General features: G+C 40.6%; 4 protein-coding genes across 4 annotated transcripts; 3 read left to right on the top strand and 1 right to left on the bottom strand.

Annotated features, from left to right (window-relative positions):
- Positions 1-3,567: 3,567 nt before the first annotated feature.
- Positions 3,568-25,620, top strand: LOC127575499 (protein disulfide-isomerase A6-like). Its single transcript, XM_052025434.1, has 9 exons — positions 3,568-3,624; positions 5,098-5,200; positions 10,889-11,027; positions 11,110-11,167; positions 11,268-11,394; positions 11,485-11,591; positions 20,322-20,409; positions 20,500-20,572; positions 25,388-25,620. The coding sequence occupies exons 1-9, from the start codon at positions 3,568-3,570 to the stop codon at positions 25,548-25,550; spliced, it is 915 nt and encodes a 304-aa protein (XP_051881394.1). The 3' UTR covers positions 25,551-25,620.
- Positions 25,621-33,800: 8,180 nt separating this feature from the next.
- On the bottom strand, positions 33,801-95,644 carry LOC127575437 (V-type proton ATPase subunit C 1-B-like). Its single transcript, XM_052025310.1, is given in 15 exon segments — positions 33,801-34,146; positions 53,626-53,755; positions 56,614-56,711; positions 67,577-67,621; positions 67,623-67,671; positions 69,039-69,131; positions 74,920-74,988; positions 75,086-75,144; positions 75,146-75,185; positions 76,779-76,870; positions 82,355-82,449; positions 92,022-92,107; positions 94,462-94,529; positions 94,862-95,031; positions 95,521-95,644. Coding segments are annotated over 14 exon segments (1,149 nt in total). The 5' UTR covers positions 94,991-95,031; positions 95,521-95,644; the 3' UTR covers positions 33,801-34,050.
- Positions 95,645-96,273: 629 nt separating this feature from the next.
- On the top strand, positions 96,274-191,032 carry nol10 (nucleolar protein 10). Its single transcript, XM_052025308.1, has 21 exons — positions 96,274-96,466; positions 120,674-120,719; positions 123,396-123,494; positions 130,124-130,201; positions 133,869-133,906; positions 134,294-134,430; positions 135,959-136,024; positions 137,291-137,351; positions 143,937-144,022; positions 148,034-148,112; positions 150,589-150,738; positions 155,614-155,680; positions 167,687-167,739; positions 168,419-168,545; positions 170,966-171,045; positions 171,303-171,401; positions 175,716-175,802; positions 183,003-183,176; positions 184,857-185,092; positions 187,102-187,204; positions 190,358-191,032. The coding sequence occupies exons 1-21, from the start codon at positions 96,401-96,403 to the stop codon at positions 190,475-190,477; spliced, it is 2,052 nt and encodes a 683-aa protein (XP_051881268.1). The 5' UTR covers positions 96,274-96,400; the 3' UTR covers positions 190,478-191,032.
- Positions 191,033-231,918: 40,886 nt separating this feature from the next.
- odc1 (ornithine decarboxylase 1) lies at positions 231,919-241,352 on the top strand. The gene is made up of 12 exons (XM_052025309.1): positions 231,919-232,071; positions 232,773-232,919; positions 233,007-233,154; positions 233,333-233,506; positions 233,597-233,769; positions 234,591-234,725; positions 235,113-235,194; positions 235,355-235,438; positions 235,516-235,678; positions 237,917-238,032; positions 240,387-240,601; positions 240,939-241,352. Exons 3-12 carry the CDS (start codon positions 233,053-233,055, stop codon positions 241,081-241,083), a joined length of 1,389 nt encoding a protein of 462 aa, XP_051881269.1. The 5' UTR covers positions 231,919-232,071; positions 232,773-232,919; positions 233,007-233,052; the 3' UTR covers positions 241,084-241,352.
- The last annotated feature ends 12,097 nt before the right edge of the window (positions 241,353-253,449 follow it).

A 253,449-nucleotide genomic window follows, 5' to 3' on the forward strand; every position in this document is an offset into this window, starting at 1 on the left:
TATAGATAGATCAGAACAAATGAGCAAAGGGTTGGTCAGGGTTAGTTTTAAAGGACCACCTTAAAGAAGAGAGAGATCAGGAAGTAGACTTTTTTCTTGCCCATTCACTAAAGTCATATATCAATTCTCACAAGTTAGCATTGACAAGATTTGTCTCTGTGCAGGTACCATCCTTGATCAGTAGGCAGACCAGAAAGTATTTATGAGGTCTGCCTTTTGCTATGGTTGCTATTTTCAAGTTTATGGCTCTGGACTTATGGGGGCAGTTTAGGGACATTCAGGTAGTCTTTTCTGTCCCTAAATGAAATGGTTCAATTGCTCTGATGCCCATCTGGATCCCAACACTAAGATTTCCAAGTCACTTTGGCATATATCCTCACAGTTGATCACAATTGTGGTGTTGACTGAATTGTCTGAAATGAGGAAGCTTCTGACTGAAATTTAGTATTCAGCTGCCTTATAAAGAACTTTGGCTGGCCACAATTCTCTGGTTGCCCATTGATTATTTGCTTGATATAACCAGGGCATTCCTAGACTGAACAAGCCTATTAAATGCTGGAGTAATATGGGATGACCACAGAGGTCCTAATTTTGGCTATGGCATTCCCCATTTTGAGTTTGCAAGCTTACTAGTTATGTTTAGGTCATTGATGTTCCTACCTATTTTCTGTGTGTGTTTTTATGTGAATGTACAGTCCGAAACTCTGGGGTAACCAGGGTGCATAGACCAAGTCAAGTGGACTCCCTGGGTTCCAAATGTCATAAGTAACCTCATCCCACATAGGTCAGGAGGTTGCCTGAAGCCAGACAGACCCACATTCTTTCACCTCCACTAGGTCTGTGGATGTTGGGCCCCTCAATCCCTTTCCTGTGGATAAGGCTACTTAGGCTCCATGACTGTTCTCCCCCATGATGCCCATGGCTGCCAAGACCCCTTGCCCCACTTAGATTGAAATGAGGCATGGGAGCAAAGGCAGAGAACATACCCGAGGCTGACCTACTAACAGCTAAAACTGGGATCCAATACCTGCAAGACAGGGTGAGGGGAGAGGGATGGTGATGGGAAGATGAATGCAGAAAATGCTGGAATCTGTTATTAAGGAAGCAGTTTCTGGGAGCTTAGAAAATAACAATAGGACAGGGAAAAGTCAACATGGATTTATGAAAGGGGAATTATGTTTCATAAATCTATTGGTATTTATTTGAGGCTATAACTAGCAGGGTAAGGGCCATACAAAAGGTTATTAAACAAAATTAAACATTGGGAATAATATACTGGCATGGATTGAGGACAGAAAACAGAGTAGGGAGTAGAAATAAAAGGGTTATTTTTGATTTGGGAGGCTATGACCAACAGGGTCAGGGCTGATTCCCGGCTGTTCACAATCTATATCAGATGAGGGGATTGAGTGTAATATATCCAAACAGTACGTCGTTGGGTGGCAGTATGGGCTGTGAGGAGGATGCAGAAAATTCAGGAGTGTATGGGCAGGATGTGATTGGCAAGGACGTGACAGATGGAATAGGGTCATAGAGTAATACAGCACGGATACAGGCCCTTCGGCCCAACAAGTCCATGCCAACCACGGTGCCCACCCAGCTAGTCCCAGTTCCCTGCGTTTGGCCCATATCCCTCTAAGACCCACCCCTCCATGTACCTATCCAAGTGCTTCTTAAATGATACTATTGTACCTGCCTCAATCACTTCCTCTGGCAGCTCATTCCATATATTCACCACCCTCTGCATGAAAAAGTTGCCCCTCAGAGTCCTTTTAAATCTTTCCCCTCTTACACTAAATCTATGCTCTCTAGTTTTGGACTCCCCTACCCTGGGACAGAGACTGTTACCGTTCACCTTATCTATACCTCTCATAATTTTAAACATTTCTATAAGGTCACCCCTCATTCTCCTACATTCCTAGGAATGAAGACCCATCCTGGCCAACCTTTCCCTATATCTCAGGCCCTCTAGTCCTGGCAACAACTTCATAAATCTTTTCTGCACTCTTTCCAGTTTAATCTTGTCTTTCCTATAACAGGGTGACCAAAACTGTACACCATGCTCAAATACGGCTTCACTAACGACTTATACAACTGCAACATAATGTCCCAAATCCTATACTCAATGCTGACTGATGAAGGCCAGCATGTTAAAAACCTTTTTCACCAGCCTGTGTACCTGTGATGCCACTTTCAACGAACTATGCACTTGTACTCCTAGGTCCCTCTGTTCCATTACACTCCCTAGTGCCCAACCATTCATAGTACAAGTCCCATGCTGGTTTGACCTCCCAAAATGCATCACCTCACACTTATCTGTATTGAAATCCATTTGCCACTCCTTGGCCCACTTCCCTAACTGATGAAGATCCCCCTGTAGCCTACAATAACCTTCTTCACTACCAACAACACCTCCTAATTTCGTGTCATTCGCAAACTTATTGATCAAACTTTGTGCATTCGCATCCACATCATTTAAGTAAATAACAAATAACAAGGATCCCAACACTGTGGCACACCACTAGTCACCAGCTTCCATTCCAAAAAAAAACCTTCAACCACCATCCTCTACTTCCTACCTCTGAGCCAATTTTGAATCCACCTAACTAGCTCTCCCCAGATACCATGGGATCTAACCTTCCACAGCAGCCTACCGTGTGTGATGGATATTCACTTTCCAGGCCCCAGGAAGGCTAATTGCTAAACTCAGCTTTTAGCACAGCAGCATGACCCGTCCAAAGGTCAAGAATTGGTTGCTCATTAAGCTAAAATCCCTTTTGCAAAAACAGCAGAAACTGTCCCAGGCTCAAGATGTTTGTTGTTTGCTAAGTTAAACTTCTAACCAATATTCCCCGCTCAGCCTCCTAACATAAACAAGAGAACAATGGGAGCCATGTTTACTTAATTAAACACTCCAGTCACTGGCCTGAAAATGTGGTTGAAAAAACATCACATTCCAATGATGTCAACTAGTGAAAAAAAGGTAAAAACGTTAGCAAGCAGAGGGAAGGGGTTACAGAAATAAGACCAAGAATTCATTCCTCAGCCTTTGGTTTTTGCGATGGCTGGCTTGTTCATCTGCAACTTGTTGGTATGACTTTGTAGCTTGCAAGAATTGTACTTGTGTTTGGAAATCATTTGTAAGTTACAAGTCGTTTTTAAGAATTACTTATTGGAATTAAACATGTCTTGCTTGAAATAGAATAAACTGTGTTTAAACTACATTGTTAGCTGGAAGTATGTTCTCCTTGGTTGGGAGGAGGGACCCACTGCTCGAAATACTGATTATTGACAGTTAGACCTTTCTGTAGGGACTAAAGTAGTGAAGTAAACTGGTCCTTAAAGTGTAGGTTGATACAGTACAATCTTTCTACAGTGAGGGTACTTATAGATGCTTGTGCCAGATAGAACTTAAAGTCTTGACTTAGTTTAGAGCTTTTGGACGGTACACTCAATATCATCACACATGTGGGACCTTGTCGAAGGCCTTGCTAAAGGCCAAATACACATCTATTGTTGTCTTGAATATTGTGGAAAAACATGAGGTAGGAAAAAGAATATTTGTAAATGGCGCCGAGAGACCTGGGTGTGTTCATACGAAAGTCATTGAAAGTGAACATGCAGGTACAACAAGCAATTAGAAAAGCCAACAGTACGTTGGCCTTTACTGGAAGAGGATTTGATTCAAGGGTAGAGAAGAGGCAGTCCAATTATATAGAGCTTTGGTGAGACAACATCTGAGATTGTGTATAGGTCTGATAACACTGCCGAAGGAAAGATATACTCACAAAAGCTTCCCGGATTGATTGCTGGGATGGTAATTTGTCATATGAGGAGTGATTAAAGAGGCCGGTCTGTACTATCTTGGGTTTAGAAGAGAGGTGATCTCATGGAAATATTGCACGATCCTAGGGAACACGTGGAGCTGACGGCCCGACAGCGGTGATGAGAACCAGGAAGTCAGTCTCAAAGGGGTTGATAATTCAGGACAGAGATGAAAAGAAATGTCTTCAGCAGAGAGAAATAAACATTTGGAATTCTCTACCCAAGGGAGCCACGGGGGGGGGGGGGGGGAGCGTGAGGAAGAGGGAGAGAGGTGGGGAGACCAGGAGAGAGTATGGATACAGGGGTGGTGTTATAATAAAGGGTTAATTATTAATCTTGTGCACGCTCACACCCATGAAATTTACAAAAATAATGGTGTGTGCATTAACGAGATTTACTAGAATAGTGGTGTGATCTCTTCTAATTATGACTGAGCTGTGCAAGTATATTGTAAACAGCATCTGCCGACCTTGCGACGTCCAATTATCAGGACTGTGGTATGCAGTTAGAAATAAGAATGGACTTTTCTGCTCGTGTATAAAACGAAGGGCTCCGGGGTTTTTCTTCGGACTTCACCGACGACCGGGGTCGTGACCGGTGCTTGAAACGTTGAGAACCCAAGCCTGTCGTCGACCTGCAGGAGTCCCCGACGAGCGAAGTAGGTGTAGGATCGGTTGCAAGGCAATTGGTTGTATAAGTATACTTATTGTCTGTATTGTCTGTTGCTATAATAAAGCCCTCATTCTATTAATGACATCTTGTCCTTTCTTTCGATTGCACATTAGTCCAGATTCCGAAACAACACTTTTCCAAGAGCACAGCGCTCACGCAACATGTGGTGAAGACAGGACCGGGGAAGGCGATTGCACGGCTCCTTTGCTTGAAATCATGCTTTTGGTCGGTTCCTCCCTCCCTCTACTCTTCCCAATGCACTTCCCCACTAATCTTCCCTTCGCTCCTTCCCCACACCGCTTGTACTTTCCACACCCCACTTCCCCTGCCTCTTTCCTTCTCTGCCTCCTCTCCACCTCCTTTCCCGACTCCCTTACCATTCTCGTACCTACCCGGCGGTTAACGCGTCTCCGCACGACCAGCCAACACGCGGCTCGCCATTCGCGCCTTTTCGCTGCTCGCTGCCAGGGAGCGCGAGGGGATCCCCAACCGTTTTGTGCTAATGAGTTTCGCTTATGCAAATAGAGTTCGTTTATGCTAATGAGTTTCGTTTATGCTAATATTGAGTTTATGCTAATGAGTTGCGTTTATGTTAATCAGCCTTCTCCAACGGACCCTGCTGAGGCTGGGCTGGGGCTGGTGGCCCTGATGACCTGGGAGCGGGGTGTTTGCGATCGGCGAGGCATGACCGCTTGGGCTGTGGGTGAGTGGTTATCGGGGTTCTGCGTCGATTCGTCCCCAGGGCTACCCTCCTTGTGTTAATGGTGCAGGACAGGGTGTCAGTGGTCAATAATGTAGGACCGCTTGAGAATGGGCATCTCTCCCCTTGATGAAGCCAGGGCTTTAGCCAGGGCCCGGGCTGTGCCATATCCCGGTGATGGGGCCAGGGCTTTAATAGGAGCCCGGCCAATCTCTCCCTTGTTGAGTGGAGGGGCGATTTCCAGCACTAAACTCATCTTTTCTCCCTTGAGCATTACAAAGAGACAGTTGCCTCTACAACTCCCTGATTTGCTCCTCAGTGTCAAAGCTCAGCCTAAAACCTCAACTGTACTTTCCTGGACTAGCTCCACATGCCTTGAATCACATGATATTTAAAAATCTATCAGTCTCTGACTTGAATGTACCCAGCAACTATGTTTCTGCAGTTCTCTGGGTGATGAAATTTTGGGTTGGAAGAGCATGCCAGAGAATTGCAAAGAGAGTTCTGATAGTTTTGGACCTGATACATTAACTCTGTTTCTCTCTCTACAAATGCTGCATGGCCTACTGAGTGTTTCCAGCATTTCTGTTGTTATTTCGTTTTGCAGCATCTGATTTTTTTTTTCATTTTCCTCTACCATTCTTTCAGACCAGACATTTCTCCATCTCTCCTTGCAGCCCACACTGCCAACTAGCTGTGTATCATCAGCAAACTTGTACATATTACACATGATCCAAATCATTGATACAGATTGTGAACAACGGGGGTGCCAGCTTTGTCTCCGCAGCATCCAGCTTGTCCAAGCCTCCCGCTTGTCCAAGCCTCCTAACCCAAAAATGACACGGTTCTTTTCTTTGTCCATTAACAATCTTCATGTTGGTGTATTACCCTCAATATCTTGTGCTCTAATTTTATGTAATAATGTTTTGTGTGGCACCTTATCAAAAGCCATCTGAGTGAAATGATTTGCTCTCATCTATCCCACTGTTTACAACCTGAAAAAAAAATTCCACCCAACTTATGAAACATGTTTTCCCATTCATAAACCCACGTTGACTCTGCTTAATCCTGTTGGTATTTCCTAAGTACCCTGTTACTGCATTCGTAGTAATGGGTTCCAGCATTTTCCCTTCTACTAATAACCAGCTACCTGGTTTATTGTTCTGTTTTCCCCTTCAGTTTTTAAAACAGTGACAGGTAGGTCAGAGGTTAAAAATTCATATAGATACTTTTTTTAGTTGAGTCATAGACCTTAAGAGCAGGGAGGTTGTGCTAGAAATGTAGTCAATGTTTGTTCTGACAGCTTGAATACGATATACATTTCTGATCACTGCATTGGAACAGAGATGTGGTTGCACTAGAGAGGCTGCAAAGGAAATTTCTGAGGATGTTGTCAGGACTGCAAAATTTTAATTATGAGGTTGGATTATTTTCTTTGGAAGCTGAGGGGAGATTTAATTGGTGTAAAATTCTGAGGGGTCTAGCTAGTAAATAGGAAGAACTTATTTCTCTTAGTTGAGGGATCAAAAGCCAGATTGTATGTGTTCAAAGCAATTATTCAAATGATTAGTGGGGAGATTCAAAGGATTACAAGGGTATATTATTACCCAAAGTGTGGTAGGGGTCTGCAATTCACTGCCTGAAAGGGTTAAGGATATAGAACACATTTAAAAATTGCCTGGAGATCTTAAGTAACTGTGACCTGCAAAGCCACAAGCCAACAGGACTGGAGGGCTTAAGTTACAAGGAGAGACTGAATAGGCTGGGGCTGTTTTCTCTGGAGCAAAGGAGGCTGAGGCAATGACTTTATAGAGGTTTATAAAATCATGAAGAGCATATTTCCCAGGTGTAAGTTGGGAGGGGAAAGATCTAAGGGGGACCTGAGGGGCAAGTTTTTCCACATAGAGGGTGGTGGATATATATGGAACGAGCTGCCAGAGGAACTGGTAGAGGCGGATACAGTAACAACATTTAAAAGGCATTTGGACAGGTTCATGGGCAGGAAAGGTTTAGAGACATAGGGGCCAAATGCAGGCAAATGGGACTAGCTCAAAAAGGCACCTTGGTTGGCATGGACGAGTTGGGCCGAAGAGCCTGTTCCTGTGCTGTATAACTCTATGACTCTATAAATGCAAGAAGGTAGGATAACTGTTTTTCTGCTGAGATAAACCCAATGCTTCCACCTGTACTGTAAATTTTCTTTGGTTATCTCTTTTCCAGGCAACTGGTGCCATAAGGTGGTACCTGCTAACTCATGAAGTTAACATTTCAAGGTACCTAGACAAGGGTGAATTTGAATCACAAGGCCCTCCACCCCCAAACACCAAAAAAAGTGCAGGATTTGCAATTAACCTGCACCGTGATTGGAATGCAGGCAATATTGAATTTTAATGTTGCTTTCTCATTATAATGACTTCTGCCTGCAGCTGGTGCTTACCTTGTCACTTGTTTGCTGCATGCATCATGCTGCCCAAAAGTTATTACTTTTTGACTTCAAACATAGCCTGCACCTTTTAAAGAGTGGGTGCTTGTGACTGCAAGGAATGATTGTCTTCTGGGAAATGGTGAACATTGCCACATTTGGAGAGCATGCTCTTCAAAACTTTGTACCCTACACTGTGGTCTTGGAGGAGGTGGAAAGGAGATGGTAATGACTGTACACAAAGCAAATATAACAGTGAAGATCAATGCTAGAAGTGCAACTTCCAAAGTCTTGGGATCAGTGTTGCTGGTCATTCAATGACCTTGCCTGAGTGATGAAGGTTGGTAAATGCATCTTCAAATATCACATTCTACCAACTACATCTCTTCAGCTGTTACTCAGTTACTAATCAGCATGAGGTAGGGCAGCCATGATCCTAACCAATTGGTCCACAACAGATCCCATCTCAGTGCAGACTGGAGTCAAGCAAGGCCATGTCATTGCCTTAGTACTTTTTCCCATGTTACTTGTCACAATGCTGCACCTCAGTCTGAACAAGCTTTACAGTAGAATGGAGCTAATCTACTGGATTAATGGGAAACTGTTCCTCGTACCATCCCTTCCACTTCAGAACCAAGATAACCCAGTGTCAGTATTCAAGATGCTTTATGCACATGCATGTTTGGAGGCCAAACTTCAAGGCATTGTTAGCCCATTTACTGAAGCAGAGGAGAAAATGAGCCTTGCATTTGGTGCTCACAAAACAAAGGTCCTCTACCAACCTGGTCCTGCTGTAAAACATCGTGATCTGACACAAGAGGTCCAAGACAAGACACTGGAAAACATAAACCACTTACTTTATCTTGGGAGCCACACCTCATTGAAGACAGACCTTGATAATGAAATACCTTCAGTGCATTGCCTTTGGCCATGTGAGGAAAAGTGTTTGAAAATCAAGACCTCAAATCTGGTACAAAGCTCATGGTCTATGGGGCATTGTTGATTTCTGCCCTCCTGTATGCTTCTGAGCTGTGGACTACTTACAGCAGACACCTCAAAGTATTGGAGAGTTATCAGTTGTGATATCTCTGCAAAATTCTTCAGATTCACTAGCAGGACAAGGATATTAATGTCGGCTTTCTTTCCCAGGCTAACAGTCCCAGCGTTAAGACCCTAATTACACTCAACTGGCTCTGTTGGATTAGAGAATTAGAGGGCATAGGTTTGAGGTGAGAGGAGTGACATTTAAAGGGGATCTGAGGAGTAAGTTTTTCACAAAGGGGGTGGTGGTTATCTGGACTGATCTGCTAGAGGAGGGGCTAGAGGTAGATACAATTACAACATTTAAAAGGCATTTGAACAGGTAATTAGGAAAGGCGTAAAGGGATACGGGTCTAATTCAGGCAAATGGGATTAGCGTAGATAGGCATCATGGTCAACATGGACAAAATGGGCCAAAAGGGCCTGTTTCTGTTCTGTACGATTCTTTGATATGCCATATCATTCACAACCAGATTCCCTATAATTCCCAGGCTCTGAAGAAGAGATTGATGTCCTCAGATCCCCAGTGACTCCTGGGAATCTCTGCTCTGTGACCACTCACAGAGATGGAGAAGGAGCATCTTAGATGACACTGACAACCTCGAGTCATTCTGGGAGCTTGAGCCCAATGGAGTGGAAGAGTACCACACCTCACATACTACCCACCTATCCTCCCTGAAAGCACACCCTGCATCATCTGTGGCAGAGCCTTCAGGTCCACAGAATTGTGGTGGAAACAAGTCTTCCTCAACCCCCAAAGGAATGCCTAATAAGAAGATTCAGAAATATATTACTGTGCTATTGCACAGTAATCCAGAGTGTGAGGATTTAAATCTCACCATGATTGATTTCAATTTTTCAAACTATTAATAAAAAAATCTAAGAAAATAACAGTAAGATGTTTCTGAAGTATTTGAACCTGCAATTTAATGCCTATATTTTCCTCACTAATTTAGAAAGTGAGCAGGTTCAAGAAACTGCTCCCAGTTTTCTTAAATGTTTACCATAAACTCAGGTTCATATGGGTAAAGGGAGCACTCTAGTGGTGGAACTTGAAAATCTGATATACATAAAATTTAACTAAAATGGAAATAATTCAAGCAGATTATTGAAGGCTTTAAGAGAACCTCAAAATAGATTTAAACCCACCAAAAACCTTGGCCAAAATTCCAGGGGTGAACAATCAAGAAATTACATGCAGAAAAAGTAAACCCAAAGTGCAAGAATGAAGTGTGGGAACACTGCAGTATCCAAACACATATATGGAGCAACTCCCTAAAACAATGTCACTTTCTTTTTGTTTATTTGTAAAGTAGGCCAGCTATGCCTAAATTTTCACTTGGATAAAAACTTAAGGATGATGGAGTACAACTTAAGCCTGCCTTTATTAGTGTGTATACCTTACTATAGTTTTTGGAAAATGTTTAGTAATAATGGTGAGATCCTTGATTGGAACTTTCTAATTTTGTACAGAAACCTGAATGACACTACACAACTTAAACTTCTAAAAGAGGTTGATGTAGGAGAAAATCAGAAGGTAGTTAGTTTGGGGGGCGGGGAGGGGAAACAAATCAAAATTGGTTCTGAAATGAGTAGCTGAAAGCTTTTCTGAAATGATTTCAGCAGCAGAGGTGCTTACGGCTGGAGTAATGTTTACTACTATTACCTTGCAATGACACCAATTTTTCTTAGTTGGTAGGTCATTAAAAATAAAGGTGGGTATCTCATTGGAATTTCACTTGTTAGGAAGAACCTGCTGATAGAAAAATGGGATGAATAGCTATATGTCAGAGAGTTTGGTTCTGTGCATGAATTGAATTGTATGATATCATCACATCAGTGTTAGTTAAATAAACCACATTTTTTAGATTGGGTTCTTGTCATTTATGGGAAATAACAAAAGACAAATTGGGCAGATCTTATCAACATTTGAACAAGTAAGCATAGGAAAATCCACATGTTATTAGTGTTATCACAACACTTCCTGTGGGTGGTCATTACCCCTGCAGTCAGTCATAATATCTTTTTTATAATTCCATTTTCACCATTGGCCATACGTTTATCAAACAATCTTCCTGTGCATTCAGGTTGATTTGAATACAGCCTTCATGTCTGTCTCTGGCTCAATATTGGAACTGTAGTTTTCAGCTACAAGATGACTATGAAGATAGAAGTACAGGTTGTAATCATTGAAAAACTTATTAACTATTAATTGTTTTTTATTTCAGGTATTTTAGTATTCACATGCATTTTGACTGTGAGAGCATTCTACTCATCAACTAATGTGATAAAGTTAACTTCAATAAATTTTAACTCTCAAGTTATTCAGAGTGATAAACTGTGGCTAGTAGAATTTTATGTCCATTGGTAAGTGAAATGATTTTTCTTAGTTGGTTGTGCGCTTTACTATTTGTGACGTAGTGCCTGGTGACTTTGATGTATATTGCAGGTGTGAACATTGTGAACGGTTTGTTCCAGAGTGGATTAAAGTAGCTCTTGCTCTGAAGGTAATTTGAATATGTAATTTAAAGTATATAACTTCGTCATTTTTGTTCCATACTACTTTGATTTATAATGGAGGCTGTCTTTGCTTTTGATTGTGAACAGGGTATTGTTAAAGTTGGTGCAATAGATGTGACTAAATATGCATCTATAGGACATCAATATGAAATTGAAGAATTTCCCACCATCAAGTTCTTTGGAGTTAATAAGAACAAGCCAGAAAAGTATTATGGTATACAGTTAATCTCTTCATAATGTTCACTATGAAATTTTAAAAAAGGAATTCAGTTTAAAATGCCTAAAATATAATTTGATTCATCAGGTGGAAGGTCAAGTGCAGCCATTACCAATGGAGTCCTTAATTCTATTCGGTTCATTGTAAGGGAGAGACTAATCGAAAAAAGCAGCATATGTGGATCTGAAGGACAGGTGAATAACATAATATTTTCTGTTTGTACGGCATCAATAGAATCAGTTTCTACACCACAAGGAATAGAGGCACAAACTTCCCACAGGAAACAAAAACTATGGATATCATTAATGGCCCTTTCCTATGTACCATTACATCACCAAGTAAGCATAAATATGCCCTATAATATTCTAAAAGCATTAGCAAACATCAATAAACACATTAAAAAATTTTTAAATCCAAAATGAAAATGATACCAGATAGCAAACTACGATTGAAACTTGCAAGCGGTGATTAGTTTTGAAATCACAAGGTGTAATTTTGTAAACAACAGCCACTCTTCAGTAGAAAAGCACACAGCAGGGAGCCACTTGACAAAACTGGTCTGAATACTGATCACCACATTTATACAGACAATGATTGCATGTCTACATGTATGTAGATATATTAGAAAAAATTGAAATGGGTCATAGCATGAACCTTGCAAGTATGGGGATCCACTGATAGCAAATCAGCAGATAACAAGGACATCATGTACTTCATCCAAAGAGTCCAAGAAAAAATATATACATATTCTATATTTATGCTACAAGTTCTGACTACTATATTGCTAAATATACACTAAGCAAATTTTGAGTTTCTGAAAATGATTGAGTATTTAGTGTTGTCCAAAAATGTTCTTGTGTCAGCAGAGTTATTTTCCTGGAGAGCTATCAAAAGTTGTCAAGGATTGGTTTATTGTCATTGGTAGTTGGACATTGGGTGATGAGCACTGGTTGACCATGCTCACAATGACACAGAGATAGGTGGAGTACAATGGAGGAAGAAGTGAAATTGTCTATTTTGGCAAGAAAAAAATAAGAAAACACATCATCCACATGATAACAGATTACATAGCTCTAAGATCAAGGTATCTGGGTGTTCTAAAGAATGATTCACAAAAGAATAGCATGCATCATATCCCTTAGAGTGATTGTAAACAAATGTAGGGAGATTATGCTTTAGTTATATAGATCATTGGTGAGGCTGTGTACAGTATTGACCTCCTCATTTAAGGAACATTAATGCAATGGGAACAGTTAAGCAAAGCTTTACTAGACTAATACCTGGAATGAGCAGGTTATTTTACAAGGAAAGGGTTGACAGGCTAAGCTTGTCTCTGCGGGAAATTAGAAGAGTGAGAGATGATTTGATTGAAGTGTTTGAGATCCTGAGGGGTCTTGAAAAAGTGAATGTGGAAAGGATGTTTCCTTTTCTGGGAAAATCCAAAGCAAGGGATCACTGTTTAAAAATAACAGTTTGTCTCTTTAATATAGGGATGAAGTGATTTTTTTTCTCTCCGATGGTCATTATTCTTTGCAATTCGCTTCCTCAAAGGTTGATGGAAGTAGACTCTCTGAATATTTTTAAAGCAGAGCTGGAAGATTCTTAATGAACAGGCAGCTGAAAGGTTATTGCAGGTAGGTGAGAATGCAGAGTTGATTACAGTCAGATCAGCCATGATCTTATATGTGACAGAGAAGGTTCAAGGGGTGAATGGAAAAATAAAATAGAAGATCTGAAGGCCTTCTAAGTGTTAGCTATTTTCAATATATCAGCAGCAATTTTCTTTGAAATAGTGTCGCCGAATAATGAATAAAGATGCGTTTGAACTGAACGATAGCAACTTTGATAACCAGGTGGCTGGAGGTGATGAAATATGGATTGTAGAGTTTTATGCACCTTGGTGTGAGCACTGTTTAAGGTGAGTAATAAAATTCCTTGCAATTTTTAGAATTACCACTTGTTTTTCTTGAAAATTATTTTAAACCAGCATTAATGTAGAACCAAGAAGTATTAAATTATTGCTGTTCACTTCATAAAGGTGTGGAACATCACTGCTTTTCTCCTTTCAGTACAAGCAATCAATTGTAATTTAGTGGAGTAACTGCCAACAAGTAATTGACATCAACATTGGGATTCTCCACATTTTAATTTTTCAAGATTGCACTTCTTATGGAGTGCAGCCCCAACTCATGCTGTTAATGTGAAGGATATTTGGGTGGATTGCCCAGCATTGAATTAATTTGTTAAACTCTGAAAACATGGTTAATAAAGACATCTTTTAGTTCATATTCTTCCAGCAATGTTGTATCTGGCTACATGGTGAGAAATTGTTTTGCCTATAAAAGCGCGAGCGGATGTGTGATTTGGTGCCAATATTGATGCTTACGCCACTAGCACGCAAAATTTTGTAAAATGAATCAGCACTGGCTGATGTGATAACTTCACCTCTTAAGAGGGGGAGCACTGAATCCACCCACCACTTGAAGTCAATGTAAGCTTAGGAACCTTTTCACAGCATCACGAGCATTGGAGTGCATGCCACCTTTCCCCGAAATAAACCATGAAACCTTGCGGAAAAAGGTGGTCAGTCTTAAGGAAATACTGCACATCAGGAGCACATCAAGGCCCTTTCTCTTTGAGCTAAGTTGAAACAGCCAGAGAGGTCATGACCTGTAGTGATGGCCCAGGAACCCGGTTGGTGCTGTATAAAGTGATTATCTGCTCTAGGTCATTGGAAACAAAAAAAAATCCTATCTGCTCACAGATACTTGACTATACTATGGGACTCAATAAAACACATTTACTGATGTTTACCATTTTATAGACAGACGTGGAAATATATCCATTATCACTCTTCCCTATTTCTCACAGGCCAAGGTAGATCAACAACTTCGAGCTGCAGCAGCAAACTGGACATTAGTTTTTCCATGCCAAGAGGTTCATAGGGTTGGAGGAGAGTGTAGGTGATCACGGTCTTGGCTGTTAGAGTCGTTAGCTAGTGGTTGAATGGCAATCATTGAAGTCCATGTTTTTTTCATATCAAATCTACTTTCTCACATCACACCTCTTTTTATTACACAATCTCATCTCCCTGAGAACATCTAGTTGTTTCAGAACTCCCCTTTGTATATATGCTCCCCCCACCAACTTATTCCAGTCACACCTCATCTCAGCTACACGAAACATACAGCTGGCCAGGTCCCAGTTAATGAACTGCAAGGAAAAGGTGCATTTTCACGCCACCTGTCACTCCCACCACTGGACTCACAGAGGTAAGTTGGGGCAGCATTTAGGCACGTGCAGAGCATCATTCAATATCTCTTCCACAACCTAGACAAGTCTTAGGATACCATGGTGTATTGAGGTAAGATGGTTAGCTCTGCATTTAGAACCTCTGAGTTTTGTTGCAGTATTAATAATTAAGTGACTGGTGAGGTTATTTTCTGATCAACTGTGGCTCTCAGAATGCTTCTTACAGGAAATGGACAATTGTAATGCCGTTAAGTATAAAGGAAATGTTGGGTCTTCCACAATGAAAATGGAAATGCCAGACACCAGTGTGTTACATTGTAAATTTAATAGCTGACAGCATATGGACTTGGATACAGGGTACAGGCTCAGGACTCTGAGGGGGCGTTGTGACAACATGTTTAGGGAGAAGTCTCTCTTTGCCATCTCCTAGCATTCTCTTCCTTCTGTTGTTATACAGCAGGGAAGGGCTGTGTCCTCATGGTGGCCCAATAATGCAGCATCAAAGAGTTGATGATGAAGCATGAGATACACTGGAGAACATTGCAGCGTGGTGCGTGAGCGAATCAAAAAAAAGTAGAATGCCAGTAGCACTTTGTTTTCCATTAAACTCCTGCATCCTCTTGGGGTCAATTCCCCAGGCTACAGTTGTCACTCTGTTCTCCAACATGAACAGGAGACTGGTCAGCATTTAGCCTTTGTTGCCTCAAAAGCAGTCAGTTTCTCTGATACAGGTTCTGAAATGTGATGGGTTCTGTGAACTACCCAAAGATGAAAATATGCCCTCATGAGGAAGCTGACGAAGTTTCCACTAAATGCGATTAGTTCCCAACTGCATTTTTGCAGTCAGTTTTGTGTCAAAATCAATCACGTAACACTTTAATAACGGGCTGCATGATTGAATTTCTAGGCTGAGTTTCTTAGAAATGCCAGCTATCCCTGTGCATGAACTATGTAGTTTGTTCCCCATTAAGTAAGCTTTAACACTGTTGTAAGATAAATCCAAAAATGTTTAAGAACCTGTAACACGATATTAGAAGTTTGCAAACAGTACTTGCTTATTTCATAATAATGGATGTCAGCATCATATAAAGAAAAAAAATCATGCAAAGGAAAATCACCCAACAACTTTTTAAATGCCCTTCAAAATTTCAGCCACCTTCAATGAGATTCCAGCACCAAATACCATCTTCCCTTCCCCTTTCAGCATCCTAAGGGACAGTCTACTTTTCTGTCTCTGCCAGCTGCTCCCCTTCTCATGGCACTTTCCCAGTGCAACCGCAGAAGGTACAACATTTGCTCTTTTACCTATTCATCCTTTCCCACCATTAAGGGACCCAAACAGTTCTTTCAGGTGAGTAAGTTGCATTTCTTCCAATCTATGGTTACATTATCTTTTCTATATTGGAGATACTTAAAGCAGATTGAGCGACTGCTTTGTTGAGCACCTCATTCAGACTGCATGGCAGTCCTGAGCTTTCAATTGCTTGTCACTTTTAATTCTCTATTCTACTCCCACTCTGACCTACCTGTTGTTTGTGTCCTGCACTGTCTTAATGATGCCCAATGTAATCTTGAGGAACAACTGTCATCTGTAAACATGGCGACTTTGGGACTTCAAATTCAACTATTTCAAATACTTCTTTTCCTCTCTATCAGTACTGGCCAGTTCTGCTGGTGGTTTTCCACCTGTAATATTCACTCTGTTTGTCTTTCTCCACTGACACTGCCTGATCTGTTGGGCATTTCCTAAAGCTCTGAACTGCATTTTATAGCTTTTATGTGTCCCTTTGCTTGTTTCCTTTCTTTCCAATGGTTTCATTAATAGCCAACCACAGGAATTATAGCCCAACGCTATTGGAAATATTCCCTTTCTCCTGACAGTCCCTCCTCCACCCTCCCTGCAACTTAAAACTATCTTCTTTTCTCCCCCCAGTTCTGATGAAGGGTATTTGACCTGAAAAATTAACTGTTTCAGTTCCACAAATGCTGCTTGACCTGTTGAATGTTTCCAGAATTTTCTGCTTTTATTTCAGATTTCCAGCATCTGCAGTTTTTTTTTAATTTTGTCAACCTTTTAAACATATTTGGGCAGTTAATATTACAGTATAATAAAAGGATAAGTAACTTCTGAAATAAAATGTTGAAAATGCATGTTAAATGAGGAACAATGCACTTAAAGGAAAACAAAAAGAAAAATAAAATGTTTATAATATAATAATTACTGTTTTAGCTTTTGGAAGTTATTTTTGTATCAGCATTCTACTGAAGCACTACTTTTATCCCTATAATTCTATAATTTAGCATTTAAGAGAACTATTATGTTTTGTCAGTCAAGAACCCACATGGACTAATGCAGTTGTAGAACTAGCAAGACGGACCAAGGGAAAGATCCATCTTGCAGCTGTGGATTCTTCAATAAATGTGATGTTAGCCACTCGATTTGGGGTGAGCATTTAGATATAATTTTAAGTGTTTATAGCACAAAATAGGCAACTTCGCATGTATCTAAAACTATGCAACCATAGAGTCATTAGAAGTCTAACAAATCAGGAAGTAAGCTTTCCACTGTCAAAATTTTCCTGCACTTCTATCTCCTTGACACCATTTTTATTTACGTGTGTCATTTTTCTCAATTTCCCTTCTCTGAGCTGTTATCATTGCATCATAACAATCAGCAGATGCCTTTCAGACCATTTCAGCTGTCAAGTGGTTTACTGCATCATCTTTATTTTACCTACTTTTATCATTGTTCTTCTCTAGATTCCTTCCTGTAATGTGTGCTGTTGGTAATTTATTTTTCCTGTATAGTGAAGTCTCTACAGCTCTTTCTCAACTTTATTAATCATCTGGGTATGTTTCTTGTCCCTCACTTCATTCAATTGTCTTTGCACTCCCCGGCCTGTGCAGCTTGATTTGCCTTTCATCAATGTAATTAAATCCTCTCAATGTAACATACAGCCATTTCAAGCATAAACAATATATTTGTAAAAGTCAAGTTATGCAAAATTGCTACAGAGGAAATTCCAGCAAGTAGCTGATATTACAATTTTTAATTACATTCATTCCATTTAAGGCCATAGTCTATTTATTCCATCATCTTTCCTTTTTCTCAGTTGGCCTCTTCTAACGACTTACTCAGAACATTCAGTGTAAATCTAAGAAATTTTCTGTAACAATTTCCATGTTTCAGGTTCATTAATTTGATGAACAATAAGATGTCAGCGTTTTGACCTTGGTCTATACCATATTTTCACTGTTTATCCTTACTGATTTTGGTGAGGAAGAACAGATTATTTAATTATTCATTATAATTCTAAAGGAATTGTTGTTACTTCCTAGATACAACAAGTTCCAACGATTAAGATATTTCAAACAAACAAAAAAATTGTTGACTATAATGGTGAGAAATCTGCACCCAGCATTATTGCTGCAGGACTTGAGCTGTATTCTAAGATGCCACTATATAAGCCATTTCAGGTAAGAATTGGGCTTGGAAAGAAACATCTCTGAATGATGAAATATAGGGGTAAATTTGCAAATAATAGAACAGCAAGGTAGACACAGATGACTTATAATTGGAAAATTTAAGTTATACTCTGAAGCATTGTACAGTATAGTCATGTATCAGGATTCCTTCCATTATAAGTTTTGCCTAGTATACCTATTAGAGACCAGCTTTTCTATGTCAAAGAGATCAACTATAGCGACAGACATTCTTTCACTACAGCATTTTTCGTAGCACTTTTTGATTTTTTTTCCTATACCTATTGATGGTAATATAATTACATTGCAAAAACTACTACAGGAAGATAGGATATGGCTTTCTGGGTTCTATACAGGCAGAACCCGGGTTATGACAGGGTTCCGATCCTGAGAACTGTTCGTAACCCAAAATGTTCATAAGTTGGAAATGAACAAAAGCAGTGTGTGGGAGAGAATCACAGAAATGGCTGTGACAGAAGAGCGAGCAGGTGTGGGAAGAGTGGCTGCTAGCCAGCCTCACTGACTCAGTGAGTGAGTGAGTTTGCTCAGCAATCCCAGGTCTGCTCAGCTCTACCCAGGCCCCAATTGTTGTGGCTTGTTGTGGGTGGAGAGAGAAGGCATGCGGAATTGCCCCTTTCCCATCTGGCAGAAGATGTCTGTTGCCCCACAGCAGCTGGCAAATCCCTCCCCATCCATCCTGCTGGTCTCCCAAATCCTCGTTTGTAACAATAAATTTCATGACATATAAGTCAGTGATAATAAACCTGATTCTGATTCTGTCCGTAAGTTGGGCATTCATAACTCACGGAGGACCTGTACGTTTAGTGAATCAGTATATTTGGCAGGTACATTATGATGGTGTAACGAATTTTTTTATTTGATAAATTAAATCAACTACCACTTTCTTTCCCATACAGTATTTTTGCCAACAAAAATATATCTTCAATTAGAGCAATTTATATAAGTCCATAAAAGGAACATTTGGAATATGGTTGTAAATTTTTTATGTTGTGTGTGATACACCAAGCAATAGTTACAAGTTCTGTTTAATATATCACAGGTGAATAGACACAAAAATAATTCACATTAGACTTCCAAACACTTGAAGCCAGCAGACTAAAACAAAGCTGTATGTTTTTGTTTATTTTGATACAGATTAATTTTTTGAAAAAGTGAGTTAAAATATTTTGTTGGTGATCTTGTTCATCCCAAGGAATTTTTGTAAAATTTTCAGCGCTGAAAGTAATCTCCTTTAAGGATGTTAATGCATTTAAAAGTAGTTCAGAGAAGGTTCACTAATACCTGAAGTGGGCGGGTTCTCTTATGAAGAATAGTTGGACAGGCTAAGGCTTGTATCCTGGAGTTTAGAAGAGTGACAAGGGACTTGGTTGAAATATATAATATTCAGAAGCATCTCGACAGGGTGGATGTTGAGAGGATATTTCCTCTTGCGGGAAAATTAGACCTATGGGCTATTTAAAAATAAGGGGTTGCCTATTTCAAACAGAGAAGAAGCAGAATTATTTCTCTGAGGACCATGAGTCTTTGGAACTCTCTTCCTTGAAGGATGGTGGAAGCAGAGTCTTGAATATTCTTAGGGTGGAAGAAAATAGATTCTTGATAGGTAGGGTGGTGAAGGATTACTTCAGGTAGATGAGAGGCAGAATTGAGGTTACTATCAGATCAGCCATGATCTTGTCAAAGAGCAGAGCAGAGCCAAGTGGCCTATTCCTGCTCCTAGTTCATATATTTGAATGTAGGATGCTCTTGAGCTACCTACTAGTTAAAGCAATTCTTATTGTACATAAGCCAAATAAATAGATGTTTGGGTTAGATGTCTCTCAAAACTAAAGGCTTGAAATCATTCCTGAAAATCATTTATATGTATAGTACATGTACTAATATTTATTTGAAATAGCTAGAAAAATAAAGTTCCATACTATTGATATTTGCCTGGCTTTGAAATATTTTGAGACAACAGCATGACATTGGGATCACCTGGTTAGGTGATCCCAATCACTAAGAATTGATGAATCTGTCACATTATTTCAGATTTAGCTTGATGTCCAATCATTATCACTTCCCGATAATTTAATCGCACGACAATCCTTTCTGTTGTCAGATTTATGAAATGATGCCATAATGTCAAAATCTAAAATTGCTTTACATTTTATTTTAATTTGTTTTAGCAAATGGTCAGTGAAGAAATATTAAAGACTGTCTGTGGTCTCCGGGTATTATGTATTATTGCCGTACTGCCTCACATTTCTGACACAGGTATCTTATTCAGTTGAATGATACAAAATTGTATTTTGTAGATTTCCTGTATGTGTTTAATTGTTTTTAATGAGACCTCTCTGTTACCAGGGAATAGTGGCAGAAGTGATTATCTGGGTCTACTGATGAAAATAGCACACAAGTACAAGAAGAAAAAATGGGGGTAAGTGACTGCCAATGGGTGTTTTTGTTTGTTGAATTGACAATTAATATGAGTGTTCACTAAGAAGAAGCATACTGATTTCCTTCAAGTTGAAAAGACTCATTACCAAGATGACAGCGTTCACCTTTCGGTAAGTAGCTCCTTGAATGGTTCCAAGAAGTTCGCTTTTTTTTGTTATTTGGGCAGTATGGATGCAAATTTGCTTTAAGTTTGGGATGTGCCATTGTAAGTACAATGTTCCATGTATGGAAAGTATGAAGAGTAGCTAGAACATAACATCAGTATTTTCTATATGATTTGATTCCAGTGCTAACAGGTAAGACTAAAACAATATAGCCAGTAAGTTCAACTTGCATTGTGGCTCACTTTTATCAGCCAGGAGAGCCCTCTCCTTTCCCCATCCCTTTCCACCACTTGGACTATTTGAGTACACTCCTGAGATTTGACCCATTGAATAAGTGCCTGTTCCGAGTTACAATGTGTTCATCTAAAGGGACAATTATCCAGCAACTAATGTCTTGAGGAGTTGTATGTTTGGAGCAGATACACGTGTAAGATACCCAGATGGGTTTGAGCCTGTCAAGTTGGTAAAGACACTAAGTTGGTTGATTAATATGTTAGCTTGTTCCAGTCTCACCAATCATGGCATCATGATTATCATAGAAGCACATAATGGAGTAACTGAGCTAATAGTTATAATACCCTTGAATTCATCATCTGATGGTGCAATTTGCATTAACAAATAACTACATTTACAACCACAGGCAAATTGTACTCCTGCGCTAACATGCAAGGTTACCAAGGTCATCAAAGTGACCAAAGGATTTTCTTTTCTATTGTAGTAACCCGTCCTGTGATTGATGTGGCAGCTTTTTTATCGCCAGTTAATTCTGCCGGTACTGAAGAACTGATTCCATTGCCTGGTGCAATAACTGGGAGGCACGACTCACTAAGGTTCAGAACAAGCAAGATAACTGTAGCTACCATTAAGGGGATCATCAATTCCTTGAAGATCTGCTAACATTTGATTTGTGTAGTAGTGTAGTTATCAAGCAGTGTAGGTTCCTCACACAGTAGGTGGTGATGGGAAAAAAAAATTCTAATCTGACTTCTAGGCTTCATCGAAAATCATGTTGTTCCTAAGCACCAGGGCTTTATCTTAATGCTCAATGTGATAGAATGAGGAGAAGGACAACTGAGGAGGTCAACCTTTTAGTAAAGGCAGGTAGAAAGTGGTGAGAGGTAATCAAGCAGGATGCCCTGCACTTTGAATCAGTTCCCTTTTAGGTATCTCTGTAAGAAGTAATGCTCGAAGTAAAATTGCTTTTCTGAAGAGGTCCTCAAAGTAATATACCATATCTGGAGGCAGTATTCTAAACATTGTCACCTGGGACAGTGGCTTTCATGGTGATCATCAATTTCTATGCAGTTTGAGATGGAATCTCTCAGAACTTAGTGCAGCTTGAAATACTTTGCTGTACATCCATTGTAGTAGAGTGGCAGTCTTTAAAGGCGCATTCCCCATCGCAGCCAGACATGAGCAACACACATTACGGATGGAGGAGGGAGAGGGAGGGAGTCCCACAATTTTCAGATGGACATCAGAGGCCAAGAGAGCAGAGATAAAAACAAGGTGGGAAGCCCTGTGTGGCAGGAGACCCACTATGGCCGCCAATCCCAGAGTGTGGTAGGAAGTGGTCACGGTGGTGTCCTCCAGGAATGAATCTCCCTATATAAAGGAGCACATGTGGAAGAATTTTAATAATCTCACAAGATATGACAAGATGAGCTCTAGACCAATAATAAAAATACTATTTATATTGGAGACATTCTCACTCTCGCACCTAGTCATATCTGTGACTCCAGCCACACAACTTACCCTCTCTATCACCATATCCCTCATCCTCTCCAACACCATACTCCCCATCTTCTCTTACACCATACCCCCAACCTTGTCCTACACCACTGACACTCCAAAGGTGGGTTAATGAGAAGGTTACTCAGTGTTCTTCATTTTCCTTTCTCTTGCTATCCAACATCTCAGGACAGGCTATCTCCAGAAGAGAAGGAGATGGAGAATGAGAGGAAACTAAAGAGAGAAGGACAATGAAGGAAGGGGTGATGTGTCATTGTGTATGACACCTCAGAGTACAACCTCAGATTGATATCATTTGGGATGCACAAATATGTTTAGAGGAATGCATGTCACAGAGAGATACACCAGGCGCTAGCAGGCTACAGTCTGACACAAGTTGTAGAGTAACTGGAGCTTGCTAGATGGTGGTCCACGTACCCAGAGGACCCATATTGACAAGGCTGATGCGGATGCATTGTGAGCTGGTTGGTGAGCTGTCAGGCCTGTATCACCAAGTGCAGGAGAAGACTTGGAGATGGAAGAGTTCATCTGTAAGCTACCTCAGGGGGTCGTGTAGAGCCAAATGACTCTGGAGACTGTACATGTTTCTTTTCTGGGTATCAGCCACAACCATTTCACAGGGTGCCCACTAGTTCAGTTAACAGCTGTTGTGGAGGCAGGTGTGGAAGTCACACAAAATCTTGCTGATCCCAGGCAGTCTTGTCCTGATCCAACCAGAAGTCAGGCCCCTGCCAAATGGAAGCAACTTGAGGCTCTGAAGGAGCAGGGACCTGTCTGCAGGGAGCAGCTTCATGTCCTCATTGAGCAGAGGGTGCCACAAATGAGCAGGTTAGTGTTCTCATTGAGCAGTGAGATACCAGTCATGAGCAAATTGTTGTGGCCACAAGGTTACTATCCACGAGCAGATTACAGTTCTACATGAGAAAAAGAATGCTGCATGTGAGGAGTTAATTGTTCACCATGATGATGCCCATGAGATCTGAGGCTGTCCAGCCAGGTCTTCCAATGCCTAAAGCGTGGCCCTTTAAAGAGGATGTTTGCAACTTGTAACCTAGAGAATTTGTGGAACCATGAGGAAATTAAATGTGAGAATGAGGACTAGATATGAAAATCTGTGATCTACACACATCACTGTCCATGGGTTGTATGAAGACCAATCCATCTTTTGGCAAGCATGCTGTCTCGCAGTGAGGTGTTTGTGGGTGGTGTGACAGGGAGCAGAGGGAGGTGAGTAATTGGAATTATGCATGCTCCCATTTGGTTTGATGATCCTGGAATTGTTAAGGTACTACTTTCTGCCACAGGAAAGTGTAAGTGAATGTCTTGTAGTATTGGGTGGTCTGTCTTGCATGGCTGAATATAGCAGTGTATTGATATTGTGTGATTGTGGGAGGGAGGCTTGCAATCATGGTAAGTATAAGGATGTGGTGGCGGACTTGAATGCTAGATACTGTATCATTGATACTGGAGTGATGGGGATGTGGTGCATTGAGCACTTTGTGAAACTAGTGGTTCAGTTTATGGGAGGTAGAATTTGAAAATGTAATCACTGACTGTGACTGTGCATGTGAGGTTGATGAACTTTTTGACTCACTGTGTCTATTTTCTTGCATTGACCTCAATTGCTGACAACTGTCACTGCCACTTTAACATTTGCCAAGAGAGATTTCTGGCTTTCTGTGAGTGGATAACCTATTCCAGTTTATGGTGCTTTAATACTGCTGAAAAATCTGGCAGTTTTCTCTCGCCTGTGTTCAACTGTGGCTTCCAGCAAACGTCAAAGATCTGTGTACTGATATCCACTACTGGTTTCAGCAATAAATTATGTCCCCTTTCGGAGGTGCAGGTTGAGTTAAATAAGCACTGCCTAAGTTTATTCGGTACTAACTACTGAGAGATTCCCCCCTTGATGAAACATTGAAGCCAGCATGGTTTTTGCACATTGATTGGTAATGAAGTTGTAGGATGAGGTCTGCGTGCAACCTGCTCGTTGCAGCCTGGGTTGTTTGTGCGTCACAGTCCCAGCATCCATTGTCACCAACTATTAATTTAGCTTCAGAAAGCTCTGCTTAAAGCCTTCAATTCAGAATCCAGCATGCATAGCACCACAATTAACTCAGTTAACAACATCTGCCAGACGTGGATCAGATCCCCTATTACTTCTTACTAGTATATTTTATCGCTAATACAATCTGACATCATCTGTGTACTTGCAGACAATTTCCTGCAAATATCCCTATGATTCTTTCTAACCAATCTCCTCCAACTTGTATCAAGTTACTGGTGGTCTTGTAGCTTCAAAGTTCTAATCTATTATATTTTTTGAATACCAGTATAACATGCTTTAGGATCATTTAGAGATACGCAAAAACTGTTAAATGTGAAAATAATATTGCATGGTTTTGGACAATTCACAGTTCTTTGAACAAGCAAATGTCATCTGGACCAACATGATCAGAATTGTGATCAATCTTTTATTATTAAAGTGCTCCAGAGAGCTGTGGATGTTCACTCATTGAGTATGTTCAAGGATGAGGCTGATAGGTACCTGGGCATCACGGAGTAGGGTTATGCAGATCATGATAGTGGATATTAAGGAATCAAGAAATATGGGGACAGTGCAGGAAAATAGCAGTGAGGTAATGGAGCAGCCATGATCATGATCAATGGAGGAGCAGGCATGAAGGGCCAAATAGCCTACTCCGCCTATTTATTATGTTCTTAAAATTAGCTATGCTTTAATTGAATTGCAGATCAGGCTTGAGGGCAAAATGATCTACTGTTGCTTCTGTTTATATTCTTTATGTCCATATGTTTTAAAACTTTTTCAATTTTCAATTAACTTTGAAGCTATGTCCATGTGACTATTTATGAATTAAAAAACAATAATTAATTTTGTTTGTGATGTTAATGTGGCAATGTTATTGTTCTCATTTTAGCTGGCTGTGGACAGAATCTGGGGCTCAGCCAAAGTTGGAAAGTGCATTGGGTATCGGCGGCCTTGCATATCCTAACATAATAGCTATTGATCCAAGAAGGAAAAAATATATGTTCTTGAAAGGGTCATTCAGTGAACGTGGAATAGCTGAATTCTTTAGGTAATAATTTAAACCTAAGCCTAAAACTATCAAGTAAGTTTTTGGGTTTTAATCACAGTTATGTGCAGTTTTGAGTGTCCTTTGAAAACAATCTCAAAACAATAGCATGCAGAAGGGGTTTGTTAAGATGATACTACAGCCCTCCATTCAGGCAATATCCTGGTGAATCTCTTCTGCACTCTCTCTCTATTGCTACCTCATCCTTCCTGTAGTTGACCAGAACCATACACAATACTCCAAGTGTGGTCTAATCAGTGTATTGTACAGCTGCAAAATGGCACCCCAACTCTTTTATTCAGCACCTCAACCTATGAAGGGAAGCATACCAAATGCCTTCTTCATTACCTTGTCCACCTGTGTTGGCACTTTCAGTGACCTATGGACTTGTACCCCAAAGTCCCTCTGTACATCAATGCTCCTAAGATCCCTGCCATTTATTCTATATGTCCTACCAGAACTTCCCAGAGTGCATTCACACTTGTCTGGATTAAATCCCACCTGTTACTATTCTGACTAATTTTCCAGCTAATCTGTGTCGCACTGTATCCTTAGACAATCAACTTCACAATCTATGACTCCACCAATTTTGGTGTCATCTGCAAACTTATTAATCAGACCACCCACATTCTCATCCAAGTCATATTACAAACAACAAAGGTCCCAGCACCAATCCCTGCAGTACACCACTTGTGACAGACTTCCACCACTACCCTCTGCCCCCTATCATCAAGCTAATTTTGGATCCAGTTTGCCAACATGCCTTGGAAACCTTGTGCCTTAACCTTCTGGATCACCTTACCTTGCGGGACCTTGTCAAAACCCTTGTACTGTTAATTTCACGAATTCTCAGCCTGATTAAAGACTTACTTGATTGCTTTCATTCATTCAGATTCTTGGGTCTCTGGATATCCTTGCTGGGATGTTTTTCGTTCTACTTTACACACAGATTTTAAAAGGCTAACATTTAAAAACAAACCAATTAATAACAGACACCATTTGATGCCCTGCCACCACAAATTTCCACTGAATATGATTTTTTTTTAACAGCAGTTTTTTTTATTCTGGTTTAGATATATTGTTTTTCCTATGAGTTGCAGTACTTTTCAGGATTAACATTTACATGCTGCCTCTGGTGCCTACATCACTACTTAGTCTATGGTCTTCTTAAATCACATTTGCATTGCCTACTGCTTCTTTAGAGTGAATTATGACTTATTTGCTCTTTAAAGGCCTTTCTAACACAATAGTGTTTGCATGATCAACTTAGCATAGTTAGGGGAAGGTGTTTTTATTTAGAACATTTTAGAAACAAAATCTTAAATATATTGTAAAATGTTGTCACAATTAAATCATAATTGATTCATATAAGATAATTGATTCAAATAGGTTGCATAACATGCAAAATAGTATGAATATTTTGGAAGGATTTAACAGTAAAATTGGTGTGATGTATTCCCATTAATGATGAAATAGAGTTAAATCTAATTGTGAAGAAGGTTTCCCTTCAATTTACTGAAGTAACCTTAGTGTTTTAATTATTCCTAAACAATAGAAAACTATCTATGGGACATGTATCCAGAATACCAATGAGTGATGATTTCCCAAAAGTCAAAACAGTGAAATGCTGGGATAGCAAAGAGGGAGAAGTAAGTTTCTCTTATTTACTTACACTTAGATATGCAGATAAATTACTTCAAAAATAACTTAATGTATTATCTGTCATTTTTGTCTAAATAATTAAAAATTACATAATTTGGTTAAAACACAAGGCATTAAAGTTCTTATTTGAAAGAAAGCATTCTGGTGCTGTGCATGGGATGTGGGCCGGATTACTCTGGTGTCGCAAATGAATAATTTCATCAGTACATATTGCGCAAGACTTAGTGTGCAGAAGCATAATGACTTATAATGTTTAGTGCATCGTGCACATTAAATGTGCATAAGTTTGCGACTGAATCTGCACCATATGATGTTTTGGCTGGAGTTCTTAAAGCACCCATGTTCAACTGCAACTGCTTTGGAAGTTGCGGGATGGTTTAGAAAGAATGCTGAGATGGACATTGCAGTAGACATCCTTCTTGCTCTGATAATGATATGGGCATCATTGTGGCAGATGTGGGCACCAGAAAGGGAAATTGAAGCAGTCAGGCACCCCAAAAAATACACAAGGCCTCACCTGTATAATAAGCTGAAATGCAATTCATTGTTGCAATTAAGTTGAGCCTTTGATGTCTACTGTAAAGGATTGTCAGAAAATATGTGGATACCAGTGTGCTCCTCTAAGTAGCACACAAGCAGGCCTAGTGCCTTCTGCTAGTACCTGCTTTCCTGCACATTTGCCAGATAGTTTCTTTGGAGTAAGTATGGAGTCCAATGTGGCAAAAGTGCCATTAAATCTGCAATGTTTGATAACGGATACTATCACTGCATGCCCAACATCATTTATGCATTAGTGCATTATGCAACTGAAAATCTGCAATCCAAAGTTTCAGATCCTGATTGGATTTAACATTTGATTTCACACCACTATTCAATCCAATACCACATCATAAAAATCAGGCAGGATGCAGTTGAAGTTCTAGGCCAGAGACTTTGTTCACTGTGGTGTCTATATTGGACTTAAAAGATTAAACCAGCTGTTTGGTAAACATACCAAACAGCCTGTTCCATCAACAGTGTACTGTATGTAGTTCTGAAACATCACATAAGATTTAAGCCATTGCATTCTTAAAAAAAGATGTAAATGGAATCCCTGTGGTTGTATTGATAGGGTTAGGTAGGGATTTGGTTAAGTGCTATTACTTGGGACTGGCTAGTGGTAGTGGACCAAAGAGATGATTAAACAAAAGGTCCTTATACTCTTGATGCAGGAATGCACCAATCAGGTTATGTTAATAGCAGAAGGTGTCAGAATTCTGAGATAATGGAAATGAATACCTATAGTAATTGAATATCACAGAAAAGAGGAGGATCTCCAATTATGTAGCAGGTTTCATATCCTTGGATCATCCCAAAGTTCTTTACATACTATGAAGTACTTTCTGTCAAATGTGATTATTCTAATGTATGTAACATGGCTGTCAGTTTATGCTTCCATAAACAGCAATGTAATGATGATCAGATATTCTGTTTTTGTGATGTTAATCTAAGTATAAATACTGGCCAGGACATGGTGTTCACCTATTACCCTTCTTAAAAATAGTGCAATAGGATCTTTTACATGGTTCAGTAGTGGCAGCTGCCTGAGTATGTGATTAGGTTGAGGAATATGAAAAGGTACTGGTAATAACCATCATTAATGTTACCTACTGTGCAATTCCTGTTTATGTCTATGGATTCTTTCTTTATGTGATGAGGACTTTGGAGCTGATTCCTCCCTCAGGTTCTCAACTCTTGACTCCCCTATAATACAGTTTTTTATATCTCAGCCATGAATATATTCAGTGATTGAATCTGTGCAGCTCCCTGGGGTAGAGAATTCCAAAGAATCATAACCATCTGAGAGAAAAAAAATTCTCATCTTTTAAATGGGTAACATCTCATTCTGAATCTATGCCCCTTCAGAATCTTGAGTTTCAGTAAGACTACCTCTCATTCTTCTAAACAACAGAGTGTAGGTCTAATCACTCCCCAACACCAGACCCCCAAAGGCTAATTGTTATTCTGCTCCATTTGAAATGCCTTTATTCAACCATCTTTTCTCCCACCACTCAAATGCAGTTCTGATCAATGCTACCTGGAGAGAAGCCTTTGCTCACATTGTGTGTAAGGGCATTTGACCACAAACAATCCCTTAGGCTTAGTTCACAATAAAATATTGCTGTGGAGGAGGGGGCAGTGTGCATAACTATCATAATATGCCTTTTGAGTGCAGAATAATTTCTAGCCCATTAACTAGTCACTCCTTCATTTCCACGAGCATGTAAACTGGCTAGAAAGTTTGCCTAATTTATGCCAATGACTACACATCTAAAAGTAATTCTTTATTTGTGAAATCCTTTGGGACATCCTAAAAATGTTTAAAGACGTTGTTGTAGGAAAGAATACAGATCTTGCATTTCTACAATGGTCATAAGTTTGGAGATTTTCAATACATTTACTTTGTTACTAATAGGCACAATAAGATGCATCTTACCATCAATGAATAGAAAAAGTGTTGAAATAGGAATTGGATGTCAGGCAGAGACTCCATGACACTTGATTGTTTTTCCTTGTTAAAATTAACAGTTTCTTGCTTTGGGTACTTATGATTTGAGAAAAATGTGTTAAAAATAGTTGCAAAGAGTGTTATGGTAAGGAATAGAATTATCTCTTTGCTACGAACAACAAGTCATAAGCTAGACATAATGCAGTTAGATATTGAATACAGTTCTTTCTGTTTGATCCATGTTCAGAAAAACCTCCAAACTGTCCGTGACATTTTCCATTCCCCATATTGGCTTTCCTGAGGCCCCTCTTAAATGGGTGAGCCCTTATTTTTAAACAGTGACCCCTAGTACTAGATTCTTCCACAACAGGAAACATCCAATCCGGCATGTCAAGATGCTTCAGGATCGTGTACATTTCAATCAAGTCTCCTCTTGTTCTTCTAAATTCACTTCTATTAGTTAAACTAGGTTAATTGTTCTATATTATGAGTTGTTCCAGGATTTGTATATCATCAATTAAGTTCAGGTTTATTGTCGTGGGCATACATACACAGGGTATAAATGGCATGAAAATTAGCCTTTTGCAGCAGCAGCACAGTACGTTACAAACATGGCAAACATAAGTTAACATAAATTTAAAGCAACAGTTATTTAGAGTTCTGCTAAAGTTAACATCTTCCACAGTAATTTTGGTGAGAGACTGCAAAACATACTCATCAAATTCCTTTCCCACATTACTGCAGAAGACGGGTGATACCATGAGTATATAGATTGCCATTTTCTATTTTAATACAGTATGTTCAAACATTTGGAGTTAATGTATGCATATTTTTGCTTTAAAGTTGCCCAAAGAAGATCCTATTCTCCTGAGCGGTCCAACTTTTCAAGAGTTAGAAAATGATGAGTTGTGAGTCAACACTTATACTCTTTCAAGGCTTTCAGCTTCCAGAGGAAATTAACACTGTATTGTTTAGGCTCTTTCATAGCCTTATCAGTCAAAAGGGTGTGTTTAGAACTTAGAATATAACTATTTGATGGTTTTGCCGACCATCATATTTACATACAACTTAGTATCATCTGTCAGTTCAAATTCTTCAGCTTCTGCTTATTTTTAGTGGAACCTTATAGTGTGTTAGCACATCTCAGTAGAGTAGAAATTCCAAAGAGATTCTGTTCTGTAGTGTCTTTGCGAGCTTGGTCAAGACTTTTATTCAACATGTACAGAAGGAAAGTTATTCCTTTTCTGTATTCTTTGGAAATGCTTGTACTTCAAAATAAAAATTACTTTTGATAAAAATACTTTTAAAGCTCCACTCATTGAAATAAACCTAAATTACAATTATGGATGCTGAAAACCCAAAATACTGAGTGGTGGAGTACAACTTCTGAGCTACACATGACCTGTTTTTCCAGTCAGTGATGGAATTTCGCAGTTCCAGAGATTTGTATGATGTTATTGGGCATCCATACTTAAACTGATAAATTGGATGTCTATAAGAGCTTGGGGTGGGGGACAGAGGCCTAAAAATAGAAAACTGATGAGTGCTGCAGCCACAGCTAGATCAAAAATCTGCCAGTTTGTAAAATGGCTGCTTATTACCCAACAGATTCTCCTGAAATAACTGTAGCTGACTTTCAAACTGACCTCCATCACCTCTCTAATCACTACTTCTATCCTGTCAAGAACTGTTGTCTGCTTTCTAGAAGGTGTTCAGTACTGTAGGAGCACTGAAGGCAAGACAAGTGAAAGTTTTAGCAGGTGATGCCATCCCACCAGTTCAGCTTCTATTTTGGCACGAGGTTTTATGAGAGATTCCAAAGGAGACCAAATAATGTATGGAAATATTTCACACTCAGGCCAGCAAGCCTCAAGATCCATCCATGCACCAGAACAAGAGGGCAACAGGAGTCTGTACAATGAGCCTGAAATACCGGGGTCTTTCCTGGAGTCAGATAATAGTACCCAGGTCAATTAGTAATGTTTTATTTTCCCAGGTCACCTACATACCTTGTTTGAGCATCAAGATAAAGGCATGCGGACCAGTTGCCATGGCAGAGCAGGAATTGGATAAAGCTGTGAGACTGGGATTCGCTGGTTCTAGCCTATGAAGGTTTCTTGAAGGAGACACTGGTTGATAATGCTTGCAACCCTCTGACCAACCATTAGAAAAGTGTGTGGATACTGAACCATTGAAAATGTGCCTGCCAGTCCATTTAAATGCCCAAGGGCTGTACTGCCAAGGATATAGTCAGACACCAGATTGATCATAATTTTCATTAGCACATGCCCAACATGGTGGGGAGAAGGAGAGTACATTGGAACTGGCTGATATAGAGTCTGACTACCTTCCTGGCTGAACTACACCAGACTATCCCACATCTGGTTCAAGCTCAGAGCTAAAGAAGGTTCAACAAGAAACATCAGAAGAGGGCAGCAAACAGATGGTCCACACTTATGCACCCTGCCTATAGCAGCACCTAACAAGCTCGCCAGCTGGCTTTTCTTGGCATGCCACATTATCTTCACATTGATGAATATACTTCAGATGAAAAGGAAAGGGTCACCAAGAGTTTTCCATACCTGTGGCGTGAGTGAAAGCCTTAGCTGCAAGTAAGCACCCTATCCCTTTGAAGTAACCATTGCTGTGTTTACTGAGTGCATGACCTCTAACCTAACAGAGAGATTGCTGCCCCTATGTGGATAATGAAATTGCAGCCTGTTACGAACACTTCTGATTCAAATATGTGTCATTCATGAGTAAATAGTGCTACTGTGCATTAGGAACAACTGAATTGCATGTAAACAGGGGCACATCAGGAGAACAGGCATGTCTGCATGATCAGAACTTCATACAGCTGGACAACAGACCAAATCTCAATACCAGTGTCAAGCAAGACCATGCCATTGCCAAACACATTCCTCCATCTTTCTCATTGTAGTCCTGCACCTCACCTCTTACAAGCTTCCTGCTGGAGTGGAGCTAATTTATAGAACAAATGGGAAACTCTTCAGCCTATTTCACTACCACTCCAGAACCAAGATCACCCAGCTTCAGTCATCGAGCTGCAGTTCACAAGCAATGGTTGCATGTGTACATGTTTGGAAAATGACCTCCAAATCATTGTCAACTTGTTTGCTTTAGTGTAACAGAGAGTGGGCCTTTCACGCAGCATCCATAAAATAAAGATCCTCTCCCAACCAGCTCCATCATACGACACCAGTTCCAGCAATAGAGGTCCACTAGGAAACCTTGGAAAATGCGAACCATCTCCCATATCTCGGGAGCCAGCTCTCAATAAATGCTAATGTTGATGATGAAGTACACCACCATCTTTAATGTGCCTTTGTTTTTTTTTTAGAGGAAAAGTGTTTGAATACCAAGACCTCAGACCAGGCTGGCTGAAAGCTCATGGTCTACCTGACAGCAATGATTCATGGCCTCCACTATACTACTCAGACATGGATTATTTACAGCAGGCTACACAAAGCACTGGAGAATTACCACCAATGCTTCCTCCACAATCCTTTAATGCCACTAGCAAGATAAGCAAGCCAATATCAGCATCCTCTTTCAGGCCAACAATTGGCTCTGATGACCACATATTTTGAATGTCTGACATCAGATTCCCAAAACAGACACACTCTTCTGAGCTACATTACTTGAACAGAGGAAAAAATTCAAATATGTTCTGGAAGCTCTCCAGATGAAATAGTTAATAATTAAGGTCATAACAGTGTACATCTATAATATTGAAGTTTACAAATAACTGTAGTAAATATCTGGAAATTAACTCCTTTTAAAGAATTAGCTGAACTTTGTACAGGTTTTGATCATGATGTGCTTATTTGAAAGATTCAAAGAAAAACAACAAAGGTGGCTTCTGGGATCATTGATCAACTATAAGGAGCTCAGTTTATTCTAAATGAAATAAGATTAGAACATGATTTAAATTTCTTAATCAAAGAAGACAAAGAAAATCAATGTTCTGAACACAGTCAAATATTAAAATCTGCAAAACTATAATGATAAATGCTCCCAAATGATTGACATTTTGAATAAATTGAAATAAAACCTTAAGTATTATGGAATGAATATATTCTGCTCACTAAGATTTTATTGGTTATCAGCTAAAATTTTCTAATAAGAGAGCATTGTACAGATTTTATCATGAAATATTTTCCACAAAATCTTACCAGAATTATATTTTATAATATTAGTTGTTCAAACAAACATTCTTAAAAAATTACCATGACCCATTTCGATATGTATGTTCATGTAAAATATATATAGATATAAAATTCATTCTATACACAAAATCAAGCAACTTCTATCTTTTCACATTGAAGCCAACAGTTTACTTAAAGTTAAATAAGTCGATGTCAATCTTGAAGTAGACATAGGCGTAGTAATCTTGTTGGCTGACATTCAGTCCAGGGATATCCATGTTGGCCTATTGTAAAAATGAAATGCTACTAGGTTAGGAACAGTATTATGGTAATCACTAAATTTATCAGTGTTAAGTATCACTTGATAGATACAGATCAAGGTTGTTCTTTTATGACTATTTAGGACATCCTTTCAGAAAGGCACCATCCCATCCCCAATTCACGGAAGCCTTTAAATGATGCCTGAGTTTATGCCTGAACATCCTTCATAATTTATTTCCAGATATTGATGATACTTTTTGTAAAGGAGAGCTTCTTGACATTAGTCCTCTATTTGGCATTATCATTTATGGATCAAAGTTTTAATGCAACTGTTTGATCTGAAATAATATTCCAATCTTACAATTATCAAATAATGTATTGTTTTATATCCATCTTCAAAGCCACTCATCAGTCACTCTAATGCTCATTTATTAATCATTTCATAATAGAATCCCAATTTTAACCTCTTACAGCATTCAGCAATGTGGTTTATGAGTTGATTAAAATATCAGCAACTTGGTACTCAATAATAAATGTGTGCTCATATCATGTTAACAAGCATACTTAAGGCAGCATGTGAAGCAGATAAAGACCTTGTTGAGATTTAAAAGCTGTGATGATGTTAATCAGACTCTGATAGTGTTTTAACTTGAGTCAGTGCCTGGTGCCAACGTCTCCAGGTAAATCCACAAAAAATCTAGCAAGGTAAATAATTTGAAGTATTTCAAGCTTAGATGCCCAATGGTCTTAAGTGTCACTGATAGTCTTGTGGGATAGGTGACCAGCTTGGTGTTTTTAAATGAGGGCTAAAATTTAAAATGGTTAGGCATTGCATGGATTAAATTTAGGGATTAGGATGTGATGTCCAGGTTCTTTTCCGGATTGACTCCAGAGCCTGAATGTTTCTCTGTGAGTCAATGATCAGACTGCAGTGCAATTTAAAACAATTTCTTTGGAATATGCACTTCACTACTTTGGCAAAAGAATTCAGCATACTTATGTTTATTGTCTGCTGTCATGAATTGATTGGCCTATTTGGACTGATTTCCCTGATTCTTTAAGGATGCAGTGTCAAGTAATAAGAGGATTAGGTGGATCATTTTAATTACTTTAAATTTGGGACCTTTTGGCTGCAGGTGGGATCAATAGATTCCAATCTCCAAAGCCATATATCTGTGTTTTTTTTCCTTTCTTTTCACTAGCACCAGCTACTGCCTGGGAATAAACCAGCATTAAAATTCCTGGTATTTGTATTCACAGGGATTCTGCAACCATCCAGGGAGTAGGCATGGGATTAGGGCCAGGTTAATTTGTATTTAAAAGGATCTAGTTTACTGCAACCGTCTATAATATTTAATTTGATACTTTGACACCATTTGGAGATGTTCTTAGAGAATTATCATGAACAACATCCTCCAAAAAATCTGATATAGACTCTCAGATGGCAAGGATTGCCACTGGCAACTGAATCATAGGATATAAATTACTCTTTCTGCAGGTCTCCATATTCAGCAGGAAGAATGTTACTTGTCAGAATCTGATAATTTAATTAAAAAGTTATCAAATTATTTGCAAGACTCTAAGCAGATACTGTAATATGCTTTTAAAAGCTGATATCCTTTTAAGAAAGAGTTGAAAGAATTTGATTCAGATTTGGTGGTTGTAAGCTTTCATCCTCCTGAATTACACTAAGCTAGTTGAAGTCATTGTCAAGGAAGTTACCACAAATGAATAGAGTATATTTGTTGTCAGACAGGATGTAATAATAATAATGAATAGCTTCAAATAAAGATAAGCTATTATCACAAATAAAGCAAGCAAATAGTATCAAAAGTTCACTATAAGACCACTCATAAAATAAAAATTGACTTAAGTTCTTCAGATAGTGATTTATTGATATTCATTTACTATGTTTGTTGAAACTCTGAGGATTTTTGGAAGATCGCACAAACCCAGTGGATGAAAGTAATGCAATCTATCTCTGATAAAGTGGGGAATAGAACCCTTGTTGTTCATGCCATAGTTTCTAACTTTAGATGCCTGTATGATTTGCAAGTATTCTTAACATTTGTCAGAAATGCAGAACTACAGAAAATTTTTTAACTGTCAATAGAACCAAAAATGGTCACAGATGTATTAAGATACTTGTATTCCAATTTACTTGTCCAATATTTAGAGTATGTTAATGTAAGTAATTAAGTAAAGATAGTTATTGAACAAGTTAGTGTTAAAATATCCCACTGTTATAAGACTATTGAATGGATCTGCTGTACACTGATGGACACTTGACCTCACAATCTACCTCGCCATGGCCTTGCACCTTATTGTCACCTGCATTGCACTTTCCTCTGTAACTGTAACACTATATTCTGCATTCTGTTATTGTTTTACCTTGTACTACCTTGATGAACTGGTTCTAATAAAATGATCTGTCTGGATGGCATGTAAAACAAAGTTTTTCACTGTACTGTAGTACATATGACAATAATAAACCAATTTATCAAGGTACAGCAAAAAACTTCGTTTGCATGCGATTCATACAGATCATTTCATTACAACAGTGGATTGAGGTAGTACAAGGGAAAACAATAACAATGCAGAATAGTGTCACAGTTAACAATTAAAAATAAGAATTTTTCACAATGTTTCCGACCTATTTACCATGTTTTGTACACATTGCATTAATAATTTTTTATATATTTCTCAAGTCATGGACATTAAATTTATACTTGGATATCTGTCAAATAAACAGTGTCTTAAAGGCAGCAGACCACTGAAATAGCTTGTTGAATGTTGAATTCCACAGAGGTCTTGTTTGATTACATTCTTAATTTATTGGTGTTAAAGACTGGATTTTTCTTCTGCGTATCAATACCATCAGGATCCAGGTCAATTTCTGTCTTTACTGCCTCTGACAACTACAAGGCCCACCTGGGGAAGACTGGCAATTGTGAGCTCAGCTATGTCCCTGAAGTTGAGCAATAATCTTGTAATGTCTTTTCCCTTCCTAATGGCCTCAGCACTAACTTTATCAGCCTCTGAAAGGTTTTGTTCCCTCCAAGATTCATCCTGTTGAAATGGACAGCTGCCTCCTGTTCCACAGCACCTCCTTCAGAACCAGCAGAACTTTTTTCTACTATGTGGTGGAACATTGCATGAAGCCCAAAGAAACCCTTCATCTCTCCCTAACAATTTGTCACCCCAGCAAAAAGATAATGCCAGCCATACAAATTCTGAAAAACTATGCATTTAAAAAGGTAATAGCCCTAAAACTTCCATAGAGTCAGTGACATAAGTCAACTAGGAGTGTAGAATGGAAGCACAGAAATTAGCTAGTGCCCAAGTAAACCCAGCCTGAGCTGCTCTCTGCTCCACTGATGGCTCAAGGAATCAAGGAAACTGGGATTTCCTTGGTCCCAAAGCCAGTATTTGTCCTGCCTTGTACTCCACTCTTAGCTACTGATTCCATTCCTTTCCCTGGCAATTGTCTGAGATAAAACAATTCCACCTTGGTGTTAATGTTTGAGCCCAAGAGTGGCCATTGTGATAGTGGACCAGTGTAGGAGTGGGAGTCTGAGGCTTTGGCTCAAGAGGCTTCAGTGAGGAGGCACAGGTGAGTAGTAGGCTCAAAGCTGATGACCTGGAATCTGAGCTTCAAACACTGCGACGCATCAGGGAGGGGGAGAGTTACCTGGATGCTGTGTTTCAGGAGGCAGTCACACTCATGACTCATGAGATTAACTACTTCAAGTTCAGTCTGTGGTCAGGAACAAGAGGGTGTGACTGTGAGTGAAGCAGGTAGGGGAATCCAAGAGGTAGTGCTGGAGGAGCCTCAGCCCTTGACTTGTCCAACAGGTCTGCGATTCTTGCTCCCTCTGCAGATGGGAGCGGTAGGAAGGATGAGCAACTGAACCATGGTTCAGGGAGCCATTCAAGAGGGGGGAGGGAAGAGAAATGTAGTTGTAATTGGGAATAGTATAGTCAGGGGAATAGACACGATTCTCTGAACAAGGATCGAAAGTCCCGAAGGCTGTGTTGCCTGCCTGGTGCCTGGGTTTGGGACGTCTCTTCTGACCTGCAGAGGAATTTGGAGCGGGAGGGGAAAGATCCAATTGTCGTGGGCCATGTTGGTACCAACCGCATAGGTAGAATAAGGAAAGAGGTTCTGCTGAGGGAATTTGAGCAGCTAGGGACTGAAATCAAAAAGGTAATAATCTCTGGATTGCTACGTGAGCCATGTGCAAATTGGCACAGGGTCAATAAGATCAGAGAGTTAAATGCATGGTTCAAAGATTGGTGTGGGAGAAGTGGGTTTGAATTCATGGGACATTGGCACCAGTATTGGGGAAGGATGGAGCTGTTCCAATGGGACAGGCTCCACCCAAACCATGCTGGGACCAGGATCCTGGCCAATTGTATAACTAGGGCTGTAGATAGGGCTTTAAACTATTGAAAAAGTATGGATAAAGTAAAAGGGAAGGAGAGTACAGGAGAGATTACTGAAGTCTCCAGAATAAAGAATAAGACAGAAAGTTTAGAAAGGGATAAGAATTTAACTTGGAGACAAATTTGAGAAGAAGGGTGGTGTATACAGGACTGAAAGTGTTATATTTAAATGCATGTAGTAAACAAAATAAGGTAGATGAGCTCAGCGCAGTTAAAAATTGGCGGGTATGACATTATGGACATCACAGAATCATGGTTGAAAGAAGATCACAGCTGGGAGCTAAACACCCAAGGATACACATCCTATTGAAAAGACAGGTGGGCAGACGGGGTGGGGTGGCTCTGTTGGTAAGAAATGAAATCAAATCCTCAGCAAGAAGTGACATGGGATCAGCAGATGTAGAATCCTTCTGGGGAGAGTTAAGAAACTGCATGGGTAAAAAGACCCTGTTGGGAGTTATATACAGGCCTCCGAATAATAGCCAGGTTGTGGGGTACAAATTACAACAGGAGATAGAAATGGCATGCAAGAAGGGCAATGTTACAGTGGTCATGAGGGATTTCAATATGCAGGTAGATTGGGAAAATCAGGTTGGTACGAGATCCCAGGAGAAGGAATTTGTAGAATGCCTACAAGATGGCTTTTTAGAGCAGCTTGTGGTCGAGCCCACTTGGGAAAAGGCAATTCTGGATTTGGTGTTGTGCAATGAACCAGATTTGATTAGGGAGCTTAAGGTAAAGGAACCCTTAGGAGGCAGTGATCATAATATGACAGAATTCACCCTGTAATTTGAAAGAGAGAAGCTAAAGTCGGATGTATCGGTATTACAGTTGAGTAAAGGTAACTACAGAGGCATGAGGGAGGAGCTGGCCAAAGTTGATTGGAAGGGGACCCTGGCAGGGATGATGGTAAAGCAGCAATGGCAGGAGTTTCTGGGAGTACTTCGGAAGACGCAGGATCAGTTCATCCCAAAGAAGCAGCAGCCTTCCGAAGGGAGGATGAGGCAACCATGGCTGACAAGGGAAGTCAAGGGCAGCATAAAAGCAAAAGAGAGGGCATATAATATTGCAAAAATTAGTGGGAAGATTTAAAAAACCAACAGAAGGCAACTAAAAAAGCAATAAGGGGAGAAAAGATGAAATATGAATGTAAGCTAGCCAATAATATAAGAGAGGATACAAAAATCTTTTTCAGATTATATAGAGTAAATGAGAGGCAAGGCTGAAGATTGGATCGCTGGAAAATGACTCTGGAGAGGGAAAAATGGGGAGCAAAGAAATGGCAGACAAACTGAATAGGTACTTTGCGTCAGTCTTCACTGTGGAAGACTCCAGCAATGTGTCAGAAATTCAAGAGAGTCAGGGGGCAGAAGTGAGTGTAGTCACTATTATAAGATAAGATCAGATAAGATCTCTTTATTAGTCACATGTACACCGAAACACACAGTGAAATACATCTTTTGTGTAGAGTTTTCTGGGGGCAGCCCACAAGTGTCACAACGTTTCCGGCGCCAACATGGCACACCCACAACTTCCTAACCCGTACGTCTTTGGAATGTAGGAGGAAACTGGAGCACCCAGAGGAAACCCACGCAGACACAGGGAAAACATACAAATTCAACACAGACAGCGGCGGGAATTGAACCGGGGTCGCTGGCGCTGTAATAGTGTTACGCTAACCGCTACACCACTATGCCTGCCCCAATTACTAAGGAGAAGGTGCTTGGGAAGCTGAAAGTTTTGAAGGTGGATAAGCCACTACACGCCAGTGTTCTGAAAGAGGTGGCTGAAGAGATTGTGGAGGCATTGGAAGTGATCTTTCAAGAAGCACTAGAGTCAGGACGTTCCAGAGGACTGGAAAATCGCAAATGTCACTCCACTCTTTAAGAAGGGAGGGAGGCAAAAGACAGGAAATTATAGGCCTGTTAGCCTAACTTCAGTGATCGTAAGATGTTAGAGCCCATTATTAAGGATGAGGTTTTGGGTTACTTGGAAGCCCATGATAAAATAGGCCAAAGTCAGCATGGTTTCCTCAAGGGGAAATCTTGCCTGACAAATCTGTTGGAATTCTTTGAGGAAGTAATGGGCAGGATAGACAAAGGATAGTCAATGGATGTTGTTTATTTGGATATTCAGAAGGCCTTTGACAAGGTACCGGACACAAGGCTGCTGAGGAAGATGGGAGCCCATGGGATTACAGGAAAGGTACTAGCATGGATAAAAGATTGGCTGACTGGCAGAAGGCAAAGAGTGGGAACAAAGGAGACCTTTTCTGGTTGGCTGCTGGTGACTGGTGGTGTTCCGCAGGGGTCGGTGTCGGGTTCGCTACTTTTCACGTTATATGTTAATGATCTGCATGACAGAATTGATGGCTTTGTGGCCAAATTTGCGAATGATACAAAAATAGGTGGAGGGGTAGGTAGTGTTGAGGAAGCAGGGAGTATGCAGAAGGACTTGGACAGGTTGTGAGAATGGGCAAAGAGATGGCAGACAGAATACAGTGTAGGGAAGTGTATGGTCATGCACTTTGGTAGAAGGAATAAAGGTGTAGACTATTTTCTAAACAGGGGGCATATTCAGAAATTGGAGCTGCAAAGGGACTTGGGAGTCCTAGTGCAGGATTCCCTAAAGGTTAACTTGCAGGTTGAGTCAGTAGTAAGGAAGGCGAATGCAATGTTAGCATTCATTTCGAGAGGACTAGAATATAAAAGCAAGGATATAATGCTGAAGCTTTATAAGCCATTGGTCAGACCACATCTAGAGTATTGTGAGCAGTTTTGGGCCCCTTTTCTAAGGAAGGATGTGCTGGCATTGGAGAGGGTCCAGAGGAGGTTTACAAGATTGACCTTGGGAATGAAAGGGTTAATGAGTGAAGAGCGTTTGATGGTTCTGGGCCTGTACTCGCTGGAGTTTAGAAGGATGGGGGTGGGGGGGAGGATCTCATTGAAACCTACTGAACATTGAAAGGCCTGATAGACTGGACGTGGAGAGGATGTTTCCAGTAGTGGGAGAGTCTAGGACCAGAGGGCACAGCCTCAGAATAGAAGGATGTCCCTTTAGAAGTGAGATGAGGAGGAATTTCTTTAGCCAGATGGTGGTGAATCTGTGGAATTCATTGCCACAGACAGCTGTGAAGGCCAAGTCATTGGGTATATTTAAAGCGGAGGTTGATAGGTTCTTGATTAGTAAGGGCATCAAAGGTTACAGGGAGAAAGCAGGAGAATGGGGTTGAAAAGGAAAAATGAATCAGCCATGATCGAATGGCCTAATTCTGCTCCTATGTCTTATGCTCTTAAGATGAACTTCACACAAAACATCTGGGCTTTCACTATACTGCCTATTTTACCTCAAAAACACTGCCTGACTCTCCTCATGATTGGGCTCATCTGCTGCTGAAACCCTCATTCATGAATTTGTTACTTCCAGACTTGATAATTCTGACACACTTTAAGCTGGCCTTTCTTATTCTACTCTTTCTTATGCTTAGCTCATTAAAACTATTGTTGGCAATGCCCCATTGCACACCATATCCCATTCATCCATCACCCTATGCTTGCTGACCTCCAACAGCTCCTAGTTAAGCAACAGCTCAATTTTAAAATCCTCCTCCTTGTTTTCAAATCCCTTCATAGCTTCCTTATTTATCTATTTTTTTCCAAGCCTATAATCTTCCAGTATTACTGTACTCCTGCCATCGAGTCTCTTGATCATCTCTGAATGTACGCATTCCAAAACTAGTGGCTGTGTCTTCAGCTGCCAAGGCTGTAAATTCTGCAATTCCCTCTCTAAACAGAATATGCCAGAAATACTCAACAGGTCAGACAGCAATCACAGAGAAAGAAACAAAGGTAATGTTTCAGACCATGACCCATCAGGTTCAGAAATGCTCAATGAGCTGCTGAGTTTTTCTAGCATTTGGGTTTGTATTTAAGCTTGCACATTTCCTGTTCATTCATTTTGCTATTATTCAAATAGAGGATTACATAAATTATAATTGGTATGTATCAGGAATTTCTTTGTTAACTAGTTAGTTTAAGGTTTGTCGTTATACAACGTGATGTTTCTTCTGAACCTACTTCTCCTTATCAGTTCTCTAAGGTGTCTAAATTTTCACTTCAATTCATAAATGCTAGTCAAGGACTATTAACCATTACCAAAAGTCAAAGAGTTGAGTTTATTGTCATATGCACAAGTACATGTATGCACAAGTGCAATGAAAAACTTGCCACGGCTCGGGATGACATAATACTAAGCAAAGAGAATAACAGTTGTTACCACACACCTTGTACCTCCAGGAGATACCGATGATCATGTTAATTACATGGAAGCAATATTTATTAAAGATAACAGTAAAGGAAATTTCAAAAAAAGTCTATAATAATTACAGAAAATGACGGAAACACTTAGTAGGTCAGGCATCTGTGGAAAGAGAAAGAGTCAATATTTCAACTCTGGTTTTTCCTCAGAACTGGGAAAAAGAGAAAACAAGTTAGCTTTAAGTTGCAGAGAGGATGGGGGAGGGATGGATAAAACAACAGGAATACCTTTGATAGGATGGGGCTGGGATTGCCTTGGTGATCTATTGATGAAGCCATGTGGTTGATATATTAATGACGACCATTAGAGAAAGAGGAAATAATTAATATTGTATATTTTAGGGCGGCACGGTAGCATAGCGGTTAGCGCGACGCTATTACAGTGCCAGCAATCAGGATTCGATTCCCATCGCTATCTGTAAGGAGTTTGTACGTTCTCCCGTGTCTGCATGGGTTTCCTCCGGGTGCTCCGGTTTCCTCCCACATTCCAAAGACGTACGGGTAGGTTAATTTGGGTTTAAAATGGGCGGTGCGGACTCATTGGGCCGGAAGGGCCTGTTACCACGCTGTAAATAAAATCTAAAAAACAATAAAATTTTAGAAAAAGAAACAATCAGAAGTTGTGAAAAGTGGGTCAAGGGTGTAGGAAATGCCAGGGGAACAGGCATGGCCCAACTTATGTGCCCAAGCTTTGCCTGCCTTTCTGTGGAATACATGGAACAGTCCTTGTCCTTGATAGCTGAACGTACAGTCAGTTGCTACACCACTGTACCATGCCAATGAGCATGAAACTTTACTCCATAATAAGCATAATTAATATTGTATATTTTGTTTTGTAGAAAATTAAACTTCAGAATTGTCTCTGGAACAGACAGATGCTGAAGTAGGAACAATTTTCTTCCTAACAGAAAAATAGAAGGCCAAATACAGCTGTGGACTGCACTAGTATAAATCTTCATTGCAAAGCCCTACAATCTCTGTGGACAGACCATGGCCAGGAACAAGGCAAGGAGCACGAGTGAGAGCCAAAGGCAGGAGCGTGGCCAAAAACATGAAACTGGGGGCTGACACGTAGTCAGGACCTTGGGCATATATGCAGATGGAGCATAACCAGAATGGGGCAAGTGTGTGGATGGGGCACAATGGGGAAGGAGACCAGGTGTATGGATGGAGTACTGTGGGGAATGGGGCTAAATGTACAGTCAGAATGTGACCAGGATTGTGAGTTGGAGGCCAGACCATGGCCAGGAATGTGGGCAAGCACGTGGATGGAGTATGGCAGGGAACGGGGACAAGTGAGCGGATAGAGTGTGGCCAGGAGTGTGTGAAGCTGTGCAGACACCGTGGCTGGGAACAGCAGTATGTGCAGGTGGCGGGTGGGGGAAGGGGACTAAGTGCGTGGACTGAGCACCAAGTGGAACAAGATTAGGTGTGCAGCTGAGGGCTGGAATTGTGAGCCGGGGCTGGAATGAAGTCAACATCTGCAGTTGAAGACTGCACAAATTGTCAGCACGTGTGCCCAGAGAAAGAGTGGGAGCAAGGGCTGAATGCAGGGTGTCTGTGGAAAGTCAGGGGGAGATCAGTGAATAGATGGGGGATGGGGGAGAGGAACTTCAAAGTGAAGGTGTTCAGGGACAGGGAGGATTGCAAGAGTGAAGGGTCAAGGAGGGATAGACGAGAAGAAAGGAGAGAGCTAGTGGGTAAGATCTCCAAGCCTACGCATGTGTTTGCATTATTCTGCTCTTAAATAATTTACTTGCATACATGCCTTTTTAATTACGTATATTCTGCTATTTAATGAAAGGAATATCATTTTATTATACAAGCAGATGAGTTACACAAGACACTCTGTAAAATTACATCATTAGGGAGTAGTAAGTAATGTGTTAATTTAGTAGTTAATGTGGCTCTCACAATGAAGGCTCTTTGAATAGCAATGAAGTTCACTGGTAGAGATGCTGGACAGACTGACTTTGTGAGCTGTAGATTTCAACAATTACACAATTCTAATGAAGAAAACAAATCTTGGTCCTTTCATTGCTGCATACTGCACAGAATCATAGTCAATTACTTGAGGAATTTCAAAATTGAATATGCTTTTAAATGTGCTCTTAGGATTATGCAAAACCAGCAAGGCTGTCCATATTGTGTTTGCTAACCTGAGAAGATGGTGTCTTGAACCATTGCAGTAGCCTCATAGTGGTATTTATTATCATCAATGTAACTATGATAATGTAATCTTAAGCTTTCCTATAAGAGGACAGGTACATGGAGAAAAGTTTAGAGTGATATGGGCCAAACACAGGCAAATGGGACTAGCTTGGATAAGACATCTTGCTCAGCATGGATGAGTTGGGCCAAAGGGCCTGTTTCTGTGCTGTATGACTCTTTGACTAACCCTTGCTGTCTATTTGCTTAGCTAAAAATCTGGATTAATTTTGCATTCTATTACTAAATCCTTCTGTCATTTGCAAAGTTCCTAATTTCTGCAGGTACAGGACATAGTTAGGGAGCATTTCATTAGTACTGGAAAATGGACAAAGATACCACTCTGGACACATCTGGCAACTCCCTACCTCATACCCACAGAAATGCAACTCATTGTCTGCCTTCAGTTGGGGGAAGGGGAACCAGACACAGAAAAAGAATATTACCAAGATTACCAAGACTTTTTAAAATATAAAACTGACAGATTTCCAGATGTCCAGGCCCCTTGTTGTCAGAGGGAAAGGTTTAGGGTCTCCCACCAGTTGGTCATCAGAGGGAACAAAGACCTTGTCAACCTGCAAGAAGTTATAAGATGTTGCCACTGGGTGTCTCTGCAGAGCCACCTACATAAAGATCTCTTCTATGTTGGAATTTCTCAGTGCATAAAGCACTAAGTTTGAGGTCTTGCATTTTTTTTAAACAAACGTGGTTACTTTTAGATTATCACTATTAAAACCATTACTTTTCTGCCTCTGAATCTAACTTATCCTCTCTGACCAGTCACTTTCTTTTTGAACACTGAGGGTGAAATTGCCCTTTGAGAGCTCAAATGGACAACCATGAATTGTCTGCCTTGCTCCTTGCTCCAATTCTCTTTATGAAGGTAAAAAAAAAGTATGTCCTTGTTAACTCTCTGCAAACTCTGCAATGCTTTGCAGGCTTTATCATTCCCTGCTCCCTCATAATTTCCTACAGACACATCACAACCTTATGCAGAGTGGTCACAAATAAAGGACAGAAATTGTGGCAAATGTTGGGAACAATATCTAACAGAGGCCAGAAAATGAGGCATGGAGTAAGGTTCATCAATACAACCAGCTACAGTGTTGTGCATGTTGGCCAAATCAAGGTCCTGCCACACATTCTACATTCCACATAAACTGATACGTGATAATTTTTCATTCTAGATGACTGCTTCTGCACACGTTATGTTCATGCTTTCGTATTCAGACATTTAGAACTGTAATCTGGGTGAACACAAAAACTGTCCTAGCCATGTAAATGTGGAAGACTCAGCTCAGTATTCACTGTTTTCCTTTTGGAGGACATGTCTAGTTTAAATAAAAATTATTCCTTTCCCGTGCTAAAGTCCAGACCTGTCCCACAGACAACTGAACCACATGTGGTGTTTATTGAAAATTGAGCAAATGATGCCATTAGCTGTAACAGTGATAAATACTGTCAGATTTAGAGCTAGGGTTACCGCAGTTGTCACAACTATTCCTAGGCCTAATTAATCTCCAGAAAAAACAGCCAATCAAGTTGCCTCAACCATTGGCTAAATTACTGAACTAATAATTCAGAGACCTGGGTTTAAATCCAAGGAATTTAAAAATTAACAGCTACTCTTAGTAATGTTTGACCTGTTGCATATTTCCAGCCTTTTCTGTTTTTATTTCTAGCCGCGTAAGGATTGTGAAAGGAATGTCATAGACTTTCAATGTCTAAATAATGCAGCAAAGTGATTAAAATATTGGTAGAATACTGGGATGTCTAATCAGAACATCAAGAACAAATCTATAGAACTTTATGACAAAGCTTTGTAAACACTCTCAAATTATAGCCAAGGTATTTTTAATTTTGCCAGAATGCACCCTCCCCCTGAAACCCTGTGTGTGTGACGTTAGAGTCAATTTAGATCAAAGGAAACAAGGGATTCATGTGGGGAATTGATGACAACAGGCAGGAGGATCATAGCACATGATTAAATGCTGCTATTCATTGCAGCATGGACAACATATTAGATACTGCATATAGTTTTAAATAATTGCTGTGTTTGGCAGTGCACTGGTTATAGGCAATAATATTATAATTTATATAATTAATTTGGAATGTCTTATCCAATGTCTTTGCCTTTTTTTTGTTTTGTGTTGTCAAACAGAAACCACTTCCTGGATAACATGTGTAGGACTGTTATTGAATGGAGGAGTTGTGACTGAGGTTACTGGTATTGCTCATAACTCATGTGATCACTTGGAGCTCAGATTGAAAGGAGCTGCTAATGTTGTAGCCTTCCTTCCCCTCCCTGTTTTCCTGCTTCCTGCTGCATTTTCTTCTCTTGTCCATTAGCTTCTTGTCTGGAAAGAAAATGTCCAGTTGTGCCCGCACAGAATATAAAAATAAAAAGGCTTGAAATCCACTCAGGTGTGGAACTGTAGAATTCCTCTACAGCAGCCCAAATCCAGAAGCCATTGTTTGAGGATGCTGTATATACGAGTTCCACATAAGGGAAAATACTTGTCATCTGGTAAGCTAACCATTGATTTGCTGTGGAAATTAAGATGCAGTTAAGTTGGGGAAATGCTGCAGCACGAAGGGATTATGACTGCTGCTAGGACAATAGTCAATCATCTTCATGCTGTATGACCTGTGGTTATCAGTGCATTATCGTTTGCTTCATGAAAATGGCCAAATTCATACATTGTGCACACAAGTCAATGTCACCATGCATGATGGGAAAATCTGTAATCTATCCAAATGTTTGTGCTGGCCTCTTTATATATAAAAAAAATGTAATGACAGATGTTCAGCAATGATTGAATTGAAAGGCAGAGCTGACATAAAGGACCAAAGAGCCTAATTCTGCTCTTATTTTCTATGTTTGTCTGCACATGGAGAGTCTCTGTGCACGGAGAGTCTTTACATCCTTCCTCGTATATCAGTGCACCATGAATTGTAAGATGTTGCATATATTATTTTGTAGTCTGAAAGGAGACAGATGCATAAAACTTAAGTGAGAGCACCACAGTTATTCTGTTGTTGACTCTTTTGGCTGCAGAAGTTGACAGATTTCTGTCATAAACACTTTTCTGAAGAGAGAATGTCTTGTGTTTCTGGAAGAAGCTAATATTGTATCAGGTTGTGGACTCAGAAAAAATCAAAATAATTGTAATGAAGAAAATAATAGCTCCAAGGATTCAGAAAAAATACTCAAAACCAAGAACACAAGAGCTAGGAGCAGGAGTAGGCCATCAGGCCCGTCGAGCCTGCTCTGCCATTCAATAAGATCATGGCTGATCTGGCCATGGACTCAGATCCACCTACCTGTCTTTTCCCCATAACCCTTAGTTCCCCTATTGTGCAAAAATCTTTCACCATTTAAATAATAATCTGATCTATTTTTCCTTCCAAAGTGGATGACCTCGCATTTACCAACATCGTACTCCATCTGCCAGACCCTTGCCCACTCACTTAACCTATCTATATCTCTCTGCAGACTCTCCACATCCACTGCACAATGTGCTTTTCCATTCCATTTAGTGTCATCAGCAAACTTGGATACACTACACTCGGTCCCGTCTTCCAAATCGTTAATGTATATCGTGAACAGTTGTGGGCCCAGCACTGACCCCTGCGGCACCCCGCTCACCACTGATTGCCAATCAGAGAAACACCCATTTATCCCAACTCTCTGCCTTCTATTGGTTAACCAATCCTCTATCCATGCTAATACATTACCCTCAACTCCATGCATCCTTATCTTGTGGCTAAGTCTTTTATGCAGCACCTTATTGAACGCCTTCTGGAAATCTAAGTATACAACATCCACCTGTTTCCCTCTATCCACTGCACTCATTATATCCTCAAAGAACTCCAGTAAGTTTGTCAAACAGGACCTGCCCTCCCTGAATCCATGCTGTGTGTGCCTGATGGAACCACATCTATCCAGATGTCTCGCTATTTCTTCCTTAATGATAGCTTCAAGCATTTTACCAACTACAGACGTTAAGCTAACTGGCCTATAGTTACCCGCCTTTTGCCTACATCCTTCTTTAAACAGTGGCATGATATTCGCTGTCTTCCAATCTGCCAGGACCTGCCCAGAGTCCAGAGAATTTTGGTAAATTATGACAAACGCCTCTAACTATAACATTCACCATTTCTTTCAGTACCCTGGGATGCATCCTATCAGGACCTGAGGACTTGTCTACCTTTAGGCCCACTAGTTTGCTCATCACTACCTCTTTAGTGACAGCGATTGTATCTAGGTCTTCACCTCCCATGGCATTCATAACGTCTCTCTCTGGCATGTTAGACATGTTCTCCACCGTGAAGACTGACACAAAATAGTCGTTCAAGGCCTCGGCCATTTCCACTTTACCCAGTATTAATTCCTCCTTCTCATCTTCCAAGGGACCTATGTGCACTTTAGCCACCCTCTTCCGCTTTATATAATTATAAAATCTTTTACTATCTGTTTTTATATTTTGTGCTAGCTTACTTTCATAATCTATCTTCCCTTTCCTTATTGCTTGCTTAGTGGTTCTTTGTTGCTTTTTAAAGTTTTCCCAATCTTCCAGTTTCCCACTACTCTTGGCGACTTTGTATGCATGAGCTTTCAGTTTGATGCCTTCTTTTATTTCCTCGGTTATCCAAGGCTGGATCTCCCCACCCTTACTGTCCTTGCTTTTAACTGAAATATGCTTTTGTTGAACATCATGAAAAATCTCTTTGAAAGTCTTCCACTGTTCCTCAACTGTCCCACTATATAGCCTGTGTTTCCAGTCTATGTGAGCCAACTCCTCCCTCATCCAGTTGTAGTCTCCCTTGTTTAGGCATAATATGCTGCTTTTAGATCAAACTATTGCACCCTCCATTTGTATGAGACATTCAATCATACTAATGATTATTCTTTCCAAGAGGATCCCTAACTACAAGATTTTTAATTTTACCTGTCTCATTGCACAAGACCAGATTTAAGATAGTATTTTCCCTTGTAGGTTCACTAACATGCTGTTCAGGAAAGCTATCACGGATGCATTCTATGAAGTCCTCCTCAAGACTGCCTCGACCAACCTGATTCATCCAATCTATGTGGAAGTTAAAGTCCCCCATGGCAACTGCCGTTCCATTCTTACATGCATCAAATATTTCTTGGTTTATTGCTTGTGCCACTGTACTGTTATTATTCGGCAGCCTATAGACAACTCCCACCAGTGATTTTTTTCCCTTTACTATTCCTAGTCAGTACCCAGAGGTGGACTCAACATTCTGCTCCCTAGATATTATATCATCTCTCACTATCACCCTGATCTCATTCTTAATTAAGAGCGCTACCCCACCTCCCTTACCTTCCTGCCTATCCTTCTGTGTTACCTGATACCCTTTGGATATTTAATTCCCACTCATCTCATCCCTGCAACCACATTTCTGTAATGGCCACTAAATCATACCCCTTTGTACTGATTTGTGCCACAAGTTCACTGACCTTGTTTCAAATACTACGGGCATTCAGATAAAGTGCCCTGACGTTCATTGTCCTTTTAGAATCTAGTAACCTTTGTGTCCTTTGCATTTGACTTTTCTGTACTCCACTCTTACCTTTCTCTTTTCTAACTTTTGCCCTGGTCTCTGCTTCCTTATGTAATTCTGCATGGATTCCCATCCCCCTGCCATATTAGTTTAAACCCTCCCCAACAGCACTAGCAAACAATCAGCCCAAGTGGATTTCATCCCAGGCTTCTGAAGGAAATTGGTGGAAACACTGGCGAAGAGATAACTATAACCTTCCAAAGTTTCATCTATTTCTTTAGATGGGAAAATACTCGATGTCACTTTGCTATTTATGTAAAATGAGGTAGGAAGACCAGGGAAATTACAAGCTAGTTATTCTGAAATCTGTGACCTGGAATTAGCTGGTCTATAGTTAAATGCTGCTTGAAATTTTTACATGACCATTGAGAGATTGCATGGATTTATAAATGGATTGTTTTGAAGAGATGAGTAAATTCGTGGACAAAGAAATGACTCTGGATGTTATGAACATGAACTTCCAGAAGGCACTCTTTAGAATTACAGGAAAGAATCTGTTAAATAAAACTAATGTCTATGGGGTTAAAGGCAAATTACTGACATTGTTGAGCAGGAGGAGATAAAGGGCAGGATGTGATAAATGGTTTCCAGCAACACCTACATGATTTACAAATGATTAAGATGATGGAATAGAAAGCCATGCACCTCAAGTTAGCCAATAACACAAAGCTGGGTACCATCTTAGCTGTGCAGATGGAAACATTAAATTACAAAGAGATATTAATTGGTTAAGAAAGTGAGTAAAATTGTGGCAAATGAATTTCAATGCAAGCAAACATTATCATCTGGTTTAGAACTAAAAAGGAATAGACAATATTTTTGAAATGCTTGAGTGCTAGAAACACAGGTCTGAAGAGACTTGGGCTGGGAGGGTTCCATGTGTATAGATGATCAGAATGTTACGGACCACAGAAAATAATCTTAAAAGGGTCATGGAATGATGGCCTTTTCATCTAGAGGACTGGAGCACAAGTTATTCTACACCTACATATAACTCTGGTTAACACAGAACAGTACAGCACAGGAACAGATCCTTCAGCCCACGATGTCTATGTTGACCATGATGCCATTTTAAACTAATCCCATCTGCCTGCACATGGTCTGTATACCTCCATTCCCTGCCTGTTCATGTGCCTGTCTAAATGCCTCTTAAACGCCACTATCGTATCTGCTTCCACCACCTCCCTGGGCAGTGTGTTCCAAGCACCTACCACACTTTTTTTTTAAGAAAACACGCCTTACAAACCTCCTTTGAGCTTTCCCCCTCTCACCTTAAATCTGTGCCCACTAGTATTTGACATTTCCACCCTTGGAAAAAGACTGTCTATCTACTCCATTGATGCCTCTCATAATTTTATATACTATCAGGTTGCTACTCAGTCTCCGATGGTCCAGAGAAAACCAAGTTTGTTCAACCTCTACTTATAGCTAATGCTCTCTAATACAGGCAACATCCTGGTGAACCTCTTTTGCATGCTCTCCAAAGCCTCCATATCCTTCCAGTAATGCAGTGACCAGAACTACACACAGTACTCCAAATGTGGCCGAATCAAAGTTTTATACAGCTGCAAAATGACTTCCCGACTTTTATATTCATTACCCTACCAATAAAAGCAAGTATGCCAAACACCATCTTTACCACCCTTTCTAATTGTGTTGCCACTTTCAGGGAGCTATGGACTTGCACCCCAAGATCCCTCAATTCTCCTAAGGGTCTGTCACTTACACCACACCTGGAATAATGTGAACAGTACTGGGCATCACACTTTGGCATTCAAGGGAGTGCCGCATAGATCTACCAGAATACTATCTAGATTCCAAGGATGAAATTATGATGAGAAATTACACAAACTAGAATTGTATTCCCTGGAATTTAGAAGGTTAAGTGATGATGATTGAAGTTATTGAGCTATTAAGAGGAATGGAGGTGGTAGAAGATTCAACAGATGGAGAGAAATTATTTCTGCTGGACCAAAATTTAGTCTGAACCTTAAAGCTGGGCCTTTGAGGAGTGAAGGTAGACATGAAGAGGATGTTATGAACTTGGAACTCTTCTACAAAAGGCAATTAATTTGAAACCAATTGTTGTTTTAAATCTGATAATCTTTTGTTAACAATAGCAGGAAGCTGACCAGTGCTCTTTTGATTACTAGGTATAATAGTACCACCCCCTCACACCAAGCCTTAAGTCGTTGCTTCACAGCATTATTTAGAATTATTGGTAACAGACTGCGCTTCATTACAGGCAAATAGAAATTCAACCTGTGTGTATTTCTCAGCAGGGAAGCTTGATGACTCTTAGTCATGGTTAACAACTTGTACATGTCACTTAGCTGACCAGAAACTAAAAGGTTACAGAACATGTTCTTGTGGTTTAACAGTCATTGCATGGAGAAGATTTCAGAAGTGCTGTCATCACACTGTAGCGCAGAACTGTTGGAGTCAATTTTTTTACTGCATTGCATTCAGAGCATGTTAAAATCTTAAGGCCAAAAGAAGGAGATAAAAATGTGAAATAATGCACAGTTTTGGGGAATTCAATTTTAAAACAATGGCAATGCTAATAGTTTATTTGAACCCTAATCATAACTCCAGAATAAATGTATGATGCCAAATCTGTATGCAATTTACACCTTCCTGGGATTTCTCTCAAGGATGGGTTTTGCCCTGAAGCTAGTGCAAGCATTCAAGCAAGGGGAATGATGTCATGAAGCCTTGAAGCCTGCTATTCTGCTTCTCATGGAAGAGAGCTGAAGAGAAATGCTGGATCTCTCTCTGGTTTCCCTCAGATCAATGGACCTGAGGGGTTCTGAGCAGGGAAATGAGGAAAACAGAATAGCAGTTGAGCTCAGCCTGCAAGCAAGGCTCAAGTTCACTCACACAATCAAGCAAACAAAAGCAAGATGGCTTATCATCTATTACGAGCGCATCATCACTTACATCAACAGTGCTTGCTGCAGCAACTTCATCTAGGTGTTTAAAGAGTGCATTGAGCACGTCTCTTAGTCTTTTCATGGTCTTTTTATTTGGCTGAAGAAGCATGGCCTGGAAGTTGACAGGAAGCCCATACCTGAAAAAATTCCAATTGTGTACAGAGTAATTTATTAATCACTGGAAGGAGTCAACAGGAGTTGAATTCTTCACATAATTTCATGAAGAAAACCTGAATAATATCAATATCAAATCAAATTGGACTCTTAGATGTGGTACCAGCTCCAAAGTAATCCCATGCATTCATATTTTTAAAAAAAGGAAAGGTACAAAATTGAGTCCATTTTTCACCTTTAACCAACTATGTTCATTCAGTTCATTAGTCTCCTCCCTTGCCCTGTCCTCTATATTACTTTAAACCTGATACACTTCTAATTTTTGTTAATTCTGACAACAGTCATCAACCTGAAGCATTGGCCTGGCTTAATAAGTGTAGGTGCTGGCAGTACTGCACGCAAATTCCCTTTGGGAGAGCTCTGCAAGATAAGGACAAACATTTTTTTATGCAGGTGAATCACTGCTGATCACAGATTCTGGACAATTAGCTCTGTTTCTGTCTCCACAGATGGTACCCAGCCTGCTGAGCATTTCCAGTGTTTTCTGTTTTTATTTCATATTTCCCAACATCTACAGCATTTTGCTTTTGTTCATCAACGGCTGGGAGCACATGGGATGGAGGACTAAGTTATAAGAAAAAATGGTAACGATACACATGCTCATCAATATCTGGGAAGTGTGAGGGATTTAACACCACCTCATGGTAAGAGAACAATTTCAAGCATCAAGCCTTACCTTGTCAGAGGTGTTGCCAAGAAAGAAAATGACTGGATTTCAGCCTTAAGTAATTCAGAAATAATCCAATAACATGTTTCTCAAGAATGCACAGAACTGTGCCATCATCCAACCAGGTCCACCTGCCAAGTTGCAGTCTGTTGGTGAGTCTACCCGAACTCCGGATTGAGTTTAACAGCTGACCCTGTGGCAGACTCCATGCTACTTGGCATTTATCAAAGGATGGATCAGACCCACGAAGGACTTTCTGGTCAGATCACAGCAGATAATATTCTTATCACTGAAGTCCAGATGATCATTTTGATGTAGAGATGGACCTTGTGGATCACAGTACTGGCCAGCAATGAATGCAAAAGTGAAAGGCTTCACAGGAAAGTGTGCTGCGTGCAGATCAATGGAGGCAAAGCAACAGAGGGAAACGTGCTGGAAACATGGGTTAGTATAGGATTAGTATAAATGGGTGCTTGCTGGTCAGCATGGACCTAGTGGCCAAGAGGCCTATTTCTGAGCTGCATCGCTCCATGACTCTGAGGTGCTGGACAGACCTAGGGTGAAGGTGACAGCAAATCTCATTGTGGCCAAGGCCAAAAACTATCTGATGGCAGTTGGTTACTATTCCATCTTCCTGGAAATTGACTGCCTCTATTCAACCAAATCTTTAGCCATCATTCACATGCTATAGGTTCAGTTTGCTAGTTACAGTATTCCAGGCAAGACTATTTTTCAAAGCTATGGGTAAGTGGGAACTCACTGTAACATTGTCATCACACTATCCACAAACTGATGGAAAGGCATGAATGCATATCTCTGCAAAGGTTCAATGCTTTCCCAGCTCAGAGATTGGTGAGCCTCTGAACCAGAACAACAGTCAACAGCGGCAAAGCTGCTGAGGCTTGAAGTTCCAACTGCAATAAACAGAGAGAAAGAAAAGCAAGCTACAACAGGACAGCTAAGGTTAAGGTACCAGTTAAACCAGGCTGTCATAAGAATTCAACCATCTCACCAACGAGGTGAGAGACGGAGCTCTCTTTTCTACTGTCCTTTACTTACAATTCTCCAGCCAGATCAGCTATGATTAACAAGATTATCCCTCTTTTAGGTGGCACCAAAAACAATTGTGCCAACTGGAAAACCTTGGTCCCATCTTATTATATTCTTTAGTTCTCTCCACCCCTCCTCAGTTCTGCAACTTTGGACATGCACATTTTCTCACTTTTCAGTTCTAATAAAGAGTCATGGCCTGAAATTATAACTCTGTTTCTTTCTTCCTGATGCTACCTAACCCGCTGAGTATCTCGGAGATGCAAGAGATTCTGCAGATACTGGAACCTGGAGTCCTGATGAAGGGTCTCAACTCGAAACGTCGACTGTTTATTTCTCTCCATAGATGCTGCCTGACCTACTGAGTTCCTCCAGCATTTTGTGTGTGTTGCTGCTGAGTATCTCCGTTATTTTCCATTTTAATTTCAAATTTCTAGCATCTGCAATTTTTGGCACTTCAAACTAATAAATATTCCTGATCCCCTGGCACTAACCTATAGAAAACTCTTATTATAAAAGTTTGACTTTTACAGCCACTAAGATGGTGGAAGCATCTCCAAACAACGACAAAATTTATTGCAAGTTCTATGATACTCTGAGCCTCATGAGATGTATTCTCAGAGAGCTGTTCGTAACAGTAGATATGCTGTGATAAAGATGGCATCTAAAGATGCATCATACAGGTGACCAGATTACAGCCAGCCCGTTCTTCCTCTGGCTGTCTTCCTATCCCCCTAAAAGTTTAAACTAAAATTTAGCAGCAGCTTACCATTCATTAAAGAATCTGTGAGCCATATAATCTGCAGCAGAACTTGTTCATTTTCTGAGGTTATCTACTTATACTTTAGATGTGATTTTTGAAATACAATAATTTATACTTTCTGCAAGCCACTGTGCTAGAAAAAGGATCCAGGTTTTCATGCACGCCTTCAGTGCAAATGCTCCCAGACACAACTTTTACCCCTCAGCAATTCTGTCTCATATTGAGACATTACCCTAAGTTGGAACTAACATTGAATGAATGATGATTCAATTATAGGTAAATAGTGTATGCATTTCTAGCGTTTTCAATGATTTGTAGTGAGAAAACAAAACATTGCTTACCGAAGAACGGATTCAACAAAAACTCTTAAAGCCTTTATGTGAATCCAGGCAATGTATGCTTCACTAAAATTAACCTTTAACCAACGCAGCAAAGGACCCTGAAAATGAAAGTGAAATCAATTAATTCAAGTAGACATGCTTTATTGAAACCAGAAGCATTTTTGTCACAATTCTGATTTTCATTCTGTGCTACTTTGTCCAAAAAAATTCATTTTTTCATATTTGATATCTGTAACCATCGTATCCTTATGGTACATGTGGACCAGTTCATCAAGCACAATGGATCAGATAAAGGGTAGAGAATAATAATGCTGTGTGCCTGCCCTGTTTGTGTACCATCTGTCTTTCTGCTGAGTTTGGGGAAAACTCCTGAACTAAAGGAACTATGTCATAAAAAATGACTAAGTTCTTCACCATTTTATTCTGATGCAGCTTCAAACCTTCACGACAATTGCACTATTGAGTTTACCAATGGAAATCCTCCTAATTGATACTTAAGGAAGAAAATGAGGACTTATAAAGCAATAATAAGCAGGTCAAGCTGTATGAGAGGTACTCTATGGCCATTTACTGATGCAAACGCACTCGCATCAGCAGAGGTAAATACCTCCCACTGCTGTAAAATTTTTGCATAGATTGGATCCATTTCTTAGGCTGGATGGAATGGATATGATGTGTAATCTTAATTTACCATTACCCTGGTTAATCAGGCCTTCACAACAAAACACCCTGCTTCATGCAGTGCTGCATATTTTAAAATTGCCAATGTGATCCACAGCCAGACTCCTTTGCATCTGCAAAAGATATATTTGCCACACTTGCTGTAACCGCCACAGCTATCCAACAAATTTTGTAAAGAATTGTCTTCAAATGGTGCAGATCAGCAGACACTATGATATAAAATTATGCTGTCTACTGTAGGGATCCCTGCCACTAACATGCAATGTAGGAAGAACAAGATCAGTCAATCCAAGCCTTGGGTTTGTATCTCCCTTCTCCCAGACATGCTGTACTGATGCCTTAGAACAGCACAGAGGACAAGCTTCCTTCCAACCATCACATGGGTTTAGTTTTTTTTAATTTTAAAATTAAACTATATTCATAAAAAATATGTATAAGAAATACAAAAATTGGTTTTCTTTACATTCATAGTGTCCTCCAGTCTACACATTCAGAGTATTATCATTTGTAATGTTTGCACATTCTGTGGTCGAGGCCCCACTGCCACTAATGTGGCTTCTTTGGACAATGCACACATCAAGTGTTGAAGAGGTTTTTAGATAGGACCCAGTCCCTCAATGTCCAGTGGCAGCAGAACCTTAGACTGACGTCCTTCCCCCCAAACCCTTTCTGTAGTCTGCACCAAGCTTCAGTGCATCCTTTAGCACATACACCTATAGGCTGGAGTGTGCCAGGTGTCAGCATTCCCTTACAGACATTTCATTGTACTGGAAAACCAACAAGTTTCGGGCAGACCAAAGAGCATCTTTCAGTGAGATGATGATCTACCAGCAGCAATTGGTTTGTCTCGGTATGTGTCCCTGGAAACAAAGTCAAAGTCGAGTTTATTGTCATATGCACAAGTACATGTAGGCACAGGTGCAACAAAGAACTTACTTGCAGCAGCATCACAGGTACATAACATCATATAAGCAGCATTCACAAGAAAAACATAAATTAAACATAAATTATACACAATTTTTACAAGAAGAAAACACAATTAGAACCAAAAAAACGAAGTCCACTTTAGTGCAAAGTGATCAGAATGATCATAGTGTTGCTAAACTGTTGTGGTGATTAGAGTTTTGCCTGTTGGTTCAAGAACCAAATGGTTAAAGGGTAATAGCTGTTCTTGAACCTGGTGGTGTGGGACTTCAGGCTTCTGTACTTCCTGCCCAATGACGGCTGCGAAAAGATGGCATAGCCCAGATGGTGGGGATCTTTGATGATAGATGTTACCTTCTTGAGGCAGCACCTCCTGTGGATACTACTGATGGTGGGGAGGATTGCCTGTGATATATTGGGCAGAGTCCACTACTCTGCAGTTTCTTACATTCCTGCACATTCGAATTGGCGTACCAGACCATGATGCAACCAATCAGGATACTTTCAACAGTACATCTGTAGAAGTTTGTTAGAGTGTTCAGTGACAAGCCGAACCTCCTTAACCTCCTAAGAAAATAATGTTGCTGGCACACTTTCCTTATGATTACATCTATGGCTGAGCCCAGGACAGGTCATCCGATATGCTAACACCCAGGAATTTAAAGCTGCTGACTCTCTCCAGCACCAATCCCCCAGTGTAGACTGGTGCATGTTCGCCCTCCTTCCCCTTCCTGAAGTCAACAATCAGCTCTTTAGTTTTACTGACGTTGAGCAAGAGGTTGTTGTTGCAGCACCACTCAACCAGGTATCCTATCTCACTCCAGTTAGCTGACTCATTGCCACCTGCGATTTGTCCAACAACAATGGTGTTGTTGGCGAATTTGAAGATGGCATTGGAGTTGTGCTTAGCCACACAGTTATGTGTGTGTAGAGGGTAGAGCAGGGGGCTAAACAAGAAGCCTTGAGGTACACCTGTGTTGATGATCAGCGACATCAAAGAAGCCTCTCTTTGAAGACATAAAGAAGACATAAAGAAGCCTCTCTGTATTGCATTGTCACAGTAAGGAGATATATCGGAATAAAAATGGGATAGTTTATCTTTAGGACAAGTGAGCTCTATGGACCACTTAAATTGAAGGAGAGAATGATGGGCGCATAATGATGAAGTATTAACCAATTTAAAAATTTTATTCCAGTTTCCTCAGAAATTGACATCCGCAATCTTGTTCCTAAGGCGTTTTTTAATTTTATTAGTGGCACCCTTACTCATTCCTAGTAACCTGTCATAAATATTAGATATTGAGCCATCTTGAAAACGGTTTCCAAATTAAAGATTACATCTAATAAATTTTTATCAGGAACTCATAGGAAAAGAATGTAATTGAGATCGAAGTAAGTCTCTAATTTGTAAATATTGGAAAAATGAGTTTTTTGGTAAATTATACTTGGTAGACAATTGTTCAAATGAAGAAAGATTTCCTCCAACAAACAGATCCTGAAAACTAGTAATACCTAATTTGTCCCACTCTTTAAAAACTACATCAGTCATAGAAGGTTTAAAAAAATAATTAGAGAAAATAGGACTGGACAAAGAAAAACTCAATAAACCAAAACATTTTCTAAATTGTAACCAAATCCTCAAAGCGTGTTTAACTACTAAATTATCTGCTAGTTTATTTAATGATAAAGGAGGTGAAGAACCAAGCAGAGAAACAAATAGAAAAATTTTTAACAGAGTTAGCTTCCAAAGAAACCCATACTGGACAAGCCTCTTGATTAATGTAATGTAACCAAAACGTAAGATTTCGTATATTGACTCAACTCCTACTTCAGAGATGATCTGGATCTGCTCCAATTTGCCTACCACCAAACAGGTCAACAGTAGGTACGATTTCTCTGGCTCTTCACTCTGTTCTGGACCATTCTGGACATTAGGAACTTGTACATCAGGCTGCTGTTCATCGACTACAGATCGGCGTTTAACACAATCATCCCATCCAAACATCATCAAGGTTCAAGATCCAGGCCTCCGTACTTCCTTTTGCAACTGGATACTCGACTTCCTCATCGGCAGACCTCAAGCAGTGAGGATGGGTAACAACATCTCCTCCTCGCTGACCACCTTATGGACTTGTGGCGCAATGTGTTTTCATGAAAGAACTTTTCCATGAAGGACAGGTAATGTAGCAATGTCCAACTGAATGGAACATTGCACAACCAGATCCATCCTTCACAACACCCGGAACAGGTAGAACCTCAGCATGTAGTGAAATTTGGTGCTTGTTTATTTCTTTACTATGCACACAAAGGTGGCCATCAGGATGAGGGTGATGATGGGGATGCTTTTCCCCAATTATCTGGGGAATTGTGCATCGTGGCCTGTTGGGCACATTCCAGCCTAGGTCTGCAGATGAAACAGAAACGGGGAAGGAGTGGCATAACCAGATCTCCAGCACCTTCAAGTAGTCAGGCTTGATGGTGAAGGGGAAGAGGATTGCTTGGGCCAGTTGCTGTAGAGCATGGCCTTGTTCTTTCCGCAGTTGACTCTGGCCCGAGGCCCGATGAAACTGGTCACAGATACTGATCAATCTGGGTCTGAGCAGAGGACAGTAACATTATCCACGTACAGAGAGGTTTTGATCTGAGTGCCCTCACTGTCTGGCATCATCACCCCTCGTATGCCAGCATCCTTCCTGATGGATTCAGGAAAGGATTCTATGCAGCACACAAACCAAGTGGGAGCGTGGGCAACCTTGGTTGACTCCAGACTTGATGGGGAAACTATCTGTTTCTCATCCATTGCCGGGTTGCTCTGTGTGTGCCTGCTGATTCAAGGCTGCGCTCTCTTGTTTCACTTTGGTTTATTAATTAAATCTCCTGCTTCAGCTTTGAGGAGACAGTTTTTGAACCTTTCTAAAGGCTTTCATAAATTTGAATATTCTATTGACACCATCCTTAAAACTTTGCTTACAAGAATTTTCTATTCTACCCACTAGACCCAACAATATGCTCTGAGGCATGTAATTATGAAAATTAATTGATCCACAAATCAGGAGAGCTAAGATCCCCAGTTTATAAACATTTAGAACTGACTTACAGCAGTAGGCAAAGATTACTCCCGAGGACTCTAATTCAGTTGCTTATTTGCATTCCCATTTTTTTCCAAGCACCAGCTGTTGGCAATTTTTCACAATAACATTGGTTATATTTGCATAGTGTTTAACAAAAGTTTTCAAGGCACGTCAAGGAAAGTAATTGAACAAAACATGATGCAGATCCATAAAGAGACATTAAGGTTGATTGGTCAATTAAAATAACTTTAAAGATTGTTTCAAAGGAGGGAAGAAAAACAGAGGTTGAGGGAAATAATTCCAGATTTTAGGATCTATCAGGTAAAAGCAAGGCCACTAAATCTGGGAGGTCAGGAGGCTAAAATACAGATTTATGGGAGGTTGAAGGGATGGAGGAGATTACAGAGAGAGGGATAGGTGAAATAATGATGTTTCTTAATCATGACCCCAATTTGAAGTAAGAATAGATGGGTTAATGGGGACTATGCAAGTTGGGATAAGGGGAGCAAAGATTTTGGATGAGTTAAGGTTTACAGAGAGACAGTCGGACAGCACTGGAATAATCAAGTCTTGAAGTAACAAAGTATGGATGAGAGTTTCAATGCACGAGCTCAGGCAGAAATGGAATTGGGCACGACACACAAGTGATGGTTTTAAGAATGGTGTAAATATGTGTTTGGAAGCTTACCTTGTACCCTTATACCCTCTAACAATCCTCAATAGGAATTAGATACCACCAGTAGTGTGAAACAAGTTGGGTGAACTGGCAGCACTTTTTATACTGTACCAGATCTTCTTTTCCATCTAGCTGTGGTATAGACGGCCAGTTTATTCTGTGCTACTGCTGGCGACCAATTTCACTGCTCCCACTGCCCCTACCCCCCAATATACAAAATATATCTCATTCATCTTAAATGTATTGTGGAATTTTGAAACATATATTGTTACCATAAATCAGTTAGAAGTATCATATTTTATAATAATTTATAGGATTTCCTTAATTGTGACACAAGCAAGTTAATAATGGGAGCTGCAGTTTCTCTGGAGAGGTTTTTGGAAGTGGATCTGGAGCAATATAGAATTGATGGACATGACCTTGAGCATTTTCCAGACTGTTAGGGCTAGTGATATCAGTAAATTTTAGCTAGATGCCCGTGTCATTTTTATCCTAACTACTGTAATAACATTTGAGTACATAACTGAAGTTTACTCAATGGTTTACTGGTCAATCTAATAAGGTTTGTATTCAGTTTGAGATTGAAATTTTTCAAAATATTGTAAAGAACTCTAGTATTTTGCAACTTATGAAACATGATTATGATGTGCACTTAATACTTCTGAAGTTATAGCCTTTGTGCATAATAAGGGGTAACAATCTAATATCCTGTTAGATGTGCTTTCTCTTAGACAGTCTGTCAGGATTGATTCCACTCCAGTTCTTATCAGTGTGCATTATACTCTTTGCATGAATTATTTTAATAGGGAAGAAGCCATTGCAGACTAGTTGCCAGAGGATCTTCACAGAGCAAGATCTGGATCCAGTGTGACTAATTCTCTTTAGTCATATCCTGAAGTTAATAATAATGATAACAAATCCATTGGCGTTAACCACCATTCTACCAGGATACCAATTATTAATTTTTGTGCATTTAAAATTTAGTATCAGAAGCAGTGATGTGCAGACCTTTCTACCATATTCGAGGGAAAGCAATGAATTGATGAGCTATTCCCTCTAAGATGCCCTAATATTCAAATATTTTATTTCACGGAGTGCGAGTTTTTAATGCCATAATAAACTACATTTGTTGAGAGAAAATTCCTGGGCCCTAAAAAGCTAATTTTATGAGTGCTTTCCATAATTCTGTGGAACTGACATCTGGCAGCAAGAAGTGTTAGAAAAAGGAAAGTCTACACCATGAAGCTTGCTAGATCTTTGTGACGAGTTTTCTTCAAGGTCTGCAGAGAGTGCCATAGCTTCAGTGCTAACTGAAAAATCCAAGCCATAATATGATTGAAAACTTTCATTCACACAACTAGATTTCCTGAGGTATTCCTAAAAATAAGTCAAAGAATATGTTGATCAGAAAAGTGTTATGTTTTATGACAATATCTGTGTCATTAATTTATAAATATAAAAACATTAGAAGTGGAAGCAGTAGGTTGTTTAGCCCTTCACACCTGCTCTGCCATTCAACAGGATTGGTTGATTTTTTTTTACCTCAGTGCCATTTTCCCACACTAACACCTTATCCCTTGCTTCCTTTAATATCTAAAAATCTATTGCATCCGTCTTGAATATACTTCAGCCTCCACAGTTGCATTGGTTGGAGGATTCCAAAGGTTCACTAAATCCAGAAATTTCTTCTCATCTCTGTCCTGAATGACTAACCCCTTATTTTGATATTGTGACTTTGGTTCTTGACAATCTAGCTGGGGGAAAAAATCATACCTCACTTCTACCATGTCAAACACACTTAAGAATGTTGTATTGAAGAATGAGATTACCTCTCATTCTTCTTCAAGAGATGCAGGTGCATTCTCCTTAATCTCACATCATATAACAATCACACCATTGTAGGAATTAATCTGACAAATGTTCACTGTAATTCCGCTATTGTAAGTATATCCTTAAAGGATATACATGTACACAGTATTCAGATGCCCTATATAATTGGAGAATAGGGGTTAATTCTTCTTGTAATTAGATCCTGTGTACCTTTTGCCTTCCTATTTGCTTGCCAAATCTACATGTTAACTTTTGGTGATGTATTCATGGACTCTCTTAATCCTTTAAGCAAATTTGGATATTTTATACTTGATCCCCTCATCTAAATCTTTAGCATTTGATTGTGAAACAGTTGGGAGTCCCTGAGACCTCCCAATCTGAAAATGACCCACTTGTTCCTATTCTCTATTAACCCGTCTTTAATCCATGCTGGTAAATTACTATCCCACCCCCATATTATGTGCTCCAATCTTATTTAATAATTTCTTATCAAAGGCCTTACAAAAATCCAAATACACTCCTTTTACTGGTTTGCCCTTTCCTATTCTGCTAGTTCAAAACTCACAAACGTTTTAACAGATTTGCCAAGCATGTTTTTCCCTTTTATAAATCCGTGTTGACTCTGCCTACTACTGTTATTATTTTATAAATGCCCTATTACCACTTCCATATTAATAGATTCCAGTGATTTCCTTATTTCTAACCCCCCATTCACCATTTACCCTCCATTCAAACATGATGACACATTGATTAGGTTGGAGTTTAGGGATGCAGCCATGAAGCAGGCAGACAATCCACTCCACCTAAAATCACACCTCTGGGTCTTCCAGCTGAACACTAAATGCAAAAGTTTTCAGTCCATTTCTAACATTCACAGCACTGAGTAAATTTAAGAATGAGCATGTATTAAGATTGTGGAGTGTTGAAAATCCCAATTGCAATAAATGTGACCCTTTTTGTTTTATCATCAAGTACTTAAATTGTCTAATTTGCATTTGACTATGCCTTTTCCATAAAAGAAAGTACATTCATATGCTTGGATGCATAAAATGACATCTCTAACTGGGTCTTCAAAGTCAAAGTCAAGTTTATTGTCATATGCACAAGTAAATGTATGCACATGTACAATGAAAAACTTACTTGCAGCAGCACCACAGGCACAAAGCATCAGATAAGGAGCATTCACAAGAAAAAAACATAAATTAAACATAAATTATACACAGTCTTTATAAGAAGAACATCATTAGAACAAAAAAAACTTTGGTTGGTGGTGAGACACAGCAGGAGAAGAATAATGTTTGGAATCAAATGATTTTACTTCTGTGACTAGAGGATTGTTGGGGAATTTGTGTACAGCTGTTTATTCTTTGATGAATATATTTATTTTGAAGGGGCAGATTGGCTCTGAAATTTTAAAAAAGATTCTTTGAATAACCTACCAACTTGGGTTGGGAATCACTGGAACTTCCAGGAAAACTAGCTGTTTATGGTGGGAGGTTGAAAGTATTCCTGTAAAATTTTCTGGCAATGATTCTGGTATCATATTATTCAGTAGGAATATGTTTAATCAATGGGATTGAGATTCATTGGCCGTAATATAAACTTGGTGATCCACAAGAGAAAGACGAACAAGTAATCATCTGTTCATCCGATCTCTGCTTTTCTAACAAATCCATTTCCTTTCACTTTAGATCGAAAATACCCAATTTTTAGACCTTAAAAGCATTTTCTAAAATGAATATAGGGAATTTTTTGGGGGGCGATCAAATCTTATTGGCTTAACATATTGATTAGATTCTTTTCTGCCATAGTTGACTGCTAAAGAAAAAGAAGTATTTATCTTTTTATCACTTTCAATCTCCATCCCACTTCAACTCTGTACCTGTCTGTTGCCAGGACTAGAGGGCCTGAGTTATAGGGAGAGGTTGGCCAGATTAGGTCTTTATTTCTTGGAAAATAGGAGAATGAGGGACGACCTTATAGAAATATTTAAAATTATGAGAGGCTAGATAAGATGGATGGTAAACAGTCTTTTTCCAGGTAGGGGAGTCTAAAACTAAGGGCATAGGTTTAGGGTGAGAAGGGAAAAGATTTAAAAGTGACCCATGGGGCAACTTTTTCACGCAGAGGATGCGGCGTATATGGAACAAGCTGCCAGAGGAAGTAGTTGAGGCAGGTACAATAGTAATCATTTAAGAAGCACTTGGATAGGTACATGGAGGGGCGGGGCTTAGAGGGATATGGGCTGAATGCAAGAAATTGGGACTAGCTTGATGGGCACCATGGTCAGCATGGACCCATTGGGCTGAAGGGCCTGTATCCATTGTTGTATGCTCTACGACTCTATCTATCTCTGCCCTACTGCACTGTTCTAATGAGTTTTTAACATGGGTTTGAAGAACATCACCTCATCTATGTTCTGTGCACATTACACCTTTTAGAATTCAGCAGTCTCAGGTAACTTGCTTTCTCTATTTGTCTGAGAACTGGCCAGTTCTGCTGTAGATTATTCATCTATGATAATAACTTAATTTTTCTCCCTCCATTAACACTGATTGCTGTGCACTTTCTACAATTCTGACATGACTGATTGACGGTGGCACATTGACCCAGCTAGTAGAATTACTGCCTCACAACTCTAACAATCTAGGTTCATTCCTGACCTCCAATGCTGTCTGTGTGGAGTTTGCATGTCCCCCCAGTGGACTGTGTATGTGTCTCTGGGTGCTTGGTTTCCCTCCCACATCCAAAGATTGTGCAGGTTGTTTGGTTAATCAGCCACGATAAATTGCCCATGGTGTCTACATGAGCGGAAGAATCTAGGGATGCTATTAAGGATGGATAATTAGTTAAGGAAAATGCATCTCTGTCAGCCAGTGATGGGTTGAAATGGCCTTCTCCATTCTGTAAGAAAATTAAATAATATTCTGCATTTCACAGCTTTTACGTGTTCCTTTGTCTTGTTCTCTCTAACTGGCTTCATTTACCTATAATCACATGGCTTCATCAGTAGTTTATCACCACAGCAATCCTAATCCCGTCCTATACGAGATATTGCCTTTGTTTTATGCATTCCCCTTTTCCCTGCCCACTTCCCCCCTTTTTGTTTTCCCTCATTCCTGTGGCCCCCTCACCCTTTCTCTTTTCCCTCCCCCCACTCTCATGACCTGCCACTATCTCCCTCCTATTCCCCACCTCCTTCCCTTTATTCTATGGTCTACTGTCCACTCCTACCAGATTCCTCCTTCATCAGCCCTTTGCCTCTTCCTCCTATCACCTCTCAGCTTCTTGAATCATTCCCTTTCATCCCCCCCTCCACCACCCCTCTCACCTGGATCACCTATCACCTGCCAGTTTGTGCTCCTCCCCTTCCCCCTTCCTTTTTATTCTGGCTTCTGCCCTCTCCTTTGCAGTCCTGATGAAGGGCTCAACCCAAAATGTCAACTGTTTATTTCCCTCCATAGATACTGCCTGACCTGCTGAGTTCCTCCAGCATTTTGTATGTGTTGCTCCACATTCCAATACAGATCTGTTTAAGATTGACATCATTCCATTTATTCTATGCTAATATCTCTGTAGGGTACACCAGTACACCACATGCAGTTTAGAAATGAGAGGAGTGGAGATCTTATTTCTCTTGCATGTAATTTGATGAAGTTAGTTTTTAAATTAGCACATCGTATTTCACGAACTGTGGCACTTCATTGTCACCTGCTACAGAAAGTGGTTACTACAATGTGTAACACTTAAAAGTATTTGATGTCAGGATTAAAATACTCACATACTGTTGTTTCTTGTCCGCACTTAGTCGTGTCATTTCCTCCTTTCTCAGCATGTAGTTCCTCTTCACTGTAGTTAAATTCTCGCACCATAAACCTAGCACAGAACAGTTTTTATTTAATCTCTGCTGCTATCTGTGGTTGAGTTCACAAGAACTTAATTGTCAATTCATCTACCCACCCGGGTAGTAACTTGTCCACCTACTACAGAACCCAACTGATTGATGTTCCACTGATACCGCTGGAATGAAAATCAGACACAGTATATAAAGGACAGGAGAACATTGTTGTCAGATTATCACCCATGTCATAAAAATAAAAATCTACTTCAATCGATTTTTAAAGAAGATAATCGTACTGTATCCCAGTGATACAACAATCACAGAGTCTTACAGTGAGTTGTTACTGGAATTCCTGACTTCCAAGCCATCCAATGGGAATTTTCCATCTCAAGCATTCTTTGTTAGAGCAGATATACTGAGGTGAGCTCAACAATAGAAATCCCTTGAGTGAATCTGCTCTGCCAGAGTTGGAATGTCCTTATGGAGTTGTCATAGATAAATCTGGATGAATTATTCCTACTTTCTTTAAGTCTATGGGCAAACATCACCACCATTTTTATCAGACATAAATAGTCCTGAGAGAAAAGTTTAAATGGTTTTCATGTGGCACAGAGTGATTGAAGTTTTCTAAAGATGACTGAAATGGAGGAGAAACATTATTTTCTGCCACAGAAAAATTGCATGAACATGACTGTATATGTGCATAAGGTTATATTCTTTAAAACAAAATGTATGTATAAAGAAAGGTATTTTATAAACTAAACATTTAGCTCAAGTTAATTATGAGATTGTAACAGATGCTGTACAATTGTTGGCAGGAGAGATTAGAACCACAGAAAATATGATTTTTGTCTTGTGTCATAATAGTGTCATTTAATTTTGCAAGTAGGAATTAGATTTTTAGGTTGACCCATGCCTACTCTAACTCCCACCTCCCAATATCTAATACAGGGTAATTATTATTGCTGCTGGACTTATTAATGCTGCTAAATATTAATTTCAATAGCACTGATTCTTCTAGATGAATTTTGCTCTAACAAATAATTCATTACCTTACGGTCCAACTGCAATCTCCTCATCTGCTATTTTCTGACATATGGCACAGGACATACTGTATGTGACTTGCAAGGTGTATCAAATGCCAATTATGAGGTTTCTGAACATGCTTGTTATGATTTGGGCAAAAGTAATTGTTGCATCATTTTTATAATCTAGAACCTAAAAGTGCATTAACCCACAGAGGCATCAAAGGAGCCAAAAAATGCTAGAAGGACAAATGGTGACTTTTTGGAAGTGAAAGTGAATTTTCTAGACATAAGATAATTCAGTCAATTGAAATTTTAAAGGCAAAAGAATCAAACTATGAATGATAAAACTATTTTGAAACACTTGCAAAGCTTACTTGTTTTCTCTGGCTCTGATTTTGAATTCATCCACAGTTTTCTTGAAAAGAGTTACAGTAAAGAGGGCACCCTCCATATCTTCAATGATCATTCTGCAAATCAGAGATGTTTTGTTTTAATTCAAATAAATTTAATAGGTTTGGAAACGATTTTGTCGTAAAAAGAACACATGGAAGAAATGAGAGGGAATTTTGCCAGGAATAGCTTTGAAAAAAATCCCCACCAGCATTTACAATCTGCACTTCACTGTGGTAAATGAAATGACAATATTGGAATTTTAAATGCTTCTAGGATAGGTTTGACAAGCACAGCATCCATTGTCAGCAATACATGATGTCGATCTATTTATGCAAAGGGTTCATTTTTGGAAGTGGCGTGTGATATTTATTTTCAAAAATTTATTACCATGTCTGAGTGTAGTTAAGCTCCAGTTAAAAAGACAAATCATGGGCCAAAAATGTGTTTGCACAACTCTTTCTTTAAAAAAAGCTGTGCTGAACAGTTGTAAATGTGCTTAATCCAGGGTGTTGCACTTTTTGCGTACATGTCTGACTGTCTTGGCGCCTGTTGGGAATACATCCCCTGAACCTTTTGTCAGGACTTCTTGTTTATCCCCAGCATTTTAAAAGCCATTAAAGGATAGCAATTTCCAGCTCTGTCTGATTCACAGATGGATGACTGGGAGAGCAAATCACTTTAAATGCTCAGGAGTGTAGTCTTCCTTATTGTTATCAGTGTTACCAACAACCACCACTCCAAGTTGATGGTATGCAATTTTCTAAATTGGTCATTCATTGTATCCATTTGAAGTAGCGAAAGTTCAAACCGTTGACGCTCAAGGAGATAGCAAAATCATATTTACCAGTTTTTACCAATTGTATACTTCTAGCTACCACTCTGCTGCTTGGAAATTCAACTGTATAATGATGCTCTTTGTAGCATTAAGCAAATGAAAAATATATTTTTGTCAGACAGAAAAATGATAAAGACAATTCCTGAGCCATTTTGCATTATTTTGGAAATTTGACTGGAACTTTGAGGTGTAAGTGCACGTGTGCCCTTTTGCAATTTCTCGTGTACGGCAATAACCCCCATCTTAGTCTGACCTTGCTCCCAACCCACCATCCTCATCACTGAAACTACGTCCCCATTTTCCCTACCTGTCTCCATTCACCCTTGGCCATTGGTCTGCTGCACAAGAAAACTGCAGATGCTGGAAATCTGGAGCAACACGCACAAGGTGCTGGAGGAACTCAGCAGGTCAGGCAGCATCTATGGAGGGAAATGAACAGTCAACGTTTCAGGCCAAGAACCTTCATCAGGGACTGGAATGAAAGAGGGCAGAAGCCAGAATAAAATGGTGGGGGAGAGAGGGGAACATGAGCTGGTGGGTGATAGGTGAATCCAGGTGAGAGGGGGAAGGTAGGTAGGTGGGGAAGGGGGGAAAAGCGGGAATGATATGAGAAGCTGGAGGAGGTGGTGGAAGAGGCAACAGCCTGAACAAGGGCTGACAGTCTACTGTCCTCTCCTATCTGATTCCATCTTGTTCAGCCTTTGCCTCTTCCACCTATCACCTCCCAGCTTCTCACATCATTCCCACCCCTCCCCCGCACTTACCTACCTTCCGCCTCTCACCTGGATTCACCTAGCACCTACCAGCTCGTGTTCCTCCCCCTCCCCCTCCACCCTTTTATTTTTGCTTCTGCCCTCTTTCGTTCCAGTCCTGATGAAGGGTCCGGACCCGAAGCGTCGACTGTTCATTTCCCTCCATAGATGCTGCCTGACCTGCTGAGTTCCTCCAGCACCTTGTGCGTGTTGCATTGGATCTGTTAGTTGTCAAATTTTACAATACCCCCTCCACTTTGAATCTGCCAGTCCTAATCCACCCTCCCTTTTACCCATCCTCCTCCTCATCCACTGCCCCAGCATCACCATCATCCAAACTACAGGTCCCGATACGTCCTCTACCTATCATTATCCATACTGCTGGTCCTGATCCTCTTCTTCCGCCTCCTTACTCCCTCCCATCATCCAAACTGATGGTTGAAATCCATCATCCCTTCTCACGTCAACGAAGCTGCACAGCTCCAATCGTGCCCCTAGCCACTGACCATCCTCAGCCTGGCCTCCAGAAAGAAGACCAGGAGGCACATTTTTGATGCTAAGAAATTTCAAAGCTCTGATCAGGTGCACCTGAAACAGTCCTTGGTGGTCTGTTACTGGGCTCATCCTGTGAACCCATTGGGGTGCACTAGAATGTGTGCTTTGTGTAGTCTTCATTTTTAAATCTTTCTTTTCCTTCCCTATTTTACATCGCCACACATGCTATGCCATTGCCCAAAATTCATAAAGATAGAACTGAATATTTACCAAACGTAATGATAAATACTAGAACCAATTAACTAACAACATCTACAAAGTTGGAATAAAAACAGGCAGCATCTGTGGAAAGAAAAATGGTTAATATTTCACATCAAAGACCCTTCAGACTTTTAGCATTTCAGTCATTTCAGATTTTCAGCTTTTGAGACTTTTTGATTTCCATCTGCTAAGTTGGACATGCTTACACAAACTGAAGTTTTAAAAGTTATTGTGTGGTTAGTTGCTAAAAGTGCAAGTTTTTGGTGACGTAGGTGGGAAAACAGCACTACCAGGAACCGGGCAGGTAACTGCTTATTGCATAATTAAGAGGATGTTTATGCCAGGAATGCTTATGCCAGGCATTCTGTTGCGTGTTTAATGAAAATAAGGGCAACTTTATGCCTTTTGGTGCATTTCAATGATGAGGCAGACAGCAAAACGCCATTTTAATGAGTTTAATAGTGGAACTTATGGGTAATATCATTTATCTGCTCTTTACCTAAACTTGCTGAACCATTCACACATGAACAACAGTGAGCATCATTGGCTTCAGAGTTATTTAGCAAATACGATCTAGTGCATTATTATAAAGAAACAACTTATTTTTGGAGTTATAATTAAAATAATTACAACAGTAGATTCAATGAAAGTAAAAATCAAACACTTGCACTCCTAATGATACTCATTAGAAGGTATATGTACATACAAAATACTGCACATACTGTATATCCAACTTTACTGGAATTTTCCATCCACTTATAGTGCACTAAGGTAAAATTCCATTCCTATGCCTCAAGCCTGGTTCTGAAGTGCACGTGATAATACAACAGTCAAAGTTAATTATTCCTATGTGTAGTCCCTTCAGCATGCATAAATAAGTCCTAGTTTAGGAAAAGAGTCCTTTTGATTATATTTGCAAATTGTATATTCAATAAAAATAAAACAGTTATCAAAGATAACAAAGATATCTATAAGTAAATAAATAGAACACAGCAATAGTTAATCTGCCTACCAATCACGCTGATGATTCTTTACCCCCAGCAATGATTAGCAGAGTGAAATATAAATAGTCTGCTTTGCAGAGTGCACCTTGTATTCATTTAGCTTAGAAGTGAAGTAATAATTAAAAAAAGACAAATTACTGGTAGTCAATGGTTAACAGTACCTGGGTTTCAATTAAATAAATTTTTCTGCCTTTGATTTGCCCTTTTCTGAGCAATATATATAGGAACACCAGTACAGGAAGCTGATCCCAGTTATGTTGAAGAGAACAACAGGGACTATTATAACAAATGTACCTGCAGATAGCCAAGGTTTATTTTTACAATGGATAATAGTGGCCCTGGATTTTAACTCCCTCATTACCTTCATGACTCCTCTCAACTCACAAAGTATGAGGAAGGGTTGAATAAGGCTTAAAATATCAGATATGGCACTCAATGCAATGGCAGACCTTTAATTTTTTTTATCATTCAAGGGACATGAGCTCACCGACTGAGCCAGCATTTAGTTACCAATCCCTAGTTGGTGGGGCTGAGATGCCTTCTTGAACCAAGCAGCCCTGGTGAGGTGTGGTATACCCACGTGCTGTTAGCGGAAGGAGTTCAAGGATTATGCTTATAAGGGAGGTGGGGACTACATTACAGGTGACCCCCATGTTACCCGGGGGGGGGGGGGGGGGGGGGGGTGGCTGTGCTTCCTAGAGAATGGTCCACATCGCAATTTTCCATAACATGAAGCTGCGTCATATGCACATGCATCAACAAATAAAAGTTGAAAAGAAAATTGTTTATTTACCTTTTTTCCCATATAAATTCCATGAGAGTGAATTTTATTCCATATCTCAAACTTTGTGTAGTGGTACGTGATTTTTGGTAAGGGTGAATATCTGTTACCCGAATGGCTATAACGTGGGTTCACCTGTACTGCTTACACCAAAGTTGTAGCACAACGACATCAGGAGTGCTATGACTTGTAATTAACAGTGAGGTCTGAGCTCCATCAAGACACAAGCATCTTCTTAGAATAAGCAACTCTCTTTAACACACCTACTGGTTTAAGCCCCTGAAGGAAACCTTCTGGTCTCTCTCAAAGTACCACACCAGCCAGTATGGCCGAATACTGACTACAAGAAACCCCAACTCCTCCCTAACCAGAGCTCTCACACAAGAGGCCAATCTTGCCCTCTCTTCTGATTACCAACTCCACCCCTTGACCTCTTCTCTCCCAGTATCAAGGAAGCCAGCTGTAGCTCCTTGCTGTAAGAATATCCTCTCACCACTATTTGGCCAGCTTGTGGGTGGTATGTGGGATACCTGATGTTAATGCAACCCTGGCATCACCTAGGACTGGATCTTCACATCCCTAATTTTACTGTTTCTTTTGCCATTTTTCAGCCTCCTCACAAAGTTTAAGACATGGAAATACAAAGCCAGGTAAGTAATTCCCATGCTCAATTAATCAAATACAACTCCAATTACAGCTCAAGAATGGTAAATAATAGTATACCAGGCCATTTGCTTTTCTGCTGCTCAATAAAACTCATTCAAAATCTAATTACGCAATTCCTGACAAGATAGTTTGGACCTGGGTTTAATTTTTCTTTGTAAATACAAAGTATGCACCATTTCTTTCCTTATTGTTCTCCATCATAAACTTCCCATCCTCCACCCACTTCACACCCTTGCCACCAAACAAGCCTATCTGCTTCCCATCCTGCAATTAACACTCCTTCACCAAGACTGTGACCTTCCATCGACCACCTCAGCCTCCACTTGATTGGATCACCTACCCCTCCACAATCATCATCCCATATCTCTTCCAGACCTATAAAGAGCTCGCAAGAAGCCTACTCTCCCACAGGCCAACAGACTGCCCTAAATCTCCATTCATTTCAGGTGCCCCCACCTGCACACCTTCCAACTTCTCAATTATCCTCCAAGCTCCTTGGTCTCCTCTCTTGGCCCCAATCTCTACTATGCCTCTCCCTCATGATTCCCACTCCCAACTCTGTCAATTCCTTCTCAATCCAGCCTCACTCTCCTCCCCAATCCCAAATTCCTTTCCTCCCCTTGATCTCCACTCCTTCTCCACCATCAATTTCCCCTTTAGCTTCTTCTCCCTGCTCACCGTCTCTCCCGTTTTCCTCTGCATCTCCTAGCTACAACCTGGTTTCATAGGTCTTAATTCTTGCCTCCCTGCCAACTATACCCTCAATTTTGAGTCAATAAACTTTGAATGAACTCCCACATTAACTTTCACAGGATGTCTAAAGAAAAACAGTAGTTGCAGGATTCATGGTCACAACACCGCACTCCCATTCCCTCTCCACATGTATAAATGCCATGGCCTCCCACAAGAAACCGATGGGCCATTGAATCTCATCTAGGCCTACGTTTTTACATATAATTACAAATTATCATTCAGTTGAAACAATTAAATTATATGTAGTTTGATTAATGAACTTCCTTATGTGATAAATACACAAAACATCTTTCAGCTTTCAGAAATTATCCTTACTTGGTTGATCGAGGAACCCACCATTCAGACAGGGACTCGTACGTCTTTTGCCAGGAAACGTAATTGGACCTAATGCATAATGACAATGATACACATAGTAACTCGTTATAAAAGCATTGAATAACACCATCAAAACTTTAACTTCACTAACGATGTGGACACTTACTTTGGGACAAAAGCCAGAAGAGTTGTGAGATATTCTGAATCTAACACAAAGTCTTCCTTATTTTACGATGTCTGCTAAGGTACGGGTCAAAAGACTACCCCTGGAGAAACACAATGGAGAAAATCAGAGAATTTATTGGTGAATGTAAGATCCAGAGAGCTGATTGTTCTCTTTGCACAGTAACAACAACAATTGTCTCCTTTCATTTAACCACTTTGACTTTTAACTGTAAGCATAGCTCACTTTGTGTAACAGAATAACCAGATTCCAGTGAAATTAACTTCAACATCCCTCTCATCTTCAGCACAATGTTTAATTGTGAGACAGCTTTGTTCATAAACAGTTAATGGAAGTGTACACCAATCTAAACTAACACACATTTAGGGAGTTCCAGATCTCTGCCATCAACAAATTTCAGCCCATATGTGTACTTGTGATTCATGTCACTGATGTAAGACAGGCCAATAGAATGTCAACAGCCCATTTTATACATCACAGAATTCTCTTTACCATTAGCTTTCCTTCATTCAGAAACTCTGTATCATCCCACCTAATTCTCTACTGTACATTGACCACTTGTGCCTATCGGTTTTGGAAACTCTGCCCTGCTCCACCACCATCTAGTGAACTCTAGATTTTTGCATAACATTTTAGCAGGTGATAGAAATAAAACGGGAGAAAAAAAGGAAAGCTAAAGGCCACCAATACATGAAAAATCAGTAAGTTTTTGTTCTGAAATACTTGTTGAGTACATTAAGGATGTTGTTAACTCCCACCTAGTGTCTAGCCCCTCCAAAATATACTAGGCTGAATTAATACATTAAAACATATAACAAATTATCAAAGACAAAATCTACAAAATAATTAATAATATTCTGTTTAACAACATAACTAATAATATTCTGCTTAGAAAATCATGATAAACCACTTCTGAACACCTGACTAAATATATGGTGCAGTATTGATGTCCCAATCTTAGTATAATTCTTAACAGATATCAATATGAAATACAGTGACAGATGTACCTTGTCTCCGAGTCTTCTTTCTAAAATTTTATATTTCAGATCAGGATCAAATAGAGTTCCACATTAAAACAGTCATTTGCTTGTATACATTTCTGAGTTTAGCTCAGAAAATATATACAAATGGAAACTGGACCTATTATTGCCCATTTTTTTAAATGAAAATATGTCAAACTAAGATATGTAGAATATTCAATGCAATAACTAAAACTGGGTAATATAAAAAATCTGACACTTTCAAAGCTGACAACTGGGAATTGCAATTCTGATTAAATAGTACCCTGCAGCTTCATGTGTAAACTAGCAATAATTTTTTTTTGGAAGAAACATTAGTAAAGCTTCTCGAAATATATTTTGACTACAGTAAGAACTTTTTAAACACATGCAAGATTAATTTTCTTCCTTAGTGGGAAGAAGGAGATCACTGACAGCTTTGATTTGCTCATATGCTATACTTTATGCAGAATTTTCTTTCCAGTTTTAGGCAGAAAAGTAATTTGGCGAACTCCCTGCATCCATACTCGAGAATAAAACTTTTGTAGTGCATTGATATTTCCCAATCTCAAGAGTTTGTAATAACAAAAATTGCATTCACACTTCTGTTTTATTTTCCAGACATCTGGGATTTTCACTGCACAAAGATTTATTATGAAATTACACCATTTACATACACTGCTTTTCTTTCCAGATTTTGTAGATTTCCCTTTGTGTTGTTATATGTCATTGCACGAGACTTTAAGTCAGTATCAATCTGTGAAATTTGCTGAAAATAAGAAACATAATGGTTATATTTTTCAATTAAGCAATTATTTTTAAATTAAGTATATACAAGAATCAGATGGTAAACCTTTCTGTTGTATGCAAACTGATACAATTTTAGCCAGAAAAGTAAAAAGACCAGTATCCATCAAATTATATGAAAAATGCGTCATGTATCATGACACTGTAATGTAGCTGCTGGAGACAAAATGTTTTGTGACTTTTTTTTAATTTTACATGACTTGGGCACTATCCATGTCCATTGAAATGAAGAAAAATTGGGCATAAGATTGACAGAAATTTAACAACTGTGACTGGTGCTTGAATCCAGTTGACTAAATGATTGGAATGGGTGATAGCAATGGAGCAGTTTAGCTGTTTCCAGACAAGGTAGCCTCTCATCATCTATTTTGGTCCTAGTTGGCAAATAATTACAATGATTTCTATTGGCCAATTTGATAGTATTCAAATAGATTATAATGAAAATTAAAGATAGAGTGGTAGCCATTTTTAATTCTTGTATATGCATCACATAAGTTTATGTTATAAGAACCATTCTTTGACTAAAAATCTTCTGCCTTCTACTATCCTTCTATAATCACTTTAACTAACCAATTATTTAGTTATATTTTAGGTACATCTACAGCACATTAAAATTAGAAGGGGAAATCCATAGGTAAGAATGGTTAAATTATTAATAGAGACATAAACATCAAAAATATTGTCAATATTAAAGTACAAATACTCGAGATATAAAAATGTTACTGTAATATATTATCTTAATTAATATGCATCTTAAATGGAATACTGCTTCTGTTTAGATAATGGAGGGGGAATATCCATAGGCTAATATTGCTAATGGAAATTTCTAAATTGTAATTTCTCATTCATATAGATACACTTCATGGAAAAACTAATTGTGTCTGTGTAATGATCAGCATGTTATGTATGTTGCTATACTGGAAGCTGCTTGGTGGTTTGGTAGATGAGATGATGGTGTGAATTGGGTTTGCACACACACCCACAGGCAGAGTAAGGTTCTGAGGAGGTACCACAGTAAATTAGATCTGCATTTCCTAATAGGCAGTTTCGGAATGATATCAACTGGATAGGCCACCAAAATGCCCTCTTCAGCAGGAGTAAGAAGCGACAGCTCACCGGCGGAGTTGTACTCGGCTCTGTGGGACTGGATGGGCCCCGACCTGCTGGAAGTGTACAACGCTATGCGTCGAGCTGGCAGCATGTCAGAGTCCATGAGGAAGGGTACCATTACCCTCATCTACAAGCAGAAGGGGGAGAGGGAGGACATCAGGAATTGGAGACCCATCTCACTGTTGAATGTGGATTATAAGATCCTGTCCAAGGCGATCGCCAACAGGGTCAAGTCTGCTCTGGGACAGGTGATCCACCCGGACCAAACCTGTGCTGTACCTGGCAAGAAGATCTTTGACAGCCTGGTGCTGCTCAGAGACACGATCACCTACGTGCAGGACAGAGGGGTGGACATCTGCCTGGTCAGCTTGGACCAGGAGAAGGCCTCCGACAGGATATCACACACGTACATGTTGGACGTGCTCTCCAAACTGGGCTTTGGGGAGGGACTCAGGAATTGGATCCAACTGCTCTACACAGACATCCGTAGCACAGTCCAAATAAATGGGTGGGAAACAGACAGTTTCCCCATCAAGTCTGGAGTCAGGCAATGCTGCCCTCTCTCCCCTGTCTTGTTCGTATGCTGTATAGAACCCTTTGCCGAATCCATCAGGAAGGTGAGAGCATCAGACGGGTGACGTTGCCAGGCAGCGGGGGCACCCAGGTGAAAACCTCCCTGTACATGGATGACGTCGCCGTCTTCTGCTCAGACCCGAGGTCAGTCGGCATATTGTTCAGCATCTGTGACCGGTTTGAGTCGGCATCAGGGGCCAGAGTCAACCGTGTGAAGAGCGAGGCCATGCTCTTCAGCAACTGGCCCGACCGAGCCAACGTCCCCTTCACCGTCAGGCCTCACTATCTGAAGATGCTGGGGATCTGGTTCGGAGGGGCCGGGGCGTGCAACAAAAATTGGCGGGAGTGGATTGGGAAGGTGAAGCAGAAACTGGGACTGTGGGAACGGCGCTCCCTATCGATAACTGGGAAGAACCTGGTCATCAGGTGTGAGGTGCTCTCAGGGCTGCTGTACTTGGCCTGTTCCTCGCTCCTCCGGCTTGGAAATCACCCGTGCCGTTTTCCCGTTCATCTGGGGATCCAAGATGGAGCGGGTCCGACGGGTCACCATGCACACGTCCCTGGACAATGGGGGTAAAGGTGTCCCCAGTGTCACCCTCATGCTGATGACCACCTTCGTCTGTGGCTGCATCAGGCTCTGCGTGGAACCCAAGTACGTGGGCACCAAGTGTCACTACGTACCGAGGTCCTACCTGTCCCGGCTGTTGCGAAGGATGGGCCTGGCCCCGTGGCCACACGGCGTCCCAGTCAGCTGGACGTTGCCGCACTACCTGTCCTTCGTGGAAAAGTTCTTCTGGAGCAACCCCTTGGACCATAAGTCCATCAGGAAGTGGTCAGCACAGAACATCCTGCAGACACTGCAGGAGAAGGAGTCGATGGATACTGTGGGGTGGTTCCCTGAGCAGACTGTCCAGACTATCTGGCAGAATGCCTCATCGCCAGAACTCACCAACAAGCACCAAGACCTCGCTTGGCTGGCGGTGAGAGGGGCCCTCCCAGTAAGATCCGTCCTGCACGGTTGGGGCATCACCCCCAGTGCGCGCTGCCCCCGGGAGGACTGCGCTGGGGACGAGACGGTCGCCCACCTCTTTGCGGGCTGTGGGTTTGCGAGGAGGGTGTGGCGAAAGATGCAAGGGTCCTTGTCACGTTTCATCCCAAGCAGCAGCATAACAGAGGATTCTCTGATCTACAGGCTGTTCCTGGGGACACACACAGAGACGGACATCAGCTGCTGCTGGAAGGTCATCAACTCGGTGAAAGACGCCCTTTGGTCTGCCCGAAAATTGTTGGTCTCCCAGCACTGCGAGATGTCCGTAGGGGAATGCTGCCGACTGGCATATTCCAGGCTGCAGGAGTACGTGCTGAGGGACGCACTGAAGCTGGGTGCAGCCAGCGCGAGGGCTCGGTGGGGAAGGACGACAGTTTAGGGTTCTTCTGCCACTGGAGAGGGAGGGGCAGGGTCAGGCGAGGAAGCCGCTCAAATGTTGTAAAGATGGGATTGGGGTATCACCTCAGGGAGCCACACGTGTGGCATCGGTGCTGTGTTTTTTATATATAAAAGGTAACACTAAGAATTGAACTATACACGAATGTAAAGGATTGAACTGTTTTTATTATTGTATATAGTTTCCTTTATTATGAATAAAGTTTATTTTGTTTAAAAAAAAATTTTGGTTGGCTAAAAGAGAAGGGTCTGAAGAGCATACCTAACCTTCAGAAAAACAAGTTTAAGCAAACATCTGACACTTTTTAAGAGATAACTAGATAATTTTCTGTGACATTGTGCATGTGGAGTTAAGATCTGTACAATTATCTAAGTGTTCCTAAAGATAGCCATCAGTACAAAACCTAAAGAATTAGAGAAAAGCTGCCATAATAATAACATGCAAATTAAAGATTAACACACATAAAGTTCTGAATTTAAATTGCAACGGAGTAACTGCATACTATACTATCGTAACATGCATGACCACTCAATCACAACAATGGGTTACAAATAAACAGTGCAGCACAGGCATCAGCAGGAGAGGCTGCACTTGGAGGACTGTGTACAGTTTTGGTCGCCCTTTTAAAGAGAAGACGTGGTTAAACTGGAAAGAGTGCAGAGAAGATCTATAAGGCTGTTGCCAGGACTAGAAGGCCTGAGTTATAGGGAGAGGTTGTCCAGGCTAGGTCTTTACTCCTTGGAATATAGGAGAATGAGGGGTGACCTTCTAGAAATGTGTAAAATTATGAGAGGCATAGATAAAGTGGATGGTAACAGTCTTTTCCCCAGGGTAGGGGAGTCCAAAACTAGGGAGCATAGATTTAGGGTGAGAAAGGTTTGAAAGGGACCTGAGGGGAAACTTTTTCACGAAGAGGGTGGTGAGTATATGGAATGTGCTGCCAGAGGAAGTGGTTGAGGCAGATACAATAGTATCATTTAAGAAGTGCTTGGAATAGGTACATGGAGGAGCAGGACTTGGAGGGGCAGTTCTTGGAGGGATATGGGTTGAATGCGGGAAATTGGGACTAGCTGGGTGGACACCATGGTCGGCATGGACTTGTTGGGCCAAAGGGCCTGTATCTGTGCTGAATTGCTCTAGGACTCTATGACTTTAAAAATAAAAGTAGTCATAAAACACTACCACCAAATCAGCAGGCACTTTCAAATTAATATATTATAAGAGAACTCTGAATGGAAAATCATGTACTATTCAATAAATGAATTATCGGAAACAAAGGACTTTTTAAAAAAGAAAGATGCATTCAGTACCAGTAAATTAATGAATAAAGTACTTGCCATCAGAAAACCAGTAAGTCAGTACAGCAAGCAGGCACAACCCACACAACTGAATCAACAAATGAATGGAGAAACATGAATCCACTTGCGTTGCCACGTTTCTGAAGCTTTCCTTACTGACCAGTAGGATCTTGCTGACAGCCAAATATAAAGTTAAAACTTACAGCTGACAACAGGAGTGATGACTGAATGGACTCCGAGCTGCAAATTGATATCTAGATTACGTTTTGGAGCAGAGATTGATTGAGGGAAGACTGGTTAAGATGAGCAGAAGTAGTGAAGAACACCAGATAAGTCTGAGGGAGCACATAAATGACACAAATAACAGGGCTAATGGCTGAAACAGGATATAAGGCTGAATGAACAAACAAGTGGAACAAGATATACAGAAGTCAGAAATGTTCACAGAGGAATGGAAGAACACAAAAAGAATCGCATTAAAGGTTTCAAAAATGTGATGAAATAGCACATATGCAGCAGTACAAGGAATGGGCAAATGGCTAAGAATTGTAACAATGGAAAAGGGGCAGGGGGGCAAGAAAAGATATAATGATGCCACCCAGTGGCCAGAGTATTTAACTACATCATAACAGTAAATGTTGCAAAAGCATTTATGATTATATTTAATTATGGCGATATAATTCAATTTTGACTGACGCACAAATGGGTAGCAGAAGATTGGCACTAGATATACACCCTAATTGATTTTCTTTTTCCAAGTCAAGATATGTGTTTTTTGAATTGCTGTCATGCACTCCTACCAGAGTTGAATTTTATTCGCATTTGCTTGACATTGCACATGGTGAGATCAATACTTTAGCAAAAGTATCACAAAATCAGCAAACAAGAACTAAGATCCTGAATTACATGGCTTACACACGATTGTTGATGTAAATGTAGTAAACAAATTTGATTTATGTGGACATTTCACTAAATTTGACTAATAAATGTTTCTAAATTTCAATCAATACTGAATCTCACCTTGTTAATGACTTCTGTTATGTTTTGAAGTGACTGTTTTATAGGATATTTAGCCATGTCCCACTGAAAATGTGTCACGTATCTATGAAGGTCAACTAAAGGTAAAAAGCAACAATGAAATTATTGATGTAATAGATGTTCCTTCATTTATACATAACAATTCACACATCATTATAGTGCCACAAACAAAAGCAACTCAATAAGTCTATATATATTCTCCAAATAAAAATTTAAAATATTTTATGTTCGTACATCATGGATATTATAAAGCTGAAGCCTGCTTAAATGCTTGACTGTACTTCTCCTTTCTTAATTCACTTATCAGAGCATACAGGAGGTAAATTAATGCAGTTTCTCTTTACCTTTATTAATCTTATAAGTACAAAAGAAGATATTTGGTGGGTTTCTGAAAACTTCTAATAGTGAGCACAACTTTTGGCTTGGTCTCCTACCACAATCAATTATGACCATGCCAGATCTGAAGAAGGAAAACAATACTAACACCTGCACAAAATCCTGCTGCTTCCCCCCCCCCTCCGCCCCCCCCCCGTATTCCAAATGATTACAAGTGCATCTTTACATCAGAACAATCCACTTAAAACCCAAATGGAACTAATATGGATCTTCATTTCTAATTAAAATATCAAAGGGTAAGGGAAATGGTTCCAAAATATCTCTTGATCATTTTTACTGTCATAACGTCTGAACAAAATTATTTTTGTCATAGATTATGGTTAAGACTCTCCAAAGGGCTCTCACCTACTACTGAATTGTTTGATTGGCTACCTCAAAAACACTAACAGCAAAGAAGCAAACATCAAGGAAAAAAAATCAAAACAATTGCTTATTAGATGTTAAATATCCTTGCCTGTACCACAATATTAACTAGAAAACCTACACGTTTGTAACAATTATTTATACATTCATGTTTGGTGCTTTTGTTAAAATTTGTACTTCTGGAATAAGGTGAGTGTGCACAATTTGAAAAACCTATTGGATAAAATATGCATCCTCACAATTCTATGAGTTCTCTCATGAGTCTGCCTTAATGGAATTGATTTACAATATTAATACTCGCCTCGTTGCCTGACCTATTTGTTTCTATTACCTCCTCAGCCCTTTCTGGCTCTCAGTTCTGAAGAAAAGACATTAACCTGCGATATTAACTCCTGGTTTTCTCTCCATTAAAGTCACCTGAACATTTCCAGCATTTTTTATTTTGTTTCTGACTTCTGGCATTAGTGGCACTTTGCTTTTGGAGATAGACAACTTATTTGATAAAGATCATGGGGCTACTTCAATAGAAATTCTGAGGTCATTTAGTGACAATGAACAAGAGGTTTACTTAAAAAGCTTTTGTTATAATACTAGAAAGGAAGACTTGAATAACTGGTGCAGAACAGGTTTGTGAGAAATTTGCAATTAAATTTAGACACATAGTCAAAGTTTGAAGAGGCACGATTGATAAGGATAACATAATCTCGTTGCTGTCCTATGTACCAACAAAGTCTGGGATGAATTATGTACACTTAGTAAAGAAAGGAATGCATTGTATTCCATGCCAGCTAAGTCATGCAGGTGGAGGATCTGCACCAATGATAAGAATGCTGAAACAATGCAGAGTTCATTCAAAGTAACTGGAGGAGATGTCTGATTTCGACTAACAACAGAACATTCAGTAGAGGTCACTAATTGTTATCAAACCATTAAAAGGGATCTTTTGAAGCACAGTAAATACCAGCAGGAAGGCTCTGTGAATACTGCAACAATTTTTGTCTCCAGTGCAATAGGAAACAAGTAAATAATTGTGAACTTAGATTCACCCACTCCACGAAAAGTACTTAATTAATAAGCATAATATTCTGGAAAATAGTCCAGGTCTCCACTCAAAGAATCTGAGGCAACTTCCCGGATATTTTCATCCTGGGAAATACAATGGGAAATGAATAATAAACCTATAAAGCAACTTCCTCATGCTATTAAAATAAGTGATATATACTTGTTAGGGAACGCTGTTAGAAAATTGAAATGTCCTGGAAACTGACTCTCAAGTGAGCAAATTGTTCATCAAATGGGTAGCATAAACAGTCTGCAAGAACCTCACAGGAATACTACTTGGAGGGCACAGCCACAATACCATTGGGTTTGTCTTCTTAGCCTGTTGTTGTTAGCCTTCATTTAGCTACTTTCTCCACTCCACAAGTGATTCTGACTTTGGCTGTTGCTGCACTGTTTTCCTGTCTTGGAAAAATTCATGGGAAGTCTGATTGGTCTACCTTTTGGTGGAGGAGGAGGGAGCGCCAAAGAAAGCAGGAGAGCCCAGGATGTGTGAGAAGAGGAAGGTGGGAGATAGTGTGGATGAGACTGTACTTACACCAGTTCTAAACTGATATTTCCTACCCCTTATTTCACTGAGGTGCAATACATGAAGTGCTTTTGCTTCACTAGGAAGCCTGTCAGCTAATTATGTTATTTGCTGCAATGGTAACCGGTGTTTTAGACCAGGGCTTGGAAAGCCACAGTCTTCATTAACCTCGATTTTTATAGCAAAAGTTACTACTTGGTGCAGCAATTGGCATCAGCACTCTGGCTAAATCAGTGAGGTCACTGTGGCATTTGTTACGGACTCAGTGAAAGTCCCTTTAAGATAGAGAGTGTGTGTGTATGTGTGTGTGGGGCGTGCTTACGTCAATAGAAGATAAAGGACGTAATGACGTTGTTGAAGAAGGCAGAAGAAGAAGGAGAGAGAGAGAGAAGGGAGAGAGACACCAGCCTGCTTGTTTTCTCTATCGATGGATGAGAAACAATAACTGTGTTTGCCACTGAAACCCATGTATGGAAGTTGGAAGTAATCCGGTAGAGTTCACTTTGTTGCTGACCTGTAGAAGGAAAACAGGTATTGTGTGTGGACGACCACGGTTCGGATACTTTTCGGGGTGAGGAAGTCACTACCGAGTAAACACTGAAGTGTCGTTTGGGTTCCATCATGGAACATTTGGATTTCGTATTTACTCTCTCTATGTTTTTCTACATCTACATCTTATCTTCAGACAACGGTGGTTGTTGAAGAAACCCTTGCTCATGTTTCACCTTATGGCTTGCGGAACTGAACTTTAAGAACCATTCAGGAACTGGGAGTTTTGGACTTTGTCACACACACACACGACGAGTTTAGTTTTGGGGTTAACGTTCGAGGTTTAACATTTTTGAATTCTAACATACTAACATTTTTACTTTTATTTTACGTATTATCATAAGTAGTGATTAATAAAATAATTTTTAACACTGAATCATGCTCAGTGTGTTTCTTTTGTTGCTGGTTTGTGACACATTCTAGACCAAGAGCAGCACATACATCCTGTTCCTCAAGGCCAAGGTAAACCAAGGCAGGATGAGAGTGCAGTAGATTTTGCTCACATTGCAGGCTTACTAGAAAAGGGCTGTCATAGACTGCACATATTTCCCTGTGTGCACCCCAGTAACATCAAAAGAAAGGGGTGCCACTTCCCCTATCTGCAGCCTGTTTTTGGCTGCAGGTCTGTGCCTTGTTTTCTGGTGAGAATTGTGTTTCATTCATCTTCTAAGTGTCATGCCTATGGATCACCTTTATTTCAACAAAGCTGCCAATTCATAGTTTGGTCATTCAGCAAGACATATTCTATCGACATGGTTCATGTCCCCTGTCAGGAATCCAAGCACAAACACACAACATGCCATGCACAACCATCCTGTCATCAAAATATTTTTGAGGAGACCATCCAGGAGAATCTCTGTAATATATTCTAGACTTTGTTTCTGCTTTTTGGGTGGTCCGCTTCTTCACTACATAGAGACATCAACCCTTGACACCACGTGGCCAAAGGAAATGAAGAACTGTATGAATTGCATTGACTATCAGTAACTGCTAGAGCTCTTGGAGAATAACCAATACAGATTTCACCTGAACATTTCACTTGAACTGTCTTTCTCCTCTCCTCCCAAGTTCACCAATAATCCAGACAACATTTTAATTACCATGCCTTACAACCATGCCTGCAGAGGAGCATTAGAGGGATCTTGTCCTCAATTATTACAGGCCTCCCAACTGCTTAAAAAAATTGTTCTTTTATAGCACCTTTCCTGATCTCTTGTCCCAAAATGCCTTGCAGCCAATAAAGTACTACTAAAATGATCACAATTATAACATGGTAGGAGTTTCCACCCACAGAAACGGGCAGACTTCAAATAAACTGCATGGGTGTTACTCACTACATCTTTGATACAGGGATAGGGGATCCCAGTGTGAAACTCACACAGCTTCTGTGGCAATATGAGCAGGCATGGCAAACTCATGTGCCAGTTTTAGGTTATAGAAACATAGAAACGTAGAAAAACTACAGCACAATTCAGGTCCTTCGGCCCACAAAGCTGTGCCAAACATATCCCTACCCTAGAATTTACTAGGCTTACCCATAGCCCTGTATTTTATTCAGCTCCATGTACCTATCTAACAGTCTCTTGAAAGACCCTATCATATCCGCCTCCACCACTGCTTCCGGCAGCCCATTCCACGCACTCACCACTCTCTGAGTAAAAAACTTACCCCTGACATCTCCTCTATATCTACTCCCCAGCACCTTAAACCTATGTCCTCATTTCAGCCCTGGGGAAAAGCCTCTGACTATCCACCCGATCAATACTTCTCATCATCTCATACACCTCTATCAGGTCCCCCCCTCATCCTCCATCTCTCCAAGGAGAAAAGGGCGAGTTCCCTCAGCCTGCTTTCATAAGGCATGCTCCGCATTCCAGGCAGCATCCTTGTAAATCTCCTCTGCACCCTCTCTATGGCTTCCACATCTTTCCTGTAGTGAGGCGACCAGAACTGAGCACAATACTCCAAGTGGGGTCTGACCAGGGACCTATATAGCGGCAACAATACCTCTCAGCTCCTAAATTCAATTTCCTGATTGATGAAGGACAATACACCATATGCCTTCTTAACCACAGAGTCAACCTGCGCAGCTGCTTTGAGTGTCATATGGACTCGGACCCCAAGATCCCTCTGATCCTCCACACTGCTAAGAGTCCTACCATTAACACTATAGTTTGCCAACATATTTGACCTACCAAAATAAACCACTTTATATGTATCTGGGTTGAACTGCATCTGCCACTTCTCAGCCCAACTTTGCATCCTATCTATGTCCCTCTGTAACCTCTGACAGTCCTCCAAACTATCCACAACACCCCCAACCTTCGTGTCATCCGCAAACTTACTAACCCACCCCTCCACTTCCTCATCCAGGTCGTTTATAAAAATCACAAAGAGTAAGGGTCCCAGTACAGACCCCTGAGGTACACCACTGGTCACCAATCTGCACTCAGAATACGACCCTTCAACAACCACTCTTTGCTTTCTGTGGGTCAGTCAGTTCTGGATCCACACTGCAATGTCCCCTTGGATCCCATGTCTCCTCACCTTCTCCATAAGCCTTGCATGGGGTACCTTATCAAACGCCTTGCTGAAATCCATATACACTACATCTACTGCTTTCCCTTCATCGATGTGCTTAGTCACATCCTCAAAAAATTCAATCAGGCTCGTAAGGCAGGACCTGCCCTTGACAAAGCCATGCTGGCTATTCCTAATCATATTATACCTCTCCAAATGTTCATAAATCCTGCCTCTCAGGATCTTCTCCATCAGCTTACCAACCACTGAGGTAAGAATCACCGGTCTATAATTCCCTGGGCTATCCCTACTCCCCTTCTTGAATAAGGGAACAACAGCCGCAACCCTCCAATCTTCCGGAACCTCTCCCATCTCCATCGACGATGCAAAGATCATCGTCAGAGGCTCCGCCATCTCCTCCCTCGCCTCCCACAGCAACCTGGGGTACATCTCATATGGTCCCAGTGACTTATCTAACTTGATGCTTTCCAAAAGTTTCAGCACTACCTCTTTCCTAATATCTACATGCTCAAGCTTTTCAGGCCGCTGCAAGTCCCCACTACAATCCCCTAGATCCTTTTCCATAGTGAATACTGATGTAAAGTATTCATTAAGTACCTCTGCTATTTCTTCCGGATCCATACACACTTTCCTACTGCTGCACTTGACAGGCCCTATCCTTTCGCATCTCATCTTCTTACTCTTCATATACTTGTTGAATGCCTTGGGATTTTCCTTAATCCTGCTCGCCAAGGCCTTCTCATGTCCCCTTCTGGCTGTCCTAATCTCTTTCTTAAGTTCCTTCCTTTTAGCCTTGTACTCTAACATTACCTAGCTCTCTGTACCTTCTGTATGCTTTTCTTTTCCTTTTGACTAGATTTATTATAGCCTTCATACACCACGGTTCCTGTATCCTCTCGTGACTCCCGTCTCATCGGAACATGTCTATGCAGAACTCCACACAAATACCCCCTGAATATTTGCCACATATCTTCCGTACTTTTCCCAGAGAACATTTGTTCCCAATTTAATCTTCCAAGTTTCTGCCTGAGAGCCTCATAATTCCCTTTACTCCAAGTAAACGCCTTTCTAGGCTGTCTGTTCCTATTTCTCTCCAGTGCTAATGTAAAGGAGAGAGAATTATGATCACTATCACCAAAATGTTCACCCACTGAGAGATCTGACACCTGACCAGGTTCATTTCCCAATATCAAATCAAGCACAGCCTCTCCTCTTGTAGGTCTATCTACATACTGTGTCAAGAACCCTTCCTGAACACACCTAACAAACTCCATCCTATCTAAACCCCTCACTGTCTGGAGATGCCAGTCGATGTTTGGGAAATTAAAATCCCCCATCACAACAGCTCTGTTATTCTCACACCTTTCTATGATCTGCTTCCCTATCTGCTCCTCAGTAACACTGTCACTATTGGGCGGCCTATAAAAAACACCCAGTAAAGTTATCGACCCCTTCCTGTTCCTAACCTCCACCCACAGAGACTCTGTCGACAATCCCTCCACAACGTCCACCTTTTCTGCAGCCGTGACACTCTCTGATCAACAGTGCCACTCCCCCACCTCTTTTGCCTCCCTCCCTGTCCTTCCTGAAACATCTAAAACCCGGCACTTGAATCAACCATTCCAGCCCCGGAGCCATCCAAGTCTCCGTAATGGCCACCACATCATAGCTCTAAGTATCGATCCAAGCTCTAAGCTCATCCGCCTTGTTCACAATACTCCTTGCGTTAAAATAGACACATCTAAAGCCTGTCTGAACACTTCCCTTCTCTATCACCTGCTTATGGTACTTACTCCTAGCTTCCTCTACTTGTGAGCCAAACACCTCATCCCCAGTCTCTCCAGTATGGATCCGCCCCCCAACAATGAACGCAGCAGCCAACATGCAGCTAACTAAATCACATTGGTTACATTAAAAGTAGAGTAAAACTCAAAGCATCACTAAATATTTTCAGGCACAATTACAAAAGGTCACATTGAGCATAAATGATTGCTCATCCATAGCAATGATCCAAATGTTTAAGGAATGTGAAACACCGAAGAATATAGCCATAGAATTGAGGCAAAATTATTACCAATGTTCAACTGGCAAGTTAGGTAAAGCATTATCTATCAATATTAAGTTTGTGAAATTTTCCCTCTTGCCTAAATTCCTGGTCTGCCTATATCTCATATTTAAGCAGCACGTCACTAAGCAAAACAAGATTGGGGGCTCAGCAACTTCAGGCAAATAATATCCTAATTCGTTTGTGTATACATTCCCTTTTTAATAATTATCAATGATAAGGAGACGAAGTATTTTCACATGTTTATATTTCTTCATGATAAAGAAGGAGATTATTCAGTCCAATAGGTCTGAGCTCATCAATCCCATTCCCTCATTTATTTCCCTGTAATCTATTCTTTCACACATGCCCATTAACTCTGATCCTCCTGTCACCTACCTATACTAGGGGTAATTTACAGTATCCTATTAACCCACCAAACAACATATCTTTGGGATAGAGGGAGGAACATCACCAATAGCCTGTCCTGGTCAAATCACGTAGATGCCACAGCCAAGAAAGCTCAGCAGTGCCTCTACTTCCTCAGGGGGCTAAAGAAATTCGGTATGTCCCCTTTAACACTCACCAACTTTTATCGATGCACCATAGAAAGCATCCTATCCAGATGCATTACAGCTTGGTACTGCAACTGCTCTGCCCAGGACCGCAAGAAACTGCAGAGAATTGTGGACACAGCCCAGCTCGTCAAGGAAACCAGCCTCCCCTCCTTGGACTCTGTTTTTACCTCTTGCTGCCTTGGCGAAGCAGCCAGCACAATCAAAGACCCCACCCACTCGTGTCATTCTCTCTTCTCCCCGCTCCCATCGGGCAGAAGATACAGGAGTCTGAGGGCACATACCACCAGGCTCAAGGACAGCTTCTATCCCACTGTGATAAGACTATTGAATGGTTCCCTTATATGATGAGACGGACTCTGACCTCACAATCTACCTTGTTGTGACCTTGCACCTTATTGTCTACCTGCACTGCACTTCCTCTGTAGCTGTGACATTTTACTCTGTACTGTTATTGTTTTTACCTGTACTACCTCAATGCACTCTGTACTAACTCAATGTAACTGCACTGTGTAATGAATTGACCTGTACAATCGGTATGCAAGACAAGTTTTTCACTGTACCTTGGTACAAGTGACAATAATAAACCAATACCAAACTGGAGCAGCTGGTCACAGGGAGAACATACAAACTCCACACAGAGAGCACTGCAGTCAGGATTTAACATGGGTTGCTGCAGCTGTGAGGGACCAGCACTACCTGCTGTACCTCTTTGCTGCATTGGGGTCTATTCTTTGTTCTGGTGTCCTCAAGTTCACAATGATAAAAACATCATCAATTTGCTGCAGTTCATCTATTAAAATAGCATTCTAGTACTTTGCAATTTTTTTAAGTTCCATCGTCAGTGTGCAATTTAAAGAATGTTTGTCACCAATCACTTACATGGGTGGCATAGTGATGCAGCAGTTAGAGCTGCTGCCTCATAGCTCCAGTAGCCTATGTTAGAACCTGACCATTGGTCCTAGCTGTGTGGAATTTGCATCTTCTCCCTGTGAACATGTGTGTGTTACCATGTGCTCCTTTCATCTGGGTCAATAGGTTAAATGGTGACTGTAAATTACTCCTACTGTAGGTGGGTAGGAGGAGAAATGGATGGAATTGATGGGCATGTGAGAGAGAATAGTTTGTTGGGAAGTAAGTGGGGATTGGACTGAGATTGCTCTGAGAACCTCGACTGAATGGTCTCCTATGTCATACGAAAATATAGAAAATAGAAGATCATACCATTTTCAATTGTTTGAAAAATTATACTCAAGTTCATCTAATCAAGTTTCTTCACCAATCAAACATTAATTGTAGACCACACCCAAAGATTAAGATTATGTACTTCAACATCGATGTTAGATCCATAGAAGCTTCATTATAAAAATGGGTACTGATTGAAAAAAATAAAGAGCATTAACTTTGAAGATACACATTAGAAATAAGAGTTAGGGCTTAAAGACATGATTATAAAATACTGCAAATATACTCACCATCTTTACAGCAGGAAACACAAAAATAATTTAAAAGTGTTATTTTTGAAACTACGCCTAACACATTTTTCAAAATTGCACGATCTTGTTGAGTAAATGTCACTTTTATGGAACTCACCTCCATTGGCCAGTAAGTTTTCTTGAGCTTTATCCTTCGAATCCTCCATGATATCTGCTGTATACTGTGCCAGTTTCTTCACAATGCTTAAATTAAACATAAATGAGCAGAAACAACTCTAAGTAACCAATTGCAAATAAGATAACAACTTTTAAATTTCTGAAAAAAAATGTATCTCTGAGGAAATTTAGGTGCCATTAAAAACAGCTGTAATTCATATGATACGCCATTTACTAAACAGAGTTTATCCGGCACTTTTTCTTTGTTTTCCTTTCCCTGCCACCCCTCCCCCCAACCCTTCCTCACCCATTCCTGTACACCAGCCCAAAGGAGAAGAGAGATAAGGTACACAGGGCACTCAGCCAATCACTGGAGAACAAAGACTAAAATAGTATTTGGGGAATTTACATATCATTAATGAAGCATCAGAAAAGTACCCAAACTCACAACTGTACTAAAACAGAAGAAATTTACGGTCTATTGCAAAGTGTCTACTTGTGTTCTCATATTCTTTAGTGTCTCATTTCACAAATTACATTTTATAATAAAAATTAAATGTTCAATTCCCACACCCATTATCCTAGTGGCCTTTCTGAATTAATCAAGTTAATAACAGGAGTTCATGACCATCAGCGATTGGATGGGGCTGTGCAAGCTCAAGTACAACTCTTACAGCTAAAGAAAAGACTGAATCCACTTGGATTGATGGAACCTGCAGCAAACCAGCAGAAGAGAGAGGAGAGTGTTTGAGAAAGTGGTGATGACAGGTTGCATTTTTTCCACACAATAGTTAATAGAAATCTGGGATTCTCTGCTCTCCCCCAAAAACAATTGAGGAATGGTCAATTGAAGATTTCGTAACTGAAACTGATGGATTTTATAAAGCAAGGTTACACTTTTGGAACCAAAGCGAGGAGATAGAGTTACAGTATAAACCATTCTTGATCTAATTGAACAGAGAAAAAGACATGAGGGACTGAATAGTCTACTCCTGCTCCTATGTGCATTAATTCTCCACACCACCCAGTCTCCTAGTATTATTTTAAATGTCTTACTTTTGAAATGAATGTAAACTGATGCAGTATGAGATACATTTGAGTATTACAGTCATATCTTGTTTTTAATACTATGTCTATAGTTAATCTTAAAAGAATTGATTTAATTTACATAAAAATATTTCATATTAAATCCTGCTGCTGAAAGACTACTGGTAGACTTCATCCTGCAGTGATCATAGTACATTTCTGCTGCGTGTTTTACTGTATTTTTTTCTCCAGCTTGCAATATAATCATTAATAGAAAAGAAAATGCTTCATGTTAATTGATAATGAGTGAAAAATAATTAAATCTCTATTGTCAATATTTTATGATTATTACACTTTAATAAAAGACATGGGAAATTATAATGGGAGTGTTACATTTTATTTTAATCAAACATAAGAAAAAAGGCAATACTCCCATTCTATCATTTGCTCATGGTTGCTGTAGATACTTCTATTTAAGGAATACTAAATGGAGCTACACCATTCAGTGGTCTAGAATGCTGAAGGTAGCAAATATCTCTCTAGAGTGCTACAAATGGACGGTGGCCTGTGGCGATGACACAAGATAATATATTTAGTTCTTGTTGGAGAGCACTAAATGAACAAAAAAGAGGACAATGATTTTTTTTTTAACAATCTCCTGTAATTTGTGTCCCTCTGATGCAAATAGGGAATGGTGACATACCATGGTAATGTGATTAGATCTTTGTGTTTCCTAAGTTGATCTAAACATTTACAGGAATAATTAGAGTGTTTAATTAGTAACTAACTGATTCAAAGGCAAAATGCAAAACTAAATTGGCATTGATCGGAGATCAAGTCTGGGACATTCAATAATATCATTTAGCCATTAAGTTATTGAATAAAATCTATACTTCAACTTAAAATTATTTTGTTTGGCATAAAAAAATCAAATTTGTAATCCTTTTCCTTTGTGAAACTGTTAACAGGATAGATAAATAAATAAATAAATATAGAATTATACTTCAACACAGAAGAGAGCTTATTTATTTATGTTATATTTGAGACATTTCAATGCATTTAACAATGGAAGCTATGGTCAAAATGCTCTGAAGGCAGTTTTTCCCCATGTTTGTGGTAAACTTTGACTTAAGAAAGGAACCAGATTGCAAAATTGCTTGTCCCTCTAAATGTCATTATTATCCCTTTATATTTTTCTTCTTTATGTCACCTTGACTGCTGGACTGTGATCTCAGATGAAACCAGAGCCTTGCAGATCTCTGTTGCTATGTGGTGGCACCAGATTGGATAAATCTGCTTCTGCCGAGTTAAATCTGCATCAGTTTAGGACTAAAGAATAGTTTCAGGTAAGATAGCCAAGGATGGTTCAAATTCACTTTAATTCATTTGTATACAGTAAATAGTGTGTGCTTTACCCTTCAACAAACGTATCAAGTTTTCCTAGTTCATCCGATAGGCCAACCAATGAATCCAATGTCCCCACCTGGGAGAAAAAGAACATCAGGGCGTTGGTTGCTATTTCAAGCAGTGAAAACACATGATCTGAAATTGTTTGAAAATTGGAATTATTTGAAAAAATACAAATCTAGTATTTTATCATAATTGAAATTGAAAATACAGTTATGAAAAAGCAAAAGTAATAGTGTCTAAATGGCTCTTCCCTTAAGATACTGAACTGTTTGATAAACTGTATCCCTATCACAGTATCATTATATTTTCTACGCTATAGAAAAATCAGTGCCTAAACTTTCAGCTGAAATGTTTCCGCTCGAGAGGTTGTTTCCAAATTGGCTTCTGAGCAGGAACTGAAGCTACCTTGAGTTCTGGGATCGGGAATTTAAAATTATTCGATAAGCTGGCTTTTTCAGTTACAGTGTTCATCCTTTCCCATATTTGTTGGTTCGATTTGTCCACGGGAGCCGAAATTAACCAGTACTCGCTCATGTTGTCCCGTGACGCTTTGGAGCGCAAATTCTTCACTGCACCTGAATATAAAATAAATCAGAAGTCTTGACGGGGAGAATGAACCTCAAAGTCACCAAACATCTGCTACTCAACGTCAACAATAAATTAATTTTTTGGACTTTATCTCGAACTGGGAGGACGGACTATGGATTTCAGTGGAACGTATCTAACAATCAGCGCCGGGCAAGGAAAAGAGAGTTTTTAGCCCAAGCTCGTCTCGTGAAACTGCCCACCTCGGGGTTGTCAGGTCAATAATATTTCATCAGACCAAGAGTCCTTTTTCGCTGATTTCACTGCAGTAAAATCCGGTTAATGTTGCACACACTGGATCTATATTACTTTCCCTTTAACGGTGATAAATCACAGTTATAGTACAAAATGTGAACAATTAAAGTATCACGGAAATGATAGCATTTCAGCTTTTAAAAGTCACAGTAAAATGACAGTATTAACAGGTGCATTTAAATATATTCGCTAGTATAAACTATTCCTCTCGTAGTACATCGTACCTATTAGCAGAGTTACACTGTATATAGTAAATTAGAGAACTCCAAAAAACTTATCTTCTGTTCGACATCAAAGGAACACTCATATCTTTATGAACGCGAAATAAATAATGTACTGTACTTTCGCGGCTGTAGCCAGCCAGATCTGATCCACCTTTCGCAATTCTTGTTCTTTATATGTAGTTTATGTATTTTTTCTTTTAATAATTTGCTCGTGTTTAAGAACTTGGTTGTTTGCTAACGACGCATGAAGAAAAGTTAAAGTCAGGCTGATGATGCACCCTCCTCCTACAAAATCATCTGCGGTATTACATACAAATAAAAATTACTGAATTGTGAAATAAAAAGAAACGTCATTCACATTACCTCAGAATTACTGGATTTGACAGTGCCGTAGGATATTTTAAAAAATACCTTTGCCTCTCAAACTTGCAATTCTTCCATTTCAAGGAACTAAATTCACTGATTGGTGATGAACGAGTAGCCTTTGGTTTATTATTGAGGGAGAGGATACTGACACCGAGAGCCCCTCGCCTCTGCACTCGCTTGCTGCCTCCCCCCGCTGTAATCCGAGCACTTCGATACACTGAGATACAGGTGAGCCCCACCGTTCCACTCCTTGTGCGCAGAATCGGCTGCGCAGGACGCTTGGCTGGTGAGCGGATAAACCCCGCCCCCTTCTCTCCTTGTGCGCAGAATCGGCTGCGCAGGACGCTTGGCTGGTGAGCGGATAAACCCCGCCCCCTTATCTCCATTGGCAGGCGCAATTTAATTTGCATAAAGCCTTTTCCTGTCGGCCGTGGAGCGTCGCGTCTCTGGAGCTGGTGGCGGGCACGAGGTACCGGCGGGGCGGTTGCCGGTCTGAGCGGCTGCGGGTGACGGCATGCAGGTGTCCAGCGTCAACGACGTGAAGATCTACAACCTGAGTTACGGCAGGTCGCTGCCGGAGGTGCGTGCGCTGCAGGCGGTTGGGCTCGCGTGTGGCCTGGCCTGGTCCGGCCCGGGCTGGCGGTTGGGCTCGCGGGTGGCCTGGCCCGGCCTGGTCCGGTCCGGCCCGGGCTGGCGGTTGGGCTCGCGGGTGGCCTGGCCCGGCCTGGTCCGGTCCGGCCCGGGCTGGCGGTTGGGCTCGCGGGTGGCCTGGCCCGGCCTGGTCCGGTCCGGCCCGGGCTGGCGGTTGGGCTCGCGGGTGGCCTGGTCCGGGCTGGCGGTTGGGCTCGCGGGTGGCCTGGCCCGGCCTGGTCCGGCCCGGCCCGGGCTGGCGGTTGGGCTCGCGGGTGGCCTGGTCCGGCCCGGCCCGGGCTGGCGGTTGGGCTCGCGGGTGGCCTGGCCCGGTCCGGCCCGGCCCGGACTGGCGGTTGGGCTCGCGGGTGGCCTGGCCCGGCCCGGTCCGGCCCGGGCTGGCGGTTGGGCTCGCGCCTCTCCCCATTCATGCCGCGCCGGGCTGGAGCGGCCCCGGGAGCGAGTCTGCAGGGGCGAACTCGGCGTCTTGCTCCTGCCCCGGGCATGGCTGCCGCCGGTGTAGTGCGTGGCCTCCACGGGGTGTTTATTTGGGTATGAAAACAGGCTGGGAGTAGCCAGCAGCAACGATCCAGGTAATGCAGGCCTCTGAGTCTGAGATCAGTAGTAAGGAAGTCACTGGGGAGAAAAAAACAAGGATAGATCAATCTACACTTGGGCAGGCAGGAATTAATCAAAGATAGTTAACGTGTCTGACCAAATTGATTTTTTGGAAAGAGGTAAAGCGTATGATGATGATTGCGTTTCGTTTGGTCTACATGGATGTCAGTGAGGCCTTTGACAAGGTTTAACATGGGGAAATTCTTCTCGAAAGTTAGAAGCCATGGGATCCAGAGCAAGTTTACAGATTGGATCCAAAGTTGACTTGGTAATGGGAGGTGGAAGGTTATAATTGAAAGCCTGTGATCAGTAGTGTACAATGTTGCTTGGACCCTTAATGTTTGTTATATGTGTAATTGATTTGGATATGAGTGGGGCATGCTAACGTGCTAGGGTATTTTAATAATATCAAGAAGGAGGTGGTGCTGGGTCTTTAAGAACATAGAACACTACGCACAGTACAGGCCCACAATGTTGTGCTGACTATATATCCTGCTGTAAGGTCTATCTAACCCTTCTCTCCCACATAACCCCCTATTTTTTCTATCATTCATGTGTCTATCTAAGAGTCTCTTAAATGTCTCCAATGTATCTGCCCCCACAATCTCTGACTGCAGTGCGTTCCATGCACCCATCACTCTGTTTAAAAGAAAAGGTACCCCTGACATCCCCTTTATAGCTTCAATCACCCTAAAATTATGTCCCCTCATGTTAGCCATTATTGCCGTGGGGAAAAGTCTCTGACTGTCCACTCAATCTATGCCTCTTATCATATTGTACACCTCTATCAAGTCACCTCTCATCCTCCTCCTCTCCAAAGAGAAAAGCCCTAGCTCACTCAACCTATCCTCATGAGACATCCAGGCAACATCCTGGTAAATCTGCTCTGCACCCTCTCTAAAGCTTCCACATCCTTTCTATAATGAGGTGACCAGAACTGAACACAATACTCCAAGTGTGGTCTGACCAGAGTTCTACAGAGCTGCAACATCACCTCGTGGCTCTTGAACTCAATACCCCAATATTGAAGGCCAACACTCCATACACCTTCTTAACAACCCTGTTGACCTGTGTGGCGACCTTGAGGGATCTATGGATGTGGACCCCAAGATACGTCTGTTCCTCCACACTGTTAAGAGTCCAGCCATTAAGCTTGTATTCTGCCTTCGAATTCGATCTCTCGAAGTGTATCACTTCACACTCATCTGGGTTGAACTCTATCTGCCTCTTCTCAGCCCAGGTCTGCGTCAATATCCTGTTGTAATCTACAGCAACCTTCTACACTATCCACTACACCATCAACCTTTGTATCATCAGCAAACTTACTAACCCACCCTTCCGCATCCTCATCCAAGTCATTTATAAAAATCACAAAGAGCAGGGGTCCCAGAACAGATCCCTGCGGAACACCACTGGTCACTGACCTCCAGGCAGAGTATGCTTCACCTACCACCACCCTTTTTCTTCTATGGGTGAGCCAATTCTGAATCCACACAGCCAAGCTTCCCTGGATCCCATGCCTCCTGACTTTCTGAATAAGCCTTCCACGAGGAACGTTATCAAACGCCTTACTAAAATCCACGTACACCACATCCACTGCTCTGTCCTTTGTCGCATCCTCAAAGAATTCAATCAGGCTCGTGAGGCACAATCTGCCCCTCTCATAGCCATGCTGACTGTCCCTAATCAGCCTATGCTTCTCTAAATGCCCATAAATTCTGTCTCTAAGAATCTTCTCCAGTAATTTGCCCACCACTGAAGGTAAGACTCACTGGTCTGTAATTCCCAGGGTTATCCCTACTTCCTTTCTTAAACAAAGGAACAACATTTGCCGCCCTCCAATCATCCGGCACTACTCTTGTGGCCAGTGTCTCTAAGAATCTCTTCCCTAGCTTCCGTGGTCACCTTGAATATATCCCATCCGTCCCCGGTAACTTTATCCTAATGTTTTTCAGTAGTTCCAGCACATCCTGTTTCCTCACATCGACATGCCCTAGCATATCAGTCTGTCGTACGCCATCCTCACAAATGTCAAGGTCTCTCTCTTGGGTGAATACAGAAACAAAGTATTCATTAAGGACCTCCCTTACCTCTTTTGACTCTAGGCACATGTTTCCTCTTTTATTCCTGATTGGTCCTACCCTCACTCTAGTCATCTTCTTATTCTTCACATACATGTAGCATGCCTTGGGGTTTTCCTTGATCCTACCCGCCAAGAACTTCTTATGTCTGCTTTTTAGCTCTCCTGAGTCCATTCTTAAGCTACCTTGTAACTATCCAGAGCCCTGTCTGATCCATGCTTTCTAAACCTTAGGTAAGCTTTCTTCCTCTTGACAAGATATTCTACATCTCGTGTCAACCATAGTTCCTTCACTCTACCACCCTTACCCTGCCTCAATGGGACAAACTTATCCAGAGCCCCATGCAAGTATTCCTTAAACAACCTCCACACTTCCACTGTACACTTCCCCAAGAACATATGTTCCCAATTTACACTCCCAAGTTCCTGTCTAATAGCATCATAATTCCCCCTCCCCCAGTTAAATATTTGCGCATATAGTCTGCTCCTATCCCTCTCCAAGGCTATGGTAAAGGTCAAGGAGTCATGGTCACTATCTCCAAAATGCTCTCCCAACGAGAGATCCGAAACCTGATCAGGCTCATTGCCTAGTACCAGGTCCAGTATGGCCTCTCTAGTCGGCCTGTCCATATACTGTGTCAAGAATCCTTCTTGTACACACCGAACAAACTCTGTCCCATCTATCCCCTTTACGCTAAGGAGGTGCCAATCAATATTAGGGAAGTTGAAATCACCCATGACAGCAACCCTATTATTTTTTTTTGCACCTCTCCAAAATCTGCCTCCTGATCTGCTCCTCAGCGTCTCTGCTACTGTAGAATACTCCCAATAGAGCACACTGACTCAGTGGACATCCAGGACATCCTCCCTTTCTCCAGCTGTGACACTGTCCCTGATCAGCAAAACCACTCCCCCACCTCTGCTCCTGTCCCTTTTGAAATGCGTAAACCCTGGAATATCCAGCAGCCGTTCCTGCCCCTGCGACAGCCAAGTCTCTAATGGTTACCACGTCCTAGTTCCATGTACTTACCCACGCTCTAAGTTCATCAGCCTTGTTCCTGATACTTCTCTCATTAGAGTAGACACACTTCAGCCCATCCAACTGACTGTTATTTTGCCCTTTCAACTGCCTATCCTTCCTCAGTCTTTTTACACTCTGCATCTACTTGTACAGTAAATGAACCAGGCTCTGACCTAGCACTCTGGTTCCCATCCCCCTGCCAAACTAGTTTGAAGAGCATCAAGATGGGTAAGTCCTCAGGGCCTGATGGGATAAATCCCAGGTATTGAAAGAGGCAAGAGGAGATTACTAGAGTGAAGATCTTTGTATTCTCAAGTGAGGTCCTGGAGGACTGGAGAATAGCCAATGTTGTTGCTTTGTTCAAGAAGGGAATGGGGATAGTTTGGATTCTGAGTTAACTTGCCCATTAGAAGACAGGGTAGTGGTGGAAGGGTGTTATTCTGGCTGGAGGCCCATGATTAGTGCTGTTCTGCAGGGATCTGCTGGGGCCTCTGTGATGACTTGGATGAACATATAGATGGATGGGTTAGTAAGCTTGCAGATGACAAAGATTGGTGGTGATATGGACAGTGTAGAGGGCTATCAAAGGATAGAGTGTGAAACGTAGTTACAGATATGGACAAATGGCAGATGGAGTTTAATCTGAGCCAAGTGTGAGATGTTGCACTTTGGGAGGTCAAATGCAAGGGGAAAGTATACAGTTAATGGCAGGACCCTTAACAGCATTGATGTACAGAAGGATCTTGTGGTCCAAGCTCTCAACAGTTAAGCAGCACTTAACTGTCAAGGCAAGCACTTGAATACATTGCTGGTAAATGGGATGAGTATAGATGGGTACTTGATTGTATTGGTTTATTATTGTCACTTGTATTGAGGTACAGTGAAAAACTTGTCTTGCATACTGTTCATACAGATCAATTCATTACACAGTGTAGATATGTTGAGTTAGTATAGAGTACATTGTTTTTACCTGTACTAACTCAATAACAGGATACAGAGTCACAGCTACAGGGAAGTGCATTGCAGGTAGACAATAAGTTGCAAGGTCATTACAAGGTAGATTGAAAGGTCAAGAGTCCATCTCATCGTATAAGGGAACAGTTCAATAGTCTTATCACAGTGGGATAGAAGCTGTCCTTGAGCCTGGTGGCATGTGTCCTCAGGCTCTTGTATCATCTTGATGGGAGAGAAGAGAATGAACCAGGAGGTGGGGTCTTTAGAACATAGAACAGTACTGCACAATACAGGCCCTTCAGCCCACAATGTTGTGCTGACCTTTAAACCTTGCCTAAGACTATCTAATCCCTTCCTCCCACATATCCCTCTATTTTAAATTCCTCCATATGCTTATCTAGCAATGTCTTGAATTTGACCAATGTACCTGCCTCCTCCTCCACCCCAGGCAGTGCATCCAATGGCCCAACCACTCTGGGTAAAAAGCCTTCCTCTGATATCTCCCTTGAACTTCCCACCCATTACTTTAAAGCCATGCCCTCTTGTATTGAGCATTGGTGCCCTGGGCAAGAGGTGCTGGCTGTCCACTCTATCTATTCCTCTCAAGACCAAGGGACTGATTGTGGGTGTCAGGGAGGGGAGGTTGGGAGAACACACACCAGTCCTCACTGAGGGGTCAGCGGTGGAAAGGGTGAGCAGCTTCAAGTTCCTGGGTGCCAACATCTCCGAGGATGGGTCCTGGGCCCGATCACAAAGGCAGGTCAGTGTCTTGGCTTCATGAGGAGATTGGGCATGTCCTTGACATTGCTGGCAAACTGCTACAGATGTTGGGAGGTCACAGGGAGCGGTGGGACTCAGCCAGTTCCCTTGCGGGGACAGCTCTCCCCACCACTGAGGATGCCTACAGGAGACGATGTCTCAGGAGGGTGATGTCCACCATCAGGGACCCCACCACCCAGGTCCTGTCCCCTTGATGCTGCTGTCAGGCAGGAGGTCCAGGAGCCTGAAGACCCCACCTCACGGTTCAACAACAGCTTTCTCCCCACTGCTGCCAGGGTCTTGGACCCATCTGAGGAACCCCAGCACTGCCTCAGACCGTCACAGGTAGACAGGGTGGGGAAGAAGGCATTTGGCACGCTGGCCATCATCGGTCAGGACACTGAGTATAGGAGTCAGGAGGTGATGTTGCAGTTGTACAGGATGTTGGTGAGGCCGCACTCCAAGCACTGTACACGGTTTTGGTCTCCCTGACATAGGAAGGACGTGGTTAAACTGGAAAGAGGGCAGAGAAGATTTACAAGGATGTTACCCGGACTCGAGGGCCTGAATTACAGGGAGAGGTTGGCCAGGCTAGGTCTTTGGTATTGGTTTATTATTGTCAGTTGTACCAAGGTACAGTGAAAAACATGTCTTGCATACTAATTGTACAAGTCAATTCATTATACAGTGCAGTTACATTGGGTTAGTACAGAGTGCATTGAGGTAGTATAGGTAAAAACAATAACAGTAAGGTGTCACAGCTACAGAGAGATTGCAGTGCAATAAAGTGCAAGGTCACAACAAGGTAGATCCCTTGTTCCTTGGAACGGAGGAGAATGAGGGACGACCTTATAGAAATGTTTAAAGTTATGAGAGACTTAGATAATGTGAACGTTAACAGTCCTTTCCCCAGGGTAGGGGAGTCCAAAACGGGGGGGGGTTGTAGGTTTAGGGTGAGAAGGAAAGATTTAAAAGGAACCTGAGGGGCAATTTTTTCACCCAGAGGGTGGTGAGTGTGTGGAATGAGCTGCCAGAGGAAGTGGGTGAGGTAGGTACAACAGGGTCATTGAAGAAGCACTTGGATAGGTACATGGGGAGGTGAGGCTTGGGGGATATGGGCCAAATGCAGGAAATTGGGACCAGCTGGGTAGGCACTGTGGTTGGCATGGACTGGTTGGGCCGAAGGGCCTGTGTCCGTAGGAGGTATCCAGAGGAGAATGCTGTCCCCCAGGGAACCAGAATTCCATCCCCACACTCACCAGCATGTGTTCGGCCAGCCAGCCCTCGTCCCTGGCGATCCTCAGAGCGAAACACTTCTTCCCCAGGAGTGAGTTGCCCCCGTAGCCGCTGCCGAAGCTCAGGATCTCCTGCCGGTCTGGCACATGGCCAGTCGGTGTCTTCTCAGGGTTACAGGGCCATATGTTGGAGTATGCTGGCTGCTTTACCAAGGCAGTGTGAGGTGTAGACAAAGTCCATGGAGGAGAGACTAGTTTCTGTGATGTGCTAGGCTGTGTTCACAACTCTCCAGTTTCTTGTGGTCCTGGGCAGAGCAGTTGTCATACCAAGCTGTGATGCATCCAGATAGGATGCTTTCTATGGTGCATCGATTTAAAAATTGGTGAGTGTCAAAGGGGATGTGCCAAATTTCTTTAGCCTCCTGAGGAAGTAGAGGTGCTGGTGAGCTTTCTTGGCCATGGAGTCTGTGGTTGGACCAGGGCAGGCTATTAGTGATGTTCACTTGAAGCTCTCAACCCTCTCGACCTCAGCACTGTTGATGTAGACAGGTGTATGTATACTGCCCCCTTTACTGAAGTCAATGACCAGCTCTCTTTTTGCTGACATTGAAGGAAAGGTTGTTGTTATGACACCATGTCCCTAAGCTCTCTATCTCCTTCCTGCACTCCAACTCCTTATTATTTGAGATATGGACAACTATAGTGGTATTGTAATAGTTGACCCGCACTCTGTAAATCAATCAGACAACTGCAGAACCAAAGAACTTGCGATTAATGCTTTATTCTTTTTAACGCTAGTGGGAGAGAGGGATACAGAGAGAGTAAACAATGTAACCCGAGCTCTACTGATCCTCAGATTCAAATGCTAGGGTCCCTCTTTTATACTTAAAACAAAGAAGCCTACGTGCTAAGTTCCACATACCATGCTAGTTACTTAATTATTCCTTCTTAATGAAGGAAGAAGTAAATCATTATAATTATCTGCTATTTTTTCTTATCTTTAAGCACTCAGCAGTCCATCATGTTACAATCTGAAGTCACAGACAGCTCCAGGCTCTAAGGATAACCGCTTATTACTACTTTGATTTACACAAGACACCTGGACATAATGCATCTCAACTATAGTTAGCTGTGGTTAAGCCATAGCAAGCTGAACAACATTAACCCTTACATTCTCAATTACTTTTACATTCCCTCCTTTATCATTTCATGATAATAGACAATTTTACAAAGCAAGAGACAGAGTACAAAATTGTGCTATTAGTGGAAAAAGACAGCGTGCTATAATGATTATAACAATAATAAGTATTACTGTTAGACCATAATGCAATATTACACCCCATATGCCACCAAACAGGCCTATGAATGGTCGCCATCCAGACCCTCTGGTGAACCCATGTAATTCCTGCCCTACTCTTCTAATGTTGTTAACTTCCTTGGCAATGTGCTCGGAGAGGGATGTTATATTGGCAGACTCGTCTGGAATATAGGTACAGCATTCGCTCCCTATAACAGCACGTTCCTCCTTTTTCTGCTAGAATAAAGTCAAGGGCCATATGATTCTGTAGGACCGTTTGCCAGATTGCCATCGTTTCGGTGGATATCTCTGTTACTTGGGTCTGTTAGAGTGACACTTCCATGCCTTGTGTTCAGTGTTGTTAAAAGGTATTGCTACCATAGGGATCCCCTGACCTCTATAAGTTGGTATATGCATACATTAAGGTCACATGTAGGTAAGTATTATCATGCCATTCCTGCCTAGCTACAAGGTTTGAACACTTTCCCCCTTGCATCAAGGTATTCATTATAAGGATGCCCAAAACAAATTGTCCATTCTTGCCACTTAGAAGTCTCATCAGGGGTCTTGCTTGTCCTCTGTCACGTCATGCTGTCCTTTCCCAGGGCCAATCCTCTTACAGTTGGAATGATCTATCCACTGTGGTTATACTTTAACTTTTTGCTGAATGTTATGTACCTGTGAATGTAGAGTCTCAAGAACTTCGGTTAGTTTTTGTACATAACTAATCATTATTTCACTAAGGGCATGTAGGTCAAGCCACACTTCTATATTTTTATCTGCAGCCCAAGATGTGCGCAGCAGTCTTCCAAATAACTGTACTAGTGTGCGGGGTAATCCTCATCTACTTTGGCAGTAAGATGTGGCCCATTGTCTGAACTATTAATGGTTGGGAGCCCAAATCAAGGTATTATTTCCTGCTGTATAATTCCTACTGTCGCTTCTGCTGTGGCATTTGCTGTTGGTATTGCCTCTATCCATCTACTAAAGAGATCAATGATAACAAGACAGTACTTGTCGCCATGCACTTTGGGCAATTCCATAAAATCAATCTGTATGCACTCAAATGGGCTCGTAGGCATTCTTGTCTTACCTGGAGGACACTTAACTACTTTACAGGATTATTTTTCTGGCTAATATTACATTCCTGTGCCTTTCTTTGTGCCTCCTTTCTCAGATTAGGGTGCCACCATGTTTGTAGTGCCACTCCTACCATTTCCTCCTTACCCAAATGTGTCATTTCATGAATATAACTTGGGTAAAAATACATCTGGTACACAAACTTATCCAGCAGGGGTGGTCCATAACCATGTGTCAGGATCTCTGGTGCACCCCTGCTGTTCCCATAATTCAATTTGATTTGCAGGGGTGTACCCCTGAAGTTTCGCTACACTTCCCATGTCAGGCAGGGCCGTTGTATTCAAAAGTTGTCTATCACTATCCGAATAGACAGTGAGGGGTTCGTGGATAGCGGCCTTTGCAGTAGCATCGACATAGGCATTTCCCAGGGAAATGGAGTCTTGGGCTTTAGTATGTGTATCACACTAGGTGGGAAGGTTGGGACAATGAAGCCAAAAGGTTAGATACAAACAAAGCACTTTTAATCGGGGCACCTGAGGAGGTCAGAAATCCATGATGTTACCACAACGCACCAAAATCATGTGCAACCCCAAACGCATATGATAGGACAGTCCTTTAAATTCTCATGAGCCGAATTATAACATAAAGTTGGAATGGGCAGTGCTAGAGAGGTCGTCTAAGTGCAGGAGCAGAGTGCAAGGCTCCTTTTAACTCTTCAAACACTGTAAGCTGTTGAGTAGAAAGAGTAAAGCACTGGTGCATTAATGGAGGCCGGGTGAAAGTTCCCTAGTCAATGTTGCTACATTAGGAATTCGTTGTCGACAGAATTTTACCAATCCCAAAAAGGCCCGCATTTGTTTCGGTGTTTAAGGGGCAGGGTAATTAGTGATGGGAGTAGTATGAGCTGGGGTGAGTTTTCTTCCTGTGGCACTTAACATGATTCCCAAGACTTCTACCTGTTCTTCATCCTGCGTTACCTTCCATCGAGGAATGATATATCCCCATCCACGCAGTGCCTTCATAAGTGACTCAGTATCTTTATCATTTGTCTCTCTGTCCGGGCTGGCCAACAGCAAGTCATCTACATATTGGATGACGGTGGAGCCACCGGGAAGGGTTAATAATGTCAGCTGTTCACAAAGTCTGCGAGAATACTGTTGGTGAATGAACAAAGCCTTGTGGCAGTCGCGTCCATGTATACTGCTGTCCCTCATAAGTGAAAGCAAAAAGATACTGGCTGTCTGGGTGCAGAGGAACTGCAAAGAAAGCATGCTGTAAATCAATTACCGTAAACACCGTAGATGTCACAAGAATGAGACTCAATATCAGTGTGTTGCAGGGGGAGCAATAGGGTACGAGAATGCCTTGACATACCAATGAGTTCACCAGCTCCCTTATGTCTTCACGTGCTTCTGGTTTCAAAAGGTATTGTGGTATGGACAGTAGCTGGACGTTGGGTTTCACCAATATATGTACCAGCGCACAGGTGGTTTTTCTTCTACCTTCTACGGAGATGCAGATCAGATCCCATCGGGAATCTCCATCCTGTCCTGTGACCGGTGATGTTTCAGTATGCCAAAGACCTCGAGTGGTTGTCCAATACGTCAACACACCTTGAGGGAACTTCTGTATAGTCAAATTAGGATCAGCAAGATTCACCAAGCATTGTGTCAAAACACCAAGTTCCTTAGCTGTATGTCCCTTATTAACAGTGAGTGGAACATGTGGGTGAATCAATCCTGTTTGCCTCCACAACTTGTCTGGTACTTCTGCAATCAAGGCCGTTCCTTGTGGTCCCTCAACTTTCCCTGTCAGGCGTACATTAATCGTGTGTTCTTCATACGGTTCATAGAATACTCCTCCCAGTCGTGACCAGTGGGATCATAATACAGGGTGACGTGAGGGTTAGGCAGGTCAGAAAAACGTGGCACCAGGGGAAGGTCTACTGACCACCGCTGGGGAGGGCTGACTGCCACTGGGCTCGTGGCTGCACAGAGGGTGAAATCATGTAGAACACCCTATCGGTACACAATATTTCCACCTCAAGTCTCTAACAGGCAAATTGCAACCCAAATTTGATGCAAGGGTGAAGGGTAATGTATGAGTAGCATGATCATAAGTCACTCGTAAGGGTGCTGTGATCGAATAATCTGAAATTACCTTCCAGTCCAGACATTCGAACAGTACAAGTAGCTACGGGGAATTCGTACACCTCCATGAGTTCTGGATCCAGGGTGGATAAGGTTGCCCCTGTATCAATCAAAAATGGAAGAGAGACTCCCTGCACCTTCATCATCACAATGGGCTCTTCCCCCTTTTGCTATAAGCGGCAGAGCCCTTCCTGTGACCTCGGGTCACTGTTTGAAGGGGTTGTTGGTGGTAAAGGGTGCCCTCCTTCTCTCATACTTGCCATCTGTATTGACCTGGTGATCAATAGGACAATCCTGCTGCCAGTGTCCCTTTCGCCCACACTTAAAGCAGACCTCCCTGCGTGATGGTGGCAGTTCATTTAAAAATATTCGAGGACCCTTTTGTATGCCTGATCTCCAGCATATGTCTGATATGCTGTAGCAAAACGCTCCCAAAATTCCTGGGCTGTCTCGTTAAAAGTAGGTTTACATTCCAGAACCTTGCTCATGTTGATTAGTCTTTTCAAACTCTCAAGAGAGCTGTCAGCATATTATTAACTTGATTTGGATCATTATTTTTTTGATTTAAATCTTCATATGTATCAATAGGATTTCCCCCTTCTGAAGGAAGCAGCATTGCAATTAATAACATCTCCTGGGGTTTCCGTGGTGTATAAATCTGCATAGTGTCTGCCTGGCTGTGAGCACCTGCTTGGGGATTGGGGAGTACTCAAACAGGGTGCATTGTTGCCTCGGGGACTTGTTAACTCGTTGCTTTGCAGTCTGTTTTCACACGATCAGCTTTCGTTTTTATTGCTTGCTCATCCCTGACTGGAGCCTGGGCTTGAGGCAATTGCTCTGCTTGTGCCAGCAGTGCTGGAGCTTGGTGATCTGGGGGTCCCTGAGGGGCGTATGGAGGTGATCTCGCCCACAAGGAATCTTCCAATTCCTCATCCTCATCATTCTGCAAGAATAGGGTCGCCATGCCTGACAGTGGGTCCCCGGGGTCATTATCAGTCTTATAACATTTGGCAATTTTATTAATCAATTGAAGCTGTGCTTTGTTATTCTTTGCATTCCTTTTCTTGCTTGTCATACCATTCACACTCAGCCTTTAAAACCTCCCAGTCTTTGGGTGCACCCACCTTAGTACATAATGCTGCTCATTAACTATTCAAAACTTATTGGCACTCAATTTTCAAAAAATCTTACATAATATGAAAGACAAAAATAACCCAAAAACAACACTTGTACACTAAAGTATCAATTTAAAAAAACACATTTCTACCACAAACTGAAAAGTACTCTTGAAATTAAGGAGCGAACTTAACATGAAATTAGAGCCTTAAAAAAAAAAGAAAGTAAATTAAATATCTCCCTTGACATCTTTTAAACAGATGACTTAATGTGCATCTTGTACCACCGATCGGCTCCTCTTCGTTATCTAATCTTAGCTGCGGACAATTGTCGATACTGCTTTTGATGTTCTGGGTGCAAGTAACACATATATTGCACTGGGGTACCCTCATCACGTTTATCTCTAAAGCCTGTCTCTTTCTGATTTATGTCTGATGTCCAAATCACAATTTATCCTCACCTCACTGCCTCAGATTGAATTACAATATATCCCAGACTGGTTCCAAATGAACTCTGTAGTACTACTTTATTTCCAAACTAACTTATCCCAAACAAACTTATTACTTATTCCATACGACCTTATTTATCCCAAACAAACTTATCTTTACCCACTAACTTACTTATTCCATACGAAGACTAATTTTTACCAGACGAATACCAAACAAACTTTTTCTTTATTCCATATGAACTCTAATTCCAAATGAACTTATACCATATGAACTTTAAGTACTTGGATCTCTGCCCCTGTATCACTGTGCCCCAGTGTTACCATAGAACCATACAGCACAAAACAGGCCCTTTGGCCCACCATGTTGTGCTGTCCGTCAAACCACCCTCACACTATCTAACCCTTTCCTCCCGTATATCCCTCTCCCGTATATCCCTCTATCTCACATTCCTCCATATACCTATCCAACAAACTCTTGAACCTGTCCAATGTATCTGCCTCCACCACCACCCCAGGCAGTGCATTCCATGCACCAACCACTCTCTGGGTGAAAAACCTCCCCCCTAACGTCTCCCTTGAACTTCCCACCCATAACCTTGAAGCCATGCCCTCTTGTGTTGAGCATTGGCACCCTGGGAAGGAGGCGCTGACTGTCTACTCTATCTATTCCTCTCAATATTTTATATACCTCTATCGTGTCTCCTCTCGTCCTCCTCCTTTCCAGTGAATAAAGCCCTAGCACCTTAAGCCTCTCCTCATATTCCATACACTCTAATCCAGGCAGCATCCTGGTAAATCTCCTCTGCACCCTCTCCAACGCCTCCACATCCTTCCTATAATGTAGCAACCAGAACAGAACACAGTACTCTAAGTGTGGTCTAACTAGTTTTGTAAAGCTGCATCATCACTTTGCGGCTCTTAAACTCAATCCCACGACTTATGAAAGCTAACGTCCCATAGGCCGCCTTAACTGCTCTATCCACCTGTGAGGCAACTTTCAGTGAACTGTGAATATGAACCCCCAGATCCCTCTGCTCCTCTACACTGCCAAGTACCTTGCCATTTACCTTGTACTCTGCCCTGGAGTTTGTCCTTCCAAAGTGTACCACCTCACACTTCTCCAGATTGAACTCCATCTGCCACTTGTCAGCCCAGCTCTGCATCCTATCAATATCCCTCTGTAAGCTCCGACAACCCTCCACACTATCCACAACACTGCCGATCTTAGTGTCGTGTGCAAACTTACTAACCCAGCCTTCCACCCCCTCATCTAAGTCATCTATAAATATCACAAAAAGTAGAGGTCCCAGAACCGATCCCTGCGGGATCAAACAAACTTTTTTTTTCACCGTACAACTCTCTCTCCCCACCAACACTGTGCCCCAGTGTTACACAAAACAAACTCTTTTTCTTCACCATACAACTATTTCTTAAAAATAACACTCCTACCTGTGAATTTCTTTCTCTTTCCTGGTTCTTTTGGGATTTCAGCAGGGAACCAGTCTACCTCAGATGAGAGACCACAGTGTTCCCGGAGGTCAATGTAGGAGTCGGACACAAGGGGTCTGAAGGTGTCTTGTTTCTCCTGTTGACCTTCCGAATGCCGTCGGCCACTTACTCAGTCTGGAGGTGTTCAGGTGTCCTTGTGAAATCCTGCCGACTACGCCAATGTAATAGTCGACCCGCGCTCTAAATCAATCAGACAACTACAGAACCAAAGAACTTTCGATTAATGCTTTATTTTTAACGCTAGCGTTAGAGAGGGATACAGAGAGAGTAAACAATGTAACTCGAGCTCTGTACTGATCCTTGCTCAAAGATTCGAATGCTAGGCTCCCTCTTTTATACTTAAAACAAAGAAGCCTAAGTGCCAAGTTCCACATACCAGCCTATGTTACTTAATTATTTTTTCTTAATGAAGGAGGAAGTAAATCATTATAATTATCTGCTATTTTTTCCTTAAGCACTCAGAAGTCCATGATACAATCTGGTGTCACAGACAGCTCCGGGCTCAAGGATAACCGCCTATTACTTTGATTTACACAAGACACCTGGACATAATGCATCTCAACTATAGTTAGCTGTGGTTAAGCCAGAGCAAGCTGAACAACATTAACCCTTACATTCTCAGTTACTCTTACAGTATCATCTGAAAACTTGTAGATGGAGTTAGAGCAGAATCTGGCCATGTGGTCATGAGTATATAAGGAGTAGACTAGAGGGTTGAGGATAGTCTTGTGAGGCACCAGTGTTGAGAATAATCGTGCTGGAGTTGATGTGTGCTATGACCAACCTTTCAAAGCACTTCATGATGGTGGATGTCAGAGCCACTGGCTGGTAGTCATTAAGGCATATTACCTTGTTTTTCTTCGGTACCAAGATGATAGTGGTCTTCTTAAAACAGCTGGGAATCTGAGATTGACTTAGTTAGCCAAGGTGGTGATTTCTGTGCTCTATGGCTGGCTACTTCTATAGAGGTTCTGCCTCCACGGACACTATCTGACTTGAGTATTTCCAGTGTTTACAATTCTAAGTTCAATTCCAGCATCTGTGGCTTTTTGTTTCTCACATTGGCAACTGTGTGTGGGGAAGGGTTGGTGGTGGAAGAGGGGCATGTCCAGCCCATCCTTGGACTAGAAAGTGTAAGGCTTGAGAGGTGACTTGTAACTAATCACTGACATTCATCTATGTGATGTGTGTGATCTCAGCTGCTTGGAGCATTTCCTCGATTAACCAGATTGAAATGGTTTACCAAGATGACTTTGTATGAAATCGGATTGAATGCCTAATTTCATGCTTGTGGCACTTTCTCCTCACTTCACCACCTCTGATCACCACTACACCACCTTGTCACTGCTGTTTTCCTTGGGAAGTATTTCCTTTTCCTGACCAAACCACACATGCTCAGAAGAATGTTGTAGACCAGATCAAGAGTTGCCAAATGTCATGGTCTGAATGTGTTTTAAAATGTGCTTTGTTACATAGAATATAACTCTGTAACTTATCTTGTAACTAAATACTTTGTAATCTAATATTTTAGAAAAACTGGTAGAAGAGAGGGAATTTCCACCAACACAGAACTTTGTATTGCTACTTGCACCATTAATTTCAAGTGAAACCTACGCTGATCAATATGAATTTGTAATCCATTTAAGAAAACCAGTCTTCTACACTTGGTGCGCTAAAGAGTGGAGTGGTAATACTTCTGGGATTGCTTAAGGTACAGTCAAATTTGGATAGATCTGCTGGGTGTCAGTATCATTGTTGGAGGCACAAGAGAATGCAGATGCTGGAATCTGGAACAACACAAAATACTGGAGGAACTCCGGGTCAGGCAGCATCAATGGAGAGAAATGAACAGTTGATGTTTTGGGTCAAGGCCCTTCTTCTGGACTGAAAGAGAGGGGAGATAGCCAGTATGAAAAGGTGGAGGGAGGGGGTGGAGCAAGAGCTAGCAGGCAATAGGTGGGTCCCGTTGAGGAGGGGTGATAGCATACGGGGGAGGAGAGAGTGGAATTAGTGCCAGAAGCTGGGTGGTGATGGGTAGAAGTGATAAAGGGTAGAAGTGAAAAGGCTGAAGGTGATGGAATCTGATAGGAGAGGAAGGTGGCGAATGGAATCATAGGACATGAGCAAATTGGGCCATTTGTCCCTTTGACTCTGCTCTGCCATTCAATCATGGCTGATTTATTCCCCCTCAACCCCATTCTCCTGCATTCTCCCTGTAACCTTAGATGCCCTTACTAATCAAGAACCTATACAGTTGCCTCACAGGTGGATAGGGTAGTTAAGAAAGCATATAGGGTGTTAGCTTTCATAAGTTGAGGGATCGAGTTTAAGAGCTGTGAAGTAATGATGCAGCTCTATAAAACTCTGGTTAGACCACACTTGGAGTACTGTATCCAGTTCTGGTCACCTCATAGGAAGGATGTGGAAGTGTTGGAAAGGGTGCAGAGGAGATTCACCAGGATGCTGCCTGGTTTAGAGAGTATGGATTCTGAGGAGAGACTAAGGGAGCTTGGGCTTTACTCTTTGGAGAGAAGGAAGATGAGAGGAGACATAATAGATGTGTACAAAATATTAAGAGGAATAGATAGTGGATAGCCAGTATCTCTTTCCCAGGGCACCAATGTTCAGTACAAGAGGGCATGGCTTTAAAGTAATGGGTGGGAAGTTCAAGGGAGATATAAGAGGAAGGTTTTTTACCCAGAGAGTGGTTGGGGCATGGAATGCACTGCCTGGGGTGGTGGTGGAGGCAGGTACATTGGTCAAATTCAAGAGATTACTAGATAGGCATATGGAGGAATTTAAGATATAGAGGGATATGTGGGATGAAGGGGTTAGATAGTCTTAGGTGAGGTTTAAAGGTCGGCACAACATTGTGGGCTGAAGGGCCTGTATTGTGCTGTACTGTTCTATGTTAACCTCCACTTTCTTTAAATATACCCAATGATTTGGCCTCCACAGCTGTCTGTGGCAATGAATTCCACAGATTCACCATCCTCTGGCTAAAAATTTCTTCATCTCTGTTCTAAAGGGACGTCCTTCTATTCAAAGGCCATGCTCTCTGGTTCTAGACTCTTCCACTACTGGAAACGTCCTTTTCACATCCACTCTGTCCGGGCTTTTCAACATTCTGTAGGTTTCAATGAGATTCTGCATCCCCCCCTCCCCATCCCCCGTCCTTCTAAACTCCAGTGAGTACAGGCCCAGAGTCGTCAAACGCACCGGTATGTTAGCCCTTTCATTCCTGGGGTCATTCTTGTAAACCTCTGGACCCTCTCCAATGCCTTCCTTAGATATGGGGCCCAAAACTGCTCTCAATACTCCAAGTATAGTCTGATCAATGCCTTGTAAAGTGTCAGTGTTACATCCTTGTTTTATATTCTAGTCTGCTTGAAATGAACGCCAATGTTATATTTGCCTTACTACCACCTCAACCTGCAAGTTAACCTTTAGGGAATCTTGGACTAGGGACTCCCAAGTCTCTTTGCACCTCTGATTTCTGAATTTGCTCCCCATTTAGAAAATAGTCTATGCCTTCATTCCTTCTACCAAAGTGTACGACTGTACGCTTCACTATGCTGCATTTCACCTGCTGATACTTTGCCCATTCTCCCAACCCGTCCATCCTTCTGCAGACCCCCTCTTTCTTCAACACTACCTGCCCCTCCACCTATCTTTATCATCCGCACACTTCGCCACAAAGCCCTCAATTCTGTCATCCAGTGAGGTGGGGAGGCCAGATGGAATAGTAGGGGAGGAGAACCACTGGAAGGAGTATGTAGTTGATGGGCAGATGGAGTGGGTGAAGGAGGGGAAAGAAATAGGGTGATGAGGGCTGGGGTGAATTTAGGAAGAACTGGGTAGATCAGGATGGGGGGAGGGAGAAAAGGACAAGGACAGGGATCTGGAGGATTTGCACGTGAATGACTGCCTCACCTGGAAGAGCTGTTTAAGGTCTTGGTGAGGGAGGGTATGTAGAGATGTGTGTTACACCTCTTAGAGTCACAGGGGAAAGTGTCTGGGGAGGGAAAGGAATGGGTGAGGAGGGATGAGCAAATAGGGAGTCACAGAGTAACTTCCTGCAGAAGCTGGTGAGGAGGGGAAGATGTGGCTGATGGTGAAATCGTATTGTAGCTGGTGGAAATTGCGACAATTGATGTGCTGTATGCATAGGCTGTTGGGGTGATGCTGGGGGATCTCTGTCCCTGTTCTATCTTGGGCAGGTGGGTGAGGAATCCCATTTTCTGAAAGAGTTCATTTCTGATGTCCTGGAGTTAAAGACCTCATCATGAACATATGCAACAGAGATGGAAAAACTAAGAAAAAGGAATGGTGTCCTTGCAAGTGACAGGCTGAGAGGAGATGTAGTCACTATAGCTCTGGAGTCAGTGGGTTTGTAGTAGATGTTGATGGATAATCTTGTCTCCTGAGATGGACACAGATCAAGAAAGGGAGAGAGGTGTCAAAGATGAACCAAGTGAATTTGAGGGTAGGGTGGATGTTGGTAGTGGAGCTCTTTTATTTCATTAACTTTGTGTGGGTGGAGGAAACAGACCTAATGCAGTCATAAATGTAGCTGAGAAAGAATTGGGGAGTGTGCCCAGGTAGATTTGGGACATGGACTGCTCCACATAGCCAACGAAAAGGAAGGTGTAGCAGAAGTGATAGTGAGCATGTGAGTTTCCATGTAACCAAATATTGGGAAGACCAAGCATATTGTTTTTGATCCCCATTACAACTGCTCTTTTTTAGCCACAGTCTCAACAATGTTGGTAGTTGCACAAACATCATGAAGGCTGCCTATTTATTTCTCCTCAACTGTGCCTGTACCTCAGCTGAATTGTTGCTGAGCCCCTCTTCTGTGCCTTTTTCATCTAGGTGACTAATGTGTGTCTGGCTGGCCTTCCTAATTCTACTTTTTCTTCAGCTTCCAGAATTACCCCCTGTACATCTCTGCAGCTCACATTGATAAGCTCCTTAAGATTTGTTTCCTTGACCAAGCTTTTGGTTCTGTGCCCTAGTATTTCCTTGGTGTTTGGAGTCATTTTTGTTTTTACATGTAGCTCCAGTGAAGACCTTTGGTCATTTTGTATTCATCTAGTGCCTTTAATGTAATGAGTTCAGAGTTGCTATAAGGTAACATGCCAATTGCTAATATAGCAGCAGTTGACTGAGGCAGTCCCACAGGATGCTTCTGACCTGGGAGGTCAGCAAAATGTGCACTGGGACCATGCCAATCTGCAGTCTTCGGGCAGCATGGCTTCTGGAATGCTGTGGGTGGTTGATCAGTAGATGGGGAGTGGCCTGGAGAGCATCAGTGGTGGTTCTTAGTGACTTCAGTGCCAGAGTCTGTAATGGTGGGATTGGCAAGAAAGGAATTGGGGAAAACTAACTCCAGGGAGGTTCTGCTGGTAAAATATGTGGAATGTGGTCTTGTCAGTGCTGTAACTCTTTCATCAGAAACAAGTACAAGATTTCATGGCACAACCTTTACCTAAGGAAAATGTCAAATGTCCATGATTACTGGAACAGCCACTTAGTTCATCACACAGCCTTTGGCAATCTAAGGAAAAGTTGTTTGAAGATCAAAAGGATGCTGAGTAACAGTGATCTCCCCCATCTCCCCCCCCGTATGATGTGGGGAACCTACGATAGACTTCTTGAAGCACCAGAGAAATACTGTAAATTCCATCTGTGCAAAATCATCCCAATCCATTGATAGGATGGGTGATTCAACTTTGGTGCTCTTTCTCAGGCCAATGTCTCCAGTGTTGAGCCTCTGATCATGTTCAATCACTTTGTGTGGTGAGCCACATCTGCATATCTGACCCCTGATTCTTGAAGCAAGTGCTTTTACTCTCTGCTTCAGCACAGCATGAGGTTTTTCAAGGAGATGGCGAACATGTTTCCAGGAAATATTTCAGTCTTGTGGCAGGGCTGGGGAGAGGCAATAGAAAGGGTTGCTGTGGCAGTCTGTGGAATCTCCATAGGACTCAACAGCAAACTTAGAATGCAGAGAACTAGAGTGGAAACAATTTGTCCCTGACCTTAAGGCACCACCTAAAAAGATAAATACAAGCAGCATGTGTTTACGGTGCTACATTTGCTTATAGGAGGAAATCATTTTATAGTGCATTAAATTCCTATGCTATTCAAATCCCAGATTAATTGGCATTACCCATTGGTAGTGATGGTATATGTGCTAAATAATTTGTATTACAATTTGTCACTGCCAACACATTAAAATGGTGAAGGATGTATTTTCTGGATCAGCACTATTCAGGTTTTATAAAACAAAATTGCATTTAAAGAGCACTCTTCAATACCTTAGCTACACATTGCTTTGGGCCATTTCTGTAAGATAGGAAACATGACAGCCAGTTTGTGTACAAGAATCTAATACTCAAAATCTTATTTTTCTGGAGGTGGATAACTAACTTTTATTAACATGTCAACCAAGTATCCATATTTAAAGTAATGATTAATAGTACAAAAACTAACAATTTAATCAAGACATTGTAATCTTGAAAGATGTTCCCAGTCTCCTTAACTATTTTGATGGATAGCTTTTGCTAATCTGTTTCTCTCTAAATTTGGAATGTATGCCCTATTCCACTTTGACATCCATTTTAATCCCTTTGTTCCACTACTGGGATTTGACAGTCAGAATAGTTGGTTGCTCGATGAGGTTGTTAGCTCTGTTGATTGACTTTAACCACTTAACGTTGTGCTGTGCTGCACTCCACATCCACTTTTCAATGCAAATTCACCATGTATTTCCATGTATTGGTTACACTTGAAGCAACAAATCATATTTGTGCACGTTCTCCTATAACCATTAATTTCTGTCCAGTAATCCAATAGGATACCTTGGGAACAAATTAGAATGAACTATTTTCTTGGACTTCCAGGTAACCTTTTTAAAAAAAAAGGGTTGACTGTGGTGTTTAGTTATGTTTTTATCTTGTTCTCAGTTAATTCACCTCATTCAGTATCAGTACTTATCAATTCATCTTGTTCTTGGAGTTTTGAGGCACTTTAATGTCAATACAATATTCAAGATAAAAAGCATCTAGCTGCTTATTTCATGATTCACTTATTGTGTAGACTCCTGAAACAAAATTTAAAATGTCATTTCTTTGTTCATACTATTGCATGTTGCTAAAAGTACAACTTGGTCATGTATGTTTTCCTTGGAACAATGATGACTGTATGTCATTTTTATTGGCTGTAAAAGTGCTTTTTGGGATCTAAAAAGGACATGAAAGTTACTACATAACAACAGGTCTTCTATCTGCTTTCATTGACACTTGATGCCTCGGCAGGATATGAATATTCTGATTTTTGCCTTGTTTATTTCATGATTCATGCATTGCAGTTTACTCCAAGTTTGGATGGCCAGTGCAAATAAATCACATGCTAGAATCACATTAATAATACCCACCAATTACCACACAGCCAAGACTTGCATTAAAGAAAAAGGAATAAGCTTACTGATAATGTTAAAAGCCTAGTTTTATGGTTGCCTAGTTTTGTTTTATCTGATTTATATTTGCTTCAGCTGTACTGTGACTAGCATGGAGGAACCACAATACAGATGCTATGTTGTGCGTGGTGGGAAAGAGAAACTAGTGTATCAGAATGAGAATCCATGGAAGATACTATATTTAGGGTAAAGGGGCTGTGGAGAAAAGACTTTAATTAGTCATTCTTGTGGAGAATAATAATTTCTTGGGGAGGGGGTGTGTGTGGAAGGCAAAGATCTTGCTGGGAAGGGTAGAGAGAAAGGCAATAAACATTGTGCAGAAGGGACCAAATTCTGGCTCAGCCAGGAACTTTATTATTTACATATTTTAGAGAAAGTTAGTAAAAAGATCCAATTATCTTACTGTTCTGTCTCTATACAGAGCCTGGATTTGAAAGACTTGTTGTTATCCTTATTTCCAGGCTTTTTATTTCCTCTGATATTGCATAACTTATTTGCTCCACCCTTCTCGTAATGAATTTGTGTTGAGTGCCAATGCATTGTAATATTTTATTCATGACTATTGCAGGAACATTTGTAATTGTTCATCATTGGTACTGTCTGTGATTGAATTCCTTGGTTGAATATGTGGGGCAGAGAGAACAGTTTGAGTTTTGGAAGATCATTGATCTGAAACATTAAATCTTCCTCTTTCCACAGATGTTACTTATTGAGTATTTCCAGTATTTTGTATTTATTTATCAGACTGGGGATTTCCTGTTGTCTTCATTTATAGTGGAATTGAGTTGTTAATTTATGCTGTACTAGATGAGATGTCAGCTGGCTCTCCAGGAAGCAGACATACAGAACTGTATATTAATTGCTTTTGCTTATGTGTAACTAGTAAGAATTTTCTCCATTTTGTCAGTACAAATTAAATAGTTATGTTTCTTTTAAAGCTCTTCTTAATTTCACTTGCAAATTGTGCAGTAAATAACTTCATATAGTTACTTAGTTTACAGTGAAAATTCACTGAAATGAGAAACATTTAGATCAAAATACCCATCAATAGTATGGAGAAAAGGCTCCTAAGTACTTTCTTAAAAACTTCAATAAATCCTTGGACTATGAAGTTCTGAGTGGTTAACCATTTGATCATGGGTTATTGTTAAGTAAATCTCCTAATAGTATACTAAGAATATAATAGCAGGAGGAAGCCATTTGGACTCCTTGTGCCAGCTTTACCTCATTGCTACTTGCAGCACTAAACATCCACAATACAAAATATGGTGGTGCAGTAGGTCGAGCTGTTGCTTCACAGCCTTGATGCCCTGCATTCGTCCATGACCTTGGCTGTTGCCTGTGTGGAGTCTGCACATCCTCGACTGTGTGGGTTTCCTCTGGTGCTCTTGTTTCCACTCACATAGCAAAAACATGTATGTCGGTGGGTTAAGTGGACACTAAAATTGTCCATTACCCTAGTGTGTGGGTAAGTGGTAGAAAGTGGGGAGAATTGATGGAATGTGAAGAGAATAGAATGGGATTGGTGTAAATGGTGCTTGATATTTGGCATTGACTTGGTGGGACAAAGGGCCTGTTCCTGTGTTGTATGACTTTGACTGTATGCCGAGATATTTGGGGAGACAACATTTTGAATTAGCTGGTGTGTTTAACCTAGCAGAATGACTTGAGGTCATGCATAGAAATGTTGTCAAACAAAATGATTCTGAGCTTCTGTGGGCAGCCAGTGCAGCTTCAAAATATGATGCTTGAGCCATCTGCCCCAATATCAATGGCTCAAAGCATGTCAGATAGAAGAAAAAAGGAAGTTTGGGATGGAAGTTCCAAAGCTTGCAATCTTGGCAACTGAAATTGTAGTTATCAGTGATGGAATGAATAAATTTGGCATGATTAAGAGCCCACAACCGAAGGAACAGATTGTTTTGGGTGGGGGGGGGGGGGGTGGTGTGGCGGTGGCTAAGGAAAGTTATGAGAAAGGAGGGGGTGGGTTTAAGACTGGAATGATTTGAGAATGTAGTTAAGCATTTTGAAATAAAATTGTTGCTTAATTTAGGTTGACTAACACATGGGCATGGATGATAGGTCTTGTGTACGTGGGGCTATAGAGTTACAGATGTTCTTTTGGAACAAAGCTGGTGTACTCTTGATGTTCCTGCAATATTGAGAGCTTTAGGAGAACATGGTTCTAATCATGTTTCTCAAGGATATTTATGTGGTTGCCAATGTTTAAGTATTGGATACAGTCTCAAGTTCTGTGCTTGAAAGTTAGTTTCTCTTTTCTAAAAGTGATTACTTCACTCACTTCTGTGGTCAGATGATTTTCATCTATCCCCTCCAAAAACTCAAAATCTATTGTCTGAACTATAACTGCAGTGGGATTTATTTGAATGTTTCTTTTTCCTTTCAGTGGCTTTCAGATAGAAAAAAGAGATCATTACAGAAGAATGATGTTGGTGAGTACAAAGTGCCAACCAAACTTTTAATCATCATCCATTAAATTATTTTTTAAAATTGCTTTCTCACTTTACAAATAGCTGTGTTTAGATCTACTTCTATGGAATAACATTGGAGAGTCAGATCACAGACAGCTGGAGCATGATTGTGATAACAATTTAGGACTGTACTGAGCCTCATCTGGCCTGCTGTAAGGCCACTGCTCAGAACTTTGTGGAAGAACTCAATATTCTGATTGGGTTGGTGATGCTTGATTTTTGAAGTTGGGATATGCAAGTGGAAAGTCTTGGGAACAGAGGTAAATAACTTTTAATTATGACAGGAATAGTGGTTGTTACTTAATGGGAAAGCTTTTCACATGCAAAATTTGACATGTTAGGTGACCATTTGCAAAATTGAATATTGTAAGTCCAGAACAAGTTTAGTCTGCACACAGCATGGTGGAAGGAGTGCATTTGTATCAAGGTGCACAAATGTAAGATTTTCATTATCCCATACACAGCTTATCCTTGAGTTTTGACTTGATTTTTTTTTATTAAATAGAAAAGCTAGGGAAAGAAAGTAGTAGGAGCATGACATTGTTTTCACTGCAGCATATTGGCAAGGAGCTGGGAGAAACAATGTAACACTGGAGGTTGCAATTATAGGATGCAGGCAGCCTCCATGTTAAGGCAGTTCAGGTAACAGAAATTCACCCTTATGGAATTCATAAATTGCTACCAAAAAAAAATTTGGGAGATGGAATAAGAACTCCCTCTTCCAAAATTACTCTGGGGAGATCAAAGCAAATACAATTCTTTTTCAATTTGCTTTTGCATTTCTTGACATGTGCATAGATAGAAAATAGTGTATGGACAATTTTTTTTAAGGAATGCAATTTCTGCGCCCCCCCCCCCCCCCCCCCCCCCCCCCAAATATGTACAAATCATTGTACTTTGGGAGTAGAATCAAAAACTTTCTTTTTGTAAAGCACTCTGGAGCATCTTGAATATTAAAGGTAACACATTGTCACTTGTGTAAAAGCAAGACAGTATTTGCATGTATTCGTGGGTCATCTGTAGTATTGAATATGGATAGTATGGGATTTGTGAATAAACAGATCGCTGATAATACTCCCCAGATCAGAGTATCTGGGGAGAGAGAGACATTACTCTGTGGACCAGGTCTTACTCCTATGGCATGCCATCCATGCTTGCTGCTAACATACAAAAACATTTGTGCTTGCCTGTTGCTAACATCCAAATATTGACTTGCTGATGAGCAAGGTCCAGGTCCAAAATAGTGAATCCTGTGCCACAGTAGGATGGTTCATGAAGTAAAGCCGATACAGACTTTGCGCAGGAGTCCCAAACTTGCTGATGTTTGTGGAGAATAAAATGGGGTCAGCTCACCTTGGAGCTACCAGTGTTCTTTTGCAAATTCCAGCCAACTATTTTAGATTGGACACTGCTGTATAAACCAGACATCACAAATGCACTGTAACTGACATGTTAATGAATCAAGATTTAAGAAAAACTTACATGCTTGTTTTCTTTCCTCACACTTATGACACAGAAGGAGGGTATTCAGCCCATTGGTTCCATGCTAGCTCTCAATGGAGTAGTCCATTAGTCCCATTTTTTTCCCCCCTGTTTCTCTCTCAAATGGCCATCAACTTCCTTTTGATTATTTTTGCCATTCTCCTACAGGGAAAATTGAGCCAGTTAACCTATTGGCATAGTTTTGGGATATTGCAGGAAATCCATGCAGCCACAGAGAATGTGAAAACTCCATGCAAATAATACCCAAGTTCAGGACTGAATCAGGATCACTGGAAATACGAGACAGTGGCTTTAAATCCTGCACCAATGTCCATCCTTGATATTGGAAGGTGCGGGGCTCATTGATTTTTTTTTCTTCTGTAGTGCAGACTGACTACTGCAGAATGTTCTTAATGCATTTGTCTTTTTACAAATCGTGGCAATAACTTTTACTTCTGGTACAAATCCTTCAGCCATACCTTGAACAGCTCAGTATGAGCATGCAGTATTATATCCTTTATTGACCTTGTCTAAAGTTATGGCAGGCAATTTAACTTCTAGGCCACAAATTGATTGCATGATAATGCTTCTCTGCTAAGAGGATGCTAACAGACCAATTGTATATGTTAATCCACTGCATGTGGAAGGTATCAATTATAGTCAAAATATATTCCCATTGATTCTTTTTGCCCTATTTTGGCCCTGGTTAGTGGAGTTGTATGTTATGTGACTTCAAGCTCTTTCTAGATGGGCCTGTATATATTGAACTGAGATTTTATCCATTGATACCTGATTCATTTTATTTAATTTTAACATTAAAGAAATTCCTTTCTTCTTAATTTCATCTGGCTTTAATGAGGAGTTGAAGGTGTATAAGTGCATACAAATCTTCAGAGGCACTTCCCTAAAAGTATTGTCTTCAAAGTGTCTTTGTTAACATGATTTGAACATTCTGATATTAGAGAGACAGCAAGGAAATGAGGCCCTCTGGCCCACTAGGTCCATGGCAACTGTTAACAACCCAAAAGAAATGACTCAAAGCTTCACTTTTAGCAGTATGACATAACTTTTCACATAAAGCACTGCTGGGAGGGGTGGGGTTGGCTTCTTGACACTAGGGGGGGGGCTATAAGCAAATTACTTTTGTTCTTTTAGATGTACGTCGAAGAATTGAACTCATCCAGGACTTTGAGATGCCTGCAGTTAGTACCACTGTTAAAGTTTCACGAGATGGCCAGTATATTATTGCAACTGGTAAGTTAAAGGACATTTTTGTATGAATTTATTATATCTTGTCTTATTTTTTCCATTCTCAATGTCTTTTTTTCAACCTGGTTTACAAAAAACACAACAGCCATTTAAATTGATTTCCTACTTTGTCTTCTAGTGAGATTAAACAAACAGGATTTTTCTTTAAACATACATAATTTTGTATAATATTAAATGACTATTTCTAGGAGCAGGTGTATTTATCCATGAATTCTAAACTAAAACCAGGGCTAAAATTTGTGGCAGTAGCAAAGAAGAATAATTAGACAATGAACAATACTGACAGATTAAAAATAGTATGTCACAGTGCTCATTCAAAAAGTATAATTTTTAGAGGCAACGACAGACTTATGAATTCTCCTTCCATTCCATCTAAAATAATGGAACTAATTATTAGAAGTAAGCAATTAGCAAATGAACAGTAACGGAATGTTTAATAAAACAGTGATCATAACACAAGTGATAACTAGGGCAGGCCATATAGCCTCTCAAGTTTGCTCTGAAGTTCAATAAGGTTGTGGTTGATTTTGGTCTCAGCCTAAACTCAACTCTACAGCCTGTCCCCATAACACTTTGTTCCTTGGAGCCAATCTAGTGAACCTTCTCTGCGTTCTCCAAGTCAAGTATACCCTTTCTTAAATAAGACTGAAACTGTACATTTTGCTATAGTCTTCTGCAGTTGCAGAGAAATTTCCCTACTTTTGTACTCCATCCCTCTAGTGGTAAACTCACAACCCATTTGCTTTACTAATAGCTTGCTGTTCCAGTGTGCTTGCATTTTGTGCTTGTTTGAAGATACTGGCATTCACTGTTCTCATGGCATTTAAATCTGCTTTTCTGTTTCTGCTGTTATTGACCAGATGATCTTGCATGGCTCCACATTATGCTCTGTCTGCTATGGTCTTGTCCACTCCCTTGTTCTGATCCTTTTGCAGATTCTTGTGTTCTCCCAAGTTTGTTTCCACCCATCTTTGTCAAACCAACTTTAACACAATATGGTCTCTATCTAAATCGTTAATGTAGATTATAAATTCTCTATCCATGCTGCTGTTGCCCTCAATACCACAAATTCTACCTTTTGCAGCCAGGCAAATTATACTTCCTACATCAATCTGAAGGCCCTATAAGAATTTTATAAATATCAATTAGATAATCTCTTCTAAACAGTAGATTACACCTGTTTTCTACAATCTTTCCTTGTATGGAGATCTGCCATCCCTTAAACCAATCTGCTCAATCTTCGCTGCTCTCAACATAGAACATTATAGCACAATACAGGCCCTTAGACCTACAATGTTGTGCTGACCTTTAAACCTCACCCAAGACTGACTAACCCCTTCCTCCCACATATCCCTCTATTTTAAATTCCTCCATATGCTTATCTAGTAATTTCTTGAATTTGACCAATGTGCTTGCCTCCACCACCGCCCCAGGCAGTGCATTCCGTGCTCCAACCACTCTCTGGGTTTTTAAAAAAAAAACCTTCCTCTGATATCTCCCTTGAACTTCCCACCCATTACTTTAAAGCCATGCCCTCTTGTATTAAGCATTGGTGCCCTGGGAAAGAGATGCTGGCTGTCCACTCTATCTATTCCTCTTAATATTTTGTACACCTCTACCATGTCTCCCCTCATCCTCCTCCTCTCCAAAGAGTAAAGTCCTAGCTCCCTTGGTCTCTCCTCATAATGCATACTCTCTAAACCAGGCAGCATCCTGGTAAATCTCCTCTGCCCCCTTTCCAACGCTTCCACATCGTCCTATAATGAGGCAACCAGAACTGGACACAGTACTCCAAGTGTGGTCTAACCAGAGTTTTATAGAGCTGCATCATTACCTTGCGGCTCTTAAACTCGATCCCTTGACCTATGAAAGCTAACACCCCATAAGCTTTAAGTACCCTATCCACCTGTGAGGCAACTGTCAGTGATCTGTGGATATGAACCCCCAGATCCCTCTGCTCCTCCACACTACCCAGAATCCTGCCATTAACTTTGTACTCTGCCTTGGAGCTTGTCCTTCCAAAGTGTACCACCTCTCACTTCTCTGGATTGAACTCCATCTGCCACTTCTCACCCCAACTCTGCATCCTATCAATGTCCCTCTGCAAGCTTCGACAGCCCTCCACAATCCTCCACACTATTCACAACACCACCAACCTTTGTGTCATCTGCAAACTTGCCAACCCACCCTTCTACCCCCTCATCCAAGTCATTAATAAAAATCACAAAGCAGAGGTCCCAAAACCTATCCTTGTGGGACACCACTAGTCACAGCCCTCCAATCTGAATGCACTCCCTCCACCACAACCCTCTGCCTTCTACAGGCAAGCCAATTCTGAATCCACATGGCCAAGCTTCCTTGGATCCCATGTCCTCTGACCTTCTGAAGAAGCCTACCATGTGGAACCTTGTCAAATGCCTTATTAAAATTCATGTAGACCACATCTACTGCACTACCCTCATCAATCTGTCTGGTCACCTCTTCAAAGAACACTATCAGGCTTGAGACATGATCTTCCCTTCACAAAGCCATGTTGGCTGTCCCTGATCAGACCATGATTCTCTAAATGCCCATAGATCCTATCTCTAAGAATCCTTTCCAACAGCTTGCCCACCACAGGCTCACTGGTCTATAATTCCCTGGACTATCCCTACAACCTTTTTTGAATAAGGGGACAACACTTGCCACCCTCCAATCCTCCAGTACCATTCCCATGGACAACGAGGACTCAAAGATCCTAGCCAAAGGCTCAGCAATCTCCTCCCTCGCCCCATGGAGCAGCCTGGGGAATATTCCGTCAGGCCCCGGGGACTTATCTGTCCTAATTTTCTAATGTCCTCTCTTAATATCAACATGCTCTAGAACATTAACCATTCCAACACTGTCCTTGGTGTCATCAAGGCCACTCTCCTTGGTGAATACTGAAGAGAAGTATTCATTGAGAACCTCACCCACTTCCACAGCTTCCAGGCACATCTTCCCACCTTTATCCCTAATCGGACCTACCTTTACTCTAGCCATCCTTCTGCTCTTCACACAAGTGAAAAATGCCTGTTTTCCTTAACCCTACTCACCAAGGCCTTTTCATGTCCTGTTCTTGCTCTCCTCAGCCCCTTCTTAAGTTCCTTCCTTGCTACCCTATATTCCTCAAGAGACCTATCTGATCCTTGCTTCCTAAACCTTATGTATGCTGCCTTCTTCCTCCTAACTAGATGTTTCACCTCTCTTGTCAACCATGGTTCCTTCAACCTGCCATTCTTTCTCTGCTTCACTGGGACAAATTTTATCCCTAACATCCTGCAAAAGATCCCTGAACAATGATCACATCTCCATAGTACATTTCCCTTCAAAAAGTCATCCCAATTCACACTTGCAAGTTCTAGCCTTAGCATCATAATTTGCCATTCCCCAATTAAATATTTTCCTGTCCTCTTTGCTCCTATCCTTGTCCATGACAATGCTAAATGTTAGGGAGCGGTGGTCACTGTCCCCCCCCAAATGCTCACACACCGATAGATCTGCCACCTGACCTGGTTCATTACCCAACACTAGATCTAATATGGCATTCCCTCTAGTTGGCCTGTCAACATACTGTGACAGGAATCTGTCCTGGGCACTTAACAAACTCTGCCTCATCTAAACCTTTGGTACTAAGCAGGTGCCAATCAATATTTGGGAAGTTGAAGTCTCCCATGATGATAACCCTGTTATTTTTGCACCTTTCTAAAATCTGCCTCCCAATCTGCTCCTCAGTATCCCTGCTGCTACCGGGGGGGGCCTATAGAATACTCAGTAGAGTAATTGCTTTCTTGTTCCTAACTTCTACCCATACTGACTCTAGAGAGGATCCTGCTACATTATCCACCCTTTCTGCAGCTTTAATAGTATCCCTGACCAGTAATGCCACCCCTCCTCTTCTTTCTTTCTCCCTCCCTTCCCCCATCCCTTTTAAAACACTGAAATCTGGGAATATTCTGTATCCATTTCCTTCCCTGGTGACAGCCACGTCTCTGCAAGGGCCACAATGTCATAGTTCCATGTATTTATCCAAGCTCTCAGTTCATCACCCTTATTCCTGATGCTTCTATGCACTTAAGTAAAGGCACTTTAGCCCATCCACCTTACTATTTTTATACCCTATACTCTGCTTCTCCTTCCTCAAACCCTCTCTATATGTTAGATCTGGCTTTACTCCATGCACTTCTTCCACGGACCTATCCCTCCAGTTCCCATCCCCCTTGTAAACTAGTTTAAACCCTTCTGAACCACCCTAGCAAACCTGCTTGCAAGGATATTGGTCCCCCTCGAGTTCAGGTGTAACCCATCCAATCTGTACAGGACCCACCTTCCCCAGAAGAGATCCCAATGATCCAAAAATCTAAAACCTTGCCCCCTGCACCAACTCCTCAGCCACACATTCACCTGCCATCTCCTATTCTTACCTTCACTATCACATGGCACTGGGCAGCAATCCTGAGATTGCTACTCTTGAGGTCCTATTCTTCAGCCTTCTGCCTAGCTCCCTAAACTCACTTTTCAGGACCTTATCCCTCTTTCTACCTATGTCGTTGGTACCAACATGTACCACGACTTCTGGCTGCTTTCCCTCTGCACAAGAATGCTGTGGACCTGATCAGAGACATCCTGGACCCTGGCACCTGGGAGGCAACATACCATCTGGGATTCTCACTCATGTCCACAGAACCGCCTGTCTGTTCCTCTCACTATCGAGTCCCCTATCACTATTGCCCTCCTCTTCTCCTCCCTTCCCTTCTGAGCAGCAGGACCAGTGCCAGAGGCCTGTCTACTGCTGCTTGGTCCCTGTAGCGACTATATCTGTTTTTAGGTAAGGCAACCAAAACTGCATGTAATATTCTGGATGCAGTCCTATTAATGCCCTATGTTGCAGTAGGACTCCATTACTCCTTGTTCACATATTCACGTAATAAAGGGCAATATATTGCTTGCCTTCCTAATTGTTGCACCTGCATATTGACTTTTGGTGACTTTTGTGACTTCTAACACTGACATTCCAGATATCTCACCACTTTAAGAATGCTTTTTTTTTGTTTTGTGCACCAAGGTGGGCAACGTCACATTTTTCCGTTGTGTGCATCTGTCATGTTTTTGCCTGCTTGGTCAGTTTATCTATCTCCTTGAAGCCTTTTTTCCATCCTCTTAATGTATTTGCAGTCCTGCCAAGGGGGTTCCCATCAGCCAAATCATTGATATAAATTGTGAATACCTGGATCACAAGCATCAATCCCTGCATCATTCCATTTACCACTACCTACACTTTCCATTAACCAGTTCTTAATATGTCAATCTGTTACCCCAACTCTGCGTGCTCTATTCTTGTTAAGTAATCTGTGTGGGACCTTCTCAAGACCCTTCTGAAAATCCAACTACACTATGTCCACTGGTTTCCCATTTCTCTATTCTACTAATTACCTCCTTGGTGAACCCTAGAAATTTGTAAAATGTGATTATTTTTTTCCTTTCATAACAAAATGCTGAGAAAACTCAGCTGGTTAGGCTGCATCTGTCGAGAGAGACGGTTGTTTTAGGTTGACCTTTCATTAGAACATCAAAATCCAGAACGCAAGTGAATTTTAATCTGTTGAAAGGGTTAGGAATAAAGGGAATGTCTGCGATAGGCCGGGTGACATAAAAATGCTGTTCAAAGATGATTATTAAGGCTACTAAAATGGACATTTTCACTTTTTCCCCCACACTGTTCCATTTTCTAGATCTTTGCCCACTCAGTTAACCTATCTGTTTCCCTTTGTAGCTTATCAACTTGCTTCCTGTCTTGGTGGTATTGACAAACCTAGCAACCATACATTGAGCCTTCATCCAAATCTTTATATAAATGGTAAAAAGCTGAGATCCCAGTTGTAATCCCTGTGATACACTATTTGTTATAACTTGCCAACCAGAAGGCCCTTTCATGCCTGCTCTTTCTAGTTCACTGGCCTGTCTTCTAACTATGTTAATGTATCATCTCCCACACCATGAGATCAAATTTTGTAGAGCATTGATCACATCACAACTTTGCTCTTACCTCCAGGTCTGGTCAAACACTTGGGTTTTCAGTTTTCTGGCACATTCCAAAGATGTACTGGTTGGTAGATTAATCCACTACTGTCAATTATCCCAAGTTTATGTGGGTAGTAGGACAATCAAGAGGGAGTTAATGGCATGTGAGTGAGAATGGATTGCAGGGAAATAATTGAGGGAATGGTATTGTAGTGAGAGCTTGATGTGCTGAATAGCCATCTTTTATGTTGTAAGTAAATACGATGCAAGTACTTGTAACGGTACAGATAAAACTCCATGAGGCCAGTTTCCATATATCATACTTAAGCTGTGAGAAATAAGAGAATGGTGTTGGAAATCTCTTGTATATCGGTGAAGTTGAAGCTATATACATACCTTGTACTTTAAATTTCAGATGATATAAATTTTCAGGTCTGAAAGTGAAAGTTGCAAATGATCAAAGTACTGTTGAATTGATTCTCAGGAAATTCTTTTTGGGTGATATTACAGAAATAATTTTTTTAGAATGAATGTAATGCTTATTTTCTAATATGAATTATTTTTGTCTCTTTAAGGCACTTACAAACCACGGATTCGATGTTATGATACCTACCAGTTATCAATGAAGTTTGAACGCTGCTTAGATTCAGAAGGTTGGGGGGAAAATGTTACTCTATTCTTTGCATTGTTAAATGATCATTTAAAATAAAGATTAAACTTCCAGAGATTCTGGAGGTTTATTGGAGACATCTTAACCCAGTGAGCACGGAGCTGATGATGAGTGGCATTTGGTATAGGGAAAAGAATGAAAGCAGAATTATCAAGGAACTAAAGGCTATGAATGCTTATCTTAAGAGCATTTGAATAGTGGAGTCCAGAAGTGAATAACTCGCAGGTGAGAGCTTCAGCTGCAAATTGGCTGAGGTAGAGATGAGAATATACTAAGCTACTGAGACCCAAATAAAATGGTTTTTATTTTTGATGAGCATTTCGAGCTTTGACTCCATGATTTTGTGATATCATCACGGAGCAAGATGCAAATTGGAAATGAGGACTAAGAATAAACACAAGGACATTCCACAGGTCACAAAGTGGGCAGAGAAACATTAATTGAATGGCTTAAACCTGAGAAGCAAGTTTTTCCCCACAGGGTGGTTGGTATATGGAATGAGCTGCCAGAGGAAGTGGTAGAGGCAGGTACAATTAGTGTTTTAAAGACATTTGGACAAGTTCATGGATAGGAAAGGTTTAGAGGGATATGGGCCAAATGCAGGGAAACAAGACTAGCTCAGGAAGGCACCTTAGTAGGCATGGGCAAGTTGGGTGGAAGGGTCTGTTTGTGCTGAATAACTCTGATTCTATAAAAGCAGTCTCAGATCTGGACAACTGTAGAGTGTAATTGAAAGGAGGTGATCTGGGTAGGTAGTTGGAGGAAGTCATTGGTTAAGGCTGTCACTGCTTTACCAAGGACAGAAACATGACTGAAAAGATCAGGCATCCATTTGCTAGACAGGTGGGCAAGAGTGTAGAAAGGAATAACATTCAGGACATTTTGGGGAGTAGGTAAAGTTGTAAGTAGTTTAAAGACTGAGTTGGACAGTAAGAAGTGATGGATTATATCTGGTTGGAACTCTTAGAGAATGGCACAAATGTGAGAGAGAGATTTACAAAGCTGACATGCAGGCCAGGAAGAAAAGTTTATTGTGAATAAGGCTGAGGAATATGGCCTAGTTAACTTTTTTTGGTCAATGATCTTTTATCAGCACTGGGGAAATTGAGATGCAGGCATATTTAAATTGCAGAGAAGGGGAATAGTGGACCGAAGAAGGGAAAAATGGGAGTGAAGACAAAGCAAATCCAGATAACTCTGGACAGTGTTTGTGTTGTTTCGGAGGATGGTTGAGGCTTGTTGCAAGCTGATCTGTCTGGAGGAAGCCTAAGTAGAGCAAGTGGAGATAGGAAGAGAGAAAGGGGGGCAAATAAAACAACAATGCTGGAACTTGGATGCAAAACAGCAGCAGCTGGAAATCTGAAACTGAGAACACTGTAAATAGTCTATGGATCATGAAACAGCTGTGGAGAGAGAAAATGCAAGTCAAAATTACTGGTTGATGACTCTATATCAGAACCAGTTCCGACTCAGGCTGGAAAGGCTGATTATCTGAAATTGTTGAATTTGTTTTCAATTCCCAAGGGCTACAACGTGCCTAGAAATGCTGTTTTTTATGTGTACATCAGGCTTCATTGGACTTGAGTAAGAGGCCAAAGGCTGAGAAGTCAGAGTTGGGAATAAGATGGAGAATTAAAGTGAAAGTCAGCTAGAAACTGAGTTGCTCTTGTTTCTGCCTTTGAACATAAGATAGATAGATGGACTCTCTTGTTGGACATTGCTATGGAAGTGCCAGGCAATGATATAGATGTTGCTTGCCACTTATCAACCCATGTCTGAATGTTGTTTAGTCTTGCTTCGTGCAGCATGGACTGTTTCATTTGCTGAGGAGTTGCAAATGGAATTGAATATTGTGCATAAGTAATTGGTAATGGATTTATTATTGTCCCATGTACTGAGATGCAGTGAAAAGCTGTTGCCTTTGCGTACCATTGAGATAGTACAAAGGTAGCTGGGGGGGGGAAGAACAATGCAGATTATGGTGGGCCGAAGGGCCTGTTTTGTGCTGTATGGTTCTATATAGTGTTACGGAGTGCAATATAGGTATACAAAGTGCAAGGGCTCTAACAAGGTAGCTTGAGACATCATGGGTTCATCTTTATTATACAAGAGGTCTGTTATAGCAGGATAGAAGCTGTCCTTGAGCCTGGTACCTGATGGGAGGGGGAAGAAGAGGTAATGACTGGGATGGGAGGGGTCCTTAGTTATATTGGCTGCTTTCCCGAGGCAGCAAGAAGTGTAGACAGTCAGTGAATGGAAGACTGGTTTGATAGACTGGGCTGCATTCACAACTTGTTGCAATTTCTTGCAGGCTTGGGCAGAGCAGTTGTTATACCAAGCTGTGATGTATCAGGATAGGATGCTTCCAATGAGGCATCTGCAAAAATTGGTGAGGGTCATCAGGGACATGCCAAATTTTCTTGGCCTACTGAGGAAGTAGAGGTGCTGGTGTGCTTTTTTTTGGTCATCTAGTGTCCAATGGCTGGACCAGGACAAATTGGTAATATTTACACTAAGGAACTTGAAGCTCTCAACCATCTCCAACTTAGCACCATTGATATGGGCAGGCATGTACTCCACCAGTTTTCTGAAGTCAATGATCAGCTCTTTTGTTTTGCTGCCATTGAAGGAGAGGTTATTGTCTTGACACCATGCCACGAGGCTATCTCCATCCACTACTCCGTCTTGTCATTGTTTGAGATTTGCAACTTGGAAATGGAGTTGGAGCAGAATCTAGCCACACAGTCATGAATGCATACAGAGTAAAGTAAGGGGCTGAGGATGTAGTCTTGTGCGGCACCATTGTTGAGCATAATCAAGGAGAAATGTGGTGTTGACTCTCCTTGCTGATCGCGGTCTGTTGGTCAGGAAGTCAAGGATCCATTTGCAGTAGGGAGTGCTCGATCCTTTGTGTAGGAGTTTAAAGATGTGTTTGTTTGGAATTATAGTATTGAAGGTAGAACTATAGTCAATAAATAGGAATCTGACTAATGTAAAGTAGGTTATTGGTGGAGAAGCTGAGGAAGGTGTAGACCACACTGCCACACCCTCTTGGGTAGGGAAGATAGTGGAAGAAATGGCAAAGTAAAGAATAAGATGTTTTCAACTTTTTTCTTTTTCAAGGCTATGTTACTGAATTCATTATGGAATGTTGAAAAAGGAGTGATTTGGATCCATGAGCCAAGACATGGTGGTTGGTGAAGTAATTTAGATAAGGACCAAGTTGTCAAGTTTAGCTCCCAAGTACCTTTTTTAAAAATATACAAGTGATTTATATATTCTGCTTTTCACATTTTGGTTACTTTACATAACTGCATGTCTGTTAGAACACTGGTACCTCATGCCATGGCTATCAGAGATTGAATTATGTTTGTACCCTTCCAGCATTAGTCATGCAGCATGGAAGCAACCCTTGGATTTCCTTTTTAGTGGCTGCTCAGCAATCTGCTGACTTGATTCAGGAGACATATTTGGCAGTTTCTGTGACTTCTCTATTTAGTTTTGAAGATGGTGAAAGGCCCTACATTTTTTTTGTTTCAATATCAAAATTTGAGGGTTGATTGAATTACTTCAATGTTTTTTATGATGAAACTTGATTTTATTTACTACTGTTTTCAGTTTTTTAGAATTTTGTTAATTTTCTTTTACAGTTGTTACATTTGAGATTTTATCGGATGATTATTCAAAGGTATGTACCTCCTGTCATTGAAATCTTTAAAAATTTAAGGATTGTAAAAGGTTGCATTTTACTAATGTTGTAATACTTTTGAGAAACTACTCCAAGCACTTTGAAAATGCATGTCCTCCCCAGTTTATGGCAGGGTACAGTTCCTGTGAACCATTCATAACCTAGACAGTTCGCAAGTCAGAAATGTGGCTGTGAACAAGATGCCTACAGCAACCAGCAAGTCCATCCTGCTGCTCTCCCAATCACTCGTGTGTGTGTGTGTGTGTGTGTGTGTGTGTGTGTGTGTGTATAAGCTGTATATAAAATCAGATTTGTAACCTGGGGAAGACCTATAGCCAAATCCTGCTCCTGTTCTCATTTTAATAGTTGCTCTTCTGTTTTTCACAGCTGGTTTTTTTGCAGTGTGACCGTTATGTAGAGTTTCATTCACAGCATGGCCACTATTATAGGACCCGCATCCCCAAGTTTGGTAGAGACTTCTCTTACCATTATCCATCATGTGATCTCTACTTTGTTGGAACAAGGTGTGCAAATGTTTTTTATATATAAATTTCATGAGTGGAAAAAATCTGTTAACACTAGATAATATGAATGTTCATGTACAATGGACACAATTTGGGATGTTTTAATAACTTCATTTTTGAAATACAGCCAAAATACTGGATGTACTGTCAGACTGGATTTACGGATAGACAAGTGATCAGGGTTTTGGGTCAGTAACCTTTTGATAGTTTTTGGCTTTTCAGTTACTTTTGAAGTCTTGTTTTAACAGTAAATTTTCTTAATGTTGCCTATCAGAAATGAGGTTGACCCAGATTTCAGAATTTTGACTTTTCATTGTAATGGCTTGTATTGAATTGCTAAATATTTGGCATCGTGGTGGAATCAATGGTCAAACCAAATGATTTGTGTATAATTCTCAAATACAGTTTTCTATCTCTATTGTATTTGTGTAGGCATCACATTTTATTCTATTGTAAAAGAAATAATTTGAGTATTTTTCATTGATGATTGCTGTTTGGCTTGTAATGCTGCTTTAATCTTGGAGGTGCTCACCTGTCCATTATTATACGAAAGTTGTAGTGAGATGTGTTTTGCCGTAAACTTCAGGTGGAGCCTAACTGAGACATGTTAAGGAAGGCAAACACAATGTTAGCCTTCATTCAAGAGAACTAGAATATAAAAGCAAGGATGTAATTCTGAGGCTTTGTAAGGTGTTGGTCAGACTACATTTGGAGTATTGTGAGCAGCTTTGGGCCCCATATCTAAGGAAGGATGTGCTGGCGTTGGAGAGAGTCCAGAGGAGGTTTACCAAGAATGGTCCTGGGGATGAAAGAGTTAACATATGAGGAGCATTTGATGGGTCTGGGCTTGTACTGGCTGGAGTTTAGAAGGATGAGGGGGGAATCTCATTGAAACCTATTACATATTGAAAGGCCTGGATAGAGTGGACGTGGAGAGGATATTTCCAGTAGTGGGAGAGTCTAGGACCAGAGGGCACAGCCTCTGAATAAAAAGATGTCCCTTTAGAACAGATGAGGAATTTCTTTAGCCAGAGAGTGGTGAATCTGGAAATTACCACTAATGGCTGTGAAGGCCAAGTCATTGGGTATATTTAAAGCGGAGGTTGATAGGTTCTTGATTAGTAAGGGTGGGTGTCAAAGGTTACAGGGAGAAGGCAGGAGAGTGGGGTTGAGAGGGAATAATAAATCAGCTGTGATTGAATGGCAGGGCAGACTTGATGGGCTGAATAGCCTAATTCTGCTCATGCCTTCTGGTCTTGTCTGGATTTTCTATGTGACATTACAGCTGTATGATTGCAGACAGTGGCATTTATATGATTAGCATTCACCATAGATTTGACAGATTTCAGGACATTGAATTAACTACTTGATGGAATTATGATGTCTTGAGTGTAAGAATTGACTAAACTGTATCTGGATGGAAAATAGAACACCTGTGCAGGGGAATTGTTGCTGATGGTGACAAGCTAAAGGGTTTAGTGATTTTACTTTTTCATTTAAATTCTGTTGTGCGTTTACTTCTCTATAGTTCTGAAGTCTACAGATTAAACTTGGAGCAAGGACGGTTCTTAAATTCCCTACAGACAGATGCTTCGTAAGTATTTTAATTAGGACATATTGTGTTAAAGAATGTGAACTGTCTGTTTGACTTGGGCTATGGTTTGGCTTGTAATGCTGCTTTAATCTTGGAGATGTTCATCTGTCTATTATACAAAAATTGTAGTGAGATGTGTTTTGCCATAAACTTCAGGTAGAGCCTAACTGAGACATGTTAGGGAAGGCAAATACAATGTTAGCATTCATTCAAGAGAACTAGAATATAAAAGCAAGGACGTGAACTGGGCTGTAAGAAAAGGCAAAGATAGTGGCTAGTGGACCATAAGTAGACTTTCAAGAAAGGAGGAAGTAGCTGATTTAAGGAGCTTAATGCAGAATATAAGGTGATAATTTTGCAGTCACTGCTGTTTAGAAATGGGGTTGATGTGAGGTTCAAAATACAGATTATAGGGCTGGATGAGCAAGAATGCACCTGTTGTGAAGGCTGCACAGGATGAAACTATCAAGAGATTCGTAGAGCACTCTGAAATCCATGAATTATAGATTAAGAAAGTTGCACTCTGGAGAGTACCAAAGTTGACACTGGAGTAATTGGCTGGAGAGTTTAAATATGTGGGTATGTGTAAGAAGGGCCATGGTACAGACATAGCAGTATGTAGTGATGGGTCACATATTTGGTTTAAAATTCAGCTTTGTTTTGAGACCATGGAGGTTTCAATGTAGATGTGTTTATTTTATGTCTACCACTGGGAGGAGCTATTGGCCCATTAAAATGGGGATATCTTAACTGCAAAATTCCATGACAAGTGAAACCTATAACTAATATTGAGACGAAGCCAAGAGGTGAACATTGACTATAGAATTAAATGATTTGCATTGTTTTAATTTCTTTGCTTCACTAAGATATTGGGACTTCATAGGCAAAAATGCCTTTTCAAAACTCTTGCATTCTTAAGATTGGTTTGCAATTATAGAAGGGACAGGTTAGCATTTTAGAAGGAAAACCAGAACAGTCATTAGAAGGTGAAAGGACAGCCGTGTGTTTTCTAATGCATTTATAAAGTGAAGATGCTAGTAAGCTTTGAGTGAGAAGATGGGCACAGCTTGAAGTTGGAGTTGAAAAGAAAATGAGTGATAAAAATCAAACTGGATATGTGCCCTGTGTAATTTTGATAACTTTCTTGTATCTGAGATTTTGATAACTGTTTTTGTCTATTTTGCCTATTTTGATGTGATTATATTATGTATGTTTTTTTAGCAAGATGTCATTTAAAAATTAATGTCAACTATCTTATATTCTCAGCCAGAACAATGTTTGTGATATTAACCCTGCACACTACCTGTTTGCTGCTGGGTCAACTGAGGTAATACAAACCACTGATTTTTCTTGTTGGTATGTAGTTGGATGCCTAATACTATATGTGATGGCTATACTTAAATTATTGAGTAGCCACTGTATAAGATCATTTGACCTTCAGAATAAAGAAATATTATCTGCCTAAAGTGGCCAGTTCTTTCTCTCCCACCACATTACTCCCTACCTACCAAAGTTGCATTTATCTTTTTCTAGCTAAAGGAGCAGACTCTTGGCATTTGCCCAGTCAGTCCCTCAATTTATCAATGAAATTATCTTTCATTCCTCTAAACTCTTGAGTGTAGATCAAACTTGATCTTTTTCTTAAATCAAGTCCAGCACCCCAGGAATTAGTCTTATGAATTTTGCGCACCCTGGGGCTGACTCCAATGCAAATATATCTGTATATCTCTCTGCAGGTACAGAAATCTAAACTGCACATCATATTCCAAGTAAGATCTTGCTAAACTCTGTAAAGTTGCAGCAAGACTTATTTCTGTACTTCAATCTTACTGTGAATGATGAGGCATGATTTGCTGCCTAGTTGATTGCTACAACAGCATATTTTTAATATCATATGAACCAGGACACCAGAGTTTCTCTCCATATCGGCAGTTAATCATTTTCCTCTTTTTCTTCTTACCATTGGGTATAACCACACATACTTGCATAGTATACTAAATCTGCCAACATTTTACCCACTTGCTTAATCTACCCAGGCATTTTAAAGACTTTTAACAACATCACAGCTTGCGCTTCCATATCATTTGTTTAATAAATAGCTGGTATTTTATCTGTTGTTAATACAAATGTGAAGAATGGGGTGTAGTGCTGATCTCCACAGCACCTCTCTGATTTCAGTGTGAAAATGGCCTGTGAATTTGTGATTCCTACTATTTTCTGTCCTTTTGACCAATCCTCATTCCATGTTAATGTTACTTCCAGCCCAGGAATCTTTATGTAGCAACTTTTTGTGTGGAATCTTACCTTCTGCGGATCCAAACGTGCAATATACACTATTTCTTCTTGCCTGCACTAATTTTTATCCTCAGGAAAAAAAATTACAATAAGATTAAGGAGATTCAACAAAGGAAAAACTTTTTTTTAAGCATCCTGTTACTATGTCCTCCGTGATTGATTTCATGACTGTTGTTTACTGGTCCAATAGTTCACTGTTTTCTCTTTCACTCTTTCCTTAAATACTAATTTTGGAAGGTCATTGCAAGTGCATCCACTATCTCTACATTCACCTTTTTAGAATCCTGAATAGTAGGCTATTGAGTTCAGTGTATTGGTTTATTATTGTCATTTGTACTGAGGTATAGTGGAAAAACTTGTCTTGCATACCATTCATACAGATTAATTCATTACACAGTGCATTAAAGTAGTACAGGGTAAAAACAACAGAATACAGAGTAAAGTATCACCACTACAGAGGAAGTGTGGTGCAGGCAGACAATAAGGTGCAAGGTCATAAGGTAGATTGAGGTCAAGAGTCCATCTTATCATACAAAGGAACTGTTCAATAGTCTTATAACAGCAGGATAGAAGCTGTCCTTGAGACTGGTGGTATGTGCCCTTGGGATCCTATATCATCTGCCTCATGGGAGAGGAGAAGAGAGAATGTCCTGGGTGGGTGGGGTCTTTGATTATACTGGCTGCTTCACCAAAGCAGTGAGAAATATAGACAGAGTCCATGGAGGAGAGGCTGGTTGGTGATGTGCTGGGCTGTGTCCACAACTCTCTGCAGTTTTTTTTGCAGTCCTGGGCAGAGCAGTTGCCATAACAAGGCATGATGCATCCAGATAGGATGCTTTCTGTAGTGCATCAACAAAAGTTGGTGAGTATCAAAAGGGGCATGCTAAATTTCTTTAGCCTCTACTGAGGAAGTAAAGGTGCTGGTGAGCTTTCTTGGTTGTGGCATCTACGTGGTTGAACCAGCACAGGCTATTGGTGATGTTCTCGACCTCGGGACCATTGATGTAGATGGGTGCATGTGCACTGCCCCATTTTCCTGAAGTCAATAAGCAACTCTTGCTGACATTGAGGGAAAAGTTAGTCCAACTCATCGTTGTTTGAGATAGGGACCCACTACAGTGTATCATCTGCAAACTTGTAGATGCAGTTAAAGCAGAATCTAGCCATGCAGTCATGAGTGTATAGGGATTAGAGTAGGGGGCTGAGGATGCAGCCTTGCATGGCACCAGTGTTGTGAATAATCATGCTGGAGGTGTTGCTGTCTGTCCTTGCTGGTTGTGGTCTGTTGGTCAGAAAGTCAAGGATCCAGTTGTGGAGGGAGGTGTTGAGTCCCAGCTCTAAGTTTGCAGATGAGTTTGCTTGGAATTGTAGTATTGAAGGCAGAGCTGTAGTCAATAAACAATAGTCTAACGCAGATGTCTTTGCTGTCCAGATTTTCCAGAACTGAGGCTAGGCCCAGGGAGATGGCATCCACCGTAGACCTGTTTCAGCAGTAGGTGAATTGCAGTGGGTTGAGGTTTTCCGGGAGACTGGAACTGATGTGTAGCATGACCAGCCTCGAAGCACTTCATGATGGTGGATGTCAGAGCCACTGGTTGGTAGTCATTAAGGCATGTTACCTTGTTTTTCTTGGGTACTGGGATGATAGTGGTCGTCTTAAAACAGGTGGGAACCTCAGATTGAAGCAGGCAGAGGTTAAATATGTCTGCAAATACCCCTGCCAGCTGATGATCACAATATCTGAGGACACGGTCAGGGACACCATCCAGGCCAGATGCTTTCTGCAGGTTCAGTCTCAAGAAGACTGATCTTGCGTCCTCAGTGGTGACTATGGGTTCAGGTGCATTGGAGGCTGTCAGGGTAGGTGGTGATAAATCGATCCCCTTCTGTTCAAAACACGCATAGAATGCGTTAAGCTCATCGGGAAGGGATGTGCTGTTAGTGACATTTCCTGACTTTGTTTTTTAGCCCATTTATAGCATGTAAGCCCTACCACACTGGCTGGTCTAGGACTCAATTTTGGATTGGTATTCTCCCTTGGCATCTCTGATAACTTTACGGAGGTCATATCTTGATTTCTTGTAAAAGTCAGGGAAACCTGATTTGAATGCTGCAGTCCTTTACTTCAGCAGGCAGTGGATTTCCTGGTTCATCCATGGTTTCTGGTTTGGGAATACCTGTATTGTCCTCTTTGGTACACAGTCCTCAACACATTTGCTGATAAAGTCTGTGATGGTGGTGACGTATTCATCTAGGCTGGCAGCCGAGTCTTTGAACATAGACCAGTCCACTGACTCAAAGCAGTTGTGTAGAAGCTCGTCTATTTCCTCAGACCAGCACTGACTGTCTGTACTGGATCCTCCTGTTTCAGCTTCTGTTTGTATGCAGGGAGAAGGAGCACAGCCTGATGGTCTGATTTACCAAAGTGAAGGCAGAGGGTGGCTCAGAAGGCATGGTTGTATAGCAAAGATCAAGGGTGTTTGGGGCCCCTGGTGAGACAGGAGACGTGCTGGTAGTATTTTAGTAACTCATTCTTGAGGTTGACCTGGTTGAAGTCACTTGCAATGATGAAGAGGGCCTCAGGGTATCCTGCTTCAAGGCTGTTGACCAGAGTATAGTTCATTGAGTGCAAGCTTCATGTCTGTCTGGGGTGGGATGTAGACTGCCATTAGGATAGCTGATGAGAACTCCCGTGGCAGGTAGTATGGGCAACACTTCACCATTAGATATTCCAGGGTGGGTGAGCAGGAGCTTACCAGGACTGTTATGTCTGAGCACTGCAAGTTATTGATTAAGAAGCAGACCCCTCTGTCTCTCATTGCCTGAGGGCGCTGTATAGTCCATTTGGTGGATTGAGAAGCCCTCAAGTTTTATAGCACAGTCAGGTGAAGCAGGTGAAAGCCACGTTTTGCTGAGACACAGCAGTCCTTCTGTTCTCTTTGGTAGATCAGTCTTGCCCTTAGTTCATCAACTGTCCTCAGTGGCCTGGGCATTAACTCATAGTATACTGGGGAGGGGTGTCTTGTACCCATGCTGTTTCAGATTCTCTGCAGCCCAGCCCTCTTACCATGCTTCTGAGGTAAGTGGCTGCGACTCATTGGTTCTGAAAGTCCTAGAGTGAAGCCACGTGGTAAGTGATTGCTTAAGGACAGACCTGGAGTGGATTTACCTGGACTGGAAGGTAAGTAACTGTTTGAGAACAGACTTGGAAGACCTGGAATGGATTCAACTGAAGGTCCTGAAGAGGAGTGGTCTGCCCCAGCAGGTAAGTGGGGGTGTTGGCACTCGGCCCTAGGTGCTCTGTATCTGAAGGGGCCTTGGTCTTGGGGCCCTGCATTGTGTCGGAACTCGGGCTCCACGTCAGGTTGGGTCTTGGGACTCAGCCCTCATTGGTTGGGCCTCTGGATAAGTCGGGACACCAGGGTCGGTGTCAGGCACTCCCACTGGCTGGGTCTTCACTCTAAATCCCCAGGTCTCTGTGTCAGGTGCTCCAGTGAGGTCCAGGAGTCTGGTCTCGGTGGTGGGGGCTCTGTGGGGTCTGCTCTTCACCCTGCACAGGTTTCCACATGGACTGGCCTGTCCCAGGCCTCACTGGTCATTTCCATCTGGGTCTGGGAGTCTGGTTAGTTGATCAGTCATCCCTGGAGGTCGGAAGATCACCAGTCCTGTAAGAAGATTTAAAAAGACATCATTAGTAATTCTTAAAGACACAAAATTTAAATGAGTAGAATGATTATAGGAGAAGTAATGAGTAGATCTGCAGAGAGCAGCTTGCAACAAGTCGCTACACTCTGGCGCCATCTTGCCATTGTTCTGGTTTTATTCCCCTAGCAGTTTCTGTAGTGGCATTAAATATTCACTTTCATCAGTTCCATTTACTTTTGGATTAAGTCCATCATCCCAGGAATTAATTTTAGGAATCTAGACTGCTTTTGGGTTGATTCCAAAGCAAAGTTATCCTCCCAGTAGGTACAGAAAATTAGACAACATGCTAGTCATTTATTGTATCATATATAATAAGCCATTTATTTCTAATTTTGTTAATAAAAGCCTTTGCTGAAGTTGGAATTGGCTCAAAAGACTTGTTGGAGCCAAGTATTTCAACCCTAGGATTTTGCTGCAATTGTTCCTTTAGGCAGTCTGTTGGTCTAACTATATTGAGAAGCTTCATCAGTGACCTTCTCATGTACAAACCCCTCCTCTCACCAAATCAAAGACTCTGTAAATGGGGATGCTTGCTGATGATTGCACAGTGAGTTGGATTCCTTGGGTAATGAAACAGTAAGTGGTCACGGCATTCAGACCTGGGATATAACTGGCAAGTAAAATTTGTGCCATTTGTGAGATGAATATTGCTGTGTGTAATTAAAAAGGAATCAAAATAGCACATGAAGACCACTGTGATCCATAGCAGCCGTATGAGCAGCAAATGGATACAGCTCATAGCTTCAGTTCAAAATCATTAAGCTAGAGTCTAATCTTCATGTGTTCCAAGGCATCAGGAAGGGAGAAAGTTTACTGAACACTTTGTTTAATCCTAGTCACAGTTTCTGACACCAGATTGCAAACCAATTCTAAGGTACTTGACCCAAGATGTGTGACTGCCCCCATAAACAGATGTAGGGAATCCAGAAGATGACATTAAAGGAGCCTCTACTTGCATGTCCAAAGTGTCTGGTTCTTGTAGCCAGCGTGGATGAGAGGAAGGTGTCTAGGAAGAATGAGCAAACTGACCATGACATTTAAGACAGTAGAGCTTTATTAAATAGTAGTGTAATGGGAGATTATAGTTGAGGAATGATTACTGTTCTTTGTAGCCGTGAACACGAATCCCAAAATTTGTTGCTTTCTTAGGACTAGAATTTTTGGGTCTGATGTGTAACTTTAAGTGGAAGCCTATCTTGTTCTGACTATTTGTCTGTACCAATCACTTAAATTGGTGTTGATGAAATTTCAATGAGCATGACTTAAAGCACTTGTCTCAATATAATCAAATTTGCTGATCTGGATTGCTGATTTTAAAAATAGCAACTCCTGGTAAACCCTAATGCTTTTCAAAAATATTTGGAGTTATACTTGTGAACGTGCATATAAATTAGGACCAGGAGTAGGCAACCTAACCCCTTGAGCAATGTCCTCCATTCAGTAAAATATGGCTGACCTGATTTATAACCTCTGCTTTGCTTTCTGACCACGCACAGTAACCTCTCACTCTCATCATGAATTTATCTACCACTGACTTAATTTCATTGAGTCTGCTTCTATTGATCATTGAGGAAGAGCATTCCAAATACTCATTTTCTATCAGAAGGTCATATTTTGTTTGATCTCTGTATTAAATGGGCAGCTCCTTATTCACTGAGATCCCTGAGTGTTGAAGTTGATCAGATGGCTGATGGATTTTGATTCATGGATGCCTTTAGCAGTTTAAAACTGCTCAATCTTTGTCAAGTACACAAATTGAAAATATTCTGTTCAGAGCAATATTACAATCTAAAAATTTTCATAGTTAATGAACTTTGAAGTTGGGTGAAAAGAATGCTGTGAATTAATTAGACTTGTAAAATGTTGCTATTGAATAAATATTTAACTTTTTGCATGTTATTGTCAACTTTAGGGTAAGGTAGAATGCTGGGATCCACGAACAAGAAATCGAGTGGGAATGCTTGACTGTGCCCTAAGCAGTGTGACAGCTGATACAGAGTAAGAAATATAACATAATGCATCTATTGTATATAAAAAAAAATGAATTCTCTTAAGGTATGAAGACAATATGAAGGTGCTATTGTGTAAAATGCAAAGCACCTAAGTTTTATAAGGGTGACGGCTACCTCCTTTACAGTAAAAAAAAAAGTTTGCTTTTCAGCTGATTTAGCTTATTGTGCAACAATGAACCAGTCAGCCAAAAAACAAGAACAGGAGGGTTCATGCAATCGAAGGGGGAAAACAGGTAGCAGAATACTATCACTTGGAAAAAGTCCTAGGTGAACTCATAACTGGAATGTCTTCCTCATCCTCTTAACCTCTCCTTCAACTATTTTCTCCCATTTTTTTTTTTGTTTCCCCACTGGATCCAGTTATCCCATTTGCTAATTTTGTTGACCTGAACCCATTGCTTGGTCCTGACTTTATATTGCAAAAAATGGAGGTTAACCAATATTAACTTTATTATTGCATTCTGAAATCTTAACTGATTTTAAGATGCAGACCCAAGGTAGAGGATGCAAAAAAAAATAAACTGCAGGAAGAACTCGGCAAGTCAACAGTGTCTGTGGAGGCAAATGGATGGTTGACATTTTGGGACAGATCATAAAGGGAAGATGGTGAATATATAAAAGTGAGGGGTGGGTGGAACCAGATAAGGGAGGGATGATGGGCAGATGGATGCTGTTCTTCTAGTCTGTGTTTGTCCTTGCTGTGGCAGTGGAGAAGGCTGAGGACAGATGGGTTGTTATGAGCAGGGAAAGTGAAATTGCATGCAAGTGGAAGCTTAGGTTGACTGCTGCAGATGGATTGCAGGTGCTCTTTTATTCCCTTAAAGGACAAAATGGAACAGTACAGCACAGGAATAGACCCCTTGATTCATGATGCCAATTTAAGCTAATTCCATCTGCCTGCACATGGTCTATATCCCTCCATCTGCTGTCCATTCATGTGGTCTGTACCTCTCATAATTTTATAATTCCATAGGTTCTCTCTCACCCTCTGCTCCAGAGAAAATAGTCCAAGTTTGTTCAGCCTTGGAAATAAATGCAACTTAATCCAACAGCCTTTCTTTGCTCCCTGTTATGCTGCTGCTTATGTTGTCCCTGCTGCCTGTTTTGTCTACTGAATTGTTTGTGTTACCACTCTTGGGGAGTAATGGAATTGCACCCCAAGATCAATGCTCCCAAGGGTCCTACCATTTACTGTATACTTTCCTCTTGCATTTGACCTCCAAAAGTGCAACACCTCATTTTTACCAGATTAAACTGTCTGGCATTTTTCTGCTCATATTTCCAACTAATTTGTATCCTTTGACATCTTCCTCATTATCCATACCTCCTGCCAATTTTCATGTCATCTGAAAACTTGCTTATCAGCCCACCTGATTTTTTTTTTGTTTTGTCCAGATCATTCATATATATATATATCTCAAAAAAGGGTCCCAGCATTGATCCCTGTGGAACACCACTGGTTACAGACCTCCAGTCAGAATAACATTCCTCCACTACTACCTTCTATGGTTAAGCTGAGGGACCTTGTCGAAAGCTTTAAAGTCCATGTAGACAACATCTGTTGCCCCACTGCCCTTCTCAATCATCTTAATCACCTTCAAAAAAAAACATTTGTTTGTGAGACATGACTCCCACACACAAAGCCATGCTGACTGTCCCTAATAAATCTATGCTTTTCCAGATGTGAATAAACTTTATCTCTAAGAAGCTTCAATAATTTCTCTGCCACTGATGCAAGTCTCGCCAGCTTATTTCCTAGTTTGTCCCTATTGCCCTTTTTTTTGAAACAAAAGAACAATGTTGGCTATTCTCTAGTCCTTTGGAAACTCCTGTGGCTAAAGAGGGTATAAAAATCTCTGTCGAGGCCTCAGCAATCTACTCTCTTGCCTCTCTCAATAACCTGGGATAGATCCCATCAAGCTCTGGGGATGTATCCATCTTGATGTTCTTCAAAAGACCCAACACTACCACTACCTTTATCAATGTGCTCTAGAATATGAGCATGCTCCTCCCTGATCTGACTGTCATCCATGTCCTTCTCCTTAATGCATACTGATGTGAAGTATTCATTCAGAATCTTGCCCACTTCCTCTGGCTCCAGGAATAAATTCTCTCCTTTTGTCTTTGAGGTCCCATCCATTCCTAAGCTACCATCTTGGTTTGTAATGCATGTCTAAAATGCCTTGGGATTCTCCTTAATCCTACTTACCAGGGTCAGTTCATGGTCCCTTTTAGCCTTCCTGATTCTTTCCTGTTTGCATTGTATTCCTCAGGCCATGTCTGATTTTCTGCTTGCTAAATCTTGTATATGTTTTCTTTTTCTTTCTGACTAAATTTGCAACATCTCACATCTTCCAAGGTTCCCAAACTTTTATGCTATCTTTGTCTGTCCTTCTCATAAGAACATGTTGGACCTGAATTCTGATCATCTGGCCTTTAAACAACTCCCACATGTCAGATTTGGACCTGCCAAATAACAGCCACTCACAATCTGCTCTCTCCCCAGTTCTTTCCTAATAATGTTGTAATTAGCCTTCCTTCTCTTCACCACCACCTTTTCCCCCACCCCCAATTCAGCACTTTCCCAGCATTCAGTTTTATCCTTATCCATAACTGAAAACTTGGAATTATGATCACTATTCCATAAGTTCTCCCACCGAAGCTCTGATCACCTGGAAAGGCTCATTTCCCAATGCTAGGTCTAGTATGGCTCCTTCCTTGGTTGTCAAGAAACCCTCCTGCAAGCACCCAACAAATTCTGCCCCATCTAAGCCACTGGCACTAAGGAAGTCCCAGTCAATATTGGGGAAATTAAAGTTGCCCAATGCAATAACCCTGTTGCTTTGACATCTTTCCATAATCTGCCTACATATGTTTCTCTGTCTGCTGCTGGCTATTGGAAGGCCTATTGTATAAACTCTTCTTAATGATTGCACCTTCCTTATTCCTGAGCTCTATGCCTATTTCCTCACTAGATGAGTCCTCCAGGATGTCCTCTAAGTGCAGCTGTTACATAGTCTCTGATCAATAGTGCAACTCCCCCTGCCTTTTTTTAAAATATTCTTCTCTGTCAGAAATATCTGAACTTCAGAATGTTGAGTTGTCAGTCCTGCAGTTTGCTCAACAGTCTCTCTAATATCCACAGAATTGTAGTTCCATGCAAAAATCCAGGCTCCAAGTTCATTGGCTTTATCCATAAGACCCCTTGTATTTGGAAATAAATACACTTAAGCCCATCAGTCCTTCCATGTCTATTAATCTGGCTCTGCCTGCCTATTCAGGCTTGGCCTAACCTCCACCTTCTCTTCAATCCCTTCATTTGCTGACCACCTGCTCTGGTTCCCAAACCCTGCCATGCTAGTTTAAACCTTCCCAGGTAGCAAGCACTAGCAAACCTTCTGTGAGGATATTGGTGCCCCTAAGTAATGCTAAATGGAGTCTTAACTGTAATGGGGTGGTTGGTGTCCTGACTTTTGACTAGTTAGTTTTAGTTTCTCTTCCCCCACTGCCCACACCCTCCCCCAAGCAGATGCTGCTCAACCTGCTGAATTCCTCCAGCAGATTGTTTGTTGCTCCATCAGCTGTCTCTTGTCTCTATAATAAGGCTCTTGTTCTTTGTGTATTTTGGGCTATTATCTAGTCCATATAAAATAGTTCATCCTTCAGTATGAGAACCTAAATGACATGGTCACTTTTTTCAATAATAATTCCAGAATTGTAAATTTAGGATGGGTCAGTTAGCTCCAAACTTGGGAATAAGCCTACTGAGTCTAGTTGTTAATGAAAATGACAGAGTAGGAATTGAGACTGGAGCACTCAATCACCTATTATACCATGGTTTGATTTAGTCCTTCAAATGGTTGAACATTCTTAGAATGTTTGAGGCAGAAAATGTAGATTAACTTTCCACATAGGAGAAACTTGGCAAATAAAAGTTGACTTTTTAATCCAAATAATGCATATACTGTTCTGTTTCTTACTGTGCTTTTAATTATAGGATTGATGGCTTGCCCTCTATTTCTGCTTTGAAGTTCAAAGGAGCATTACAAATGGTGGTTGGTACCACCACGGGTCAGGTGTGTATCAGTGTTTTCAGAATAAGTCTTTCCTGCCGAGTTTACTCATTAGATGCTTTTTTTAAATAATAAGTTATGGACTTATCATGGTGCAGCATGTACAATTTCATTCTGAGAGATTGGTTCCTATATTTTTTTTGTAAATTATTTACTTATAGCCACAGAAAGAGGCCATTCAGCTGATTTGGTTCCATGCCATTCTGGCAGAGCAACACCATTAGTCCCATTCCCTTCTCCTATTTCTCCTTTTGCCCTACAACTTATTCCTTCTCTCATGCCTATGAACTCCCCCCTAGTTCTTTTTGCCACTAAGAAGCAATTTACAATAGCCAATTAACCCACCGCATCTTTAGGACAAGGAAGGAAACTCAAGCACCTGGCAGAAACCTCCGTGGTCATGTGAAAACTCCACACAGATGGCACCTGATGTCAGGAACATGCCTAGATCCCTGGAGCTGTGAGGTGGCAACAGCACTAACTGCTGCACCTGTCGCATCCAATTGTTTTCAATTGAATTCATTGTCATTTTTTCTCTTGAATGAATTTCATGATAAAAATTCCAAGATTATCTGACTTTATCTTGGTGTGAATCTTCTAATAGATGAGAAGGCATGTGCTCCATTGCAATGTACAAACTAAACTGGGCCTGTGATATTTGGAAATCTACTTGGGCTGGGCCAGAAGTTTAACTCAGTCCATTGCCCCTAACAGTTTTCAGTGAAAACAACCCCACCCCAAGATGATCAGAGAGGGGCTTGATTGTCAGATCACTTTAACAGATACCTGCCATTGATCAAGCTCATTTCTTAGACATTTGCCATTGAGCTGTGTTATAAATATTGAGAGATTATCCTCACTATAACCTTGGCATAATGGTTGAGAGTAGTGCATTTAAAATTCTATACGTGGATTTTTGAAAGACATTTGGAAAAAATTCAGTGTGATGGACACTGGAGAAATAGTCTTTAGGTTTCAAAAGAAAGTGGAAAGTTAAATTCAAATGGCAGAAAGCAAATTAATGATGTTTTAATGTTCGAGAGTTTGTTTTGGGTGGGTTATGTAGGCCTTGGTGGAGAAACCTAAAATTGTACATGCTGATGTTTTTATGACTCAAATCTGAGAGCCATGATTAGGAAGATTGCAGATGTAGTGTTTGGCTGGTGTAGTGTTGAAGAAAGCCAAGAGCTAGAAGAGGATAAATGTGGAGAATAAAATGAGAGTGCGTTTGGATGCTTGAAGGTTGGCATGGGACTCTGGGCCAAAGGGCCTGTTTTTGTGCTGTATGCCTCTATGAATCTGACTGAGAATTTGATTTAGCTATTGACCAGAAACAGTCTGGATATAATATTGTGACCACAAGAGCAGATCAAAGACTAGGAATCTTGCACTGAGTTGTGCATTTTCTGACATCACTGTTTGAAACAAGATGGAGTACTTGCCAATTGTCAGGATGAGTGCAATTGCAGCAGAACTTAAGAAATGCAGTACCGACCAGGACAAGGCAGACCATCCAGCAGCTAAGCAACAACTCTGTCCATCACTGGCCCACTATTGTAGTGTTCATCATCTACGTAATGCACAGTAGTTACTCACTTTAGGTTGCTCCAATGGTACCTGCCAAATCTGTGACCTCTACCACAAAAAAGGTCTGGAGAGCAGGTACATGGGAACACCACCATTGCAAGTTCCCCTCGGGTTGCACACTGTCCTAACCATAACATTTATCACCTTCCTTTGTTGGTTCTAAGTCCTAGACCTCCCTACCCAACAGTATTTTGGGAGTAGTTTTACCAGATAGTAAAACTAATTGTAATTCAAGATGGTAAGTCATCATTGTCGTCTGGAGGGCATATAGGTAAAGGCCTTTCCAACAATTTCGGCATCTTGAAAAATCAATCAAAAGAGAATTGGCTGATCAGAAAAGTGACAAAAAGGATGAGGGTATCCAAAAAGCAATCTTTAAGTTTATGAAAGATTTTCACTCTGTGGATACACAGAATGTTTGCAAGCAACAATCTAAGATGGTTACCAAGGGAAAGTGGAAGAAACTTTTTCTGACCAAAGGAGAGTTCCACGGCACCATTATTGCCCAGATTTGTTGAGATGCATGGTATAAGTAGATTTAAGAGGAGACTGGACAAGCAAACAAGGGATTAGAGAGTAATGCTGGTTTGAAAGAGCCTCAAGTGGAGCATAAATGCCTTCATGGATTGGTTGAACTAAATGGCCTGTTCCTGTACTATATATCCTATACAGATCTATGCAATTATAACAAAAATGAATCCAATGTTCTTGACTCTTCATGGCACCAGCATCATGAGGTCCCATTCTATGTAGCTTGTGGTTGCTTACCCACTTGCCTGTAATTAGAATGTCTTAAATGTGAACTTGATTTGCATTTTAGAGTAATGTAATGCAGTTGATTATTCAACTATTAATCAAAGTCCACATGTCCCTTTTTAATATTCATTAAAAGGTTTTGTTATATGATCTTCGTTCAAGTCGTCCACTGATCGTCAAGGACCATCACTATGGGCTACCAATTAAATCGGTTGAGTTCCAGGATCAGTTGGATTTGGTCATTTCAGCTGATTCCAGAATTGTAAAAATGTGGAACCAGAATACAGTAAGTAACTAATTTTCTGAATATAAAAGATGTGGTGTTGCCTCCACTAACACAGATACCCATTTTAGGTAGTATCTCAATCTACTTTTACTGGCCAGAAATATCTTGGTTACAGCTTTTTATGTTGCAAGTGTATGACCTGTTCAGTATCTGAGGAACCTTAAGCCAGAAATTTAAGTTGCAGTTGTGATTTTTAACAGCTAATGCCACTTACATTGTTATTAGTGCTTTGACAAATATCTACGTGGGCTTAAAAACCTCAATTGCAAAACATGATGTCTTCAAATTCGTAAAGGTTTTGGTTTATAGTAGATAGAAACATCTTTTAATGGAATTGTTGAAACTTAAGATCATTCTGCTCAACCCATTACCTTGTACTAATACCATATCTGAATTGAGTAATCTAACCTTGGGCTTTTGGGCAATTTTGAAAACCTGTCTAAATTTTAAATTGAAGTGTCCATCACATTGTGAGTTTCAGTGTGTAGATATTCAAATCACTGGAGGAGGCTATTCAGCTGCTCATCTTGCCTTTCCGGCTCCTTTTAATCCCTTTTTCACCCTGCTCTAAAACTTGGAAATTATTTTTGTTCAAGTACCCATCCAATTCATTTTTTTTGTTTGAAAGCCCTGACCTTTTTCCACCATCTTTTTTGCAAGCATTGTATTGCAGGTCATGACCTTTCACTCCCTGTTTTAAGGTTTTTTCCTCTCATTCCACCTGTACCTGTAGCCCACCACTTCAAATTTCTCACCATGGTCCTTAAACCATTTGTTACTCTGCTTAAGCCCATGACCCTGTATAACCCTGTTGAATTTCTTGTTGGCATCATTTCCAAAAAGAATAACCACATCCTCTTTAGTCTTTCCTGTAGTTGATGTCTTCATATCTGAACTTGTTGCATCCTTCCTGAGGTGCACTGACCAGAATTATAACAGTAATTTGGTTGCAGTCTAACCAATGTCTAAGATTTGCGTAACTTCCTGTGCTTTTGAACTCTCGTGCATGAATCTCGTACTTTACTAATCCTTCTTTCCACGTATCCAGCCACTTTTAAAGATTTGTACATGTATGCACCCAGATCCTTCTGTTCCTGCATAAGCTATAAAACTGTAATTTAGCCTACATTATCTCTACAGGTTGTTTTTACCAGATATTTCACTTCACACTTCACTGTATTAGGCATCATCTGCCCATTATGCTATTATTATTCTCACTGAACAGTACTAAAACTAGAGTTGTGGCATCAGAAATCTCAATTTTGCACAATGCTGGTACTTTGCTTAGTGCTCAACATGTTGCCTGGAACATGAGTACTAATGGAATCAGTGTTCAAAGGGTCATTAAAGCATTGTTTATAGCAATCTATACCATTGCACAAATCCAGCAATTAACCCACAACTCGGTGCAGGGAGCTGCCTGTGAGAATGGTGTTGGATGGAATGGGGCAAGTGGGATAGGGCTTAAGGGAAAACTGGCACAGTGAATGTGGGCCATTGTTGGGAACTGGCAACACCTACTTGTGTGTTTTTTGGACTGCTGTGCACTATTTCTATTAAATTTAATGTCTTGCTGTCATTCTGCTTATTGCCCAAATTACTGTATCATGCCCTGCATTTCTCAAATATTCATCCCTTCACCTCAACCTTGAACTTTACATTTATAGCCTGTCCATCACTCTGTAAGAACAGTAGAAAATAGCAGACTGCCTGAACCACCATTCAATATGATCTCTTGGGGGGGGAGGAAGCTAGTTAGCAAGTTCACAGGGAGGCTGGTTCTAACCCAGTTTAAGCAAAGCCTATCCTATGCAACAGCTCCCTCTTTCTCCAATGCTGGTACCAATGCCTCAGAATTTGAAACCCCTGTCTTCCATGCCTTTGGTCCTTTGCCAATTTATATGTGGCTTGGGTAATATTCCAATGTTATTACCTGCATGAGTCTCAGGAAAACTTTACTCCAGCTGCTTTTAACACTTTACAGAAGGCAGAGAAAGATGGTTATTAATTTCATTAATTGTTCTTTATTTCTCCCTTGCATCTCAAATATCCTTCATTGATAAATTGTGAACTGTGGATGCCAGGGGCAAATCAGCCATGATCATCTTGAATGACTGGGCTGGCTTGAGGGGCCAGGTGGCCTACTCCTCCAATTTTCGTATGTTCTTGGAAGTAATAGGCTATAAACCCAAGGTAAAAGCAAGTTTCAGATGAAGAGATGCTTACATATTTAAAGAGAAAATTGCAAGGCATGATGTAGTGATTTGGGTAATAAGCAGAATGGCAGCAAGGGACAGTAAGCTGAAGTGCAAGATGAAATAAAATCGAGAGAAACTATATTTAAAGATTAAAATGGTTTTATCTGAGTGCACAAATCATTTGTATCATGATAGAATTAAAGGCAGAAATGGAGGTAACTGGGTTTAATAAAGTAACCATTACAAAAAACATGGTTGTGAGTTGACAAAGCTGGGAACTTAATGTTCCAAGATACTTTCTTTTGAAAGACCCCAATAATAAAGGTTGATTAAAAACAAACTATTATGCTGGCACTCAAAGCATTCCCATCAGTCTCATTCTGACACTTTTTTCCCTGTAATCTATTCTTTCCACCTATCCATCAGTTCCATCCCACTCCCCACTGGTTCTCCTGCTACCTACTTGCATTAGTGGCAAGTTTCAGTAGCCAATTAACCTACCAGTGCATCTTTGGAATGTGGGAGGAAACCAGAGCATGTAGTCATTGGGAGAACATGCAGACTTGGCATGATAGCATAGAGGTCAGGATCAGGTCACTGGAGCTGCATGGCAGCAGCACCAACTACTATGCCACCCCAGGAAGTAGTGGATAAACAATCTTGGCTTGGAAGATCAGGAAGTAGAATTAGTATGAATGATAAGGATGACAAGTGGAAAAACAAGGTAAGCAGCTTTTAGATTAGATTATCTATACTGTAGATACTCAAGAAACGAGGAGTTCATAAATAAGAGAATTCAATAATCATGGGAGATTGTAATCTTTATTGCGCAAATCAAACTGACATGAGTAGTTTGGAGGACGGGTGTGTAGAATACATCAGGACTGCTTTCTGGAGCAAATATTATGGAGCCAACAAGAGGTCCAGATGTTTTGGATCTGGTATCCTATAAAGAAGCAACGTTAATTACTGATCTCATTTGGGATATTTCAGGAAAGGTGATTTAGATAAAAAATTTAGGTTGGAATTCAAAACCAAAGTTTGTTACATAGGTTTGAAGTATTAAAAGTATTGAAGGTAGATGAGCATTTGCAAACATGTAAAAATTCAAAATTTGCAATGATTGGAGGGGAACTCACATGTGATGCTGTTGCGATTCACCTGCAGCCCCTGTACTTTATGGCAGAGATGCTTTTGAAGTAACCTAGATGAGTAATTTCTGCAGCTGTTCAACCACTTCCTGTCAGTGGCGAAGAGAATGAATTAAGTACTTAATGCCAATCAAACAAGGTATTTTCTAAATGGTGTCAAGCTGCTTGTGTTGTGGAGCTGCACTCATCAGAAAGTAGAGTTTTCCATCAGACTCCTGACTTGCACCTTCTAGAAGTGGATAGGCTTTGGCATGATGTGAAGTGAGTTGCTTGCTGCAACATGCCTGTCTTCTGAACCTGTTCTGATAACCACATTGTGTGTAAGACTGGCACAGCTGACCCACAGGATGTTAATGGTGGGTACTAATGTCAAAGGTAGCTAGTTAGGCACATGTTGGAGATGGTCATTTCTGGCATATTTGTGGCATGGATGCAACTTAACACTTGTCAGCTCATTCCTGAATATTGTCTAAGTCTTGTTGCTCACAGATGTGGACTGCTTCATGTGCTAAGGGGTAACAAATGGAATTGAATATTTCAGAGTCATCAACAAATATTTCCACTTTTGAGTTTGTAAAGGAAGAAAAGTCATGTTGAAGCAGCTGTAGATTATTGAGCCTAGGACACTGCCCTGAAGAACTACTCCATTGATTTTTAAAAAAATACTACAACCATCTTTGATGTATGACACCAATTGTAAGTCTGTTCACTTAATTCCTGATGATTTGTTTTTATCAAGGGCCTCATGCAAACTCAGTGAATGCATCCTCCATGTACGATCAGTCACTCTCACCTTTCCTCTGGATTTCAGCTTTTTGGTGCATGAGTGGCCCATGGCTTTGAGGTTTAAAGTTAAGTGGTCCTGATGAAACCAAAACTGGGCATTGAGCAGATCAAGTGTCACTTGAGGCTGAGTCAGGGGATTTTTGGGCTCTGAAGTAAAGCAAGGAATTGAGATAATCAGGTTATTTCATGGTCTTATTGAATGATATGATCAAGCATGTAACCAACTTCCATTTATAAAGATGTGAGAAGAAATGAACATTGGCAGAATTGTAATGTTCATATGTAATGGATATGGCTTAGGAGCTTTTTGGAAACATTATCTGATGTAAACTCCTTTTACTGTACTTGCATACAGATTCAAGAGAATAAAAAGAGAAGTTAGAGCCACCATAATTATAAAGTGAGAAGATGTGGCATAACTGCAAAGTTTCCTAAACACTAATTTTTTTGAGAACTGTTGGCAGATTATTCAACAAATATCATTATGATGGCAATTACCCAGAAGCTCCTATCCAACAATTGCACAGTCCTGCTTTAGAACTGATGGATCAAGTCACATGTAGCCATCTTTATTTCCTGGCAGCAATATAGAAATAAGCTGAGGAAAACAGGGTCCAGGAAATTGTTTAGGGGTGGGGAGGTTGGCATGCAAAGTGGCGGTATAGAAAGAGCATGGTGACTGGAAAGATGTCAAGGTTTAATAATTTTTAGTAACCAGAAATATGTGGGTTTTCTTTCAGGGAAAAATACTCACTTCAATAGAGTTACAGCATGAAATCAATGATCTTTGCCTTTATCCTAACTCGGGTAAGTGCAAAATTACTTGCATTGGAAACACTGCTACATGTAAATTTTACAAGAACTATTGTATTAATTCAGTGTCTCCTAGAGAGGCACTTATTATTCAATAAGTCTTGAAATGGACCCTGAAGCTTTAGACTGTTAATGAATCTAACTGGGAATACATTGTCATGTTAACTGACCATATTTTTATATTTTGTATTTCACACTTCCCAAGAAGCAAATGTATGTTTTTTGTGAAATAATATTCATCTGTTCTTATCTTTGTTATAAATGTTTATCATTTTTACCCATCTTGGAAGTCTTGTGGGACAAAAAGAACATTTCACTTGTGTAATCATATAATTAGCTTCTCTGCATGGCATGCAAATATTTAACTATTAGTGAATCCCAAGCCAACTTAATGTGTCTTACTTTCAGGCATAGACATTCTCCAATTCTATAGTTGGTAGGATATAATACAGTTCTGGTACAATGGAAATGGCAACAGTTAGTCTTAAAAATAACTTGCTCCAAACTGCTGAGCACTTGTAGGCTGTGTTCACTTATGTGCTAATGATTTATTTATAGATCTATTTCTATCAGCTAATCACATTTGCTTCAGTGTAAAGAAATCTTATTTATATTGTAATTGTTGCTTGAACTGTGTGAAAATGATGTTTAATTATGTCAATAAGAAGTGTTAATGGCCACTTTCTACTATTTTGAATTTCCACATCTAACTCCAGGAATAGTATAGCCTAGGTAGAAGTCTTGCAAGTCCCCATTTAACCTGTCTTAATCTAATCTATATTGTAGAGTGAGGTAAATTTATTTAATAAATTGTCTATTTAAAGAACAAAGGAAATGAGCTGTTACAGCTTTTACCCCAGAAGGAGGGTAACTGGAGAAAAGTGCACTTGGTGAAATTAGTGCTTAAAATCAGTAATTGTACATCGTGGATCAAGCTGGTTGACAGGGAAATGACCCAATTATCTCAACTGTTGCTGGCTAAAGTATTGTCACCAAATACAACCTTGACAAAACATTCAGAGTTAACATTGATTTTTGTTTTCACTTGATCTTGAGTGTGTAGCATAATCAGTAGTACAGTAAGTGAACCAATGGTCTCTTTGCACTGATTAGTCTCCTGTTTCCTCCCACATTCCAAGGACGTACGGGTTGTGGGCATGCTATGCTATGTTGCTGCCAGAAGCATGGCGATACTTGCGGGCTGTCCCAGAACACTCTACACAAAAGATGAATTTCACTGTGTTTGATGTACACGTGACTAATAAAAAAAACTTGTCTTATGTGTATCCAGTAGTTGTAATAGAATTTTGGCTGCGGTAAATAGATTCTTCATTAGCATCAGGATGCCTGGTTATGAGCTGAGGCCACAGTCATATCAGCAATGATCTTATTGGAGCAGGCTAGAGTGGCTGAATGGCCTACTGCACCTAATTTTTAGGTTGATCTTGGATGATGAAACATAGTTTAGAAAAGCAATTGATCTGTATGTGTCATACCACACCAAGTCCTAGTATTAAAATATTTTGGTCATGCTATTTTTTTTCTGGGGGAGAAATCTTGGAGTATAATTTAATGTAATAAATGCTGTTTTGTTTTTCCTTGCATTTAGAAGTACCATTTTAAAATAGCACAATAATTCCATTTTCATATTTGCTAAAATATTTTAAATTTGATAACCCAGAAGTGAAAGAGTCCAATTAAAGTTCCATTATCTCTTAAGTCTTCCATTCTTTGGACCCTGTACTATTCAAACAATTACAATGCAAGACAATCTTCCTGTGAAAGTCAACCCGCCTTCTGTAATAAATCAGACAACAGCAGAACTAAGGAGCGTACGAAATTCTTTATTGTTTAACGCTAGCAGGAGTAGGGGGTACATGGAAGAGCAAACAGCAGTGCTGCTCTTCCCTGCACGTGGCCCGACTCAAGGAATACAGGGGTCTAACACACTTAAATACATTGTTCACAGGTGGGTCCACCTACTGCACTAGCATACCCACATTTGGGTATGCTTGACCAGCTCACACTACCATTGGTCCCAGACAGGTTAACACATCTTCAGTTAGTCTCAAAAGCAACCCTGTTATTGTGGCCTTGAGTCAGCTTGGCTGATAAATTGTTGCTAAGCTTCACGAGCAGGTGGCTCAGGCTGCTTACCAGTAGAGAGAGAGAGAGAGAAACCCTTTGTTCACCAGAGCTCCCTTCCATTGTCTTCTACATTCCTTCCTTTTATCATTTCATGATAACCACTTGGAGCAAATTTAACTTAAGAGTGTAGCATACAAAGCACTGTAAAGCAATATTATCAACAGAATAACAGCAAAGATGCATATACCCTGGATAAATGTTGTCCACCATCCCTTAAAAGGCCACCAAGATGGTCCCGGGGTATTGTAATTGTGAAGCTGTTCTCTTATTTCCTGTACCTTGGTTATCTGTACTTGATGTGGTTAGCTAAATGGGTGATATTCTGCACATGTTCCTCCCTTGGTAAACTTGGTCAGTGTAAAATGTGGGGGCTCTCTGGACTGATTTATATTTGGGCTTATACCACTTAGTAAATGTGTGCGCCGTAGTGCTCTTCTGGGGTCCTGTTAGAGTGACACTTCCATGCCTTATGTTCAGTGTCGTTAAAAGGTATTGCTACCATAGGGATCCCCTGACCACTATAAGTTGGTATATGCATACATTAAGGACATGTGTAGATATGTATTGTCATGCCATTCCTATCTAGTTACATGGTTTGAACACTTCCCCCTTGCATCAAGGTATTCATTATAAGGATGCCCAAAACAAATTGTCCATTCTCACCACTTAGAAGTCTCATCAGGGGTCTTGCTTGTCCTCTGTGATGTCATGCTGTCCTTTCCCAGGGCCAATCCTCTTACAATCAGAATGATCTATCCACTGTGGTTATACTTTAACTTTTCTGAGTGTTATGTACCTGTGAATGTAGAGTCTCAAGAACTTTGGTTAGTTTTTGTACATAACTAATCATACTTTCACTAAAGGCATGTAGGTCAAGACACACTTCTATATTTTATCTGCAGCCCAAGATGTGCTCAGTGGTCTTCCAAATAAATGTGCTAGTGTGCAGGGTAATCCTCATTTACTTTGGCAGTAAAATGTGGCCCGTTGTCTGAACTAATAATACCTCTGGGCACCCAACCATTATTTCCTGTAGTATAATTCCTACTGTCACTTCTTCTGTGGCGTTTGCTGTTGGTATTGCCTCTATCCATCTACTAAAAAGGTCAATAATAACAAGACAGTACTTGTAGCCATGCATTCTAGGCAGTTCTATAAAATCAATCTGTATGTATTCAAACGGGCCCATAGGCATTCTTGTCTTACCCGGAGGACACATAACTGCTTTACCAGGATTACTTTTCTGGCAAACACTACATTCTTTGTGCCTCCTTCCTCAGATTAGGGTGCCACCACATTTGTAGTGCCACTCCCACCATTCCCTCCTTAGCCAAATGTGTCATTTCATGAATATAACTTTGTAACATAGGTAAAAATACATCTGGTACACAAACTTGTCCAACAGGGGTGGTCCATAAGTGTGTCAGGATCTCTGGTGCACCCCTGCTGTTTCCATAATTCAATTTAATTTTCAGGGGCATCCCCCTGAAGTTTTTCTACACTCCCCATGTCAGGCAGGGCCAGTCTATTCAAGGGATGTCTATCTTCAACTGAATAGACGGTAAGGGGTCCCTGGATAACAGCAGCCTTCGCGATTGCATCCGTGTAGGTATGTCCCAGGGAAGTGGGGTCTTGGGCTTTAGTGTGTGCATCACACTTAGTTATTGCTAGGTGGGAAGGTTGGGACAGAGATGTTAGCAAGTTAGACACAAACGTAGCATTTTTAATCAGGCACCTGAGGAGGTCAGAAATCCACGATGCTGCCACAACGCACCAAAATCATGGGCAACCCCAAATGCGGATCGTGAGTCCGTGTAAATGTTAAGGGAAATATTCTTCCTTTAATACAGGCATGCATCAAAACAAAAATTTCAGCTTGTGCAGAGAGAGCATGATGGAAGGCTGCAGCCTCTATCACTGTATCAGTACCCTGTACAATTGAATAAACCAGATCGTTGCTGGCCTTGGTCATCTACAAAGGCTGAGCCATCCGCAAACCAGGTTGTGGCTCCATTAATCGGACGGTCCTTTAAATCCTCACGAGCCGAAGTTAGGAAATGATTTCTCTGCAGGCAGTCATGACCAGGCTCCGAAATCTCTGAAAGTGGCTGTGTCAGAAAAGAGGCTGGATTAACAGTTGTAAATGCCTTCACATGCATTTGGCTTCAAAGGGTAATGTGGTATGGATGGTAGCTGGATGTTGGGTCTTACCAATATGTGTACCAGTGTACAGTTGGGTTTTCCTACCTCATGCGGAGACGCAGATCAGACCTCATCGGGAAATTTCCATCCTGTCGTGTTACCGGTGATGTTTCAATATGCCAGAAACTTCTTGAGTGGTCATCCAGTAGGTCAACACACCTTGAGGGAACTCCTGCTTAGTAGTCAATTAGGATTAGCAAGATTCATCAAACATTGGGTCAAGGCACCAAGCTCCTTAGCTGTATGTCCCTTATTAACAGTGAGTGGAACATGTGGGTAGATTAATCCTGTTTGCTTCCACATCATATCTGACACTTCTGCAATTGGGGCTGTTCCCTGCTGTCCCTCACTTTCCCTGTCAAGCGTACATTAACCATGTGTCCTTCATATAGCTCATAAAAGCGCTCTTTCTCCCAATTGTGACCAGTGGGATCATAGCACAGGGTGACATGAGGGTTAGGCAGGTCAGAAAAGAGCGGCGCTGGGGTAAGATCTACTGACCACCATTGGGGAGGACTGACTGCCACTAGGACTCGTGGCTGCAACAGATGGTGAACTCGCATAGAAACCCCTACCGGTGCACAATATTTCCATTCCAAGTCTTTTGAGCAAGTCCCTTCCAGCCAAATTGAAACCCAGATTTGATGTAATAGTGAAAGGTAGTGTATAGATAGCATAATCATAAGTCACGTGTAAACGTGCTGTGGTTGGATAGTCTCTGAGATTACCTTCCAGTCCGGACATTTGAAACAATATGAGTAGCTACAGGAAATCCATAATCCTCTACAAGTTCCTGATCCAGGGTAGATAAGGTTGCCCCTGTATCAATCAAAAATGGAAGAGAGACTCCCTGCACGTTCATTATCACAATGGGCTCTTTCTTCACTTCCCCCTTTCACTATTAACGGCAGAGCCCTTCCTGCGACCTTGGGTCACTGTCTGAAGGGATTGTTGGTGGTAAAGGGTCCTCCTCCTCTCATACCTGCTGTCTGTATTCTCCTGGCAATTAGTAGGACAGTCCTGTTGCCAGTGTCCCACACTTAAGGCAGACACCCTCTACCCTCCTCCTCTCTCTCCCCTCTCTCCCACTTCCCCAACCCCCCTCCCCACCCCGGGCATGGTGGTGGCAGTTGATTAAAAATATTCGAGTGACCCTTTTGTAGTAAAACGTTCCCAAAATTCTGGGGCTGTCTCTTTAGAAGTAGGTTTAGATTCCAAAACCTCACTCATACCAATGGGTCTTTTCAAACTCTCTGAGAGGGCTGTCAACAGATCTGAATCTGTTGATTCAGATCATTATTTTGCTGATTTTTAAATCTTCATATGAAACAATAGGACCTCCTCCTCCAAGAGCCAGCATTGCTGCCTTCCACTTTGTGCTCTCTTCAGGATTCAATATAGCATGACAGAGATAAAAGATCTTGGTTGTGCCCTGTACATGGTCTGATTAGATCATATATAATTTACAAATCCAACTGGATCTTTGTTTCTATCTGGGGAGAAAGGTTTTTCTCCCTCTTTGCTTGGGGGTCTGTTTTAACACATTCAGATACCCCTCCTACTCCTTGCTCATCTCTGACAGGAGGCTGGGCTTTGGTTTATTGCTTCGCACCACAAAGTGCTTGTACCAGTTCCTGCAGTGGTAAAGCCTGGAATCCCTGGGGGGGGGGGGGGGGGGCATACAGGGCTAGTCTCACCCACAAGGAATCTTCCAATTCCTTAGCTACTTTATTAATCAATTGACGCTGTGCTTTATCTTTGCCTTCCTTTTCTTGTTTGTCATACCATTCACACTCAGCCTTAAAACTTCCCAGTCTTTCCTTTGTACATAACTCAATCCCTCTTTGACATACATTATCCCTCCAACTACTATCTTTTGTCTTCTACCACTCTTTTAAACCTTGTTCTTTCCATTCCTTAATTTGTCTTTTCCACTTTTTTCCTACATTCCTTTCCCCTCCCTAGTACACAATGTTGCTCATTAACTATTCAAAGCTTAACGTATTAGAACTCAATTCTCAAAAAATCTTATATAATACAAAAGACAAAAATAACCCAAAAACACTTTAAAGTATCACTTTAAAAAAACATAAATTTCTACCACAAACAAAAAAGCAGTCTTGAAATTAAAGAGCACACTTTACATGAAATTAGAACTTTAAAAAAGAAACTGAATTAAATATCTCCCTTGACATCTTTTAAATGGATGACTTAATGCGTGCCTTGTGCCAATGATCGGTCACTCTTCATTATCTAATCTTTTAGTTAACAATTGTCGATACTGTTTTTGATGTTCTGGGTGCAAATAACACGTGTTGCACTGGCATACCCCCATTACTTTTATCTAAAGTCTGTCCCATTCTGATTTACGTCTGATGTCCAAATCACAATTTATCCCGGCCTCACTGCCTCAGATCGAATTACAATTTATCCCAGACTATGTTTCCAAACGAACACTATCTCCAAATGAACTGTTTCCCAAATGAACTCTGTAGTACTACTTTATTTCCAAACTAACTTATCTCAGATGAACTTATACCATACAAACTCTTAATTATTTATCCATATGAACCACTGTTTTCTTTTACCATACAACTATTTCTTAAAAATAACACTCCTACCTGTGAATCTTTGTTCTCTGCTGGTTCTTTTCAGATTTGGGCAGGGAACCAGATCTACCTCAGATGAGGGAGCACAGTGTTCCCGGAGGTCAATGTAGGAGACAGACACAAGGGGTCTGAAGGTGCCTTATTTCTCCGGTTGACCTTCCAAACGCTGTCGGCCACTTACTCAGTCCGGAGGTATCCAGGTATCCTTGTGAAATCCTGCCGACTACGCCAAATGTGAAAGTCAACCCGCGCTCTGTAATAAATCAGACAACAGTAGAACTAAGGAGCGTACAAAAAGTTCTTTATTGTTTGACACTAGCAGGAGTAGGGGGTACACGGAAGAGCAAACAGCAGTGCTGCTCTTCCCTGCACGTGGCCCATCTCAAGGAACACAGGGTGCTAACAAATACATTGTTCACAGGTGGGTCCACCTACTGCACTGGCGTACCCATATTTGGGTATGCTTGACCAGCTCACGCTACCATTGGTCCCAGGCAGGTTAGCACATCTTTCAGTCTCAGAAACAACCCTGTTCTGTTCTTGTGGCCTTGAAGTCAGTTTGACTGATAAATTGTTGCTAAGCTTCATGAGCAGGTGGCTCAAGCTGCTTACCAGTGTAGAGAGAGAGTAACCCTTTGTTCACCAGAGCTCCCTTCCATTGTCTTCTACATTCCACCAGCTTCATTAAAGGGTTCACTCACTGAATTTTAAAGATTTTTTTGTCTCCCAACATTTGCTTTGTCAATCCTTATTTTTTGTTCACTTTCATTGTGTAGCTTATCCTACTTTTATTCAACAACTACTCTATCTTCATACCCTCATAAAAGATTTTTGCTAAACAAAATATCAGCTTGGTCATAGTCTTAGTTATACGGCACAGAAACCAGCCCTTCAGCCCACCATATCTATGCTGACCTTTTTTTTACCATCTACACTAATCCTATTTGCCTTCACTATGCCTGTATCTATCTGTACTTTGTGTATTTAAGTACCTGTCTAAGTGTCTATTAAATCTAATGATTGTATCAGAGTCCACCACCTCTGGTAAGGAGTACAAGACATCATCACTCTGTGTCTGTTTAAAAATAAAACCTTGTCCCTCAAATCCCCTTTAAAACTCTTTCCCCTTTATACCCTGTTGTTTTTGATGCCCCTACCATGGAGAAAAGATTCTACCCTATCCATGCCTTATATTTTATATACCTCCCAAGATCAACCTTTGGCCTCCTTCAGGGTAAAAACAAACCCAGCCTGTCCAAACTCTTCCCATAACTAGAGTCCTCCAATCCAGGTGACTTCCTGGTGAATCTCCGTGTGCACAGTCTAGCACAACCACTAGACTGTGCACACGGAGTGAGGTCCAATGTTTCAGTAGCCAGAGTGCTTTGACATTCCTTTAATTTCTTTGTTTTCCAAGTTGAGGACAAAATATCCCATTCTCATCCATGAGAGATACTAAAGATATGATGTACTTGAATATTCATTAAGATCAGCGCAAGAAGCATTCCTAAAGATGAGTATTCTCATTTTCTTTCATAAAGGATGGAAACCTAACCTGTTTATTTTTGCTCAAACAAAACCATGGCAGTGTTGTTCAAATTGGGTGGCTTCAGAAATATTTATAAAATATATCCTATGGAAATGCAGCTTTTGTAAGTCAGTCATTCCTGCAGCCTTCATTGAACAAATGATTTCCTTGAGCATAAAAGAAATGAATGTTTGAGGTACAAAGGGCCATGCTATCTTCCACTAACTGCTCTGTGGAGAAAGATACGTTAAAAGTTTGATCATGTTTGACGAAAGCAAGCTTACTATCATGGCTGATTACCTTTTGACCTGTATTACCCATTCTCCTAAAGTGAACTCCCAGACTCTCTCATGCTCTGTTTCTGTTATCTTAGCCATTTTTTTTAAAATAAAGGCTTGCAAAGTATTTCATACTCTTCAAAATGTGGCAATGACTGTTGTACCTTCTGCAGAGAGAAAGTAATGGAATAGAAAATATTTTGGAATTTTGCCCTTAAGAACACCATCCTTCAATCATATTAAGTAAATTATCTGCATGAACTGCCTACTTATAAATTAAATAATTGCTACTTGTATCAATTTCAATCCCTGTCCATTTTCTTTTGTTTTATCTAGAACACGTTTGTCCTACTCGTATAACATGAAGGAAAACAAAAATCATAGATGGATCAGTAAAATGCAGAATGAAAATTCTCTTAGTTCTTTAACCCCACTTGAATATAGAACACTGGCAGTCAGACACTGGAGAATTCTATATTACTTGAGGATTTTATTCTCAATAACTTTTAAAAGCCTCATGCTATGAATCAGGCTCTTTGAACTCTGAGGATAGGCAAATTATCAAATTAAGAGTATTTTTTCTCTCTTATCCTTGGCACATGATGCCATAAATAATTCCCTAACATGCTGACCCTAAATATTAGGTTTCAATAAGGGAATTCAACAAGTCTAGTATGAATAAACTGCAGATCGACTGATTTTTAAAAAAACTACTTTCTTATAGGCCATGTAAAAGTATCACTTTTTGCCTTCATAGATTTACCAGTTGCTTTGACATCTTGAAGCAAACTCTTTGCATATATATTACATAGAACATCGCCCTTCGGCCCACGATGTTGTGCCAACCTATGTAAACGTTATCCCCATTCAATCTATTCCCCTGTTTTTACTTCACCTCCCATAACCCTCTATTTTGCTTTCGTCCATGTGCCTATCTAATAGTGTCTTAAATGACCCTATTGTATTGGCCCCTACCACCACCCCCAGCAGTGCATTCCAGGCACCCACCACTCATTTTTTAAAAAGAAACCCTGCCTCTGACATCTGCCCTGAAATTTCCTCTACGCACCTTAAGCAGATGTGACCTCTAGTATTGCCCATTGCCACCCTGGGGAAAAGATGCTGGCTGTCCACTTTGTTTATGCCTCTCATAATCTTACATACCTCTATCAAGTCTCCTCTCATCCTCTGTCACTCCAAAGAGAAAAGCCCTAATTCACTCAACTTCACCTCTTAAGGGGTGCTCTCCAACCCAGGTAGCATCCTCCTCTGCACCCTCTCCAAAGCTGCCACATCCTTCCTATAATGTGGTGACCAGAACTGAACACAATATTCCAAGTGTGGAAGTAGAGCTGTAACATTACCTCTCAGCTCTTGAACTCAATCCTCTGGCTAATGAAAGCCAGCACACCATACACCGCCTTAACCACCCTATCTACCGGTGTGGCAACTTTGAGGGATCTATGTGCTTGGACCCCAAGATCTCTCTCTTCCTCCACACTGCTAAGAATCCTGCCATTAACCACGTACTCTGCCTTCAAGTTTGTTCTTTCTATTATAATATAATCAACATTTTGCATGGGATTACAGTGCAAATAACCTCAATGATTGTCACTACCAAATCTAAAATGAATGAAAGCCTTCCACATTATGTCAGTCAATACTACTTAATGAAACAAGACACCAATGACATACATTTTAAAGTACATAAACTAAATCAACACAATTAACACAATCTGTGACTAATGCATTCATCACAGGATTAAAACTCCTTGTGACCAATTATAATGTGTGCAAAGTCAACATTGTTTGCATCCTCTTCCTGTGATCTAATGCATTTGCATGTTTTCAAAGGTCCTGTGTATCTTGATCCAGGCAATTTGTCTTGATCTTTAAAGTTTCATCCAAAGTAGCTCTTTTTTTTCCTCATTCCTGAAATTCATTCACACATTAGTGCCTCAATTGTCTTCTCTTCATTGAGCCAGATTCACTACTGTGCTTTAACCACTGCTCAGTCGAACTCTGTATAATATTAATGCATGTGCTTGTCATTTGAATATTCTGAATGCTGGTAACCATTGAATTTTGTATTTATTCACATTTGTTCCTTTGAGCCTGAAGGAATGACTGATTTGCCCCAGTATTTTTAAGACGACAAATATTTGCTCCTTTTGAGAACATAGTTTAGACCATAAAGACAACTTGGCAAAATCTAGTAATTTTATATACTGGTACCAAATCAGGAATTCCCAAATTGAACCATGTATTTTTTTAAAGTATCATGCACTTTTTCCCATTCACTAACCCAACATTTTCCACAAAGCAATCAGATGCTGACCTAACCTCATGAGCACATAACAGGTCATCTTTCTTTTAGATTTTATTCAGGAATTCTATTAGAAAGTCAACAGCTATATCATTATCCAAAAACTGTGCATTCATTTAGAGCCATGCCGTCTTTTTGTTTTTTTTAAAAAAAATTGACCCACATCCAGACACCACATATCTCCTTGAACTGATCATCAGCCCAAACTCCAAAAACGTATGAGAAAAATCCTACCTTGACAACTTAAGCTTTCCTCAGCAGCAGCTAGGCTTTCAAATTTTATGTCTAATAAAAATCATTTATGGCTTCCAATCTCTGGTTTAGGCAGTCATCCAGTTTACCATGTTATATTCAGATGAACCATTGGAACCAATTTGCCAGTTACTTGTATACTTTATTTCAGTTCATTCTGTGTATCTCAAGACATGTTCTTATCTGAATCTATTCACATATAACATGAATTTTACTATATCCTTGGATACAAGAACACCTATTTATTACATCATCTGATTTGTACTATGAACAATAATTAGTGTAAATCATATGGGTCAGTTTGCATCATTTACAATGGATGGGAAAACAATGTCAGAATTTAGGAAGATATTTTAATACTTAACAAGGGAATGCCTTGCCAAGGAAAAAGATGTAGGGGATTGGTTAAGTTAGATTCTTAGAGTTCATTAGAGTCTGCCAGTTCCTTTATTAATGTTGCAAGTATATTGCACGTGGCTATATGTTCATCATACTTCATTATGCTGCAATGTCATCTGATTTGATGACGGTTTAGGAGAATACAATGTTAATATGGAAGAAAGAGATCCAACAAACTTTTATGGAAGCTGTTTATGTTTTCTTGAGCAATTATAAAATGTGAATTTTAATAAAATTGAATATTTTACTTTTTTTCAGGAATGTTTTTTCTGGCTAATGAATCACCTAAGATAAATACATTTTATATTCCAGTAAGTACAATTTTTCCATTTTTGTTTTCTTTTCATGCCCAATAGGTAGAGGTGGAAGCAAGAACAATTTGGATCATTGGCTGTTATTGTTTTTGGATTTGCTCTTGCCCCCCTCACCCTCCCCATCACACCTGTCATTGCTACTAATTTCTGCCACTAATTTATCTTTTTAATTGCTTTATTCGTCAAACTTACTGGAGGACTTTGTTTCAAAACAAAGGTTTTGAAGAATATTATGATGTAAAACAAAAGGTGGATAATACACATGGGAAGAGTACTTCCATCAAATAAAAAGTAACAAGCTGATACCAAAATAACATTTAATTTGAAGTACGCTTTGCACAAATACAAGTTGACGTTGGTAACAAGGGAGGAGAGAATTGTGTAGTTTTATTTGGCAGTGGTCGTTATTTTAAGATGTGTTTGTAACTTTGGGTATAATTTTAAATGTTTACAGTTTTAAAATGAAACATATCTTTTAAGATAGTTCTTTTTTTATTCTCCTTTACCTCATTCCACTCCTGAATTATGAAGCAGCTTGTCATAAATGAAATCTTTTAAGCTTCTCTAAATCTATTTATTGTTTTTACACTAATTTTGATGAAGATAAAAACTGAGTATTTTTTAATTTGGCTATTTATGATTCAACAATTAACATTATTTTTCAATTGGAACACAGACATTGGGGCCTGCACCCCGTTGGTGTTCATTCCTAGATAACTTGACGGAGGAGTTAGAAGAAAACCCAGAATCTACAGTGTATGATGATTATAAATTTGTCACCAAGAAGGATCTAGAAAACCTAGGTAAGTTGTGTTAGTAATTCATTTTTACGTTTGACCAGAGTAACTCATTTATGAAATTAATTGCATCAAAGAGCGCAAAACTTCTTAAAGCTTGTCCTTTGTAATATCTGTGCAGTTATTTTGATAGCCCAGACAGCATTTCTCAAGTAATCTGGACTTTAGCCTTCAGTCTTAGAACTTAAAACTTGATGTTTATTCCAGTAAAATATGTTTAAATCATATCCAATCCGAAATCTAGCTATTTCTTGGTGTACATTCACAAGTTGTCAGATGGAAAATATAAAATCTTTCAAATAAACTAAATACAGAATATCTGTTTAGCAATATTAACATAAGCATTTTAGGACATACTATTGATAGAGATTAAGTCAATTTTGTACTCCCTTATTTCCCAATGCAATAGCATGTAAATAGCTTTTGAACAGTACATACCTATCAAAGTGAAAATTATTTTAATACCATAAAACCTGTTTTGTTTTCCTTTTGCTTGGAATATGGCACTGCTGTAGTATTAGTCATTCAGTTTTTAATTGTATATGACAGGAAGTTCATGATTGCTGCCTTTTTTGTGCTGATTCAAGGCCATCCTCTGGAAGATATTTTGAATATAATAATTCTTGGAAATAGTTACAGGAAAGACTTCTCACATATTCAGCAGTGGTTGAGGGTTAAAAAGTGTAGTGTGTCACTTGTATCTTATTAGCATGTACTTATTTGATTGCTTTTGGCATAGAAAGTATACCATTGGTTGGACGTCAGGGATTCTGAGGGGAGGGGAAAATTTGAAATGTCCTGAGTCACAGGATGGTTGAACAAAAACTTGATGAAAGGATGGTTGACGTCTTTTCCTGAAATAGGAGGAAGCAGGAATCCACAAAGCCTATAGAGATGCAAGAACTGTGGTGCTAAAGTTGGATGTTATAAAATGTTATTTGAAGCAAAGCAGTGGGGGAACTTAAAAGGACAGTGGTGAGGATGTAAACAATGTGCTGGGAGACCAATGACTGATGTTGATTAATATGAGTAGGGCACACAGGTGTTCCCTGGTTATGAATGGTCTGACTTGTAGAAATCTGACTTTACACAGATTCTGCCAAGCATGTTTCAAGCCAATAATAAATGCTTCGTGTTACTCATTAATGACTGGATACAATATATATTCCATTAGTTTAATTACAGGTAGTGTTAGGCTGATTATTCAGTGAAATGAAAGAATTATAATGTGTATGTAGAGCAATATGACGGGCATTTTTATAGAAAACAGACATTTCTGACTTGCAGAGAAATTGACTTGCGGATAGTTCTCAGGAACAGAACCCTAGTGTAACCTGGAGATTGCCGGTTTATCCAATATCCAATATCCACCTATTGCTGGGCAGAATATATAATTCAGATGCTTTGTGGTTGATGGGAGGAGGGTAGGTGGTGCAGAATGTGAGGCCCGTTGGGAAAGTGAAGATCTTAAAAGCAATATAATTATTTTGTTGAGGTGACATTAATACTGCAGGGATAATAGTAAAGCAGCATGGTGATAAATGGCATTTGAGCAAACTTGTTTTTGATCTAAATGGACTAGGTTTTACCTTGCCTGATTCTGTAGTGTAGTGGTTAGCGTAATGCTTTACAGCGCCAGCGACCTGGGTTCAAATCTAGCCACTGTCTGTAAGGAGTTAGTACGTTCTCCCCGTGTCTGTGTGGGTTTCCTCCGGGTGCTCCTGTTTCTTCCCACATTCCAAAGACATATGGGTTAGGAAGTTGTGGGCATGCTATGTTGGTGCTGGAAGCGTGGCGACACTTGTGGGCTGCCCCCAGAACACTTTGCAAAAAGATGTATTTCACTGGGTGTGTCCATGTACATGTGACTAATAAAGAGATCTTAATCTTAAGTGGCCTGAAGATGAGATGGAGGAGAGAATCCTTATCAAGGCAATAGATTTACCTCTACTAGAAAACATTTCCCCTCTACTTTTTCAGTACAGATAAAGGGTCTTAGCCTCAAAAACATCAGCCTGACCCGCTGAGTTCCTCCAGTAGCTCAGTTTCTCCACCAGGTTCCTGCAACTGCAGTCTTATTGTGTCACCAGAAAACATTACTTCCCTATTTCACATACCAAATCTGTCACCTTGTGCTGCAGAGTACAATTTCTGTTGTGAAGGAAGTAAATTGGGTGGGGACTTTAAAACCCCTAGTTTATCTTGGAGGTTTGAAAGTGGATTAAGAGAATCTATTGATTGTGCAAGAGCATTTTGAAGATGCATGCTGGATCTCCCATCACTTCATTAAAAAGACAGTCAGTAATAGTTTTGGGAGAGTAATCATAATTATCAAAAAATTGTGTGAAAGTAGTACATAATCTTTCTGAAGCAATGCTTTTAGAAAAAATTACAAGTGTTCTGTGCTGTATACCTTTCTTCTGTAGGTCTTGCTCACCTTATTGGCACTCCACTGCTACGGGCATACATGCACGGATTCTTTATGGACATTCGACTATATCACAAGGTATTCAAATGTGCCAGTATAGTTGCTTTCAGCATTGGGTCCCTAAATTACTGTTTGACAATGCGCCATCCCTGCTTTTATTTTCTTCTAACGCTAAATATATCCCTCTAGTACATAAAGACAACTAGGTTGTAAATTTGTTTATTTTTAATTTATTTATTTCAACTAAATCCAGTTTGAAATAGCCTATTGGAATATAATCTTTGATACAATTTTCCATAGAGGGTTGGTAATTCCTGAATTGTGTAATTTTAAAGGTGAAAGCTATGACAAATCCATTTGCTTATGAGGAATACCGAAAAGATAAAATCAGACAGAAAATAGAGGAAACTCGTGCTCAAAGAGTCCAAGTAAAGGTAAGAGGCTACTGCTTGGTGTAAATGGTACAGTATTGATTTTTGTTATGAAGCAAAGTAGCAAGATAGTTTATTGTTTATATGCTCATCATTATAAATCAAGGGTGAATAATGTTTGCACCTGCTTTTTTTAAAAATTCTGGTGCTAGCAAAAAAAAGTGACTAGATTTAAACATTAATTACTTAATATAGATGTATCTATTGTAAACTATGTACATAGAATGCACGTAGCATTAGGAATAAAGTAGATGACCTAGTGGCACAACTACAGATTAATAAATATGACATTGTGGCAATCACCGAGTCATGGCTTTATGACGGATGTGATTTGGGAACTAAATGTCCAGGGGTACACAGTGTATAGGAAGGATAGACAGGTAGGCAGAGGAGGTGGTGTGGCCATGATGGTTAGTAATGATATAAAATCAATAGAAAGGAAGGACATTGGGTCAGAAGAGGTGGAATCCTTATGGGTGGAGCTAAGAAATAGCAAGGGTAAAAGGAATAGTAGCAGTTATATATAGGCCCTCTAATAGCAGTCAGGAAGTGGACTATAAGTTGCAGTTAGAAATAGAAAAAGTGTGTCAGAGTGACAACGTTAAGATAATTATGGGGGATTTTAACATGAAGGTGGATTGGGAAATCCAGCAAGGCAGTAGATCTCAGGAGACTGAGTTTGTGGAATGTCTACGGGACGGCTTTTTGGAGCAACTTGTTGATGAGCCCACCAGGGGATCGGCTGTTTTGGATTGGGTGCTGTGTAATGAACCGGAGGTGATTAGGGAACTTAAGGTAAAGGAACCATTAGGAACTAGTGATCACAATATGAGTTCAGTTTCAAATTTGAGAAGGAGAAGCTGATAACTGGTGTATGGATATTTCAGTGGAACAAAGGAAATTACAGTGGCATGAGAGAGGAGCTGGCCCAAATTGATTGGAAGAGTAAGCTAGCTGGAGGGACAGCGGAGCAGAAATGGATGGAATTTCTACAAGAAATAAGGAAAGTGCAGGATAGATATATTTCAAGAAAAAAGGTTTTGAATGGAAAAAAGGCACAAATGTGGATAATGAGAGAGGTGAAGGCTAAAATAAAAGCAAAAGGGAGGGCATACAAGAAAACAAAAATTAGTGGGAAAACAGAAGACTGGGAAACTTTTAAAAACCTGCAGAAAGAAACTAAGAAGGTCATTAGGAAAGAAAAGATGAATTATGAAAGGAAGTTGGCAGATAACATTCGAAAGGATATTAAGAGTTTTTCAAATATGAGTAAAAGAGACACGGGTTGATATAGGACCAATCGATAATGGTGCGGGAGAGATTATAATGGATGATAAAGAGATAGCAGAGGAACTAAATGAGTATTTTGCATCAGTCTTCACTGTGGAGGACATCAGCAATATACCAGATAGTCAGGGGTCTCAAGGAATGGAACTGAGTTCAGTTAAGATTACAAGAAAGAAGGTGCTAGGAAAGCTAAATGGACTAAAGACTGATAAGTCTCCCGGACCGGGTGAGGTGCATCCCCGAGTTCTGAAGGAGGTGGCTTTAGAGGTAGCGGAGGCATTGGTGATAATTTTCCAGGAATCGATAGACTCCGGCATGGTTCCGGAGGACTGGAGGGTCGCAAATGTAGTTCCGCTGTATAAGAAAGGTGGGAGGCAGCATAAAGGAAATTACAGACCTATTGGTCTGACATCGGTGGTGGGAAAGTTATTAGAATCGATCCTCAGGGATGAGATTATGGAATACCTAGAGGTGCATGGCAAGGTAGGTCCAAACCAACGTGAAGAGAAGATCCTGCCTGACCAACCTATTGGAGTTTTTTTCCTGAAGAAATCTCAGGTAGGGTGGATAAGGGAGAGGCGGTAGATGTTGTGTATTTAGACTGTCAAAAGGCCTTCGACAAGGTGCCGCACAAGATACTGATTAATAAGATGAGAGGTCATGGAATTACAGGTAGGATAACAGAATGGGTGGGGCATTGGCTGGTTGGCAGAAAGCAAAGGGTGGGAATAAAAGGATCCTGTTCTGGTTGGCTACCGGTTACTAGCGGTGTTCCGCAGGGGTCAGTGTTGGGGCCGCTTCTTTTTACGTTAACGATTTGGATAATGGAGTAAATGGTTTTGTGGCTAAGTTTGCAGACGACACCAAGATAGGTGGAGGAGTAGAGAGTATTGAGGAGACAGGAAGGTTGCAGAGAGACCTAGATAGTTTAGGAGAATGGGCAAGGAAATGGCAGATGAAATTCAATGTTGAGAAATGTGCAGTTGTACACTTTGGAAACAACAAATAAATGGGCAGATTATTATCTAGAAGGGGAGAAAATTCAAAGTACAGAAGTACAAGGGGACTTGGGGGTACTTGTGTAGGATATCCTAAAGGTTAACCGCCAGGTCGGGTCGGTGGTAAGGAAAGCGAATGCTATGTTGGCATTCATTTCGAGAGGTATAGTGTATAAAAGTTAGGAAGTGTTGATGATGCTCTACGGGGCACTAGTGAGGCCCCATTTGGAATACTGTGTACAGTTTTGGGCCCCATATCTTGGGAAGGATATGCTGATGTTAGAGAGGATTCAGAGATTTACGAGGATGATTCCTGGAATGAAAGGGCTTACATATGATGAGCGTTTGTCGGCTCTTGGACTGTACTCACTGGAGTACAGAAGAATGAGAAGAATGTTTCCCTTGGTGGGTGAGTCCAGGACCAGAGGGCACAATCTTAGAATTGGAGGGTACAGGTTTAAAACAGATGAGGAGAAATTTCTTTAGCCAGAGGGTAGTGAATTTATGGAATTCTTTGCCACGTACAGCAGTGGAGGCCAGATCATTGGAGGCATTTAAGGAGGAGATAGATAGATATCTAATGAGTCAAGGTATCAAGGGATATGGGGATAAGGCCGGAAATTGGGGTTAGAATTTTTTTTTTGCTCATGGAGCAGAATCTTCCCCCCCACCCCCCCATTTCTCATTTCTTTTTCCACTTTGGAGCAGACTCGATGGGCCGAATGGCCTACTTGTCTTGTGATAGAAAGCAAGTTTACTGAGTGGCGAAATGGTGTTAGGCTAATATCACTGGGGGGAAGGTGCTGGAATCTGTATTGAAGGATGTAATAACAGAACACCTTAAATAAGAGGATTGAGCGGAGTTAAAATGGATTTTTGAAAAGAGTCCTGTTTAACTAATTTAAAGTTCTTTGAGGATCTAGCTGTTAGAATAGATGAAGGGGAAACCACTGGATGTAGTGTCTTTAGATTTTGGAAGGCTTCTGATGATTCCATCCAAGAAGCTGGTTAACAAGGTTGGAGTACGTGGAATTGGGGTTAATATACTAACATGGATTGAGAATTGATTAATTAGACACACAGCAAAGATTGAGAATAAATGGATCTTTCTCAGGTTCCTGGGCTGTGGCTAATGGAGCATTGCAGGGATCAATGCTTGGAGCCCCAGTTCATGATCTATATCAATGTTTTGGCTGGGAGGTCATATTTCTAGTTTGAGAATAAAGGTAAGCCCTTTAGGACTGAAATAAGGAGAAATTTCTTCACATAGGCTAGATGACTGTGGAAGCTTGGTTGTTTTGTTCATTCAAAATTGAGATTGGTGGATTTCTGGCATTAAGGGAATCCAGAGATATGGAGTGAGGGCTCAAAAATGGCACTGAGGTAGAAGATCAGCCATGATTGTGTTGAATGGCAGAGCAGGTTCAAAGGGCGGTATAGCCTCCTCCTAGTTCTTATGATCTTGTGAACAAAATATGGTCCTGAAGATATTGAAGCAAAGATACTTGATCTTTTTAATTCCAATACAATCTTAATGTACTCTGCTCCATCTCAGGGCAGTAGATTCTAGTGATACCTCATAATAGTGATGGTGGGTCTTGGTCTTCTATCTCCATATATTAGATATTTTTATTATTGCTCTAGAAAGCGGTTTTGGATAAATTGTAAATTTTTGATAATAAAAATTCAAATGGGTCACAACTGAAAAATGTTTTCCAGTTCCAATTTGTTTTGAACAATTTAGTAATGCAGTGTTATTTTATAGTACTTAGTAGAAGTGGCATTTAAAAAAAAAATCACTGAATCTAAGGGATGCTGTTGAAGAATGTAATTTTTGTAATACTGCACTACATTTCAAAATAACTAAATCTGTGGGCATATTTAATCATGATGCTTTTCTGAGTTTTCCCAAACAGTTATACACAGTTATAGCAAGTGTTCAATAACAAACTACACAGATCCTTTTTAACTTTTAGTCAATGTACACATTTTGTATTAATGCTAATTTTACATTTAATATTCCTATGTACAGCAATTGCCAAAAGTAAACAAAGAGCTAGCAATGAAGTTTATTGAAGAAGAAAAAGAAGAACAAGTACAAAGGAAAAAGAAGGGAAAGGTAATGATCTGGCTGATGTTAAATACTGGTAGAACGAGATGGCTTTATAACGTCTGTAGTAATGTGGAGTAAATGAGTTTAATTTTCCTTGGATTTTGAGTGTTCAAGTATTAAGTTTATTTAAATGCATTATTTGTAGACTTTTGTACTGTATTAGTTAAAAATCATTTGAATAGATATTGTTGCAAACTGCCCTAATAGTTTTCCCTTTGTTGCATGAGGGCTTGGTGAGTTTTGAATGGCTATCATTACTGCTTGGCAAAATGCATGACCCTGAGAAAATAAGTTTTTTATGTATGTGTATCATGGTTCCCTTGCACAAGCATTTCAGAAGGTGGGACGTTTATTTTCAATATTTCAGCCTGTCATTTTAATCATATTTGTTAAGTTGTGTTGGTAAATTGAGCAGAATATAGATTGTACTAGATAAGGAAGAGAGGTTTCAAAAAAAAATCAGGTGCAAAAATAAGACCTTCATGCAAATCAGAGACAAGTCCAAGGTAATGCAAAAGGTGGTCCGTAGTGTTCCATTGCTAAGGTGGGGTTAGGACTATGCAGGTCAGTTTAAGAACCTGATAATTGTAGAAAAGTACAAAGATCGTGTTACAATTTCTACTTGACAATCTGTTTAATATTTTTGAAAAGTTGTGAATTTTGCATCTAATATTACAGCTGCTAGATGCCAGAGGGTTTCCTTGAACTGATACCTGATGGGTATTGAAAACATTGTGTTCTTTTTCAGAGTTTGCTTAAACTTTGTGTTCTCTTTTGAGGTCAGTTGTCAGGAATCCAGTTTATTATCACTGACATATGTCATGAAATTTGTTGTTTTGCAGCAGCAGTACAGTACCATACATAAAGACACAAAAATTATTGTAAGTTACAAAAATATAGTGCAAAAGAGGAATAATGAGGTCGTGTTCATGGACCATTCTGAAATTTGATGGCGGAGGGGAAGAAGCTGTCCTTGAATCGTTGAATGTGGGTCTTCAGGCTCTTGTACCTCCTCCCCGATGGTAGTAATGTTAAGAGGGCATGTCCCGGGTGGTGAGGGTCCTTATTGATGCACCACCTCTTGAAGATGTCCCTGATGGCTGGGAGGGTTGTGCCCGTGATGGAGCTGGCTGAGTCTACAACCCTCTGCAACCTCTTTCAATCCTGCACATTGGAGTCTCTATACCAGGCGGTGATGCAACCAGTCAGAATGCTCTCCACCGTACATATGTGGAAATTTACAAGAGTCTTTGGTGACATTCCAAATTTCCTCAAACTCCTAATGAAGTAGAACCGCTGGCATGCCTTCGTCGTGAATGCATCAATGTGTTGGGCCCAAGGTAGACCCTCTCTGATATTGACGCCCCGGAATCTTGAAGCTGCTCACCCTTTCTACTGCTGACCCCTCAATGAAGACTGGTGTGTGTTCTCCCGACTTCCCCTTCCTGAAGTCCACAATCAATTCCTTGGTCTTGCTGACGTTGAGTGCAGGGTTGTTGATACGACACCGCTCAACCAACCAATCTATCTCATTCCTGTACACCGCCTCATTGCCATCTGAGATTCTGCCAACAACAGTGGTGTCATTGGCGAATTTATAGATGGTGTTTGAGCTGTGCCTAGCCACACAGTCATGAGTGTAAAGAAAGTAAAGCAGTGGGCTAAACGTGCATCCTTGAGCTGCGCCTGTGTTGATTGCTAGTGAGGAGGAAATGTTACTATCGATACACACTGACTGTGGTCTTCTGATAAGGAAGTCAAGGATTCAGTTGTAGAGGGAAGTGCAGAGGCCCAGGTTTTGAAGCTTGTTGATTAGTACTGAGGGGATGATGGTGTTGAACACAGAGCTGTAATCGATAAACAGCAGTCTGAGGTATGTTTTGCTGTTGTCTAGGTGCTCCAAAGCAGAGTGGAGAGCTAGTGAGATTGCGTTTGCTGTAGACCTGTTGTGGCAGTGGGCAAATTGCAGCAGGTCCAGGTCTTTGCTCAGGCAGGAGTTAATTCTAGCCATGACCAACCTCTCCAAGCACTTCATCACAGTAGATGTGAGTGCTATTGGGTGATGGTCATTGAGGCAGCTCACTCTGCTCTTCTTGGGCACCAGTATGATTGATGCCCTTATGAAGCAGGTGAGAACCTCCGACTGCAGCAGTGAGAGGTTGAAGATGGCCTTGAACACCAGTCAGTTGGTTGGTACAGGTTTTCAGTACCCTGCCAGCACCATTGCTTTCCACTGACTGTTAATTTCTGGCATTATTTGCAGCTATATTAATCATCAAATTTTTTTTATAAGGAAAGGGGCTTGAGATGGGATTTAATTTTGTTTTTTGCATACTGTTCTTATTTCCATGATTTGTGTGTTTTGAGTTTCCCGCACTGCCATCCATAAGATTAACAGTCCAGTGAATGTTGGGAAGTGAATACATTGTTGGAAATCTAGTCCTCTGGAGGAGAAGTGAAATCAACAGTGTGGGAGGCTTTAAAGGTCTTGCATTGCCCCATTTCAAAAAAAGTTATTACCCCACACAACCGTACTAAACTTTCACTTTTAATCAATGCCACAACAAAAGTTAACCAGTTATCAGTTTCTTTTCCTTGGATGAAATGTTGATGTGTACATTTGCAATGGTCTTTCATCTTCAGAGTCATTCATTATGCATATGGCCCTTTGGAAATAGGATAATCTGCCATGTAAATAGAATTTTATTTTCCCACAATGTTAAAATGTTTCACAAGGTGTAAATCAAGCAGCTGTGAGGTTGAGATCAAAAATACTTTGAAATAATAGTTTTCCTCTGATTTTTGGTTCTTAAACAAGAAATTTTAACGTAATTGTGTAGCTTTAATTCTGTACACCTAACAATTGTGCTAACCCTGACCATAACTTAAAAATTGCATTATGTGTTCAGTTTTGATCCTTTGTTATGTTACTCATTTTATGATCCTTTCAGTTCCTTTTTCTAGTTCTTGTACTACTTAAAATTTTCTCAATTCCCAAGTTAAAATAGTCATTCAGAATTTAACAGCTACAGAGAATGTTGCAGCTAATGTCCTTGGAAGATCTAACTGGGTGGAAAAGCCTCTCAGTTTAGGCACTGTTCCACTTGGTCTCTGGCTATGTCTGTTTGAGCTTCTCCCAGTTTGAATGGTGCTACACGAGGCAAGTTTCTGGTTTCTTTTGAACCATGTCCAAACATTGTGAGCAAATGCTTAATTTTAATATAATTAGCTAGATCACGTTGGGAGTCTGAAACCACAGTCTTAAACTTTAAAGGCAATTGCTGTGGTATAAGGAAGGAGTTGGTAAACATGGATTGGGAAAATAGAATAAAGGGTAAGATCAGCTATGGCAGACATTTTAAGGAGATGTAGTAAATGCCATGATTCAACAGGCTTGGGACTTTGGTGATGCACTGTCAATTTTTCTGGAATATTGGATGTTGTTCTAACTAATACTCCAACACACTGACTTTATATAAGTATTACACAGTACAGTATTATAATAAATTTTCTCTAAGTTTGAGCATAGGATGCAGAACCAAGAGAGATTGAAAGGAGTATGGGAACTGACATCCTGGTGAGTTTGAAGGGAGTGCAGAAATCAGCACCTGGTTAACCAGATGCCAAACTATCAGGGTTTCTGAACAATTGGATAATGAATTATCAGACTTTTTACTATATTTCATAAATCTCAGCAACACTATATTCTGGTGAGGAAGAAGCTCTTCTAGGAGGGTGCACCTTCTCTGACAAACTAAGATAAAATTAAAAGGTTATACAATGTGAATAGAGTCATAGAGTAGGTCAGAAGATTGGGAATTCTTTAGAAACCAGCAAAGGGTGGCTAAATTATAGAGGTACAAGACTGAGGTAGCTAATAATATCAAAACTTGCATTAAGAGCTACTACAGGTCATGTATAGGAAGAGAGGAGCTAAAGTACACTTCCATCTGTTGGAGATGAGACTTGGGAATTAATAATGGGGTATAGAGAAATAGCAGAATCATTTTAAGCTGGTCTTCACAGTAAAAAAAAACTTCTTAAACTTCCCAATAATAATAATAATGAATCAAGGCCTTACCGAGAAGGAAGAACTTTCAATCACTGGAAGAAATGTTCTAGCAAACTAATGGGGCTAAAGGCTGAGCACTCCTCTGGATCTAATTACTTGCATTGTAAGGTCTAGAAATAAGTGTCTGCAGAGATGCTGGATACATTTATTGTCATCTGTCAAAATTTCCTGGATTCTGGAAGTCCTAGAAGATTAAAAAATGGCAATGGAGCACCATTATTCAAGAAAGGAAGATGACAAAGCAAGAAACTTTGGGCCAGTTAACATAACATTGTCTCGGAAAAAATGCTAGTATCCACTTCTGAGGAGATACCGGCAGCACATTTAGAAAATCATAAGACAATCTGGCAGTGTCAGCATTGTTTTATGAAAGGGAAAACGTCCTTGCCAAATTTGCTAGAGTTCTTTGAGGATGCAACAAACAAGGGGGATAAAGGGGAGCCAGCGATAAAGGTTTTCTACGTGGCTGGGTAATACATTGGAATGGATAGGAGAGGAGTAGCCAGCTAACAGAGAATGGTTGAAATAAATGTGTTATTTTGGGATCAGTAACTACAAACTAGTGGGGTGCCACAGAGATTAGTGCTGGGGCCTCAACTATTTACTCTCCGTTAAGGACTTGAATGAAGTGTACTGTAGCCAGATTTGCTATTGATACAAGGATAAGTGGGTTACCAAATTGAGGAGCTTGCAAAGGGGTGTAGATTAAGCCAATGGGCAAGAGGTTAACAGATGGAGTATAATGTGGCGAAATGAGATTATTGACTTTGGAAGGTGAAATTATAATTTGTTTTATCATTTAAGTAGAGTGAGACAACAAATGTTGCGCTCCAATGGGATCTGGGGACCCTAGTGTATTGGGAGGGGGGAGTGCAGGGAGTAAACTTGTGTGTATGATAAGTAATTGGGTTAAGGGACTGTTGTGGTTTTACAGGGTGCTGATGAGACTGCACTTAGAGTCATATTCGTACAGCACGAAAAGGGCTGTTTGGCCCACCACATCCATGCTGAACTTTTTGCCTATCTACACTGATCCCACTTGCCCACATCAGAACCTTATCCCTCTATGCCTTGCCTATTTAAGTGTCTGTCTGAATGCTTCTTAAATTTAGTAATTGTAACTGGTTTCATCGCGTCCTGGCAGTGATGGAAGTACTGTGTTTGGGGGAAAAAAACTTTACAACTCGGATCCCCCTTAAAACTCCTTCCACTCACCTTAAACCTGTGCTCTTGTTTTTGATAGCCCTACCATGGGAAAAAGATTCTGACTATCCACCCTACCTATGCTGTTCATAATCTTGTTTGCTTTTATCAGGCCACCCTTGACCACCTCTGCTCCAGAGAAAACACACTCAGCCTCTCTGATCTCTCCCCATAATTAGTCCTCCAATCTAGGCAACGTTCTGCTAAATCCCTTCTGCACTCTCTCCAACACAATCACATTTTTCCCATAGTGTGGTGATTAGAACTGTGCACAATACTCCAAGTGCAATCTAACCAGCATTTTGTAAAGTTGCAACATAATGTCCCAACTCTTATTCTATGCCCCAACCTATGAAGGCAACCGTGCTATGTGCTGCCTTCACCATCCTGTTGACCTATATTGCCACTTTCACTGAATTATGGACTTGAATTTTTGGGTCTCTCTGTTTATCCACATTCCTTTGTGCCCTATCATTTATTGTATATGTCCTATCCCTATTTGACTTCCCAAAATGCATCCCTCACACTTCTCAAGATTAAATTCCTTAGATGGCCTTCCTCACTATCCACACCACCACCAATTTTGTGTCATTTGCAAACTTGCTAATCGCATCTCTTGCATTCACATCCAACTCATTTATATCACAAAGTGCAAAGATCCCAGCTCCAATCCTGTGGTACACCACTAGTTACAGAATTCCAATCAGAAAAGCATTCTTTGCTTTCTATAACTAAGCCAATTATGGATTTACTTAGCCAACTCATCTTGGATCCTATGTGTCTTAACCTTCTGGGCCAGCATACCATGCAGGACTTTGTCAAATGCCTAACTACCATCCTGCCTTCATCAATCTCCTTTGTGACCTCCTCCCAAAAAAAAACACATCAAATTAGTGGGACAGGATTTCCCCCTCCCAAAGCCAAAAGATGTTAACTATCCCTTATCAATCCCTGCCTTTCCAAATGTACATATACCTAAGAATTTTCTCCAATAATTTCATGAGGCTCACTGGTCTATAGTTACCCATTTATCCCTGCTGCTAGCCCAGGTTGTATGCTTCAATCCCAGGTAGACTTCTGATTCACGCAAATATGGGCCACAGAGCGACTTTCTAGTGAATTAAAATCAACTGGTAGGTCATCCTTTTTAAATGTAGAAGTTTAATTGTGTTTCCAGTTATCAGGTTACATGCATTATTACTTGTATGAAAGAATCATGTCTTACCTATTCATTTATTTGATTAGCAATTAACCTAAATAAATACAGCATTCTTCCAAGAGCTTCCTACATTTCAAAGTTCTCCCTACAGAAATAAGCTGAACAAGTAATCTCCAGTGATTCCTAAAATATGTAATCGTCTCTTCCACTTGAAAGAGTGAGGTCAATTTTACAAACTGGACTGCAGTCCTGTTGAACACTGAATTTCAGTGATAACGTCCTTAATTCATATTTGGGTTTATAAATCAAATACTTTGAGTATATGAATCTTATGTTAAATTTATGAATTTGTGGAACCCATAGAACATATTTTGTGTGCATCCTATTCTTCAAACAAAAAGTTGAAAGTTTGGTAACTGCAGTAACATCATGGAAGTTGATTCATTTCTGATTTTTGCAATCTGAGTTCCTGATTTCAGCTAAATTGTAAGGAACAGGGCTATCTGATGAGCAAAACTGAGGCACCTCAGTAATTTGAAGGGAAATTAGTGAATTAAATTTAAACCACCTTCATTGTTTTTATTTAGTAATTTTTCAGACCACTGCATCAAACTACTATTTTGATACATGGTTTTAAAGAGCCTGGGAAATGGTGATTTATTTTCCAGCAATATAGTTATGTACAGATTTGGCCTTTACTTTCAAAAATGATTTGTTCTGTCATGATTTGCAAGTAAAAAAAATCTGGATTTTTTTTCCCTGTTTATGTCAGAATCTACCCAACATTCTGCGAGATGAGCGATTCAAGGTCATGTTTGAAAATCCAGACTTTCAAGTGGATGAAACCAGTGAAGAATTCAGGCTCATAAATCCAATTGTGTCTAAAGCCTCAGAAAAAAGAAAGAAGAAACTGAAGCAGCTACAGGACCTGATGGAGACTGTGCAGGTAATACATTGATTAAAACAAGTGCAATATCTTGGACTGCAAAGCTCTAAAAGTGATGAAAAATATGCATTTTAATGATTGCAGTGACAGAAAATGCATTATAGGAAATGACTGGGATAGAGGTTTTGTTCTAAGGTAAAAGTTTCACCCTTTTTTGAAATGAAAACAAATTGCATAGTATCCTAAGTATCATGACAGTTGGGGAAAAAAGAATGTGATGAGTCCATAATTGGGTGATATCAGCAATGGGTTTCTAAAAGCCCAAAGAGGGTGCAATGAATTGCTTTAGTCTCTATCGTATGCATAAAATAATACAAATATATATGTTAAAATGACAACTTGGCAGTCACTTCAAATTTTGACACAGCTTTAATTCAGCTGAAATTGAGTTGCTGCACATACATTACATAGCTTTCATATTTGAAACTATATTCTTGCCATACAAATATATTTTGTTAAGCATCGTTACTTGTTCAATCACTGGCTTTGTTCTGTAACTCGTTCATAAGTTCATCTGTTCAGGCAGCAGATGATTTCAAATCTTGTACTACTTTGATTTTCAAAGATGCATTCTTTATATTGGATCAAACTTCAAAGTACTGAAGGCCCATCTTGGATGGGGAGTGTGCTTTCAGTTTGCTGGTTCTCAAACTATCAAGAGGGAGAAAAAAATTGGGGCTATTTGGGCAAAAGCCAAAGAAATCTTTGACTCAGGAATATAATCCTGGGTCTTTGGATGTTTGAATTGTAATAGCACTGGAGGAGGCCATTTAGTCGTTGAAGTCTATGCCATGCCTTCGCAAGAGTAATAGAAGTGGTACCACTATCCTATCCTTTCTCTATGGTCCTATGGTTTTTTTTCTTTCAGTGATAATCCAGTTCCCTTTCAAAGCCACTGAATTTGTCTCCGCTATCCTGTTATTCAGTATGTTCCAGATGCCAATTACTCACTGAATAAGGGACACATCCCTCAAACTGCCTTTGGTTTTTTCTTCCAGTCACCTTAAGTTTGTGTCCTCTGGTTCTGAGCCTTTCCAATAGGAACAATTTCTTCCTCTCTGCTTCTGTCCAGACATCTTATTATTTTGAATACCTCTCTTTTCTCCTTTCAACTTTTCCTGCTCTAAGGAGAACAATGCTATCTGTTCGGATCTTTCCCTGTAATATAACTCCCTTATTCATGGAATCATTCAACAACATCTTTGGTGCACCTTCTCCAAAGTGTATAGCCTCTCCGACATCACTCCTGAAGTGCGGAGGACTGAATTGGATGGGATACTCCATTTGTGGTGAAACCAGTGTTGTTCATGCCTACCTCACTTTGTATCCTTTACCTATAATGTATGAGCTTGGGATTTTGTATGTATTTTTTAATAACCACTTTCTCAATCTGACTTGCCACCTTCAATTCATTCATGTAATTGTCCAGTTTTCTGTCTTTTGGATTATGCCCTTTGTATCATATTGCTTCTCCGTTTTCTTCTGAACAAAATGTTACTTCAGACTTCTCATTATTAAATTTCATTTCCCAGAGTTCACCCATTCCATCCGTCTTTTATGACCCATCAGTATCCTCTAAATTACTATAAAATTTTGTCAAATTTCAAAGAAAAGAATAATTGTCTTTGACATTTTGGAAAGTTGCATTTGTATTGACAAATGTGCTATTATGATCTATAGGAAGAGGAAGAGTTGGAAGGAAAACCTAGTGATGCAGAGAGCTCTGAAAGTTCTGATGATGACCGTGGCTGGGTTGAAGAGGTCCAAAAACAGCACAAACTGTTGCGCAAAGAGCAAAAGTTGAAACTAATGGAAAGTAATCAACAAGTTCATTCAAAACCTAAATTCTTCGAGATCAAAGCTGGAGAAGAGTTCAAAAGTTTTCAAGACACTGCCCATAAACAAAAGCTGCTCAAGTAAGTGTTGCATCTATTTCACTAAACAGTTTTTTACCTTTCTGATGTGCATAACACCAATTTCCCTGGTATTGGATTTGAGATTTGGTAGAATATTACCGGGGTTACATTGAGGGGAGGTTACATAAGCTTCCTTGGTATTCCCTGGAATATAGAAGCTTATGAAAATTTGATTTTAGAACTTTGAAAGAAATTGATAGGGTAGATTGAAATCTTACTTTTAATTGTTGAGGGTGTCCAGGACAAAGATTTGAGCAAAGATGTGGAAGACTCCAACACTTTCTCAAAGAAAATTGGATATGAAAATCAAAAAGCTGCAGATATTGAAAATCTCAAATTAAAATGCTGGAAACGCTCAGTAGGTCAGACAGAATATGTGGAAAAATAAATGGAAGACAATTCATCAAAGCGCACACAAAATTAGATGTATTCATTTAATAACTGAATCTGGTAGACTTTTGTGAGTCAATACTAATAAAAGTTATTGAGTTATGACGTGTGGCAGAATTGAAGTATAGGTTAACAAGGATGTCATTGAATGCTAGAATAGGCCCAAGTGTTTAAAGCCTAACCAGTTTCTTATGAGGCATGTTGTTACTCCATGCTAATCTCCCCTTTGCCAAGTATGGGACAAATGGAAAAAAATTCTCAATTTAAAATTTACATTTGAGAACTTTTTATCAGTTGCTGAATATCATCTTTATTAAGTTTTTAGAATTGTTTCTGAATTAAAGTTATAGGTGTTCATTCTTCTTGGTCTTGAACACGTGGTTATGCTGATTAGTTAGGACTGAGATAACTTGCTTTGTCAGATGCTGTCTTTTGATGAGTACTAAAGTCTGGCCTTTTATCTGTTCAAGCAATGTTACCAGACCTTGTTGAAAAACAAATTTACTTGCTCTTCATCTCTCTTTCTCGTTGTTAGCCCTTGCCATGTGAAATCTAGTAGCTAATTTGCCTATAAGAATTCAAGTTAATTTGTTGGCTTGAGAATGTTGAGCACATGAAAGATAATTGCTCTAAGAAAATTTGTTCATGTAATTTAAAGTTTGTAAAATAATTAAAATTATAGTAGACCATTTATATCATCATCTCAGCCACCTCCCTTGTCTCTTTTTTCACTACTTTATCAGAAAACCCAAGTAATACAATCTTGTTTCAATGATGGTATGTCAATCGCTACCCTATGTCTTTGTGATTGTGATTTTTAAGCCATATGCAGCAAAGAATTCATGGCTATTAGTTGACTTCAGACCAGTCTTCTATAAGAGCACATGTTTGCTGTGTCAAAAGGCTTTTTCTGGGTTGTTTCTCAGAGATTCCATTGCACTCAGAGGAAGTATATGCCTGTGAATTTTTGGTCAGTGAAAAAGTCATTTGGATTATTTTCTTGGTCGACTATCCTGCTGATAAGTGACTTTATGTAGCCACCGCAGTGATGGTTTGTCTTGGCATGAACCACTGTTTACAGAAAGGATGGCTAGTGACAGAGACACAGGCATTCTTTGGAATCTGACAACATGCAATGATGGTCATTTAACGTAACACGGCTGATTAACCTTATCTTAGCTATACTACATAAGGTGGTGGTAACCATTGCAGTTATACTGCACTAAGATCCTGGAGGCCTGGACTAATGTTACTGCAGTATTTTGGGGGGGGGGGGGGGTGGGATTTAATTTCAATTCATTTATTATATGAATCTTGTGTAGGAACTGGATATCAGTAACTGGATGAAATTACCAGACTCTTGTTTTGGGGCAGGAAAAAAAGGTCATTACCCTTTCTGGCCTGATTATGATGGTTCAACATACCAGTCAATTGTGCCAAACTGCATTGCACTGTTAGAGTACCTTCAACGAGGACTGCAGCAGTTTAAGAAAGTAGTACCTTCCCAGAGAAAATTAAATTTGAGCGACAATTGCTGACCTTGTCAGCAGCACAAGGTTTTGTAATTCAGTAACACATCTGGTAATTAGAATGTCATCATTATTTTTTTTACTGTACAGAACAACACTTGAGGATCGTTTGAAGCAGGAAGAAAAGTCTGGAACACTCCATTTGTCTGATACCACTGTAGGCAGTAAACAGTTAACGTTTGCCCTTAAAAAGGTGAGCTAATTCTACCATCTTTATAATGAAATTGGAATATTTATAGAAGGATAAAGCAATAGTGAATTAGTACGAATAAACTTTGAGATTATTGGAAATTTGTATCCAGTTGCATGGCACTGAAATTACAATCTTCACCTGGAAGTTCTATTATACTTGAATGGATGAGGTAATGTTTAATTATAAAGAAATACTATGATTCAAAATATAAATTTGGGCAGTAATACAGTTGTAATTTTCACAATGCATGCATCTGATTTCATTGGTCCATATTGAACATTTCTGTGGCTGTAGTTTGTACTGTGTTCAATCCCTGTTGATACAGAATCACAATGTTATAGTCTGCAAGTTTATCAAGTCTAGGTACTTGTTCTTCAGATAAACCACCTAGTTCAATTCCATGCTCCTCACAATTTTTAATCTTTTTCCAACTAATAATCTAATTCCTTTGAGATTTATGCATACTGCTTCCACGGATTATGACCTAGAGTCCCAGTTGTTTAAAAATCTGTTTAGACCTTTTGATCATCCTAAATTTGTAATCCTTTGTTAATGTCTTACTGGTCAGTAACAAGATCCTTGTTTGCTTTTGCTAAACATGCAACTAAGTAACAACTGTCCATGGTACTCTGTTTCTGTTAGTTTGCCACAAGAAATTGAGGATTAATTTCTACATCTCAGCCCCTTATTACTGATTGGTGAAACACTAACAATAAACTGCCATGTCTTTTAAGCTTCTATAATTTTTTAGACCTCTCTCCCATCATCCAGTAAACACCTTCATTCATTAGAGCCATAATTTCTCAGAAATCTTTAAAATATTCCACGAGCATTGGTGCATTGTGCCTGCATCTACAAAATACATTGCAATTAGTCTCCTAGGCCACTACAAGAGCACCTACCAAACCCACAACCTCAGATATACGAGTGCTTCTTTGGAAATTGGAACAGTCTTTGTGCTTTATGGTAACATGGGGCCCTGGTTGTTTTGACATCTTCTAGCAAAGCATGAAGCACGTGTTCTTTCTTTTGCAGAGTTTTGATTCAGTACACTAATTAATGAAACTCCTGTATAATGTAGGTAGCCAGTCACAATGCCTGGTACAGCAGACGGAGCATTCAGTGTCTTGCATAACTTGGAGAATATCTAAAATCTCCAATAGGAGATTAAGGTATGGAAACAGGCAGTCTGCAAGATTACTACCTAGGCATTGAAGACAAACCTCCTGAAGGCTTCAACATATCCTTAAAACCACCCAGATAGCATTGAGTTCCCTGGACCTTATCCAGGTTACATTAATTCTCTGATTTGAGAAAATCATTTGAAGAGTTACGATGCTTATCAGATCAGCATAAAATTTATAGTTGGTGTAGAAATGGAAAGTAAAATTAGACTGTCCGGTGGGGCATATTTTAAGCATTTGCCATATTGAACAGAGTTGAAGATTTACTGTGTGTTTGACATTTGGTGCTGATGCTATAGAACAAGGAAGAAAATATTCTATTAGGCAGAATTTTTTTCAGCTTTGAGCTCCAATGATTTTTGCTGTTAAAGCAATAGACTATTTCAAAAATATTGGGGATGAGCAGACATCTTGAGATTGAGAATAATTGTATTTATAACTAGTGATTGAAAGCTTACTATAAACAACAAATGTCAAATTTGTGTTTCCATTTCTAATGGTTTTTCAAAGGTTTGAAAATGTGAAAATAAATTACCACATGATTTGAGATCAAGTTTCAAAGCTAAAACTTTGAATTTGGTTTGATTAGTTCAGGCATCAATGAAAGTGCAATATTGACTACGTTTTAAATATTTTAAAGAGAAAAATCGAGTTCTTCTGGTTGTACACACATATAGAGACCTGGTTTAATTTCATTTTGGCTTTCTTCTTGAATATAGATAACTTGCAGCTTTGTACTGTGATTTTTCTTTAAAGAAAGGGATTTAAATTGCTCCGGAGACACCTTCTTTAAAGTATCAGATTACAATTTAGCTGGCACTGTTTCATCATTAATTAAAACTTCAGAATGTATGATGGGAGGAACAGGAGAAAGGAAGGACTCTCACAGGCAGAGATATGGAGGACATCAGAAAGGTGCAGGGTGGTGGGGAAGGTAATTAGTGTGCTGGAGTGAAAACCAAGTGAGGACCTACTTGAAAGACAGCACACTCCCATGACAGCAATGTTGGTTCACATTAATTATAACTGAAATAGATCCAGATCTCCACTTTCCAGTTGACGCCCACCTTGTATCTAGGACCCATGCTTTGAATGTGCAAAAGAATGTTGCACAAGTAACAAGTTCGGTTTTATGGAAGTCACAAGACATGAATGTTATGTTTTAGATTAAATTTGGCCATGTAGTACACAAAGTATATTGTGTGAAAGAATTTCTGATTCCTGTTTTGAATGAGGAATTTATTTTCAGAGGCCTTGTTGATAGAAAACAACTTAACAGATTGGCAATGAAAATGTGTCCAATTTTTTATTGCAATCCCACATGAAAAAAGATAACGTTTTCTTTAACAAGTTATAAAGAGAGAGCCAGGTTGAAAAAGTTAAATTTTCAACAGCAGAAATTGTGGAAATGTAGTTCATTTCCTTGGTCTTCAGCTGAGAAGTAATATGTATATGTATCTGGCCATGGTTAAATGCAATAGACAGAAATTTTTTGTTTGGTGTCAATTGAAATGCTAAACTATAATTGAATGTTGCGTGCTTCTAAATTTATCTACCAAATTTGCTGAACCATTATCTTTCTTTTGCCATAGATGCTAATTAGTGGAAGCAGTGTGCATAATCTCAAGGGAATTACATTGTTAGTTGGAAAAAGATTACAAGTTTTGAGGAGCATAGACTATAGTAGAATTAGCTGTTCTTATTTCAAACTTCTAGCATCCATAATAGTTTGCATTGTACACTGTTCATCTTTGGAAGTCACTTGATCACTGTATTTCTATCCCCAAGATAGCTTTCCTGCTATTTTCAAGAACCTCACCAATATGCTAGTTGTCCCAGTTTAATCCTCTTTATTTTCCCTTCCCACTGCATTCAGTGTTCTATCCTCAGCATGAAATTATTTAGAAGGCCTTTCTGCGTGGGCTGTAGACATGCAAGTTATTTAAATTTTTCAACCTTTCCTTCATAGTCCGAACAACAAAAGAAGCGACAGGAGGCTGAGAAGCAGCATCATGAGGAGAGAAGACGGCTGAGACGTTCAGCAGAACACCTTCGAGGCAAAGCTTTGAAAAGGAAGAGATTCTTCTAAAACAAAGAACGTTAAGTTTCCATTTTATTTCCCCCAGAGTAAGTGGGTGCCAGGCATCATCAGTAAAATAGAAAACAACAATTAAAGATGTTTGCAGTGACTTTGGACAAGAACTCGTGCCATCTGCTACTTCAGATTAGACAGCTTGAAAGAACTTGTATGTGGGACCTTGGACATTTGTATTTTTGCATAACATTCTCTGGTGTACAGATTAAATACCATGTATATTTATCAGAACAGTATTTTCTAACAAAAATACAGAATATTATTTGTCTAAGTTTGATTATTCAGCAGCACCTGTTTTTTTCCCTCTAAATCAGCATTTTCTACAAGAAAATGGTAAATGGTCTTTTATTGTTTAGCATTATTCTAAATTAAGTGATTTTGTGGTAGGGAAAGGAATTTCTTTCGTATATAAATTTATGAGCAATAAACAATCTTCGGGATGAACTCAGTGGGTCCAGCAGTATCTGAGAGGAAAGGAATTGTTGGCATTTCAGGTTGAAATCCTGCATCAGGACTGAGTGAAGAGACAAGATTACCAGGAAAAGAGGAGAAGGGGAGTGGTGAGAAAGGACTTTGAGGTGATTGGTGGGCTGAGGAGGGGTGTAAGGTGACTGATGGGTGTGCCGTGCTGGGGAGGGGAGTGGGGGTGGAGTTGGGAGACAGACAGTTGGCGGGTGGAGGCAAACAGAGAGGAAAACAAAATCAGTGTGTGAAGGTTGGAGACAGCTGCAGGAGGGAGATAAGCAGGAACATAAAGGGCAACCATTGCTGGACTGGGATAAGTGAAGGAGGTGAGAATGGGAATCATTAGTGGAGGTGAATGGCAGTTCAAACCAGAACCAGATGGTGGGGGTGGGAACTGTAGGTGAACTGTGAGTGGGTGGGTGGAACCATGAGGATGAGAATGAGTTGGGGGGGGGTGGGGGGGTGCTGGGTTCCATTTAAATGCCTTTTTGCCCCATTTTTTGTTTCTACTTTAATTTCTACCTTTTGTCTTTTCCACAATTTCTATGACTCCTTTTATAAGCAATTGAAGTACTGAACTCTGGCAGCAGTTTTGTATACAAATGCTAATCTGGGACCCATTATGTCCTTGAGATCTGAGTTGACAGCCATGCTGCATTTCTTGCTTAGACACAAGTGCCCCTTTTGGGGCAGTAAGGGGCAGCCTGGTCTGGGCCACCCCTTATCTGCCTGGGTGACCTTTCATAACTTGTGCATTGGTGTTACTTAGTCTAAGTTTGCAGGCTTCCTCAATGCCTAAACTTTTTCCCTGGCTAAATCTTTTGCTGGTTGTCAGCTGAATCTTTGGCATATCCATAATCTGTTTCTGAATTTAAAAAAAAATCCCTTTTGTTTCTTTTTGGAGATGTAGTGTTTTAAATATGCTTTAGGGTTAGCGTGTGACTCCTCATTAGTGACTTACAGAAAAAGAATGGGGCTTCTAATTTTGCTGACAAAATAGTGAAATTTGCCTTTTGCGTGAGCAAGATTGTAACCTTGTAATCTAGCACAAAATTACTTATTTAGGAGGTGGAAACCACAGACAAAGTGGATGCATTACTAGCATGCTGTTGAAAGCAAAGTGTTTCTTTTTTCTGCATTGGAATAAGATGCATGATAAGAATGAATTCTCATCTGCTTGGGTTGGTTGTTGGTTTGCAAATATAGTTTTTGTTCCGGTGGTCTCCAGAATCAGTTGAGAATGGCCCCGGTAAGAGTTTCACAAAAAGTTATCAAGTGTCCTGATGCCTCTGACAATCTAATAATTGAGCAAACAGTTGATGTCTTAGGGAAAGCTTTCACTTTGTTGTACCTGTGGAGATGTGGGAGCAAGGGCACTATGGATTTGGATGGTGTTGGCAAGATCAGTTTTATTCCCTATGATGTTTTACAATGACTACTAATATTTGTTACATCTGAGAGGCTTGCTAGGCCATTTTATAGGACAATTAAGAGTCCGAGTTTAGCGTCTAGGTTTGGTATATGGAGAAAGAACAGCAGGTTTCCTTCCAGTTAGGATATTAGTGAACTAGCTGGATTTAAATTGTAGTGCACTAGTTTCATGGTTACCAATACTGAGGGTTTTTTATTAATGGAGTTTAAACTTCCCAACTGCCATGGTGAGTTTTGAATTTAACTTCAGATCATTAACACAGGTCTTTGAAATTGCCAGTAATGTCTAATGAAGTTGTCCAATAATGTATCTACACAATTTCTGTTTACTGCACCCCTATGGAGGCTCATGTGACCTTCACAAAATTTTCATCCAAAACCAAAGCAGTGGTGTGTATTTGCTTGGAAGGTGAGTGTGTGAATGAGTGCATAAGGAAGTTGGCTACACAACAGATTCCTTGAGGTATGTTGGAGCATAGTTGATCACCAGAATCATTCATTCTCACTGCAGCCTTAAGTCCTTTCTCCTCCTTCACTTTCAAAGGTATGTGCATTCCCTAAAATGCATCTTTTACAATAAGCAACTTTGGAAAAAGTGAGCATGAAAGAAGAGTAGCCTTGAATAAACTGCTTTTCAATGTTTTGTATGAAAGCCCTTCATGTTCATTTGCTTCTCAGCCTCCAATGCTCCAGAGAAAACAGTCCAAGTTTGTCCAACCTCTCCACTCTAATCCAGGCAACATCCTGGTGAAAATTTTCTGCACCCTCTCCAAAGATATAGCTGCAGTATGACTTCCTGACTTTTATGAACCAACCAATAAAGTAAGCATGCTGTACGCTTTCTTTAACACCCTATTTGCTTGTCTTGCCACTTTCAGGGAGCTATGGACCTCAAGATCCCTCCATACATCAATGCCTCTAAGGGTCATGTCGTTTACTGTGTTATTCCCCCTTGCATTTGACCTCCCAAAGTACAACACCTCACACTTGTCTGGATTAAACTCCGTCTACCATATCCCTACCCATATTTTCATATGGTCTGTATCCTGCTGTATCCTTTGAAATATATCACAAGCAACAGAGGTCCCGTCACTGTTAACTGTGGAACACCACTGGTTGCAAACCTCCAGTCAGAATAACACCCTTCCATCACTACCCTCTTGATTTCTGTGGTCAAGCCAATTTTGAATCCAGTCTATGAAGATACCATGGATCTCGTGTGCCTTAATCTTCTGGATCAGTGTACCATGAAGGACCTTGTTGAATGCTTTACTAAAGTCCATACATACAAAATCCACTGCCCTACTCTCATCAATCATCTTTGTCACCACCTCAAATCAAGTCTGTAGGACGTGACCTCCCTGCATAAAGCCATGTTGACCATCCAGACTAAGTCCTTGCTTATCCAGATGTGAGTAGATCCTATCCCTAAGAATCTTCACCAGTATTTTTTCTATTGCTGATGTAAGGCTGACCAGCCTATAATTTCCTGCTTTGTCCCTATTGCCCTTCTTAAACAAAGGAACAAATTGGTTATTTTCCAGTTCTCTGGGACCTCACCTGTGGCTAAAGAGGATATAAAGATCTCTATTAAAGCCCTAACATCTCTCAGTAACCTAGATGGATCCCATCAGGCCCTAGGGGGACATATCCACCTTAATGTTCTTCAAGAGACCCAACACCACCACCACCTTGATATCAACATGCCCTAGAGTATGAGCATACCTCTGCCTGATTTCACTATCCTCCATGTCCTTCTCTTTGGTGAATAATAATGCAAATATTTGTTTAGTACCTCGCCCACTTCCTTTGTTTCCAGGCATAAGTTCTCTCCTTTGTCCTTGAGTTGCCCTTTCCTCTCTCTAGCTAGAATCTTGTTCTTAATGTATGTATAAAATGTATAGATTCTCCTTAATCCTACTCTCAAAGGACATTTGGTGGCCTCTTTTAGACCTCCTGATTCATGTTTAAGTTATTTCCTACTCCTCAAGTGCCCTGTCTAATTTCAGCTTCTGAAACCTTCCATATGCATACTTTGTCTTTTTGACTATATTTTTAGCATCTCTTGTCATGCAAGGTTCCCAAACCTTGCCATCCTCATCTTTCTTCCTCACAGGAACGTTTTGGTCCTGCATTCTGACCAGCTGGCTGTTAAACGACTCCGACACATCAGATGTGGGCCTACCCAATAACAACCATCCCAATCTACTCTCCCCAGTTCCTGCCTACTACTGTTGTGATTTAGCCTTTCCCAAGGTCCAGTCTTAACCTTATCCATAGCTAACTGAAAACTAGTGAGTTATGATCACTGTTCCCAAAATTCTGTCCCAATGAAACTCTGTTCACTTGGCCAGGCTCATTTCCCAGCACAATGTCTAGTATTGTCCCTTCCCTGGTTGGATTATTTATATACTGTGTAACGAAACCCACCTGGATACACCTAACAAGTTCTGCCCCACCTAAGCCTCTGGCACCAAAGGAATCCCAGTCAATATTGGGGAATTGTTGCTTTTGCATCTTTCCATAACCCATAATACTCCTTGCATTAAGTACCCTTTAGCCCTTCAGTTCTACCATGTTCATTAATCTGGCTCTACCTGTCCTCTCAGATTTACTTGACCTAACCTCCACCCTCCCCCTCAATCCCTCTACTCACTAACCTACTGCTCTGGTTCCCACTTCCTTGCCACACTAGTTTAAATCCTCCTGAATAGCACTAGTAAACCTCTCTGCGAGGATATTGGTGCCTGTCCAGTTTAGATGCATCTTGTCCTCCTTTGACAGGTCCCACCTGCACTTGAAGAGAGCCCAATGATCCATGTATCCAAAGCCCTCCCTGCTGCACCACCTCCTTAGCCATGTATTGAACTGTACTATCTTCATATTTCTTGCCTAGCCAGCCTATGACATAGGGAGTAACCATAGGCTGGCTAGGCAAGAAATTTAACTTTCTACCTAACTCCCTAAATTCTCTTTGCAGGGCCTCATCTTTCTTCCTGCCTCTGTCATTTTCACCAACATGGACCATGGCCCCTGGCTGTTCACGCTCCCCTTTCAGAATTTCCTGTGCCTGCTTGGAGATATCCTTGACCCTGGCACCAGGGAGGCAACGTGCCATCCCGGATTCTCTCTTGCTGTCACTCCTATCTATGCCCCTAACTAAAGAGTCCCCTATTGTCATTACTCACCTAATCTTTGATCTACCCTGCTGTACAACAGAGTGAGTCATGTTGCATTTCAATTATGTAACCCTTTCTAGATGCAGAAATTCCAATCCATCTAAGGGCTGTAAAACTGCCACACGTCAAAATCTCTTAATTTTAAACAATTTTGTGTTATTGTGGAATGGATATGGTTGAAGTTCTTTTTAAACTGGTTTGGAAGGACAATCTCACGAGGAAAATAGAAGACGTATCAGCATTGAAAATGAAGATGCAGAAACTAAGATACAAGAGACTCCATTTGCTGGATTCTGAAGCAAAAAATGAGCCACTGGAGGAACTCAATGGTTTAGGCAGCACCTGTAGAGGGAATTGGACAGTTGACCTCCATCCTATTTCCCTCAGACCCTCATCTCCTAGTTTCTTGACCCTGCCCCATCTTCTCCATCTGCCACACACTCTCCCCACTGTTCCCATCTGCCTACCCCTCCTCCCTTATTTGGTTCCATGCTTCAGATTCCATCATCTGCAGCCCTTTGCCTCCACCTATCACCTCCCAGCCTCTATCACAATCTCCAACCCTCGCCCCACTAGACTCCAGTTGCCAATCATTTAGTTTGTGGAAGCTTTCGAGAGGGTGCAGAGGAGATTTACCAGGATGCTGTCTAGATTGGAAAACATGTCTTATGAGGGAAGGATGAGCGAGCTGGAGCTTTTCTCTTTGGAATGGCACAGGATGAGAGGCGACTTGATAGAGGTATATAAGATTGAGGGGCATAGATGGAGTAGACAGCCAGCACCTTTTCCCCTGGGTGGCAATGGCCAATACCAGAGGACATCAGTTTAAGGTCAGAGGAGAAATGTTTAGGGGAGATGTCAGATTTTTTTTAAAGAGTGGTGGGTGTCTGGAATGCCTTGTCAGGGGTGGTGGAAGAGGCTGATACAATAGGGATATTGAAAAGACTCCTAGATAGGCACATGGATGTAAGAAAAATCAAGGGTTAAGGGCATTGTAGGAGGGAAGGCTTAGATTGATCATAAAGTAGGTTTATATAGGTCAGCACATCATGGGCCGAAGGGCCCGTATCGTACTGTTCTATGTTCTAACCCCTCTTCATCTGGATCCACCTTTTGCTGCCAGCTCTTGCCACACCCATTCCCTTCAACTCTTTATATTGCCTATCTTCCCTCTATTTTTTGAGTCTAGTTGAAGGGTCTCAACCTGAAGTGTCAATTTCCCTCTGCAGATGCTGCCTGTCCCACTGAGTTCTTCCAGCAGTTAGCTTTTTGCATGGATAAACTGAATGAATTGGAATTCTTGCTGGATGCAGTTTGGAAGTGTATTTGAGGCATGTGAAAATCAGTGGGCTTCAGTGGCGAATACTGATGGCCTTTACTTCAGGGAAAGGGAGAGGGTGGAAATTTAAAACATGGTGAAATTTTCCAGTTCAACAACACCATTGACAAATTCGCTGATGACACCACTGTTGTTGGCAGAATCACAGGTGGTGATGAGGAGGCGTACAGGAGTGAGATAGATCAGCTGGTTGGTGTTGTAACAACATCCTTGTGCTCAACGTCAGCAAAAAGAGAGCTGATTGTGGGCCTTAGGAAGGGGAAGTCAGGTGAACATGAACCAGTCCTCATTAAAGGATCTGCAGTGGAAGGGGTGAGCAGCTTCAAGTTCCTGGGTGTCAACATCTTAGGATCTATCCTGGGCCCAGCACATAGGTGCACCCATGAAGAAAGTGCACCAGCATCTCTACTTTCTTAAAAGTTGAGAGCACGTCATCGAAGACTCGGACAAACTTCTAGAGATGTACAGTGGAAAGCATTCTGACTGCATCATGGCCTGGTATGGAAACTCCAATGCAAGAGGCTACGGAGAGTGGTGGACTCTGCCATTTCCATCATGGATACAGCTCTCCCCACCATTGAGGACATCTACAAGAGGTGAAGTCTCAGGAAGGTGACATTCATCATCAAGGACCCCCACCATCCGGACCATGCTGTTCTTGATGGTGCCATAAGGTAAGAGGTACAGGAGCAGAAGACCCACACCTCAAGGTTCAACAACAGCTTCTTCCCCACTACAATCAGGTTCTTGAACTGGCCTGAACATGTGTTTGTCATGATTGTAATGTACTGTGCTGATGCTGCAAAAAGTTAATTTTCATGGCATTCATACACTGGGTATGTATGGTTATGACAACAATAAACTTGAACTACGTGCAGAGAAAGATGTGAAAGAGATTTAATCCAGATAGTAATGAGCAAAGGATATTTCACATCCAACAAAAAAAGTCAGACTTAACTGTACAGATTCTCGCAACAACACTTTTTTGGAGGAAGCGAACAGATCAAAGATGTTGTTCATTATAACAACAAACATTCCTCCTGTGGAGGAGGCTGGTGGTGGATGCAGACTGGTTGGACTTCCATTCAAGGAAGAGACCAAGAGGTGTCAGGCCTTTCTGGTGATATACAGAGTTTGGATATCCTTAAAGTGAGTCTGGCCCAAAAACAGAAGCGTGGAATATCGTGGATATAGGTGGGAAGAGATTGGATGAGGGGTGGAAAAGTATTTAAATAGGAACAAATAGTTGGTGCAAATACAAACCAAAATAAGGGGTCCAGCAGGTAACCCCTTGTGGAGCTTTGGAAAGATGTAGCAGTGGATTGTTTGTGGGGGTAGATTCTGGGAGGTTGGAAGCAGAAAAGGGAAGATATCCAAAGGAGATAAAATTGGTAATGGGCCAGGAAACAGTGATATTGAAATCCAAAAGAGATGCAGTTTTAAGAGCCTTTGTGTTTTCCTCTGCTTGCATCATGATTGGATTACCAAGCAACTCCTGATGTTACGGACTCAGTGAAAGTCCCTTTAAGATAGAGAGTGTGTGTGTATGTGTGTGTGGGGCGTGCTTACGTCAATAGAAGATAAAGGACGTAATGACGTTGTTGAAGAAGAAGAAAAGGAGAGAGAGAGAGAAGGGAGAGAGACACCAGCCTGCTAGTTTTCTCTATCGATGGATGAGAAACAATAACTGTGTTTGCCACAGAAATCCATGTATGGAAGTTGGAAGTAATCCGGTGGAGTTCACTTTGTTGCTGACCTGTAGAGGGAAACAGGTATTTGTGTGTGGACGACCACGATTCTGATGCTTTTCGGGGTGAGGAAGTCACTACCGAGTAAACCCTGAAGTGTCGTTTGGGTTCCATCATGGAACATTTGGATTTCGTATTTACTCTCTCTATGTTCTCTACATCTACGTCTTATCTTCTGATAAGGGTGGTTGTTGAAGAAGCCCTTGCTCATGTTTCACCTTATGGCTTGCGGAACTGAACTTTAAGAACCATTCCGGAACTTGGAGTTTGGGACTTTGTCACACACACACACACGACGAGTTTAGTTTTGGGGTTAACGTTCGAGGTTTAACATTTTTGAATTCTAACATACTAACATTTTTACTTTTATTTTACGTATTATCATAAGTAGTAATTAATAAAATAGTTTTTAACACTGAATCATGCTCAGTGTGTTTCTTTTGTTGCTGGTTTGTGACAAAATTGGGGGCTCGTCCGGGATCCAATCCAAAGATTAACAAGTGTCGTCTGGGATCGTTCCCCAGATTGACGAGATTCGTTCAGGATTCGATCCAAAGATTTTTGAGGGAGGTCTGATAAATTCTTTTTAATTGGCTTGTGTGTGTGGAAACCAGCAGCAATGGATATTAAGGCATTTTTGGAGTCACTAACCCAAAAGGGATTGGAGGTGGCGAAAAAGGATGATCTGATAAAGATTGCTACAAGGTTAAACCTTACAGAAGTAAAGCAGTCTATGAGAAAGGCAGATATTCAGAGACTGATAGCTGGCCATTATGTGGAAAAGAAGGTGTTTGAGAAGGAAGTGTTAAAACAGTTTCCTGGCAGTGAAATAGCAATTTCTGAGGCACGGGTGCAGCTGGTAAATAAGCTTTTTGAGCTTTACCTTTAATCACACCTGTACCAAGAGGCCGAACGAGAGCAAAAGAGATTAGAGGCCGAACAAGAGGAAAAGAGATTAGAGGCCGAACAAGAGGAAAAGAGATTAGAGGCCGAACAAGAGGAAAAGAGATTAGAGGCCGAACAAAAGAGATTAGAGGCTGAACGAGAACAGACCCAGTTAAAGATAGAGGCCGAACGAGAGAAATTAGAGGCCGAACAAAAGATAACTCAGATGAAGGTAGAGGCTGATCTAGCAATGAAGCAGATGGAATTGAAGAGGATGGAGCTGGATAGTGAGGAGAAGGAGAAACAGAGGCAGCATGAGTTACAAATGAAGCGTAAGAGTTTGGAATCTGATTCTGATGATGGTTTTTCAGCCAGCAGGGAGGTTCGATTAGTCCCTCCTTTTGAAGAAGATCAGGTTGATCAGTATTTCCAACATTTTGAAAAGGTTGCTGAGAGTTCAAACTGGCCAAGGAAAGGATGGGCTCTTATGGTACAGAGTGTGATTAAAGGTAAAGCTCAAAAAGCTTATTCTTTGTCTGCTGAGGATGCAGCTGATTATACCAAGGTAAAACAAGCTATATTGAAGGCCTATGAATTGGTACCTGAAGCTTATAGACAAAAATTTAGAGACTTGAGGAAATCTGCAGATTAGACTTATATGGAATTTGCCAATGGAAAGAGAATATGTTTTGAATGATGGTACATGGCTAAAAATGTAGATGGGGATTTTGATAAATTGAAAGAATTGATATTAGTGGAAGACTTTAAAAGATGTGTTCCAGCTGAATTAACAACATATTTAAATGAAAAGGCAGTGGAAACTTTACAAGAAACTGCTAGGTTGGCAGATGATTATGCTTTAACCCATAAATCCAAATGGGGACAACCTAAAACCTTTCAAAAGAGTTACAAGGACAATCCAGGTAAACCGTAGATTAAATTGGGAGGTAATCAAAAAGGAAAAGATAAAAAGAAGCCAGGGCTGGAGAAACCGTTTTAGCGTACTTGTTATTACTGTAGGAAACCTGGCCATGTGATATCTAATTGTGCCCTTTTGAAGAAAAGGAAGGAAGCTGTGCCCAATGCTTGCTTTCAGGCAATTAAAAATCAAAAAGGTTTAGGAGACGTTGTTAAAGATCAGTCCTTGCAAGAGGTAAAAGCGGAAAAGTTGGAGGAGGTGAGAAAGGAATTCCGTTCTTATGTATCAGAGGGTTTTGTTTCACTGAATGATGAGTCACCCCAGGTGCCAGTGAAAATTCTTAGAGATACTGGGGCTTGCCAATCTCTCTTGCTGGACAGTGTTTTAAATTTTGGTGAAGAAAGTGACACTGGTGAGGTAAATCTACTACGAGGCGTTACAGATGACACCATGTCTGTCCCTTTACACAGGGTGATTTTAAAGTCAAAGTTCGTAGAAGGACCAGTCGAGATAGGGATAAGACCTAGGTTGCCAGTGGAAGGAGTTTCTTTGTTATTGGGAAATACCTTGCGGATGGAGAAATTGTTCCTGTGGTACGGTTAACGACCAAACCAAGGATTGATGAGTCTGAGAATGATCCAGATGTTTACCCATCATGTGCGGTGACTCGAGCTAGAGCTAAAGAATTAGCCAAGACAGACAGTCCGGTGCAGTCTGTTGTGGTTCCTTGTGACAGTCCTAAACAGGAAGAAAATTATGATGCCTTATCTGAGACTTTTCTGTCTTCACTGGAGGATCAACATCCTTATAGTGAGCCTGAATTTAAAGATTTGTCTTTGTCGAGGAAGGATTTTATGGTGGAACAGACAAAGGACCCTGAGTTGACAGAATTGAAAGAAAAAGCACTCTCATGTGAGGAGATTGAAAAAGTGCCAATTGGATACTATGTCAAAAATGGAGTGTTAATGAGGAAATGGAGACCTCCTCATGTTCCTGTTACTGAGGAATGGGAAGTTATTCATCAGGTTGTTGTTCCAAAAGTTTATAGGGATGAGATTTTAAACCTGGCCCATAGTATGCCTTTGGGTGGTCATTTTGGTGTGAATAAAACTGTAGGGAAGATCTTGAAACAATTCTATTGGCCTGGTTTGAGAAAAGATGTGGTGATGTTTTGTCGAACCTGTCACACATGTCAGATGGTAGGTAAACCAAATCAAAAACCCCCTGTGGCTCCGTTGAAACCAATTCCTGCTTTTGGTGAACCCTTTTCGAAGGTGATTGTAGACTGTGTTGGTCCATTACCAAAGTCTAAGACTGGAAATCAGTATTTGTTAACCATCATGTGTGCCACTTCTAGATTTCCAGAGGCAATACCCCTTAGAAATATTAAGGCCAAGACGGTGTCAAAGGCTCTTTAAAATTTTTTTTTACCTTGTTTGGTTTGCCAAAAGAAATCCAATCTGATCAAGGTATTAATTTTATGTCAAATTTTTTTCAACAAATAGTCTATGAGCTGGGAGCAAAGCAGATTATATCATCTGCATATCACCCAGAATCTCAAGGAGCTCTGGAGAGATTTCATTCTACTCTCAAAAATATGCTGAAGACTTATTGCTTTGAAAACACAAAGGATTGGGACGAAGGTATTCATTTACTTTTGTTTGCTGTTAGAGAATCAATCCAGGAGTCAATAGGATTTAGTCCGTTTGAGCTTGTATTTGGACATAGGGTGAGAGGACCTTTGGAGTTGTTAAGAGAGCAATGGGTTAATGAAGAAGTGCACTTGAGTCTGTTGGACTATGTCCAAAAATTTAAAACTCGGTTGGAGAGAGTCTGCCAGCTAGCGAGAGAGAATTTGAAAACCAGCCAGATAAGAATGAAGACATATTTTGATAGACGTGCTCGGCCTAGGACATTTGCAGTGGGGCAAAAGGTGTTGGTATTTTTCCCTAGCCAAAATAATCCATTGCAATCTCGTTTTTCTGGACCCTATGTTATTGAATTTCGAGTGACTGATCTAACATATATAATCAAAACACCAGATAGACTCAAGAAAACACAACTCTGTCATGTAAACATGCTAAAGCCTTATTAGAGGGATTCAGTTGTGGCCTTGGTGGATGATGTAAAGGTTGTTTCTAGAATGCCTGATGTTGATGTTGAGGAAGGCCAATTTAGACCAAATATTGTTCCATCAAAACTAAAAAACCAAAATATCCTGGAGAACCTTGAAACGAAGTTGGACCATTTACAAGTTTCACAAAAACAACAGATGAGAGAATTAATGTTAAAATTTAAAAATCTGTTCCCAGATGTTCCAAACAGAACATCGATAATTAACCATGATGTTGATGTTGGGGATGCAAAACCAATCAAACAACACCCCTATCGAATGAATGTGGAAAAAAGTAAACTTGTTGATCAGGAAATCAAATACATGTTGGAAAATGATATTATTAGACATTCTACTTCAAATTGGAGTTCGCCCTGTGTTATTGTACCTAAACCTGATGGAACTGTTAGATTTTGCACAGATTACAGGAAAGTGAATGCTGTAACGAAGTCAGATGCTTACCCTATTCCTAGGGTGGATGATTGCATAGATAGAGTGGGAAAGGCAAAATTTCTTACAAAGATTGACCTATTAAAAGGGTACTGGTGTGTTCCATTAACAGATAGAGGAAGGGAGATTTCAGCCTTTGTAACCCCTTCTGGATTGTATGAATACAATGTTTTGCCATTTGGAATGAAAAATGCTCCGGCAACATTTCAAAGAATGATTAATTCAGTGATTCATGGGTTAAAACATACAGATGCCTACATTGACGACTTAGTGACTGGGAATGATACTTGGGAAGATCACATCTCTGCGTTAGAAAGGTTGTTTGAAAGACTTTCCAAGGCTAACCTTACAGTTAACTTGGCTAAAAGTGAATTTGGCCATGCCACTGTGACGTATCTTGGTCATGTTGTAGGTCAAGGCAAGCAAGCTCCTGTTCAGGCAAAAGTTCAAGCAATATCTGAGTTCCCTATTCCCACAGGTACGAGGACTGTTAGAAGATTTTTGGGAATGGTTGGATATTACCGAAAATTTTGTAAAAATTTTGCTGATATTGCTCTTCCCCTAACTAATCTTCTGAAGAAGGGAGTAAAGTTTGTTTGGACAGATTCTTGTCAAGAAGCATTTGAGAAGCTGAAAGCCATTTTATGCTACCATCCTGTGCTCAAAACACCTGACTTTGAAAAGCCATTTTCATTAGCAGTAGATGCCAGTGATGAAGCTGCAGGAGCTGTGTTGTTGCAGAAGGGTGACCTTGATGATATTGACCATCCGGTAGCTTACTTTTCAAAGAAATTTAATGAGCATCAAAAGAATTATTCCACCATAGAGAAAGAATTACTGTCGCTTGTTTTAGCCTTGCAACATTTCAGTGTATATGTTTGCACCGCTCAGAAACCATTGACTGTATATACAGATCATAACCCATTGGTGTTTCTGAGCCGAGTCAAAAACAAGAACAGAAGGCTGTTAAACTGGAGTTTAATTTTTGCAAGAGTTTGATCTCATGATAACTCACATTAAAGGCAAAGATAATGTGATTGCTGATTGTCTTTCCCGATGTTAAATGGGAAACGTATCTGTACTAATCTGATAATCTGTAGTTGTGTAGCATGATAATTATTAACATTACTAACTGTATGCGCCGTTAAATTTTTCTTGGGAAAAATTTTTTTTTAGGTGGGAGGTGTTACGGACTCAGTGAAAGTCCTTTTAAGATAGAGAGTGTGTGTGTATGTGTGTGTGGGGCGTGCTTACGTCAATAGAAGATAAAGGACGTAATGACGTTGAAGAAGAAGAACAAGGAGAGAGAGAGAAGGGAGAGAGACACCAGCCTGCTAGTTTTCTCTATCGATGGATGCGAAACAATAACTGTGTTTGCCACAGAAATCCATGTATGGAAGTTGGAAGTAATCCGGTGGAGTTCACTTTGTTGCTGACCTGTAGAGGGAAACAGGTATTTGTGTGTGGACGACCACGATTCTGATGCTTTTCGGGGTGAGGAAGTCACTACCGAGTAAACCCTGAAGTGTCGTTTGGGTTCCATCGTGGAACATTTGGATTTCGTATTTACTCTCTCTATGTTCTCTACATCTACGTCTTATCTTCTGACAAGGGTGGTTGTTGAAGAAGCCCTTGCTCATGTTTCACCTTATGGCTTGCGGAACTGAACTTTAAGAACCATTCCGGAACTTGGAGTTTGGGACTTTGTCGCACACACACACGACGAGTTTAGTTTTGGGGTTAACGTTCGAGGTTTAACATTTTTGAATTCTAACATACTAACATTTTTACTTTTATTTTACGTATTATCATAAGTAGTAATTAATAAAATAGTTTTTAACACTGAATCATGCTCAGTGTGTTTCTTTTGTTGCTGGTTCGTGACACTGATCAGTAAGTTCAATGACGAACTTAGGGTTAGACCTATGAGAATGGAGGGAATGAACAGAGTAGAAATGCTGAGACAATCGATGTCACACTGATGGTTTCCAGTGAAAGAGATCCGAAGGAGGGGTCCAGGTAGAATTTTCAAGGTGGTAGGAAGAGGAGACCTGGGGAAAGAATCTTGGCCAAAAACCTGGGCACAAACAGTTTCATCATAGTGGTGGGGTAAGAGGATATATTTAGTGAGGTATTTCTCATCTTTCCATGATCCGTACAGCAATAATTCTATTTGATTATATTTAAACTTTTTTAAATCTAAAAGAATTAACCTTGCATGAGTCCTTGTTTTTAAACAGGTCATGATTGAACACATCATTGCTGTGTTGAGATTCAATCAACTATATGAGAGCTCCAGCTGCTGTTTCTAACTTGATCACAATTTTTGTTTGTGCAGCAACTCTAAAGTAATAAAGCATCCCAAGGTGCTTCATAGGGGTGTTGTCTAACAAAGATTGACTTTAAGCCTCATAAGATATTAAGGGAGATGACAAAAACTTAATCAAAAAGATAGGTTTTAAGTACTATTCCAATGGAGGATAAAGGCTTAGTTGTGTGGGGATATCCAGAACATGGGCCTTGGCAGCTGATGGCGTAGCAGCTATTGATGGAATGATTGAATTTGGGGACGTTCAAGAGAGCAAGGGTAAAGGGTGGGTGACATAGAAGGTTATAAAGCTAAAGGAGATTAGACCTAAGGGGAAGCAAAACCATGAAGGAATTTGAAAGCAAAGATGAGAATTTTAAAGTCGAGGCTTTATTTAACAGTTGAGCCGGTCTGGTGAACAGGATCTGATGCAGAGTTTTGCTGATAAGAACAAAGGAAGTCACCCAGGAGTGCTTTGGAATAATTGTCTGTAGATAGCAAAGGTCTGAATGAGATGATGAGCAGAAGCAAAAGTAGGAATCGGAAGATGAGGTGGAAATGGGCTGTAATTGTGATTGGAACGATGAAGATGTGATCTAAATTTCATTCTCCATTAAGTATGATTGTCGAATTGTTCAGTTTCAAATAGCTGTCCAGATGAGGAATGATTGAGGAACAGAGTTTGTGGCATGGGGCTGAAAATGGTGGCTCTGCTCTTTCCAATAGTGATATGGAAGAAATTTCTGTTCTTCCGGTACTGGATATTTTCAAGCAGTTTAAATACAGTGAGAGGTGGCACTTGCTGTTGTCAGTATACGTGAGGAAACTGACACTGGATTAGATCCCACTGGCTAGTACTAGATGGAACTGCTGGAACTTGCTGGTTCAACCAATACTGCTCATGTATAGTGCTGCAGGAAAGCCAAATCTTACTGGGGAACAGTCTCTCGCATCCCAATAAGATTTGAATAGTATATTTGTTTTGAAACAATGGATCTTTTGGAGAAAAGACAGTTTAAAAACTAAAAGTTGATTAACAACTTTTGTAGCTGGCAAAACTGGAGATAGGGTTATGCCCATTGAGAAGCTTTCAAAAGCATTTTGGGATGATGCTTCATTATTGTGTTGCTGGAGGCCCTGTTGCCATCTAGACCGAGTTGCTGTTGTCTTTGATGCTGCAATCCAGCAAGGTAAACCCTCTGATTTCCTATCGGATAAGTACATGTGTGGGGGAAACCACAGGCAGCAATTACAGATAGGGGGACCAGGTTAACAAGATCTGGCACAAACAGGTTGCAGAGCTGTGTATCAGTGATTCCATGGAAACCGGCACTCCATTTTTGGATAAATTTGCTGTGAGGGGGCATTTAGATGGCAGATCTTTGGACAGTCACCAGAGGTAATAATTTTTGTGTGGGTGTAGAGAGAGAATAATGGGAAGCCAATGCATAATGGTTCTCTGGCTGAGTCTGGAGCCAGGCATGTGTGGTCTCGCCAGTTGGATAGTGGAGGGGAAGCGTTATGGAGGCCAGGCCATTGTCAACTGCCAAAGGCTGCTGACAGGTCAAAAAGGACATTAGTTGCAGTCACCCAGGATCTAAATAGTGACCTTGACAAGAAGTATTTTGATACTGCAATTCAGGCAGGAACCTGATTGAAGGGATTCAAACAAGGAAGTCCAACAAAAATAAGCAAAGATTTTAGAGGGTACAATACATTCAAGGACTTGGGAGAGGAAAGGGAGGCAGGAGATGGATTTGCAAGAATGTAAGGTTCAAGGGTTGCTTTCTTCAGAATATGAGTGACGGTGGCAAATTTGAAGAATAATACTGAGAGGAGAGAGCTGTTAATAGTATCAGCAAATATAGGGGCCAAGGAGATGTTGGGTGCTCAGTAGGAAAGAGATCAAGGGGGCAGCAAATTGGTAGTTGTAAATGAAAGTGGCAGATACTATTTTGCCAGATAAGAACAAAAGTGTTTTGTTTGTTTAGTGGTGTAGTTATGCTCAGAGATTAACTGGATAAAATGATGCTGGTCCTGTAAGTGAACCTTCAGGAAACCAGTTCGATTGATGAAGGGGTTTATAACACTGCTATATTTTTGACAGTGTTGTCAAACTAAATAACCTTGCAATTCTAAATGCATGGCTTCAGTGCACGAATAACATCTCTTCTAGCTTACAAATGTAATAAAGACAAAGTTGCAAGTGGAATTTTAGACGATACTAGGTATTAATCTTGTAACTCAGATTATGTACAGAGTAAGGTCTGAGAAACTGAAACTGGGCCAAATGTGTCAAACTGGATCAGAAATAACATAGATTATGACAGAAAAAAATGATTGTTCTAAGCTGATGTGACAACATTTAATGTAGCCAAATGTATAACTTGAGATGAAGTTTGATGTTGACAATGTACTTGGGGGGGGGGGGGAGGGGTGGAAGGGGTGGGGCTTTGCTAAAAGCTGACTGACTAACGAAGTTTTTTTTTCTCTTTCTAGCATTCGGGACAGCGGCGAGTGACTGCGCAGGCGCGTGACGTCACCCGGAAGCGCGCGGGCGATTTAAAAAGCAGACGAGCATACCTAGCGGGCAGCGTCGGAGCGGGCAGCTGAGTGAGAGGGAGCAGAGTGGGTTCGGCTTTGGCTCAACGGGCTTCGGCGAGAGCGGGAAAGAGGCGAGATTTATAGAGAGGGGTGAGTTATTAGTTTAGTTTAGTGTTGAGCTCAGTGATATTCAGTAGTATGCATCTGGGATTAGTGTTGTGTTTGGAGTGTCAGATGTGGGGCCCCTGGGAGACGACCAGACTCCCTGATAACTACATCTGCGCAAAGTGCACCGAGATGCGGCTCCTCAAGGAACGGATTGAGAGTCTGGAGCAGCAGCTGGATGACCTTTGGTTGGTTAGGGAGAGCGAGCAGGAGATAGACAGGAGTTATAAAGATTATGTAGACAGCACCTCAGTGGCAGTCCCCCTCAAAAACCGATATCTCATTTTAGATTCGGTTGGAGAGGATGACTTCATAGAGGAAGACCTCAGCAGCCAGGACCTTGGCACCGTGTCTGATACTGTGGTCCAGCAGAGGAAGAGACATGCAGTGGTTATTGGGGATTCGATAGTAAGGGGTACGGATAGGAGATTCTGCGATAGCGATAATGAGTCTCGGATGGTGTGTTGCCTCCCTGGTGCCAGGGTACGGGATATCACAGACCGTGTCGAGAATATTCTGAGGGGGGAGGGTGAGCAGCCAGAAATCTTGGTACATGTAGGTACCAATGATGTAGGTAGGAAAAGAGAAGAGGTCCTGAAGGAGGAATACAAGGCATTAGGGAGAAGGTTGAAAAGTAGGACCTCAAGGGTAGTAATCTCAGGACTACTACCCGTGTCGCGTATCAATGACAGGAAGAATAGAAAGCTCTGGCAGTTAAATGCGTGGCTGAGTGACTGGTGCAAGGGGCAGGGCTTCAGATTCTTGGATACCTGGGACCTTTTTTGGGGGAGGCAAGACCTATTTGCTAAGGATGAGTTGCATCTAAACTCCAAAGGGTCCAATATCCTGGCGGGAATGTTTAATTTAGTTGTAGGGGAGGGTTTAAACTGATCTGGCAGGGGGATGGTAACCAGGATGCTAGGTTACAAGATGCTAAGGTGAGGGAGAAAGTGTATAGAAACGAATCCATTGAGGATGGCAAGAATGACAGGCAGGTGATAAGTCAGGATAATTTACTGAATAATAGAAGTACAACAAATCCGGATGTTAGGATACAGAATGTTAGGATCGGGGATGAGGATGTTCGGATACCGAATGTTAGGATAGGGGATGAGGTCTACACGAACATGTCTAAGATAGTAGGTAGCGAAGATAGTAAGAAGGATGGACAGGTAGAAAGTCAGGATAATCTGCTGATCAATAGAGGTACAATAAAATCAATAGCAGATACCAGTCTAAACATACTATATTTAAATGCACGTAGCATCAGGAATAAAGTAGATGACCTAGTGGCACAACTACAGGTTAATAAATATGACATCGTTGCAATCACTGAGTCGTGGCTTCATGATGGATGTGATTGGGAACTGAATGTCAAGGGGTATACAGTATATAGGAAGGATAGGAGGGTAGGCAGAGGGGGAGGTGTGGCCATGATGGTTAGTAGCGATATAAAATCAATAGAAAGGAAGGACATTGGGTCAGAGGAGGTGGAATCCTTATGGGTGGAGCTGAGAAATAGCAAGGGTAAAAGAACAATAATAGCAGTCATATATAGGCCCCCGAACAGCAGTCAGGAAGTGGACCATAAGTTGCAGATTGAGATAGAAAAAGCATGTCAGAGTGACAATGTGAAGATAATTATGGGGGATTTTAACATGAAGGTGGACTGGGAAATGCAGCAAGGCGGTAGTACTCAGGAGAGTGAGTTTGTGGAATGTCTAAGGGATGTTTTTCTGGAGCAACTTATTGAGGAGCCCACCAGGGGATCGGCTGTTTTGGATTGGGTGCTGTGTAGTGAACCCGAGGTGATTAGGGAACTAAAGGTAAAGGAACCACTGGGAACTAGTGATCACAATATGATTGAGTTTAGTTTCAAGTTTGAGAAGGAGAAGCTGATAACTGGTGTATCGATATTTCAGTGGAATAAGGGAAATTACAAAGGTATGAGAGATGAGTTGGCCCAAATTGATTGGAGGAGTAAGTTAGCTGGAGGGACGGCAGAGGAAAAATGGAAGAAATTTCTACAGGAAATAAGGACAATGCAGGACAGATATATTCCAAGAAAAAAGAAGGTTTTGAATGGAAAAAAGGCACAGATGTGGATAACGAGGGAGGTGAAGGATAAAATAAAAGCAAAAGGGGCGGCGTACAAAGTAGCAAAAATTAGTGGGAAAACAGAAGATTGGAACGATTTTAAAAATCTGCAGAGAGAAACTAAGAAGGTCATTAGGAAAGCAAAGATGAGTTACGAAAGGAAGCTGGCGGACAACATTCGGAAGGATTCTAAGAGTTTTTTTAAATACATAAGGAATAAAAGAGAGACACGGGTTGACATAGGACCAATTGATAACGGTGCAGGAGGTATTATAATGGATGATAGTGAGATGGCAAGGGAATTGAATGAATATTTTGCATCGGTCTTCACCATGGAGGACATAAGCAATGTGCCCATTAGTCAGGAGTCTCACGAATTGGAGCTGAGTTCAATTGAGATTAATAGGGAGAAGGTGCTTGAAAAACTAAAGGGGCTTAAGGCTGATAAGTCTCCCGGACCGGATGAGGTGCATCCCCGGGTTCTGAAGGAGGTGGCTGTGGAGATAGCGGAGGCGTTGGCGATTATTTTTCAGGAATCGATAGATTCTGGCATGGTTCCGGAGGACTGGAGGGTAGCGAATGTAGTTCCGTTGTATAAGAAAGGTGGGAGGCAGCACAAAGGCAATTACAGACCTATTAGTCTGACGTCAGTGGTGGGAAAATTATTGGAGTCTATCCTCAAGGAGGAGGTTACCGAATACCTAGAGGCGCAAGGCAAGATAGGACCTAGTCAACATGGTTTTGTGAAGGGGAGGTCCTGTCTGACCAACCTATTGGAGTTTTTTGAAGAAATCACAGGTAGGGTGGATAAGGGAGAGGCGGTAGATGTTGTGTATTTAGACTTTCAAAAGGCCTTCGATAAGGTGCCTCACAAGAGACTGATTAATAAGATGAGAGGTCATGGAATTATGGGCAGGGTAGCAAAATGGGTGGAGAATTGGCTGGTTGGCAGGAAGCAAAGGGTGGAAATAAAAGGATCTCGTTCTGGTTGGTTACCGGTTACTAGTGGTGTGCCGCAAGGGTCGGTGTTGGGGCCTCTCCTTTTTACCTTGTACATCAATGATTTGGATGATGGAATAAATGGTTGTGTGGCTAAGTTTGCGGATGACACCAAGATAAGTGGAGGAGTAGGGAGCATAGAGGAAATAGAAAGAATGCAGAGGGACCTAGACAGTTTAGGAGAATGGGCAAGGAAATGGCAGATGAGATTCAATGTTGAGAAATGTGCAGTTGTACACTTTGGAAGTAGAAATAAGCGGGTAGATTATTATCTAGAAGGAGAGAAGATTGATAGTGCGGTAGTACAAAGGGACTTGGGGGTACTCATACAAGATACCTTAAAAGTTAACCACCAGGTTGGATCGGTGGTTAAGAAAGCGAATGCTATGTTGGCATTCATCTCGAGAGGTATAGTGTATAAAAGTAAGGAAGTGTTGATGAGGCTCTACGGGGCGCTAGTGAGGCCTCATTTGGAATACTGTGCGCAGTTTTGGGCCCCGCATCGTAGGAAGGATGTGCTGACGTTGGAAAGGGTTCAGAGGAGATTTACGAGAATGATTCCAGGAATGAAAGGGCTTAAGTATGATGAGCGTTTGTCGGCTCTTGGACTGTACTCGCTGGAGTACAGAAGGATGAGAGGGGACCTCGTAGCGACATTTAAAATGTTGACAGGTAAGGATAGAGTAGATGTGGCTAGGCTGTTTCCCTTGGTGGGCGTGTCCAGGACCAGAGGGCACAATCTTAGAATTAGAGGGTACAGTTTCAAGACAGAGATGAGGAGAAGTTTCTTTACCCAGAGGGTGGTGAAATTGTGGAACTCCTTGCCACGCACAGCAGTGGAGGCCAGATCAGTGGGGGTATTCAAGGAGGAGATAAGACAGATATCTAAATAGTCAGGGTATCAAGGGATATGGGGATAAGGCTGGCAAATGGGATTAGAATAGTTTTTTTTTTGTTTTTTTTTCTCTCTTTTTTTCCCACCCCATTTCTTTTTCCCTTTTCCTTGGAGCAGACTCGATGGGCCGAATGGCCTGCTTCTGCTCCCTTATCTTGTGATCTTGTGAGTCATTGAGCCATTACTAAGGAGGAAATCCTCATTTTAATCTTTATACCATACTGAGTTGGCAGAACTTTGCTTCAGATGGTGGTTACAGCACCATAATTGATTTCGGCACTTGTGTGTCACTGAGCAGGAGGGTAATTCCACGTTTGATTTTTCTGTTTACGTCTCTTTAGGCCCATTTTTGTTTCCTCATGTGTCCCTTCCCTTCTGCCTTGCATAGTCTTTCTTCTGCTTATTTAATCTTTCTATCCTGCATGCTATCACAGACTTCTGTTCTTTCCTTTCCACCTCCTTTCTGTGCATCTCAAAACTAGAAACAGCAAGAAATAGACATTGCTTTGAGATAGTAACTCTGCTTTTCACTCCACAGATGCTGCATAATCAGCATTTAACATTTTTATTTCAGATTTTCAGAATTTACAGTATTTTGCTTTTGTTTCCGCTTCTGACCATTACCAAATGATGCCTGTTAAAGATTGAATTGCATTGGACAGAGATAGCATGCTAACAATAACTCGAATTTGCATCATGTCTACATAGTAAAGTATCCCAGGGCATTTAACAGGAATCGTAAAAGAATTGAGTGAGCCAGAGGAAAAAAAAATTGTAAGGGTGACCAAGTTTTAAGTGTATGTAAAAAAAAATGTAAAGAAAGGTAGACAAATGTAGAAGCTTAGAGAGGGAATTCCAAGCTGTAAGGCCAAGACATTATCACAAGTACTAATGGGTGATGTACCACAGGGGCTATGACAGTCATGCACACTGAGGTTGAAAATATAAAATGAATTCCCATCTATTGGGAAAATAAGGAGGCTCAAATTAAATTGAGCTGCTGATCCAAAACACTATTCACCTGAGAGTGCTCAGAGAAATCAGTCCTTTAAGCCATTTTACTTAATAGCTCTCAAAGTTTGTGAACAATTGGAAGGCTCATATTATACAGATACTTAAGTGGTGGCCAGAACCAGGAAATTATGGGCCCATTAGCTTGATGTTAATTATAGGGAAATAGTTGGAATGGAACTTAAGGGATACACTGTGTACGAATCTTAGACAGAGAAAGGGTCTGTGGGGTCTCTTGTCATGCCTCTGGAAAAGGTCACATTTTGTCAAATTAGTTGAATCCTTCAAGTAGATTAATGGTTTAGGCATTTTTCAAAAGGAGAACAAGGTGCCATACCAAGGATAATTCTATGAAATAGTCCTGTTGAAATGGAGAGTTGGGGATTGATTGCATTTTTATAGGCAGGGATTATAATTGTTGTGGATCAACATAATTACTAGGCATGGCAATCTGTGTTTATAGGACTATTACTTTGCACAATCTATATTAATGATCTGGATTAGCCACTGGGAATACTCTGCATGTTATTGGAAGATTTGTGCAGGTATCAGCCATTTCAGGAGAAAAATTATGCAGTTGCAGTGAGGGAATGGGCACTTTAGATAAAAATACTTTATACATGTGTATGGACTATTGCCCAGTCTAGTTATTAAATTGCATTAAATACTTTGAGCAATTCATTCAGAAATCTGGGCTTTGCCACATGGGAATCCCTCCTGTAGCTTCTTCGATCTTTCAGTCCTCGAGTCAAACTGAAACATGACAGTGGTCAATCAGTGGAGACACAGGGTTTCGAAGCGGTGTACCATGTATATATGGAATGTGAGAGGTTGTAGCCTCTATTGAGTATCTGATGGGGCTACTCCTCAAGTTTTGACTGCACTTCAGCCCCATGCTCCTGATTGGTCACCCGGTGTGGATGGGGTTGGGTCGGTTGGGGGATCTTCTGGTCGGTTTGCTCTTGGGCGTGGCCACTCAAGGCAGGCAGTTGAGGGTTCTGCCCGAGCTGATTGTCTACCCCCTGTCCAGGGTTATATCTGTGCTTGTGTGTCCCTGGAGAAGGAACACGCAGTATCCACGGGTACAATGGGGGATTTCCAGGACCAGTGGGCACCATGGGCTCGAGTGCATTCTGGATAGAGATGACTGTTATAATTTGAAACTATTGACTATAAATAGTGTAAATTGTAGAATCTGCAGTATTGTAATGATGTGATACTGTAATCACTGAATAAACCACCTATGGAAAAGGAAAAAAAAGGATGCAGAGTTTCGACCCAAAACATTGACAGTGCCTCCTCTCCCCACCACCCACAGATGCTGCTTGATCTGCTGAATTCCTCCAGCAGATGTTCAGTCAGTGGACTACATACCTTCAGTGGAAGTACTGTACATCTGTGCAGGCTGCATTTACTGTGCCCAGAAAATTGCTCCCAATCAGTGCCCCAGAGCTAAATGTGTAGGCTTCCATTTTAAGACTTCCAGAAATGTTCAAATCATAATGTAATCAGCAATTAGCCTTCCAAATTGCAGGCTAAAACCTTACTTTTAAACAAAAATATTTTAGTACCCACAGTGCTTCCTTTCATCCTTTCTTAAAATAACCCATTCCTAGGCCAGCTATGGTTTTGAATGTTTTTTGCCTCCTTGCTCAGATGGTTATAATAATAAACCAATACCAATATAATGATGAAAATTTGCTTTGAAACTTTTGCATGTTTAGAAGAAAAACTACATTCATTCACTTTAAATTATCTTCAGTTCAAGTTAACTTGAACTCTAAAACTAAGCAATTCATCTGAAGCTTGTGATCTGAAAACAAATGACTTACTGTAACTCATCCTGGAGTTATTGGCCTCTCTGCTTTGTAATTAGCCTTTGGCATTTTGTCACATGCTTAATGACTATTGTATTAAAAGTACCCTAAAGATCTCATCATCAAAGCGTCCCGTTAAAAACCATTTTAGTTAAAAAAAACTGCATGAACTATTTTCAATAAGCTTTAACGGTTCATAGAAGGTCATGAAAATGTGATTGTATTTATGAATTGAGCATGAACTGAAATCTGAGACAACACATGTTCACTTGTTGATGCTGAGGATTATATATTCTACAATATAATTAGTGTAGTACAAACTTAGTACTTAGACAAAGGACTCCAATAGGAGATCATTTCAGGTCATGCACAGAAGCCCTTTGTAAAATTGTTCTTGTAGCAACATGACACTAGGATTGAATCTTTCCAAAAGATATCTTTGCCAGGCTCTCTCTCAGAGACATAAAAGAACAGGCCCTTTGCTGGTCTTGTTCAATCATCCAATCTCAAATTTACATTGCAGTATAGACTATATTCATTTCAGACTACTTTCCCTGATTTTATAAGTAATGCAGGGTGTTGTTGATAGTGAAGAAGGTTATCGTAGGTTACAGGGGGACCTTGATCAGTTAGGGAAGTGGGCCAAGGAGTGGTAAATGGATTTCAATACAGAAAAGTGTGAGGTGATGCATTTTGGAAAGTCAGACCAGTGTGGGACTTGTGCTATGAATGGTAGGTAGGGCACTAGGGAGTGTAATGGAATGGAAGGACCTAGGAGTACAAGTGCATAATTTGTTGAAAGTGGCATCACAGGTAGACATGGTGGTGAAAAAGGCATTTAGCACACTGGCCTTCATCAGGCCAGGCACTGAGTACAGGAGTTGGGATATTATGTTGCAGTTGTATAAGATGTTGGTGAGGCTGCACTTGGAGTACTGTGTATGGGTTTGGTAACCCTGTTATAGAAAAGACATGGTTAAATTGGAAAGAGTGCAGAAAAGATTTACGAAGATGTTGCCAATACTAGAGGGCTTGAGTTATCGGGAGAGGTTGGCCAGGATAGGTCTTTATTTCTTGGAATGTAGGAGAATGAGGGGCGACCTTATAGAAATGTTTAAAATTATGAGAAGCACAGATAAGGTGCATGGTAACAGTCTTATCTCCAGGGTAGGGGAGTCCAAAACTAGGGCATAGATTTGAAGTGAAAGGGGAAAGATCTAAAAGGTACCTGAGGGGTTACTTTTTCACGCAGAGGGTGGTGAGTATATGGAATGAGCTGCCAGAGGAAGTGGTTGAGGCAGGTACAATAGTATAAGTTAAGAAGCATTTGGATAGGTACATGGAGGGGCAGGGCCTAGAGGGATATGAGCTGAATGCAGGAAATTGGGACTGGCTAGGTGGACACTGTGGTCAGTATGGACTGGTTGGGCCAAAGGGCCTGTATCCTTGCTGCATTGCTCTATGAGAAATATTAGGTTGTTCTCCTCATACCTGCTGCAATAATGAAAACAAAAAGTTGCATCCTAAGACTGATGATGGAGGACTTCTTTCAAAAGCAATAATCCTTTCCCTCCTCTTGTGGCATCTGAGCTTGGCTCTCTTGCACAATTGCTGATAGCGATACCAATCTCTTGTGGAAGATAAAATGTGGTGACCACAAGTGGGAGTCCATCGATAATCCACCTTCTGCACTCAATCCTTTCAGCCCATTCATTACACAGACCATAATAAAAGAGACCACTAATTGTACCAGCACCCAAGTATTGTCATTGGTCTATGTCCAGAGCCAAAAGTAAACATCAAAACATTTCACAACCGATAGGATGGTCACCACTGACAAGTGGCATATCACCACCAATCAGCACCACTCCTTGCCCTCCTCTTGCTCCTCCCCTCCTTCAAAATCTGGTGCTATTCTGCCTTTGACTCCTCCTCTAGGTTGGTGGAAGATGTCCATACAACTATTCTTTTCTCCCTGTGCTTCCTGCAGAATTTCATATCAGATACAGTAATACAACACTCTCTTCAGATGATTTTTTTTTTGGAATTTATGTAAATAGAGTGTCAGTGAAGTGTCCCAGGAAGTTTCCTGATGTATAACAAACATCTTCAAATCCAACGTAATTAATCGATTGTCAGCAGCAAACAAACTGAAAGCTGAGTTTGGCTTTAAGCAGCACTTGTAAAACTCACTATTAATTGCTTAATTTGGTGGAAAAGGTTGCTAATTGAAGCACTAACGAGCATATTGGCATCCAGTTCTTCAGTGAACATTAAGTGATAATTTAATCAGATGCTCATTCCTCCCAAGAGGCTCTTGTCCAGAGTGTGGTTAAATATCTTTACCATGCTGGCATCTTGCACTAAAGACAAGTTTAATACCCCACCTCGGCCACCTTAAGGTCTCCCCAACACCTAAAATACCTGGAAAAAATTGCCTTTTAAAATTTTTCAGTTATCTCTCTTGGCTGCTTAAGAACAGGTATCAGACCCTTTTATCTGTAAATGAGGGGCATTATGCCAGTGTTAGAAGCATCTGAGACTTTGTCTAAAACTAGAGACTGTAGAAAATTGAAGCAAAACCAGAAAATGCCAGAAATACTCCACAGTCAGGCAGCATCTGTGGAGAAGGAAACAATGTTCCAGGCCAGTTCTGATATGTTGTCGACCCAGCACTTTAAACTCTTTCTCTTTCCATAGATACTGCTGATCTGCTTAGTGAAACACTTGATTGTCCTGCACAAAGGGGATGTCAGAGCCCCTCTGATGGTTACTCAGCAGCCTAACCAGCCTCCTTGCACTGACCACGGAAGACACCACCAAAAGCATTTTTTTAAATAATTCCTCACTTGGGACAGTGACCCAGCATTCATTTTCACTTCACTGATGCACAAGTGCATGATAGAAGCCTGTAGCCCAGCCATCTGATTAAAGCTAGGCCAAACTTGATAGGCCCTGAGCCAACTGTTCTGGTGCAGTGATCATTGCTGGCACTCGGTGTGACTCCAGAGGGGTGTTCATTGAGGTTTAAAAGGTGCCTAAGGTGTCTTTGTGAGTAGTACAATTCATAAATCTACTTGTGGTTGATGTAGGGATTTGAACTGTCAAAATGCTGCTCTGCTCGGTATCTGCTCTTCACCATGTTAGTTCTAGGGGAGAAACTCTGAAAGATCTCTCCTTGCCATAGATTGAATCAAGCAGATTCAGATACTAATGAAATAACAAACTGATGGAGGAACTCAGCGAGTCAAACAGCAACTGTGGGGCAGGGAGGGGAAGGAATTGTCAACATTTTGGGTCAAGATCCTGCATCAGAACTCCAGTTCCTTTCCTCCCCACAGATGCTGCTCAACCCACTGAGTTCGTCCAACGGATTGTGGTTGCTCCAGATTCCAGCATCTGCCATCTCCTGTGTCTCGGATTCAGATACTGAGTTATGTTAGATACTAAGAAGTTGGTGTTGCACAAAGCCTACAGGAGTATAGCAGGTGAAATGGTAAAACTAAAATGAGAGAAGCAAAGAAAAGGCATCAAATATATTAGCATCCAATTGTAAAAGCTGCAAGGGTTTTCAAAAGTCTCTAACATTCAGATACTTTTAAAAATGAGATTAAAATATTTTAAATATTCTTATAAATAAAAATGTCAACTAAATCCAGAGATACAATTAAATCAATTAAAGAAAATCAAAATAATTTAAAATGATGTACTTGCATTCCCCTTTCCAACAAGCCTTGCAATTCTTGTTGAAATCAAAGGGGAATAAATCTATAGATATTGGAGTATAAAATATTGAGGAAGATGAACATGGAGAGGAAGTGCAAGGGGCTTTTGAATCTTTGAATGCAGATAAATTTACAGGTCTAGATAAAATGTATCCAAAAACAAGGGAGTAAATAATGATTTTTTTTCCTGACCATCATTTTCCAATCCTGTTTGGATCTGGGCTTTGTTTTAAAAAAGAGATTAGGAGAGACGCTGGATATTTATGGACCTGTCATGAAAATCTTGGTGATAAGTAAATTATTGGAAAATAATTCTTAAATAATAAAAATAATTCTTAAGTGATACCAATCTCCTTTTAGAAAGGAAGGGATTAAACAAGAAATGCCGGCATGTATTTGTTGAGGGAAGATTTGCTCTTGCTGGACAATTAAATATTTTGAGGAGCCGAAGAGAATTGTTAAAAGGGCAAATAAGTCATGACATAGAAGAGGATCATTCTAGAATAGTCTAGGATACCAGTTAGACCACAGGTAGAATGGTGCATATAGTTCTGGTCACATTACAGGAGGTTTGTGATTTCACACGGTACAAGGAGATTTATGATTGGAGAAAAGGAAGAGGTCGTATGGGATGAAGTCGTTTTCTTTGGAACTAGAAGAACAAGTGGAGACTGAACTGAGTTGCATAAAATTATAGGAGCATAGACAGAAGGTATTAAGAGTCTATTTCCCTCACCAGAGAGATTAATAACCAGGTCATAGATTTAAAGTAATTTGTAGAACAATTATAAGATAGCTGAATTCTTTTTTCCACTCAGGTGATAGTGAGGGTCTAAAACCCACTGGTTGAAAGAGCAATAGAGAGCAGAGAACCTCATAACATTTTAAAAAGTACTTCGATAGATACTTGATGTGCCATAATCTACAAGGCTAATGACAAATGGTTGAGAACTGGGATTTGTCTGCTTAACTCTTCCTCTGTTCCCACAGGTTGATAGATGAATAGCTTTTAGTGACACAAGTTTCTTTCCTTCAACCAGCCAGACTTAAAAGAAATATTGTCACTTCAGTTTGAACACGCAAAGAACAAAGTCATTCAGGCAACACCTCGACCCTCAACATTCAGGTAGATCTTTGGGGAATTGGCACTTAATTTCCATCATCTTTCCTTTAACCCATCTCTCTTGATAAACTAACTTAACAATGTTTATCAATCTCATTCTTAAAAGATCCAGTTGTCCTAGCCTTATTAATATTTTGTAAGCAAGGGATCCAGCTGTGTTTAATGTATTATTTGAAAAAAATTGATCTCTGATTTTTACCCCTCAGTGGCCTTACTCTAATTTTAAGATTATGTCCTCCTGTTCTTCATACTACAGCCACATTGCCCCTGTCAGATCCTTTACAAATTTTACACACCATAATTAAATTGACCTTCTCTACTCATGGGATTATTAATTATGTTTATAGTAAATAAATCATTTTAATGGATTTGCATTGCAATCCTGCATGAACAAAGGAGGTATGATGTCCAGAATGGGACACAGTAGTCCAGATGGCGTCTCACCACACCTCTATGTAATTAAAGCATAATTGCTTCTCTTTGTATTCCAATCTCCTTTTACATACTTAACATTGTAATTATATTCTGGAAATAGTTTATTTTTCCCAAGACTAGTTAGTACGATTGATTATGTGCTTAACTGCAGTAATTGAGAAATAATCTCCCACAAATTAAAGTGACCTGATTGTGATAAAATCTGGTTGCTCCCATCAAAGTGTACAAAAGGTTTCAGGTTGCTTAACACGTACTGTCACTAGGAAGAACCACAGAGCAAACTAAACAATAAAAGTCTATGTCAGGTGATGGTTTTTAAAGATTTGCTAACATGTCATATTTACCCTACCCCATTGTGCCCCCTCACCCCAGCCTAATATTCCAAATTACTTTCCTGATTTGTTCTCTCCTGTGGTTTTAAACCCAATGATGCACAATCCATAGGTGCTGTTGTTCCTACAGATTTTGTGCAAGGCCTATTAGGAAACATGGTTTGCAGTTCAACTGCTACAGGGACCATCAGCTGTCTTCTAGCACCTGATGTCTTTTTGGTTTCTCGCATCAGAAATTTCCAACAATAACTGAATAAAGGTCAGGAACAGAAGCAACAAGCGGTTACTTTTCTCCTTCATCTTTCAAGTAGTACAGCAACCCTGGGTGCTTAACAGAGGGAATTCAACAACTTGGGACTGAAGCAGCTGAAAGCAATGGTGAAACAATTAAAATCAGGAATGTAAAGGATGCTAGAAATAAAGAGATAATGATCTTCAAAACTTGTAGTTCTAAAGTGGGTCACAAGGATTGGCAGGGCATGGAATAACAAATGCCAATGGTATGGTTGCAGAATTTAACGGCAGATGAGCAAAGGCAGGGGTGGGGAGTCAGGTGATGTTACAAATTTCATGTGATCAAACCTCATTTTGTTAAACACAATGGGGCTGCAAACTATCTGGACTATTACCCTCAGGAGTAAATGAGATTAACAATTTCAGGGAAATCCCCTTTTTCACAGATGTGGCTGCACCTTTGGTTAAATTTGTCTGGATGATTTTTACAAGTTCTATCAGTTTTTTTTATCTCTACAACTTTGGTTAGTGCTCTGTCGCTGACTTTCCCTCTTTTCACCACCACCTCTCTGCAATGTAAATGTCTTCTCCCTTGTCCAGATTTGGTGAAGAGTCCTTGACCCAAAACGTGGCTTCTGTTTCTCTCCTAAATGTTGCAGCTTGACCTTCTGAACACTTCCGACATTGTCTATTTTTGCCACGAATAGTCTGTCTTAGTTTCAGGGTGCTATAAGGGAGAGGGTGGAAAGGGTGTTCGGAAAAGAGTACATGCTGGAAACCAAATGTAATAGCTTTGATCTCAATATTTAGTTGGAAAAAAAACTACTCTTCAGATGATTTCAGAGAGAGCAGGACAGCAGATGGGATAGAATCGAGGAAAGTATTTGAGTTCAGGGAACAGGAAGTCTTAGTGGAAACTTTGTCAGATTAGGTGGAATGGTGATAAATGGCAGAGATATCTGAACAGATGGTCTTGATCTCTGCCCTAAGGAACCCATGGACTATTTTGGTCACAAAGGAAGCAAGGGAGAGTGGTTTAAGAAGGTGGTTTGTAGCATTCTTTTTGAAGTTGAGGACGATCTTGAAGTAGTTAGTGAGCAGTTTTAGCAGAAAACAGGATACAATAATGTATCTGTGGTTCAACCAGATATGGCAAAAAGATGGTTATAATCTCTCATTGCCAGTGATGTTCAAACCTATCTCACCTGGATTTAAGGGAATGGAGGTGGGAGTATACAGAGGAATGTCTATGGTGAAAGAGACTAGTGGCTTTACTGGAGACAAGAGCATCAAAGGTGGAGGAGGAGGAGAAAATTAGTAGATTGGAAAGTGAAGAAATGTTATAATGGATGAAAAGCCAAATGCTAGATGGTTGTGAATTTTAGTGGGAGGTGACTTGAAAGTATCCTTCCCAGAGATGTTCACAGAAATAAATGGGCTTGGATGCAGTTAAGGGATTAAGGGAGGAGAGTGGTACAAGGCAATGATTGGACATGAGCCTATCTGTGGCATTTATGGGATTAGCAAGGCCACAAGATAGTTGGGTAAAGGGGAGGGGTGATAATCAGTATGATAGAAGAGTTTGAGTGAGTAAGGGAGTCAGGATATGCTGATGAGTATTGACAAGAACATTATAGTCTACAACCTTTGTTCAAGAAACAGTGATTAAACTTGATTATCTTAAGGAAACAGAACAAGACATAGCTCAAAGTCTGTGCTTGGAATACAATTGTTTTGATGTGAAATGTCAGAACACCTATCTTTCTCTTGGCCTCACCACAGGATATATAAACAAAACATTTTTTTCCAATCCATATCCTGATGACAGATTACAATACACCAACGACATGACCATCAGTTTATTATTGATCATGTGGTTAGAGGGAACATGAGGTTTAGTTCATTTTCATGGTGATCTGATGGCATTCCAGCCAGTTCTGATTTCCTACTTTGGTTTTTTTTGCTTCCCCAAGGGATACTCGCTCTCCACTGCTGATCTCAGTTCTCAATGTTTTCTGTCCTTCCATATCCAACAACATAGGAATGAAGGAGTAGGACTTCAGTGTCTGTCCTCTTGTTCCAACCTCAGTTCCAGTTCCAGTCCCAGTGGTGCCTGTTATAGGCCTGGACTTTGTTCCTTGATTCATCCTGCCACTGAAGTTATTATCCCTCAGTTCTGAGCTGCATTTATGCAATGACTTGAGATAGAAATGTATAGTAGCCAAAATTTACTGGAGGCAAACAGATAAAGGGAAGGGGAAAAAAGACAAACACAAAGAGATGGAAGTAGAAAGAATTACGTCATGTGAGAGAAGCAAAATGTTTAAGGAAGAGATCTGTATTTCTTTTAATGTCTGTGAAAAGCATCTAAAAATATCAATTGGTTATTTATAGAATACAAAATGTCAGTTGCCCATTATAAGCACAGATTTTATTTTCCATTATGGTATATATAAGGGCCAATCCACTATCACCTGGTATATGCCTGTCCTAAAGCTGGAAGTTCTGTCTTTAGATCATTTTTGAGCTACATTTAATAGCTTTAATTAGTCAGATATTAAAGGTGAAGTTGCAGTATACAAACTGCTGAAAGGCCTACTTGTAGACAATGTCCTCATTCTGATATCTATCTCAAACTGGAGTGTGTCGTTGGTCATGTTGGAAGTTTAGTCTTTAGCTATTACCCACAGTGCAAAAAATGTAACAACGCTATAAAGACAGTGCTGTATGAAAATATCTTTCTTCATCTCCAGAGATGTACTAAAGGTTGTGTCTGAATGAATCTCTGCTTAAAAAAGGCAAGAGCGAGAATAGAGGTGCTAAATAGAGACAATCACTGAAGCTGAAACATTAAAGGAAAAACAAGAAGCACAGCACTTGTGGTTAAGCAAAACTCTCATGTACTGTAGAGGTTGTATTTGTCCCTGCTTCTAAATTAGTCACTTTACTACTTTCTTTTGCATACATGAGGGCGACTGTTCTATGTATTAAAAAAGGCTAAAAATGAAATTTGATTACACATCTTCAAAACCATTGTGAATTCAGTGATGTTACATGCAATTGCATGTACTGTCATTTATATGATGCTCTACAGAGTAAATAGCTGTCAGTGAGCTAAAAGTAGTTGAGAAGTTTGAATAAGACATTGTTCAAGTTGCAACTTCGTGAAGAACAAATAGCAAAAACTCTTATTGGTTTGTAACATTCATGTAACCATAAGCAGCAGTCATACAGAATAACCACCTACAGTGCTAAGCACTAACAGACTGCAGCAACTCCAACTCCTCATTAATTTCCTTGTATCAAAGGCTTTCAGATGGCCAAAACCAAAGAAGAACATGAGAATTAAAAGCAGGAGTTGGCTATTTACCCCTCGTGTCTACTCTGCCATTCAAATGATCATGATAGATCTTATACCAAGTCGTCACTCTCCTGCACTATTCCTATATTCCTTGCTTACACCAATAACCAAAAGTCTAACAATCTCCACAGCAGTCTTTTCAAAAGTTCACTATCCTCTGGGTGGAACAAAAAATTCTTCGCTTTTCAGTCCTAAATGGCTAACTGTTTAGTTTGAGACTGTGACCATTCATTCTGGACAACCCAGCCAGGGGAAACCCTGTCAAATACTTGAAGAATTTTTTGTATTATTCATTCTTCTAATTTCTGGACAGTATAGCCCCAGTTTACTACTAGTATTGCAATTCCTCTCCTCTCCTCCCCTCCCAGGAATCAATCTGGTGCACCATTCCATTCCCTCTGTTGTAGGGATACTTTTCCTTAGAGAGGTAGTCTAGACCTCCACAAATATGCTAGATGCAGTGTTACCAGGGTCCTATATGATTTCAGTAAGACTCCTTCATCCTTGCATTCGAATCCTCTTATCATAAATGCCAACATACCATTTGCTTTCCGAATTGCACGCTCTGCCTCATTTTAATTTTCAATGTAACCTTCAATGATATATGTACAAGGATATCCAGGTCCTCCTAAACATCAACAACTTTTGACCTCTCAACATTTAAAAATCACTTTTTTTTCTATTTTTTCTTTTACTATGGTTCCACATAATTAATTGATTTTATGAAATAACCAGACCTCCCTTGTGCTTCATAGACCTTTTAAAATCCATGGCGAATCTGTGTAATCAGTCTGCAAAATGAAAAGAATGACTCATCATTCACAAGAATTCAGTTAAAAGCAGATAATCTGGCTTCCACACCCCAGGCAGTCTGCATGGAATGTTCACAAGGCAGTTCTTCTCAATGGAGTACAAATCCCCTTTGAATCTTAAATTGCACAACTAACAAATAGAGAAGCAGAAACATACTTAAATCATTGCATAAAAATAACCAGTAAATGGATTTAGTGAATCCTGGTAACCATTGAGAGAAAAGGATCAAACGCTACTTACCAATTGTGGAACATGACTTTATTTTAATATTTATTTCATTTTGTATGCTGTTTATTTTGGAATCCTGAGTAAAAAAGAGAATGGGGAGTGAATTAAGGTATTGGAGCTTCTGCTGAGCTCCACTGCCATTTCAGAATTAGGAATCTCCTTCCAATTATTGTGTGTGTAGTATTCACACTGGTGTTGTTGGAACACTTGGAAATGGACCACAGTGTTGTTGGGGCTGCAGGCATGGAAATGTTATACATATCCCCACAATACAAAACTTCAAAAATTAAAAAAATTCCACCCATTGTACAGCTTTTGCTATTCAAACCATTATATCATGAGGCAATCCTGCTCCAAGGTCTCCCTGTTTCCACTGCAACAACCAACAGCTGATGGCTTTCAATCCACCTAATTAATTTTACAGATTTCCTTTCCACCATTTGCTTCAAGCCAGTGAGGACAAACTGCAATCTTATTTCAGTCATATTTTTCATAGAATGTGCATTGTTCCACAATAAAGCGTTGTCTGCATAACATTGATGGGTATGCCATCTTCAGTACTACCCTTGTACAGGTTGTCATTGCAATACTTTTGCCAAAAAGAATTCCACGTCTACGCCATCTACAAGAGGTGGCGTTTCAGTGGCTGGAATACTTTTATAATCCTTTTTTTTAACATTTTCTTAGCTTAGCAGTTCTCTTAAGGTGGCTGTGGAGACTTGGTCCCTGAGTAAATGCAAAGAAGAAATTGACAATTTTTGGATATTAAAGGAACCAAGGGACATTGGGTTAATACAGGAAAGTGGCTCTGAAGTAAAAGATCAGCCATGATCTTACTGAATGGCAGAGCAGGTGCAAGGAACTGAATGGCTTGCTCTTGGTTCTTGTGGTTTTTTTGTAGCACTTGCTGGAGCAGGAGTATTATCACTAAGAAGGGTCTGTGTCCATAGATTGGTTGCTAAGAACCATGTGTTCCAACATCTGAAAAGAATTATTTGTGCCAATTGCCCATGCTAGGGCGGTTGACAATTTACTCTCCAGACATTGAGACAAAATACCATGTCATATATTTATATACCATGTCATCAAACACAGCATGATTCCCTTCACAAAGACCCATTGATAAAACAGCTCTCAACGGCTTTTTTTTTCATTCATTCACTGGATGTGAACATCACTGGTAAGGTCGGCATTTATTGTTTAATTGCCTCTGAGAAAGAATGTTAATCTATCCTGAACTGTTGTAGTCCAAGGTACAACTTTCTGCTACAACTGTATGTCTTTAGTGAGCCATTTCAGAGGATAATCAAAAGTTAGTCATATTTCTGTGGGTCTGGAGTTGCAGATTAGGTAACGATGGCAGATTATTTTCCCTAAAGCTTAGAAGAGAACCAGATGGACTTTTACAACAATCCAGAAGTTTCATGGTCACCATTGTTGGTGCTAACTTTCTGTTCCAAATTTACCTACTGAATTCAAAGCAGATAGCTGCCATGACAGGTTTTGGACACATATTTCCAGATCCTGGATTTTGGATTGCTATGATCCAGAAATGGAACAACTACCATATCCTTAGCATGGCAATTGTATTGATATTCTCACCCATATAGCTGACCTTTCTCAGTGAATTTGCCTCCATTGTTGGTCAGAAACTTTTCTGGTGTGCCATGTCCCATTCCCTATCTGTTTTCATAATTTTACTACAACATTCTTCTCCATACTACATAGTGGTACAGAAAATAAACACTAAATCTCAGAGCCAGATCATTAATATGTAAGATGGAGACATTAAATGCTGGAAACACTCAGCACGTCAACAGCATCTATGGAAGGAGATATGTGGTTAATATTTTGAGTCAAAGACCCCTTGAAGGCACAGAATCATCTATCGAAAGAGGTACTCTTTTTAATTGCACATTTATAGCATTTACAGATTTTCAGTTTTTAGGATGAAAACATTCTAGTATTTGTCCCATACCTTTTGACCCATTGCAACTATCTTGTTAAATACATGCTAACAAGATATCTGTAAAAGCAATGGGAGCATCCTTTTATATTTTTTAGGGATTTCCCAATTCCCACTAACCTCTATTGTCCCTGTAAATTCCTCACTGACTATACCGGCATCTTTTAGCTGGATTTTTAAATGCTGACATGTAGGATGAACAAGTAGTTTATATAACTCTAAGATTATATATTTTTTCCTCTAATCCTTATCACCTGATGTTGTTAATATTGATATGCTGATGAGAAACTGGTTATATTTAAGTCTATGTAATAATGATGCTGTGATATGTAAAATGCAGATTGATTACTTACCCAAAAGATCTGTTTATTTTTATCCATATAGAGTTTTGTGTACTTTCTATGAAATAGTCAACATAAAAGAGCATGGGGTGTCACATGAGAAATTATATACATCTTATTCCAACCATTTTTATTTGGAATTACCAATAGAAGATTTGTCATCTCCAAATGGGTCAGGCAGCATCAAACAGTTTCAATGTCTCAGGTCAATGACCCTTCACTAGAACTATTTTCAGCACTAATTTTATTTCAGATTTCCAGCACTTATAGTTTTTTTTACATTAACTGTACATTCATCAATCACTGACTAATGAATCAAGATAGCATTTTAAACTATCTATGGCACATGGAGTATATACATTAACACTACACAATTAAAGAATTCCATGACTAATACATTCATCACAGATTAAAACTTATTGTAACGAGTATAATCTATTCAGATTCATCATTGTCTATGTCATCTTCCTCAGAACTACTTGCTTTGTATGTCATCTCAAAGATCTTGATGTGCTCTAGGCAATTTGTCTCGTGAAGTTGCATCTAAAGCATCTTCTGATTTTTCTTTGGACATTCTTTTATCACTTTACTTTTTATTTCTGACTCAACTTTGCTTTCTATTCATGTAACTGCATACATTATACTTGTTTTCAACACCATTCTGCTTTCAATCCTTCCATTTTATTGATGCCTGTGTTTTCTCCCATGTAAATGTGTGACCTTAGTAAATACAGAATCTCTTATTCTTTATATTACAGTGAAATATAAAGTTTGCTCCAATAAGGCTGAAGGAAATGAACTTCTAAAATTCAAGAGTTTGCACATCTTTCCTATGAGGAGTTTGCACTATTCTCCCAGTGACTGTGTAGGTTCCCTGTACCTGTTTGTTCCCACATCCCAAAGAGGGGCTGGTTGGTAAGTTAATCAGCAGCTATAAATTATCCTTAGTGTAGATAGATGGAGTTGATAGGCATGTAAGAGAACAGGTGATCAGGAAAAATGTCAGTGAACGGGATTGATAGGATTGCTCTGAGAGCCAGCATAGACCCAATGGGCCAAATGACCTTCTTATGGTAATAAAATGTGAGATTTGAAATATGAGACAATTGATCCAAATTCTATTTCTTAGAACCAGTTACCTGCCCATTTGAGACTCTTTGGCACAATTTAGTAGTTTAAGTAATGGGACCAAGCTGAACATTATTACCTTTTTGGTACTTGTGAACAAGTCACTGTATACTCTTCTACTGAATGACATGTATTTTCTGGATATTTATTGAAATCTGATCAGGCCTCAGTGACATACTATAGAACTTTTTTTTTCTTGTAGATTTAATCCAGGATTTATATTTAACGGTAAAAACTCTTATCATTAGCCAAAAACTCTGCATGCATCTATGAAAAGTATTTTCTTCTGATTTTAGTTAACTCAGGAGTGACAATGCCAAGGGTATGCCTGATTTTCTCTTCTGCTACTGAAGGGTCAATAATGTGAGAGAACATGTTTAAAATGATTGCAAATAACCAGATGCAACATCATGATAAAGATTTTTTTTAAGAACAGCATGAGTTAGGTTTCAGAACAAATGCCTGATAAGCTGAAGATAGCTTTTAAAAGTGAATTGGATAAATACTTAAGGGAGATAAAAATTTGGGGTAAATGGGGAAAGTACATGGAATGGGACTAAGTGAATTGCTCTGAAAGAAAACAGTCAAACATGATGGATCAAATGGCCTTCTTCCCAGGCCTGTACTCGATGGAGTTCAGAAGGATGAGGGTGGAACTTACTGAAACCTACTGGATACTGAAAGGGCCTGGATAGAGTGGATGTGGAGAGGGTTTCACCATTAGTAGGAGAGTCTAGGATTTGAGGTCACAGCCTCGGAATAAAGGGTCGTCCCTTTAGAACTAAGATGAGAAATTTCTTCAGTCAGAGGATGGTGAATCTGTGGAATTCATTGCCGTGGAGGGTTGTGGAGGCTGTCATTGGTTGTATTTAAAGCAGAGATTGATAGGTTCTTGATTGGTAAGGGGGTTACTGGGAGAATGGGTTGAGAAAAAATAAATCAGACGTGATTGAATAGCGGAGCAGACTGGATGGGTTGAATGGCCTAATCTGGCTCCTATTATCTCCTATTATGGTCCTTCACTGCTTTGCCAGTCTATGATTTTGGGATTTTTAAAAAAAATTCATTTTTGGGACCTTGGCATCGCTGCCAAGAAAGGCATTTATTGTCAATTACCCTTAAGAAGATGGTAGTGAGCCACCTCCTTGAACAGCTGCAGCCCTACAGGCAGAAGTATTCCCACAGTGCTGTTGCGTAGAGAGTTCCAAGATTTGGACCCAGTGACAATGAAGGATCAGCACAAGTCAGGATGATGTCTGCCTTGGAGGGGATCCTGTGGTGATGGTGTTCCCATGCTCCTACAGCCCATGTCCTTCTTGATGGCAAAGGTCATGGGTTTGGGAGTAGCCTGGGTGAGTTATTCAATGCATTTTGCGGATGATACACACTGCAGCCACTGTGTACCAGTGGTGAAGGAAATGAATGTTTAGGGTGGTTGATGTGGCATTGCTCTGCATCATGGTTGACCTTCTTGAAAATTGTTGGATCTGCCAGTGTAAAGTTTTCCATCCTGCATCTCACTTGTAGATGGTGGGAAATACCTTTGGGGTGTCAGAAAGAAAGTCGCTCACCATAGGATACACAGCCTCTGATCTGCTCTTGTAACCATAGTATTTATTGATAGTGTGGGGTTCAGTTGTTGTAGGGGTAGGAATAGAGAGAGTTAATAACTAGTAAGATAGGATGTAGCTTGTGCTGATGTGGTAACAGGGAATCACTGATAAGGTTCAACAATAGAGAGATGGGATACGGCTGTAACTGCACCAAGGTACAGAGGCTTGATGATTATATTATAGTACACCACAATTGCTGTGGCCAAAACTTAGATTTGCTGCTTAGTTAGACTTATGGATAATTAAGTGATTTACTTTGTAACAAACGAAAACCTAGTTTTACTGTTAATTAAGTCTTCTGTGTAATGACATAATCAGAGAAATGTAACAATCAAAACTTGATTAATTAAGTTTTCTATGTAATGATGAATCCGGAGAAGTATAACAATCAAAACATGGTTAACTAAGTTTTTTGTGTAATCGTGTATGCGGAGAGATGTACAAGGCTGTCCCAAAATCACGTTCGGGTAGATCAGCTTTGTCTGTCCTCCTGGTGCGCACCAGTTTCAATCAATCACCCGTTGTTTGGACACCAACTCCGTGTTGCCTTTCTCGTTTGCTCCAACACAGTGATAGCAATGCCATTGAATAATGGCATTCTGGGGAAGTGTGTATGTCAGAGCGTAATCGAGAAAGTACTCCAAGGTTACAGATATATTGGAAAGTTTACTTAGGTTAGATGACCGCACAGAGTATTGTGGTTAGACTGCACTTGGAGTATTGTGTTCATTTCTGGTCGCCTCATTATAGGAAGGATGTGGAAGCTTTAGAGAGGGTGCAGAGAAGATTTACCAGGATGCTGCCTGGATTAGAGAACATGACGGTTATAATGCTGTCTCTTGTTGGGGATGGTTATTGCCTGGGACCTTATTGAGGCAGTGATGTTACTTGCCATTAACAGCGCATGCTGCAGGCAGACCTGGACTGCTTAATTTGCTGAGGAGTTGTGAATGGATTTGAACATTGTACAGTCATCTTATGATGCAAGTAAGGTCTTTTGTTGAAGCAACTGAAGACAGTTGGGCCTAGGACAGTGCCCTAAGTGTCAATATCTAGGACAAATGTCCTGAAGCTGGAATGATTGACCTCGATGAAAGCTTCCATCATTTTGCTGATAATTAAGAGTAGACTAATTTGGCAATAATTAACCAGAGTGGAATTGCCCTTTTTGTGAACAGGACAACTTTCCACTTTGTTAGGTTGGTGTGAGTGTTTGTATTGAAACATCTTGGCCAGAGGTGCATCTAGTTTTGGAGATCTTCAGAACTACACGTCATTTCTAATTGTCTTTGATGTAACCAGCACTCAACTGTTTCTTGCAGCTGCATGGAATGGATTAAATTAGCTGGAGCCTGGATTCTGAGATGGTGAGGATCTCTCTGCAATTCCATGCAAGGTACGGCCAAGGTCTGGAGGGAAGTGCCTACTCTTCCCCTTCTCGAATGTGTTCATCTCTAACGCAATGAGTCTCGTCAACATCCCACCCCCGCCATCATTCAAAGCAGATTAAATCATTTTCAACATTTAATATATATAACAATATGGAATGCATTGCGCAACATGTAACTGCATTCCCAGTTCCATTGCTTTTCCTTGTCACTCCCCAGTGACGAAACCGCACCGTTTTCAGGTGACGTGCGCGATTGGTTTTTGTTCCGGGCAAGTGTCAATCATGGTGACACGTTGCCTTACGTCTGCACAACCCGCGCCTGCTCCATTGAGTGCCGACAAGAGCAAACCGATCAGGACCGGTTTGCGCTGGACTCGTCGCCTAGCAACGGGTCTCAGTATAAAAGGCGGCGGCCGCGGCGTAGCCGGTTTTATTCTGTCTCATCGCGGCGTGTGGCGCTGGTCGGGAGGGAAGCTTCCTTTTTTTTTAAATTAATTTCTTCGATGGACACAGTCTTCGTAAATGTTTTTTAAGGTATTCCTTCCCACTTCTTCTGTTTTATTTTAATACTAATTCATGTGTGCGCGTTTTGAATGTGTTGATGTAAATTTGCCAAGTGCCACGTGTTACCTCAAGGTGGGAGAGGGAAATATAGTTTATTTTTTTAAAACATTTATTAAGATAAAAAGTCTTTTTTTAAAAAAATAAAACAACGGCGGGGGTTACCTTGTGTTTAATTTTCCGAGTTAAAGCTGCCTCGGCCGGCAGTGAGGATCCATTGCGCTCGATTTCTGGGAAGAGCAGCAAGCGGCCCCGGCAGCTGTGGTCGGACAGGAAGCGGTGGCGTTAGGTGGCTCCGATGGCCTCTCGGCCGGCGTGTAGACGCGGCTCTGCTTTCTCATTTGTCCGCTGGATGTGTCTGTTAGGCAGTGGCCCAGACGGTTGTGCGTCACGGGGCACGGAGGGAGCCGGTTTGGGGGGTGGGGTGGGGGGTGGTTAGTGAGGCCCCGGACAAATTGCTTGTGGCTAGTATTGCCGCATGCACTGGTGCAGCGTTGTACGTGTTGCTGCAGTAGCGCAGTACCCAGACTTTTTGATTGTGGCATATACAAGTGCAGTGTTGAATTTGTATCTTGCCGTGTGAGGCGTTAATGCATAAGCGAGGACGAGAATGTAGCCTGGCTTTGAATTTACTTGGTGACCATCTTAAGGAACATTGTGTATTTTTGTTCCAGAACGAACAAGTCACAAAGGTATTCCACGGCTACACAGAGAGCCCAGACCTTGCATTGTATCTTCGAGGGTTTAACTCGGTTGGAAAGCCACCTTGGCGAGACAGCTGAGTGCTGCTTTTAAATAGATTCCATCTCTTACTTGTCCATGTAAGTAAAAGTGTTTGACGGATATACTTTGCACAATATTAAATTTTATTGATTTATCTAACTTGGCTTGTTCTGATTCAATTTTAGTTTGTTGCATATTGTGAATTCCTGCTTTGCTCCTACAAATCTCACAATGAATGACTTCAGCAATGATGAATTTGACTTCACCTTCCTTGAAGAAGGATTCAGTGCCAGAGATATTTTGGAAAGCAAGATCAATGAAGTTTCTCAGTCTGTAGGTATCATTCATGATATTTTGTTACCTTTTGGGTTCTTTGTAAATGCCAGAATTATTATGGTTTGACATCCTCTGCTTTGCAAGCTAACCATTTTTTCCTTTCTCTTTCAATCTGGATTTCCTTTGTTTTTTTGACTAGTATGACAATGTGACTATGTATCTTTTATGATCCTAGGACGACAAAGATGCTTTTTACGTTGCGGACTTGGGTGACATTGTTAAGAAGCATGTGAGGTGGCACAGAGTCCTTCCTCGAGTGACTCCATTTTATGCTGTCAAATGCAACGATGATAAGGCTGTTGTAAAAACTCTTGCCACTTTAGGTGCTGGATTTGATTGTGCTAGCAAGGTATGCAAATACTCTTAATCTTTGTAATCCCAGTTTAGTTACTGCCTTGATTGTGTTCGATTCTTCATTAAAATATAATATACTTTACAGATGGAAATTCAATTGATACAGAACCTTGGTGTTCCAGTTGAGAAAATAATCTATGCTAATCCATGCAAGCAATTGTCTCAAATCAAATATGCAGCCACACATGGGGTACAGAAGATGACATTTGATAGTGAAGTGGAACTGATGAAAGTAGCAAGATGTCACCCAAGTGCAAAGTAAGTCAATTATGCGCAAACTTCATAAATCCTGTTTGCTTTAACATTTGTAAGTAAATGGGTGAAAATTGATGGGTTTGAATGTCTGCTTCAACATAAATAGCTTGTAACGATCTTTAGTTTCCCTTTTGTTATGCATTTTCAAAATACTGAAATGAATGAACGAAAAGTGATGAAGATGAATGGTGTGAATGAGATTTATTTAAAGAGGGAAATTGTGTGAGGACACAAACAGCTGAAATTACTGTTAATTGGGCTTGGGTGGGAGAGAAATGTGTAAAAATGACATGCTTGAAATGCAACGTCCAAAAACTTGTAACTATTCCAATAGTTGTTTTGAATTTATGCTACATATTGCTACTTGCTGTACCACTCAACCCATGTGTGATGATCTTTGAGGAATTACTGAGATTGTCGGCTGGGAGATTTAACTTTGTGGAAATGTGTAAAATGACAAGTTACGTTGAATGTAATCTTCTTCAATACTACGTTGTTTGGCTTCAAAGGAGTGAGTTAAACTTTATGGGAACACTGTGTAAAGATATTTTAATTGAAGAAATTGAATGCTTCATTTTTTTAAACACATTTTGGGTGATCCTGGCAACACTTAAATGGTTGTGATGTTCTGTCTGTCTTCTGTCAACTATTTTTGCTGACAGCTGTAATTTTTGGGATATTTTCTGAACAAGTAGTTCAATTTTAGATTGCCTTTATTTCCTCCTCCTGTATATTGAATTCTCCTTTATTATGTTACATCGGTATCTTTTTCAGAATTGACACACAATCCTGGCATATAATGTATCCACCTCTTTCTCCCTTAGACTAGTTCTGCGCATTGCTACTGACGACTCCAAGGCTATTTGCCGCTTGAGCGTGAAGTTTGGAGCAACACTTAAAACTAGTAGACTTCTTCTTGAACGTGCCAAAGAACTGAATGTTGATGTTATTGGAGTAAGGTAAATCTATTGTTATTTTTCATTGTACTGATTGGAAAAAGTAGATTGTATGGATGCAGCGCTTCAAAAATAACAAATTTTAGTATCTTGTAAGGATGTGGTCCTGTTTGGAGTATGGAATGAAACATTAATTTTTGACAGTGAATGAGGAGCTTTAATGATACTAGCCAATTAGGAGTGGGTGAATTTAGTTTAGTGTATGTTTGGCACCTTATTGTCTTAAATTTTGTGTCTTGAGTGTGCAGTTAAACTTTAAAAGTAACAAACCAAGTAACTATTCCATTATTGCTTCAGGTTTAAAAACGCATCGTATCACATTATTGTAATCTATTGCTTTTGTTAGGTACTGACTTGCATGGACTATTTTTTTTTCTCCCCCTGTGAAAGCTTTCATGTGGGAAGTGGTTGTACAGACGCACAAACATATGCCCAGGCTATTGCAGATGCTCGTTTTGTTTTTGATATGGGGGTAGGTATCTTGATTTCACCAGTTTGTGATGACTTCATTGTAACAGAATTGTATTTGATGTTCATTGACATTTTGATACAAATTGTAATTTGAAATCAAGTTGTTGCTTTTGCTTTCATCCTTGCTGTTTAATTAGTTTATCGTGTCATTATTTTTCTAGGTAGAGTTTGGTTTCCAGATGTACTTGCTTGACATCGGTGGTGGATTTCCTGGTTCAGAGGACACAAAGCTCAAATTTGAAGAGGTGAGATGTGTATCTACTTGGTTTCAAAATGAATGTGCATAAAAGGTAGGAGGTAACTAATTTTAATTTTTTTTTAGATTGGAGCTGTTGTCAATTCTGCATTGGATAAATATTTCCCAACTGATTGTGGAGTAAACATCATTGCTGAGCCTGGCCGGTTTTATGTAGCATCTGCCTACACGCTTTGTGCTAACATCATTGCCAAGAAGGTGGTCTTCACTGAACAGAACAGCTCTGATGGTAGGTACACGCACCTAGATGAGAAAAAGGCTTGGATAGGTACATGGACCTTAGAAAAATAGAGGGCTATGGGTAAGCCTAGTAATTTCTAAGGTAGGGAAATGTTCGGCACAACTTTATGGGCCAAAGAGCCTGTATTGTGTTGTAGGTTTTCTATGTTTCTGAGTCTAGCAGGCAGAACAAGCAAGTAAGTGAACATCAAAGGGATTCAGAGCTAAATAGCAACTGTTCTAATGCAAGGAGTATAATTAGTAAAGTAGATGGACTTAAGGCTTTAACATGGGAAGTTAGAATATTGTTGCCATCACTAAGACATGGTTGAAGGATGGGCAGGACTGGCAGCTTGGTATCCCAGGGTATAAAATTTTCAGGGGAGTAAAGGGGAGGAGAGATGGCACTGTTAGTCAAAGATTGCATTATCTTTGTAATGAGGAGAGGAATGTCCAAAAAGATTCATAAAACAAGGCCATATGAGTATAGATTAGAAATAAAAAGGGTGTTGTCACTTTGGGATTATATTACGAACCTCCCAGGTCCTTACAGATTTGCAGACTTAGTTGCAGGTAAATCTACATCTGCACAGTGGGAAGGAAGCATTCAAAGGAGAAGTAGCAAGAGTTCAAGGCCAACATGCTGCTGTAAGGGTAGAAGCCAGGAGTAACAAGTGCAAGGAACCGTGGATCAGGGAAAAAAAGGGCAATAGAAGTATAGGGAGCTTAATGACAAAGGAGATCTGTCAAGAGTAGGGAGGTGCTTAAAATGGAAATTAGGAAGGCAAAGAGGGTCACAAATCACTGGAAGACAGGATTAAGGTAAATCTGAAGGTGGTGTTTAAGTGTATTAAGGACAAAAGAACAACTAAGGAAAAAAGTAGGGCCCATTAGGTAGGGACAGTTTTTCCCTGGAGCAGAGGAGGTTGAGTGGGGACATGATTGAGGCATATAAAATAATAACGTGTATATATAGGGTAAGACTGCAGGAAACCTTTTCCTCCTATCAGGGGTAGATAAAAGTAGGGTGGGGGGAGAATGAGATTCAGAGGGGATATGTGAAGAGTGTGGCAAGTACTTGGAATGCACATGTGAAGGTGGTTGAAGTTGAGTCTCTGGCATTTAATAAGTGTCTAGATGAACACTTAAATTGCTTAGGCATAGAGGGCTATGGGCCAAGTGCTGGACGATGGGGTCAATACAGGAGGGTGTCCATTGGTTGGTGTGGATGAATTGGGCTGAATGGCCTATTTCCTTGTTGTACATTTCTGATTCTGAGCTGTATCTATGGTGGCCTAGCTGTTTATCAAATGACTGGACTAGGTTATTCCTGTTTGAATTTTTTAAAAATTGTTTTTCTCTTGACAAACCTGGATGCTGCCTGGTTTGGAGAGTAAGGATTATGAGGAGAGACTAAGGGAGCTAGGGCATTACTTCGGAGAGGAGGAGGATGAGGGGAGACATGGTAAAGGTGCACAAAATATTAAGAGGAATAGATAGAGTAGACAGCCAGCGCCTCTTTCCCAGGGCATCAGTGCTCAATACAAGAAGGCATGGCTTTAAAGTAATGGGTGGGAAGTTCAAGGGAGATATCAGAGGGAGGTTTTTCACCCAGAGAGTGGTTGGTGCATGGAATGTGCTGCCTGGGGTAGTGGTGGAGGCAGGTACACTGGTCAAGTTCAAGAGATTGTTAGATAAGCATATGGAGGAATTTAAAATAGGGGGATATGTGGGAGGAAGAGGTTAGATAGTCTTAAGTGAGGTTTAAAGGTCAGCACAACATGGTGGGCCAAAGGGCCTGTATTGTGCTGTATTGTTCTATGGTTCTAAACATGTTGCAGAGTGCATATTGGGGGAAAGTGAAGACTTCGTTCAAATTAACATAATTCTAGAATTACTGTATAATGTATAGGTTTAGCAATATTTATTCTGAATTTCTGAAATGAGGCTGTGGGAATAAGTAAATGATTGCTGGGGAAGTTAATGAAAACATGATCTGATTTGTTGGAGAATATAGTATAAAGTTGCTTTCACATTTTTATTGCAAATACCTTTTGCAATATTATACCACATCTTGATCAATACTAAATTTTATCAATTGTTTAGTGTTTTCCTAAAATGAAACCAAGTTCCTGCTTGGAATATTGTTTCTAACCAGTCTAGAGCCTTTGGTATATGGCATGAGTAATTTGCTTATGTATAGATTTGTGTTCATTATGTGGATAACATGTACACTATCTTGTTAAAGGTGAAGATGAAGGTGAAAATGACAGAACCATTATGTACTACATAAATGATGGGGTCTATGGATCATTCAACTGCATACTGTATGATCATGCTCATGTGATGCCAGTTCTCCTCAGGGTGAGGCCTTTTAATAAACTAATGTATATTTTAAAAAACATTTATCTGGAATTGTATATTTTCTGATTTGTTTTGTAAATTTATGACAGACCATTTAGTCCCTTGCCTCTGGTGGGGGGAGAAAAACTGTCCACCCTAATAACACCTTGCAACACTAGGTCTGTAACCCTACAGATGGCATTTCCTCAAATGTACATCCCAACTACTGCTTACATTTGATGCGAGGTTATGATTCTTCCATTGAGCAGATTTTCAAATGTCCTCCACCCTTCTGGTTTGGTTGTGGACACAGGAAATAATATTTGTCCCCTAGTTCTCTTTTGAATCCTGTTAAGGGAAGTGGATCCTTCCTATTTACTCTGTTTAGGCCTCATAATTTCCAATAATTAAGTCTTGTCTCTGTTTCCTCTGCACTAAGAAAACACCCAGTATTTGCAGCTAAAATTTTCTAGTCCTAGTGACAACTTAAAAATGACTGCAATCTCTTCATTACAGTTGCATCTTTCCTGTAGTGTGCTGACCTATTAAAGGTTATTTGGCACGTCCATTTCACACAAAATCTAGTTTGACAGTTTCTGTATCCGGGCTCTTGATCTGTTTCTTCTCTACCCTCTCCATGCCTCCCAACTCAATGACTTAAATAATTCCTCTACTAATTTACTTAAATGTTTTTTCCTAGTTTTTGACCTTGGAGAAATTCCTTTCACCTTTTATTTAGACCTCCTTCACAATTTTTGTTTGCTTTTAAGGAATAGAATGCCAATGTAGTTAATTTCACCACTTGGCTAACATTCTTCATTACTGCAGGATAGGAGATTCATCAAACACTGCCAATGTGATGACCCAAGTTCTGGCTGTGACCTAACTAGTATTTGATACAATTCTAGCATTATCTCCTGCTCTTGGTGGTTCAACTAATAATAACAAATATTTTGGAGGTGGTTATAACCACCTTTATTGATGCCTGTAGGCATCTGTGTTCCTGTACACCAATGCCTTTCAATAGTTTTGAAGAAAAAAATCTACTTGTTCACATTTGGTGTAATGTTTGGTCCCTGTAAATACCTGTCCCCAGGGCTTCCACACTATTCAGTATTCTGTCATTTATTGTGTATTGACAGGCTTTTGTGTTCCCATCCAAATATATAACTTCATTTCTAGGTTGAATTTGTTTGCCACATTTTTGTTGCCTTCAGCTGGATTTTACTTGAAACTAACAATTTCCCTTGTCTTTTAATTATACTGACAATTTTTGGGATTGTTTGCAAACTACTTGGAGCCCTATATTTAAGTCTGAATTATTGACCTTTGAACAGGGTCACCTAGACATCTTCCCCCTCTGCTCCCATGAGCCATTGGGCGTGGTAGTGGTTTAAAGAGTCGTGAGAATTTGAGGAGAAACTTTTTTACCTAGAGGGTTATTACAATCTGGTTAGAAAAAGTGGTGGAGGCAGCTAGTCCCAACATTAAGTATCTGGGTGAGTACTTGAATTGCCATGGCATGTAAGACTGCAGACAAAATGATGTATATAGATGGGTACTGATGGTGAGCCAAGGGACCTGTTCAGAGCCCCATTGCATTAGGCTTTCCATCAAATTTTCATCAACTATTCTTAATCTGATGAATGATTGATGTTAAAATCCAAATTTCCCTTTGTAAGCTTTACTTTTTGATTAGTCTTATAGAACTTTGTGGAGACAGAGAATGCAGATGCTGGAATCTAGAACAACAAACAAACTGCTGGAGGAACTCAGGATTGATGCAGGGTTTTGACCTAAAATGTCAACAATTCTTTTCCTCCCACAGCTGCTGCTCAACCTGCTGAGTCCCTCCAGCAGACTTTGTTGCCAGATTAACAAGTCTTCCAATTGTCTGGCAGCATTCATTTAAAATTTAAATTTCATTTAAATTCATTTATTTAAAACTACCCAGGTTGCTTTGGCCGTCTTAGCTCCATGTTTATAGTTTGTTGCATTTTGTAAATCTTTCCACCCAGTATTTTTTCCACTTGCCTTGTATCTTCCAAATTTCCCTTTCAATTGGGGCGGCACGGTAGCGTAGCAGTTAGCGCGACGCTATTACAGCGCCAGCGACCCGGGTTCGATTCCCGTCGCTGTCTGTAAGGAGTTTGTATGTTCTCCCATGTCTGGGTTTCCTCCGGGTGCTCTGGTTTCCTCCCACATTCTAAAAATGTACAGGTAGGTTAATATGGGTTTAAAATATGGGCGGTGTGGACTCGTTGGGCCGGAAGGGCATGTTGCCACACTGTAAATGGAAAAAAGAAAAAAGGGGAAAAAAAATTTCATACCTGAACTTCTTGCTTTTTTTTTAATGTTGAGTTTTTTGTCTTCAGAAACAAAAATCTGATGAGAGGCTGTACTCGACCAGTATTTGGGGCCCAACTTGTGATGGTCTTGATCGTATTGTTGAACGTTGTGATATGCCAGAGTTGCAAGTTGGTGATTGGATGGTGTATGAGAATATGGGAGCTTACACAGTTGCTGCTGCTTCAACATTTAATGGATTTCAAAGGCCCCAAGTCTTCTATGTTATGTCAAGGCCAGCCTGGTACAGTATTTGAGCTTTGAAACTTCAGTTGACCAGTTTAAGTGCAATTGTAGGAGTGCTAAGATTTGTATAAATTGACATTTATTATGTGTTGATGTAATCAGCCCTCTGGTTTACTGCTTGTCCTTCAAATGGAAGTCCTTTTTTAAAAAAAAAGTACGCTCGTAAGCCAGCAAAATTTGATTTTTCCATAGCAAGTGTTGGTATCAAGGGTGTCCTTGCACCCTTAAACCACGGCTTCTGGGCTTGTAGCACCTTCTACATATGAAATTGCTTTTGATGTTGTTTTCAGTGGTTAGTTTAATGTCCAGTAGTCTAATCTGTCTTTCTCTTGTAGGCAATTAATGCAGCAAATTGAGGAGAATGACTTTCCCACTCAAGCTGAGGATCATGCTGCTAATACTATAATGGCATCCTGTGCCTGGGAGAGTGGTTTGGAGCTGCTTTGTTCCTGTTCTACATCAGCAAGAGTTAATGTCTGAACTATTGATATAAGGTTGAGCAGCCCATTGGCGATTAACTGTACAAGGAGGGTGGGGTAAAAATATTAAATGACTGGCTTTGGGGGCCAGTCACTGAAGCAAAAGTTGTTTGCTTGAATTTTAAAATATGCATTAGTTTGTGTATGCAACAAAATGGTTGACTAAGAGATGGGATCACATTCTAAAGTGTTCCTATGGAAACTTGTTTATACTTTTATAACTTTGTATTTTTATTTGATCTTTAAATAAAAGAATTTATTAGAACTTAAGATATTTGTGGTGAATTGATTACACAGGTTTTCATGTACACTCTAAGCACCCTCGCTGTAGAGAGTAGAATGTCTGTCTGAAATGTGTACGTGAACAGCAAAACTGACTGGTAATCTTTGTATTAGGTGCATTAATATAGATCGCAGAAGATAACTATTAGATGTTGCTGTTACAGGATTTGGTTTATTGGACTGTCCTTGGTGAATCATGTCTGCAACAGCTCTTTGCCAGAGCAGTTCTCTAGTTCCACCAACTGGTCCTTCAACCTTGCAAATTTCTCTTCTGCCATATTTACCCAATTCTCTGAGACCACAATGTGTTTTAACTTTGTGTAGCTCCTTATTCTGTCATAACTCTGATCTCTGGTTTTCAATCTCTCCAGCATTGGGTAAGAGAACTATTTGCCTTTGACCTTGACTAAATGTAAATGACCCAAGCTGTTATCAGTGCAAACAAAAATGACCAAAATGTTTCAGTATTGCTAGTCTTGAAACCACTCCAGCAAACCACATTCCAATGGTACAATAGTACTACTAGTTCTTGAATATGTGAAATAAGCTAAAAGTTGCCAATTTAAAAATAAATAGCCAATACCAACAGTGACTGTAACAATTCTTGATGGATCAAAATTGCTCTGCAACATCTGAGTGGTGCCTAAACAAACCCAACTGACATACATTTGAGTTTGGCAATCAGTCTAAAGTCCCAAGGGTTTGAAACTTCATTTTTCCAGAGTCTTCCAACTGGGTGTATGAAGGTTAATTTAAAAACTGAAAGAGAAAGCCTGGCTATTAGTTCATTAGGCATAATTTATCTGTGTGAGGAATTAGAAGTTTGCAAGTAAATTAAGCTTTCTCCATTTATTTACCCAGCTATTTTAATGAAATGGGTGTAAAGAATACCGGCTCCTCTGAGACCATGGCTGAAATCCCAATGTCCTGTATAATCAGCAGTACCTATGCTGTTAGCAGTCCCAAAACATCTAAACCAGTAGTCCTTAATTTTCAGCTTTTGTGGCATGTGCACTTTGCCTCCACAGGACATTGCTTTTGAGATTTTCAATTTTTAAAAATGTAGCACCCACCAGTTTTCAATGCCACTTCTGTTTTAAAATCATGCCTTGATGTCAGCAGTAGGTTTTCTCTTGTGCCATTACTCTGTTCATCTAGAAATGGTGGAAAATTGCCCAACCATTTGTCGACATTATCTGATACATGAATGATTCCCATTTGTGATGATTACGTATGTGGAACTTGCATCTAAAATAAAATGGATGAATATGTGTGAAATAAAATGCACTATATAAGATAGCATTAATTTCTAGGACATTTAATAATTTGGAGTGAAAACCATTGCACATGTATTTGGGTACATGTGTAAAAGGTGGATTTTACCTTGACTTTTCATCTCATCTAGTTAAAACTTAATGTAAATACATTTCAGATTCCCAAGCATCATTATTTGGTGCTGTTGAGTCAAGGTTTACAACAGCTCTACAATAAATTATCTGTACTGCCCATTTTAATTCATGTTTGACTGCCTGCCAAGGTGCAACTGAAAAAGCACAAGTAAAGAATTGTATATTTTATGTAAATTATTTTGGAATGTCCTGTTTTGTTCTGCTTGGAATATACCAGTGTTCACAGAATGAGAATATTTTCATGTGAAGGTGAAAGAGTAAAGGGGCACTGCTTTACACTGAAGGCAGTTGCTGAGGAGAAGACACTGACGTATCAGTATTTAATTTTAGTTGATATTTATGCAGTAATTCATTTGCAGCTGACCATTTTCATTACATTTGCCATTACTGACTTGAAACTGAATCTGGTGGATTTGTACTCTGGCAATCCAGGAACATTTAGAGTGTTCATCAAATTAAACTCTTCAGTGCCAACTAGCTATATCCAGGCCTATACTGGATTTAGTTGTTTGAAACCATTGAATTGTTTGGAATACCTCCCAGTAACGTCTGAACAAGAAGTTGGAACAAAAAAACAATTAACAGTGAGTAATTAGAAAAAGTGCTACCCAGCTGGGGACATGGACCAGGTGCAATTGTCAAGCTGCATGTAGGTTTAGGCTTTGGACTCCACTGTGCCCAAATAATTAACATTTAAAAACTGCAATAGAGTTTGGACAAGTGTGGTGGTGTTGAGGAGCAATGGAGCCTGATAGACCGCACAGTGTAATACAAGTGGATCATGATATTTGCAAATGGACAGAACAATGTGGATGGAGTCTGTAATAAAGCTCTGCATGATGGTGCACTCAATTCTTGCAATGTAGAGGTTTGATCAGTAACAGCAGAATTTTAATATTCAGTCACAGATTGTGGGTGTCACTGGTAAGTTTAACAATTATTGACTGAGTGTGGTGGTCAGTCACCTTTATTGAATATGTGCACTCTTATAGTGAAGATATTCCCATGTTAGGTAAGTAGGAGTTCCAGGATTTAGACCAATTCATGATGGAAAGGACAGTGAACAGAGGGAAACTTGCATATGCCAATGGAATGATGCCCTGTTTACCTTGACCTAGGCAGCAGAGGCATGAGTTTGGGAGGTGCTGCTGAAGTAGCTTTGGTGAATAACTGCAGGTTTTTTTTTGTTATAGATGCAACCATAAAATATCAGAGTTGGAGAGAGTGACCATCTCAGATGATGTTGGGCTGCCAGAGTTTTGTCAGAACTGCACTCATCCTTGTAAGTGGGGAGAATTCCAACACAATCCTCACTTCTGCCTTAAATGCTGAGTTACTCATTGCATGATACACAACTTCTGACCTGTTCTTATAGCCACAATATCATGTGACTAAATCAAAAAACCCACTGTTTATTAGCCAAGATAATTACAGTGGACTCTGATAATGCCAAAAGGATGATGGTTGAACTTTCTTGCATTCTGGCATTTGTGTGATGCAAAGTTACTTGCTCCCTCTAAGCTCATGAATAAATAATATACAGTTCTACCTGCATGTAGGCTTAGGCTGTGTTATTTTCTTTAAAGGACTATGAATGAAATTGAACAAATTTTGCAATTAACTAAAATTCTTCCTGCCTACCCCTCCTGACCTAGAAAGGTGGTCATTGATGAAGCAGCATGTTGGGTCCAGGTAAGAAACTGCCCTGAGGCCTCCTTCAGTTGAGCTGGTTGACCTTCAAATATTATTGACTTCCAGTTTACCATGAGCAGGTTAATTTTGACTGATACTTGTTAATAAAGTTGACAATATATTCCATCATTTAAATAATTGATGCAGAGGCTTTGCTGGTAGATGGGGGACTGTAATCAGCTGGATTGAATTTCTCATTTTTGTGAAGGGGAGGTGTTTGGGCAACTTTCTGCATCATCAGTAGATGGCAGTGTTGTCACACTAATGGAACAGCTTGGCTCAAGCCATACACAAAAGGCTGGTCAGGCAGGGAAGTGGCTAGTGGAGGGAAATGGACAGTCAACGTTTTGGGTCAAGACGTTGGCTGTACCTTTTGCAGCACCAGTGCTTTGTTTTTTTTCTTGATTTTCTGTAGAGCTGAGGAAAAGTTTCGTGACAGCAGAGATCTTGGGAGAAAGCAGAGACTGATCCTCTGCTTCGCTCCTATGGCACTCACATGATGATCCCTGCAATCATTGCAGATGGTGTTCTTTGAACTGTTGTCTACTGTATGCTGCTTAATTGACTCCTACTGTTGAAGGTTGGAAGGGACAGTAAAATGGAACTTTGATCTTTTGGTTGGGGGATTGTGCAACTCCAGCCATTAAATGCTCCTTTGGTTATTTAACATGCGTGCATCTTTGTATTGTAACTTTCTCAGTTAGCACTTTGTTAGCATGCCTTGGACTGCCTTTCCACATTTATTGATATATTAGCAATGATTAAATGAGGGATAATCAGGGACAACAGAACAACTGAAATACAGTGCTGGAACTGAGATACATAACACTGGAGACCTGAAATAAAATAAAAATGCTGGAAATATTTAACAGATCTCCAGACAGAGAAAGTGGTTAATGTTACAGGTTGATGAACTTTAGCAGCACCAACTAGATTTGATCAAGACAGGAAAGGCTGGTGATCTGAAATTGTTGATTTCAACATTGAGCCCTGTGGGCTGTGGTGAGACTAGTTGACAAGTGAGCTGCAGTTTCCTGCTTATTTTGTGCCTCATTAGAACAGTGTAAGAGTCCAAAGACAGATCTGACGGGAAACGGATAGAGAATTAAAATGACAGGCAACTGGGATGTCAGTGTAATTATTATGGTGTGGAAGTGTGCCTCAAGGGCTAATTGCCAACCCTCTGTAAGCTCCTCATACCTCCTTCTGGAAGATTGTTTCTCAGCCACTGGCATCCTCCAGCCTCCCCTTGCCCAGTATCTTCCCATTTACTCTGTTGCACCCCAATCCCAATGCCAATTTGACAGTTTCCCCAGTCCCAAACTACTCATTTTCATTATGGAAGTCCAGTCTGACTACCTCCATATTGCATCAGGATGGATTAAGGGCCCTTTGCTTTTTCCTTGACCGGAACTCCAGTTCATCCAGTAGCCCTCTCCTAGCTTCACACTCCCCTCCCCCACCTTGCTCTATCTTTTTTCCCCTTTTCCCCTCTCTCTCTTTGTCTGCCTCCATCTATGAGACACCTGCCACTGTCTTCCAACGCCACCTCCCACTCACCTCCCTTACTGGGCACAACCTGCCTGTCATTTTACATAGAACATTACAGTATAGGCCCTGTGGCCCACAATGTTGTGCCAACATTTTATCCTGCTCTAAGATCTATCTAACCCTTCCCTCCCACATAGCCACATGAATGATAGAGAAACAGAGGGCTATCTAAGAGTGTCTTAAATGTCCCTAATGTATCTGCCCCCACAACCTCTTCCGGCAGTGTGTTCCACGCACCCAACTTGTGTAAAAAAAAAACTTACCTCCGACTTCCCCCTTATACCTTCCTCCAATCACCTTAAAATTATACCCCCTCGTGTTAGTCATTTTCACCCTGGGAAAAAGTCTCTGACTATCCACTCGATCTATGCCTCTTATCATAGAACCATACAGCACAAAACAGGCCCTTGGGCCCACCATGTTGTGCCGTCCATCAAACCACCCTTACACTATCTAACCCTTTCCTCCCGCGTATCCCTCTATCTCATATTCCTTCCTACTTGCCTATCCAACAAACTCTTGAACCCTGTCCAATGTATCTGCCTCCACCACCACCCCAGGCTAGTGCATTCCATACACCAACCACTCTCTGGGTGAAAAACCTCCCCCTGCCATCTCCCCCTGAACCTCCCACCCATAACCTTAAAGCCAGCCCTCATCTTGAGCACTGGTGCCCTGGGAAGGAGGCACTGGCTGTCTACTCTAATCTATTCCCTCTCAATATTTATATACCTCTATCATGTCTCCTCTCATCCTCCTCCTTTCCAGTGAATAAAGCCCTAGCACCTTAAGCCACTCTCATATTCCAGACATTCTATCCAGGCAGCATCCCGGTAAATCTCCTCTGCAAACCTCTCCAACGCATCACACCCTCCATCTTCTATAATGTGGCGACCCAAAACTGAACACGGTACTCTAAGTGTGGTCTAACTGGAGTTTTGTAAAGCTGCATCATCACTTCGCGGCTCTTAAATCAATCCCATGATTTATGAAAGCTAACATCCCATAGGCCTTCTTAACTGCTCTATCCACCTGTGGAGGCAACTTTCAGTGAACTGTGATATGAACCCCCAGATCCTTCTGCCTCTACTACACTGCAAGTACCTTGCCATTTACCTTGTACTCTGCCCTGGAGTTTGTCCCTTCCAAAGTGTACCACCTCACACTTCTCCGGATTGAACTCCATCTGCCACTTGTCAGCCCAGCTCTGCATCCTATCAATATCCCTCGTAAGCTCCTGTACAGCCCTCCACACTATCCACAACACCTGCCGATCTTAGTGTCGTCCACAAACTTAATAACCCAGCCCTCCACCCTCTCATCTAAGTCATCTATAAATATCACAAAAAGTAGAGGTCCCAGGACAGATCCCTGTGGGACACTACTTGTCAGTGCCCTCCAATCCGAGAGCACTCCCTCCCCCACAATCCCTCTTCTTCTACAGGCAAGCCAATTCCTCATTCCACACAGCCAAAGTTCCCTGGATCCCTTGGCCTCTGACCTTCTGAAGAACCCACAATGAGGAACCTTATCAAACGCCTTACTAAAATCATATGACCACATCCACCGCACTACCTTCATCAATCTTCCTCGTCACTCCCACAAGAACTCTATCAGGCTTGTGAGGCAAGATCTTCCTTCACAAAGCCATGCTGGCTGTCCATAATCAGTCCATGATTCTCTAGGTGTTCATAGATCCTATCCGCTGAGAATCCTTTCTAACAGCTTATCCCACCACAGACGTGAGGACTCACCGGTCTATAATTCCTGGACTATCCCTTACTAAGGCCTTTTTTTTTGAACAAGGGGACAACATTCGCCACCCTCCAATCCTCCGGCACCATCCCCGTGGACAACGAGGACTCGAAGATCCTTAGCAGCCGTTCAACCAGCGGTTCAACAATCTCCTCCCTCGCCTCTTGAAGCAGCCTCGGGAAAATCCTGTCAGGTCCCGGAGATTTATCTATCTTGATATTATTTTACAACTTCAACACATCCTCTCTCTTGATATCTACAACCTCGATAACATTACCCTTACGAGCACTCCCTTCCGCGTCAAGAACCCTCTCTCGGTGAATACCGAAAGAGAATGACTCATTGAGAACTTCTCCCCACTTCCGCCGCCTCCAGGCAAATTCTCCCACCTTTTGTCTTTAATCGGACCTAACTTTACCCTAGCCATCCTCCTACCACTTCACTGTACTTGAAAAAAGGCCTGGGATTTGCCTTAACCTTACTAGCCAACTGCCTTTTCATGTCCCCTTCTAGCTCTTCCTCAGCCCTTTCTTAAGTTCCTTCCTCGCTACTCTATTCCTCAGGCCCTGTCTGAACCTTCGCTGCTTATACCTTATGTATGCTACCTTCTTCCTCCCCTAACTAGTCGTTCCACCTCTCTCGTCACCCACTGCTTCCTTCACCCCTGCCATTTCCTTCTCTGCCTCACCGGGACATATTTATCCCTAACATCCTGCATTAGATCCTGAACATCGACCACATCTCCATGGTACATTTCCTTCAAAAGGACATCCCACTTTACACTCCCCAAGTTCTCTCCTTATAGCCTCATAGTTCCGCCCTTCCCCAATCAAATACTCTCTTTCTCCTCTCTGCACCTGTCCCTGTCCATGACAATTTTAAAGGTTATGGAGCAATGGTCAATTTTCCCCAAATGCTCACCCACCAATAGATCCTTCACCTGTCCCGGTTCGTTTCCTAAAACTAGATCTAACATGGCATTCCCTCTAGTCGGCCTGTCGACATATTGCGTCACGAATCCCTCCTAGACACATTTAACGAATTCCGTCCCATCTAAACCTTTGGCACTAAGCAGGTTCCAGTCTATATTTGGGAAGTTGAAGTCTCCCATTCTAACAACCTTGTTATTTTTGTTTCTCTCCAAACACTGCCTGCCAATCTGCTCCTCTATATCTCTACTGCTACCGGGGAGCCTATAGAATACTCCTAGTAGAGTAACAGCTCCTTTCTTGTTCCTTAATTCCACTCATACGGACGCTAGATATGCTCCTTCTGCAACATCCATCCTTTCCACAGCCGTAACAGTGTCCCTGACCAGTATCGCCACCCCTCCTCCTCTTCTCCCCTCTTCCCTATCCCTCTTAAAACACCGAGAACCAGGAATATTCAATATCCACTCCTGCCCTGCCGTCATCCACGTCTCAGTAATAGTCCACAATATCATAGTCCCCCATTACTTATCCAAGCACTCAGTTCATCTCCCCTTATTCCTGACAGCTTCTTGCATTTAAGTAAACACACTTCAGTCCATCTACCTTACTACTTTTATAGCCTGTATTCTGCTTCTCCTTCCCCAAAGCCTCCTCTACCTGTTTTGTCTAACTTTTCCCCATCCCCTTCTCCTCTGACCTACTCCTCCGGTTCCTCCCCTCACAAATCTAGTTTAAACCCTCCCGAACACCTAGGAACCCTAGCCGCAAGGATATTCGCCCCCTTCTGGTTCGGGTGTAACCTCGTCCTCTCTGTACAGGTCCCACCTTCCGAGGAAGATATCCCAATGATCCAGAAATCTAAAACCCTCCCTCCTGCACCAACTTCTCAGCCACGCATTTATCTGCCACCATCCTCCGATTCCTGCCTTCACTATCGCGTGGCACCGGCAGCAATCCGAGATTGCTACCCTTGAGGTCCTGTTCCTCAGTCTTCTGCCTAACTCCCTGAACTCGCTCCTCAGGACCTCATCCCCCTTCCTACCTATGTCATTGGTGCCAACATGGACCACAACTTCTGGCTGCTCTCCGTCCCACTCAAGAATCCTGTGGACTCGATCAGTGACATCCCGGACCCTGGCACCTGGGAGGCAACATACCATTCGGGATTCATGCTCACTGCCACAGAACCTCCTGTTTCCCTATCGAGTCCCCTATCACTACCGTATGTCTCTTTCCCACCCTTCCTTTCTGAGCAGCAGTACCAGTCCCAGTGCCAGAGGCCTGGTTACTGCAGCTAGGCCCCTGCAGGTCATCCCCCTCAACAGCCTCCAAGGCAGAAAACCTGTTTCTGAGGGGAACAGCCTCCAGGGTTCCCTGCTCTGTCTGCCTGCCTGACTTCTTCTTCCTCTTCCCTCCCCTGACAGTCACCATTCTATCTGCATCCTGAACCTCAGATGTACCTGCTCTAAGGGGGGGGGGGGGGGGGGGGGGGGGGGGGGGGGGTGACTGCCTCCTGATGGACTGTGTCTACGTAACTCTCTCCCTCCCTTATGCTGCGCAGTGTTTGTACCTGTGACTCCAGCTCATCAACTCTGAGCCGAAGTTCGTCCAACCTCAAGCACTTACTGCAGATGTGGCCATCGTGGACTGCATCAAGTTCCACAATCAAACAGCTGCGGCAGGTGACCATGTCCTCCATCTGACTACCTTATCAGAGAGTCCTGTTGTATATCCCTTATTAGCTGAATGCATATAGTTGACAGAGAAGGGTAGTGACTCATCCAAACAGTATGTAACAGAAGAAAAAGTGTAAATGTACATTTGTTTCATTTTTAAAATGGAACCTGCATGGCAACTGTGTAATAATTTTGAAATATTTCAGTGGCACAAATTGTATTTCCCCCAGATGCAACCATAAAAGTAAAACATTCAATTCCTGACAGACACTGAGGATAATCCAACCTGTGCCAGCAGATGACAAGTACTCAAATATAACATTCCACAAGGGAAAAGGGGGGTTATAAACTTTGACAACCAAGTTAAACAGCAATAGTAGTCAGTTAAAAGCAGCTCCAAGAGGAGATAAGGAACAAACAATAACAATATTTATGTCATACAAGGAAAATGAATTAAGTTAAGTTTAAAAATAACATTGGTTAAATATTGCATGATGTATCTTCTACATCCAGTTTCAAAGAGGTGATTTTTCCCAGTTACAGCCTCAACTGTTTAAAGTTTCATTGGTCTCAAAACATATAAAACCACTCCGCAGCCCAAACAAAGCTGGGTCTGCCAACAATGCTATTTTAAAGAAGAATTTCAACTCTAAGGGATTTAATTTCAAAATCTGAACACAAGTGTTGCTTGTTTAGCCCAGTCCTGAACCTGAGCTCATTATCTAGCCAAAATCTCCAGCCAAGTATCAAGAGAGGAACAATCCTCTGAGCTGCAAATCTGAAGGTTCTGAATCTTTGTTCCAGTAGCTATTAAAAGAGTAGTGCCTATTTCATCCACATAAGCCAACAAGTTGGAGGCAAGGAGACCTTAATTTGCTCTGCTCAGAAAACAATTAATTTAAACAGTTCACTGCAACAAGCAACCCTCAAGGTCCAATTAAGAAATTCTACATACAGAAATCATGATCAAAATTATAGAATGTCAGTTTCAGAAAAGTAGTGATTTCAGCAAATATAGCAAGTGGAGATACAAATTATATCTAGAAGAATTAGTACTGCTCAGCATGGTCTCATAGTATGATTGCTGGGGAAAATTGCTCAATCATTTCCTTTGTTCTGGAACAGTGGTGTCACTACATGCAGCCATTACAACAAGGGGAATACTGCATGCATACCAGTTCAATGCACCAAAGTAACCAAATGTTTAATTTCATGGACATTTTGTAGGATCCTTAACAAACGTATCTAGGAACTTTCACACTGAGCCAATCCTGGGAACTGCATATGCTGCCACTCTGAATATTGCATGGGTTCCCCATCCTGCTGGCTCCCAACTAGTGAGCGGCAGATAGAAGCAGTGCATGCAAACTTCCGAGCCAGTTGAGGAGCTGGCAGCCAGTGCCTTGGGAAAAGCAGCCTCCTTGACTCAGCATTCCTTACAATTAAATAGCTTGCTACTTCCATATCAGACAGCCAACCTGTGCAGCACTGCCTTTCCACCACCAAATGCACCTCAAGCACTTCTCACACATCAGTCCCTTTCTCTATAGACAGCTGTAGGGGGTACTGTTTGGTAATCTTGTGATTGCCAACTGCCAGAACCCAGTCCAGTACACCCTCCCCAACATCACTGATAGCCACCCTCTTGTACCATCTCCTCAACAAGCCAGAGGTGACTGAGAAACATTTTTTTTACATAGAACATATTACAAATCAGAATGTGGAGCAGGTGAGCTGAAAGTTAACCATGGAAAACTGCAATCCAATTACAATAACAACATGCTGTAAGTATGCAGTGTCCCCAATACAAGTTACCAGCCGCAATACAGTGACAATGTAACCAATGCTATGTAGGCAGGTGGAAGAGTTCCAAATACTGCCCCTATTGAAGTTGGTGACACACTGGAAGGTAAAGATTATGTGCGTTAATGACTCGCTACATTTTGTGGGGAGAAGTTACTTGGGTTCATTATCCATCTAAATTGACTTTGTCTGCATAATAGACTTCTATTGTACATCATATGCTTCTCCAAACCCAAAATCCACTGGCTGAAATTGTATCTATTGTCGTAAGATTACTGGAAATTCCAGATCAAACCGAGTGGGTCTCCTCTACACTAAGGAGACCAAGTGATTCCAGATCAATTTCATTCCAGTTCCTAGGAATGAAAATAATTATCATGCTAACCTGCACATCAAGACTTAATTGCACTTTAAAACATATGTAAAGTGCCTTAGGTATTTCTGTATTATCTTCTCAATTTGTGGGAGGATAATACAATATGGAATGTGGAGCAAGTGAGCTGAGAATTAACCATGAAAGGTTGCAATCCAATTACAATAATAACAAAATGCTGTAAATATGCAGACAACTGCATCAGATATGTGAGCGTTTGAACTGGAAAAGTTGCTGATGTAATGGGTTGAGTGCAGGAAGAGTAGAAAGCTGAGGAAGCAAGAACAAAATCGACACCAGGAATGATGGGACAAAATAGGTCCAGAGATACTGAAAATGGGAAGAGCGGCATCACCACCAGTGTGTGGAATCCTAAAAATAAAAGGGAGGCTGTGACCTGAAATGGTTGAAATGTGGCACCTAAACCACAGTATTTATTTGAAGTTCACGCTTCAATGGAATAAAGCATAGAGTTGGTGGGACTGAGGCAGAGATTTAAAGGGATGCTTCCAGACTGAAGGGAAGCAATTCAGCTAAGTGATCAACCAAAATGCATTTGATCTCCTTAGTGTAGAGACCACCACAACAAATACAGTATACTAAACAAAGTACAGTGCAATCATTGTTTCACCTGGAGGGTGTGTTCAGAGCACAGGTTCACCACCTTTTCTCCCCAATCAGAGCGAGTGCAAGAGGTGGATGTGAACGACAGCATCGTGCACACACTATGTGGGAGCTACTAGAAAGAACAACAACTAAAGTTGCATGGAGTAGAGAGAAGGGCTTTTGGAATGGGCAAGAATCATATCTGAAACACAGCTTTCTATTGTTTGATATTGTAAAACTATTACTGTGTGGATTAAATACTGATAAGGTGCTTTCTTTTAAAAAAAA

This window comes from Pristis pectinata, chromosome 10 (assembly GCF_009764475.1).
Source record: "Pristis pectinata isolate sPriPec2 chromosome 10, sPriPec2.1.pri, whole genome shotgun sequence".
In the NCBI taxonomy this organism is placed as follows: Eukaryota; Metazoa; Chordata; class Chondrichthyes; order Rhinopristiformes; family Pristidae; genus Pristis; species Pristis pectinata.

Bases quoted from the DNA above. Each gene is read 5' to 3' on its own strand.
- LOC127575499 (XM_052025434.1), top strand. From the start codon at position 3,568: ATGGCGCCGAGAGACCTGGGTGTGTTCATACGAAAGTCATTGAAAGTG. The intron at 11,168-11,267 runs GTAATTTGAATA...GATTGTGAACAG, and splicing joins AAGTAGCTCTTGCTCTGAAG to GGTATTGTTAAAGTTGGTGC. The intron at 20,573-25,387 runs GTAAGTGACTGC...TTCTCATTTTAG, and splicing joins TACAAGAAGAAAAAATGGGG to CTGGCTGTGGACAGAATCTG.
- nol10 (XM_052025308.1), top strand. From the start codon at position 96,401: ATGCAGGTGTCCAGCGTCAACGACGTGAAGATCTACAACCTGAGTTAC. The intron at 171,046-171,302 runs GTATTCAAATGT...GTAATTTTAAAG, and splicing joins ACATTCGACTATATCACAAG to GTGAAAGCTATGACAAATCC. The intron at 185,093-187,101 runs GTAAGTGTTGCA...TTTACTGTACAG, and splicing joins CATAAACAAAAGCTGCTCAA to AACAACACTTGAGGATCGTT.
- odc1 (XM_052025309.1), top strand. From the start codon at position 233,053: ATGAATGACTTCAGCAATGATGAATTTGACTTCACCTTCCTTGAAGAA. The intron at 234,726-235,112 runs GTAAATCTATTG...CCCCTGTGAAAG, and splicing joins GTTGATGTTATTGGAGTAAG to CTTTCATGTGGGAAGTGGTT. The intron at 235,195-235,354 runs GTAGGTATCTTG...TTATTTTTCTAG, and splicing joins GTTTTGTTTTTGATATGGGG to GTAGAGTTTGGTTTCCAGAT.